The 288,358-nt window shown below is 40.6% G+C and overlaps 1 protein-coding gene and 3 long non-coding RNA genes across 6 annotated transcripts; 1 reads left to right on the forward strand and 3 right to left on the reverse strand.

The window, feature by feature from the left end:
• Positions 1 to 25,378: 25,378 nt before the first annotated feature.
• Positions 25,379 to 36,272, forward strand: CLXN (calaxin). 2 transcript variants are annotated; one of them, XM_036094038.2, is made up of 7 exons: positions 25,379 to 25,559; positions 29,720 to 29,878; positions 30,816 to 30,920; positions 31,612 to 31,763; positions 32,043 to 32,147; positions 34,712 to 34,797; positions 35,906 to 36,272. In XM_036094038.2, exons 1-6 carry the CDS (start codon positions 25,502 to 25,504, stop codon positions 34,769 to 34,771), a joined length of 639 nt encoding a protein of 212 aa, XP_035949931.1. In that variant the 5' UTR covers positions 25,379 to 25,501; the 3' UTR covers positions 34,772 to 34,797; positions 35,906 to 36,272. The 2 variants fall into 2 exon arrangements, with proteins under 2 accessions (XP_035949931.1, XP_035949930.1); XM_036094037.2 differs by having other exon boundaries at positions 34,712 to 36,272.
• Positions 36,273 to 87,127: 50,855 nt separating this feature from the next.
• Positions 87,128 to 189,249, reverse strand: LOC144381743 (uncharacterized). Its single transcript, XR_013447525.1, has 3 exons — positions 189,178 to 189,249; positions 188,376 to 188,566; positions 87,128 to 87,190 (listed from the first exon to the last, which is right to left on the reverse strand). It is a non-coding gene; the product is annotated as an uncharacterized LOC144381743 (long non-coding RNA).
• An 806-nt stretch (positions 189,250 to 190,055) lies between these two features.
• On the reverse strand, positions 190,056 to 231,821 carry LOC118536834 (uncharacterized). Its single transcript, XR_004917843.2, has 5 exons — positions 231,707 to 231,821; positions 230,443 to 230,545; positions 221,106 to 221,217; positions 193,564 to 193,614; positions 190,056 to 190,148 (listed from the first exon to the last, which is right to left on the reverse strand). It is a non-coding gene; the product is annotated as an uncharacterized LOC118536834 (long non-coding RNA).
• Positions 231,822 to 234,224: 2,403 nt separating this feature from the next.
• LOC118536833 (uncharacterized) lies at positions 234,225 to 235,302 on the reverse strand. Of its 2 annotated transcripts, none has more exons than XR_004917842.2 (2): positions 235,104 to 235,302; positions 234,225 to 234,364 (listed from the first exon to the last, which is right to left on the reverse strand). It is a non-coding gene; the product is annotated as an uncharacterized LOC118536833 (long non-coding RNA). The 2 variants fall into 2 exon arrangements; XR_004917841.1 differs by having other exon boundaries at positions 234,225 to 234,414.
• Between the last annotated feature and the right edge of the window lie 53,056 nt (positions 235,303 to 288,358).

Below are 288,358 nucleotides of genomic sequence, written 5' to 3' on the forward strand. Positions count from 1 at the left end.
ACACCTTTTCCTCTCCCCAGGTCTTATCTGAGTGGCCATGCTCTCTGCAGCTGACCAAGGCTCTGTCTAAAGAGGACTTCTTGGCTTCAGATTTATACAAACCCACCCAGGAAACCTAAGTTTCCAGAGCTGCCTACTCCTGTCACAAAAGAGAATGTGGCTTTGCTGGGTGGTGGGCTTTGAACATAAGACATGCTTACATCTTTAATCACCTGTGGTTTGTAAATAAAACACCTCCATCCCCCTCTCCAGGTAAGAAATCTCTGAATGAGATCATTAACCCCTTGTGGGTGGCGCGGTGGAAGAAACACAGGCCTGGGAGTCTGGAGTCTGTTTCTGCTTGTAGGTTTTGTTGGTAGCTATCTGAAAGATAAAGAAATCAGGTGAGACCTGTGGCTCCCAACCTTCCCTCAGCTCATCAGAATTATCTGTGGACCTTTTGAAACGTTAAGTCCCCCAAGCCCTGGCCTAGGAGAGTCTGATTAACAAACATGTTTGGGAATTCTCCCAGGAAAGTATGTTTCTTAAAAGTTACAGATGTGATTCTGACTCCAGTGAGATTTGGGAACCATTTATTTTGATGAATTCTGATGTCCTGGGTAGCTGAGAAACAGGAGACAAGAAAGACCCAGAAGAGGAATCCTTCTGAGTCCAGCCCAAACCCCATGCCTCTTTCTATTTGTGATCAACTACTGATAGCTTTGTAGATGTAAAGGTTAAGTACCTGAGGGGCTGCCATTTCCAAGGGGATCCTTTCTGTATGGGGACCCAAGGAGCCAGGAGGAAGAGAGGGAGGGGGCTCTTCTCTCTGAGGGACACTTGCACTTCCCTCAGCACAGGGGACTGAGGATGCTTACATGGAGACTTTATCCTGGTAACCCAAGGAATGCATTGATTCTTACCTAAATTTTAAAAATTTCCCTCTGCAGAACTTAATACCTTAAGTATCTAAAACAAACGAACAAACAAAAAGTATTTGTTAAATTGAATTATCTTCCTCATCTTATTCACATACATTTTGTAAGATGGAGTCACTGACTCTCTGGGGCAACATTTGTGTCAAATATGCTGGAATGTTTCTCTTACCTGCACACAGGGGGACAAGGGAGGGCAGCTTCTTATTATTTAATGGCTTGTCCCTTCTCAATAATCATATAAGCTATTTACTGGTCATATTTTAGTAAAAAATAAAATACATTAATACAAGCCCTTGAATGCCCAGACAGAAATAGAGGCAGCAACAGGGCACCGTGTTGGGCACATTAACTGTAACACTCACTGATACGTATTGATATTGACTCAATATGCATTGATCCATTAAGCACATGACCTAAGATTTAGGGCAGCTCAGTTGAAGTATTTGACTTATTTGTTATATTCTTTATTTATGTATTATTTAACGTAACATATTTGTTTAGGAGAGCTGGACTGAATTATTTACTAACTACACTTACTTACTTAGGATAGCTTGGTTGAATTACTAACTTATTTAATGCCTCTCTGCTTCACTCAGAAAATTGGGAATTCACCCTAAAATTGGGAAAATATTAAGTCCTTACCTCTTAGAAACACCATGATCCTTGTTTAGAAAACAACAAACTAAACCAAACAATCCAATACCAAAACCCAAACCTGGCCCCCACCATGAAAGGAAGAGAGAGTGGACAGGGGTGGGTGGCCAGCCATGGTGAGCTGGGCTGTCCCAGCTGCAGGGTCCCTCCCTAACCTGAGACATGGGAAAGACCTTGCTTTCAGGAGGATGAATGAGACGTACTTATTCCTTCTCCTCCTACTAAGTACCCCTAAAATCGATGAGCATTATTTATCAAATAAACACAAGAAGACTCTGGAAGGTGGAGAGAAGGAAGCAGACTAGCTAGGCGCTCAGAACCTGAGAGACGATGTGGTGGTGAGTTTCCTGGGTTTTGTTTTTACTTCCTACACCTCAGACTTAGAGTGGAATTAGCCAGGGAACCTGGAAATGTAAGTGAGGACCAGGGGCAGGGAAGCCTAGTGAGACAGAAAGCTTTTAGACAATAACTGCTGCATACTGCCTAAACACCACAGAAAACACGACAGCCTTACCCGTACCCACACCAACAAAAGCTGAGCAGGGAGCCTAGACTGTCACCCTCACCAGGCTGCGTTAGTAGCCAACAGCACATCCATGTGCATCGCTATCACCAGAGCCTCAAGAATGAGGGCCAGAGGAAGGGACAAAGTAAATATGTGGAAAACACTGTATGTTTTCCTTCTCTTATTGAGTTCTCTAAATTATACTTGACAGCTGAAGCAAAAATTATAAAACTTCCAAATGTGGCTTTAATGTGAGAAGAGGAAATATTTAAGACAACTATATTTTTTTTAATTTTTTTTAAAGATTTTATTTATTTATTTGACAGAGAGAGACACAGCGAGAGAAGGAACACAAGCAGGGGGAGTGGGAGAGGGAGAAGCAGGCTTCCCATGAGCAGGGAGCCCGATGTGGGCTCGATCCCAGGACCCTGGGATCATGACCTGAGCCGAAGGCAGACGCTTAACAACTGAGCCACCCAGGCGCCCCTAAGACAACTATATTTTTAGTGAGGGAAGAAAAAGGAGTATAAAAGGGAGGCACACTCTCCACACCTCACTCAGATTAGTAAAATATCTCCACCAGTAGACTGCAGGAAGTATATACACATGTCTATAAAAGGGATACAAGGAGATACACTCAAATTGGAATTCCAAGAATATGTTTCAGTAACCTACAGAAAGGCAGAAGAGGGGAACAGGGAAATGAAAAACAATATACAAGGGAAAAATAAAATGGTAAGCTTAAGCCTTATCAATTCAATAATCAATTCAATAATCAATTCAATAATTTAATTTAATTTAATTTAATTTAAATTTAAATGATCTAAATGCAGGGGCGCCTGGGTGGCTCAGTCATTAAGCATCTGCCTTTGGCTCAGGTCATGATCCCAGGGTCCTGAGATTGAGCCCCGCATCCGGCTCCTTGCTCTGTGGGAAGCCTGCTTCTCCCTCTCCCACTCCCCCTGCTTGTGTTCCCTCTCTCACTGTGTCTCTCTCTGTCAAATAAATAAATAAAATATTTAAAAAAAATAATCTAAATGCATAAGTTAAAGAGATTCACAGAATTACTTTTTTTAATGACCTAATTATACACTGGTTACAAGAAACGCATTTCAAATGTGATGATATAGGTAAGTAGAAAGAAAAAAAGATATATTATGCAAACAATAATCAAAAGAAAGGAGCTGCCTACATTTGATAACAAAAAAAAAAAAAAAAAAGGAGAGAGGATGAGACAAAACCCAGATTCTTAACTATGGAGAACAAACTGATGGTCACTAGAGGGGAGGTGGGTGGGGGATGGGTGAAATAGGTGATAGGGATCTAGAGTATACTTACCATGATGAGCACCGGGTGATGTACAGAATTGTTGAATCATTATATTGTACACCTGAAACTAATGCAACACCGTATGTTAATTATACTTGAATAAAAAAATAAAAGTTCATGTAGAAAATTAAAATATACATATACATTTTATATACATATACATATATATATATATATATATATATATATATATACACACACATACATATAAGTTTTAAAAACTTCTGTTTGAGGGGTGCCTAGGTGGCTCAGTCAGTTGAGCATCTGACTCTTGGTTTTGGCTCAGGTCACAATCTCAGGGTCCTGAGATTCAGCCCTGAGTCAAGCTCCATGCTAGGCTGGGAGTCTGCTTGGGATTCTCCCTCTCTCCCTCTCCCTCTAACCCTCCCACCACACCCCTACTCCCTGGTCTCTGTCTATCTCAAAAAAACAAACAAACAAAAACAAAAACAAAACAAAACAAAAAACCATTTCTGTTAGAAAAATAAATATATCCTTATGTTTGAATATGGTCAGAAAAAAATTCATAATTGTAGATTTCATCATTTTCAGAGTGGTTCATGATATCTAAGTATACTAAATTGAAATGATATTAAGAAAATAAAATACAGCCAACATGTTAATAAAAAAGAAAGGAGCTATCAAAAGCTATATTAATATCTGATAAACTAGACTTCAGAGCAAAGAACATTACCAGTGACAAGTGACAGAGAGGAATAGTACAGAATGATAAAAGGGCCATGCCACCAAGAAGACTTAGCTGTCCCAAATGTGTATGCACCAAAAACAGGGTTGCATCATATGTGAAGCAAAACCCGATAGCACTGAAAACAAGAAGAGCAAACCCACGGTTGTCCTTGAGGACTTCAACACCTCTCTGTGTGCACTTGCTAGAACAACTAGACAGAAAACCACTGAGAATATGGAAGAACTCAGCAACACCATCCACCAACAGGATCAAGTTGACATATCCAGAGAGACCCTATCTTGGGTCAGAAAACAAAGGCAACACATTTAAAAGAACTGAAATCTGGTGTCTGATTTTGTCTCAGGTCATGAGCTCAGGGTCCTGGGATAGGCCCTGCATTGGACTCTGTGCTCAGCAGAGGAGAGTCTGCTTCTCCCTCTGCCTCTGCCCCTCCCCACACCCAGTGTGCATGCACTCTCTCTCTCCCTCTCTCTCTCTCTCAATCTCTCTCTTCAATGAATAAAATATTCTTAAAAATTTAAAAAATTAAAAAAAACTGAGATCATATGGAATGTGTTTGCTGTCCACATTAGAGTGAAACTTGAAATCAAAAATGGAAAAATATCCCCAAACACATGGAAACTAAGCAATGCACTTTCAAACATCCCGTGGGTCAAAGAGGAAGTCTCAGGAGAAATAAACCATACATTGCACTGAATGAAAATGAAAATACCACCTTTAAAAGGCATGGGACCCGGCCACAGCAGCGCTGAGAGGGAACAGACCTCACTAAATCCTTACATTAAAAGAGGGGGCATTTTCAAGTCAGTGATCTAAGCTTCTACCTCCAGAACCTAGAAAAGTAAACACAAAGCAAGCAGAAGGAAGGAAAATTATAGAAAAACATGGAACAGTGAAATTAGAAGCACAACAACAATAGAGGAAACAATAGAGGAAATCAATGAAATACAAAGCTTTTTCTTTGAAAGGATCAACAAAACTGACAAATCTCTTTCTCTCTCTCTCTCACTCTCTCTCTCACACACACACACACACACACACACACACACACACACACATACACAAGAGGAAGAAGGGAAGAGAGAACACATTACCAATACCAGGAATGAAACAGAGGATGTTATGGATCCTGCAGATATCCAAATGGTAATGAAGGAGTAAAATGGACAAGTCTGCACACATAAATTTGACAACTTAGATGAAATGGACCAATTCCTTGAAAAGCACAAACTACCAAACTTACCCATTATGAAGTATGTAATCTGAATAGCCTTTTAGCTATTCAGGAAATCTAATTTGTAACTAAAAGCAATCCAAAAACATAATCTCTAGGCACAGATTGTTTCCATGGAGAATGCTACCAAAACTTGAAAGAAGAATTAATACTATTTGTATAAAATCTATTCTAGAAAATAGAAGCACAAAGTTACCCCCAGGCAGAAGGAATAGCAATGTCTGAGCAAGTGCCAGGTGCCGAGAAGACAAAAGTTCCTTCTGAGTCTCAAGCTTCAGGAAGCACTATGCTAGGCCTTTTGAATAACTGAAAGCAATCTCGGGGTTTTTTGAGAAAGACAGATAAAGAACAAAATAATTAATACAGAATCTGATAAGCATTCCAAAGTGATAATGGTACTTATGAGGACATGGAACAGGTAGGGATAAGATCTGAAATAGCAAACACTTTAGATTATAATAATTCTTAAATAATCTTAGTGACAGTTCTTTCAAATATTGCACATCTAGTAATTTGAGCTGTTAAAAGGTTGGACAATGGGGGCTCCTGGGTGGCTTAGTCGATTAAGCCTCTGACTCTTGTTTGGGCTTAGAGCTCAGGTCATGATCTCAGGGTGGTGAGATCGAGCCCCAAGTCAGACCAAGCTGGACCATGGACCTTGCTTTAAGATTCTCTCTCCCTCTCCCGCTAGCTCTCCCCGCCTCACTCATGCGCTCTTTATTTCTCGAAAGAAAGAAGAAAGAAGAAAGAAGAAAGAAAGAAGAAAGAAAGAAAGAAAGGAAGGAAGGAAGGAAGGAAGGAAGAGAGAGAAAGAAAGAAAGAAAGAAAGAAAGAAAGAAAGAAAGAAAGAAAGAAAGAAAGAAAGAAAGAGAAAAAGGTTGGATGATGTTAATGAATAATAAAGTCTACATTGTAATGACCATATTGATTTTGCATACTGAAGGACACAGAAACATTGTCTTGAATATACTCTATGTAAATCCCAAGTTCTGCTTGTGTATTAATTTTAAGCAAATAATTCTTCATGTGATTACAAATTTAAATTGTAAGCCAAACTATGTGAATAGAGAAGTCCGACTTGATGAGGTTTTGCTATAAACAAAGATGATTTTTTGGATCTGTTTTTAAAAGATGATTCCTTGCTACCAAGTGAGGTCAAGTCTAAAACATAATATAAAATGTGATGAAGCATACGAAGGAAATACGTGTGCTCATATGCCCTAAAGTGCACAAATATATGTTTATTTCTCAGATACACTGATTCCATTCTTCACCTTTAGCTTTCTTTGCAGAAAGAGGTCTGCTTTATAATGTGCATAATAATATAAACAATCTGCCCCTGAGCCAAGAAATCAAAGCATTCTACAGAGCAAATTCAGAACAGGACCTGGTGCTCAAACCACAGCATATCCAGGTCTGCTGAAAACACTCAACAAAGAGGAGTGTGGAAATAGAACATTCTCTTTACCCAGAAAGCAGCATCCACATCCATCTTCCAAGGGAAATAGCTTTCCAGGGACTGTAGGCTGATAAGAAATGGCAACTGATAAATGAAGCACTAGCGTCAAAGGACAAATGGCCCCCGAAGGATGGGAAAACCAGTTAAATTTTGACAGGAGTTATGCAGGCGAATGCATGCCTGCCAAAAACATCACACACACATGTGCACGCGCATACACACACATGCACGTGCATACACGCACATGCACATACGTGAAGCATATAAACAATCAGTCCATTTGGAAAGGACACTGAACCCTCTGAAATGGGACTCCATCCTTTGTCTTGCAAAATAAGCAACTTATTTAACGGCTCTGAGCCTCAGTTTCCTTAAGTGTAGAACAGAGAAAATAATATTGCCTACTCCATACGGTTCGCATGAGGTTAGATGCTTTAATACATATAAAATGTTAAGAACAATGTCTAGCATATAGTAAGGACTCAATAACTTAAACTAATTCTTAAAAACAAGACGTAGATTTTTCATTGCAATTTTTCTGGTGCCCATCCTCTACCTCCAACTTTTTACCTGTTAAAACAAGAGTCCCTGATTATAAATACTAGTATATTCCAACTAACCAAGCTTAAAATTTGTTCTTAGGACAAATCTTTATCCTTAACCAACTTGTCCAGTCACCTTGGCTGTGTTTTCAGATGCTTGCTCAACACTAACATTTCCAACTTAAGGGAAAGAAGAGGGGGAAACCCTCCCTTCCTGCTGGGCTCTTTGTCCCCTCTCCCCCCAGGCATAAATATCTGGGCACCAGCAGAAATGAGGAAACCCAGTCCTGGCAGTTCCGGAGGCCAGCGGGCCTCCTGCCTCCTGCAGGCTCTGGGATGGTGTCCCGCCACCCTCCCCGCCTTCAGGAGCAATGCATCTTAGGCATGAGGTGAATGGCTAACAGCTCCAAGTCTCCTCTTGGAAAAGCACCAGCTATTTTTGAAACAAAGTACTTCCTCAAGACCAAGAAAGTCCATATTAGTAAAAACACTGGGGAGCTGCCTCTCTAGCTCTTCCTCTAGAATCTCTCTGTGGTTATTTTAAGTAGTTCCTTTCTCCTCAACCAAAAGTGAGGAAGCAGGGAGTATTCCCAGGGTGAAACCTCTGACTTCACATCTCCTAGTAGCTCTGGGCCATGGCCAGGATCTCAGTGGCTGAAGAGGGTCACAGGAAAAGGCTCAGTCTGAAAGGCATGGGTAGAAACCCCAGCTCTGGCACTTGTGCCATCTTGGTAAGGTCACTTAACCTCTCTGGGGATGGGTGTCCTGCAGCGCCTCTCTGAATTAAGTGATACATGGACTCCACCCAGTGCCAGTAAGCCCTAAATATGGGTTCTATATTTAGTCGTAGTAATCGTATTCTGCCTTGCTACTAGTTAGTTACATAATACTCACCCAGGCAATCTATTTCCAATAATTTTTGAAGATTTTCTAATATAGCTGGCCAAAACCTGAAGAAGTATATCTTAACAAAGTCACTAGAACCTACAAGATCCACATGATTGTGCCTCAGTACTTCTAACCTTGTCATCCTCATTTATTCTCCAAGTGGACAGTGTATGAAGATGCGAATCCAGCGATTCCTCCCACCTTACCAAAATGATCCTTGCAGTGTGACTAGGCCACTCCTCCCAATAAGAGGCGCAACTTACATCTCCACCCCTTAGTCTATGTTGGGCTGTGACTTGTTTGGACACCCAAAGTGGCAAACAGAGTTGGGGGCTTTGGAGGCATGCTCTCAGGGTGCTGGCAGCACCCATGTTAGCTCTTTTTGCCGTTAGCGATGTCTACATGAAGTCTGAGCTAGCTTCCCCAAAGGTGTGACATCACCTGGCCACAGAGACCCAGCCAACAGCCAGCATCAGTACCAGAGCACCAATCCCACTTCAGATCATCCCACTCCTGTTGAGCCATCACTTCCATGAGACCAGATGAGCTGAGCCCAGGTTGCCAACCCACAGAATTGAGAGCCAATAAGCAATTGTGGTTTTCAGCCACTAGGATTTGGGGTCACTTGTTCCGTAGAAACAAACAGCTGATACAACTCTGCCTTGGGCACAGTGGCCCCGCAGATTCACAAGCATGCCAGGCTTTGTTCTAACTCAGGGCCTTTGCATTGGCTGCTCCCTCCTTCTGGGGTGCTTTCCCCCAACGAGTCTTCTGTGTTGCTAGCTCTCTCTTGTTCTTCAGTGGTCTACTCAGGTATCTTTCCCCGTGAGACTTCCCCTGACTCCCTGTCCAGAATTGCAATCCTTTCCCCTGACACCTTTGTCTTCCTTCCTGGCCCCCATGACCCCTGTGGCACTTACCCTATCTAACACAGCAGCACAAATTTAACTACTTGCGTTATTTACTCTGTCTCCTGCAGTAGAATGGGAGCCCCATGAGGGCAGTTCTCATTGGTTTGGTCCTAGAACACTATGTAGTAGGGTGAGCTATGTTAGCTTGGCCATGCTTGCTTGCTGTAACAAAAGGATCCAACAACAATCTAGTGGCTTAAAACAGATAAGTAATGATTTCTCTCAGATCCGAGGTGAGCTTTCCAGGCTGGCAGGTGGCTGTGTTCCACAAGACCCTTCAGGGACTTGGGTTCCTCCACCTGAATGCTCTACCACATCCCCTGCATAGTTCAGGTTGGGTGGTAGAAATCCTCTCTGTCCCAACTCATGGGAAGCAAAAAGTGAACCTGCTTGGATATCTTAAGTCACAGACCCCAAGGCGGTACAAATCTTGTCTGCTCACAAGGTCATTCTTGTCACATGAAAGGCTGAGGCCAGGGTCTGTCTGGACAGGCTTGTACCTCGCTACAAGCCCATTAACATGGGGAAGTAAGGAAGAAACTTAGTACTAGCAATAGGTTTGGCCACCATTCGATCAGAAGTAGACAGTTTTCCCAGGAATTGTTCTTAAGAAATTGTACCAAAATAAAGTTGAAATCAAAAGTTCAAAAGAAGAGATAAATTGCATGCATGTGCCACTTTTTCTGAGGCTCCTCAGGCTTAGCTGAGAGACATAATAGATTAGCTGGTGGGATCCACAGCCATACACTGAAAACCAGCTGAAAGTCAGCAGACAGAAAACAAGCATCCTAAAAAAAAAAAAAGAAAAGAAAAAAAAAAGAAAACAAGCATCCTATCTCACACTGGGCATGAAAGCAGCATGACAGAGAAAGCTATGATGCTGGGGAGCGTGCAGTGGATGCGGAGCCACCATTCCTGGTTCATATCCAACCTTGCCTTTAATCGACTGGTCTGTGCACTAATCAATGCACTGTTCTGATATTGGCTTCTTCCCCTAGAAAATCAGGAAATGCTTTCTGAGGGTACTGTTGAGGATGAAATTAAATAATGAATATGAAAGCAGGCTACAGACTAGAGGGCCTTAGAAATACTGCATATGACCTGGACCAGACGAAGCAACCAGCTTGGGGCAAGTTTTGTCTTTGGGAAAACTGCACTTCTCTGAATCAGCAAATTCTCTCCTGATATGGCAGGCGTACTTCTTGCTACTTGGTGGTAAGGAGAAATATAAATGCAGGGCATTTCATGACTACCTTAAAGGTAAAATTTGCATTATTTTTCAGAGTATTTTTTTTCTAATGCTTTTCTAAATGCAAGCACAGACACTCCATTTAAGGGGAGATGCACTCACACAGGCCAGGCATACTTAGAAGTCTGTGAGCCTCAGAGGAAAAAGGAACAGGGAATACATGCAAGCCGTTTTGTTCAAAAGATGGCCCAACACACCAGAGGTGACACAGGAAGGGGGCATACCAGCCATGTTCAACTCATTGTCTATATTGAACTGAACTCCACAATCCTGTTGTAAAAAAGAAATGTTGAAGGCCTTCCCAGAGTCAGCTAGAGTGGAGCCTCCCTTTGTAGAAGGTTAGATTGCCTTTTGAGGTCCTCATTAAACGATTATTTTTCAGCAACTGTTAAGAGAATAATCCCAAAATACATTTATTTACATGAAATACAATTCTACTACTAAAGCTGGCATTTTTAAAGCAAAGCCTTATAGAAGATCTTATGATCTCACTGATATGAGGAATTCTTAAACTCAGGAAACAAACTGAGGGTTGCTGGAGTGGGGGCGGTTGGGAAGGATGGGGTTGGCTGGGTGATAGACACTGGGGAGGGTATGTGCTATGGTGAGCGCTGTGAATTGTGTAAGACTGTTGAATCACAGACCTGTACCTCTGAAATAAATAATACATTATAGGTTAAAAAAAAAAAGAAGATAGTAGGAAGGGAAAAATGAAGGGGGGGAATCGGAGGGGGAGACGAACCATGAGAGACTATGGACTCTGGAAAACAAACTGAGAATTCTAGAGGGGAGGGGAGTGGGGGGATGGGTTAGCCTGCTGATGGGTATTAAAGAGGGCATGTTCTGTATGGAGCACTGGGGGTTATACACAAACAATGAATCATGGAACACTACATCAAAAACTAATGATGTAAAGTATGGTGATTAACATAATAAAATAAAATAAAATAAAATAAATTGCAATTTAACAACAACAACAACAATAAAAGATCTTATGCAAAGCCCAACGAACGGAATGGGAGTACTTTTAACTGTGTACTGCTGTCCCTGAAATCATAAAGAGCTTTTATAAGTCAGTTATTCTTTGTGTTGCATTTGTTCATTATCCAGAGCTTTGTTAGTAAAAGGGAAACATTGAAATGAACCACTTTTTAATCCAAATAAGAATGACTTCTTTATCTAGCTCCTAGTTCTATAGATATATACGCACACAATTATAAAGTAAGTTTTAGTATGAGTACAGTAGACATCAACAATTCAAACAAAAGACTTTGTATCAGAGGCATTTAAAAACTCGAAATCCAGAACAAGAAGAAACACTTTAGAATTTAATTACAAAAAAAGTCTTTACTTATGATGAGCACAGGGGATTGTATGTAAGTGATGAATCACTGAATTCTACTCCAGAAGCCAATATTGCACTGTATGTTAACCACCTAAAATTTGAATTTAAAAAATAATAATAATTTTTAAAAAAGGCTTTACAACACTGGTCCAGTTTTCGTTTAAATGCAAGGTTCTCTGACCACTAAAAACTGACAATGTTTAAGTTCTTAGATTGAATTTGAAATTACAGGAAATTACAGGATTCCCAATGAATTTGCTGCAGCACGAGCCAATCCCAGAGACCCTCTTAGACCCTAAATTGAATCATTGTCCTCCCACTGAGATCTACTGGTCTCCTCTAATTCCCCAAGTCCTATAACTGGGGTCCTATAACACTCGCTAAGCCTACCAACACCCACATTCCCAGCCACAACAGCCAGCTTCTCAAACGCATCATTGCTACCTGCAGAAAACCATTCAGTTAATGCTGTGGTGATTATAAAACAATGCTTAGCCAGTAATTTGGCCTTTCTCTCCTAAATCATCCACAGCAGTTGTCTTGTTAACCATGTCTTCTAAAAGCAGTGTTAGTCACACTTTGTTTCATCGATTTCCAGGTCTGAATTGAATGGTTCTGCTCCAGGGGAGTCCAAAAGATGCTCATCATAACTGTGAAGTTTCACTGACACAGAGTCAGTTGATACAGTTTCCCACATGCTGGATACTTTGGGGAAAAGCAGCAAAAACAACATCAGCCTTTGTACCTTGACCTCTTGCCTACTGTGACTCTTGAACAGTCATGTGTATGCAATCAAAGCTTGAATAAGAGACTCTTAGATTTGCCAAAGGAAAAATTTGACATCAGTCAGGAACTGATTTCACCAGGGATGAATGAAGAAGAAAAATGTACTTTATTCCTCCTAAATTCTCCCTTAAACAAAGTAAGGTCAAATGTGTAAAGCTGATATTTTATTAAAGAATCTCTCAGCTCTAACTCTGGAAGTGTAGCTAAACTGTGTTTATGGCTGAAAGAAAACAGAAGACCAGCAATGCTATTCCTCTTACTTGTCGAACTCAGTGTGAAGTGTAAAAGAGAAAGTGAAGGTCTAGCTGATCTTAAGGCCCACTTGCCACCGAGGCATGAGGAATAGATGACAAACAGCCAGAAAATTGTAGGAAACTAATCATCTACAAATTCAAACCAAACTTTGACATGTCAAATGATGTCATTATAACTAAAGCTCTCTTTGGAACATTTTATTGTTTAACATGCTATCTCTTTAGCACAGGACATGATATCACTTAACAGAATACAATACAGTTCAAGGTAGACAGATGCTCAAAGACAATAGAAATGAAAAAAAAAAAATGGAAAACTAATTTCCAAAGTTTCAAGGACATCATTGAAAAGTATGCTTGAATATAAGCTAAAAAACTAAAGGGAATTTGATGTGCTTTTTGGAAACATTATTAAGATTACTCTTCTTGTGAGGGAGAAAACACTTCTTCCCTAAGACAGGAAGGAAGGGTAGGTGGAATTTCTCAGGGTAGGAGGAAAAGAGGTAACAATTTAGAAGCTTCTCATAGGATGCCCTCAACTCTCTGTTTGAAATAGGAAACAATGATACATGCACAGTGTTGTGATACCTACAGAGTGTCGTGAACAAAGAAATGCAGCAAAAGAGCTCACAAATTATCAAAAAGAATTCCCCAGGATGAGTTGTTAAATTAGAATTGGTTTTGTTGTAGTTGTTGTTGTCATGAAGTATATCCTAAGGCATGTTCTCAAAATAATGCATTCTCCTGATTGTAGAATAGTCATGTGAGTATCCTAAAACAGGTATTCTGAGAAAGTAGGGGAGGTGATTGTGGCCCCTTCAGTTATTTATTTCCTTTCACAATGTCATGGGTATTGCAGTTCACATGTGCCTAGTTAAGCAGATTCATGGATTAAATTATTTGGTTTTACTAAACTAGTCCTGCAAAAAAGGGCAAGTTAGGTTAAAATCATTCCTTCATGGAAGCCCTGTGTTGAGGGCACTAGGGTAATGAGGAAGGCACACCTGAAACAAGGGAAAGTCAGAGCTGTTCCTGCCCCTTTCCAGTCAACAATATGATGAAGCACAGCCTGCAGTGATCTAGTCAGATCTGCAAAAAGCTGGCCAAAAAAAAAAAAAAAAAATTGTTAATTAGAAAGCTATTTGGATTATGAGATTACAAATGACTCATTGGAAAGCAAACTTGAAACTAATGATAGCATGATAAGATAATTAGAAATAAATATGTAAAATATGGAGAAAATATTTATAGTTTTTAAAAGATATTTAAAGCTGTGAATATTCAACATAGTCCTTTACAAAATTTTAATGAACTTAGTGAGAAATATTTGTAAGTCTTGCTTGGTCTCTTGCTTAACAGTGAAAGAAAAAAAAAAGCCAAATATATTTGGGAAACACTTGTTCTTCTTTCTGCTGTAAAATATGCTGAAGTAATACATGGAAAAAAATAGGTCAACAACATAAAAAATCTTCAGCAAAATTACTAGAAGATGTTTATAAAATAGTTATGTTTATTTAAAACATTAAGAGAGAGTGAATCCTTTTACTGAGTTGGGAAATTTGTTATACCATTTTGCTATATAGATTTATATTAGTCAGTATAGGTGATCTGTAGCCTACAGCTCCAAACATTGTGGATCAATGGGGATTGATTTCTTATTCATTCAATGTCCACCAAAGGTTTTCTTGACAGGACACTCTGTCTGTCCTTCAAGGATTAACTGTGGAGACCCAGACTGCTAACATCATGTGCTCCCCACCATATGGTGAGTTCCCTTTGTTTCCAGCTGCACAGACAGGAGCCAAGCACATCAAGAGAGATGTTGTGTGGCCAGGCCTGAATGCATCTCCTCTCAATTCTATTTTCCATTAACTAGGACCCAGCTATATTGTCCCACCTTGATGCAAAGGAGCTGAGAAGTTAAGTTTACCCATGTGACTAGTAGGAATATTAAAGGTGTGTTTCAAATGGTTATGATATACTTCTAAAATGTCTAAGATTATGTATTTGGCCAATTCTGCTTCCAGAAGGAAATTTAGTGAGCTTCTAAAAAACAAATATGCCACAGAACATATATTCTAACACAAAAGGCAGTAGTAAATAAAAAATATATATTTTATTGGAAAACTGTGAAACTTTGACCAGAATGAAAAAAAAAAAAAAAACCACAAAACAAAAACCACCGAGTAGGGCTATAGAGATGGCACCAGACATAAAATGAATCTATTGCATAATTCATAGGCAAAGTACTTCAGTCAGGAAGTCAGATTCGAAGTGAACAAAATCAGCAATGTAGTCAATTCTATTTAAAAAAAAACGGAGCTTTAAAATATTATGAAATGCTGACAATAATTCACAATGAGAGAGAGAGAGAGTGGTTACAAATCCTTTTGTGCCACACTGATGTTTACTGATCAGAGTATGACAGTGTAGAGAAAAACTGTCAAATTTCAGAATGAGTTGTGAATCATTTATTTTCCTAAAAGACAAGCATTCCAGATTTGTTGTTTTCTGTGACATGTGGCTCTCACCTAATAGACACTTGTGCCATTTCCAGCAGTGGTGGATGAGCAATAAAAAATTCAACAACCCATTGATTATAAAAACTCTCAAGAAATTTGGAATGGAAGAAAACTTCCTAATCTGATGTAGGGTATCTGTGAAAAATCTACAGCTAACATCATATTTAATGGTGAAATATTGAACATATTCCCCCTAACACAAAGAACAATGCAAGGATTCCTACTTCTACCACTTCAACATTACAGTAAAAGTGGTAAAAGTAGAAATCCTTGCTGTGTTTCTTGTGTTGGAGGGAATGTTCCTAATATTGCACCATAAAAAGGAAGATGAAGAAAGAAAAAGTCATAGAGATTGGAAAGAAAGAAGTAAAACTGCCTTTATTGGTAGGCAACATGACCATCAATGTAGAAAATCTTAAGTAATCTACAAAAAAAATCTCATAGAAGTAATATGTAGGTTTAGCATTATAAACATATTAAATATCGCATTTATAGTAACATCAAAAATACTTATGAATACATGTAACAAAAATGCTCAGATGTGTACACTTAAAACCTCAAAATAATGCTGAGAGAAATTAATGAAGACCTATATAAATGGAGAGGTATACCATGTTCATGGGTCAGAAAAATCAATACTGTTAAGATGTCAATCTTACCCAAATTTCTATATAGATATGATGCAATACCAATCAAAATCTCAGGAGGATTGTTTGGGTTTTTTTTTTTTTTTTTTTGGAACTTGACAACCTGATTCTAAAATTAATATGAAATGAAGAGGATGTTAATTAATCAAAACAATTTTGAAAAAGAACAACATTAAAAAATTTGCACTACCTGATTTCAAGACTCACTATAAAACTGTAGAAATCAACACAGTATGACGTTGGCATGAGGATAGACATAGTGATCAATGGAACAGAATAGATAGTTCAAAAGTAATCCCACACTTATATAACCATTTGAAAAAAATGCTAAGGTAATTCAATAGAAAAAGTCTTTTATATAAATTGGATATTCACATGAAAAATAATGAACATTAACCCCTAGCTCACACATATGCAAAACTTAACTGAAGTGACCAGAGATCTAAGTGTAAGAAACAAATCATAAGCCAATGTAAAAACTATAAGAAAAAAATATTTGTGGCATTATAGTAGGCAAAAAATTTTTAGATAGGACACAAAAAGCATAAATGATAAAATTAAAATTTGATGAATTGGATTTCATCAAAATTTAAAACTTTTGCTTCTCAAAATCCACCAGTATGAGAATAAAAGAAAACTAATGGACTGGTATCTGATAAATGTATTCCATCCATAACGTATAAAGAACACTCAACTACACTCAAATTTAAAAAAAGAACACTTACAACCCAATATTAAAAAAAAAATCATACAATGCACTAGTTAATAGGGAAATGCAAATTAAAACCACAATGAGGTAATACCATACACCCACTAGAATGACTAAAATTAAGAAAACTGGCAATATTAAGTGCTGGTGAGGATTGAGAGCAAATGGTTTGAATGCAAAATGGTATGGCCACCATGGAAAACAGTTTAATAGCTCCTTATATAGGTAAACCTATATTTATCATATGACCCAGTAGTAAACTTTTTCCCAGGCATTTACCCAAGAAAAATAAGTACATATGATCTCACAGACTTGTGCTTGAATGTATATAGTAGCTTTATTAATAATAGACAAAAATTAGGTGTACATGTCCACCAACTGGTGAAGGGATGTGGTACATCCATATAATGAAAAAATGTTCAGCAATAAAATAAACAAGTGATACATGAAACAGAATGAATGAATCTCAAAAGCATTTATGCTAAGTGAAAGGAGCCAGATATAAAACGATATGATGACTTTTATATGACACCCTAGGGAAAACAAAGACAATATGACGATCAATGTTTGTCAGGGTGGTAGGGAAGTAGTTCACTGCCAAGGGGCAGAGAGGACTCTATGGCGTGACAGAACATTCTATAGCATGGTTATTGTAGATGGTCATATGAATATATCCATTTCATCAAATTATATACTTAAAATTGGTGACCCTTATTTTGTGTAAATTATATCTCCATAAAGCTTTTTAATAGTTCTTTGGGATTTGAATGTTTATTATTATTACAGTGCTTGCTGAATTTTTTAAAATACTTGAAAATGATGGTGTATTTATTTTCTATTGCTGTGTTATAAATTATCACAAACTTAGTAGCTTAAAACCAAAATACAAAGTTCTGGCGGGCTCAACTGGGTTCTCAATTCCGGATCTCACAGGTCAGAATGAAAGTAGCCAGCGATCTGGAGGCTCCGGGGCATGGGGGATCTCCTTCCAGGCTCATTCAGGTTGTTGGCAGCATTAATTTCCTGGTGGTGTAGGACTCGGGTTCTCATTTCCCTGACTTGCAGCTCCCTGCATCTTGAAGCCAACAGTGGCCCGTGCAGCCCTTCCTGTGCTCTGAACCTCTCTGCCTTCTCCGTCAATTTCCTCTGCTGCTTTTAAAGGCTCATGTGGTTATATTGGACCTACCTGGTAATCCAAGATAACGTCGCTACTTTAAGGTCAGCAGATTAGTAACCTTAATAACATCTCCAATACCCTCTTTGCCATCTAAGGTAACGTATTCTCAGTCCTGGGATTGAGATGTGAATCTTGGGGACCGAGATACTGCCCTCACAGACTACCACTGATAATGCTATCAGCTAACTAAGGAGCACTGTGCCAGACAGCAGGTTGCTTCAAAATCATCACTGCAGTTTATCTTCCCAGCTGCCTTACGAGGAGGGCACTATTTCTTTGGTCATTGTCCAGTGTGGCAAATGGGCATGAAAAGGTTTGAAAAGTGCCAGGATCACTCACTAGTTAATGACAGGGCAGACCTTAGATTCAGATCTATCTGAGTCCCAAAGCACTAGGCTGACGGTGGTTGTATTTTGGTCACTGTTATTCTTATCAGCTGATTTTATTTTAATACAAAGTAGCTATGGCCTCTCACCAGCCCCTCATCCAGAATTGCTTGCATGTTCACTTCACAATATGTTGCTCAGCTTGTAGTTATCTACCTTTTCAAGTATTTGAACCAGCAGCTGCATTTTCATTAAGTGGTCAGTGCCCTCATGCTCTATCTCCACATCCCAGCTGATGCTTGGTTCATGATAAGGGCTTAATATGTGGCTGCTGACTGACTGAGCAAGTGAATAGCATGTAAGTACACACCCCTCTCCTGTCATCTTCTCCAAATGCTGACCATTTCTCTCTGCCTTTAAGACTACGAGAGAGAAGAATGAGAACATGTGCAAGCTAAAGGCATGCACTTGTAGCCCAGGACTGCTCCCTGACAGATGAATGGTGACATCCTACCAGTGCATCTCTGGAAAGCATTGCTAAGATCTGCTATCTCTCTGTGCAACTCACTTCTTTTTCTTTTTTTCTTTTTTTTTTTTTTTAAGAGAGAGAGAGAGTCAGGAAGGGGCAGAGAGAGAGAGAGAATATTATGCAAGTTCCATAGCCAGTACAGAGCCTTACATGGCGCTTGATCTCACAACCCTGAGATGGTGACCTGAGCAGAAATCAAGAGTTGGAGGCCTAACCAACTGAGCCACCCAGACAACCCCCTTTTTTTTTTGTCTGTTCTACTCACTTCTGAAAACAGCCCATGCTTTTATAATAATACAGGTCATATATCAACATCATATTTGAATGAATGAACAAATTGAGCCCTCCCCAACTCTAAATTTTAGGAAACATTGCCTGTACTAGCATGTCCCAGAGAATGAATTTCTTTATGGAACCACACAGCTCAGAGTATAGTCTTCCCGGACTAGCACATACCCCACTTTACCAAGTGACTTTACACCAGGGATGGTCAGAACCCAGCAGGCAGCAAGTGGGTATAATTCATGAGTACCTAATGTGATGCACTTGACACATAGTGGGCACCCAAAATATTGATTAAATGAATGAATAAATCATTCAAGTGTGCCACATGGAAATGGATCCCAATGACTTTCCTAGAATTTGTATCTTAAAAAAAAAAAAAAGTCCTCCTCCCTGAAACAGAATGAGGCAATATCCACAAATATCAGGATAATAATGTTGGCCAAAGTCTTTCTACAATTTTGAGTGTGAAATTGCCTTTCTTGATTTGCTTGTGTTTCTAGTACTTCAAAGACAATGCCCTTTTGATGTTTCCAAATGTAACCCCATATTAAAGATTAGATCAGAGCAGGAAGGGTTTTCTTTAAACATAGTTGCAATTCTCAAGTGTTAAAGTGTGTCATGAGTGGCTTAATTGCCCATTAAAATATTAATTTTAATGGAAAAGCAGAAAATACATCACCACGGTTTTCTGTCATCCCCAAGCAGTGAGAACTATAGCAGCGCCTGCTTGAGGCACAGCCTGTTCCAGGTCAGCCATCTGGTATGTTCCCCACCAACATGGGAGACAAGTTAAAAGAAAAATATCCCAAATTGCTTCCAATAGTAAACCACAAAACTAGAATGGGAATCACAGAGAATTTGAATGACTAAAGGATAATGTAGCCACTTTGAATTTGCAGATGAAATCTTGGCTTTGCTTAGTTAATTTGAAATATTGAGCAAACATAAAAAGACATCATGACACATTAGTTTGATATGGGATCACAGTTTTTTGTAGGTCAAAAAGAGTCAATTGCTGAAATTGTCATAAGGTTTAGCCTAGTGAAGAGGCTGTGAGAATAGATGGAAATCAAATTTTACTTTTGTTTTCAAGAATCACAAAGCCAGAAGGATCCTTAGAGAAAATGAAGTCCAACTTTCTTATTTTAAAGCTTATGTTTATAGGATTAGATATGCCTGAAAGTAATTGAAAACCCCCAAATATCAATGGGATACATGAAATAGAAGCTTATTTTATTTTATTTTATTTTATGATTTTATTTATTTATTTTGAGAGAGAGACAAAGAGAGAGCACAAGCAGGGGGGAGCGGCAGAGGGAGAGGGAGAAGCAGACTCCCCGCCGAGCAGGGAGCCCGATGCGAGGCTCGATCCCAGGACCCTAGGATCATGACCTGAGCCCAAGTCAGACGCTTAACCAACTGAGCCACCCAGGCACCCCAATAGAAGTTTATTTTACATTCCTGTCCAGGAGTGCCTACAATGTAAGAGATGAAGCCCCTTCTAGTTTGCCCCTCCACTCAGAATGACCCCACATTCCCAGTGGGGATCATTCATGATGGTCTAAGAGAGCTGCTCCAGACATCAAATACACAGGGGCTGGTCAGAGAAGAGGCTTACATAGCAGGCAGAGGCCAGATCTTGAACTGTGGAAACTGTGCTATATGGGCATGGACATTGTCTTACAGGCACTGAGAAAGCATTTCAATATTAAGCAGAAGGCAGACATGGTTGGATTTGTATAAATCCTTCTGGCAGGCCTGTGGATGGCTTGGAGAAGTTCAGGATGGAAGACAGTGGGCTAACACAGGAGCTGGGTGAGAAAGGAGCAGATGGATGAGACAGGAGGTGTGCAGCGAGGCAGTGAGCACAACCTGCACTACCTGAGAAGGCCAATAAAAAAGAAAGGAAGAAAGAGATGATGCAGGCCAACAGGATTGACTTCCTTCCAGCTGCAAACAAGTGTGTATGAGAACACGGGCAGCCTGTTCTGTGGGGTGTCTACAGAAGAAACAGGCTTCAGAGAAGAAAGGGGAAGAGAAGGCTCTGTGCACAGGTGATAGACCGTGTAAGGTAAACATTCACAATCAAAAAAGATTTGTTAAGCAAATGTGTCAGAGAGATCTAGGCTAAGAAAGAGAGTATGATGGGGATAAAATTATTTGGAGATAGGCAATTCTGGGAGCTTCCTTTTCTCTGAATGATAAAGAACAATGGTGGAGAATGTGGGGGTGGAGAATGTGGTTCCAGGGCCTGGTCTCAAATATTTGGACTGGTCCAGATCATTTTCTGGTCAGCATCGGCTCACAGGGCCAGGCAGTGCCAGGCCTGGTCTGAGATGATAAGCTTGCCATGAGCTAAAGAGGGCCATGATTTGTTCCAGAATGCTACCTGACACTCTAGTCTCCCTTGGAACTACCTGGCCCTGTGGTGGTTATGCAAATAACATCACTGCCATTACCTAGCCCTGGGTACCCCATAACCCAGCAGTGAGTAAGAAGGAGCATGGCAGGTCCCATGGGATTTCTTGTTTGGCTCTACAAGGCCTAGAGAAACAACTTCCTTATTCAACCTGCTGACATTATAGCTGTTGCAATGATTACTTATCATGTACCACATCTTAATTTACAACTTTATAAGTTACAGGTAAGGTGCAAGAATCCTGGGACGCCTGGATGGCTCAGTCAGTTAAGAATCTACCTCCAGCTCAGGTCATGATCCCAGGATCCTGGGATCAAGTCCTGCATCAGGCTCCTTGCTCAGCAGGGAGCCTACTTCTCCCTCTGCCTGCTGCTCCCCCTGCTTGTGCTCTCTCTCTCCCTGACAAATAAATAAATAAAATCTTAAAGAAAAGATGTAAGAATCGTATCCTTAGTTAACCTTAGGCATTTGCATTACCCACCAGTCACTTGATTATGTTTTTTTAAAAATGTTATCTAGGAATGTGTTAACACCAGTGAATACCAGTATATTTTGGGAAAAGCTTTTTTTTACTATGCCTTCACAGGGGTTCTCCATGATGGGACGTTGCAGGGGAATTCAGGGCTCATCCCTGCTCAGGCAAATTCTCATACTCCCCACCCTTACTACAGACATTAGAACATGGACTGTGTTGCCAAAGTTCAGAGATATAGACAGACAGATGATAGATACAGAAATCCAGAGACAAAAATAGTCATGAATGTAGGGAGAGAGAGAGAGAGAAAGAGATTATGTAATTTACAGTCTACTGTGGAGGAGAGATCAGAGAAAGAAAGCAATCACTCATTGTAGTAAGAGCTAGAAGGAAATGGTCCTGAAGCAGAGAATGAGGGTGGGGTAGAGAGGGATTCACTTTGCACAGGGAAGTCAAAAACTCTTCCAAGAGTTGCCCTTGGAGATGAGTGAGGAATGTGTAGAAGTCCTGGGGCAGACAGCCTAATGGCTGGAGATACCGAAGGCAGCAGGGAACACAAGATAGCGGCAAAGACAAGTGGCAAGAGAGAGCAGTGGAGAGTCAACCACCTAAACAGTTGGCTAAGAGCACCTCTGAATTTATCATCATTCTCTCCACCTAATAAAATTTGTAAAATTGAATTTAAATTATGTAGATAACTAACCTTTATATTTTCCTTGTATTAAAATAATTTCATAACAGATTTGTAATTTACTTGGAAATCAATTCAATGATGTCATTTCCTAAACAGTTTCCAAATGCCTCCATCATTAAAGGTCCACATGAAGTAAAAGACTTTCATCAATTCAAGGTTCAAGCTATTTATCATGGCAAAATTCCAGTTAATTGTGAGTCAAAGGGAAGACTGTTTTGCATGCAAAATTAAAGGAAACATTTATAGCACTGATAGTCACTTCAATGTACTTTTTTATTTATGAAAGTATCCATTGCAAAGTTGAATTTTGGAAAGTTCTGTGATCATGTCATGCACAGTAAAATTTGTGTACAGTACAGATTAAACACAGTTTTTTTATTATTCTATTATTGATTGATTTGGTATGAGGTAACTGTTCAGGCTCAATTGCCTTACTCTGAAAATGCCCATGAGGGGGTAAGTGATCCTGTGTCTACTCAACACAAGCAACTAAAAATTACAAATAGGAATGTCAATTTGCTTTGAAGTGTGATTAACTGACCCTATCATGCTTACAGCTTGTTTCTAAAGTCTAAAAATATTAAGTTCAAAAACTTCACAAGAATGTAATGAATGCACTGAAGTTTTCCAATATGTTGACAAAACACTCCCCTAACAAATACCTTGTCCGCTGTCTTAGAGAAGTAAGTTTCTTCTTCTTTGGAATGCATTTGGAAATTTTTCACTAGAAGAACAGCATGGAAGAAAGAACTTGGGGAAGGGGAGAAATGGGAGAAGAGTACCTCACAAAGTGTTCTCAGCAGGTTAAAGGATTTTTGCCTGGTAGAACAGATTTAACTCTTTTAATCTCAACCTTCTGTGGTATTGTCCTTACATCATTTTTTCTACTTTAAGGGAAGATGGCTGATGAGTCCTAAGCCTAAGCTTGTGAAGTAAGAACTGATTAGCTCACCTGTAAATGCTCACCAACAAGCCCCCAGTGTATGATGTCTGTAAAAACACCTGGGCATGCCCATCAGTGTGCTCCCCGCTGGTGGAGACCTGCCCTCTAACAAGTGCCAGCAGGGCATCTGATCAGAACACTTAATACATGGTTTTTAACAGACCAACCAGCACAAGACGGGTGGGGCCCATGGCTTGTCTTATTTACTACTGACAGCCAATCCTCTGGCTCCTTGTCTTTTAAAACGAGTCCTGTGACGATCTCTATAAATGAAATATTTGCTACAATACTGTCATCGAACAAAAGCCACTAGAGTTTCACAGGTGAGTGTAATTAGAATATGCTATTCCTTTCCATTTGTTCTCTACAATCTGATTAGACGTGTCACAGCTGCTAGACAAGAGGACATACAGGAATACTATGTAACCAGAGTAACTGTTGCAAACTCATAATCACTATCATTTCAATTTCATATTGGTTAACTGTTCTCAGAGAATTTGCTTTAGGATTACACAGTCCCTGCCTTCACCAATCATCCTTGACTCTGGTTTCAAACAGCATACCAAACCTTCATTTGACAAACAAATGAAACAAGGAGAGAAAATCAGAGACCTTAATGCTAGAACTATTTCATTCTGGATTGTTACTCATGATTGGCAGAATTTTTCTGCTTTTAGCCTAAAAATGACCGTATGTATACTATGAAGTAATTTGTTTTCTTATTTATTTATTTATTTTTTATTTATTAAAGAGAGATTGAGCACGAGTGGGGGCACGGGCAGAGGGAGAAGGACAAGCAGACTCCCTGCTGAGCCAGAAGCCGATGCAGGGCTCAATCCCAACACCCTGAGATCATGACTTGACCTGAAACCAAGAGTTGGCCCTCAACTGACTGAGCCGCCTAGGCACCCCTGAAATAATTTGTTTTCAAAGGCATTTTCTCCACTGATGTAAAACAAGTAGATAGACACACTGGAGAATACTGTAGGTTTTGTGCTCCTGGCTGAGCTAACCCATTTTATTGCTATCTTAATTCAAAGAGGGTGTCCCATATGTGGTTAAGAAAAGCAGAAAGTCCTCCTACATTAAAAGACACAGAACCCATCTTTCAAATAAGTAAAAGACCAATTTTACTGGGATATTTTTCAGAAAAGCAAGGCTGGATAGTACCCCACAGACAAGTGGCAGTTGTCAACCTGTCTCTTTGGGAGGCTGTCTCTTCAACTAGCTTAACATTGCTGATGGCTTTTCCCAGATTCTACCGACAACCTCCACTTCCACTTCCAAGAATGAAGGAAGGTGAGGAGAACTATTCCAAGTTACTCTTGCTCCCAGTAGTATCTTGAAGATATCTTGTTCCAGGCTACCTCCAGGCATCATAGCAAAAACACTGACAACCAAAAGCGTGGCTTAGCTTTAAGGGCAAGTTCCTCACCCTCCTGCACCCCGCAAAACAACGTCGGGATAGCACACCTGCTAATTCTTGAAGCTCCTCCAAGTTCCCCCAGATCTCCCTGAAGATGTTAAGCCTCGCTTGGTGTAAAGCTCACCATCCAAAATATTCCTCACGCAGCATGCACAACATATTTTTAGACCTTCATTCACAGTGCAGTCCATCAAAGGGGCTGTGAACCCAAAACACAGCAACAAAATTAAAACTCCGACCTCAGCAATTAGAACACAGTCGGCAACTACCCTGGCAGGGACCCTCCAAGTGGAACAGCGCACCCAGACCCAGGAGCCAATAGGTGGCTGGCCCAGGCGTTGCCATGGCCACGTTGTGTGCTAGGGCCGCGCACGCACTCCGCGCGCGCCCAGAAGCCAATCCGCAGCCGGCCGAGGCGTTGCCATGGCCACTCTGTGAGTTAGGGCCGCGCGCGCGCGCCCCGGGTTGGGGAGAGCCGGCCCAGTTGCCCCAGGCCCAGGGCAAGCAAGGGTACCGTTAGCCGCGCGCCCCTAGACACACGCCGCTGCCCAATTCCCGACCGCAGGCATGAACCGCAAGAAGCTGCAGAAGTTGACGGACACCTTAGCTAAAAATTGCAAGCACTGTAAGTAAGAATCAAGTGCTGGATGAGCAGAAGTTCCCGGAAGGGCTTGTGTTCTACCTGGTACTAGTAATGTTCGCTGCTCAGCCTGCTTCCCACCTACAGTCTGAGTGCCCCTGGAGCCCCCTTTGTGTTCCCTAAAGAGAAGTTTGGAAGGGAATCCCTGGATGGTAGTTCCTTGGGCTGGGTACCCATGCTTGCCCATGATCTTAAGGACCAGTATGCAGGTATCCAGGCATCTAGTACTACACTCCCACACATGCACTAACTTGCTTTTCAAACCCTCTTCTTAACTTACCTTTCCATTACAGAAACGTCATTTATATACTGACACGACATGTGTGGTTTTAGCCTCAGACACAGGTGTCAAGAAAACTAGCACAACCAACATACACCTGCTTTCTAGCTCTTTTTAGTGCAAATAAACTGGCAGGGTCCAATTTCTGAAAAATTACCAGGAGATCCATAAAGGGAAAAAGGTTATCAATAGCTGAACATCCTTAGAAAAGATGAGTTGAAATGGCACAAAAACCTGAATCTCAGAGCAAGGAAATGTGTCTGGAGACCAAAGAGTTTCGCAAAGCTAAACACGCAGTAAAGAATCTGCTCCCAACTCCAGACTTGGACTTTGTGGTTGCTGGTAGTGTTGCAAGGTAAGGAGACTTTGCAGGTGACAAAATGAGCACTTATTAAAGATACCTGCTCCAATCACACATTCTAAAACATGGTCTTAGAATTTCATAGATAACTTTAGAATTGTATTCAGACTGAAAAACAGAACTGTACTTGGGCAAGGAAGCTTAGATATGGTTTAGAATGAGAAAGATACTGTCTGATGAACAAGCTTATAAATTGTGTTGCTGATTGCAAAACTAATGGCCACTTGAAAAATAGGAGAAGCCATAATCCCAGTACCACCCCCATTGTGCAAAGGAGGAACAGGTTTATTGTAGTTCTAGAGCTTATAAGATCCAGTGCCTTCTAGTTGTATTTAGTATCTAATGTAATAAGTGGTGAGATGTGTTCCCTTAGTGAAGTGGCACTGTATATAAAAGTGATGATGTGAATAAACACCTGAAACTTCTTAGCAAAAAGCCATCCTATAATTTAAAATATTATTGTGGTTATTATAATGTGGTGAGAGTTTGTTCTGTTGTTTTTCTCAAAATAATTCCATTTCAAGGAAAAGACCAGATCTTAAAACATCTCGTGAACATTTTGAAAAAGCAATGCAATAACTGATAGACACAATGCTGAATTTGATTTTGTCCCTGTTCAGTAAGTATGCAATGTATTGCAAACAGTCATTCTATGAACAATCAAAAGGTGAATTCATTAAAAGTTAAAGGAAAACCTGGCAGGAAAAATAGTCAACTCTTTTGATTTTTGTCCTTACATCAAATTTTTAAAGTGGGCCTTAGAAACCTTGATAATTACTAGTTAAATTCTATAGAAATAGTTACAAGTCATGGACATTATAATTAAAAACTTTTTTAAACAGAGAACCTTTCCCCCAAAGTCAAATTTCCTTTTGGTTGACAGATGATAATCCAACCAGGATGAAATGGATAAATTCTGTAGAATCAGAGAAAAAAAATGTCTTAAGTGATTGCCCAGCTAATCTACCATTCTACAGATATGATCTGTAGAACACATTTAGACCAATCCAAAAAGATGAAAATCCATTCTTAAATTTCCCTTAATTTCATTTAGCATTTTATTCTGGAATTTAAGAAATTTCAGCAAGAAAAACTTTCTTATGGCTAATCTTGGATCCTTTGGGTAATAAATTAAGGTAATATTCTCTAATTTTTATTTTAGCCAAGATGGAAAAATGGCTAATTAACAACCCCTCTGCTAACATTTCATGTACATGAACATCATTCTTTATGCAGGCTTTTCTTCTCCAACCAGTAGCAGCTCTTTTATTTTTGGAGGTTTGTGCATGTGGTTAAATATATATAACATAAAATTTGCCATTTTAAGTGTACAACTCTATGACATTAAATACATTCACATCGTTGTGCAGCCATTACCACCATCCATCTACAGAACTTTTTCATCTTTCCCAACTGAAACTGTATACATTAAACTATAACTCCTCCTTTCCCCCTTCCCAAGCCCCTGGCAACCACCATTCTAACTTTCTGTATCTGTGAATTGCACCACTCTAGGTACATCATATAAGTGAAATCATACAATATTTGTCCGTTTATATCTGACTTATTTCACTCAGCAGAATGTTTTCAAGCTTCAACCATCTTGTAGCATGAGTCAAAATTTCCTTCCTTTTCAAGGCTGAATCATATTCCATTGTATGTATACACCACATGTTATTTATCCATTCATCCGCTGATGGACACTTAGATTGCTTTCACCTTTAAGGCTATTGTGACTAACATTGCTACGAACAAGCACCTGAGTCCCTGCTTTCAATTCTTTTAAGTATATACCCAGAAGTGGAATCACTGACTTACATGTTATTTCTATGTTTAATTTTTTTTTTTTTTTTGAAGAACTGACATGCCAATTTCTACAGCAACTAACAGCTCTTTTTAAAATTATAACCATCGGGTGCCTGGGTGGCTCAGTTGGTTAAGCGACTGCCTTCGGCTCAGGTCATGATCCTGGAGTCCCTGGATCGAGTCCCGCATTGGGCTCCCTGCTCGGCAGGGAGTCTGCTTCTCCCTCTGACCCTCCCCCCTCTCATGTGCTCTCTCTCTCATTCTCTCTCTCTCAAATAAATAAATAAAAAATCTTTAAAAAATAAAATAAAATTATAACCATTATATTCTTTTCTATTATTTAGCCAATTTTTAACTAAATCATTTATTTCCCCAAATTTTCAATGTTCTTCCAAAATTGTGGTACCCCCAAACCAGAAATCACACTCAAGCCTGTCTTGACTTGTAGATGAGGCATGATTTCTCCATTCCTATCTGCTGTCTTCCTTTATTTTATTTTTTTCTGCAATATAATCATTTTTCTTTTTTGCAATTTTTAAAATTTAGTTTATTTAAACCAAAAACCAAAACAAAACAATTCACCCTTAAATGCATGCAAATTTCATCCTTATTTTTAAAAGTACTGAACTGTAATTTTGTTTTGTTTTGAAATAAAAGCTTTCTCATCCTCCACCTATACTTCATATTTAAACTCACTTTTATGCCAGGCAATAATGCCTCCACCTATGTACCTCAAATGGAATTGGAACACAAATAATTAGCTCAGGGTTTATTTTTTTTTTTTTTTTTTTTTAAAGATTTTATTTATTTGAGAGAGAGAGAATGAGAGAGAGCGAGCACATGAGAGGGGGGAGGGTCAGAGGGAGAGGCAGGCTCCCTGCCGAGCAGGGAGCCCGATGCGGGACTCGATCCAGGGACTCCAGGATCATGACCTGAGCTGAAGGCAGTCGCTTAACCAACTGAGCCACCCAGGCGCCCTAGCTCAGGGTTTATAAACACGCTTTATGCATTTATGTGTATGGACCAGTATACATATCTGTGTATCTATTTTAAATAAAAATTCCCTTTCTCCAAAATACTACTGAGTACTTGCTTGTTAATTTTCACATCATGTACAACAAGAACCATAATGGGTGCTGTAATATGGTTAAATGCTTCTTTATTAGAAAAAAAAGGTGATTCTGATATCCAAAATCCAGCTTACTGATTTGACTAAGGCTGATGATGTGAAGTGAAAATTGTTGCCTAGTATTCAGGAGTCTGATATCTATTTCCAGGCAAAAGTTAAGTTCTAAATCTCATAAATGGCTATAATCAAAATGCTGGGGAAAAGTTACCATTCTTAAGCATTACCTTGCTTACTTTGAATTGCACCTCCACTGCCTTTAAAATTTAGCATCTGACCCCACAGTTATTTTTCAGGTAACTTAGCTAATATTCTTTTCTTCCTAAATGTGACTGAATTTAATATTCAACTCCTGTTTGGAGGGAAGGCTGTTTCTCTTATTTTAGTGGAGAATCCTCTGTAGTGGTCATCCTCTATTAAGGGTCATGAATCTTAAAACAGGATAGTCTTCTGTTGAAAACTAAATATTTGATGGCCTTGATGTTGTCTATAAACTCATTAATGCAAAATTTAAGTTAGAAATTAAAGATTAAAATGCATTTTTGTTATATCTTAATTTTATTTTTTCACAGTTAATAAATTTGAAGTGAACTGTCTTATAAATCTTTTTTATAATTTGGTGGGAGAAGTAACAGAGCGGCAAGGTATCACCATTGGGCTAGATCGTAATGCATTTCGAAATATCCTGCATATGACATTTGGAATGACAGATGACATGATTATGGACAGAGGTAAGAAGACATTACAATATTCAAATGGGCCAGGTACAGCCATAACTGGAAAAAAAAAGTTTGGAGTTTGGTCATATTCTTAATGTTCTGAATTCCCAATTTCACTTGAATATAAAAAATTAATTTGTGTATTCATAGGGAAGGGTCTTAGGGAAGGTGATTCTACCCACTCTATTCTGTGTCTTTAAGAAAAGAACAAAGCCCAGCTTGAATCATTAGGTTTTCCTTACTTTATACCCAAAAACCTAAACTATTTATATTTCTACTTAGTAAATATAATAAGTAAAAGAATAGTTTTAAAAAGACATATGAATTTCTTGGGCACCTGGGTGGCTCAGTCGGTTAAGCGACTGCCTTGGGCTCAGGTCATGATCCTGGAGTTCCGGGATCGAGTCCCGCATCAGGCTCCCTGCTCAGTAGGGAGTCTGCTTCTCCCTCTGACCTCCCCCCCATCATGCTCTCTCTCTCTCTCATTCTCTCTCTCTCAAATAAATAAATAAAATCTTTTGGAAAAAAAAAGAACATATGAATTTCTTTATATCATCAAAAATGTTGCAATAAAAATTAAGTTATCACTTTATCAATTGTGTAATAGCATTACTTTTCTTGAGTAAGAAAAATATAAAATCACATATTTTATGTTAATACACAACACATTTAATATACCAATATATTCATATATTAATAATTATTGATTACTATATTTAGATACTCAGAATTTATTTTGTTTCCACAAAATATAAAGGGAGTGTGTGAAAGTTTAAATAAAAGAGTTTTCCAATGTTACGATGTCTTAGTTTCCTCCTTTGTCAAATGAGCATGTCGGACCATCTGATCCTGAAGTTTTGTCTACATTTTAAAAGTGGGTAGCACCAGTGTAAATATATTACTGAGAACAAAAATGCAGCACAGGTATTATGTTGTACTTCTCTCTTAGTATTCCGAGGTTTTGATAAAGACAACGATGGCTGTGTAAACGTATCAGAGTGGATTTATGGATTATCAGTATTTCTTCGAGGAACTTTGGAAGAAAAAATGAAATGTAAGATTTCAGGTTATCTTATTGCTTTGTACATTAGGATTAATGTATCTAAAGAACTTACATCCTTGTCTTCCAACCTGGCCAGTAAAATAGGTTTGTCTTTCAGTTGGTTAATTTGAATCCGCATTAACCTCTTTTATGGAGCAAATTCAAGTCAATGATAAAGATTGAAAAAAATTAATACCAAGGAAGATCAAGAGATTCTGAGGAGTAATTCATGCCAAGCAAGACTGCATAAGCACGTACTACACATGCTAACTATGTACATATGCATTTATGTATTAAGGTATTAAATATTTTTCATATTTCGTTACCTGGATTGTTAACCATAAAAGTAGAGAACATTGATAAGAGTGTTCTGATTCTTGGTTAACTCTTAATTCATTCTGGCGAACTCTGTTTAAGGATTATATTTGTCAGTTTTCCAAGAATTTCAAGATGAAATGGTCAAATCATTGTTCCTTGGCATGCTTATTTATAGCTGAGTGAGTGTAAGGAGCCATTTTCTAAGGGTTGTTGACCATATCCAGCAAGTGTACATTAAGCATTTACTATGGAAATTAGATTGCACTAAGTCCTGCAGGGTTGACATGAACATCCACAATACAGACCTTGGCCTTGAACGTTTTATCAGAGCAAATGTTCCCTTAATCATAGTATCAAATTCATAATTGGTTATTTTTTTTAAAAGATTGCTTTGAAGTGTTTGATTTGAATGGTGATGGATTCATTTCAAAGGAGGAAATGTTCCATATGTTGAAGAACAGCCTTCTCAAACAGCCATCTGAAGAAGACCCTGATGAAGGAATTAAAGATTTGGTTGAAATAACACTTAAAAAAATGGTAAATATGGGAAATTTAGGGTTTTATATTGAAATTTACAGGCCAGAATGGGATAGAAATAAGAATTAAAATTATATAACTATCAGTTTCTTGCTTGGTAAAATAAAACATTTGTATTGTGCTTTTTAATTATAATATTAAAAGTTCTTTTCTGTTTCATTATTTAGTCTCTCATTTTTCCAACACCTTTCTTCTATCAATATCTGACCATGAAAAGACAGTTTGTGTTTGTGATAAATATTATACATGTTGACTGATGCATGGCTGGTCACCCCCTAGGACCATGACCATGATGGGAAGCTGTCTTTCACAGACTATGAACAAGCTGTGAGAGAAGAGACCCTTCTACTGGAAGCTTTTGGACCATGTCTTCCTGATCCAAAGGTAATGATATTACTTTCACTGAACAGTGACCAATATATAATGTAGGATCAACAACTCAGGACTTCTTGGTTTGGTGAGTGAAGGATCAGATGAATTACATTCACCCACAGAGAATAGCTTCTAAGCAGAGAAAGCCAACTGAAGAAGAACCTGCTGGTTCATTTCATAGTACTGCTGTAGCCTAATGGTATTTTTTCCCATTCATTAACTCATTCATTCATGTAAGAAACAATTATTAAAGCATGATGTGTTCCTGGGGCACCTGGGTGGCTCAGTCATTAAGCGTCTGCCTTCGGCTCAGGTCATGATCCCAGGGTCCTGGGATCGAGCCCCGCATCCGCTCCCTGCTCCGAGGGAAGCCTGCTTCTCCCTCTCCCACTCCTCCTGCTTGTGTTCCCTCTCTCACTGTGTCTCTCTCTGTCAAATAAATAAAATTAAAAAAAAAAAAAAAAAAAAAGCATAATGTGTTCCAGAAACACAGATGAAAGGCTCCATGTCTGCATTCAAGGGCTAATATTTTCCTGGGAAAAGCCAATGTGAAAATAATTACACAACAGTGTGATAAGTATTACTATAATATGAATTGTTCGGTGCTTCATCTATGCCAGGCAATGTCTTAAGCACTGCCCCATATTACTTCATTTAATCCCCCTAACAATCCTCTGAAAGATATAGTATTATTAATCCTCATAGATGAGGAAACTGAGGCTCAGAGAGTTTAGGCAAGTTGTCCAAATCCAGTCACCAATTATGGAGTACCCTGCATGCCCTGGTGCTCAAGTCCATAGAGATATGTGTAGTAGAGTGTTGCAGTAGTCGAAGGCATCTAATCCAGCTGTATAGAATCACTGGTGAATAGCTGATGGGGCAAGGAAGGCTTACCTGGGTTGTTAGGCCATAATAGTTAGCCAGGTCAAAATGGAGAAGAACAATCTAAGCAAGGGAATGGTATATGCATGAGGGTGGGGAGGGGAAAGAGAAATAAATCCTATATTAGAAGAGCGTTTAGTGTGGTATGAGACTGATGTTGAGGCTGGACATGCATAGCAGAGCCAAGTCCAATGGAGCTTGGAGCTTGGATTTTGTCTTGAAGCTCATGAGGCTTAATTGGAAGATTTTAAGCCAGTGGAGTGATGTGATATATAAATATTACCATATCCACCTTCCCAATCTCTAGTCGATATCTCCAGCTGCCTACTCAACACGTCAGTAGATAATCTCAGTAAACTCTTGCTCTTCCCCTAAAAATCACTCCCCACCATCTTCCCTGCCTCAACAAATGACACCCCTATACACTCAGTTTTAGTCAGAAACCTAAGTCACCGTTAATTTCCCTCTTAGAGCACTATCATCTACTACTTCAAAATATGTCCTTGAATATAACCTCTTTTCCACATGTCTGTGACTGCCAAACTAAATCAAGCTGCCACCCAGTCACCCAGCCTAGATCATTAGCTTTCTTGCTTCTACAGTTGTCCCCTACTGACTAATCTCCGCAACATCCAGTATATTTGGAAACACAGATGCTGTCATGCCCCTCCCTTGCCTAAAACTCCCAGTGTGTCTGAAGTCTATTCAGTGGGCCTCCTTTTCTCTCTCCAACCATGGTCTCCTGCTGCCTTCCCAATGGAGTGCTCCTGCCCCAGAGCCATTCCAGCCACCTCGCTGTTCTCCCTAGGTGCCTTTGCATTTACGGTAGCCTCTAAGCATCCTGTCCCCAGACCTTCACGTGCCTCAGACCCTCACTCCATTCAGTCTCTGTGCAGATGCCATCCACCATCTTAACTATTCCTCTCCCTCCACTCCTCACCACTGCCTCTTTTTTTCTTCATAGTTCTTATCATTACATAGGATATATTTACTCATTTACTTATTGTCTGTCTCAACACATAGATGGGAAAGAATGAAAAGGAAAAGGAAGGAAGGAAAGAAAGAAGAGAACTTACCTTAATCCCACACCTACTTCTATTTCCTGTCCAATGGCTTTTTTTTTCACAGTCAAATGTCATGAGAGAATTGTGTATATTTGTGACCTACACTACCATGGCTTCTTCAGCATACACCTGAAATAGCTCTTGCTAAGGCCACCACACTCTACTTGTTAATAAATCCCAAGAGTGGGCTTCTTGTCTTGCTGGGCTACATCTCTTCCCCACCCCAGCTCTCAGCTGCTTCTCGGCTTCAGGAAGCACCTCCACTCCAGCTGTAGCCTGGCTGTGACATCACCTGGCCTCCTGAAATCCAGAGCCCTGGTGTGTTTACCCTCTCACACCCTCCCTGCGGTGAATTAAGCTTAGTTTCTGTCCATCCAGCCACAAGGCTGGAGGCTCCTAGAAAGCTGTGTCATGTGCTCTTGTTCATCTTTGTGGCCCCAGACTAAGTGTCATATTGGAACATAGCACTGTCACCACCTGTGAGTGGAAAATGAATGAGTGTCACAAATTCTTTGTCCCCACTCTTCTTCAGTTATCTTGTGGCTCTTCAAACATAAAGGAGACATACAGAACATTTTGTTTTTCTTACCTTTTTTGGAAGTCTGACTAATTTGAGCACGTTTTTTACAGAGTCATATGGAATTTGAAGCCCAAGTATTTAAAGATCCGAATGAATTCAATGATATATGAATACCTAAATGTCTGTGTTGTCTCAAGTGAGTAAAAAAAAAGGCGCATACGTATTGTTTATTTTTTCTACTTAGCTCAGAGAGGTAATGTTGAATTGTGTCTTTGGGGTGGGGAATGGGGCTCACCAACATGTATCGTTCAACTTTGGTGCAAGATGCAAGCGAAATAAATGGAAGACAGGAAGTCCCTTATTAAATGTTGGGTTTGGCAAGACAAGTTCACATTGCCAGATATTTTATCACATAAACTATCTGTTGAAGCATATAACTATCATAAAACATTTGTATTAATGAAATGAGTAGAGAGATTACATAAGGATGAATTATTGAGGCAAATATTCTTCATGTCAGGAAACGCTGGGTATATATTTAAAAATCAGTGAAATACGCAAACAATGAATCATGGACCACTACATCAAAAACTAATGATGTAATGTATGGTGATTAACATAACATAATAAAAAAAATAATCCTAAAAAATAAATAAATAAATAAAAATCAGTGAAACTACTGAATTTCCTTTGGAGCAGTAAATAATGAAGACAGCATCTAAAAAAGAATAACAGTAGCATTTAGCATTTAAATACCACTCTGCTAGGCATTGAGGGACATTCAGAGAGCTGAAAGCAACATGTACCTACTTCAATATAATGCATATTATTGTTTGAGGCTTTGCCAGAATGATCTGCATAGACAGTAAGCATCTGAGTGACCTCGTGGCACAATGGTAGCGCGTCTGACCCCAGACAGTAAGCATCTGAGGGCAGGGGTCCCTGCACCCATCTTTATGTCTGTCACAGCATTTAGCACAGTCCTCTGCACAGAATGGGCCCCCAGTAAACATTGTGGATAGAAAAGTACAAAGTGCTACCAGATAAATCCAAATTCTTGGTGAGCAGAGAGGAAGGAAAGTGCTGTTTTGTACATAATGGATGATGTGGCCGCAGCTTTCAGTCTATCTCTGGAGTCGCTCTGATGCTCTCCACCCCACTGCTGTTGGCTGCAAAACCCCCTGTCTTCCCCGACTCCCTCTGTCTCTCCACCTCAGCCCCACCCCTTGTCCCCATCCCCCTGACTGGGTGCACCTCAGCGTCATCTCCCACCTCTTGGAATCCCCTCATGTACCCCTTAACAGGAAGCACATCACATCGTGTCCCAACAGCAGTGAAGTCCTGAAGACAGAACCGCTTCCTCTCTGCCTCCTACCATCCAGCAGGTGCCTATAGGCATTGGATGCAGCATGAGAAAGATGGGACCTACTTGGGTTCCTATAGCTACTGTTTACCCCTTTCTTAAATGCATGCAAGCAGCTAAGAGAAGTATTATGCACATGCCCTCTCTGTCCATATGTAAACATTCAGAGGCTGCTTGGGATATTAAATCCCTTTTGTTACTACATATGTGTCAAGTTTAAGCAAAAGAGTACCTTGTATAAAAAAATGGACTGTTACAAATAAATGTAATAAGTGATCCCATGAAATAAAAAGTATTTTACTGTCTAAGTATTTTCTTAAAATTGTAGATTCTTATGTAGATGGAGTTTGACACAATTTTTCTGTCTTGAGTAGGTATAAATAGTGAAACACAATGCTTTTAATTTTTAAAATTTATATTTTTCTGATTACAAATAATAGAGGTCCACTGAAGACTTAGAAGTTTAGGAAATTAAAAACTAAAATTTAAATATTCATCAATATTCTGGTATAGATCCTTTCAGGCTTTCTTAAGGCATTTGTAAGTATAGCTATATTTTTGCACAGAGTATACCTATATTCTTTTTTAGATGATCATATTGAAAATGCTCTTTTGTAAGGCTCTTTTTATGGACTGCTATCTCACGGCATTTTCTCAGGTCACTTAATATTTGTCTCCAGCCTGACCGGCAATGGCGAGCTGGTGTTCCATCACAGCAGACCTTAGTAAAGCACTTCCCTGCCATTGACATTTCAGTTGTTCCCACATTTCTTTTACAAATAATTCCCAAGGGAACTGTCCTTGTAGATAAATCTTCTCATGTTCATCATTGCTTGCTTAATCTGGGTAAGTTTTTAAAAATGAGTGTTTGGTTAGAGGCCCACCTTTGAGGTTTCTAGCACATGTTGCCAGATTGCCCTCCAGGAAGGCCTGCTGGGCCTGGTGCATGGGATGCTGATTCCCCCTTCCCTGTGGTGCACATTCTTTTCACATCTTTGCTGATGTCGTGGACCATAATTGACCATGGTTTTAATTTATCATTTAAAGAACTAATCTTATACATCTCTACCTAAACTTTTTTATTGTAGATTGTGTAAAAATTGACTTCCGTGTGAATAACGCTATTTTATTACTTGACATTATTTAAAACTAAAAAGCCTTTTTAGAAAAGTCTAAATAATTTTAGTGAAAATTAAGATGGTGTTGGTACAGACTCATGAGCTCTGTTCAAGAGCGTCCCCATACATTATAGAACACACTTCCTCATCATATCTGCCCAAATCATTTCCTTCTGTGACTATATCTGGATTTCCAGATTCTCTTAATTTTACTACCATAGCAACTCATTAATGATTTTAACACTGAAAATTCTCTCAACTTAATAGCAGGGTCATCCAAGTACACAGAGAACCTTTGAGGAAAAGCCCTCTTTCCTCTCACTCTGAGCTCCGTGTCCGGCTCTGAGCCTTGCCTGCCTGCTGCTAGCCTGCCCTGACTCCAGGCCCCAGGTACAGCCAGCCTTGCTCAGCCCCATCTTTGCCTGCCTCTGGGTGGCTGGGTTAGGACTACGGATGAGCAGTTATAATTTGGAGGGCTGACTACAGCCTTTCTCTCAACTGGGTCCTCAAAGCGTTGGCTTCCCCTTCTCCCAGTGCCCTGGGAGGACCAGCAGAAAGCCAACCAGGACCCTCTGGGAGAGGTACACATTGCTTTGCTCACAGCATGGAGAGAGTCTGTCTGGGAAACAAGTACATTTTTTAAACTACAGGATTTAAAAACTACCACTGAAAACTGGTAGTCCTACATTCTTAACCTGCAAATATCTTTGTGTACAAGATTGCACTTGTTAAGAAGCCAAGCCTGCAATTGCTTGCATCATAAAGTCATCCAAAACATTCACCAAGTTCCCACTTTGTGCTAAACCATGGGGGTGAATATAGTCTAAGTCAGTTGCCCTGCTCTCACCTCACTTGTGTTGTAAAATGAGGACTCTATGCCATGTGACAACTGTGTCATCACCTTTACTATTTGGATGCAGTTACAGTCCCTCTCCTGGCTTCTAGCCCCCCCAAAATAGTTATATCATTTTTAATTAAAGGAGATTTTAGGGGGGGTCTTGAAGATTTTATTTATTTATTTGACAGAGAGAGAGACAGGAAGAGAGGGAACACAAGCAGGGGGAGTGGGAGAAGGAGAAGCAAGCTTCCCGCTGAGCAGGGAGCCCAATGTGGGGCTCGATCCCAGGACCCTGGGATCATGACCTGAGCCGAAGGCAGATGCTCAACGACTGAGCCACCCAGGTGCCCCTAAAGGAGATTGTTAAAGGGAATTAAAATCAAATATACTTTGAAATTGTGGAGACAGCCATGTCTGGGAAAGGCTACTCTGAGCCGCTCCTTGGATTGTGCATTTTCACTGACTGTATTTTATCTGTGTCCATTTCCTCACAGAATCACCCCCAGCTCTTCCACAGTCATCCAGAGCTGATGGTAATTCTCACCTAGTGTGGCCAAGAAAGGATGGCAACTGCATTTGACATGGAGAGATTATTATAAACGATCCATAATAAAATAGAAATTTAACCTATGCATATGTTAATTACAATTTGGCGAATCTTGAGGATTGGCTGGTAATATTTCAAAAAGAGGGAGAAGTGATATATTTATCTTTTCTGATTCAGTGACCTTGTTCTCTGTTAGAATGAAGCAGATGATCTCTTCAAATGTTTTCCGTCTCAGTTACCATTGAAGGAGGAGCCAACCTAAATACATACCAAGCAAATCAATGTCCCTTTCTCATGAGGTCTCTCAAGGAAACTTGCTCAGTTTTGAAGGGGAGCAAAAAGGGAAGGAAGTCTTAGCAATGAACTATCCTGCATGAAACAAAGCATGCTTCCACATTTGAAATGTCTTTATCAGAGAGCCATTAACCTGAGCAGTGGTTAACTGCTCACAGTTCCATCGTTGGTAATTTGTGGCTTTCTGTGTACCTCCTGCCTCTTACCTAATCCGTCAAGAAAATATTCCTCCCCCTAAGACACACATCCTCTTGTTTATATTCACCTCCCTCCTGCCTGTTGAGCTCTACACTACCCCTATTATGTGGCCCCAGCCAGACTCACAGAGAGTTCCCTGGGTGAGAAGCTTGTCAACTTAAAGGCATTTGAATAAATTGGGTGAAATACAGACTGTCCTCCCTTTAACCTGAGGTGCGCCTTCCTGTCTCCTGTCCCCATCTCCAAAGGCAGCCCAGAGGTGGGCAACAGTGAGCCTGAAGATGGAGAATGGCATGGAAGGAAGCAGAGGAATTTACAAGTTCTCCTGCAAGAGACATTTAGAGCTAGTGTCACTACCTCCCTGTAGGAGTGATTAGCTCCAAAGCCCAGGGCAGTCCAGGAGAGTAATTAAAACCATTTGGTCAAGTCCTCCTTAATGACTCCTTCAGAAATACAAGAGAGTCAGAAAGGGGGATAAAACCATCCCCACAATCTCAATAATACATTATACAAAAATCCAGTGAGCACTTTTGTTCCAGGTGTTATGCTAAGTCCTTAACATTCTTATCTTACTCATTTCTCACAACTATCCTAAGAGGTAAACATAAACATTACTTATTGTCTTCATCCTACAGATTGAGAAAATTGGAGTTTAAGAAAATCAAGAAACTCCTTCAGTGTCCTAACCTAGTCAAGAACAAAGCCAAGATTCAGACCTCATCTAGTTCTAACATTGAAGACCTTTCTCTAAAGCAATATGTGTTCTTCTTGCCATACATACTCCTGAGGTTTGAAATTACTGAGCACCCCTGTTTCCTGAATAATCCTCAAATTGCTCCTTCAAGGCTCCCTAGAGGTGCTTGGTACTTGGCATGCTAGTGAGTGAGACTGTTGATAACTCTCTCCAAGGGCACTGTTCTCATCTGAAACACCTTGGAGTTTTCTTTCTTTAGTTGAAGTTTCTAATTTGAATGTGAATGTGCCCACATTTGGAACCAATAGGAATCTAGACACTGGGCTGGGACCTTGCCTTGTCAAGAGTCCACATGTGGTGAATGGGTTCATGAATTGTGGCCAAGCTGTTAGACTCCGTGGCTCGATGGTCAGCACAGGGTTAGAAGTGAGATGAGGGTCAACCAACCATGGAAGGAGAAAACAGAGGCTAAGACCATTGCTGGTTTGCGAGGAGAAGGACAGAAGTCCTTCAGAAAGGAGAGGGAATGGCTGGACTCCTCAAATGGAGAATGTATCTTGGGCCATCTTGGGTGGTATCAAAGAAAGAGGTCTAACTGAAGAAGATGCCAATGATGAGAGGCCATGATTAGTGGTGAACACCAGCAATGATGATGTGGCCCTTCTTGGGTGCCAGTAACTGGCCCAAGGTTGCTAGTCAAGGCGTAGCTGAATTTGTAGCCTAGCCCAGACCCTGTTCTAGCTCCGACTGCCTCTAATTGTCAAAAGGTATCATATGACCTTGCAGGGGTCACACAAACTTTAAAAATCTAATAGAAGTGAGATGACAGACTGCTGTGTATTTTGGTGGGGACGTTGTATCTGTCATCGAAACTGAAGATACTGAGAAAGGAAATGTTAATAATTAAACTGGGACAATGTAATCCCAGGTAAAGTGGAATATATGGCCACCCAAGTATAAGCTATAGACTAATCAAATTACATTTGATATAAAATGGGAATAATACCTACTTTCTGTGTCTCAATCACACAGGGTTTTATAAGAATTGAATGAGATAATGTCTATGACATCATTTTGTAAATTGTGAAGTATGATACAAATACATAGATTGATATAGGTATGCACTAGACAGTGGAATCTGTGCCCTGTCTTGGAGCATGCTTGTGTTCTCAGCAGGAGCTCATATATAATGATTCAATAAGAAGAGCAACAACCTGGAAATGAGATACATTTGATTAAATGTGTGACATTTCTTAAGCTACTTAGCCGGTGAAAGAAAGTTGAATGATATCTTTAAAAATATCTTTAGTAATCTAATGTATTTGCAGAAATGAATCTCATGAAACTAGCATAAAACTTCAGTGTAAACAACACTAGAATTTTCATGACTGGAGTTAGTATTAGTGAAATTACGTTTCCTATTAACACACATACACACACACCTCTCTCATAACAAACTCACAGACATACACATGGTAGTTTATTCCTCTTAACAGACACATTAGAGTGTCTTGAATTTCTCTCTCCTGTCAAGATACTACTAATTTCTAAAGCAATCAGTAACATACTGTTAATGACTACAGTCCTGATTAACTACATTCAAGACCTGATGTGTTTGTTATGCTGGCTCTAAGGTACTAAAATATTAAAGAGAAATTAATAAGATGCATGGTTTGTATGAAAGAACAGAAGTCAGAAATCCATCCAAGTTATGGGAGCTTCAACTAGCTAAATTCACACCTTGGTCTACTTGCTATATTCTTAAATTGGATAGTGTAAATTTGACTAAGGACAAGACAGACTGCTGGCCTCCTTGAATTTCTAAATATTATTTGGTACCGTATTTTGATTCATGCACGTGCAGAAAAGAATATAGCAGCCCTAGGAATTATAGTCAAATTATTAACTAAGAAGTGGGTGCACCCTCCTTATTTCCAAGGACCCTGAAAATCATCATGTTTGGATTTATTCATGATATGTGCATGGCAGTACACCCAATATCTGCAGACCATATACTAGGCAACAAAAGGGAGATGGAAAAAAGGGTATTGTCCCTGTTCTCAAGTAACAAACCATCTAGGAAATCAGACTTGCTGTTGTCTTGGAAAAGAGAAGATTGAGGAGAAAAAAGGAAGAAAAGAGGACGAGGAGGTGGAAAAATAAAATGAACTGAATAAGAGCAAAAGTTTTTATGGCATGATTTTCTTTAAAGAAAACAGAGAGGTAAGCAGGAGAGTTAAGGGGGTTGGTGCCTGTCTCTGTTTTTAATAGCCATGTTATTACAGAAAATCAAAAGTCGGAGAGAAGAGGGACGGCCTCCCTCACTGAGTGTGTTGAGAAGTCAGTGGAGTGGAGGGGCAATCATCGGGGCCGAGCAGGATGTGGAGCAGGCCAGGGCCTGCACGCCCAGCACGAGGTATGTGACTGAAAGGCAGGGAGCTAGCCCGCGGCAGGTGCAGCGCAGCCAGTGCCCGTCGGCCCCAGGAAAGGAAAACCTGCAGGTGCAGTTGGGACATGCCCTGAGCCTCCAAAGCCACGCGTTTTTCTGAATAGCTGTCCTATCTTCATTGTCTGCCTGCAAGATTATGGTTTGCAGTAGGAGGGGACGGGAGGGAGGGAGTGGTTTGGTGGAGTCTCCAGCTCTGGCGGCTTTGATGACACACACAGGCTGCTCCAGAAATGAGGTGCAGTTGGAAGAGGCTGAGACTGTGCGAGGGGAGTGTTGGTGGTGGAGACTTGTCCTGCCAGCCGCAGGCAGCCCCTGGTCCTCCTGGGAGGGCTCTCCTTTCTCCAGAGGCTGTGATGGACACAGAGTTTGCTGGCCCCCACTCAGCACCTATCCTCCTGTCCTCCACACGGAGCATCTTTTTCCTTCCTCCTTCAGCCATCCTTGGGCTGAGTGACTACCTTAGCACTCCAGAACTCGGTGCTCGAAAGCCCCAGAACTTCCAAATACCACCTGGATTCTCTCTGCACACCCCAGGAACCCACACAGTGTCATCCTACTGTTGGGACTCAGTGTCCCTTGTTCAAGGACCTCTCAGCCACTCTCATGACCTGTAATCAGAGACAGTTTTGAAATAAGCAACTGCCATGTACAGTTGGAAACAGGAGAAAGAAATGGAGCCATGTGTCTTTTGTAAACTGCCAGTACTTGGTCAAGGTGAAACTCCCACCTGGGTCAGAAAGTTCTATTAGAGATGGGGCGGGGAATGTGTTAAATATGAGAGCATTTAATATTTTTAGGAACTTAACTCAAGTGTATAGTAGTTGCTATAGCAATGCCTGTGACCAAAGAAGTGAGGAGGAATGGATGGTAGGGTGAGGAATTGCTCTATGACTGGGCGTCATAGAGCAGGGAAAAGATGTAGTGATCCAGAAAAGGTAGTGCTGGGATATGAAGAGGCCTCCAGAACAAAAATTAGAGAAAACAGTAAGGAAAAATCTGGTCCCCTCAAAACAGTAACCCAAAGCACCATGCAAGCCATGGCACAGCCCAGCACCCTGCATCTGGAGAAGGGCCAGAGGGAAGAGAGGGGGAGGAATGTGGAGAGACCGCTGGAGGGGGACAGAGAAGGCCGCCAGGACAAGGAGACGCTGGCAGGTGTCCTGAGAAGCCACGTGCTAGGGAAGTTCTGCACATTCCTCCCACATCCTAGCCTGTAGAGCTCAGGAAAGGCAGACAGCATCTGGGTGGGTGGGGAGAGGTGCACCCATGGAAGAGGGTGAGGGATTACTCTGGGTTGAATTCCTCCTTTCTCAGGTGACTACACTCTGGCCGCCCCACACCTCCCCCTTTCATTCTTGGCCTGCCTCGGTCCACCTGGGGCATGCAGGCGGTTGCTCCAACCACATGCCCTGTCAGGACCTGTTGCTTCCAGGGGAAGAATGCAGGAATATCAAATCTTTTCAAATGCTGAAAGGGGAGAGCCCTGCTTTGGGAGGTGTGGGGGTGTGAATAGTTAAAGTACAAAATCAGAATATAGAACAATTTAAGACTGGACCCCAGGATGCGGGGGGCGGGGGGAGTTGAATTGAGTCTCTTTGGTCCTTGAGCTTGAAGAATCAGAGGTGGTGGAACTCCTTTGTCTCCCAGCCCCAGGGGAATAGGGGCAGCACAGCACCCATCTTCAACAAGGCCCCGCTCCTGTCTGAGCTGGAGGGGCCCTGGGACTTGTGCTTTGTCCAACCCGAACACTCAGAGCAGCACCCCCAGGATTGAGCAAACATACCTTCTGGTACAGCTACTGAGTACCACGGCAGGAAATGGGGTGCCCTCCTTTAGAACCCATGCACACACAGCACCACCACCCGCCATCCTGCCACCCCCACCCTTACCCCAAGCAGCCTTTGCATATACCTGGAGAGGTCCCACAGCCAGGGTTAGGGGTGGGCTCTATACCCAGGCAGAACTGAGCACTGCGCTCACCGTCTGTTCATATGACCCAGGACAGATGCCTTGACCACTCTGTGCCTTACTTTACACAACTGCATTTGGGGGTCAGCAAAACATCTACCACATAGTGTTGTGAAGGTTTAAGTACATGAATAGATTAAGAGCTCTTAGAATGGTGCCTGGCACATAATTAAGTACATGAATAGATTAAGAGCTCTTAGAATGGTGCCTGGCACATAATAGATGTTGAATAAATGTTAGCTCTTAACAATTATTAGCTGTAGATGACTTATTATGTAAAGATGGTGTGTTTTGGCTGCATTTCAGGAATCTGGGACCAGTCTTATTATTCAGTGTCATGTTTTCAAGAATAGCTATAATATTAGTTGCTCCCTTGATTACTGCTTACAACATTCAGACAGCACTCAGTAAGTACCACTGGCTGCCGGCCCGCTGCAATTCCTGAGCAGGAGTGGAATTCCTCCAGGGGTCAGTGTCCTAAGTGGGCATGCTTGGAAGGAGCAAAGGCAGGTACAATTCAGCAGCCATGAAGAGGTAATTAAGAGTCATCCCAATGTTCATAGCAGCAAAGTCCACAATAGGCAAACTGTGGAAGGAGCCAAGATGCCCTTCAAAACGGATAAAGAAAATGTGGTTTATATATACAATGGAATATTACTCAGCCATCAGAAAGGATGAATACCCATCATTTGCACTGACATGGATGGAACTGGAGGGGATTCTGCTAAGTGAAATAAGTCAAGCAGAGACAGACAATTAGCATATGGTTTCACTCATATGTGGAACGTAAGGAATAGCATGGAGGACATTAGGGGAAGGAAGGGAAAACTGAAGAGAGGGAAATCAGAGGGGGAGATGAACCATGAGAAACTATGGACTCTGGGAAACAATCTGAGGGTTTCAGAGGGGAGGGGGCTGGGAGGGATGGGTTAGCCCGGTGATGGGTATTAAGGAGGACACATGTTGCAATGAGCACTGGGTGTTATATGCAAATAATGAATCATGGAACACTACATCAAAAACTAAGGATATACTGTATGGTGACTAACATAATAAAAAAAAAAAAAAAGTCCTCAGTCTATGTGGCAAAAATACCTTTCCTGCAAAAATTCTCTACTAAGAATGGAATGGTTTACTTTCATAGGATGCAGGCCCATCTGCAAAAGCAGCACTCCTCCCATTTACAATGGTAGTGGGTATGGGAGTGAGCTGGCTGGCTAGTGCCCAGTGCTGAGAGGATGGGGAAGGAAAACCTGAGTTAGGCCGCACAAACTCTACATGGTTATGCAAGTGGGTTCTGTAAATCCTTCTACTTAGAATAAACCCATAACCTTGAAAAATAGAAGCAGGTAACAAAAGAGTGCCAATACGGGACTACAACAGTCATCACTGTGAGTCCACATAGAAGCACTGACATCTGCCCTTCCATGTGTAATGCCAAGCTAGATGCACACAAGGAGAAGAGGGAGGGAGATAGGCAAAGTAAAGAGAAGAAAGGGGGGGGAGGAAAGGGGGGAAAAAGTAAATGAAAAGAAAAGGAAAGAACAGCATGAGCCTTAGCCTTATCTGGGGATTGCCAGGTGTGTGGTATAGGAAAACAGAGATGTGTTTTACCTTCTCTAGGAAAAGCCACTTCTGATGGACATGAGGGGGAAATAGCTAAGCACAGGCTCCAGGAATAATAAACAAACCAGATTTCAGGCTCTGCAGGGAGCAGGAAGGGGCTGCCTTGCTCACAGTGGTGTCCCCATGCATCCCATGCTCATGGCACATGGCCCAGCTTGATAAACAGGGGGCGGGTAGGATGACAAAGAGCTCTTAGGAACGGACTATCTGCTTTAGGGTCACCCTTTCCCCTGGTCATAGCAGGAATGACACGGGGTGGTGGAGGTGAGCAGAGGGATGGGAGGGCACAGAGTGAGCACCTTGACCTCAGGATGGAGCACCCCTGTATCGGGCCCATGCTTCAGCACAGGAGCAAGTATATGCTCATCTCAAGGAGCTCCCTTCTCTCTGAAAGGTAAATCTGGACATACTGAGTACCCATTTGGCAACAGAGCATCTGCAGTCCACTGCCTATAGAGAGGCAACAGCTCATGGGGAGCTGGCTAGAAGACAGAGTCTTGGGCCCCATGAGCCCTGCTGAGTAGAAACCCTCCTTTCCTTAGATCCTGTGGTGGTGTGTAGGCATGTGTGAGAAGCTCGGCTCTGGATGGCCTAGAGATTAACCAAGCATGAGCCTCAGTACTAGCAAAGACTTTACAACCACATCACACATTGCTAAAGAAATCACTAATCTGACCTAGAGAAATGAAAACTAAAGTTTGATTTAATTGCACTGAGTCCTAAAAGAACAACAAAAATGGGGAGTTTATTTAATCCAAATGCCAATCTAATTTTACTCATACCCAAAGAAATTAAAAAAAAAGAAAGAAAGAAAGAGAAAAAGAAGAAAAAAAGAAGAAGAAAGAAAGAAGAAAGAAAGAAAGAGAAAAGAAAGAAAGAAAGAAAAAAAGAAAGAAAGAAAAAGAAAGAAAAAAGAAAAAAGAAAGAAAGAAAGAAAGAAAAAGAAAGAAAGAAAAAAGAAGAAAGAAAGAAAGAAATGGTCTTTTTTGCAGCCAGAAATAATTTGGTAAGACATGAGGAAAAATGCCTTGATAGATCATCAGTCCAACAATAGCATACATGTTTTCCCTCAGTGGAATGTTTGAAGCCAGCCTAAGGACAGCAGTCTAGATAGTTGAGAATGTCATGAGCTTATAAACAAGGAAGGAATGGAGCTGATATGATTTTGAAGGTCTGGCAGTCAATCTAGTATTTGAAAGAGATTTTACCTCAATGTGTACATCAAATGGACACAGTGTCTCTACTTGCCTTTCATCCACATACATGGAAACTCACACGGAAAGGTCAGGAACAATGTGGGGATTGCTGAAGACATGCCAGAAATCCCCTTGGTATGTCATACCTTCACGCAATCACCAGAATCCTTTGGTGTGTTGAACAGCATGGCCTTCATCCTCAGTAATTTGTGGCTTGCTGTGTACTCACGCCATGTTTTAATCCCTCAAAAAAATATCCCTCCTCCTAAGACACACACATCTTCTTGTTTATTTTCACCTCCTCCTGCATGTTCGGCCTACACTGCCCCTATTATGTGGCCCAGCCCTACACACAGAGTTCCCTGCATGAGGGGTTGTCAGGCGAAAGGACACTTGAATGAATGGGTAAAACCTGGGCTCCTCTTCCCCTTTTGCCTGAAACTCACTTCATGATCCACCACTCTGGGCCACCAGCATCCAGGGAGTGTCCCCACCTGCCAGTCACACATGCACAGAGTGTTCTCCCAGCCCTATACAAAATGGAGTTTGAAGGAAATACAAGCATCTAAGTAAAAAAATCCAATAAGCAGGAAATAAGACTTTAAACTCCTGTCATTGGAGAATATTTTGAATACTTTAATCACTGTTTTGGCCAGAAAAGTTATGGCATGTGCTTAATCATTAATAGCAAAATCTTTGCATTGTTCTGGTACTGAGTAACAAATCACAGAAGCAATATTATTAAAAACCATCCAGTCAAATCCTCACTAATGAGTCAGACAAGTAGTTAATAGAGCTCAGAGTGTTGCCATTCTGTGAGTTAGCAGAGAAATTCACTGCCCTTCCCTCATGCATGCACACTACTTATGAGTTTTACACTGCTGGTTCTTTCTTGGTGTCTCCCCCCTCATCTTTCTGTACAATCTCATTCCTGCAGATATCTCTTAGAGCTCAAATCAAATTATTGAAATTCACAAGGAAGGTAGAGTAGCAAATAGCATTTGGTTTCACAAAGAGCTGATGTGTGGGTTCTGATAGAAAAGCACAACCAGCCCCCTCCTCAAAAGAGCCTTCTAATCCTACCAAATTCTTGTTTCCCTGATTGGTTTTATTTCTCTCCCAAGATTGCCCAGTGGTGTATACATACACAGCTTAAACCCATGTATGTCATGTTGGTTTGCTTCTTGGAAAACCACAATAAGGATAGGAACTAATGAACAGCAGATTAGATGAAGGCAAGTGAGGGCCCACCATGACCTATGGCAGGGAGAAGGACCAAGACGGTGGTGCCTGTCTCTGTTTTTAATAGCCATGTTATTACAGAAAATCAAAAGTCGGAGAGAAGAGGGACGGCCTCCCTCACTGAGTGTGTTGAGAAGTCAGTGGAGTGGAGGGGCAATCATCGGGGCCGAGCAGGATGTGGAGCAGGCCAGGGCCTGCACGCCCAGCACGAGGTATGTGACTGAAAGGCAGGGAGCTAGCCCGCGGCAGGTGCAGCGCAGCCAGTGCCCGTCGGCCCCAGGAAAGGAAAACCTGCAGGTGCAGTTGGGACATGCCCTGAGCCTCCAAAGCCACGCGTTTTTCTGAATAGCTGTCCTATCTTCATTGTCTGCCTGCAAGATTATGGTTTGCAGTAGGAGGGGACGGGAGGGAGGGAGTGGTTTGGTGGAGTCTCCAGCTCTGGCGGCTTTGATGACACACACAGGCTGCTCCAGAAATGAGGTGCAGTTGGAAGAGGCTGAGACTGTGCGAGGGGAGTGTTGGTGGTGGAGACTTGTCCTGCCAGCTGCAGGCAGCCCCTGGTCCTCCTGGGAGGGCTCTCCTTTCTCCAGAGGCTGTGATGGACACAGAGTTTGCTGGCCCCCACTCAGCACCTATCCTCCTGTCCTCCACACGGAGCATCTTTTTCCTTCCTCCTTCAGCCATCCTTGGGCTGAGTGACTACCTTAGCACTCCAGAACTCGGTGCTCGAAAGCCCCAGAACTTCCAAATACCACCTGGATTCTCTCTGCACACCCCAGGAACCCACACAGTGTCATCCCACTGTTGGGACTCAGTGTCCCTTGTTCAAGGACCTTAGTCTCTCTGGGAGGGCTCTCTTCTATCCTGATGTCTACATGACACTGCAAACTTTGACTGGGACCCCTGCTCTTAACACACAGTTTCATTTGGCTCTCTGCTTCTCCAAAAGGCTTTGATCCTTAGACAGAGACAGTGTTTAATATTTCTATCAGTAATTTTGTGAGTAAATGGAAGATGCTGAATTAAGTTAAGCTACCTAAATCTTAGAAGGTAAATGTAAAGTTCGATAGCATCATCATCACTATTTAATCTCTTAAACCACCTCAGTACTGTGAAAGGGAAGATCAGGCTTATGACCTCAGCCCTCAGAAGGGAGGCCCAGCGTGGCCCCCCCATGGTGTGGCTGCCAGTGAAGGCTTCAAGTCACCCTGCTGTCACTCTTTGCTCTTTTTTTTTTCTATTTACTTGTTTCGTTGGGTTTTTCCTTCTACCAGAATGTAAATCCATGAATGCATAGACCTTGCCAGTCTTACGGTTGTCTTCCCTGACCCCACACATAGATAGTAGGCACTCAATAAATATTTGCTGAGTGACTGAACCCCAAAACAGGTGCTACTGAAAACCTTTTTTTGTACTGGATCTCAACAGAGTTTGTGTGCTCAGGGTAACATTGTCTTTTGAGGAAGTTGATACGACACTATTATGTGCTCCACAATACAAAGTGAGGGGTTGAACTGGCATTCCTCGGTCCAAAGAAGCCCTGAGGGCCTATGATTTATTGCATGAAATCCTGAGCAGGAGGCAGTGTTTTTATGCTACCCATAACTGCATGGGCTTCAGTAGCATCCTGTTCATTTGGTCAGCAAACAAAATTGAAAATGGCCCCTTACAGAACAAAATGAGTTAACCAGGGACGTTCACATCCCTGGGAAAGTTACTGGGTAAGTATTTCTTTGCCTGGAGAAGAGTAAGAGCTGAGTCGAAGCCTTTACTGGAACTCCACACAAGGAAGTTTATTAAATGGAATATATCTTTCAAATAGTGAAATGAAAGTAAATAGACTCTAACTGATGTATATAATAAATTTGGTTTGACATAAATAAATGTTATTCTATTGACATGGCTACAATAAGCTGTGACAATCTGCTAAGGAACAAATATCATTGTGAAACTTAAAAGTTGGATTGTCAGATATTGTATGATTGCTAAGACGAGCTTCTGCAGGGAGCTAACTGATTGCTCCCAGGGGATGATGACTTTACTGATGTTCCAAGCCCTGGGTAGAGTTATAATGTCAAGGGTTTCAAATCTTATGGTTTTTAGTGCATGGCTAGCCACAAAATCTTAACTTTTAAAAGAAGGGAATGGGGGACCCTGGGTGGCTCAGTCATTAAGCATCTGCCTTCGGCTCAGGTCATGATCCCAGAGTCCTGGGATGGAGCCCCACATCGGGCTCTCTGCTCAGCGGGAAGCCTGCTTCTCCCTCTCCCACTCCCCCTGCTTGTGTTCCCTCTCTCACTGTGTCTCTCTCTGTCAAATAAATAAATAAAATCTTAAAAAAAAAGGAATGTGTAGGTCAACAGGATTGGTGGTTTTATGGTAAATGTTACACTGAGTGAGAAAAATCTTCCTTTCTTAGCAGATACCTGTTGCATTTCAGAAGTGGGTGATGTCTGAGCCAGCTAGGAAAAGGTGTGAGGGCAGTTTGGTGCTTCTGAAAGGTTGCCTGATTCTCCATGTGTCCTGGAGTGCTTTAGTAAGACAGCAGACTTTGAGTTCTTTCAGGCTGCATTTGCCATGATGCTCATGTAGCTGGCCCACCACAGTCCTGTCACCTACACCTCTTCTTCAGAAATGGCCTTGCTTCTACCTCCTCTTGCCTGACAAACTCCACTCTCCCTTCATTTCAAATTTCACCTCTACTATGAACTGTCCTGGTCTCTGCCAAGAGGCCTGCACCCCTGCCCCACCCCCACCACCACAGAGCCTGTGGTGCAGACCTCTCTTGAGGCATCATATAGCATTGCACTCATTTATCAACTTTGATTTCACACAGGCCAGTGCCTTCATGTGACGTATGATAATTCTCCATTAAAGTGACATATATGTGAAGAGTGTTCTCAGACCAAATTCATCAACTCTAGAGAGCTCTGAAATTTCCCCAAACATACTCAGAATTCAGATCTGCTACCCTCGTGAATGACAAAGGTCTGTGTGACTATCCATCCTATACTAGCTTCAGGGTACATGGCCCTCTCAACAAGTGAGCCACACCACCGACCTGACCATCACTGGACTACATTCTCCTCTAAAAACTCCATCTCGATTATTCTTAATTTTGAACATGATCTGCTAAATTCCTGCCTCTCAAACTGTAGGATCATTTCACTTTAACCCCCATATCATAGATACCTCCATCATTTCATCCCTACACCTTCTCCCAAATTACCAACTTGCACGGACCTTACTTTATTTTCTCTTCCTGACATCCCTTGTCCCTTTATCTCCATCAGAAGAACTCCTTCACATGCACAAGACTTGCTTCTGACCTTGTCTCTGTCAAGAAACTGTCCCTGGTGGCCCTTGGTGAGATTTTACCACACCTTGCTAACACCCCATACTGCAGTCAGCCACTTACCGTACAACTTCCTGCTAGTGTACTTTCATATTCTACAAAAGATAAGCTCCTCAAGGGATAAAATGTGCCTCATTTATCTGCAATTCCATGTAAGCATATGACTCATTAATATCTCACCTGTGTGAGGACTCTATATGTTCACCTGGGTAGCATCCATAAAGCTGAAGGATTTGCAGAAGATAGAAAAGTGCCTGGATCCTCTTAGAGCACTCCAGGAGTACTGTAAGATCTAAGGAAAACAAAACCTATTCATGTCCTTCTCTATGGGCTTAAAATTCCAAATGGGAGAACAAAACACTTCTTCATTCAGGAGCTAACATATGTAAAGAATTTTACCTCCCATTTCCCCTTTCACCCATAATGCAATGCAGCCACGAGCTCCTTGAAGATTTCTCTCTGCCTCAGGTTAATCTTGGGTTTTCCTACAACTGACAGTCATAATGAGTGCTCATCACATGTACTGTGGGTATAAACCACATATGAAAGCGATATGTGGCTGGGTATCTTGGGGCAAATTCCAAAATATGATTAGCATCAGTACATCAATGACTTATCTTGTGAGCCTATCTTTCTCTGTCAACTAAGAGGCGATTCATCCTTGATGGTGTAGGTCAAATTCTACTCCCATAGCACATCTCCAACCCTAGCTTCATCAACAAATAGCAAAAATTGAAAATAAGAAAGGTGTACAGGAATTCCCTTCTCTGTCCTATGAATTCCTGACACCACCTTTGTCTTTACCACCAAATGGCAGAGTTGGGTAGATTTAAGAGTCTTGAGAGATGTCTTCACCACTGCCTCCATACATTTTCATATTTCAGCATCACCTGGCACATTGCCTTCCATGTTACAGGTGTTCCATAAATGTTGATCAGTTGATTAATGAAAAGAACACACTGATCACTGATCTGAAGGGAACATCTCCCAGGAAACTGAAGACCAGAGTTTCTCATAAACAAGACTGTCATTCTTTAGAGTTACCTTGGCCACCAAAAAAAACAAGACCTATTTCCCAAATGTATTCATTGAAGAGCCACATCCTGAGTCAAATGGTTGGCAGGGCTGGTTAAATAGTATCCATGCCCTAACCCAGGTAGCTGCAGGATCTTTATTATTTGTGTGGTATTTTTTACTTTGCAAATCACTTTTATGTCTATGACTTCATTTGATCTTTACAATGTCCTGGAAGTGGCTGGGGCAGATGTTATGATTAATGCATGAATAAACTGAGGCACAGAGAGGTCAGCTTGAGCTCCAAAGTCTGCATAAGAGAAATGACTATGCACATGATAGCAAATGCTAGTGCAAAGAACCCCAGCAGCTTAGTAAGACAAAGTCCATGTGCAGTTGAGTCCAAGAAGGAATGAATGCAAAAGCAGAGGTCTGACTAAAGTGTAATGGAACACAGAGGAAGATCCAAAGACCAAACTCCCAGACATGCACTCTCAACACTAAGAGAGGTCCTCAGCCAGTGGGGGTCCGCATCCATGGGACCTGAGCGAGCACTCCAGCACACAGACCTTCCCAAATGCTGCAGGTTCTGAAGGATGAAAGGGGCTTTGAATATGTGCACCACAATAATTATGTTTGTTTTAATGAAGCAATGCATGCTTCTGTTGTGCTATGGTGCAAAGGCCTAATTATTCAAACGCAGCCATTAGTTCCCACACAACAGAGATGACAGCAGATGTTATAAAGATAACATCTCTTGGCCATCTGCCCACCAAGCCCGGCCACGAGGACACTTCAAAAGCAACAGCAGCTCCTGCCAGGAGCATCCCACCTCATGTCAAAGACATGTCCCTCCCCCAGCTCTCAGGTAGAGAAGGTGGCGTCTGGGCCTGGTTAGCACAGAGCGATCTGGGACACCTGGAGCCCTCTGTCCTACTGGCTGTTTTCACCCAGGCAAGCAGCTCCCATCAGGACACAGAGCCTGTGTCAGGAACTCATTTCAAACCTACAAGGCTGAAAGGAAATCATTCATTTGACTGGAGAACAAGATGTGCCCAGAAACCCGTCCAACTTCTTGCTGCCACCACCAGGAAAAAATATATATATAACTAGCTGAATTTGTGTGGTATACTATTGCTCAAACTTGAGTACTCAGAAGCAGGCACCAGCCTGCCTGCATTTTTCCTATCCCGGCCCTATGAGTAACAGTTAGGAAAACACAAAGGGCTTTCAAAAGTTCAAAGAATTTAAAAAAAAAAAAAAAAGGTGACTGCATCATTATCACCACCAAACTGCTGAATATTTAAACTTCTATTAAAAAAATGTTTTTAAGTTAAGAGACTATGAGGGATTTTTTTTCTTTGCATCAGCCATAGCAAGGAGATTTCCTGGAAATGGAATCCCTCAAGGCCTCAGTTTCTTTGTTTCCTACGTGTACATGCATGTGCATACACGCACGCACACATGCACACACACCTGTCTCTCCAGAAAGCAACCTGCCTGGAAACACGAGACCTCAAGAGAGGAGAGAGAGGGCTCTGAGGAAATTATTCTTCTTGACAAAGATTTCTGCCATCTTGTGTTTGAATCACATTTTCCCTCTGGCTTCACTTCTCACTTCCACCAAACCATAGAAAGGACACTGCCCATAAAAATTGCAGTGTAAAGCGTTCCTGGTTTAAAAAGAAAAAAAGTGGGGGAAAAACTTCTGCCATAATAATGAGGGAAACCACACTGGGTTCCTGCTAGCAGGGACAACAAAGCCAAGGTGTGCAGTCACAGGGACACTTCCTCTCGGAAATAGAAGGAGGGGGTGAAAAGTGCTAAGGTCCTACAGGATGTCCCCTCCACCGCAACATGTTGTGAAGAACTCCTATTGGTGAGGGATTTCCCAGTTTCAATGCATTGTGGGTTTTTTTTTCCCTGAGGGGAAATGTAAAAGAAAATCTAGGTAAGAATGAATTCAAAGACCTTGCTTCTTAGTGCAGTAGGAGGAACATGAACTTTAGAAAGACTACAAACTCAAGAGGGCTCTGGAAGTTTATCAATGTAAAAAATAAGCACACGTTGTAAAAAAAAAAAAATTTAAATAACAGTCAAAATGTTAACAATGTGAAGTAGCGTGAGCCCACTGGCATGGCTGGCATTGTACCAGCTGAAACAAAAGAAGGTCAGTCACCGTCCTTCACTAGGACAGAAAGAATTTTACACATCTGGAAAGAATCTTGAAATGACATTGAAATAGGTATTTTAATCACTAGGAAATCACTACGTGCCACCCTGGGGGGTGGGGAGGTGTGGAGACAGTGAAGGCCAGATAGATTATGGGCCCATCTTGTAGGTGGGAGAGTGTGGCCCAGATGGTGCCCAGCCTCACAGCTAGCTCATAGGTGTAGGCCTGAAGTTGAAACTATGGAAGGTTAAGTTATTACCCCATTTTATAGATAAGGAAACTGGGACCAAATAATGGGTCTAGGGTAATTCAGCAAATAAACAGCATAAAAGAGCTCTGACCCACAGATCTTTGGATCTCTGGACCCAGTACCCTCAACTTCTACACAAAACAGCTCCATGAATCTGTGGCCTCAGGTCTGGATGTACAAATGGAAGATGCACTATTAGGACGAGATGAGTCTTGGTTCCACGTTTGCAAACCCTTCCCAGCAAAGCAGCCTCTCTCTCCCCCCAGTCACAGGTATGCCCTGAAGCACAGCCAGGAGCCCAGGGGCAGGGTCGTGGTGGGATGACACCACTGTCTTTATTGGGGTTCATGCCCTATTTGCAAACAAAGCTCAAATCCCTAATGCCACCCTACAATCAATACTTGATTTCCCTGGCATTTTTCTTCTGAACAAATATTGTATTCTGCATTTTGTCATTTTACTTTCCACACGAAAAACACTAAAGCAAAAACAGGGCAGCTGTATCTTCTGAAGGAAGTCTTTAGCAATGGGTAAGATTGGCAACAGATTTTAAGACCTCGATGAAGAGACCAGAAAAAGATGCTGCACCACCCAACACAGATCACCTAGGTTCAGTGTGTGGGCCTGACAGGCACTACTCTTGAAGGCTAGAGTGTCCATCCTCCAAGAACCATGACCCAGGTAATCGTACAACTGCTCTTTAGCAACAAAGGCCAACCCATGCTCCTGTGTGGTACATGGGATTCCTTTGACAGGGAGGATCATTTTCCACAGTCAGCCTTCATAGGAAGAGGCCAGTCTTGGAGTGGGTTGAAGTAGGGCAGTATGTTCTCCTTTGTGCGGCCAGGTATCAGGCCTGAGGTTTCCTGGGGTGGGGAGGAGGTAGAGGCTGAGGGGTGACAGCAAACTAAGGGATGTGGGACTTCCTGGCAATTCTGGAGTACACCTTGGTGAGGGGTTCTTAGTCTCTTTGTGTGTGGACCACTTTGGTTTCCATGAGGCCTATAAACTTCCTTCTCAATATAATAAATGCACAGAATAACATAAATATGATTAAAGGAAAGCAATTATATTGAAATAAGTTGTATCCATGTACCCTTTGGTTAAGAAGTCATTAGGGAGCTAAAAAGTACATGTGGGAAAAAAAGGTATTATGAGATCCAATTTTGTAGTCTCAGACTGTCATAGGCCATTTGGCTTGCTACTTCTGATAAAGGACACCTGGTTCCTACAGGATTCAGGAGTCAGAGCATCCAATTCAAAGCTGCAAAGGTCTCTGAGTATTTGCCATGAGCCACTTAGATTCTATATTATACAGGAATGCTAAAGGACAAGCTCAAAGTTAATTAAAGGTGACTTCCAAGTACAAAAATATTTGTGTGGAATCATATTTCTAACAAATTGTATTGAATAGGTTTGTTTTTATAGGGCATTAACACATTATTTTTTTACATTATATTGCTTTTCTTGTAAGGTACTCAAATCATAAATAAACCCAAGGATATTCTCTCAGGAACAGATAAATATAGGGGATCCAGGACTCAGTTTTAATTTTGTTTTATACATATTCAGAATAATGTTCTAATGGCAAACACTTGCTATTCCTTAGAAGTTTTTCAGTGGAGTCTGAGAGAAGCCATTTGCGTCCTGGGCCCCTGAGGTCATGAAGAAGCACATTTACTAGGCCCACGCACCTGCTCACCTGCTCCTGGGGAGCTCTGCATCCTGAGAAGGGCGACTGCACATTCAGAGGAGCTAAGTACACAAACGAGCCTGGGCCTGTAGCTGGTTGCCTCCAGTAATCACAGACCCAGACACATGGCTCTATGGAGGAGCCAGAAGGCAATCGCCACCCACACTTGGCCCCCACAACTACCATCAGGACCCTGGCATGCTGCGACCCACCCCACCACACCACTACCCTTGCCCTGAGTCACAGGGGCCAGCCCCAGTGCCAGCCACAACATGCAACCTCCCCTCCCCACCCCAGCCCTGCTCATCACTCCCCACACTCTGTGGACCACAGACCCCTCTGCCAGCACCACCCCCAATACAAGACAACAAGCAAGAGGAAGCTGTGGTGGAGTCTCTGACCTAAAGTGCAAGCTCCTCCCAGCTCCCAGCCAAGTGGGAAGCTAAGATCTCATACAATGACTTCTCTGCAGCAGCTCTTTCAAAGGAACATTTTTCAGTTTATGGCAGTGTTTCTCATTTTTGTATTAAGTCAGTTCTTCCCAGCTCTGATTGCCATGAAGCCTGAGGTCCAATTGGAAGTCACAGAACAAACTCACTTTCTGGTGACACCTAGAGAAGACCCACAGCCTTTCTGAGCTTCTGCTGTGGCCTGGAAGAGCATCCAGCCAACTCCCTACCCTGGGCCAGGCACTGCTGGCCTGAAGTCTTCTTTACAATGTCTAATTTTTGGAGCAAGCATGAGCCCAATTTTCTCCTCATGATGACTTCCCACAGATGTGGTTTCTGCTCATGGAGGATTATAGCATGAAGATTTCTCTGCTTCTCTCATGAAGCCCAGTGATTTCTATATCCAAGCAAACCCTTTGTGAGGTCTCCCCCAGTTCTTAGTCAAAGCACTGGGAGTTCATATACTCAAGAACTTGGGAAGAAGTGCTGGAAGGAAGAAACTCCAGATAAAGTCTGAGCAATGTTTAAATATCAACTGTTTCAGTCCTTTTCTTTTGGAGCTGTTAAATGGAAGTAATATTCCATCTGACAGATCCAAAGGCAAGAGAACAAATGTCTCCTGTCCATGAAAGTCAGGTTTCCAAGGGAAAGAAAACAAATACTGAAGGAAAGGATCCTAAGACCAGGTAAGCTCAGGGAGATATTTTGCTGTATGTACTTTATTCTTCGGTAGAATGCAGTCACATCATTCACCTCTTCAGGGGAAGAGAGAGACAAAGAATGTTGACATCTCACTTCCCTATTCCTCAATTTTACAATGTAGGCAGTCCTAACTCAGAGTGGGAATAAACACTTGCCTCTGGGTCTTAACTCTATCCTGTGGGCTCCTGGCCCCTAGCGAGGCCCAGACACCTGGGGTGCCTTTGAGTACTGCAGTAGGTAATCCTTGCCTAAAACCCCAGCTCTAAAACCTTGGCAAAGTCCACTTGGTTTTCAAACGTTTTTTTGTGTGTGATGATGCTCTGACCTGATGCCTCAATAGGACACACACTCTAAGCTATTTGTGGCAGCTCTGTGGCTGAGTACTTGGCAAGACATGGAAGAATCTAATCTCCTCCCATCCCAAAATACACATGCAAAAGTGTGGGTACATGTGCTGCAATGAACATGGGAATGAGAACATCTCTTCGAGATCCTCATACTACTTCTTTTGTATAAATACCCAAAAGAGGGATTTCTGGATTATACAGTAATTCTATTTTTAATTGTGGAACTACCTAATATCTATCAACAGAGCAGTTGTGGTATATGCATATAAGGGAATATCATTCAGCCTTAACAAAGGAGAAGATCCTGCCATATGGACAACATGGATGAAACTTGAGGACATGATGCTCAGTGACATAAGCCAGTCACAGAAGGATAAATACTGCACGAGTCCCCTTATATGAGGTGTCTAAAGTAGTCAAACTCACAGAAAGTAAATGATGGTTGCCAGGGGTTGGGGAGGGGACAATGGGCATTGTTGTTCAGTCGGTATAAAGTTTCTGTTAGCAAGATGAATACATTCTAGACACCTGCTGTACCACATTGTGCTTACAGTTAACAATACTGTACTATACACTTAAAAATTTGTTAGGAGGGTAGATCTCATGTTGTCTGTTTTTGTCACACACATACACACACAACTCAAACATATGGAGGGACAGCTCCTGGCATTCCCTCTGCAGCCTTATAGAATTTGAAGTCTTCACTCACACTGCTCTCTCTGTCTGGAAGACCCTTTCCTCCTGCTCTTCTTCCTATACTCGTGAGGTGCATGGGCCCTGTCACTCTATTATAAATAGGAGGCACCTGACGCTGCCAGGTGCTACATCTCCAAGATCCTATCTGCCGTATGGTGCTGGAGCACAGCAGGCATCCCATCCCCCTGCAGTTACCCACCTTCAGGTCTCTCTGACTTGGGGACGATGGTATTGACATCTGAGGGTTGTTTTTAGGAGAAAATAAATAATTTATATTAATACTTAGAACTGTATCTAGTGTTAATTATTATTTATATTGTCATTAATATTATTAGTAAATAATTTCTTAAAAGCGTTTTCTCTGATATATTTTGGTTCCCTTAGACACTATTTCTATATGCTTATGTTATTTTGTTATATTATTTTCCACAGGAAGGCTTAGTTCATTCTTTGTTTAACCTGATTTTAAATAATCAAACTTTCTTTTCATTAGCCCCACATAAAAACCACAGTCATTGAATAAAATTTGTTGAAATGTGACAACTTCCCTATGAAACGGACACTGCAAGGTTTTGGTGACCTTGCATGTGTCCCCAGTGCAGATATTTGTACATGCTTATTTAGTTTCTGTGGTGTGTTTTGTTTCAGACTGGTGGATAGGGGAGTGTGAAGAGGTTAGCTAATCAGGATCATTTTCTGGGGTTACTTGTTCTGCACTTGAACCCTTTCCTACAAAAAGTTCCAAGTTTTATCCCCTATTCCAATAACTGGAATATGTATTCTCTGTATGCAGACCAATTAAAGGCAACTGCAAGATTCACTATGGTGGAGCAAATCTGGGAACCCTGCTTGTAGCATGGGAACTGAGCAATCAAGCTTTTCACAGTGATTGAAGCTGCAGGTTTAACAATGCCAAGGAGGGATGTGCCCCGCCTCCCTGTGAATTCATTAATTGTGTTTATTGTACATATTGTCTACCTGTGTCTTTGAGGCATGGGGTCATAAAGTGTGAGTGACAGCACCTCAGTTACAGAGCTGTTGTTCCTGCTCAGGTCAGGTTCAAAGGAAATCCTATTAGCGGCCCAACTACTGGGATTCCAGCTCTTCCTAACAGGCCAACCAGCCCAGAGAAAACCCAAGAAGTGCATTCCACCTGCCTGGTAAAGTTATATCCAATTTTATAAATATAAGTAGATCACCTAGGGAAAAACGTGAGTTAAGGGAGAAAATTATGTATCTTTACTAAGAAAAGCCAGTAGACATTTAAATCTGACAGTGAAGGACACTTACACAGATGGCCAGAGATGGCCATGACAGAACAGGAATACCTCCTGGTCCTTACTCCAGACACAGGCCAGAGGGCTGCTCCCCAGGGCACTGATGGCTCTCATGGCCCCCACACCTGGCCTGGTTCCAGAATAATTTGTGAAGGGCCTGGCCGGGTTTATGAGAAAGTCTCTGCCCTCCAGCAACAGCCACCAGGGTACTCCCCTTCGTACCCTATTTATTTATTCATTCTTTACTTCCTGTCTTCTGTAAAGTCACATGTGTGCAAATCAGCGGTACCACATGCTGGGGCTTCCATACATAAGAAACACCGTCATTCATAATTAATATGTCTTATCAGGAACCAGAAGAAAAAGAAGTGGATATTGAAAGAAGTATTTCATATTAATTTCACTTGAGTAATTAGAGAATCCCCTTCAAAATTTTAAAAGTAACCTAGAGACCCAAAGTTTTCACGTTAAGATAGCATATTCAATATTGTCCTCCTATCTATATTTACTCAATAATCACTACTTGGGTCCAAGTTATGCTTTATATATTAACCTCATGAATGGTTTTACCTGTGTTAAGTGGTTTAAATATGGATGACACATTATCATAATGATAGACTGTAATAATTAGATGCAAATTACCAAGAATAACCCATGTTATTTTATAAGAATTTAGAGAGGCCCAGTTCCCACACCCATGGAATTTACAATCTGTGTTTTGTGAGGTTTCATGTTCACTGTCAATATGCAATACACCATATCTACTATTAATAATTAGGTCAATTAATTGGCTCACTATTGCAATATGTGTACTTACTCTGATATACATCAATAAAAGTTACCACATACACTATGAGTTTCAAAGGTAACTCCATAAAAGAAATGCAAGGAACTGATCTTGATAGGAACCAGTGTTAAATGTTCTGCAAATAAAGTACAACTTCTTAAAAGGCTTTTCTAAAACTATGCTTGTATTTAATGTTGATGATTGAGCTAAACTCAACTGCCTAATTAAGTTTCAGTGGGAAATATATTTTGCCAAGAGCAACAGTGTGGTGAAAAAGCTCATCATGGCACATGAGAAACACCTGTTAAATTTTCAGGACCTTTTTGGCTGTTTCTTAAACTTTACCGTTATTTAGCATTAAATTACATAAACTTATATCTTATTATATTAAATACAAAAGTAGTAAGAACTCAAAAATCATCACTTCCCAAACATTTTACTGTGTGTCCTATGTTCTTGAGGGGTTTTGCATCTATCACATCAGTGTGGTGGAAGCTAATGCACACCTAGTCCTAGCTCCATGTTTAGTCATGAGTCATTGGTAGCGCGAGATGAGTTGTGGATGGGTCTTTATGCCACAGAAATTAGCAAACATCACCAATCAGGGTTTGATTTATTATCTTGTCTGCCAAGGCTTAAGGAAATGATGAAGAAAATGTTTATAATGCTGATTAAACCTAAAAGTGTGTTGTGTATATAGCTGTTACCCTATGAAGTAACACAAGAAATTGAAAGAATGCTCCTTCAGTGTTCAAAACCTACTATCCAATTTAGCAAAGAGGTCACTCACGTCCTGAAGAGCCCGTGAAGCCCTGGCATTCATCTTCACGATTTCACTTTCTCTTTCTTAGCTGGCTTAACTATGAAAATATCAACCCACGGTCATGTCAGAATCACATTTGTACATCTGCTGCAATGCTAGGTTGGCTTAGGTCTGTAGACCTAAGATTTCAGCAAAAGTCAACAAAAGTATTCTTTGAGAATCAAATGGAATTTATGATAAAGAATAATGTGTATTTTATTATTGTTTGTAAAATGTATGCAAAATATATTTATGTCAGGATTGTTGATAATAAAATTATGTGTGTATACAGGCACACATTTTTTTTTCTCTCTGGAGAGCTGGTTGTTAAACATTTACTAGCACAACATTGGCTAAGTGTCTTTATTAGTTTTTCTCGTGTGTATGAAAATTCTAGCCAATTTAAAGGTGATCTACTTGCCTAAATGTTTTTCCTAAGGAAACAGTAAGGGATATTTTGTTTTTGTAGAAAGGAGAAAGAAGAAAGAGAAAGAAAGAAAGAAAAAGAAAGAAAGAAAGAAAAAGAAAGAAAGAAAGAAAGAAAGAAAGAAAGAAAGAAAGAAAGAAAGAAGAAAGAAAGAAAGAAAGAAAAAGAAAAGAAAGAGAAAGAGAAAGAAAGAAGAAAGAAAGAAAAAGAAAGAAAGAAAGAAAGAAAGAGAGGGAGGGAGGAAGGAAGAAAGGAAGGAAGGAAGGAAGGAAAGAAGGAAGGAAGGAAGGAAGGAAGGAAGGAATTCTGATTAAATAAATTTCTTTGGTGATAATTACCAAAAGATAATTTACCAAAATGTTAGTACTCAAAAACGGTTTAGATACCCTCATGCCAGTATCATGTGAATTAAAAAAATATTGTCCATGTTTGTCCACCTAAACTATATTCTTGTCTAAACATATAATAATGGTATATACCTTAAATTGTTTTTTAAAGATTGTTCTCCTAAAATTTTAGTTACATTACATTAAAAAAAAATTACACACACATACCCACACACACTTTGCATTTACAGAAGAGACATCAAGGATACAACAACATCCTTAGTGTCCAGCTTCTTCCCAGGAGCCCAGGCAGGAAGGTCAGCCCAAACAAGCAGTAAAAGAGCACAAGGTCCCATTCCTGGCTCTAGCACCAATCCCACAGGGGTTTTGCCTAAGAAAGCCCATAGCATATTCCAAAACACAAAGAGACAAAGCTGCAGTGAGAGCAATCATTCAGGTCATGCCAAACTGAGATGAGATATAGATTATGCCAAGTAGACAGGGTACAGCTTAAGAGGCATTGAAGCATCTCCAGAAGCCAGAGGAGACAACAGAAGTGAAATAATAAGCAACATATTTCTGAGGGCAAGTATCTCAGGACAGACTTTTTTAAATAAAATAGTATGTCTGGGATCATTCTTTTTTTGCACCTAGAAAAATGCTTCACCACAGTTGGGTGAATGAACGAACGAATGAATGATCGGTATGCTGAGCCTGCCACCAGGATAGGCGTAGTTGCTTGAAGGCTTTATGTTTGGAAAACACGAAGTATGAAAATTTGCTTATGGCATTAACTTTAAAAACACAAGATCTGTGCCAACCCTTAAAGCAGGAGGAGGAAACTACAGCGTCTGCACCAAATCTGGCCCAGAACCCATTTCGTAAATTAAGTTTTACTGGAACACAGCCATGCTCATGCCTTTGTGTGTGTCTGCAGCGGCTTTTGCACAACAATGGCAGAGTTGAGTAGTTGTGACAGAGACCGCATGGCCTGCAAAGCCTAAAGATTTACTATGTGGCCCTTTAGAGGAAAAGTTTGCCAATCCTTGCTTTAGAAGAATTAATGTGATAGGTAGAATTCTTCCAATGTTTCTTTCTTTCATACGGTTCCACAGGACCAAAGAGTGTTTCCATGTTAATTCATTCGTCTAACTAACATTTATCGAATGTCTACTCTGTCACTGGAAATAAATAAGACACCTCCCCTCCCCAGCCTGGCCGGCCAGAAATTCTAGTTGGAAAGACAGAAATATAGATGTTCAATGTCAGGTCCAGAACTTGGCCATGAACTTGAAGGAGATGCTCTCCCTCAGAATATTGCAAGTAAGTTCTCAGGTTTCACAAGACAATCATCTCTCTATTTCTTTGATGCCACTGGGGTCCTGCTGCCTAGGAAAGGGGAGAGAGACTAAGGATGACCCCAATGGGCCTCTCTGGTGGGAAAAGTTAGGGTTCCAGCTCAGACTACAGAGTGCCTTGTTTCTCATTTGACAAGTGGCCCCAGTCCATACCGGCTCCAGGTGCGGGGCGGGGTGAGGGATACCAAATACTGCAGTGTGTACCAGGCACTGGGCTAAGCCTTTCAGGAGCATCACTTCAGGCGATCCTTGCAGCCAACCTATGCTGGTCCTGCGGACTTTTTACATTGCAGTGGGGAGACTGAGGTTCAGGGTGGGAAAGTTTCCCAGCATGCCAGAGTTAACAGGTGGTGGAGTGGGGACTGAGTCACTCTGACTTCAAAGCCAAGCTGTTAGGCATTCTGCAGGCAGTCTGAAGCCTGAGGGAGGAGGGAGTTTCCAGAAGTAGGGATCAGGGAGTGGTAGACGCAGTGGAATGTAGCAGAAAACTGAAGACAACGACAATCCCCTCCCACTATTACCCCTTTGGTATCCCTGGTGAACTTAAGTGTGGGAAGAGACCCTCAACTTCTGTCTGGTATCTGCCCTCAATGCTGCCCTCAGCCAGGTGATTTTGAAGAATCCAGTATTCTGGACTCTGTCTTACTCTTTGTGTCAAAAATCAGCCTTAAAGGGAAAGAGTCATAAATGAGCAGGCTGCAAAGATGAAGTTTTACATTGAGATAATAACTGAGAAAAGAAGAGTTACTCAAAGATACCATAAAATGTATTTGAAGGGCAGAACTATGCATCTATTTGGAATTCTCATTCCCTAATTAGGGAATCAGGCAGACCTGGGTGGAGACTCAACTACATCAATTAGTAATTGCTCAATCTTGAGCAAGTGTCGTATCCTCTTAGAACCTCTGTTTCCTAACCTACACACCAGGGATAACAAGGTCTAATTCCCAGGGTGGTTGTGACAATAAAATGAGGTCATCCTTGTAAAACAACTTATTATGGCACTGGGCACATAAAAGGCTATCAATAATGCTGCTGTTCCTGTGCTAATCTTATTAAGATGGATAATATTATTATTGGTATCACAGTAGGTCAAGTTCAATGCTAAGAAATCAAGATATAAAGGTGAACAAGGTGCAGCCTCTGCCCACAGGAAGTTCGTGGAGGTTGGCAGAGTAACAGAGCAGGAAAGATACAGGCTGTAGAATCTCTCCTTCAGTTCAGCTGCCTATAGCGTTATAAAATAATAAAATTAAATTAAATTAAATTAAATAGCATTAAATATTAAAGAACTCAACACATTTTCTTGCTTCAGTTTGATTATCATTCATAAAAAGGAAAAGCTAGTAGTGCTTATCACAATTCTTTCCTAATCCTCGTCTCCTGGCGCCTAGTGTTTCTGGTGCTACAGACTGTGCCCACTGGGCTGCCACCCACAGCCCCCCATCTAGGCAAGCTGCCAACTGTCCTTCACGAAAATTTACCTCCCTTAAGCATTTGCACAGACATTCTAATGCATGGCACTAGATGGATAGGTTGTTGCTTCCAAAGCACATGTTTTAACAGACTATTGATGCCATGACTATGTAACTGACACATACGTGCATTTCCAGTAAGGCTATTGGGGGCACAGAGGGCAGGTTCAGTGGCCATCGGCTTTGTGTTAGCCATCCCAGATATTCAGAGGAAGCCTCCACTCTGATAAAGAGACTCACATTGTAAATCCAGAGGGCTTCCATTCATTCCAACCAAACTAGCATCTTGCTCCATGTAGACCATCAGACCACTTTTTCCTTTTGTTCACTGGCTTGTAAAATATTAATTATTAAAGAACTCAATACATTGTGTTGCTTTAGTTTGTTTTTTTATAAAAAGGAAAGGAGAGTAATACTTATCACAAGAGTAAATTCCAAGGGTTGTTCGAAGCTGCTCAGAAGAAACATGCTCTTTAAATAAAACATATGATTATACTATCTACGGATAAAGATGAATGTTTTGTGCACATCTTATGTGCCCATTTGTGGATATTGTAAACACAACTTCCAAGAGAGGTAAATTCAAAATATTGGGAATTTATTTTCTATACGCATACAAAGCCCACCAGGGAAAACAATATGCATTAGTAAAGAGGAAACGGATTACTTGTGTCCAACTAGTTGCAAAAACAAATATATATAGACATAGTTTTAACCAGTGGTGTGCTGGTAAATTTTAACAAATTTAAAAATTTTAACAATTTTAACATTTTTGAGGGGCAAATGAAAGGTGAATCCCCCTGGTCAGACGCATTTGCCCATGTTGGTAGTATAAATACTTCCACCAGGGCTGAAGTCCCCAATCAAGGAGCTGGGGGAGAGCCCCAGTCAAGCTCTTTAGAGCTGGTTTCAAGCAGGTTCAGCAGTCACTGAACCGTAAGCTCAGCCCACTAGGTTCAGCAACATGGCAAGACAGAAAAACTCTGGATGAGGTGCTGGAAGATGGGGCTTATGTCTCAGTTCCAGAATATTCCATGTAAGTTACGCATCCTTGGGACCTGAATTTCTTCATCTGTAAAAAAAAAAAAAAAAAAAAAAAAAAAAAGGTAGTAACAGCTGTCCTAGAGGCTCCATGAGATTGTCATGAGGATGAAAGTTTATTAGAGGTACTTCAAACTCTAAATTTCCATGCCATATAAGTTTTTGCTATTATTACCATGGCATTCAGCACATAGCATGGCAACTATACATCTCAATCTACTATACATATCTTAATTAGAGTGCAGAAATCTCTAACTTCCATCTGACCACTCAGAGGTCTTCACTGAATGTGCAGAGCAGTGATCTAGCCTAGTTTGTAGTAGTATTTTGTCACTAGTAAAATTTGAAATCACTCATTAATCTAATTATTATAGCAATTTTGGATTATTCTAGAGTTACGCTAAGAGTTTCCTAGTCATGAGCAGAAGAAAGCTTAATGCCAGACTGTGTGGAAGCTCCTAAGGTAAAAGACACTGCTTCATAAGAAGATGGAGCTAGAGCTACCTCCACACTTAACTGACTGATAAAGCAGATTATTATAACCTTTCTCCTGGAATTCAATTTGAGAACAGCATATTATGTAAAAAAAACTTGAACCCCAGATCCCATTAACTCATTTCAGTTAAGGCCTTCAAAATACCTGGAAACTGAATCTGGATTCCTACTGGTCATGTGATCTTAAGACTTTATCTTCTCTCAACTGGGAAGGATGAGAAATAAACCTGGTTCTTAGGGCACTCATGAGCTGTTGAATCAACCAATCTGAAACCTGTCTTATTTCTGGACTTCTTTTTTGTGAGATCATAAATGCCTTTGTTGTTAGAAGTTTTCTCTTATTTGCAGCTCACTGAATCTTTACTAATTCTCATCCTAATGTCAAAGATCTTAGAGATATTAAAAGAATGGTCCAGGGGTGCCTGGGGGGCTCAGTCGTTTAAGTGTTCAACTCTTGGTTTTGGCTCAGGTCATGATCTCAGGGTCCTGAGATGGAACCCCACATCGGGCTCCCTGCTCAACAGGGAGTCTGCTTCCCCCCCCCCACCCTCCCTCTGCCCCCTGCTTCTAAAATAAATAAATAAATAAATCTTTAAAAAAATAAAATAAAATAAAAGCAGTGGTCCAAGCTCATCTAAGAACCTATGTTACACCTGAATAGTTTAATTAGAGTGCTAGAAAAGTGCTAGAGACAAAATGCTATCATCATGTGCAGCACAAAAGTTAAATAAGTAGGATCTCCTACACACTGGAAATGATGTCACCTATAGCTCTGGGGGCAACATAGCTGGTGATTGGAGTGCCTTATGGACATTTGAACATGCTGAGAAGCTGTCTAATCTCTCATCTGTAATTACTTGAGAAAAGTTTTAAGCAGAATGTATTTCCATCTCCTTGCTTTTCTTTAACTCCATCTGAATGTATTTTTCTAAATTAATAAAACTCTTAATAAGGAATGAGAAAATGAGGTCAAGAAAATGATATCATTTGCAATATTTGCCTGGTACAGATGTGGACCAACCCACCAGGATGACCTCCCCAAAAAAGAATCCACCAATAAAATGGCATTGAGGGTGTTCCATTATGTTTAATAATGATATTTGATAAGGATGATATCATGTTTCTCATAAACTCAATTAATTATGTTATTTTATTTCTAAAATATAGCGGTGTTGGGGAATGTGTCAGGAAAGCATCAGCATTATATCATAAGTCAGAGTTTCAAAAAAAGTCAGGCAAAACAAAAAATGTATTTTTCTTTAATATTGAAAAATATAATGTCAAGATGAATTCAAATAAGCACACCAAGAAACATCTATTAATATAATAAAACTTAGAGGAATAAAAAGAATGTAGTGATAAAGCATTGAGGAAAAACATTTGCATGTTCCAGAGACTCAGGAGAAATTGAAGACAGTCCATCTATATAAAATATGACCCTTTGAGTATTGCCAAGGTCAATGAGACCCAGAACAATCAGCTTGGTTTAAAACTGGGTTTGTTCATTTTCTTATTTGTGCTAGTTCCTCCCTTTCTTGTATATCTGCCACTTGCTTTTACTTCCCTGCCATCCCCCAGCAGAATTTTATAATTGTCCCAGGAGAGATACACCACATGTGTTGAAAAACAGAAGGAAGATAGCATGATCAGCCCCTGTTTTTAGGGACTGATTCTTCTTCTGAATGCCTGTTTCTTAATTAGACCCCACTGCCTTTGTTCCTTTGTGGCCTGACTCTCAGTGACAGTGGGCAGGACAGATGTATGCTCTCAGATCATCTGAACCAGTTTCTTACAAATTAGTCAAGTGTTCTCTCGCCACAACTTGTCTTTCCATATTCCTATTTCCCTTGGGATTTTTTACAAGCTGTCATCCTTCCACAGGTGAGATGCTCACACAGAAGAAAGTTCATTGGAAGGTTATAGAGTATACAGTTTTGACTAAAGTTGAAAACTATATATTCAGGATTGAGGAAGTAAAATCTGTCTTCTAGTGAATAGATTTTAATTTTAATTAAAATAGACTTCAATTTTAATAGATTTTAAAATCTACTGGCAAATATTAAGGTAGTTTAAGCTTGAAATCACCTCTTGAAACAATAATCATAATTGCTCCCCAGAAGTACAATTGAAAACACAATCTGGGGTGCCTGAGTGGCTCAGTCGTTAAGTGTCTGCCTTCAGCTCAGGTCATGATCTCAGGGTCCTGGGATCGAGCCCCACATCGGGCTCCCTGCTCCGCGGGAAGCCTGCTTCTCCCTCTCCCCTCCCCCTGCTTGTGTCTCTCTCTGTCAAATAAATAAATAAAATCTTTAAAAAAAAAAAAAAAAAGAAAACACAATCTGATTTTATTCTTCTGCATGTAGCTGTCCAATTTTCCCAACACCATTTGTTGAAGAGACAGAGTTTTTTCCATTGGACATTCTTTCCTGCTTTGTCGAAGATTAGTTGACCATAGAGTTGAGGGTCCATTTCTGGGCTCTCTATTCTGTTCCATTGATCTATGTGTCTGTTTTTGTGCCAGTACCATACTGTCTTGATGATGACAGCTTTGTAATAGAGCTTGAAGTCCGGAATTGTGATGCCACCAGCTTTGCTTTTCTTTTTCCTCTGGCTATTCGGGGTCTTTTCTGGTTCCATACAAATTTTAGGATTATTTGCTCCATTTCTTTGAAAAAAGTGGATGGTATTTTGATAAGGATTGCATTGAATGTGTAGATTGTTCTAGGTAGCATTGCAGAAGAATGAAACTGGACCATTTCCTTACACCACACACAAAAATAGATTCAAAATGGTTGAAAGACCTAAATGTGAGACAGGAGTCCATCAAAATCCTAAAGGAGAACACAGGCAGCAACCTCTTCGACCTCAGCCACAGCAACTTCTTCCTAGAAACATTGCCAAAGGCAAGGGAAGCAAGGGCAAAAATGAACTCTTGGGACTTCATCAAGATAAAAAGCTTTTGCACAGCAAAAGAAACAGTCAACAAAACCAAAAGACAACCGACAGAATGGGAGAAGATATCTGCAAATGACATATCAGATAAAGGGCTAGTATCCAAAATCTATAAAGAACTTATTAAACTCGGGCACCTGGGTGGCTCAGTCGTTAAGCGTCTGCCTTCGGCTCAGGTCATGATCCCAGGGTCCTGGGATCAAGCCCCACATCGGGCTCCCTCCTCAGCGGGAAGCCTGCTTCTCCCTTTCCCACTCCCCTGCTTGTATTCCCTCTCTCGCTGTGTCTCTCTCTGTCCTATAAATAAATAAATAAATAAAATCTTTAAAAAAAAAAAAAAAAGAACTTATTAAACTCAACACCCAAAGAACAAATGATCCAATCAAGAAATGGGCAAAAGACATGAACAGACATTTTTCCAAAGAAGACATCCAAATGGCCAACAGACACATGAAAAACTGTTCAACAACACTCGGCATGAGGGAAATCCAAATCAAAACCTCAATGAGATACCACCTCACACCAGTCAGAATGGCTAAAACGACAGATGTTGGTGGGGATGCGGAGAAAGGGGAACCCTCCTACACTGTTGGTGGGAATGCAAGCTGGGGCAGCCACCCTGGAAAACAGTATGGAGGTTCCTTCAAAAGTTGAAAATAGAGCTACCATATGACCCAGCAATTGCACTACTGGGTATTTACCCCAAAGATATAAATGTAGGGGTGTGAAGGGGTACGTGCACCCTGATGTTTATAGCAGCAATGTCCATAATAGTCAAACTATGGAAAAAGCCAAGATGTCCATCGACAGATGAATGGATAAAGAAGATGTGGTATACACACACACACACACACACACACACACACACACACAATGGAATATTATGCAGCCATCAAAAGGAATGAAATCTTGCCATTTGTAACGACATGGATGGAACTGGAGGGTATTATGCTGAGCGAAAGAAGTCAATCAGAGAAAGACATGTATCATATGACCTCACTGATACGAGGAATTCTTAATCTCAGGAAACAAACTGAGGGTTGTTGGAGTAGTGGGGGTGGGAGGGGTGGGGTGGCTGGGTGATAGACATTGGGGAGGGTATGTGCTATGGTGAGCACTGTGAATTGTGTAAGACTATTTAATCACAGACCTGTACCTCTGAAACAATACATTATGTGTTAAAAAAAAAAGAAAAAAGAAAAAAGAAGAAGATAGCAGGAAGAAAAGAATGAAGTGGGGAAACCGGAGGGGAGACGAACCATGAGAGACTATGGACTCTGAGAAACAAACTGAGGGTTCTAGAGGGGAGGGGGGTGGGGGGATGGGTTAGCCTGGTGATGGGTATTAAAGAGGGCACGTACTGCATGGAGCACTGGGTGTTATATGCAAACAATGAATCATGGAACACTACCTCAAAAACTAATGACATAATGTATGGTGATTAACATAACATAGTAAAAAAAAATTTAAAAATTAAAAAATAATAAATGCTTAAAAAAACTAATGATGTATGGTGATTAACATAACATAATAAAAAAAGAAAATATAGGTTATTTAAATAAAATAAGTTATTTATGTAGGAAAGAAAAAGAAAACACAATCTGACTTTCAGAAACACTGATACTTTTTATTTATTTTTACGTTTTTATTTAAATTTCAGTTAACATACAGTGTAATATTAGTTTCAGGTGTACAATATAGTGATTCAACATTTCCACACAACACCCAGTGCTCATCACAAGTGCCCTCCTTATTCCCCATCACCTATTTCACCCATCCACACACCCACCTCCCTCTGGTAACCATCAGTTTATTCTCTATAGTTGTCTGTTTCTCAGTTTGTTTCGCTCTCTCTTTTTCTTCCCTTTGCTCATTGTTTTGTTTATTAAATTCCACAGATGAGTGAAATCATATGGTATTTGTCTTTCTCTGACTGACTTACTTCGCTTAGCAGTATATTCTCTACCTCCATCCACATCATTGCAAATGGCAAGATGTCATTCTTTTTTATGGCTGAGTAATATTCCAGTATATATGTATCAGTCAATGGACATGGGCTATTTCCATAGTTTGGCTATTGTAGATAATGCTGCTATACACATCACGGTGCATGTATCCTTTTGAATCAGTATATATATATTTTTTATTCTTTGGGTAAATACCTTGTAGTGCAATTACTGGATCATAAGGTAGTTCTATTTTTAACTTTTCAAGGAACTTCCATACTGTTTTCCAGAGTGGCTGTCCCAGTTTTCCTTCCTACCAACAGGACAAGAGGGCTCCCCTTTCTCCACATCCTCACCAAAATCTGTTGTTTCTTATGTTGTTGATTTTAGCCATCCTGACAGGTGTGAGATGATATCTCATTGTATTTTTTTTGATCTGATGATCAGTGATTCTGAAGTATCTTTTCATGTGTCTGTTGGCTTTATATATGTCTTCTTTGGAAAAATGTCTATTCATGTCTTCTGCCCATTTTTAATTGCATTATTTGTTTTTTGGCTGTTGAGTTTTATAAGTTCTTTATATAGTTTGGCTACTAACCCTTTATCAGATATATTATTTGCAAATATCTTCTTCAATTCCATAGGTTGCCTTTCAGTTTTATTGATTGTTTCCTTCACTGTGCAGAAATTTTATATTTTGATGAAGTCCCAATAGTTTATTTTTGGTTTTGCTTCCCTTGCCTCAGGAGACATATCTAGAAAGAAGTTGCTAAAGCCCATGTCAAAGAACATGGATACTTTTTTAAAAACATCTTATGTAGTCATGGAAACAGGAATAGGGTGATAATAAAGAGATTTTTAAAAATCTTTTAATACAAAGTAAAGCAGAGTTTCAAGTCAGAAACAATGAGCACATACTGTACTTTCTGATGATAAAAAATTACAAAAGCAAAATTTGCAAAAAGACAAAGCAGCATTATTACAGTCATACTAGGAAGAGAAGGTTATAGCTGAATTGCATAAATATTTTCATCAGAACTCCCATTTATATTTCATTTTCCTTCATGTATGATTTTCTGAAAAACAAAGTATTTTTTCCTGAAAACTTTCCATGCTATGGTTCTCTCTTTCTCCAGGGGTCACTTATTTACATTTTGGAAAAATCTGAAGAACAGCTGCTCAAGGATTTTTGCTTTTAGGAAAGAATGAAGTGGAAGAAGCACAAAATAATATAGTTGTCCCTAAAAACTATCCATTCATTTTAACTTTGGATCACTAATTAATAAAGAAAATTATAATTAATAAAGAAAAACAGCTAGACTTATTTACAGACCTCAGTAATAAAAGTAATTATGTAATATAATTGAGCCTAAATGAAAAAAAATTTGTATTAAACAATGAGTTTTTCTCCAAATACACTGTATTCTTTATAAATTGCCCCCCAGAGACATGTGCTAAGTGTTCTATCTTTCTCCCATTTCTTTAGTTTGAGAGAGTGCATTGATTCCCTGAGAATAAATATTGAGAGCTGTATAGTCTCAATTGAGCTTTAAGCCATGTAATTATAGCAATACTTGAATTTGTACGGCTTTTTGCCCTCTGAGGACTTAAAGTCCATTCACGTTATACTCCCACACTGACTCTTAAGTAATGTCCATGAAGTGCACGCCATAGTTGAAGTGGCTGTGCCACCAGCTCAGGAGCCCGGGAAACAGCAACAACAGCCCCCGAGCCTCAGAATGGAGCCCTGGGTCTATTGCCAGTTGCCCTGATCCTGTACTCACTGGGCTCCACCTAACTCATGTTTCCTTCTAAAACCAGAAGACTCAGGGGAGGCACTGACTTTACATAAAAGTTACCTGCATTTTTAAAATCTCAGAATTGGGCAATGACTCAGGCTAGTGGCTTGATCCCAAAGGTCACTGCCAGCCCTATTAAGAGATTCCAGTTCTATTCCTTCCTTGCAATATCCACCTCCTTGAAAACAATGCACTTTTTATCTCCACAATTTACAACAAATTTAAATATTAATTCTAGGTTCTAAACTATGTATACACTTGTGATTGTAATCTACCTTATGCTCCTGTATAGACCGTCCATCCATTGCCATCAAATGGCTTGTCCACAGCTGGCAGAACAGCGTTCCTCTGAGAGCTGGAAGTGTGTGTAAGAATGGCCCTCAGGCGTAACACAGTGGAATGACTTAATTCAGGGTGGAAAGCAAGAGCTACCACAGTCATAGTGGGGAGCTTTGTAGATGGCCTACGTCCTTGTAGCTGCCATCCGTGTTTTAGGAGTTAACACAAGGTATCATGGGAGCTCATGAAAGGGGAAACTGACCCAGGACTGAAGAGTCAGGACAGGCCCAAAGGAAGTAGCTTCCAAGTTTAGAGGTGATGGATGGTCTGGTCTGCTAGGGAAAGACGAGGGAAAGCCTTCCCTTCCAGGGAGGGAAAAGCAGAGGCATATATAACAGCTTCCATATAAGACAGCCAGCACCAAGAATTGTCAATAGCTCAGTACTCCATTAATTCTGAGGAGTGGTTCAAAAGAACAGCAAAAGTTGATACTGGAGAGTTAAACAGAGACCATCACTTACTGAATAAAAAAAATAAATGACATCTCTGGAATGTCCCTTAGCAAAGACCTAAAAATCTCTTCACATAGTAACAGAAAATGCCTTACTATGAGACCAGTCATCTATTCTTAATTTAATAGGCAAAAATGTATTACCCACAGGCCCCTTCCTCTTGTGTAAGAGGGCTCACTTCCCTTCCTTAATGGGACAGATTTTCCCTTTGCACCAAAACCCATCTCTTTGTTGCCCAAGGCCAGTGTTTACACAACCAGTATAATTTCTTTTCATTGGTGATTTTTGGCCCTGGGGTTATATTTCTTACATTCACAGTGTTTTGAATGTGACATTTAAACCAAACTTAGTCCTTTTCTTCCAAAGCTACGTTAATATAGTAGAAGGCTTAACAGACAATCCAGGCAGAAATGCCTGCAAAAGTTCACTGCAAGTGCCACAAAACATAAATTGTTTTCCTCTGCATGTGGGGATTCAGTGTTATTGCAGAGTTTCAGGTTTTTATGAGCACTTAAAATTTTGGATCTGATTGGGATCTGAGCTCACATTAACTCATTTCAAATTATTGAAATATCCATCTTCTAGCTAAAATAAAGAGGTTACCAGATCAGAGCTATTCAGAACATGCACATAGAGGAAGAGTAATTTTTCAGATAGCTTAAGAAATAATCATGAAATTGCCATGGAAAACTAAACAAAATATATACATGTAAGCAGGTCCAAAATAACCTGATTATATCAAATAATACTAATAAGTTTGCATGATTCAATTGAGGGAAGGGCATCACTTTTACAGAACATTTATGCTAAAGAATGAGTGGCTTTAGAAACCAGGAAGCCCATCCCAGGTGTCTCAGCCCTAGACATTTTTTATTGATCGAGATAATAGTAACTCTCTGATCCTCTGATATGTAAAGACACATGCATGTTGAAGTTTCGCAAAGAGCCTATATTCATTTTTCTCCGCAGGGGAGATACACATGAGAGAGGTTATAAATGGGCCTGTCCAGGTGTCCTGCAGCATGGTCTCCACAGACACCCAGGTCCTACATAAATTAGGCCCTCGCCTTTACACTTTCAGACAGTTTTATTATTTCTACATGTTTAAAAGAAAAGTTAGATAACACTATATTCAAATTCCCTCTAGCATGGAAAATACATATTAAGGCATCAGAAAATTTGTTTAAAAAAGCCCAGAATTTTCAACTTTCTTGGCATAAAGAATATCTGATGTTCCATTGACTAGTAGATTTGACAGTATAAAATTTCATACGAATCAAATGTAACTTTTAAGCCACTACCTTGTTTTAATTCTGGGCTGTAAAGAATTTTTTTCTTTCTCTTATCTACTTCTTCCCATTCCATTCAGGGTCTTCCCTTTTAACCCGCTCCCTAGTTCTCACATCAAAGACTTCTCACTCTTCCAATGGAATAACCAGTACCAGCCTCACACTCCCCAAATCATAAATCTGTTTCCATATTCAAATTCTCTGCCTGATCTAGAGTAACATTTGCAAGATAAGTCTAACTTGACCATACTTGCTAAACGTTCTAGAAGAAAAGCAAGCACTCTTCTGAAAACTGGGAACAGTTTTTTCAGTCATAATCATGAAGGAGCTGAGGTGCCAGGACTCTGTAGGGTAGGAAATGGGAACAACCTCATGACAGGTCCAGACACAGGAGCTCCAACTCCTTCCAGCCTGAGGGTGGAATCTGAAGAGGAAAAGTGGCTTGGTGGGTTATTCTTCCATGTGGGAGTTTAAGACACTTGAAAGATTTTCTAAAAACTTTAAAGAGTAAAGGACATCTGACTCCAGCACCTCTGCCACTTTTAACAAATTTGATAAATAATTTTCATAAATTTTATACTAGCTTTCAGTTATGCAGATTAAGTCAAGGATTATTTCCATCAGAATTTCAGAAAAGCAGCTAAGAACACAGTCAAACAGCCAGCAAGAATGAAAGCTAATTAACTTGTTTTCACTTCTTCACTTTTACTATTCACGGATCTATAAAATGTGAAGGTAGGAGGCTGAGAGTCAGAAAATGTACTCTGTTGCTCTGAAAAAGCTCAAGAAGTGCTTGCTTTACACAATATATTAATAGCCAAGATATTATTTTTTCCATTATATATTTGATGGTAGTTAATAATTAGTACTGTGCAAAATTTAAAAACATTAAGTAAAATTCAACATCTGTAAGTAGGAAACACAGTATCTGTGTACCCACTATAAGAAGTTATATATATATATATATATATATATATATATATATATATATATATCAGATATATTTAATATCTCTGATATATTTAAGGAGGTGAAAAGGTCTTCAACTCAAAAAAAAGAAGTTATACAGAAAAGAAGTACCCAGTCAATGAATATTATTCTAGGATGTAATATGTCAGATAGACAAAAGCATGCAAAACATGTGGCAGTATTTAACATACACCCAAAGATGTGAAGACTCTGAGCTTGAGTAAGTACATTTAATAATTAAATCGTTTAATAAACAGTCATAAACACCATAATGAAAGAAAGTTTGGGATGGACAGAAGCTTATTGTACATTTGTATTAATCTTACGTGATTTTAGTAGTGACCCTTCTCACAGACTCCAAGGAGTACCACCCTAGGATTGCAACTGTGTAATAATGATAAATTGATATTGATACAAGACATCACTTTATCTTTTCCTAAACCTTCCATATCCATCATATTTTGGATGACACTTGTTTATGCAATCTTTCTCCAGCACTAAGCTATTTTATTTTTTTTTTGTCTTTAGAACCTAATATCTGACAGTAGAGAAAGTTTTTCAAAATTTATAAGATGTTGAGATTGTACACAATTTTGTTCATTTTAAGGTAGTTACTGTGTTTTAAATTTTGTTATCCATTTTTTCCAGTTTAAGTGAGAAATAATTAACATACATCACTGCATAAGTTTAAGGCATATAGCGTGATGGTTTGATTTACACATATGGTGAAATGATTATCACAATAGGTTCAGCTAACATCTATCTTCTCTTCTAGATAACAATAAAAAAAAGAAGAAAAGAAAAAAGGAAAAAAAAATTCTCCTTGTGATGTGAACTCTTAGGATGTACCCTCTTTAACAACTTTCCTGTACACCGTAGAGCAGTGTTAGCTGTAGTCAGCATGTTGTGGGTTACATCCCTAGTACTTGTTTATCTTATAACTGGAAGTTTGTACCTTTTGACCACCTTCCTCCAGTTCCCTATCACCTTCCTCTTACCCCATCCCCCAATTCTGGTAAAGCACAATTCTGATCTCTTTTTCTATAAGTTTGGTCTTTTGTTTTATTTTGTTTATATTTTTTTCTATTTTACTACGATTTTTATTATGATTTTGTTCTAATATCTTTATTAATGACTTGGATGATTTTTTTAGTATAGTTGACACACAATGTTACATTAGTTTCAGGTGATTTGACAAGTTTATACATTATGTTATTGACTATTTTTTATGCTCCACTTTTTATTCCCATGACTTACTCATTCCATAACTGAAGGCCTGTATTTCCCTCTCCCCTTCACCCATTCTGCCCAACCCCCCTTTCCTCCTCCCTTCTGGCAACCATCAGTTTGTTCTCTGTATTTATAGTTCTGATTCTGCTTTTTGTTTGTTTATTCATTTTTTTAGATTCCATTTATGAGTGGAATCATATGGTATTTGTCTTTCTCAGTCTGACTTATTTTACTTATCATAATGCCCTCTAGGTCCATCCATGTTGTCTCAAATGGCAAGATCTCACCCTTTTTTATGGTTGTGTAATATTTCAGTGTGTATATATACCACATTTTCCTTATCCATCCATCTATTGGTGGACACAGGTTTTTTCCGTGTCTTGGCTATTGTAAATAATGTTATAATAAACATAGGAGTATATATATATTTTTTTGAGTTTTTTTTCCTTTAAATATATTCCCACAAGTGGAATTGCTGAATCATATGGTAACTCTATTTTTAATTTTTTGAGCGTCCTCCATAGTGTTTTCCTAAGTCCTGCACTACTTCATGGTCCCACCAACAGTGCACAAGGGTGCACTTTGTTCCACACCATGCCAGCATTTGTTATCTCTTGTCTTCTTTATGATGAAAATGAGGAGAAAACAATAGTTTTTTTTTTATGACATTACTCAGACAAACTCAAAGCATTTTAGATTACACACATTAGTCATTTGAGTATCTCCATCTTTTCCTGACCAGTGTTGTTGTCAGAACAGGGCATTGAAGGGAATATTTACCACAGGCCATTTCCTATTTCATTGTTAGTTGCCAAGGGCTGCCTTCTGGCCACTGGCCATTTGATGATGGGGGAGAAATCAACAAACCGTGCATCATCTTTTTTTTCTGTCCTGGACTATGAACATTTCCAGCTCTGACAGCAGAGGAGTGGCACTGTGGGAAGTATTATTCTCTATTTCTGTAGAAAACAATACCAGTGAAAGGAAGTGAGCCCTGAAGATTAGCCTCCCTTCTCAGCCAACAGGTAGTTGGAAATTGTCCAAGTTTTATGATTTTTGTAAGAAAAGTGTACTTTTCCATCATTACTAATGTAACAATGGTTATGTCTTCAAACCACCAAAAAATTATGATCTTCTGTGTAGCCCTAATGTAAGAAAAGTGTATTTTTTTTCTTCTGGAGACAATATTTAACTGAAACCTATCTTAAAATTCTAGCATTGGAACAGACCTCAGAAAGGGCTCACTGTAGGGACAGACCATTATGTATCCTTTTGTTTTTAGTTTCTAAGTTTGAAGAATCTGCCAGATTTTTTTTGAACAATCTGTTTTAATTTTGTATTAGTTCTTCTACCTCTTGTAATCTGTTTTCTGTAAAAATACAAATTATCTTGTACCCAACCTTAGCCTTTTCTTCTTTAGGTTAAAACAACTCCAATCAACTCAACCTAGGCAGCAGGATGGTGCCTGCCAGGCGGGGGATTGGACCTTCATCTTACAAGCCTGGAGGTCTCTAGCAGGCAATGCACCCCTTGGGGACTTGGTAGGGTTTGGGATAAACAAGGCATACCTTCCTGGAACAAGAGTTTTACTATACTATGGAATTATGGGTCAGTTCTCTATTAAAGTAAAACATGGATAAATTGTGGAGTAGCAGTACAAATTATTGAAATTAAAAGAAAACATTGTGGGAATCTGACACCCGAGAGCCCCTCTGGTCAAGCACAGAACGACCTGCCTTACCCTCTCCTCACTCTCCTGGCTTTTGTGTGAAAATCATGGAATTTCATCCAATCCCGAAGTTGGACAGTTCTACTTGGAAGCAAGAGGGCTTCCTATAGTCCTACCCAGAGAGAAATTATTACTCATGACCATCTACTGATGAGTAACTACTAAAATTTTACCCAGTGATAAAACTACCCAATCTATCCCCAGTTTGGCTATTTACCATGGGAAAAAAAAATGGACTAAAAACCAGTCTAAGGGGATCTTCTCTACTATTGATGGCTGGAGGCCCTGAGGCACTTCAGGATTAAAGCTGGACAGAAGAAGAAACAAATAGTGACAGAGCTCAAGCAGTTTTAATCAGCGACTTCAATAAAAGGAAACATCAATTCAGGTATTATGTGAAAGCTACATTGATCTTTTGGCTCATAAAAAGAGCTGTATATGTTCTATGACTCCTCTGCTGAGTAACGTGTGTGTGTGTGTTGGGTTTAATCTGTGAGAAATTAGTATTGGTTACAAGGAACTAATACAAATTGTCAAGACTTAAAGATGAAATAATAGATTTCAAATGTCCCTTTATTTGAAAGGAAAGGAATGGGTCCATATAAGACAGGAAAACAAATTTTGCCACCAATGGCTAATTATGAAATAAGTACAGTAATGGGATATTTCCATGTGCATCCTCCAAATCAGTGTGGTCTGTCCAGCGGGGCTCTTCAAGCCCCAGGCCCACAACATCTCATAAAGACAAGCCTGGCACGGTGTTGTCACTCACTTGTAAGTAATAGTGGAAATGGTTCTATGCGTCCTACCACCTAGAGGTCCTTAAAATGATGAGAAGAGGTGAAGAATGGAGAGAAGGAAACAGTAGATGTAGCGATCAGAGGAGACATCCCACACAGCACAAATTTCCCACTTGGTCTCCAAAACAAAACAAAACAAAACAAAACAAAACAAAACATATGGTCAACTGATGGACTCATAGTTCCAGAAAACATTGCACCTGATTGGATAAGAAACATGTTTCAGTGTATTTAATTTTCTTTAAAATATTCTAATTGATATGACTATTAGGCCCTGCCCCAGAAGGGAACTTTGAATTTTACTACTGATATTTTGAATTTAGCCTGGTTTATATGCTCCCCCCAAAACCCATGCCACTGGGAGAAATGTAAATCTGAAATTAAAACAGAATCTTCAGTGTTCACTCCATATTTTCTAGGATCTAAACTAAAGCCGAAGCATTTGAGAGTAAGCCTGAAAATCCAAGCTGGGCTATGTGTAACTCGAGCATTTTTACTTTCTGTTTTTTACTTTTTTATACTGTGGGCTCAGCTGAGATCAAAGTGTCAGTTTTCACAGAGTATTTCTTTCTTAGGGAGTGAAGTCAGTCTCCTATACATCAGTTAAGCCCCGTTTTTGACAAAATTGAATAAACGGCACATGTGATTGCTAGCAATTTTCCCTTTGATATAGATTGATTCTACCTGTGTAGAAATGATGGAGTAATTCTAAGAAAGCTGTTAGTTTAAGATCACATATGAATCTATGACTGGGATCAGAACAAAGATGCTTTTCTTTAATTTCTTACTTGCTCTTGACCACTTGTTATGGCAAATGAATGCATGAAAGGAATTCTTAGCTTCCGGATAAAGCATCTGTCCAGGTTGGCATGGCCTTCAATTTACCGTTTCTCTTCTTCTTCTTCTTCTTCTTTTTTTTTTGTTTAATTTAAAATTTATAAGCTCCACAAACTCCTTGGCACATTTTGTAGGCTCTGTTAAGCTCCCTGATATATTGTCTTAAGAATCTTTTTCCTTCCTTAACAACTCAGGATGTCTCTGGTGACACAGCTCATGTTAGCTTGATACTCCAGTAGCTGCTATAGGAATGTAACAAAGTGGGATAATTTAATGATAAGAGAGCAGAAGTTGTTAGGACTAAATGAGATGGCACTGAAGAGGAAAGCTCGCCGAGGGCAAGAGCCTGATGCCCTGCACGGAGCTGCATCATTGTAGCAGTCCATGCTATCCATCACCTGGAAAGAAGGCAAGCCCTACCTCTTGCAGACTGTGGCTGGTCACTGGAGACCCACGGATGTGCTCAGTGTCACATTCATCTTCAGTTCAGGCTAATGAGCATTTATTGATTAGATTTCTCACATGCCGCTGGCATTAAATGACAGGGGAAAAAAAATGTCGCTCAAAAGTTATTAATCTCACATTGTTTGCAGATTAATTCTGGAAACTCTCTACTTGTATTCTAATGGTCTTCATGTAACCCAATGCCAAGTTTGCTAATCAATTTTGTTTTGACCATTCATTTTATGGATCAAAGATAAAGCATAGTGATTTCTTTGGTAAGTATAGTCTCATGGGATAGCTGCCTTGACGAGATTTCTGTTACAAATCACTGATGATCCTAAAGACTGTCCTAAACCTAGCTATGCAAAATGTTTAGCTCTTCGATATTAGTATTTTGATTTTAATTGCATTTTCCTAACCTTTTTTGCATGTCCACTGATACGTGGCCCTTAGTAAGCATCTTATGCAGACCAGGCTTCATGCCCAATAAGAGGTCAATGAATGTGTGGATGCTTCTTATCAGATGTCCCCTTTCCAAAAACCAAAAGATCTTAGGTTGCCATGTGGGCTCTAGACCTGCCTCTTTGCTCCCCTAGTAGATACAAACAGGATCAGAGGGGCACAGACTTAAGCAGGGCTGACTGGGAACACCAAGGGAAACCTGCATGGGGTCAAGGATGAAAGCTTTTTTTCCCAGGCATATCCTGCAATGCCAAGTTGCAGCCTGGAATTTTTACAGCAGAGTTTTAAACCCCTGACAATGAGAGTTTATAATGGAAATGCTGCCAGACCTTTAACTATAGCGACGCCACTATAATATTTATAAGTACCTTATACTCTTTCCAAACACATGTGCTCATTACTTGTGTCTCTGCTTCTGCCTCACTTCGGGGGAACCTTTCTGTATAAACACAACAGATTGGCTTGCTTATACTTCCAGACTCTAATTGCTCTCCATCTCTATCTGTGAGAAGAAAGCCAGCCCCGGGGGCCAAGCAGAGAAGCCTCTCCCTCTGCACTTCACACAGCTACAGTACTCTACAATGCAGACTTCTCTTTTCACTTTTGGCTATCAGAGTGAGTCAATCTGCACATCCCTTAGTATTTTTTTATAATTATTTCTTTCAATGATGCACCTGAAGGAGAACTAACTAGTGGGTTGGAGACAACCCGTGAACCTACTGGGTCTGACAGAATCTGACCGTGAGGCAGGTTTTAAGTAAACAGGGGAAGAGGCGGTGCACATCAGTGAAAGGCCACTAAGAGTGCTGACAGCTTATCTGGTCCAACATAAGTAGGTTTCCAGGGAAATTGATTGCTTAATAGTGATCAAGAATGACAAGGATTTCCTAACTCTTTTATGCAAACCTCCCAGCTATTGTGCGTCTGGGCACAAAGTCATGCTGAGCTGTTGATCTGTGAGACAGCAAGTATGGCCTGCAGGTGAGAAGGCACAAACAAAAGGAAATGCATCCTCCTCCTGGATGGACAGAGGATGGAAGCCAGCTCCTGGGCATGACTCAGGTCACTGGGCAAACATGTCTGCAAGATGGAATGCAAAGCAATGCTATGGAGAGAGAGCTTCTATCACTCATGCAGGCTGCAACCAGCTTGGGTGGCTAGTCCTCAGAAAACAGGTGTGAGTTTATTGGAGGTGGCCTCGTGGCCTGAGACTTTCAGTCAAAAATGAATGAGGAGAGAGAAGCACAGATTTGTATACAAAAATTTCACTGCTAGATTCCAAAATCATGAAAATAAGTAAAGATTGCACCATTGAGCCAACTTATCAGGTCCCTCAGCACCCAAGGGGCAGAGTGGGTGGTCAGCCAGTCCTCTTCCAGGAGCACTGCCATGCTCGGATGTGCAATGTGGCCAATGCTAACATTCTCCAGCCACATGCCATCTCTCAGAGTCAGATGAGAAACCCCAATGTTGATGGCTTATCATGACAACACACAGCCATGTGGAACATATTGGAATGTGGACTAATTAACTTATTCAACAAACATTCTTCTAGAATAAGGTATCCAAACAGATGATATGTGGCTAATTGAAGGGAAATGGCTCAGTAAACAAACCATCACTGTGAAATGTGGAGGAATCAGCGATCACTGTGGCCAGCTGAGCACCTGACTTTAGGGATGGAAAGGAAGAGGGCATCTTATCTGAAGAGACTGCCACATGCATAGTCTGGGCACATTTTGTCCTTGAAGTAAAGAAGAGCTTTGGGGTGAGCCAGGAAGAAGAAGCCAAAGGTGCCCACTGCATATGAATTTCTGTCTGCTTACACTGCTGGCCAGCAGCATCGCCAGAAGCTCTATGATCAAAAGAAGGAAAACCGTCTCAAGTAATGATCTGACCATTAATATCATTATCATGTTGGTGTTTTTAGTGTTGAATAAATAAAAGTAACCCAGCTGGCATTTGGATTTTAGAAGAGATTAATATATACCAATTTTACTTAACTCATTATTGTTCACAGAACCACATGCCAAGTATCCACTCTGTATCACTGCTTCTTTTTTCCCCAAATCTCTGGCATTGTCAACACAACAAACTAAGTCAACAATCATATTCAGAGCAATTACTGCAACTGGTATATGAGCGTACACCTTAATGTAAACAAAATGTGCCCCTGCCACTGCAAAGGAAATGTGATACAGTAAAACAGTTGGGAGGTTCCTACAGAAAATGTAGCATAGAGGGAATACTTAATAATACCTCCAACTCAAGGAAAGATGGTGTCAAAAGAAACAGGTGGAAGGAACATCAAAGTTTTTCTCCTTCTTTCTACAGGGACAAGACAAAGGTGTAAAGGAATTAGGGCAATCACCCACCTACTGGGAAAACCCCAGACCTCACCAGATGAAGCCTGCAGATTTCAAGGCTAAGCACTAGGGACACAAAGTGAGGTGGGGCTGGTGTCCCTGGTCACAGGTGTGGGTGCCTGTGTGAGCTTGGACCCTGCAGTGGTTAAGTAGCTGTGTTTACACACACGAGCCCTGACACCTGCCCTGGGACAGAACTGTTGCTGCACCCCATGCAGTCTAATTTAAGCACTGTGTTTTCTAACTCGTCTACATTTGAGTGGTTGATTTCAGATAACCTTTGAAAACAGGAAGCAAATGTTATAATTTTAAAGAACTATTTGGCAATCAACCCATAAAAAATAACAATCCTAAAATTTTTAAGTGTCGGGAAAAAAACCTCAGAAATTTAATGTTAAAAGTTTCATGTGTTTTTTTTTTTTTTTTCCTGCAGTTTGTCAGCATTCATTGTGGAAGACATAAGAAGAGTAAAGATTTTGGGCGCCTGGGTGGCTCAGTTGGTTGAGTGACTGCCTTCGGCTCAGGTCATGATCCTGGAGTCCCGGGATCGAGTCCCACATCGGGCTCCCTGCTCGGCAGGGAGTCTGCTTCTCCCTCTGACCCTCCCCCCCTTTATGTGCTCTCTCTCTCTCTCATTCTCTCTCTCAAATAAATAAATAAAATCTTTAAAAAAAAAAAAAGAAGAGTAAAGATTTAAAGTTGACTAAATAAATGAATAATTGAAAAATTCCATAGTCCCTCTTCTCAAGAGAAAGGTGAGGTGATAAGAAATCACTTTATTTCCAATTGTAACACATTTTCAATGGAGGAGAAAACAAAGAATCAAACTTTAGCAAAACTAAAGTTAATATAATCACCATGTTGAACCTGAAAGAAAAAAAAAAACAAAATAATGGAGAGAACATTATTCCCTTTCCCACGAAAATGTTGCCATCATATGGCAAGGAAGTAATGAAGTGCCGAGGTGGTGTTTACAGGGACTCCACCCTCCGACTGAAGAAGACTTCTGAATTAGACAGGAATGCCTGTTGCCCAGGGCAGGCGTGTAGCACCCTGCAGGGGCCAATCCTCACAACAATGTCAACCAAGACAACGGACAAGGCAAACATAGGAGTAAAATGAAGGAAACTTGAAATGAAATCCTTTGTTTCAAATTTGGATATATTAAATCCAGTCACATATTATATAAAATCCATTTGTACTGGAGCTAAAGTGACCTGTTTATGAGGCAGTGACCTGACCCCACTCAAACTTCTGGAAGCCTATCTGAAACAACAGTGAGCTTCTCTGCCTTCCAGTACTACAAATGAAATGTGTGTTCCTCAGTCCAGTACGAAGGTCACTCATCCAGAAAGCAATGCTGATACACCTGTTTGGCCTTGTCTGCTCTGTAGTCTCACCCAGCTCCAACTGGTGCCTCAGAAGTATGGTGGCATGGCCTATGTCAGAAAGCAGGTGGCATTAGCTGAATCACCTCCTGGAGAAAGAGTGCTAGTCTCAGTTTTCCCTTCTATGAGGAAAGAACTGTAACCTGGTTACCTGAAATATCTCTCTGGAGAATGACAGTAAGTCTTTGGGGAGAAATTATGTTTTTCTGATCTGGAAAATGAGGTGCCCACTAAGACACAAAATTTGAACACAAACCCTGAATGCTCTAGGCCTTCTTCCCTTTCCGAATACATCTTGCGATATGATAAGCATATAGTGAAAACATTTTCACTTACTTTGAGCTTCATTGAGAACCTCCACTGATCCAATTACATGTTTCAACCAGCAATCAGATTCCAGACTCTGGAAGATATCCTGAAATTGATATAAACCTCACAAAAGATGCATCTCCCTCCCTGTAAAGGATGAAAGGGGAATCATCCAAAAGATGGAAAGGAATTACTTAGAAAAGTGAACTTTTACCCTGCCTCTCTTTATAATGAGCACTCTCTTGGGCAGTATTCTTCCAGCCAACAACAGAATAGAGCTCTTCACGTGAGCATGAGGCTGCATAAAGAAACAGCCAGAAAACAGCTCTCTTAAACAAATAAACAATTCAGCACTTGAACTTTATGTTCCTAAACTCTGCCATCATTAATCACACTCAAAGTTTGTCTTTAGGAGCCTGAATGAAGGAGTGGGAGGCGGAGGGAAAGGAAGGAAAATAAACTCCTGGGCCTAGTTAGACTTGAGAGATACGTCAGAGATGAAAGCCCACCTCTTCTGCCAAAAAAAGACTTCAGGAAGCTTGTTAGAGGTGGCCTGTGTGGATACTATGGGATGGCTATCGTGGAAATCAAATAACTCGTGAGCTCAACACCGCATGAATATCATTTCAGCATTCTGAAAGTGAACCTCATCTGGATTTCAGTAGAAAACCCAGGAAGGGGTCTGAAAGTACTTCATCCATGTGTTTATGTCCTTTGTTTAAGAAACAGAAAAAAACCTCAAAGCACAAATATGGTTGGCCAAGTCCCTCTCATTAAAGAGTCATGAATGCAGACATCATGGATGCAGGAATGAGGAGAATAGGAGAAGACATAGAGCACAGAAGCCACCAAATGTCCCCCATCCCAGCCTCACATAGCTCCTCTTGTCACATCTGAACCAAACATGCGAGGAGCAACATTGGATGGCCATCTCCCAAGCTGGGAATGGAGCAAGAAGTCAACCCCTTTAGCTTCTTACCTGTTCTTTGTAATTGTTTCTTTTCCTTTTTTCAAATCTTCAGATTCCCTTCAGATCCTATAACTCCACCATCATCTTCATATTTACAAATGAAATGTTCTGTTTCAGAGAAATCTAGATGTGAGGTCATTGGGTTGCCTAGAGCCATGTTCCATAATGCAGTGATGAGAGCCCATCCCCTGAGGAGCCAGGCTGGGCATCATTGTGTATATTTTGTATATCCTGCTTATGACACAGGAGTGTTCCTGATTTATAGCAGTTAGTGAAACAAAAGAAGCTTCTTCTTTTGCCTTTTGTTGTTGTTGTTGTTGTTGTTGTTGTTAGAAAAACTGCTGATTGCTTTCTGGCTGAAAACTGTCTTGCTGGTTGTCAAAGAACACTTTCTAAGTGAGGAAAGTCAGCTGGTTGCTATATGTTTGATGAAGCAATAGGACGTGCATGCTGAGAGCTAATGTAGGCCAAGAGGTTCATCACCAACCCATGGATATCAAGAGCTTGAGCAGAGATCTAACTGCCACCTCAAACCTTTCCAGAATCTTACCCATTGTTAGTCAAGGGAACAAGAAAATAGTCATTTAAATAAATGTCTTATTGCTTAGATATGCCATATAGGCTTCATCCTTATCCCCAACCATAGAAGCAACCTTAGAAATTGATTGTGTGCTTTGCTAATTTAACAGCAAGAGAAAAGAGCAACTGAAAATCATTATTCTGATGCATCCCGCTTCTAAGTTTTATCCTTCAACACATTGGAAGTCTTGAGTGTATGTCTTCCTGGGAATAGTTGTAAGTTGACATTAACAGAGAAACAAACAAAAGTGAACTGAACAATGAGTAGATCAAGGTCTACTGTTACATAATAAATCAGAGTTATGACAACAGTGCTTCCCCTGCTTGGAGTAAGGGCCACTCCAAAGCATTTCCAGTTTTAATGGAAAAAAGTCATTATATTCTAATGTAACTTTAATTACTTTCCATAATGTTCTAATATGATTTTCCTTACATAAAACCACGCTTAAATCCTCAGTTATCTTTATAATGGCCAAGGATGTGAGGCCAGGGGGCTTCAGGACACATCACATGCACTTATCAAAGGACAACTATCTACTCCAGAGGACATCATTATGTGTTTTGATGTGCCTTTGATGTAAATGAAATGTAAACCCAAGCAGCTCCAGCTGCTGGGGTATTGTATAGACACCCAAAGTGTCATCCAGCTTTATATAATCATCTTACTTTGAGTCTTTGGGATTTGATTAAAAGTGAATTCTTTCTGATGTCATTTCCATAACAGTTAACAGCAACTTGTTCCTAGATAAAGCTCTGTGACTACAAACCTGGCAATGAGATACACTTTCAATTTTCCACATGAAACACTCAGCCCAGACATAGCTAAACTTCCAAGATCAAAATTAAGCAATAAACCATAAGATTCAAAAGGAAAGGAAAGAAAACAAAGCTGAGCAAGATGTAGGGGAAAGAATAGGAATGGGGTGTATTTTGACTGAACGAGCATGTTTTGCTTATTGGGTCACACCACACCCTCTTTCTAAGTATGCATTGAAAAGTTGGCTACAAATGTACATAAGATGTGATCATTTTGCAGCTTAAAAAAAATCTCTCTGAACCTGTACTTGCTAAACCTTTCAGGACAATCATTTGAGTTTTAAATTAGGCTTAATTGTTTTAAATCTTATTGCCAAAAATAAAAATACTAAATAATTGGGCTTTTTTGGTTACCTAAAGAGACTTCAAGATTTAAACCATCCATCAAAATATGATAAAAGTTATGGACTACATCAGGTCAACTATTTTATGATATGCTTTCTAATCATACCATGAATGTATTTTTTTTTAATGTAAGTGTTAGCCTGATTAGGTAGAAAAGTTCCTGTCATACACTGAATCATTTTTTATGAAAATAGAAGTTGTGGATCCATGATATAGACAGATTACAGTGAATCTTGAATCTTCTGGGATTGTAAAGAAAACCATGTGTTTTGAGTTATAAAAGTTCATATGTGAATTTTTCTGCAGAGAAAGGACTGTTCCTCCTTTATACTATCCAGTGGTTACCTGAACTTAAAGAAGAGTAAGAGCCCCTCATTTTGGCATAACCATTTCAATATAAGTTTATTTCGTCTGTTCATTGATTCATTAGTCAACTAATAAGTACTGAGTGACTATGTAGGATCCAGTGATAGATAAGCCAGATATATTCCCTGTCAGGGGTTCTTTGGGCTAATTTGGGGATACAGGTGGCAAGAGATTCCATGGAAGAAGTTCAATTTACTTAGCAAACAGATAAGACTTTCTATCTCAACCTGGGGCATCTGGGAAGAATGCCCAAGCAATATGATTTGTTTTAATCTATTACAGTTATTATCCTTAATGATCCACAAATCATTCCATCTGTAGCCTCTTCCTTATGATGCAACTCTAGTAGAATTTGAGAGTGTGTGTTCTTGATTTCTTGACAAGATATTCTGGTCTTGTACACTTCCTGCCCCACACCTGGAATTAGCCGAACCTCTAAAAAGATCTGGTCTCTTTTATTAGGAAATAATATTTAAGGATCATAGTCTGTATGCTAGAAGTTTTAAATTCAATATTTTTTAAAATAATAAAAAGAAACTCAAACTTCACATAGGAGGTTTAGTTTCTGAAATCATAGAGTTAAATAAAAATGGTGTTATAGGAGATAGCATGAAGTAATAGGAAGAAAATGGATAGATCTAAACCCAAATCCACAGTCTACCAGCATCAAGTCAATCTCTCGTAGGTTATCTCCTCATGTCCAAAATGGAGACATCATTACGTTCTTTAGGATAATGGTGGAGGTTAGATGAGGAGATGCAGTTAAAGCACCTGGTGACTGCATATTCCATATCTCATTGAATGGAAAAGGCCATAGATTACCAGATGCCCTTCAGCTTCCATGGCCACACATTGTCATTAGAATAAAGGCCAAACCCCACCTGTCTTGTCAAACTCTGCATGACTGGCCCCAGAGCCCTCTGGTTCCACCTCCTAGTGCCTCCTCTCAATCTCTGGTTCTAGCTTCACAGGTTGCTTCCAGCAACTGGCTCTCAGCTCTTCCATAGGCTGTTCTGTCTGCTGGAAGCTCTCTCCATGGGGTTCACTCCTCTATTGTTCAGACTTCGTTTTAAATAACTATCTGGCAAAGAAAAAAAAAAAAACTTCTTTGTTCTATCCTCTCAGTATGTAATATAGGAGGCTGTTGTTTCTTAACCTGGGTTATCAGATCATGTCTTTCCACATTCACTCAAATATAACACTCTGTCTAAAGTCTCTGTTTGGAACTTGAGGATCAAAAAAGTCAAACTTCATGTAATTACATATTAGGCAGTGCTAATGGCGTAAGTGTTCTAAAGCCCTTTCATCAAAGCACTATCAGTTGTATTGATGGGATATCACTTTTAGCATGGTAGTGGAAATTTTGGAAACCAAGATTATTTCTTCCCAAATTTTGGCCGAGATAGTAAAATATTTTATAAACAATGATGAAGGTAGTTATAAAATGTTCTTATGGAAGTTAATCTAGAACTCTCTCTAAAATGCTCATAAATACTGTAGGTCCTTAAATTATATGTCACAGGGAACAAGTACTGATTTGACTACTTATTAGATGTGGATCAAAGGAGAAAACCACTTAACATAACTGGGCATCAGTTTTCTCTGCTAAAAACTGGGAATAATAACAATTCCTAGGTCACAAAATTGTTGTAAGGATTAAATAAAACAATGGAGGTAAAACAATTGCAGGATTGCCTGTTGAACTTCTGCTTCCAACCCAGATAGAATAACAGGAGCCTTTTTACCCTCCTGGCTAAAACAATCACCACCGCAAAAAAATACACATAAAATATATGAAAGAAAGTTTTTCAAGACACTGATATCAGACAACAAAGAAAAGTAATCCCCAAGAGAGGAGAATCAGACCAGGGGAGCCCTGAGATTGCTCAGCTAACCACCTCAGGAGAGTTCCTGGCCATGGCATGGGGGAGGGGACCCCAAGCAGAGGTTGGCAGACCCCTGAGGTGAAAAGATGAAGCTGAGACTCTGCAGAGATCCCAAGAAAGCTAGTGTTGGCAGAACTGGAGAGGAGAGAAAACTCTGTAAATCTGCAGACAGTCCCTCTCATGTATTCAATTCATTACTGATCATTGCAGCATGGCTGGGGAAAAGAGTATCTGAAAGGAGTAGAGGTAAGAGTGCTCAGCTTTCACACAGTGCTGGAAATAGTGATTCTTCCCACCAGCCAGAGTGGAAAAAGTCATGACTCACCAGGCACTGGACAGAGTACTCAGGAGGGTTTTAACTCCATGGTGGGAGTTAACGTGTGTTTTAATGGGGTTTTAACTCTATCGCCCAAGAGTGAGTACTGCCTGGTCCCACCTACCAAATCTTAAAAGCAGTACATGAGATCCAACAAGATAAAATTCAGGATGTCTGTCACATCATTAAATTAAATTAGCAGGCACACTAAGAAGCAGGAAAATATAACCCATAACCAGGATCAAAATCAATAAATCAAAACCAACAGCTGACACAGATGTTAAAATTAGCAAAGACATTAAAATTGTTAAGGTAACTGTATTTCCCATGTTCAAAAAGTTAAGTAGAGATATGGAAGATATAAACTTAAAAATTAAACTGCTATAAATGAAAACTATCATGTCTGAAATGAAAAATATACTGGGTGGAATTAATGGTGGAATAAACGTTGTTGAAGAAAATATTAGTGAACTTGAAAACAGAAATAGAATATATCTAAAATGAACCACAAAAAGGAAAAAGAATAAAAGATAATGAATAGAGCTTAATTGAACTGTGAGACAACTTCTGAAAAGGCATTTGAAGAGGAAGGGATGGGAATAGAAAAACAATTGAAGAAATAACTGAAATTTTCCCAAATTTGATGAAAACTATAAATTTAAGAAGCACAACAAAACTCGAGCAATAAAAAGGAAGAAACTGGAGCAAGGTACATTATCATCAAATTGTTCAAAACCAGTAATAAAGAGAAAATCTTTAAAGCAGCCAGAAAGAAAATTAAAGACATGTCACATAGAGGACCAAAAATGATATGACAACAGATTTCTAGCCAAAAGTATTACAAGCAAAGACAGTGGAGCAACATATTTAAAATACTGAAACAAATAACTATCAACATAGAATTCTATTCAGGAGAAGAGATGAGAATCTTTCAAAAATAAAGGCTGAATAAAGATTTTTTAAGACCTACAAAAGCTGAAAGAATTCATCACCAGCCACCAATTTGCACTACAAGAAATGATAAAGGAATTTCTTCAGGCTATCAATTCATCAACAGAACATGACAATATTTATGGACCCAGTAAAAGAGCTTCAACATGATTGAAGGAAAAACCAATAGAGCTGCAAGATGACTCATGAAAGAAAAAATTTAATAAATTGGACTTTATTAATATTAAAACCTTTTTCTCTACAAAATATACTATTAAGAGAATAATAAGTCAAGCCACAGGCTAGAAGAAAATATTTGCAAAACACATATCTGATAAAAGACTGGTATCCAAAAAATACAAAGAACTCTCAAAACTCAGCAATAAACAAACACATAACCCAGATTAAAAATGGGCAAAATAACTGAGCATTTCACCAAAGAAGATATGCAGATGGCAAACAAGCACTGAAGAGATGTTCGATATCATTTTTCATTAGGAAACTGAAAATTAAAACAAGAATGAGATACCATTACACACATATTAAAACAGTTAAAACTCAAAAAACTAACTATCAATTCTTGGTGAGGATGTGTAGCAACAAGAACTCCAGTTCATAAATGGTAAAAATACAAGTGATGCAGCCACTTTGGTAGATAGTTTGGTAGTTTTTCATAAAACATATCTTACCATATAATCCAGCGATTGTGCTCCTACTGTATTGAAAATTTTGTCCACAAAAAAACCTTACACATATTTGTATAAAAGCTTTATCCATAACTGACCAAAGTAGAAGCAAACAACATGTCCCTCAACAGGTGAGTGGATAAACAAACAGTGATACAAACATACAATGGGATACTATTCGGTGATAAAAAGGAATGCAGTATAAACTAATGATGTAATGTATGGGGATTAACATAACAATAAAAAAATTTAAAAAAAATTAGTTTAAAAAAAAAAAAAGGAATGCAGTATCAATCCACACAATGACAGGGATGAAATTTATGTGCAGACTGCTAAGTGAATTAAGTTACCTTGAAAATGCTATATAATTGATGACTTCATTTACATGACATTCTGTAAAAGGCAGTGCCATAGGGTTGCAAAATAGATCCATGGTTGCCAGAAGTTTGGGGATAGGAAAGAGTGAAAAGATGAAGTACAGGGTTATTGTGAGGTAGAAAAAGTATTCTATAGATTACTATATTGGTAGATATATGACCCTATCTATTTATCAAAATCCATAGAATTTTATAGCACAAAGAGTGAACATTCATGTATGCAAATTTTTGCAAATCTATTTATGAGGTCAGGGAATCCCAGGATGAAATGTGCAATGTGTATAAAACAACTTCAGGGAAGGAGAGGAGGAAAAAGTGGTGCTGACCTAATTCACTTTAGAAGGAACTGGAGGGGATTATGCTAAGTGAAGTAAGTCAAGCAGAGAAAGACAATTATCATATGATTTCATTCATATGTAGAATATAAGCAATAGCACGGAGGACCACAGGGGAAGGGAGGGAAATCTGAAGGAGGAGAAATCAGAGAGGGAGATGAACAATGAGAGACTATGGACCCCAAGAAACAATATGGGGGTTTCAGAGGCGAGGGGGGTGGGGAAGGGGGTAACAGGGTGATGGGTATTGAGGAGGGCACGTGCTGTGATGAGCACTGGGTGTTGTATGCAACTAATGAGTCACTGAACACTACATCAAAAACTAATGATGTACTAAACAGTGGCTAACTGAACATAATAATAAAAAAAAGAAGTGAGTGGCGACTGTAAGACAAATGGCAAAAGAAACTGTCTACGGAGAGAACTGTGCTCTAGCTGATAAAGTTATTTCCCATAGGGTATCCATTATCACTTCTGAAACCACCATACATGTGTACACATGTGTTCCTGGAATGGAATAATTAAGTAAATGGATGGTGGGTACTGGGACCCAGTTTTCTCACTGTTGGAGTAGAGCTTATAAACAAGCAAGAGAAAGCTTGAATATTCTCTATGGTAATGGATGAAAATTTGAGACATAAGCATGGGCTCATGTTTACTAAGATGAAGATGATTTCATATTCATACTATTTATAGGTATGAGTGTAAACATGCAATAGCATAGACTCATATTTCCTTACTCTGCCAAGTGGGGGAGTTAGAAGCAATGACACCCCAGTAGCACCATGCACACCCAGCATCCAGGTCTTGGTCTTTAATACCATTCTCCAAAGGTACTGGAGCTCATTAGAAATGCCTAATTCTAGGCCTGGGTCAGGAAATATGCAATATGGGCCAGGAGCATCTTGTAGTGCCAGAAAATAATGATGTCCTGAATGACGACACCAACAACAAAACAAAAAACCACAACTGTGCTGGGGTATGGAGAAAGGGATACAGGAGTCAACAAAAGAGTTCCCAATGGTAAATGCGACAATTTGAACAACAGAATAAGCTGAAGTATAAACAAATATCCATGATTCCATAATGATATAAATAAATGATTGGATATGTAAATAAATGAAGAATAGATAAATCTCTAATATAAAAAATTCTAAGTAACTCCCCACCCTTTAAGTGTGGGATCCACATAGGGACTTGTTTTCAAAAAATACAGTATGGAAAGTGGGGTAGGGGTGGGAGGAGTAATATTACAGTAGAAAAACCAGACAAATGCCCCATCAGCCAGGTAATCAGATCAATATCAAAAGTGATAGGTCATTTTAAGAGTGTGTACCCTTGATATGATGTGATAAGAATAGACCTTTGGCTCTGTGGTCTTCCTCCCCAAAATTCGTAACACCAATCTCATAAAAAAAAAAAAAAAAAAAATCAGATGACTTCCATCAGTCTATAAAAATACCTGACCAGTACTCCTCAAAACTATCAATGTCACCAAAATCAAAGGAAACCTGAGAATCTGTCATAGACAACAGGGGCATAAAGATATATGTTTAAATGTGATGCGGTGCTCTGGATGGGAGGTCACTAGGTAAAACCAAGGAAATCTGAATAAAGTATGGACTTTAGTGAATGATGTGCCAACACTGGTTTATTGGCTGTGACAATACTAACACTAGGGGGAACTGGGACAGAGTATACAGGAATCACCTGTACTATGTTTGTATTCAAACCTAAAATGAAAAGCTTATGAAAAGAATAATTATTTTTAAAAGCAGTGCTTGGCATATTATTTAACACCAGCATTAATTTTTTATTTATGATTAATTATTACTTATATTTATTTTTTCTTAACTAGCAATACCTAAGTGATTAATATTTTTTTTATTTTTTTTAGTATTTTATTTATTTATTTGACAGAGAGAGAGCACAAGCAGGGGGAGCGGCAGGCTCCCCGCCGAGCAAGGAGCCTGATGCAACGCTCGATCCCAGGACCCTGGGATCATGACCTGAGCTGAAGGCAGACACTTAACCGACTGAGCACCCAGGCACCCCTAACTGATTAATATTATTAAGCACCTATTTGTTTAAACATTTATTTGTTTTACTGTCAGTGACAATCTCATACTAAAGAATTGAATGTCTTAAGATAAAGCAATACACTAGGGCGCCTGGGTGACTCAGTCGGTTAAGTGTCAGACTCTTGATCTCAGCTCAGGTCTTGATCTCAGGGTTGTGAATTCAAGCCCTGTACTGGGCTCCATGCTGGGCATGGAGCCTACTTAATAAAAATAAAATAATAATGCAGTATACTAGTAGTCAAGCCAGGAACAGATACAGATTTTAAGATCCTCATTTTGAAAGTAAAAATACAACGTCATCCATACAATATTAGGTTCAGGGCCTTTAAAGGTCTGCCTTGCAACTGCACGGCCCTGCAGCTGCACTTCATGGGCTTCATTGTTCACCCCTGGACCAACCCATACAAGTATCTCTTACCCAGTTGAGTGGTAAGTTCACAAGGTTAGGAAATTTACCAACTGCTTCTGAGAATTGAGTGTGTGAATTACAGAAATTTAACCCTGGCAATTTAATAGGCCCTATGAAAAGGAATAAATTGGCAGAAAATTAAGTAGATTAGAAAGTAGGTTAAGGAATATAACAAGAGGCAACACGTTAATCCAAGCCAGTCATCATACAAAAATCATCCATGTAGACAATCTGCAGACCAGTGCCTAAAATGATACCTTGTGGTTGGTTTGCATCAGAATCCTAAGACCTAACAATGGTTAAAAGTATAAAAATAGTTCCCATAGCTCTCTTGGCTAAGTGTGATACTTTCATATCCTAATTAAGCATCTCTGGGTGTCAAGCATAGTCCTGGTAGTTGAAGGGAAAGTAAAGAAATGCACAGCTCCCATCAAAGGCCTGTCCCTGAAAGACACGCAGGTCTAAACACGAGTGCAAGTACAATCTGTCTTCCTGTACTAACTCCTCTCGCCTGCGATACCAGCTGCAGTCCCCTCGCCAATCAGAATGCACAGGTAATTAGCTCCTGTGCAAGCTGAAGGGTCCCAACATGTTTGAGCAGGTTGGCATCAAGGGTTTAAGATGCACCTGTTTACGATTAGCTACAATGGATTCCATACACCACACCTCATTTCTTGGAGGGAAGGAAGAACTTGTTTGAGCAATGATCGCCACCTTTTTCTCTCCTCCAGTTTTGTTATTGACAAAGCCATCTCAAACTCATTCACCTGGTCTGCTTTTAACGTTCTTTCTCTCCAAACCTGCTGCAAATTAATGTATTTAAACTGCCTAGTTAAACTCACCAAATAACTCTTCTTCCCGTCACTTTGCTGTCATAGGGAAACCTGGCCTGCCTCCCAGAATATGTTGATGCCAAAACACCATACCTGCCCTGGACTGTAGACCCCAGGAGCTGTGCTGTGTCACTTCTTCTCATCATAGTTAGAGCCAAACATAAGAGGAAGAGATGGGACGCTAGCTCCCTCAGCGAGCTTTCCATGGGAGTCCTTTGTGTGTTGTTCTATCCAAGAGGGGCACCCACAGGGGGGCGCACACAAGAGCATGGAGCAATCTGCATAGACCTATGAGCATAATGTAGACAAATTCCCATCTCCACTCTGACTGACAGAACTGAGAGCCAAAGACGAATAGGTTAAATGAGTATTTCGTCATCATCTTAAGTGGTTAGATAAAGCTAATGATAATTCTGAGTTACCATCCAACACTAATAGGAAAACAGATTTTTTTTCTTTCAAATGTACCTGATCTCTCTCTCTTTCTTTTTAATTTTCCTTCAAAAGATAAATACTTGTTGGTCTTTTTTTACTGTGCAATGGATAATACAGATGCCATCCCCATTTCTACAACACATACTCACTTAAGATCCAGGGCTACAGGCATGGGAGGTGCAGAGTTGCCACACTGAGTTTCACAGACCACCCACTTAACCACAGGGTCAATTCCAGCTTACCAACCCACCTTCAGGTGTGAGAACTAAGACTGAGCAGACAGAGTTAGAAAAGGACACGTCCACCCTCAAGAATTTCCTCAGAACTTCAATTAAAGACCCACCCCTCTACCCACAGCCCAGTCAACCTTGGAGACTTCCAATAAGAAGGCAAAAGCATGGTCCAGTTGCTCATCCTAAACACAGATTCTTCCAGACCACTGGAAGACCATCTTCCTCCAGACCACTGAGTCCTCAGATGTACTGGGACTCCTCTGGGCCTGTGACATGGGTGCTGGCCAGTACTTGTGAAGATTTCTCTGTGATCTCTGCAGATTTATAGAAACCTACCTAGATTCCAGGGGCAGCACCAGTCCTGAAAAAAGTCATCTGGACCCTGGCCTGCCTCCATCCTCTTCCTCAGCCATCTATCACTGCCCTTAGATCCTTTGCCCCTCACCAATTACACTTCAGTGTGGTAAGATGAGAATTTGAAGTGTTGGGCTTATAGAGAAAATTTAGGCAAATGAAGAAAAGACGATGGAGCATAAGGTCTTTTTAGATCTCTGAAATTAGTCACCTGGCCAAGGACAGCAGTGATTCCTAAAATTAAATAGTGCATCAGAATCACCTAGAAAACTATAACAAAAAGACAGGTCCCATGCCCAGTGGCTCTGACTGATTGCAACTGGAGTTGGGCTGCATGCCTTTGCAATCCTATGTATACCAAAATTTGAGAATCACTTGTTAGGGCAACTCTGTCAGGTACTATTGTATACCAAGACTCCTTGGCATTGGGATCTATGTTGAATTTCTGAGTCGTCATTCTAGTTAAATTCCACTAGGATGGAAACAGTTCATTTACTCAACAAATATTTATTAAATGTCGAACAGGGCCACCTGGGTGGCTCAGTCGGTTAAGTGTCTGCCTTCGGCTCAGGTCATGATCCCAGGGTCCTGGGATCGAGCCACACGTCGGGCTCCCTGCTCCATGAGGAGCCTGCTTCTCCCTCTCTCTCTGCCGATCCCCCTGCTTGTGCTTGTTCTCATTTTCTCTCTCTCTAATAAATAAATAAATAAAATCTTTTAAAAAATAAATAAATAAATGCTTACTGAACAGAAATACCAGGCAAATATATATAGAGAGAAATATAAGTCTATACATGTATGTCTGCTCTAAGACTATGTCTCAAAAGTTAAGTTGCCTGCAGTTTCAGAAAAAAAAAGTATTTAAGCTTTGGACTTCTTTATCATGTTACATAAACCAATACCAGGATTCATCACTTTCCAGAAACTAAAATGCCTCTGTGTGCAACTAGTTGTGTCCATTTGGAGGAAATTATAAGCCTCTCTTCCCTTGAAGGTTTTTCACCCCAACCCCCCAAAAATTTACATTTCAAAATCATGTTTATTAAGAACTAGGGAGGTACCAATATAGAATACAAAATGATACACAAGTAAATAATATTTGTTGAATCCTACACTTAAGGTATTTCCATTTTCTTTCACCAAGAATTTTTCCTTTCCTCCTTTTTCCATTTCTCAGCTTTGCCACAAATATTTCTGTTTTTCTTTGGCATGGATTAGGAAAGAGATCATAATTACATAATACTGAATTTCTTGAATATGGGTGCTGTCTTAAGTACCTCTCTTAAGAAAATAAAGCTGGAGAAAATTCCACTGCAGATCGTGGAAGTCTGTCTTAAGGTGTCTCTTAGTTGATGACAGGATTTTCCTCCATTTTCACTGAAGGCATGGCCTACTTCTAGACTCATATATTTGTCGTGTTCAACCAGGACTTCCTTTGCTGACGTTGATCTCAAACAGGATAAATGGAAGGTTCTTGCCTTTGGTGAGAGTTTAAATCCAGTGCAGATGACCTTCAAAGTCCAGAATGTCTCAGCTGTCCACCTTGTTGAGGGCCTCAGCTCTGGCCCTCTGCTAATCCTTCAGATATATTCCTTTATCTTCCTTTTCCCCCAAATTTCAAAATGCCTGTTCCACTTGGGTTATTTCATACATGCTCAGTGAAGAAAACAAAAATGGGGGGCACCTGGGTGGCTCAGTTGGTTAAGCGACTGCCTCCGGCTCCAGGTCATGATCCTGGAGTCCCGGGATCGAGTCCCACATCGGGCTCCCTGCTCGGCGGGGAGTCTGCTTCTCCGTCTGACCCTCCCCCCTCTCATGTGCTCTCTCTCTCTCATTCTCTCTTTCAAATAAATAAATACAATCTTAAAAAAAACAAAAAAAAACAAAAATGGGAATTCAGAAATACAATCTGATCCAAATGAAATTGTCTCCCTCTAAGCAAAGAAAGGTGATTTGACTGGGCCATGCTGTATGGCATGAACAAAAGTTGAAGTACATGGTGTGGGGCTTCCTTTATTATTCTGACCTTAGGCATGAACTCTGACCTGACAAACTGCTAAGTATCCAGAGACTGGAGCTATCCAAAGACCATTCTTTGACGATGGAATGATGCTGTGCACCTGTGCCATCTAATAGGTAGCCACCAGTCACAGTGACTACTGAGCACCTGAAATGTGGCTGGTGTGACTGAGGAACTAAAGTGTTAGTTTCATTTAATATTAATTAATTTAAACTTAAATAGCAAAATGTGGCTCTTGGCTACTGTATTGCACAGTGCAGCTCTAGATTCTAGTCTAGAGGGAATCAGGAACCCTTTGAAAGACTTCTAATATGTAAAAATGCAACACTGTGTCCATCGATGACTCAAGAGTCAGGATGAGCAGCTCTGCTCCATTCTGGTCACTACAGGAGGCAATCCGATGTCACCAGAATGGCATCCTTGCCCCCTCTTTTCCCAGAGGACACAAGGGTGCATGGCTGGCTCAGAGAAACACAGAAGGCTGGTCCTCCACCTTCTCTGCTGAGGGCTTACAGTCCACTCCAAGCAGAAAAGAACTTCCTTCTCTGGAGAGATTTGGAATTAAGTCTATCTGGAATTTATAGTTATCTAAGAGGTTCAAAAATTAAGTGGCTGCCTTAAGAATGCTGTATTCCAGCACATGGCAAGGGAGATTGCCTAATTTAGGAGAAAATATCGAGGGAAAAAATACTTGGGAATCATACTTACAGAGCCACGTAATTAGGCAAAAGCAAAGACTCCCAATTTCCCTGTTGATCACCCAGCAAATCTATGCCTTGGATGCTCTACTCATATCATCTCATTAAAAACTGGCTATAATCCAGAGTGGTACAATTATTAAGCAATGCACATTGCAAAGCACTTCCAATGGATAAACTATTTCCCTTAATTTTCCACAACAAACCTAGAATAATAATTTCTTTTTTATGTTTACAGATGAGAAAACTGAGGCTAACAAAGATTAGGAACTTTACTTAAGATCACATAACTTGAATTCAAGCCACTTAGGTCTAGTTGCAAAGCTCATAGGAACTGTCATTAAAAACCTTGAAAGTTTTATTGACTTAGCCTTCAATACAATTTTTTGTCTCTCTAAATACATAGTAACAAATAGCCACACACACACACACACACACACACACACACACACACACGTGCCCATGCTTATGAAAATCTGATTTTAAAACCATTAAGTTACAAAGTGGGGGCTTGGGTTTGGAATGACAATTATTTACTTCAAAAAAAATTGATTCATCACAGTGTCTTACACTGGGGATGTCCAACATCTTGTATTCTCTCTCCATAGAGAGATATCTTTTTGTCCTTCCAGAAAGGCTTGTGTCAGACCCAGTGAAAGACAAAGGACAAGCTTTTACAATAATTTCTTTATTTCATAGGTTTCACCTGAGCCTTTTTAGATTGCTCATATGTGTGCATATATATTCACACACATTTTAAAATTCCTCTTTTTATTATCTATTACTAAAAGCTTCTATTAAAATTATCCTGTCTTATTAGGATGTGAAGAATTTTGTATTTCTTTGTATTGCCATGATTTATTATATCTAAGAGAGATCACATACTTAATAAATGATATGTGAATAAATAAATTTATAGAAAATACATTACCAGATATAAAATACATTTTAAGTTGTGACAGACCATAACACAAAGCCTGGAATTAGAGAATTCTGTGTAGTATTCTTTTCTACATTTCTTTCCCAAAGTCTTTCATGTTTTACAGGAGAGCTGGAGTCAGTTTGGAGTGTGAATTTCCTGGAGTGTTCAGTTTGGTTCACAGCCCCAGTGTTATTTCAACATTAGCCTTGCTCTCTGAATAATGACCAGGCTAATGCAGGGTCAGGGGTAGCTGTTCTTTTCCAGTTTCTAAATTAAGGCTAGGTTAATATTAGTTCAGATAAAATAGCCTTCAAATATAACCCAAAGGAAAAAATATAGATTTTTTTTTTTTTAATGAAAATAGTTTTGCCAGGGAACAAATTCCCTTTTAGGCTTCAGGTTGGGGGGCAGGAGGGCTTAGAAAAGAGGACGCATGAACTAAAGGAGACAGGCATTGCTCTTATCTTGGCAGCAGGACACAGCCCAGAGCCTCCTGACAGGCCATTCCCACTTTACAGAGGCTTCAGAAGTCATTTGATAGTGGATTCTCAAAAACATTTGTTAAGGGAAAGAAAAAACCCAAGGGCAGAGGATGGAGAAATGCGCGACTTAAAACTGGCTTGAAATAAGCAACAGTTCCACCTGAAGTCGCTGCCCTGGCAATGCGAAGAGGGTAATGGGAGGGGAGGAAGTGGGAATGAGTGCCTGTGTCTGCAGGAAACTGGGTGCTATATTTAATACATTTGTAATGGATTTGATTACAAAACCGGGCTGGCTGTGAAGCTGGCGAAGCAGCAACATTGTTTTGGTTAGCAACAATTCCAGGAGATGTGAGAAACTCCAGGTGGCCTCCGTGACCCAGGAGAGATGGAGTGGAAGAGGCTCCCGTGTGTCCCTGGGAGGCTGGCAGTGCCCCATCTCCTAGTGCTCTCTTGCTGCCCCAAATCCACCCCAGTGGCCGGCCATCCCTCTGCCCCTTGCAGGCCCTCACACTCAGCCATAGCATAGTTGCATACCCATTCATACAGAACCTACTGCTTTTCTCTCACATCTGTGTTTTCATTTTGCTTCCCATGTGATAGTCTGAAGCCCAAAGACACTAATGCAGTATAAGGATTTCGAACAGGTCTAGATAGTAACAAATCTAGGGTAGGATCTCACAATCCGTTGCTCTTCTCTCAACCACACTATCAGTAGTTTAAGGTACTGTATGATCCAGAGAAGACTAACCTGTTTTAGAAAATACCTTCTATGTTTAGGAGTTTTAGAACCTAGAAAAAAGTATAGCTGTAAGTACACATGTTTCTACATGACATCCTCCGAAGATGGAAGTGTTTAAGCAACATTATTCAAAGAACATAGATTCCAATCTAACCCAATCTCTCCAGTTTCTTCCTTCAGTTCAGATTTTAGCTCCTTAGGAAGCTGGAAAGGAAGCAAGCTGGAAATCTGTTCCTTCCGCCCTGACCACGTGACAGTCATCCTCTGCCCACATCAGCAGCTACAACTATGAAACCATGAGGAAATGTCACATTCCCTGAGCAAAACGCAGCAAGTTGCCTGTCTCCACATGTCCTCTGCTCCCCTTTTTTCTCCCCTCTTCCTTCCTCTTTCCCTTTTCCTTCGCTCCCCACTTCCCCTATCCCTTTTTCCTCCCTCCCTCCAACCTTCTCTCCTCCAGGCCTTCTCCACCTCTCTCCCTTCCTGCATCTCTCCTCCCCTCCTCCCCTACCTCCCTCCCATTCTCCCCCATCCCTCCACCTCCCTCCCTTCCATTTCCCTTCCTCTGTTCTCCTCTCTCCCTCCCTCACTCCTTTTCTTCCTTAAACTTGGAGAATTTACTGTGTATTTGCTACTAGGTGAGATGCAGAGACACAACCACAAAATAAAATGAATACAATCCTGTGCCTGGGGAGCTTAAATTCTAGAGAACTAAAAAAAAAAAAAAGTGTTGATAAGTAATTGATTTACTTTTTTAAAGATTTTATTTATGTATTTGAGAGAGAATGAGAGAGAGAAACAAGAGGGGGGAGGGTCAGAGGGAGAAGCAGACTCCCTGCCGAGCAGGGAGCCCGATGCGGGACTCCATCCTGGGACTATAGGATCATGACCTGAGCAAAGGCAGTCGCTTAACCAACTGAGCTACCCAGGCGCCTAGATAAATAATTGATTTAAATTGTCATAAACATCATGAGGGAAGCTGAGGGTGCTGGGAAAGGACTGAATCTGGGGAGGCAGTATTTGAAGCCCCTTGGGACTGCCCACACCCCCGGGCTGCCCACTGGACCCCTACTGCAGCTTTGTGCAGCACTGTGAGGGGCAGCCATTGGCCACATTTGAGCACAGGGCGTGTGGCAGCAGGAAAGAGCCGAAATGGAGAATACCTCGTTCTGGCTATTGTGTGGGACAAAGCAGGAGTCTGCGCTCCAGCAGAAGGGAAGAGAACAAGGTGGGAGTGAGCCAAAGGGAGGGAAGCAAAGGGCTAAGGGAATGGCAAAGAGGGAGAAGTACACAGAGGGAATCGGAGTGGGGTATCTGAGGGGCAAAGAGGCCATTAATAACCAAGGCTATTTCTGAATAAACCTATTTCTATCAGTTCTGGAAATAAACTTTTTCCAGAACATTGAAACCATTCCACTTAGAATGACTTGGGAATTTGAATGGTTGGGATCAACATGCTGAATGACTTGGGAATTTGAATGGTTGGAATCAACATGCTTAGTGCTCAGCATGATCCTAGGTCTAGCAATACAATGCCACCTCAGACACCAGCTCTATTCCTGCAGGTTTACATCCACAAAATTATGCTATAACATAATTTCCATCACAGCATAGTGACACCATTATTATGAAAGGGGAAACTCTCTGGCACGACTGTTTATAAAAATGCAGAGCCCATAAATATTCTTATGTTTTGATGCATCAATTGCACTTCCAAGAATCCATTCTAGATCAAGAAAGAAAACAGAGGTATCCATAGGGTTTTAAGTATGAGTGTGCTGAAAAATGTTAAGTGAAAAATAACAGGAACAGAAAGAAAATTTGAAGAATGAAAAAAAAATTATGGCATATTCAATATGATGGAGTATTATGCAGCTATGTAAAATCTACAACAGTAGCTTGCACATATGAAGCACATAGTACATATGGCATATCTTTTCTACCTATTAACACAGTGAATCTTTACAAGCACCATATGAGAAAGGTCTTATTATTCAATATACCATTTTACAGGAGCACTGTAATGGAAGAGAATGTAACTAGCAGCTGAAAGGTTAGAGCTTGGACTTTATTTGATTATGAAATCAAAGTCCTGAGCTCCTCCCCCACCTCCCACTCATGATTTGTAAATAATTTCTATTGACATGGATATATGCTTATACCATGATGTAAATGGAGAAAAAACATGATGCAGAACAGCATGATTCCTATATTTTAATTACACACACACACACACACACACACACACACACACACATACACACAGTTGGTCATGCTTTAGTATGGGCACACTGAGAGATACAGGACAAATAAAATGTGTGTATGTGTGTAACTAGAAGTAAATATCACCAAATGTTAATAATGATATATTTTTTTAAATCATAAGATGATTTTGAATTTATTTTTTATGTTTCTTTTCCTAAGCTTTCAATAGTATATGTTACTTTCATAATTAAAAAATAAGCACCATCAAAAATTGCTACAGGAAGGAAGAGAAGTTTACCTATCATTTAATTTTGATTGTTGTACATATGTCGATCTGCATGTTAAATAATTTTTAAACTTTAAAGCAGAATACAAGTAATAATTTTATTATTCACTTTATGCTTTGATTTTAGTGAATCTGTTTACCCACACATGTTTTAAAAACCTTTCTGATCCAGTCATCTTGCTAGAGAAACTTTTTTCTTGTCTTTGGATATATTTTAGAAATAAGTATGGAAATCACAAATTATTTGAAGCAACGAATTTGTTGTTGGGATTGCTGTATGCTTATTTCTTTCTGGTCCAAAGCACTTTATAAAATCAGTTGCTACAAGGCCACTTTCTGAATGGCCTTCTAAAATCCCTATACATTTTTGTCTTTTAATAATTTGGCACCAAACCTCAGTTCTTTGGAAGTTTGGTTCCCTCAAATATATTTTGGAATGTACAAAGAGTCCAGATAATAAAATTTTGGGATAACTTGAATGGATAACTTGAAGAGCCCCTTATAATGCTCACATATATCAACTCTTCATCAAATATCTTTATTGTTCAGCCCAAGTCTAGCTGCATCATTGACCTTAAGAATACCAGGTCTGACTATGTAATAGTAAAGGGGATAATCCAACAAGAAGATATAACAACTGTAAATATTTATGCACCCAACATGGGAGCACCCAAATACATAAAACAGTTAATAACATATACAAAGGAACTAAATGATAGTAATAAAATAATAGCAGGGGACTCTAACACCTCACTTACATCAATGGACAGATCATCCAAACAGAAAATCAACAAGGAAAGAGTGACCTTGAATGACACATTGGACCAGATGGATTTAACAGTTATATTCAGTATATTCCATCCTAAAAAAGCAGAATACACATTCTTTTCAAGTGCACACAGGACATTCCCCAGAATAGATCACATATTAGGTCACAGAACAGGCCTCAAAAAATACAAAAAGATCTAAATCATACCAATCATCTTTTCTGACCACAACACCATGAAACTAGAAATCAACCACAAGAAAAAATTTGGAAACACTACAAATACATGAAGGTTAAATAACATGCTACTAAACAACGAATGGGTCAACCAAGAAATCAAAGAAGAAATTTAAAAAGTACATGGAAACAAACAAAAATGAAAACACAACAGTCCAAAATCTTTGGGATGTATCAAAAGCAGTTCTAAGAGGGAATTTTATAGCAATACAAGTCTACCTCAAGAAGTAATAAAAACCTCAAATAAAAAACCTAACCTTATACCTAAAGGAGCTAGAAAAAGAACCAACAAAATCCCAAACCATCAGAAAGAAGGAAATAATAAAGATTAGATCAGAAATAAATGATATAGAAACTTAAAAAGAAAACAATAGAACAGATCAATGAAACCAGGAGCTGGTTCTTTGAAAAAATCAACAAAATTGATAAACCTCTTAAAAAAAAAAAAAGCCAGAGAGAGAGAGAGAGGGGGGATTCAAATAAGCCAAATCACAAATGAAAGAGGAGAAATAACAACCAACACCACAGAAATACAAACAACTGTAAGAGAATATTGTGAAAAACTGTATGCCAACAAATTAGATAACTTAGAAGAAATGGATAAATTCCTAGAAACATATAGCCTATATCTCTTATAATGAAACACCAGAAAGAGAAATTAAGAAAACAATCCCATTTACAATTGCACCAAAAATAATAAGATGCCTAGAGATAAACCTAACCAAAGAGGTGAAACCCTGTACTCTGAAAATTATAAAACATTGATGAAAGAAACTGAAGATGACACAAAGAAATGGAAAGACATTCCATGTGCATGGATTGGAAGAACAAATTTGTTAAAATGTCTATGCTACCCAAAGCAATCTACACATTTAACGCAACCTCTATCAAAATACCAATAGCATTTTTCACAGAACTAGAACAAGCAATCCTAAAATTTACATGGAATCACAAAAGACCCTGAATAGATAAATCAATCTTGAAAAAGAAAAACAAAGCTGGAGATATCAAAATTCCAGATTTCAAGTTATACTACAACTATAGTCATCAAAATAGTATGGTACTGGCACAAAAGTACGTACATGCATAGATCAATGGAATAGAGGAGAAAACTTAGAAATAAACCCACAATTATACAGTCAATTAATCTTTGGCAAAACAGGAAAGAATATCCAATGGGAAAAAGACAGTCTCTTCAACAAATGGTTTTGAGAAAACTGGTCAGCTACATGCAAAAGAATGAAACTGGACCACTTTCTTACATAATACCCAAAAATAAACTCAAAATGTATTAAAGACCTAAATGTGAGACTTGAAACCATAAAAATCCTAGATGAGAACATGGGCAGTAACCTCTTAAACATTGGCCATAGCAACTTCTTTCTAGGTATGTCTTCTAAGGCAAGGGAAACAAAAGCAAAAATAAACCATTGGGAACTCATTAAATTAAAAAGGTTCTGCACAGTGAAGGAAGCAGTCAACAAAAGTAAAAGGCAAACTATGGAATGGGAGAAGATATTTGCAAATGACACATATGATAAAGGACTAGTATCCAAAATATATAAAGAACTAAATCAACTCAACACCCTCAAAAAACAAATAACCCAATTAAAAAATGGGCAGATGACATGAACAGACATTTCTCCAAAGAAGACATTCAAATGGCCAACAGACACATGAAAAGATGCTCAACATCACTCATCATCAGGGAAATGCAAATCAAAACCACAATGAGATATTACCTAACACCTGTCAGAATGTCTAAAATCAAAAACACAAGAAACAACAAGTGTTGGTGAAGATATGGAGAAAAAGGAATCCTCTTGCACTGTTAATGGGAATGCAAACTGGTACAACCCCTGTGGAAAACAGGATGGAGTTTCCTTAAAAAATTGAAAATAGAACTACCATATAATCCAGTAGCTTCACTTCTAGGTATTTACCTAAAGAATATGAAAACACTAATTTGAAAGATATATGCACCTCTATGGTTATAGCAGCAGTATTTTCAATAGCCAAATTATGGAAACAGCCCAAGTGTCCAGTGTCCATTGACTGATGAATGGATAAAGAAGATGTGGTGTATGTGTATATATTACTCCAATGGAATATTACTCCACCATAAAAATAATGAAATCTGGCCATTTGCAACAACATGGATGGATCTAGAAGGTACAGTACTAAGTAGAATAAGTCACTCAGAGAAAGACAAATACCACATGATTTCACTCATATGTGGAATTAAAGAAACAAAACAAACAAAGAGAAGAAGAGACAAAAAAAGACTCGTAACTATAGAGAACAAACTGATGGTTACTGGAGGGGAGGTAGGTGGGGGAATGGATGAAATAGGTGATGTGGATTGAAGAGTACATTTATCATGATGAGGACTGAATAATATATAGAATTTTTGAATCACTGTATTGTACACCTGAAACTAATATAACACTGTACATTAACTATACTGGAATTAAAAAAAAAAAAAAGAATGACAGGTCTGGATGACCATCTCTCACATTCCACCCCAAGGAGTGAGCATGTCCTCAGAATGTGTCTGAGGTTGCCTGTCATCTTCTGGAATCCAGTGGCCCTTATCAGGTGCTCTCAAGAAACCACTCTAGGATGGGTGGTAATTGTGTTCCTATCAGTGTCAAACATGCCAGAGCTCAGCAGGTGACTGGTAAGAGTTTCAAAGAGCTGATGACAGGAGTGAAGGAGGACACCAGAGGGTGTTGATCCTGCTCTCTCCTTGGACCCCTTGGTCCTCCCTCTCTGGGCTGGCTCAGACCTGCAAGCTGGGCGGATCCTGCTGCACTTCAAGAGTCACTCTAGCTGAGGCTTAGCAAAGCACCCTTTGCAAGCAGTAGAGATACCTGGTCATTCATCATCTTGTCCCCTCCCATTTTTCCCCAAGATATACAGAGTAAACATTTTTCTATCCCAATTTCTAGAGCTGTTTGAAAGGCATTAGTGGGCAGGCACACACACACACACACACACACACACACACACACACATCCCTATATCCTTGTGTTGCAAACTCCAAGTCATACGGGCTTGGACTCTGGCCCTCCTTTCTTTGCCAAGATTCAGATTACTGAGCAAGCAAGAAGAGCTGAGCCAAAGTAAATCAAGTGATTCCACAGGCACATTGTGAGGTGCAGAGCTAGCACTTTTGATATTGTGTAATTAAGGCTGTAACAAACATCACACAGGGAATTAGCCTCCAGATTGTGACAGAAATAAATCTGCTTGGCTTCAAAAGTTTTCCTTAAAAAGAAATATTTTGGTTCCAGTATCTGTGCAAGAGGGAGAAACCCTGCCGTCCTTGACACAGGAAGTAGATAACACCTGTCAGTAGAATTCAAACCACCTGCTTGGGGTGCCTTGGGGGATTAAGCCTGCAGCTGGCCACACGCTCTCCCACTTCTGGGCCACACCTTTGGGGCTACAGATGAGTTTCAGAGTGGGCAGGATTTTTTATATGCAGCACTTAAGACCCCAGATATATAAATCATCACAAATTGTAGAATTTCCCCCAAGGGATAAAGAAAAGTTAAACTCCCCACCTTCAAGATATCACAGTTTAGTATTTTACAGGCTTAACAGTCAACATGGCATCCTCGTTTCCCATATAAAAATGCACAATAGTAAAAACACAGGTCCCAGTACAGCGTGTCTGTTCTTCAGAACAGAAAGCAACCCAGAACCTTCACCCTCAGACTCATGTATAAAAGATTAACTGGAATGCCAAAAGTAACAACTTCCATTGGATTTCTCTACTCTGCTATAAGCCTGCTCTGTTATTCTTGGGAAAGCCCTTCCTGGCTTGAACAAACGTCAACGCTTAACAGACTTTTACCATAAGCATTCTTCTTTATGTTATTTTTAAATTTTTAATGAATTCTGAAGATTGAAAGAGTCAGACAGGTTGGCACTAGGACTGTACCCCTCACATGCATTTTTGCCATTGAAAAGCCTAAGATGAAATGGGCAGTTCACGCCCACATCTTTTTTTTAAAGGACTTCTGAGATGAATTTTGGACCTGCTACTGACAACTTGAAACTAGCAAGAAAATAGAGAAAGTAGACAATGGAGGGAAATGAACTTAGAGTCAAGCTCACATAGGCCACCTCACTGGGGGTGGGAGGAGCACAAAGCCAGAGCTAGCTGTGGTGTTCCCTCATGACCACAGACCATTTGTCCCTCTCTCCTCACTTTATAGTAAGAACCATCCACCTCTTCCTATGCAAACATAGAACTGTTTCATTACAATTGCAGCCATTGCAAAAGGATATTGCAAACATGAAATCACCTTCTAAAAATAAAAATGGATGCATGAGGTCACATGCCTACAACATAAGAAAAGCAATTTAAATGCAGAACCAAAAGTCTCTTCCCATGCTTTGTGTGAATTCTTTGTGTAAATATGTGCCACATGTCAGGCTGTTTACAGAGAAAAGGATTTTGCTTTCTGAATCACACATGTGGTAGACATGCCAACCCTGATGGAAAGAAAAATGGAGAAACGGCTCACCCAGTGATGTCTGTGCTCCTGAATAGAGCCCACAGGCCACCGAGCATCAGTCACAGCTAGGCGTGGCTCAGGAAAGGTCAAGAAAACACCTGACTTGCAGCTCCAGTGAGTCATAATCCCTCTGAGGCAAAGGGATACTTATGCCAAAGCATGAATGATCTTCCTACAGTCTGGGAGGAAAATGAAAAGGAATGCAGAATATATGTGGAAAATTCAATGGCTTTGCTCACTCTCCCCTTGTCCTCATAGCCTTTGGCTCATATACACACCCCTGCATGCACACAAATAAATGCACACCCCACTCATGCCCAGATGTAGTCCTAAGAATACCAGAGGTTATTTTGGTGCCAGGATGCTCATCAAAATTCTCCCTTTCCACTGTATCACAAAGGGTTTGTGGAGGAAGGAGGTTAAAGGTAAGCTGTGGGACAGAAGAAAGGAAACTTTGGGAGACTTGGCACTTCTCCCATCTTCCTCTTCTTCTCATGTCTCTGAAGATGAGATGTCCACATTTGCCAAAACTAACTGCTGTACCTGTGCCAAGCATGTCACTCCCACCCCACAAGGGGCCATGCTCCTTCAGCAGCCTCCTTTCCCAGCTGGCCTTCAACCTCTCATTCACCACCAAAGCTTCCCCTCCACACAAAAACATTAACTTAACAATTATAACCTTGATGACAATGAACACTGATTGAAAATTTACTATACGCTAGTTTTCAAGTCAGCACTTTGTGTACATTTCCCTCATTAAATCTTAAAGTCATTCTACTTTAATGCCCACTTAGAGATAAAGTAAATGAGGCTCAGGGTTGTTTAACCTGCATGAAATCAAACACAACTCTGTTGCCCAGGACCCAAGCAGCCTGACTCCAATTGCCTGCTCAGATTTACCAATAAACATCTCCCATCTCAAAACCAAAACCAAATTTCCCTGACTGGGCATACTTCTCTATCATTTCATCATCCCTACTTCACTTACAGGGACATGGCTACTCTCTGCAAGGTTTCTGGTCTACCTACCACACAGGGCTCTAGCCTGTCCTCCCATCCTGTGACTGCCCTGCTCTCACCATCCTGGAGGTCCTTCCACATTTCCTTGCCTCCTCCCTCAGATGCCTCTTACTCTTCCCTCAGTCTGGGCTTACCCCAATGCATCACCTCACTCCTCCACCTCAAGCTCATGTCTTTCTCCTGAGCTTCACACCCATATATCCGGAGCCACTGGATTCCCACAGATACTTCAAGTGACCCAGAAACTCTCAGTTTCCCCTGACCCCTTACCTCACATATGCTACTCTTAACCTCATCACCCCCATGAGGAGCCCTAGCACCCATCTCTTCTTTCAAACCTGAACCCTGAGTTTCCCTTATCTCCTCACACCTCTGCTAATACAATCAAGTTGCTCACCTCTGGTTCCTCTCTTTCTTTTTAGTTACAGTCCCTTCCACATGTTCCTGGACAATACCTTATATACCTGCTACATCAGCCTCTGCCCTGGTCTCCTTCCCCTCACTGACCTGGGAGTGATTGAACTGAAACATGAACCTGAGAGCATTGAAAGGTGCCTACAACTCTGCTACAGCATGAGGTCCACATTCTCAGCCCGCTATATAGGATCCTTCATTTTCCGGGCTGCTGCATATGTGCACAGCTCATCACCCACTATTTTGCCCTTGGACCTCATGCTCCAGTCTTGCAGATCAACCACATTCCCGCTCCTTCACATGTTACTTACTTTGCCTAGAATGCCTTTTGACTTGCTCTCAAGCACTCAGGCACCATCTCCTCTGGGATTCTTTGGACATTTTCCATACTTGACAATACCGTCTGTCATTTCCATCAAATGTCCCTCCTTTCTACCTTCCATGACCCTTTACTGAACACCAACTATAGGCCGGGCATCATGTTGAGAACTGGGCATTCAAAGCTGCCCTCACAGACTTGGGATCTAGTGGGAGGGAAAGGAATAGACAGATAGATGTCAAGCAACAGACACCGCTGCCCCCACACCATCAGAGCCTCCCAGACTCAGGAGGGCCTGCCATGGCTCCGCAATCCTTCAGGAGTTGGGTATGAGAATGTGGTGGGGAGGAAAAGGGAAACCTGTAATCTGTATTTTTTTTTTTTTTTGGCCTCCACTGCATCTCATCCCACATAGAGATTTTTTTTTATTTTTTTATTGTTATGTTAATCCCCATACATTACATCTTTAGTTTTAGATGTAGTGTTCCATGATTCATTGTTTGTGCATAACACCCAGTGCTCCATGCAGAACGTGCCCTCTTTAATACCCATCACCAGGCTAACCCATCCTCCCACCCCCCTCCCCTCTATAACCCTCAGTTTGTTTTTCAGAGTCCATCGTCTCTCATGGTTCGTCTCCCCCTCCGATTTCCCCCCCTTCATTCTTCCCCTCCTGCTATCTTCTTCTTTTTTTTTCTTAACATATATTGCATTATTTGTTTCATAGGTACAGATCTGAGATTCAACAGTCTTGCACAATTCACAGCACTTACCAGAGCACATACCCTCCCCAGTGTCTATCACCCAGTCACCCCATCCCTCCCACCCCAACCCCCACTCCAGCAACCCTCAGTTTGTTTCCTGAGATTAAGAATTCCTCATATCAGTGAGGTCATATGATACATGTCTTTCTCTGTTTGACTTATTTCGCTCAGCATAATACCCTCCAGTTCCATCCACGTCGTTGCAAATGGCAAGATCTCATTCCTTTTGATGGCTGCATAATATTCCATTGTATATATATACCACATCTTCTTTATCCATTCATCTGTCGATGGACATCTTGGCTCTTTCCACAGTTTGGCTATTGTCATCCCACATAGAGATTTGAAGGCATGAAATAAAGTCTGAGAACAACCCAACTACAATTCCCAGGGTTGTAATAGACTGCCACAAATGCAGTAATTCAAATTTTAGAATTACATAGAAATTTAATTTTCAAAATCTGTAACTTCTTTAAAAGGCTTTGTTTCAATTTGCATGACATACTTCTGAGTGTCTTTCACAGGAGCCACACAAACAACAAGGTTTGCGTTTTTTTAAAAATTCAATTTTGTCTAGAATAAATGATGATAAGAGCACACTTGACCAAAGCTGTCCACACAATTGTTCAAAGTGACTTGGACAGACCGAGCTGCATCTGGAGGAACAAGGCTCAACTCCCTCCACTTCCTGTAATTCTTGCTTGGTACCGCCACCCCCCACACTTCAGGGATTTCACTGGTTTTATGCAAGTGGATTTAAATCCCTGCACCTCACATGACCTGGTTTTAATCTCTCTAAATGTTGAGGAAGGAGGGCAACTTGTGCAAATTGCAACCAGTCACAGAGCTGATTGTCATGGGAAAGACAGACAGAGATACATGGGCACAGGCCACCCCCTGCCCAGTAGAAAGGAAAGATCAGGAAACACACCCAGAAAAGCTGAAATGCTACCCTAACAGAAATCTCAAGTGATCAATACAAGGATGAGGCTTTTGGGGTTTCTGTTGTGCTTTATTTCTAGGATTCCATGCTCTAAAGAGGGGCTGGGGGAGCCTCCTGGGACAGACAGGTGGGGAGTGTGCATGCTCTTACTGCCTTTGTTTCCCCTAACTTCCTCTTCCGATATTAATTGGAACTGATCCCTTTTGAAACCTAAAGTCCCCGAAGGAAATGTGATCATTAAGCCCCTAACGTGTCCCTGTCAGTTGTTCTCATCTGTAAGGAAATAGGCAGCTGGAGCGCCATCCTGATACAAGTTTGAAAATTGTTTCTGCATAGACATGTCAAGGTGATGTTCACTGCCCCTGCCACTCCCATGCCTGCGCTCAGCCTCAGAGGCCAGGACAGTGAATGCCATCCCCCAGGAGTGTTTAAGGGCAGGGTGAGACAGCCAGCAAACATCCCTGACCCCCTCCTCAAGCCCACTAGGTGGGGGCACACGGGGACACCAGGAAGGTCCTATCTGGGTGAAAGGTCGGGAGCAGACCCCTCCAGGGAGGTATGGGAACCAACAAGCTGGGTTCTTCTCCTCATCAAGCCCAGCAGGTGCCTGAAAAACCTCCAAAGAAGGAAAAGAGTTTTTCAGCCCACTATCCTTTACGGAAGGACCTTGAGTCCTAAAACCTACCTCCCATATTCAAAAAAACCCTCTACTCTGGCTGCATGTGAAGATCTATTTCACATGCTATTTGTGCAACAGATTCCAAAGGGATGTGATAAGTCACAGGCCTGCCCTTTCTCAGAGATGATACAGGAGACAGGGAAGAAGGAGAATGGAAGCCTCCAACAACCCAGGACAGGTGACCCAGGAGGTGTTCATGGGAAAATGTCTTGTTGGAATGAGCACAGCGTTAGACCTGGAGGGCCTGGTGTCGTCTTTGCTACTCACATGACCTTTGTAAATGACAGTGAGAGTAGTAGTGGCACCGCCTGAGGGCTCACTGTGTTCCAGGAGCTGTGCTCACTGCTCTGCACATTGTCTCATTTATTTCTCCTAGGTCACCTGTGGTAAGAGCGTTACTGTAATACCCATTTCCCAGATGAGTAAACTGAAGTTTCCAAAGACCAAATGACCTGACCAGCCCAGAAAATAAGAGCTGGGCCAGTTTCCAACCCAGGTCTGTGATTCTATATCCTGCACTTTTCTTTGAATCTGGCTTTTAATCTGTAAAAAAAGATGAAAACTGCCTACATTATAGAATTATTATACGGATTAAGCAAATAATATATGTGTCAATACTCTATAAAAGTGAAAATTGTATTTCTGGAACACTGTTGTTATGACTTTGAATCAATAAGGATGCAAAATGTTCTGGTTTGGAACAAACAAAAAACAGGGAGGACTCAACCTTAAGACAGCAACCATCTTTTTGCTTGCTTAAAAGCCTCCTCTCTTTGGGGCTTCACCCAATTTGCCCTTGGCCACATGTACCCTATTCAGGATTTTAAAACTCTCAAAAACCAAGGTTTGTTCATTAAATTTCTAATACAAAGTATCACTTACCTGGACTCTAAAATCCACTGCTCATGGAAATTATGGAGAATTGCTGTTATTCATTCTTCCCTAAATTGCTGCGCGTCTCTCAGAAACTAGGAGCTCACCTTCTTACAGATTTCCTATTTGCTCTACTGCTCTGTGTTAAGAATTTAGAAATTCTATAATTTTATTCTCATTTTAGTTCTAGACTTTCTTCATGGAGTTTAATTCAGAACTTGAGCAAATGTAATTTCTCTTTCAATAGGTGTATTTTAAAAATGCAGCAAACAGAATCTAATATAATAAATTACTTTTACCATGAGGTACACAGCAGTAAGATAGCCAGTCATACCCTGCATACAAAAATATCCTGAACTGTACCAGCCTAGTGATTCATGCCATGCCACCCACCACCAGTGCACACGTGCATACTATTTCCACTGAAAGAAAATGCATTTTCCAGTCCTAGAGTATGGAATGATACACCAAAAATTACATCCCTACTGATTCAAGAGAAAATGATGGCTTTTATCCTTTGCTCATTCTGAGAAATGCATTTTATTCTTTACCAAAGTCTTAACTCAGTTATGTGTATTTCTTTACTTCTTCCTTTGTTTCTGCCCATCAAGAAATGTTCCTAAAACCTGGAAGGGAGAGGGCGCCTGGGTGGCTCAGTTGGTTAAGCGACTGCCTTCGGCTCAGGTCATGATCCTGGAGTCCCTGGATCGAGTCCCGCATCGGGCTCCCTGCTCGGCAGGGAGCCTGCTTCTCCCTATGACCCTCACCCCTCTCATGTGCTCTCTCTCTCTCTCTCATTCTCTCTGTCTCAAATAAATAAATAAAATCTTTAAAAAAAAAAAAAAAAACCTGGAAGGGAGAAGCACACTGGCCCTACAGCGAGGGACCTGCATTCCCACGTAACTCTGCTTTGCACCCATTGCGTGGCCTTGGCAACTGGGGGTGCTCTCTGGGCCTTGGTTCTCTTATCTAAGAATGAGGAGGTTAGAGGAGAAGATTCTTTCAGCTTTATTCCAGTTCAAAATATCAGTGACTACCCAGAGCCACATAAAATACTATCGCGGCTCCTCCAGAGCTAACTTTTCTGTCTCCACAGCACTCTGGCCTTGCAGGATTAAGAACAGAACCGCTTGACGTGGCAGTGCTGGACATTCCACCGGGTGCCCAGTTGGACATTGAAGGATCCCAGAGCCATAAGAAATCCAGCTGACATTTCCCAGGGAGATAAGTGAAAGGGAAAGCTTCTTGGAGCCTTCCAAATACGGCAGACACATTTTCACCACACTCTAGAATGTTCCTATCACTCAAAAGATAAAAACATGAAAATCTTGAAAAGTCTAAATTCCTGCTTAACGTTATCAAGATGAATAACATAAATACAAAGAGGTAGTTTAGCAACTTCGGAAAAGATGTTGCTGTTTCTTAAACCTAAGTGGTTTCTGACGTTTTCTTTTAGGTTGCTGACTGCTGGGACGATGTAGCAATTCTCTATCTTCAAAAGGCACATTTGATAGCAATTAGCCTATGATTAAACAGTCCCCTGATCATAGTCACTGGGCTTCCATTAGAATGAAAAGCACTGTGTTAATCAATAGGTGTCTAATTATCAAAGTTTTGAAATGAAAACCGTTCTTCGTAACTCTATAACCCAACTCCCACTACTACCGAAAGCTTACAACCAAAGAGGATGTTAAACATTTGTCAAGCATCTATAGGCAGGAAAGAATGGACTTTCTTTAGAGTAGTTTGCTGTGAAAGAAGAATGACTGGATTTTATGTCTCAATAATCTATATTGCAGCATCTAAATAAACTCTTGATTACAGGGGCTGAAACCATTTGTCACTTGTGAGATATTAATACAATATCTTTAAAGGATGGTCCATATGACAAAAGTATTTCTCTGGACTTGGATTTTGCATACAGAATCATTGTAGGAACACTTAACATTGTATTCTTAACAATCTGGCTGTTGACCCATGAAATGCGTTCCAGATCTATGTGCTGATGGACCATCTACTGGTGAGACACAGCACAAAGAGGGACTTGGGGACAAAAAAAACTATAAGAGTTCCTGATTCTCGAAATTTCCATCTTGAACCACAAAATTCAGGGGTCTTTAGAAGTCCTACAAACTGCCAGGAGAAATTACTACAATATCATCATCATCATCATCATCATCATCATCAATCATCATCACCTCTAAGGCTAACATATTTATTAAATATTTATGGGCCAAATCCGATGCTAAGTGTTTTATATGTATTTGCTCATTGAATCCCTATGAAAAATCTGTGAGGCAAGTTCTTTGATTACTCCTTGTTTAAAGATAGGGAAACTGAGTCTCAGATATGAAGACACTGCCCAAGTTTACAAACCTGAGATTTTAATTGCTCTGCTCTCTACATGCTGCCCAGTACCTTTTCGGCAGGGTCAAGTCCAGGGAGCACAATTTCCAAGGGATCAGAGGATGTGCTTTATGCTTGAAGGAGACATGCCTTTTTTGACTGCAGGTGACAGAATCACAACTCAAACCAGCATAAACAACAAAGATGACTAATGGGCTCCCACTGGCGCTCAAAGATAGCTCCAAGCTGCCACGGTCCTTATAGTTAGCAATGTTATTGAAAAGAAAGGGCCTCTTCTCCAATGGCTTGAGACTGAGTCAGACATGTATGGGTCACTCTTAGGCCTTATGCCTATCCTGAACTAAATATTGTGATGAGGTAGATGGCTGTGGTGATGAGAAAGGTCTGAGGTTATGATCTCCCCAAACTGAAGGTGTCTCCATAAAGACTAAGGTGGGGGAAGCTTGGCTTCCCATGGGAAGTTGGAGGGCTTTTATCCAAAGGTAGGGCAGAAAGAATGCACAGAAAAATAGCAAATATTCATCATCATAGACTCAATGGCAGGAAGGCCAACATTGTAAAAATTCCTGAGAATCCCTAGGAGTCTAGAACTTTTAACAAAATACCATGCTTCTTTTTTTTATTTTTATTTATACCATACTTCTCAGTTTCTGACATGGATATAATCATGAAATTAATATTATCTTAAAGAATGATCAGCCCACACAATTGACTCCTACTCTAAGTGGAAGTATTTTAGAATCAATAAAATGCACCAATAAATGCTTTCTATGCAATGTTGATTCTCAGTAAACACTAGTGTCTGGCATATATTGAATAAATAAGATCTACATCTTAGTCCATTCACTGGATCATAAATTCTTACTAATTTTTCATATCAGTGAGTATATATTTATAAGCTAGAGATAATATGATTACAAAGTTCAATTACATCAATATTTAACTTTTATGTCCTTCAAAATGATAGTATACTGCCCCATTCCCACACAAGACTCAGAACTTTATTTTACAATTTAGTTCTGCAACATTTATTGCATGCCCATTATGTGTAAGTGGCAGGTGTTAGGGATTAAAACTAAATAAACACGGTCCCTATTCCTGTTAGCAGGAAAGACAAGTATAGTAACACATATTTTGTTATAAATGCTATGATGAAGGTAAACAAGTATACTCTGGAACTCAAATGGGGGTCCCTTAACTCAGTCTTGAAAGATGACAAAATTTTAGGCAAAAAATAAAGAATTGGGATATGTTTCAAGCAGAGGGAACATCAAGAACAAATGTATGAAATCATGTGACAGCATGATGTGTTCAGTGTAAGGCAGCACTGTCCAACAAAAATCTCATGTAAACCACAAATACAAGCCACAGATGTAATTTTAAGTTTTAGAGTAGCCACACTAAAAGAATAAGAAGAAACAGGTGAAATCAACTTTAAATTTTATTTAACCTCATATATCCACACTATTAGCATTTCAACACATAACCAATATAAAAATTACTAATGAGGCAGTTCACATTCTTTTTTTTACTTTTTTATTTATTTATTTTTTATTATGTTAATCACCATACATTACATCATTAGTTTTTGATGTAGTGTTCCATGATTAATTGTTTGCGTATAACACCCAGTGCTCCATTCAGTACGTGCCCTCTTTAATACCCATCACCAGGCTAACCCATCCCCCCACCCCCCTCCCCTCTAGAACCCTCAGTTTGTTTCTCAGAGTCCATAGTCTTAGTCTTTTTTTTTTTTTTTTAAGAACAAGTGTTTAAAACCCAGTGTGCATTTTACATATATAGCACATCTCAGTTTGGACTGACGATGTTTCAGAGACGTGGTAGCCACCTGTGGTTGGTGGCTACCTTAGGGGATATCACAGCTCAAGGGTAACAAGTTGGAGGTAGAGTGTGTCAAAATGTGGCTCGAGAAGCAAACAGAGGCAGTCACACACAGTCTTGTGAATACTTCATTGTATGAGTCATGGGAAGCCAATGAAGGATGAGTCACCTTGGAAACTGCATGAAGGACAGTTTCAAAGGGAACAAAACTAGGAGTTGGATAGTTATAGGATCAAGCTAGAATTGAAGAAGTTTGAAATTAAACTCAATGGAATGGAGATGGAGCTGGGAAGACACAGAACTATTGAGGACAAAATGTCTGTAGGAGTTTGGTGAATTCAATGTGGAAAAGGAGGCATAACAGAAGAATAAGTTGAGAATGTCTTCCCAGTTTCTGATGGACATAATGAGAGAACCATTGGAATTGAAAGACATGGGTGGGAGGAAGACCAGAGCAGGTCGGTTATTCTCTATTACATCCCATACAGCAGCCTGAGTGTGTATTTACTCTAGGGTGAGTCTCCACCCTAACTCAGAGCTTATCAAGAAAAGAGGAGCAGGCATGAACATGCCGGGTTATTTGCACAGGTAACCCCATGAAGGTATCTGGGGAAGCAGAATCCTTCACAAATGTAAAATTCAGTATTGAGCACAAAAGGGTAAAAACAAGATATTGAGCCTGGTTGGAGGTATTGACACATATTCTCCTTAATGAAATAGGAAGAATTGTAATCATCGTAATGCAGCAAGGCATCTAACATGGAAACACAGGCAAACCCCTATCAAAAGAATGGTAGACACTGAGAATCTTCTAGTTGGTCAGCTGTTTTTGAAGGGCAGGCATTAGCAATCCATTTCCAGGTCTGCGATGCAAGAAAACACCCACCTAAGCAGGAGTATCAAAGAAAGCCATCGTCCCATGACTCAGAACTGTGGGACTTTCCATCATCATCACAAGGTATGTTTAATGGAATAAACAAAAGCTTCAGGGGATATAACAGCCAGGACCAACAGATCACAGCAGTGCCTACAGGGAACTGCATCCAGCTATGCACAGGCATGGCAATTGTAACCTTCAAGGGAGAATTCCCTAGCTGGAAGAGAAAGTGGCTTGTATTAGGAATCTAAGGGACTCTAAACATTGAGTCACTGATTGGTTCCCTGTGGAAACATATATTTTGGATAGAGGGGAACTTGGAAAATTCTCAGTAGGGACAGGATGGTATTCTTCTTTATTCTTTTGCCTGAAAATCCAACTCTTCAGAGGGACAATAAATACTTGGTTTTGAGAACTCAGTGAACATCAGTGTATGTTTGAAGTTAATGCTAAACTAATAGTTTAAAGGGCATGTGGTTAGGTGAGGACTCGTGATGAACCTTGAGAATAGGGAGGTAAAGTGTGAGTCCCTCTCCCCATCCTTAGATGCTGAAAGTGAGTAGGAGACCCAAAGGAAAGTCCTAATCTGGGGAAAGCCACCACCTCATGGACACATGAGCACTGCAGGTAGACGTGGGCACATACTTTTGTGTATAAAGGAATATTGGGGCCTTGGCTTTTCCGGGGGAGTTACAAATAACTCACTACCCTAGCTTTTATTTTAAGAAGCTGACTTAATTCATTAAAATGGGGAAAAGAGGAATATTGAAAGAATTCCCTAGAATAACTTTTTCAACTTAAAAAGACGTAAATAATGTCCTAGCATGGGAAGAATTTCAATACGATGTCATCTTCATCATGAAGGGCTCCACAGCAGTAAAATGTATTTATTACTTTCAGAATCAAGAATCATTGCCATTTGCTCCTTTATGAAAATATGCAGTGTTACTAAGGATACCATGACTCCACGTGCCTTTGTGCATGTATGGATACAAATCACAGAACACAATGAACCAGCCAACCCAGTTTTTTCCCCTTTCTATGTCTTCCCAGAGACATTTACCTATTGCTGACCTTATAAAAGATAAAAATAGCTATGTAGCTTCATTTTTCCAAAACTCTGTTTGAAGAAATCCATGAGTAAAGATCTAGAGCAGCTAATGTCAACTTTTCAGACTCTGAAGCATATTAAGATTATTTTAAGTAAATTTTTTACTTAAATTATTATTTATTATTTATTATTATTTATTAAATTATTATTTACTTAAGTTATTTTCAAATCTGGCATCTTCAAAAAGCAACTTCCAATTCTTTCCTCAAGGCATTCTGGAAAATACCTGACCAGTTCTCTTCAAAACTGTCAGAATCACCAAAAAAAAAGTCTGGGAAGTTGTCACAGACCAGAACTCAGAGGCATGATGACTCAATCAACATGACATCTTCAGTGCGGTTCTGGGCCAGGAAAGGGGAGTTCATGGGAAAGAAGTGAAATCTGAATAAAGTCTAGAGTTTAGTTAATAGTAATTTCCTAATGTTAATTTCTTAGATTTGACAAATGTACCATGGTTATGGGAGATATTAACATGAAAGGAGATGGGTGAAGGGTCCACAGGAAGTTACTGTGGGTTATCTTTGCAACTTTTCTGTAAAACCAAAGTTATTCCAAAATGAAAACTTTATTAAAAATAAAAATCTCCAAGTTCTTTCAATATATATTCTCTTCTTGGTCACAGTTTAATTGGTCCTAATATTAATTGGTCCTCAGGCTTCAGCCTGAGCATTTTATGATTTTTGTGGGACACAGCTTCTTAATAATTATAATGCATGGCAAAAGTATACATAAGTATCTAACAAGAAACTTATGCTCATTGGGAAATGTTTAAAGGCAAAGTAACCTCCAACCTTTGAAATATCCTGGGCCTAAGGCAACCAGACCTCCAGGGACAGCACATCCTATGGTCACTGTAAACTGCATACACAGAGCCTACTTCCAGACAAGTTTGAACACTGAGTTGTATTTGGGTGTCAGTTTGCGATGGACACACTGTCTAGGAAATCCTTGTACATTGGAAGTTGCTTTTTGAAGATGCCAGAAGGATGAGATGTAAACTTGACCTTCCTTAAAATGATCTGGGAGCCCCTGGAAACTTTCCCTACTCAGCAGAAATTCTAAGGAGCTGACTGGGGCAAAAAGCCATCATGACTCTGGGTCCTTCCACCCCATCCCTGTCTATGGACCCCATGACCCTGGCACCTACAGCACCATGGTCCCATGACTGATGGCCCATGTCAGTATGTACCTCTGGGCTTCACAAGGCAGGTCAAAGCAAACAGGTGCAGTCCAGGGGAAGCACAAGGAGTCTCTATTCTGAAACCCACCCCATTTCATTGGTTCTAAATGGCACATTCTGTATAATATCACCTTTCAACATTTCTGAAATTAGAATATGTCATATTTCATATCTCAGAGTCAATTAATCACTATAAATTATATTCCAGAGACATGATTAATAAAATTGGCTGAAGTATACAGAAAAAGGCGGGGAGAGACTATAGCATCTATCCTAGTGCCTATCTGAGAGCAGTAGAAATAAAGAAGGATTTACTTTGGAGTCATGAAGATGAGAGTAAGGGGATATAAACTGGAGGCAGTAGTACAGGGGCAGGACCCTGGGCAGCTGCCCTGATTGGGTCTGTGCTGTCCTCTTTTTCTTCCCCGCTCCTCTGTAGTGTCCTCCCAGGTCCTTACCCACAGATGCCCAGAGCCCCCTGTCTACGAAAGCCCCACAGTGAGCCGCCCTCAAGGCTTATCCTTCCTCAAATGTCCCAGGTCTTTGCTTCTCTATGCTACCCACTCTCTTTCCCCTCCCTTTCAATTCCTTACCCATCATACACACACACAAACACACAGTGCCCAGTTTCAAACTCAGGGAGTCCAACCTCCAGATCAATACTTGTAACCACTGTGCTCTGTTGACTAATAAAGCTCTAAAGCACAAAATCCTAGCCATGAAAGTTTACTGGGGACATGAGGGGTTTTCCTGGGGCTCTCTGAATCTGTATCTTGGGGACTTTAAGGGGAGGGAGGGGCAAGCCTGGACTAAAGGGAGGAGGCAGATGCTGTCTGGCTTTTCCTCCCCACCTGGACCCACTTGTGGTCAGTTTAGAACCTGAGGTCCCCACCAGCCATCCCTCCCTGTGAGGGAGGCACCTAGAAAGAAAACAAGTACCACCCATCCTCAGCCAGAGAAATGAGGTCTGTCTCCTAGGGTATGCCTAAGCTAGTTCTTTAGAGGCCTCAGGCTCCCAGCTATGCCATCCCCTCGGGGAGACATCTGTCTACTATGGTGGAAATCATCATCTCTCTGCTCATGTCATAGATGCCATTTGGGGAGAGAAACAGTAACAAAGCACAGAACCACCAAGAACATGCTTGACACTGTTAAATGCAGGGCAGAGCATAAAGGCAAAGGGTGCTGTAGAGTGGGTGGTTCCCTTAGGTTATTTTCTCAGAGAGACCTCTCCCAGGATGTGGGGCCTGGATGACAGAAGGACCCAGTCATGGCAAGGTGAGGGCAAGAGCATTCCAGAGGAATAGCCATCACAGAGGACCCATGGTTGGGACCAGTTTGTATTCCAAGAAAAGGAAAAGAGATCTATGGTCACGCAGGGAGATGGGGGCAGGCCAGAGCTTGGAAAACCAGAATAAAGCAGACCAACTACATCCATTGTTAGCAGAAAGTGCAGGCCTACTGTCCAGGGCAGTGCTGTGGTCTGATCAAGATTATAAAAGACCCCCTGGCAGCTATGTAGAAACTGCACTATAGAAAGCCAGAAAGAGACAGGGAAACCATGTGGGGACCTGTTGCCAGTCCAGGCCAGACAGGATGAGCAGGGCTGACAGCAGTGGGGATGGGTGGAGAGGATGCTCCAGTGTACTTCAGCCAGAGGAAATGGGGCTTGTCAACGGACTGGACGTGTGGGAGTGGGGACGGAAGGAATCACGGAAGCCTATTGTTTTTACTTAAGTGAACTGAGTGGGTGGTGGTCTCATTTCCTGAAATGGGAATCCTAGAGGGGAGGAAGGGTGGTGGCAATCAAGACAGGCTGTGGATATTGACTTTGAAATTCCTATTTGATATTCTAATCAATGTGGCAAGAAGGCAGGTAGATGTGCAAACAGAGGGCTCTAAGGACAGGCCAAGGATGAACAAAAAGATTTGGAAGTGGTTGGCTTATAAGTGAATTTTAAAACCAGGATGTGGATGGAACCATCAGGTGGACATTCTATGTGGAAGATACACAGGGCCCAGGCCAAGCAAGGTTTGCAGAGGGAGGGGGGCTATAAAAAGGGCTAGGAAATAGCACAGTGAAAGAGGGGACCACCTGGGAAAGAGCGAGGTTGTGCAATGAGAGTGAAGAAGACACTTCCAGGAGAGCTGCTCATCCTGGCGTTTCCCAGAAGCCATCCTAGGCCTAGCAAGAGCATGTGCACAGGCCTCATCAGGTCACCTAGACCACCTAGGCAAGAGGACCCCAAAAGAACCAAGACCAGCCAGTCAGACTGCTCTCTCCACAAGCATTTGAATCAAAGAACTCTCTCTGTGTGAAAAGCAAAACTGGTGGTTATTTGAAACTGTTTTCCCCACTGTATGCTCTGGTCAGACATTCTCTCCAAAATGTAGGCTTGCATTTTCAATGGGCTATGGGTTGTTCCATGGACTTCCGGCAAGTTGTCTGCCACCCCAACGCTCTGTCTGCAGGTGGTGGATTATCACCTTGCAGCTTCACCACCATGAAGACTGTTGAAGTCCTCAGTGATGGCTCTCTGCTCACTGATCCTCTGTAGCACACTGTGTCTTCTCATTAAAGTCAGTCATGAACATTAACTCATTCAACTTTCTGGCTTAATGAGCTTCACATTCAAAAGGGAGTTCAACATTTTTGGAAAGTGAATTAAAGTAGATTGTCCCCTACTGGCCTGCATTATATCACCAATTCCTATCTGAAAGGTCATGGCCTTAAGGTGTTCCTGGATATTTTTCAGGATGTCTCTGAGGCCCTGAAACCCTGGATGATATTGTGTATTGATGTTCACAGATGCATTTTCTGGGAGGAGAGTGCAGAGTTTTATTGGAATTAAGAGAAATATGTGACAATTTTTTTTTTCTTAAGCTGCATTTCAGTTATCAGATACTAATCTTATTTCCTCCAGAGTCAGCCATAAGTAACTCCCAGTAAAGGGCTGTCACTTTCTAAACTTTGTGTTGTCCATGTTGCCTAATGCAGCACCACCCGTGTGGCAGGCACGATGCTGACTTGAACAGACCTGTGGCACATCACTTTCTCTGGAGATCTTGCTCTGCTGCACCTTTGGTTCTTCTCACTGTTGAGCTGTGAACTCCTGCATGACTTTGGCTCAGATTCCCCAATTCTCCTAATGCTCAAGGAGATGCAAATCTTTTGTTCAGGACTAACTCTGAAAAGTCACCTCAAACCCTAGCCCTGTCCTTCAAAGGCTGGACAGCCCAAGAAGATTAAATCTCTGGTACTGAAGTCATCTGAGAAAATGGGAAGCTCCAAAATGGCATCTCTCTGGCCTCCACCTGAACCCCATTCAGGATTGCTTGGTCTTTTCACTGACCTCTACACAGCATGGTGGTATCTGTTATGTCCTGAACCATGCATGGGCACCTGTCACATGTTTGTACTGTTCCAGGTACCACTGACTCAACTGTGAACAGAACGACAAAAGTCTCTACCCTAATGGAATTTATCTTCTAGTGGGTCAGAAAAGAAGCAAAGTAAGAATATATACAGAATACATAAAATGGTGGTAAGTGCTAAGGAGAAAATAAAACACAAGACAATAAGGTTAGAGAATCATGGGAAACATTTTTATAGCCCATGCCATGTGCCAGATGTGTTCTAAATATTCTGTGTGATTTTGCTCAGGAAAACCCTGAGGCTGGTATTACTATGATCCCTGTTTCAATCTGATACAGCTGAGGCACAGGGGTGAGCACCTTGCCCAATAGCTGCTAAGATGCAAAGGGAGAGCCGGGCTGCGGGAAGGGAACGGCTTGGATTGGGCAGCCTGGGAAGACCACCTGGCATGCTGCATGCTCAGGAAATGGGATGGCTGAACTTGGTTAGTGCTTGAAACCTTAAAGTTACCTAGAAGTCTAGGGTTGGAGGACCTATTCACTCATGGAAGCTGAGGTTAGCTTGCCCACCAACCTTCTCCCTATCTACCCACCCTGCTTGCTTTCCAGGAAAGAAAAGGAGATGTTTGTTTTTTAAAGTGGGAGTGGGTGGGTAACAAGAGCTAATGACAACAGAATAATGATCTTAAAACATCCTGTTAAATTTAGGTCATGATTGATTTTTCAACTCTACAAAAGGAGAAAAAACAATGCATAGCCCCTCACAGGATAATTAATGAGAAAGAGATTATGCAGAATTTGAATGCTATAAAAACCTAATGCTTGTGGAGCAATTTAAGGAAAATAAATAGTGGGTAAAGAGGTAACAAAAGGCTAGCATATGTTTATCTAGAAGATGAGAAGAATTGTTTCTAGAACAAACTGTTTGGAATGAGAACTTCCACAGCTTGAACACAAACTAAGATTTACAAACTATGAAAAATATTTAAAATGCTACTTTCCTTAAACTTAAAGAATGAGAAGCTTAAAAAAATTTAGGGAAAAAAAGACCTGGAAGGACAATGGCTGTGTAAGGCACGGTCTTACACAGATTCAACAGAACAATGGGGAAAAAAAATTGATCTAGTTAGAGGGATTCACCAAACTACGTCTCAGAAACCAAAAGTCTTACTAAAATGATGTCTGATTGAGAAATAATTATGGGGGGAATGCCAGTTCCACATATCATATCTGTACGCTTTACCACATTTTGTCGGAGCCCCATGGAGACAGGATATGAAAAGAATAGCATGACAGGGGAGGGATGGGAAGGAAAGTAGTCTTGGAGCAGAGCCAGATAATGTGGAAGTAATTGAGATTTACCGGCATAATTGCCATAATCGCTTTTGGATGCACAATAGCTCAAGAGTGTGCCATAGATTCGCATTGATTAGCATTCTGGGGTTACGATGCTTTCATAGAAGACGGCTGATCTACTGCCCTTGCAGTGATTCCTGGAGTTTTCCTTGAGAAGCAATGCAATGGAGAGGAACTCTTGTGCCCCCATCTACACCGTGTGCTGTGCGAGTTCCGTGCCTCACACCTGCACCACTGTGTGCTCTTGGTCAGCCACTTACCTCATCTGTGACCATGGTAAGAAATGACTGTAATAAAGGTCCATTGTTTTCTAGCTCAGAAGGGAGACCTCAAGCAGTGCAAAAATCAAGGAAGCACTAAAAAATGTTAAATCTCAATATGAGCAGTTAAACCCACTGTGTAAGAACTGATCAACCCTGGCCTGTTTCCCCTTCCTCTAAAACACTGAACTACCATGTTAAGTAGACAACAGGTGTATATGACCATGCGGTTTTTCACCTGAACCCACAGTGAATGAAAACTCATGCAGGTGCTTTGTCCAGCTGATGGCCTGGCCACACCGACAGTCCCCAGAGATGCTCGGATTTCTTCTCACGAGGGTTCTGCCCATTCACCAAGGCTCTACGTCAGCACGGAGGTAACTTGAACAGGACCATGGAGGAAGCACACCGTAGACTGATAACTTCTCTGGACGGAGAAGAGAAACATCAAAAAGGCTACTTGCAATGTTGTTTTATGATTTCCACAGAGAGCATAAAGTGAGAACTCAGAGAAATTCTCCTTACACAGGATGGCAACTACACCCTCACTGGGCACAGGACAGAAGCCAGTAACCTACTATGGATATCTTCCCACTGAGACTGGACTCAGTCTCAAAGTCTTCCCCTATAGGACATTCCAGGCAGCCCAGGCAATCATTCAGGGTGGAATTTAAGACAAAATCTATTCACCATCTCTGTTCAATTAGGGAAAGAAAAATGAAGAAGAGAAAGAGCTGAGTTCCAGGGTTGGTTCCAGGGCTTTCCAGTTGTGTGGCCTCAGGGAAGCAAGTAACCTACCTGGGGCCAGTCTGATCTTTGAAGTAGTGATCTCAGTAGATGCTGAGTATTCTTACACAGGGCAGTGGGCAGTGGGACCATGTGGGGAAGGATGTGACAGGAGGAGCCTGCCAACTGTAAAACCAATGTAAAGTGGTTTCATCATCCTGACGATCCTCACTCTAGTTTGTGATCAGTCTCCCTGAGGCCAATGCACTATGTGTTTTTGGACAAAGAAGCCACGAAGTTTGTTTCAGGTGCTCAAAAAGGATGTAGGATAGCCACCACATGGAAGGACTAATATGGTTCAATACAGTTCAATAATTATGAGCGCAGAATCTGGAGCCAAACCACCTGGGCCTTAAATCCTAATTTACTACAATACAAGCTGAGAGTTAAACCTCTCAGTTTATTCATCTGTAAAATGGGGATGAGACCATATGGTGTGCTATTGGGAGAAATAAACTGGTTAACATTTATAAAACACCAAGAATGGTACCTGTCATGCAGGAAGCAAGCACTCAGTGTTAGCTATCACTGCTATTGTTGTAGCTGGCACTAACAGGTGCAAACACCAGCTGCAGGAGCTACTGAAGTAGCAAGAGCAGGGAAAGGCTCTGAAGGGAGGGAGTCCAGTGCTAATGAGTGTTGATCCACAGCAGGAGCAACGGGCTTGGATGGAGAGTTTCGAGTCCAAAGATGGTCATGAAGGAGAATCCACTGGGCCCAGGGAGGGACAAGCTGTGAGGCTTGAGGCTACAAAGGGAGGAAGATGTGTGGGGATTTGTGTTTCCAAAGCCCACAAAAGGGCTAGAAAGAAAGACCTAGGAATGCCTGGGAAGCAGGTCCACGAGAATCTGGACTTTTGATTCTTCTCAGATTCAATTCTTCCTACCAAAACAGGTTCTACCTGAATCCTTGCTTCTTCCTGCCTCTGCCTTTATCAATGCTCCTTCTATCTAAGAAGCCCCAGTTTCATCTTTGAGTGATTTATGAAGGCTGGACTATTACCCAGAATTTCCACTGTAAATCAATCTCCCTCTAAGACAAACACTAATGCATAAGTCAGAATTCTTTGACTCAAAGAAGTTGATGTGATAGGATGCCTTTCCAACACATCATCCCAGAAACCCCTTACCATCTCTCTTTGTGTCCTCTGCCACAGGTCCCCCACACCATACTGGAGGGGTTTGCTGGACAGAAGCCGTACCCACGTATCCTCGCAGAGACACTAGTTTTACTTATTGACTTTCTCTACATCCCAGGAGACAATCAAAATGGAGTGAAAATAGACATCTTATGGCCAAAGACAAAGTACAATTGAATACACTTATCTCATGGAAGCATACCTCTAATTAGCTGAATCATTCCTTAAGCAATGGTAAGGAGAGACTGTAACAGATCTGAAACTCTGATAGGCTTTGTCCAATCTGGCAGTGGATTCTTAAATCTGAAATCATCCGCAGCAACCACTTTTAGAACAGGGCCAATTTGCAGACCTAAATTACTTCTGGCTCCACAGTAGCATCTGCCCATGAAATAAGCTTCTACCAAAAGCTTCAACTCTCCAGCAGCAATTACCTAGAATGGCTTCAAAACTACATTTCTGCCATTTGAAACTCTTTTCCTCAATTGCCAGCCATCTTGCCTGTTAGCATGCCTGTGGGAAGGATAGGCTGGCAGTTACAGTGTTGATTTCCTAATTGAAGTCATTGTCCTTGAATACTTTATGACCATTAGACATGTTAGTCTAACTGCATTTAGAGGTATTCAAAACCTGCCACCTCACAGAAGAAAATTCAGCATGACCTCAGGGATCCAGGTCTTGATGCTTGTCTCAGCTGACTTCTAATTCTGATTTGCAAACTCCTACAAGAGGAATTGATGGTCTTTTCCACATAGCACTGAATAGGAAGTGAAAACGACTCAGGGAATGTTTTTGTGACGTGGTAATCAAATCCATTTGTTAATCACAGATTAATAGTCAGGAAGACACTAAGCATATAAATTACAACAGCCATCAGACTCCCTCAACAAATGTACCCAAGTAGTTCAACCATGGAAAGTCTCCTCCCCGAAAGCATTCCCCAAATGGTACACCTGGGTCCTGTTAGCCATGCTTGCTGCTGATCCACTGTGAATGCCTACCTCCATGTTTTAATATGGCCCCACAGTTATTATCAAATGAGTCTTATCTATAGAAAATGTAAATGACCTGTTAGCAATGAAGTATAGATTTATAGTGCACAACGTAACATGAGAAGTATAACCACAAAACCCTGCAGTGGTCCCAAGCTCAATATTGCTACCCTTCACCCCAAGAATTCTTCATGGTGGTTACTCCTCAATTACATAGGACACAGGCTCGATCGAGGCTGAGACACTGTGTGCTCTCTTGATTAAAGCAAGCCCAAGGGCAACAGGATAGATTCCTAACCCCTAGCTTACTTAAACTAACATATACGAACAGGAAAATACAGAAAACAGATCTGCCAAGTCCTTGAACAATGTTTCAGTTTTCTCCTGCCTCAAAATTATTTTCTCATGCCAGGGCTGTTATTTTCTCCAAAGTGTTTCTTACATGAGGGCAAAATCAGTGTAACTTTTCCCATACGTCTTCATCAGATGGTTTAAAAGAACTTTCTATCAGGGGCAGTCATCAAACTCCTGAGCCAGCCCTGACCCAGAGGTCAGTAGATTTGCATTTGCTCATCCCAAACTATTCATACAGAGTCACACCAATTTCCACTTACCTGGGAAGCAAAGTTTTGTCCACAGTGGTTCCTAACCCTGCTCTTATCCTACTGAAGTTGGTGAGAAATAAGTTGGGTATTTCCATGAAAAATTCAGAAGACCATGGATAGCCAAGACAAGTGTTGAGGGTGTGCTAGGCAAGTCCAGGCTCACTATGAAAGCAGAGTTTCTTGTGTAGACTAGATGGCCCAGAGATTTCAGGTCTCTTTGGTGGCTGAACATAGAAATCCCACCAAGAGGTTTAAGTCCTCCCTCATCTGAAACAGCAGAGCCATCCAGCAGCTCCATTCACTACAGAGAAGGATTAAGAATGAAGCAACACCAACACCAACAGATCCTCAGGGCAGGAGAATAGCAGCCTAGCTTGGTTTTCAGTTGCCCACAACAATGGTATCAACAAAGTAGGAATACATATAGTTCAGAAATTGTACAGACCAGCAAACATCATATTGTGCTTGTTATTACATTGTGAAAAATGCATCTTTTGTTTTCTTTTAAGGAGTATTATTCAAAAAGCTAAGTTTGTTAAGATACCTCCTGGAAAGTTTAATTACTTGAAATTTTGGTGGCCATAGTTTTCTTCCTCTGTGGGCTTCCCAGCAAGGTTAATCTTAAATACAGAAATTTCCTTTCCCTGTCCTCCCCAGTTCTCCTTTCTTTCCAACTCATTCAAGTACATGGTTAGGCTCCATTCCTGTTCTCAGTGAAGTATACAGTCGTCCCTGCCAGATTTCCTACAGCTGCCTTCCCTGAGTGCATCTGCTGTAGAGCTTCCCTACTTGAAAGGTATCCTAGAAAGCCTGGCCTCATCTAATTCCCAGAGAAGATCCCAGAATCCATGAGACAACAGATAACAGCTGGTCCAGCAATTGTTGTCCAAACTTTTAAGGCCACAACCGACAAACCACAAGAATAAACTTGAGTAAGGCAGAATGACTTGCCTGAGGGGTTTCTGGACAAAGACAGAGTGGGTAAGAGGGTGAGTGGTTGTGGCCAAGGATGCAGTGGCTCCCTGGTTCAACCCTGCACGTTTGCCCATGCTTAGTGCTAGGCATCCATGATATCATAATCATTTCCATCTTGGTAACTACTGCCATATCATAAACACAAAATTATGACTTCATGGGAGGATAAGCCAAATGAGAAGCAGAACTGTGAGGGAAAGTATGCTTGTTAAAGCAAAACTATTTTCAATAATTGGAAGAGGGATTTGAGAAACTAATTCTGGCCAAGAACCTTTTTTTTTTATTAAAATGTTCTCAGCATTGGAGCTGTGTCCAAACCAACACTGCTGACACATATATGACAGTCGGGAATAAATGAGCCTCCAAGAAATTGTCTGAAGAGCAAGATGGGAGGCCAGAGGCCACCCAAGGTCTTCCAATAGAGTGCCTTAAACTCCCAGAGCCCACTACCTTCCTACCACATAGGTGGGACCCATTCCCTTGTGATTTTGAAGTAAAGGGATATTTATTTTCCTGAGGCTATGTCTCATGGTGGAAAGTAGCTAATTTCCACTGACCAACACTGACAGACCATTTGATTCATCTCTGAGTAAAAATTAGGGGCAAGAGTATCCAAAGTGAGGTGGCAAGAGGAAGGAGCAAGATGAGCAGTCTAAAAGGCCACACAGCACTTGCTCAACAATCACCAAACTCCTTCCAGAACAGCAGGGTGAAATGACAAAAGTCTGCTGGTGCTGCCTATCAGGATGTGGTACAGGTAGATTCCATAGCAAATACTGGTCCCATTGCCCATGCTCTTGTAGCTTCCACAAGCCGTCCCATTGCTAATGGGTTAGCATGTAAATGTACTTACCCCAAACAGATGCAGAAAAAATATAAAGTGCAAATAGAATCAAGGCCATACAGCAACCGAAGAATACAATGCAAGTCTGCCAGGGCACCACTTCATGATCCTCTCATCATAAACAGAATGATGGGAAATGCAAAGATTTATACACGCACATTAAACATTGGAACTAATAGTTTGATAGTACATGTCACCTGTGCCTTTGTCACACAGGGTCATCCAGACAATTAAAGTGATCTCAGTGAGTTTCCAAGTAGGGCAAAAGGGTTTAAGGAACACTTTTTTTTTTCTCTGTGGAATGGAGCTTCGCCCTTTGCACAGAAACCTCTGCAAAAATTATGATTGAAATCATTCAGGTGAAAAGAATGCCACTCTAGGAGACCTGGGACTCACATTCAGGAAGGAGGACATGATAGGAAGTAGTGCAGGTGGTCTTGAGGGAGTTGCTGCAAAAGTGAGGTGCAGTTGCACAGGAAACACTTCCTATAAGTGAGAAGAAAAAGTGTGCATTCAGCAACCGGGAGATGGTAAATGTGAAGGAGAGAGGAAATAACTCACCAATCTGAATTGTGTCTTAAAATACAACATATTCCATGCTGATCAACCAAGTATCTGGCAGGAAAAGTATTTTGACTTTTATATCCTTTTCTTCAGACAAAGAACTCTGTGTATCAGTATATATTTAAATAGGTGTGCTTTTAGGACAGCTGCTGAGAAATGACCCTGTTCTTAAAGCAGGAAGAGGCTGATGCTAATACTGGATAAACACAAAGCCACCTGTAGGAGTCCACAATTGAATCCATCCAAAAGACAAAATCTTAACTGAAATTGGATCAGATTATATATAGGCTACTAAAAGGAGAAGAAGACTCTTCTAGAACCTCCAAAATGCTGCCTATGTTAATTCACCTCTACCACTTACTAATGGAGTCACCTTCAACAAGTGACAATCCCTCTCTGTCTCAGTTTCCTTCTGTAAAATAAAAATAGTAATAATACCTACCTCATGATGTTGTTGGAAAGATTAGAGCGAATAAGTGTAAAGCCCTTAATGGAGCCCGGTACATAATAAACTCTAAAAACACGTTGGCTATCTTTGCTATTCTGTAAAGATTAGCCTGCAGCACTGTTTGGTGTAAAGTAGGACTTCCTTCAGAAAGCAATAGTTGGTGTCACTGTTGTTATTGTTACGAGAAAACTCTCATTCCTCCAACAACGAATATCTAGCACACACACAGCACACTTCTCTGCACTGAATATACCCACTCGGAATGATAGTGAATTATTCAGTACCACTCTGTCTCTTGTTTTGACTATGTGTTCTTTGAGATGCCATCCCAAAACCCAGCTCCTACTGCCATTTTTTTTATTCACTTTAACACTTCCCCCATTAACCTGCAAACTCCTTTTTACACCTTTCTTGATTTATGGAAAGCATGGGCAATAAGTGAGGGGAAATGAAAAAGACAGTTATCATAACATCTTCATATTCCTCTCCTGCTACAGAGAGGTAAAGGGACTATGGTGGAATCTTTACGTGAAGAAAGGGAAGGAGTTAACCTGTAATTGTCAGGAAAAAGATGGGATTTAGTTTGCCAATTGGCCAACAACACCTTGTGAATCTAATACTTGGCTTCCTTGATTATTCTGTTTCAAGTACAATCTAGTTTCATTTTCTCAAGAGAAATTGACCAAATCACTTTGTCGAAATTTCTGCCCTGTCAATGCTCAGGGCCATTTCCTTAATAAGTTAAAAGATTCATATGTTATTTTTTGATAAAATTTTTGTTTGGAAATATTTGTAGATTCACATGCAGTTGTAAGAAGTAACATAAAGAGATCCTTGTACCCTTTATCCAGATTCCCACAAAGCAATATCTTGCAAACTATAATATAGTATCACAGCCAGTATGTTGACATTGTTACAGTCAAGATACAGGACATTTTCATTACTGCAAGTATACCTCATATTGACATTTTATAGCCACACACCCACTTGTCTCCCATACATACCACCTCCTTAATCTGCACCAACCACTAATCTGTTTGCTATGTCTGTAATTTGGTTACTTCAAGATACCAAACAGTATGTAACATTTTTAGATTGACTTTTCTCACTTAGCATAATTCCCTCAAGATTCATGCAGATTGATGCAAGAATCAACAATTTGTTCCTTTTTCTTATTGAGTAGTACTCTCTACCGTGTTGCTGTGCCACAGTTTAACCATGCATTCAATGAAAGACATCTGGATTGTTTCAAGTTTGTGGCTATGACAAACAAGTGTGCCATGAACATTCTTGTGCACCTTTTTGTGTGAATATGTCTTCATTTCTCTAAGATAAATGCCCAGGAGTGTGAGTGATAGATTATATGGTAGTTGCATGTTTAGTTTTTTTAAAAATCCACCAACCTGTATAATTGTATTCTGGCCAGTAATATGAATGCTCCAATTTCTCTGCATCTTTGCCAGGATTTGGTGTTGTGACTTCCTTTTATTTTAGATATTCTGATAGGTATGTAGTAATATTTCATTGTGGTTTTAACTCTCATTTCCCTAATGGTTAATGATGTTGAACATCTTTTTGTGTGCTCATTTGACACATGTATATCCTCACCAGTGGAATATCATTTCCCATCTTTTGCCCATCTTTTAATTGGATTGTTTGGTTTTTTTACTGTTCAGTTTTGAGAGGTCTTTATGGATTCTAGATATTGGCCCTTTGTGAGGTGTGTGGTTTGCGAATATTTTCTTTTTTTTTTATTATGTTATGTTAGTCACCATATAGTACTTCATTAGTTTTTGATGTAGTGTTCCATGATTCATTGTTTGCGAATAACACCCAAGTGCTCATTGTAATACGTGCCGTCCTTAATACCCATCACCAGGTCAACTTATCCCCCCACCCTCCTCCCCTCAGTCTGTTTCCCAGAGTCCATAATCTCTCATGGTTCGTCTCCCCCTCCAATTTCCCCCACTTCATTTTTCCCTTCCTTCTCCTAAAGTCTGCCATGCTATTCCTTATGTTCCACATATGAGTGAAACCATATGATAATTGTCTTTCTCTGCTTGATTTATTTCACTTAGCATAATCCCCTCCAGTTCCATCCATGTTGATACAAATGATGGGTATTAATCCGTGCTGATGGCTGAGTAATATTCCATTGTATATATGTACCATATCTTCTTTATCCATTCATCTATTGAAGGGCATCTTGGCTCCTTCAACAATTTGGCCATTGCAAATATTTTATCTCTAACTTATCTTTTCATACTCTTAACAGGGTCTTTCACAAAACAAAGGCTTTTCAGTTTGATAAACTCAGTCCAACTTATCCATTTCTTCTTTAATGGATCATACCTTTTTTGGCATCAAATCTGGTAACTCTTTAGCTAGCTCTGATTCATAAAGATTTTCTCTTTTATTTCCTGTAAGTTAAAAATTTTCCAGTTTAGAGGTGCCTGGGTGGCTCAGTCGGTTAAGCCTCTGTCTTTGGCTCAGGTCATGATCCCAGGGTGCTGGGATCGAGCCCCACGTTGAGCTCCCTGCTCAGCGGAGAGCCTGCTTCTCCTTTTCCTTCTGCCTACTTGTGTTCTCTCTCTATCTCTCTGTCAAATAAATAAATAAAATCTTTTTAAAAAAATAATTTACCAGTTTACATTTAAGCCTGTGATACACTTTGAGTTAATTTTTGTGCAAGTGTAAGACATAAGGTGAAGTATATGTTTTTGCCTACAGATGTCCAAATTTTTCTGCAGTATTTGTTAAAAATGCTAAATCACAGACCTGTACCTCTGAAACTAATAATACATTATATGTTAAAAAAAAAAAAAAGAAGAAGAAGAAGAAGAAGATAGCAGGAAGGGAAAAATGAAGGGGGGGGACATCGGAGAGGGAGACGAACCATGAGAGCCTATGGACTCTGAGAAACAAACTGAGGGTTCTAGAGGGGAGAGGGGGTGGGGGGATGGCTTAGCCTGCTGATGGGTATTAAAGAGGTCACATACTGCATGGAGCACTGGGTCTTATACGCAAACAATGAATCATGGAACACTACATCTAAAACTAATGATGTAATGTATGGTGATTAACATAACAATAAAAAATTAAAAAAACTAATGATGTAAAGTATGGTGATTAACATAACAATAAAATTTAAAAAAATTTTTTAAATGCTGTCTTTCCTTCATTGAATTGCTTTTATTACTTTGTCAAAGTTCAGCTGGGCATATCTCTATGGATCTTTCTCTGAGTTCTCTGTTGCAATGACAAAGGTATCCATCCCTCCACCAACACCACACAGTCTTGATTACTGTAACTATATAGTAAGTTTTGAAAATGAGTAGAATGATTTCTCCCACCTTATTCTTCTTTTTCAAAATGGTTTTAGCTAGACTAGTTCCTTTGACTTTCCATATAAAGTCTAGAATAATCTTGTCTATATCTAGAAAATGCTTGGCTGGGACTTTGTGAGGAATTGCATTAAACCTGTGTTATCAGTCTGGGGAGTCTGACATTCATATTACATTGAGTCTTCCATGAACTCACTATGTCTCTCCATATTTTAAGTTCTTTGATTTCTCATACAAGTCCTGTACATGTTTTCTGAGATTTATACGAAGAAAATTTGTAAAATTTTTAAGAATTTCATTTTTGAGTAAATAGAAATTATATTTTTAATTTTGGTGTCCATATGTACATTGCTAGTATATAGAAATACAATTGACTTTTCATGTACATCTCATATCCTGTGACATTGACAAATTAATTTTTTAGTTCTGGAAGCTTTATTGTAGAGTCCTTGACATTTCTACAGAGACAAACATGGCATCTACAAACAGAGACAGTAATTTATTTCTTCCATTTTAACCTGTATGCTTTTTATTTCCTTCTTTTTTTACTTACTGCACAGGACGGAATTTCCAGCACCTTGTTAAATAAAAGTGGTGAGAACAAATATCCTTGACTTGTTTCCTGAGATGTAAAACATTCAGTATTTCACCATCAAGTATAATATTGGCTGTAGGCCTTTTGTACATGCTCTTTATCAAGTTAAGGGAAATCCCCGCTATTCCTATTTTTCTGAAAGTTTTTATCATGAATGGGTGTTGAATTCTGTAAATTTTTTTTATGATCATGTGATATGATACCGTGATTTTTCTGTTAAAAAGGTAGCTTACATTGATTGCTTCTTGAATATTGAACCATCTTTTCATCCCTGAAGTAAAACCTACTTGGTGACAGTGTACAATTCTTTTAAATTTTACTTGCTAACATTTTGTTAAAGCATTTTATGTTGTATTCATGAGGAAGAATGGTCTATCATTTTCTCTTTTGTACTTTTTCTGGTTTTAGTATTATGGTAACACCAGTTCCCTTTTCTTCCATTTTCTGGGAGGATTCTGTAGAATTAATGTTAATTCTTCTTTAGACATTTAGTTGAATTATCCAGTGAAACAACTGAGCCTGAGGTTTTTTTTCCTCAGGAGCTTAATTATGAACTCAATTTGCTTAATAGCTGTAGTTTATTTAAATTACCTTTTTCATATTGAGTGAGTTGGGATAGTTTTTTGTTTTTTTGAGGAATTGGTGCATTTTACCTAAGGTGCAAAATCTATGCAGGTAGAGCTGTTTGTAATATTCCCTTATTATCCTTTTGATGTCTTCATGGTCTCTAGTAATACCTCGTTTCATTTCCGATGTTGGTAATTTGTGTCTTTCCTTCCTTCCTTCCTTCCTTCCTTCCTTCGCCTTGCTTGGTTTGTCAATTGCATTGACAAATAATTTACTTTTTTGTCTTGCTCCCCACCTGTCTTTCATGTACCTTAAGATCTTTTTTCCCTTGTCCATAACTCATGTTTTCTTGCTCTCTCTTCTAGCATTTACCCATTCCCAGCACCCCTGGGGCTGCCACAAATTCCACCATGCAGCAGTCCTGAGCCAGTCTTCCCCCCCACACACACACTTGTCCTCCACATTCTAGGAGCTTTGCATCTTCTGATGGAGTGCACCTACAGGTGTCTCAGGTTCAGCATGTTCACAATACTCTTTATCTTCTCTAAATCCACCACCCTTTACCACAAAAAATTTTCATCTTTTTCAGTTTTATGTTTCAATAATGACCACACATTCCTCCCACCATTCAGAAAAGGCTTTAACAGGGAAAATGGAATTTGAATAGACTTTGAAGCAGAGACAGGAGTTTGACAGGCAAAGTTGGGGAAATAAAATGAGTAAATACATACAGGCATGTAGTTATGGTATATGCTCAAGGTGCTGTGTATGTTTGACTGCAGTAAAGCATGTTCATTCACTCATAAAGCCAATAAATGTGTAAGTGTCTGCTATGGACCAGGCACTATTCTAAGCACTATCTAGACAGTGGTGAAGAAAAACTGATGCCTGGTCCCTGCCCTCACGGAGCAAAGTCTAATGAGGGAGACAGATATTTGTCAACATACTAATACAGGTGCAGCAGTGATTGCATTGAGTAACTGCCTTAAGTGAAAAAAGCAGATGGTGATGAAAGAGACTAGGGTGGGTGAAAGAGCATGAGGTTGGGTGTCAGGACATCTCAGAGGGAGCCATGCTGAGAATTAGTGGCACCCAGGAGATCAAGAGCAGGGCCCAGTCTGGGAAAAGAGCCCATCCACAGGCATAATCAGAAGAGGGCTGCTCCAGTGTCCACAATAGCCAAACTGTGGAAAGAGCCAAGATGTCCATCGACAGATGAATGGATAAAGAAGATGTGGTATATATATACAATAGAATATTATGCAGCCATCAAAAGGAATGAGATCTTGCCATTTGCAACCACGTGGATGGAACTGGAGGGTATTATGCTGAGCGAAATAAGTCAATCAGAGAAAGACATGTATCATATGACCTCACTGATATGAGGAATTCTTAATCTCAGGAAACAAACTGAAGGTTGCTGGAGTGGGGAGTGGGGGGTGGGGTGGGAGGGATGGGGTGACTGGGTGACAGATACTGGGGAGGGTATGTGCTATGGTGGGCACTGTGAATTGTGCAAGACTGTTGAATCACAGATCTGTACCTGTGAAACAAATAATACATTATATGTTAAGAAAAAAAAAAAAAGAAGAAGATAGCAGGAGGGAAAGAATGAAGGGGGGAAATCGGAGGGGGAGACGAACCATGAGAGACAATGGACTCTGAAAAATAAACTGAGGGTTATAGAGGGGAGGGGGGTGGGAGGATGGGTTAGCCTGGTGATGGGTATTAAAGAGGGCACGTTCTGCATGGAGCACTGGGTGTTATGCACAAACAATGAATCATGGAACACTACATCTAAAACTAATGATGTAATGTATGGTGATTAACATAACAATAAAAAATTGAAAAAAAAAAAGAAGAGGGCTGCTCAGTGAAAACAGGAGATTCACTCAAGGTGAGGCCGGGTGACACCCAGCCTACATAAAGAGTTGAGGCAAATTCAACTCTAGTGTCATGGGAAACCACTAAAGGTCTTAATTAGGGAGATGACATGATCTAATTTCATTACATAGGGAGATAGTCAACAATAAAATTGAAATAAAATTGAAAACACGGTTTGGGAACACATGTTTGGGAACACTGCAGAAAGCCTGCAGTGACATTCCTGGGAGTTATCACTTAATTCACAGGAAGTGGAGAGTTATCAGGATTTTATTTTATTTTTAATAAGCATTTTTCTAGATTTATTATACAATAAATACATATTAAAAAACAATTGGAAGATGCAAATAAGCAAAAAAAAGAATATAAGAATAAACCATAACCACATAATTCAGATAATGTACATTTTAATGTATTTTAGAGTTGACTTTTCCTGATAGTTTTCTGTGTATACTTAACAGTATGTGCTAATATACTATCTTACATACTTAATAGTATACATATATAAATGTATTACAAAACTGAGTTTTTTGTTTTTTTTTTTTTGAGAGAGAGAGTGAGAGAGAGAGAGAGCACAAGAGGGGGGAGTGGGAGAGGGAGAAGCAGACTCCCCGCCGAGCAGGGAGACCGATGCGGGACTCGATCCCGGGACTCCAGGATCATGACCTGAGCCGAAGGCAGTAGCTTAACCAACTGAGCCACCCAGGCACCCACAAAGACTGAGTCTTATCATCTTACTGAATAGAGTATTTTTTAATTTCATTTATTGGGGCGCCTGGGTGGCTCAGTCATTAAGCATCTGCCTTTGGCTCAGCGGGAGGCCTGCTTCTCCCTCTCCCACTCCCCCTGCTTGTGTTCCCTCTCTCGCTGTCTCTCTGTCAAATAAATAAATAAAATCTTTAAAAATAAAATAAAATTTATTTATTTGAGAGAGCGCACAAGTGCGGGGGAGAGGCAGGGGGAAAGGGAGAAGCAGATTCCTCAATGAGCAGGGAGCCTGATGTGGGACTCAATCCAAGGACCCTGAGATCAAGGATGCTGAACCAACTGAGCCACCCAGGCAACCGTGAATAGAGTATTTTGTAGACTACTTTTTTTTCATGATGTACTGAGGACATCTATTTCAATAAAAACACTAAAATCATTTTTAATGAATGGATGGTATCCCATTGTATGTATGTTTCATATCTGATCCCACTAAACTCCAATTGTTCGACTTTTAAGACTCTTCAAGTTTTCTATATTATAATTAGCCTGCAATACAGTTAACATCATCATTACTAAATCTGTGTATATATCACTATTATTCTTTTAGAGTATATCTTATAAATGTAAGGGCCAGGTAAAATGGCATGCATATGCTAATGATTTGATGCATCTAGTCAGATTATTCTTCAGAAAAGCTGTACCAATTTATAATCATTCTAGTGGTAGAGAAATGAGCTACCTTCCCACAAGTACAGGGCATTATAATTTGTTTTTATTTTTGTCTTTTGCTAGAGGCAAATGACATCTCATTGCCATATATATACACATATTATATATATATATATATATATATATATATATATAATTTCTTTGATTACCAATGAGATTGAGCATTTTTGAATCATTTACTGGTCTTCATTTTTCCCCTTTTCTGATTTCTTAGTCATTTCTTTTACTCACTTTTCTAATGATAGATTTGTCTTTTCCTTCATATATATTTTTATTATATATATTCGATATTTATACCTATCTACATCTGAGACTTTTTTCTCTATGAATAAAAACTTTTCTGACATATGACACAAATACATTTTTGCAATTTGTAATTTGCCTTTTACCTTTATGATGTTATTTTATCATACAAAAGTAGCCCATTTTTAAAATTTCAAACTCATTGATGATTTCCTTATGATTTCTGTGTTAAGAGTTTTGCTTAACTTGTGCAGTCACTCTGGAAAACAGTATAGAGGTTCCTCAAAAAGTTGAAAATAGAGCTACCATACAACCCAGCAATTGCACTACTGGGTATTTATGCCAAAGATACAAATATAGGGATCCGAAGGGGTACGTGCACCCCGATGTTTATAGCAGCAATGTCCACAATAGCCAAACTATGGAAAGAGCCAAGATGTCCATCGACAGATGAATGGATAAAGAAGATGTGGTATATATATACAATAGAATATTATGCAGCCATCAAAAGGAATGAAATCTTGCCATTTGCAATGGAATGACGTGGATGGAACTGGAGGGTATTACGCTGAGTGAAATAAGTCAATCAGAGAAAGACATGTATCATATGACCTCACTGATATGAGGAATTCTTAATCTCAGGAAACAAACTGAGGGTTGCTAGAGTGGTGGGGGGTGGGAGGGATGGGGTGTCTGGGTGATAGACATTGGGGAGGGTATGTGCTATGGTGAGCATTCTGAATTGTATAAGACTGATGAATCACAGACCTGTACCTCTGAAACAAATAATACATTATATGTTAAAAAAAAAAAAAAAAAGGAAGAAGAAGAAGATAGCAGGAGGGGAAGATTGAAGGGGGGTAATCGGAGGGGGAGATGAACCATGAGAGACTATGGACTCTGAGAAACAAACTGAAGATTCTAGAGGGGAGGGGGTGGGGGGATGGGTTAGCCTGGTGATGGGTATTAAAAGGGCTTGTACTGAATGGAGCACTGGGTGTTATATGCAAACAATGAATCACGGAACACTACATCAAAAACTAATGATGTAATGTATGGTGATTAACATAACATAATAAAATTAAAAAAAAAAAAAAGAGTTTTGCTTAAAAGTCCTTCACCTCCCCAGTATCATATAACTTAACATTGTGTTTACTTCTAGTAGTTTACTCTCTCTACTTGAGTCTTGAAGCCATCTGCCCTGTGGTATGAAATGCAGACCTTCCTTTTTCCTATATATTTCCCCAGAGGTTTGAAAGGCAAACTCTTATCACACAAAAGTTGTACATGCACCCAATTCTTTTCTGCTGTCTCTGCTGCTTCACAAAATTCAGTCAGTGATAAACTGTCTTCAATTCCAAGGTACATGGTTCATTTCAAAATCTAGTATGACAAATCATCGTTTTTCTTCTTCTTTTTCAAAAGTTTATTAAAAGTTGTGTGTAGGTGAATGCCATGACTGCAACTATGCCTGGGAATATTAATCTCACACTATATAGGATGGACTAAAAAAGGTGAAGAGATTATAAAGAGGAACCCAGGACTGGGCAACCACTTGAAGTAAGTGGTCTCAAAGACAAATCTCATTTTGAGTTTTAATCACCAACTGAAGACAGGGAAAAAAATCTTACTGACATCAAATTATGATCTAAGGGTCTTTATACATAAACTCTGAGGGATATGATTAAAAACCCAAGGCTGTTAACTGACCTGGAAAAACTATCAAAGTAAACCTGAGGATGCTCTCTCAGCTGTGGGCAGAGGGATGGAGGTGACTCATCTGTCAGCCCACTGCAAGATATGTACTTTGCTGTTAGTCTAGGACTCTAGGATAGAACTTATTTGAGTTTAAAAAAAACTTATCAGAGAAAATGGCAGTATGGGAATGCTGGGAGTCCAACGCTTCCCTAGAAACACCCAAAAACCTGACAAAAAATGTGAGATCAACCTTACCACACTCTGAGAGTCAAATGTTTACAACTAGGTGAAAGCTTAGCCAGGAAAAAGGTGAGTGAATCTGGGTAGAGCAGTGCTGCCATCTGACTTACCCAGAAGAATTGAGAACAAGTGTTCAAAAAACTTGTATATAAATATTCGTTGGAGCACTGTTTATATAACCAAAAGGTGGAAACAACCAAATGTACATCAACTCAAGAATGGAAAAACAAAATGTGGTCCATTCATACAATGGATATATTACAACAGAATGGAATATTATATTAGAGTTTTATTTGATCATAAAAAGGAATGATGTCCTGACACATGCTACAACATGGATGAACCTCAATAACATTACACTAAGTGAAGAGGCCAGTCACAAAGAGCCACATATTATGTAATTCCATTTATATGAAGTGTCCAGAATAAGCAAATCCTTAGACAGAAAGCAGATCAGTGGTTGCCTGGGGCTGAAGGGAGGGGCCAGAGGGGAGTGACTGCTTAATGTATTTTGAGTTTTTTGGGGGGGGCGATGAGAAAAAATTTCTGGGACCAGATAGTGAGGAAGGCTACACCATTGTTAATGTATGTAATTCCATTGAGTTGTACACTTGAAAATGTTAAAAATGGTAAATTTTATGTTACATATACTATACCATAATTTTTTAAAACCAAATAATGTATATTCCTTGAAAATGTTTGTATATCTCATACCAAATAACATGTATACCCCATGTGAATTTTATCATATATATACATATATATATATTCCATGTAAATACATATATATCTATAAATTTCTAAAAAATTGAATAATTTATTTTTAATGATCTTACAATGTGGAGGCCTTTTAAAAGTATGTTACATAATGCAGAAGTATTAAAAAATAGTAACTTTGTAGACATTCTAATTACAAAAACCCTGCATGGAAAAAAAACACCAAAAGCAATTTTTCTTTAAAAAGAGAAGGTAAGGAAACAAACTATTGGAACTATATCAAAATAAAAAGGTTCTGAACACCAAAAGAAACAATCAACAAAACTATATGACAACCTACTGAATGGGAGAAGACATTGCAAATGACATATCTGATAAAGGGTTAGTATCCAAAAAATATAAAGAACTTATACAACTCAATACCCAAAAACCAAAAAATCCAATTAAAGAATGGGCAGAAGAAATAAACAGGCGTTTCTCCAAAAAAGACATCCAGATGGCCAACAGACACATGAAAAGATGCTCAACATCACTAATTATCAAGTAAATGGAAATCAAAACCACAATGAGATATCACCTCACACCTGTCAGAATGGCTAAAATCAAAAACACAAGAAACAACAAGCGTTGGTGAGGATGTGGAGAAAAAGGAACCCTCATGCACTGTTGGTGGGAATGCAAACTGGTGCAGCCACTCTGGGTAACTTTATGGAGGCTCCTCAAAAATTTAAAAATAGAACTGCCATATGATCTAGCAATTCTATTTCGGTATTTACCCAAAAAATATGAAAACACTAATTTGAAAAGATATATGCACCCCAATGGTTATAGCAGCATTATTTACAATAGCCAAGATATGGAAACAGCCCAAGTATCCAATGATACATCAATGGATAAAGAAGTTGTGAGATATATATAATAGAATATTACTCAGCCATAAAAAGAATGAAACCCTGCCATTTGCAGCAAGATGAATGGAGCTAGAGAGTATAATGCTAAGTGAAATAAGTCAGCTGAAGAAACAAATACCAGATGATTTCACTCATATGTAGAATTTAAGAAACAAAACAAATGAACAAAGAAGAAAGAGACAAACTAAAAAACAGACTTTTAATTATAGAGAACAAACTGGTGGTTACCAGAGGGGAGGTGGGTGGGAGGATGGGTGAAATAGGTGATGGGGACTGAAGAGTACACTTATCACAATGAGCACTGAATAATGTATAGAATTGTTGAATATAGTGATATTGTACACCTGAAACCCATATAACACTGTGTTAACTATACTGTAATTTAAATACATACATACATACATAAAAAGAGAAGCTGAGGAAAATAATTGTCTTTCATATACAGAAAAATGCTATATATTATTTCTAATATATGCAATGCTCTTAGAAATCAAAAAGGAATAGGCAAAAATCAGAGTGGGAAATTTAAGAGAAAAAGAAGGAATATACAAAAGGCTTTCAAACATTTGGAAAGAAGACTTGACCTCCCTTATAATAAGATAAATGTCAAATAAAATTATATTATTTTTCACCTCTCTGATTGGTAAAGATATACAAAATAGATAGCATGGTGTATGGGTGAGAGGGAATTTTTACAATTATAGCAATTTTCCTATATTGCTCACTAGGGTGGAAATTGATAAAACACTTATAAAACAATTTGGTAATATATGTGTAAATTGCTAATACATGTATCTTGTGACCTAATGACTTAATTTCTAGGAATTTATTATAAAGAAATACTCTTATATATGTGACATAACATACACAGACTTACTGTTCTTAAGATCATAAAGTTGGAAATAACCAGAAATATCCATCAAGGAACTGTTAATAAATAATAAGACACACCACACAGTAGAATAGGATTAAAAAAATTTCTATGTACAAATAAAGAACGTGCTCCAAAAAAATTACTACATGAAAGAAACAAGGAGTAGAACAGGGTGCATAGTACATTTACCATTTATGTAAAACAAGAATATGAAAATACATGGATTTGCTTTAAAGATACATGACCTATTTCTGAAGAGATATTTTAAATTTTATGAAACTGACTGCATCAGAGCAAACAAATGGGTGTCAAGAGAAAAGTGGGAGAATGGTATTGTTTAAACTTTTGTACATTTTGAATTTGAAATTCTATAAATATATTCCTTATTTAAAAATATTAGATACATATTTTAGGGAATACTCTTAAGTATAATGGCAGTATTTAACCAATGGTATCAAAGATTCCACAATGATAGACTTAATTGATGCAATAACAAAAATTAAGACATTATTGAGATATAACAGCATTAAGACCTCATTAAAAACAATTGGTGGATGTAAAACTTCATGAGAAATTTAACATACTTCTGATATCATTAAATCTGGGGCTTTTGCCTTTTACTCATGTACAGTACAGACTATACGGTTTCCCCGTCAACTTACAAGAGAATCCCAGTCGGTCCCTGCTGAGGGAGCCTTGAGGCTAGGTCTGTAAATGAATGCAGTGAGGCCAGTCCCAGTACACAAGGTAAGCAGCAGCATTGGGGCTGGTGTTCACGAATCCCAGTGCCACAGGCCACCTGACGGATTTGGGCTGCTGGGCTTACCTTCCCACCCCCCTGAACTGCAAGATTTCCTCTCCTCTTACCACTGTGAGTGTTCCAGAAGTACCATCAACAGGAAGTGAGAAGATCTGGACCACAATCTGAGCTTCTAAGAGACTCTGAGAACACATTTTCTTCCAGTCCACTGCTAAAAATTTTATATGGTTTGCATCATTTAATGCAGCTAGTGACACCAATACATATAAATTCCCCTACTTTACACACTCACATACTAAAGATCAACATCAAGGAACCTGCCCATGTTTTGCACAAAAGTAGTGCAGCTGAACGTAGGCCTCAGACATGGAGGGAAGAAGAGGCTAGTTAAAACCAACCAACCAACAACTTTCTTGGAATCCTTCACAGGAGACTGAGTACCTGGATTTCAGGGCTTAGTGAGGTCATGAAGTCCATGAATGGTGAACTCTAGAATTCACAGTATGTGATTCCCAATTTTCTACAAAACATGGAAGACCTAGTATTTGAAAATTTTATCAGCCTATGTTCTGCTTCAGTTGACACATTTATTTTTTACTGATGCATCAACTAACATTAAAATAAGTCACTCGATTTGCCGGAGACCATGGCAAAGGAATGACAGAGCAGTCCAGTTCCAGGGAGCTTACAGCAACTCCCATCCCTGCAAACAAACCCTCAATGGTATCATTTCCCTCCCTTCCTTTAGCTGATTCCTCCTTCTAATTTTATTTCTAATGGTCCTGTGTGGTTTTACTGAAAGCCACCTCAAATACTTTTCTGAAGTAGTCAGAATATGAACCAACAGCTGAAAAGAAATCAAACCCAATGCCAGTTAAAAGAACTGAAACAGAGGTGTACCCAGAATGCCTATGAAGTGCCAGACTGTGCTGGCTGGCAGGGGAGTATTTGGTGTTTGGGGGAGAAAGCAACACAGTGTGCTGTGCTGTGTTACATCAGGCATGCATATTGAGGGGACACTATAACCCAGGTAAGAGATGGCCAGGCAGGCGCCAGAGGAAATGATCCTTCCCTGCCCACCCCCGCAGGTGGTTTGCCATACCTCTTCAGCACTCCCGGCACACCTGCATAAGCCCTACTGCACAACAGTGTTGTTGCGTGCACATTTCAGTTCTGTGTTTCTCTTGAAGACGCTTGAAGGTGATTAGAATGATGTCTTTTGTGTCCTAAACACCTAACAAAATGTGTGGCACATTCTAAATTATTCAGTAAGTGCTAAATGATTTAGTGAATAAGTAAATTAATGAATAAATCAATATCTAAGTCTGAAGCTGAACTTTCAAGAAGTAGAATGTGACCAAGTAGTAAAGGAGAATATCCAGGCAGAAAGATCAGCAAGGGCTGAAAAGCACTGAGAATAGAAGCCCTGGGTTTTTCATGGAAGGCCTGGGAGTTGAAATGGTGAAAGGGAACATACTGGAATGTGTCAGAAGGAGGCTGAACAGATAAACAGAGGACCCAGTCACCAAGTGCCTCTTACACCATGCTTTCTCTGAAAATGAACACCTTACTTTATTTGAGTAATTAATATCACATTAACACTCAAATGCTAACTGAAGGCATCCCTGTTCAATTCTTTTAAATCAAGAACAATTTCATTAATAATAGGTAAAAGCCAAATATAGTACATTATATTTGATTGTTTAGAGATGATTATTTAAACAATGGTATCTTCATGGAGAGTGGTGGTATCATCGTTTGAATAATCCATCTCTAATCATCTTATCCATTCCACAGTGTGACCAACCTCAACTTTCAAGTGAGCACCATGTTGGGGTTGGGAGGACGGGCAGAGGGACAGAGAGAGAGAGAGGGAGAAGCAGACTCCCCACTGAGCAAGAAGCCTGATGCAAGGCTCTATCCCAGGACTCTGGGATCATGAAGGCATGAAGATACAATTGAGACAGGCTGCCCAGAAACTCAAAATGAATATACTCCAATAAGACTCCTGAGAACAACTCCCTCCTTTATTGAATACCACTTGAGAAACGCATTGCCCCCGCTGAGGACAGTACCTAACATGTGCTCCTGTCAGTCACTTGGTGCAGTGGTGACAGGTCCGACAATCGTTGAAAGCCATAGTTAGAGAAGGAAAGAATGCTTTGTATCAGGTATGATTACAAAACAATATGACTCTTTCTGTTATAAATACGGCAGAATCCAAAAGTCCTCATCCCCAAACTTTTAAACTTTTAAAGTGACCATTTAAAAATTTGAAATCAATACATTTCACCCTGTGAGCCACAAGGAAGATAGAAACTATTTTTTTAGGTGATAACATGACTCTGTTACATGCTGAGGACATTCTGAAGCACAGTGTCAGCTCAGTGCAGTCAGAAAGAAAATTGACCGCAGCAAAGCTAAAATAATCTTTGGCAGATATTTGCCAGCATTCAAATGGGCTGCATTCAATAGCTTCCTTCATCAGGCCAGTTCTGGGAGTGGCAGGCTGAGAACTGTCTGCGGCTGACCCCACTGAGAAGGAAACAGTGGGGAGGGCTACTCAGTTGCATGCTCCATAGGAGCCCTTCTGAGGTTCAGTTTAATGGTTGGGGTTGCCAACTGGTCACCCCTATCCAGGCAATTTTCTAGGTAAATCATCACTTCACCTTCCTTCCTTTGGTGCTCTGGGGTCCTGGCTGACACTTATTCAGGAATTTGGAAAGATTTCTTTTTTTAATTTTTGAAAACTTAAGTCCACACAAAACTCGTACATGAATGTTTATAGAAGTATTATCTATTTTTTTAAGATTTTATTTATTTATTTGAGAGAGAGCAAGAACATGAGCACCATGTTGGGGTTGGGAGGACGGGCAGAGGGACAGAGAGAGAGAGAGGGAGAAGCAGACTCCCCACTGAGCAAGAAGCCTGATGCAAGGCTCTATCCCAGGACCTTGGGATCACGACCTGAGCCGAAGTCAGATTCTTAAACAACTGAGCCACCCAGGTGCCCCAGAAGTATTATTTCTAATAGTCTGATACAGGAGCCAACTCAGACATTGTTCAGTGGGTGAGTAGTGAAACAAACAGTGGTCCAACCATTCTATGGAAGCTTCATGGTAATAAAGAAGAACTCTTCGAATGCACTGCAACTTGCATGGATCCCAAGGGAATTATGCTGAGTGAGAAAACAATCTCAGACATACTTTAGGACTTCATTTGTACAACTGTCTCAAATGATAAAAGTATAGAGACAGAAAAGAAAGTAGTGGTTAGGGATAGCGGGGGGACAGGGAGACTTTATAGGGAAACACAGGGACCCTTATGATGGAATCATTCTGTATCTTGACATGAGTAATGCAATTACTAAAAGTAAATTCACACATACACACACAAACACGAATAAATGTAAAAATTGGTAAAATCTGAATAAAGTCAGTGGAGAGTATCAATTCAGTATTTAGGATGTGATATAGTAATATTGTACTACAGTTTTACAAGATGTTTACATTACAGGGGCGCCTGGGTGGCTCAGTCGTTAAGCGTCTGCCTTCGGCTCAGGTCATGATCCCAGGATTCTGGGATCGAGCCCCGCATCGGGCTCCCTGCTCGGCGGGAAGCCTGCTTCTCCCTCTCCCTCTCCCCCCCGCTTGTGTTCCCTCTCTCGCTGTGTCTCTCTCTGTCAAATAAATAAATAAAATCTTAAAAAAAAAAAAAAAAAGATGTTTACATTACAAGAGGAAACTGGGTAAAAGGCACATGGGATCACAGTATTATATCTTACAGCTACATGTAAATATATAATCATCTCAAAATAAAAAGTATAAAAACAAATTCTTTAGGGAAAAATTGTTGACCCAGCATTCATGCCACATTGTGGCCTACCTTAGTATGGAGTGGGCTGGCCTCTCTTTTTGGTGAGAATGGTTTATTAATTTTTCATCAGTAAAGGGCATCCAAGTTCATGTCAGAAGACCCAGGTCAGTCCAAATCCACTGAGTGCTTGTTTAGGGTCCTGAGCCAGCTCTTCCCCGCTCCAAGCCCTAGTTTTGTTGTCTGTAGAATGTGACCAGTCACCCCTTTCCTGCCTAGTTTATGGGGCTGCAAAGCAAGGGTGCAATGGTCAGCTCTCCTGTGTGTATATAGGTATTTGGGTATGTATGTCTATATTTATGTGATACAAATCATCCCACCTGATTGAAATCATTAAGATAATTTTTGTTTTCAAATAAATTTATTCTTATTAATAGAAGAATATTAAAATTACACATACATATATAAATATATGTAATATATAAACATATTTGTATATATAAAAATATATATACATATACATATATATTTATATATTCATTTCCCTGATACTTTTGGGCTTACTGTAGTAGACTGTAGTATATTGTATATAATAGACGCTCAGTGATTGGTCAAATGAGGGCAGCTAAATTGATAATTCAAGGAGGCATCTAAGCAAAGGCCGGACAAATATTGACCAGAGTCAGGTTACACACCTTTGTGGTTCTTTCTAATCCTGTCAGTCTATACACCTTTAAAACTATTTCATGGTGAAATTTATATCTCCAGCCCAAACCTCCCACTCCCCGAACTCCAGACCTGTACATCCAATTGCCTACTCAGTGTTTCACACGGATGCCTAACAGACATCTCAAACTCAGCCTGTTGGCAATGGAGTCCCTGTTCTTTCCCGAGCCTGACCCACTTCCAGCTTCTTCATCTTATCCAGTGACACCTCCATCCTAGTTGCTCAAGCCCAGAACCTCAATCACCCTTGATTTCTCTTTTTTCATATTCCATGTCCATTCCATCAGCAAATCCTATTGACTACATCTTCAGAAAACATTCATAATTCAACTACTTCTCACCATCTCTAATGACAGCCCCTGATCCACAACACCAGCATGTGCCGCATGTCAAAGCAACCTCTCTGTGGCTGACTGAACAACAGCCCATGTGTCTAGGCCCCCTTGCAGCTGCATACTTTGCTAGTGCTCTCCCACACAGACTCCTGGCTGTGACTTACAGCCTGTATGGAGATTTGAAAAGCACTGTTCACCTTCTTGTTGCCTAGGGACCCCCAAGCCACCTTTTGAATAGCTGCCTGGGCCATCCTGCTGAGCAATGAGAGACTCACTGATCAGTCGCTTTGTCCTGCCAGCCAACAACCAGCCACTCTCCAACAGCAGAGCCACCTGAGAAGTATTATTGGTGCCCAGATTCACAAGTGATCCCAGCCGGGAGCAGCAGGACTGTTCTGCTCAGGCCAGCCCACATTGTCAACCCCAGAATCATGAAGTAAAGGGCGTTGCTGTGAGTCCCTGTGGCATGGAGGAATTTGTTACACAGCCTCCTAATGGCCGTCCCCTTCCACATTTGCCCTCCACAGTCCACTCTCAAAACAGTTGACAAGGCAATCACCATGGGGTGCAGTGGGGTCAGAGAAGCCAGAGGCCAGAGTATAGAAGGGGTCACAGTAAACCTTTGTTTCTATTCTCAGTATCATTGGGGGCCACTGCAGCTATGCATCAGAGAAGTAATATGGTTCACTGTCTTAAAGCAATGTCTCTGTCTACTGTGTTGAATAGACTGGGCACACCGGCCTCCCTCCGCACCTGCTCATCACAGGCCCTTTGCATGGGTTGTTGCCTCTTCCAAAACACTCTGCCCTCAGAGATACACACCCTGCACCTCTTTCCACTCATTTCTCCAATATTATTTTCACAGAGAGGCCCATGTTGGCCACCCTATTTTAAGTTGCAGCTCTCCCCACAGCACCCTTTTTCCCTTACCCTGATTTATGCTTTATTTCTTAAGCTTTGGTCATTTTTAACATAACGTGAAAATTACTTATGGATTATGCTTTTTGCATATCTCTCCCCGCTACCCCACCATGAGAATTTGAGCTCCAGGCAGAGATCAGCCTGCTTAATACGTAAATCTCAAGCTTTAACTCAGATGATAGCAACAAGTGAGAAGGTCTTGAGACAGCGCTGAAGCTCTTTGTGTGTGAAAACATATTAGTCAGAGCACAAAGGCTGTTTTAGGTCTTTAACCACAACTGATTCATCCTGAGCTCTCAGGCTGTGCTGGTGCTGGTTACACAATCTTGGTGACTACTACTCATTTAGGCAGGTGGAGGGGACCGGGTGCCTTAACTCTGTGAGGTGAGTCAGGGATGATTCTCGAGGCCCCTACCCTTGACTCTGCCACCTGTACTCTTACCAGGGCAACAGAACACAGTGCAGACAACACAGATAGGACAGCCTCAGAGAGCCCAAGCCAGACACAGGCTGTGGGGGAGTCTCAGTGGGGCGGAACAGGCTGCAGGTTGCTGACTAACAGCCCAGAGCCTGCAGGGAGCTCTGAAGGGCCAGGCAGCACTTCCTCTCAGCTCTACAGAGCAGCAGCTCAGGGGCTCTTCCAACAGTGCAGACAGATCAGCGGCTCTTGGCCTTTGCCTCATATTCTGTTGCTGAAAAATAGAAGGAAAATTCTGCAGGATCTAAGCTGACTCTAAACAGGATGCGTGGGGGGTGAGTATTACACAGTGGTGTGTGGAAGGATGGAGTCATGAGGGGGTCATGCACTCACCAAATGAGATGGATGTCATTCAGAGGGGTGTCTCTTCCTGCTTACAGCCCACTTCAGCTGTCCTCTGCTGTCTGTGACCAACACATTCAAATTAACACAAAAAGAATTTTTGTGAAGAATTTCGGTGTATAAGCCAATCCACTAAATATAAACACGAATGTTTTGTGGTTATGAAGATGTGTTTGTTTACTCCAAATGTGATTATTTTGCCATCCTTCCTTACATATTCAAATTTATTAGGTCCTCACTTCAGGGTGTAAGAAATGGTCCTTCTAAATTAAGCTTCTACAGTGAGGCAGTGGGAGAGAGAGTCCAAGAACCAGAGGATGAAAGACGATTTGTTCTTGAGAGGACCCTAGAGTTCTATGGGAAGGTACCACACACCTTCCTTGAGGACCAAGACTTGGTCCAGTGCGCAGAGCCCACCTTGGGACAAGTACTCTGAAAGGAACTGGGGGACAGTCCCAGAGCCCTCTGTGCCCTTGCCTGAGAGCTGAGAGGAACCATAGCACCTCCCTGGTGGTGCCAGCGGAGAACTGGATGAGGCCTTTCAGGAGAGGAGTTGAGAACATATGAAGCACTTGGTCAATCTTAGCTGCTTTCGTTACCGTGGCCATGGCAAGATGGTAGCATGGCCCCCTGGACCTTTACCCTGGTCCACTGTACACTCCTCATGGGGTCAGAAATCAAGACAGGCAGAGCACACACAGGACAGGTTCACACAACAGCTTGGCAAAAAAAGCAGATTCTAGAATAATCCATCCCTCCATGGAGTTCAACTGTGAACATGCACTAATGGAGTCCCTCCAAATCCTCCTCCACATGCAACCTCACGGGTATGTATTGTCAGCTTTACCAGGTTGATCATTATGAGTTGACAGAGTCTCTTTTTGATTCATTTCCAGGTCTAGGAGTCAGTGTGTGTTCCTAGGGAAAAACACCTACACCTGCTTTCAGATGCAATATCAAACCCAAGTTGCTGTGGGACCTTGGGCAGCACACATAACCTTCCAGTGCCTGAGTTTTCCTTGTGGTTAAAGGGCATGTCATAATAAAGAACATATGTAAACACGCATCTACATTATCCCAAAGAAGGAATTCAGACATCCGTGTTATGCCCTTTGTTCCCTCTACTTCAATAGCAATGTTTTGGGAACCTCTCAGCTGGCCATAAGTTTATATAACCCTTCCATCTCCCAATTCTAATAGAGAAATATGCTTGAGGTTTTACAGAGCACTTATGTTCACATAAAAACATCAAATTCTGCATTGTAATATGTGAAATAAATCCAATTTTCATCACTAATGATAATAAAAGGAAACATTATTTGAAAAAAAGCCTATTCTACACCTATAATTGTAAATAGTAATCATCAGAGGGACCAAGTACAAATAAGCTCCAAGATAGATGAAGCAGCATTATTTTTCCACTTGACTTTCTCATAACTACCAGTTACTGAACTTTGAGTCTAATTTCTAGATTTCATGCACTCTTGTTTCCCCAGTCTTGCCAAACTCATTAATTTATCACTAAATGGTTATTAGCATGACTAAATGGCATATGTCAGTTTATACATTTGGGATGCAATAGTGAGCATGATAGGCTGAAACAGTTCAGTGCATAGAGTCCTCTGGTGAAGAGTGATGAAGTTCTGGTACAACAGTAAGTCCTGAGACTGGGGCAAACACAGAATCCCCTCACAGTCCACAGTGGCTCTTCACCCCACCTTGGGGCCCAGGGTTCTTGGAATGGGTAATGGGCCAGATCCAAAATGGTAGGAAAAGTTAGTAGGGCAATAAGTGGGAAGACTATTTCAAGCAGAGGGAACAACAAATTTAAGACTTCAGAGTACATGAGAGCATGATGTATTTATATCAGAAGGCTATGATGGTGAAACATCATATGGTAAATAAAGGCTTTAGCAAAGGCATGCTAAGAATTCTGGACTTTATCTTCTCGAAAATAATGGAGAACCATTGATATATGTGTGGGGAAACTATAGTGTATGGGATAGAGGAACCCAGGGGAAGAGGACGCCATAAGATAGAGGGGTCAGCTTTGCCCAGTGCCACAGAGAGGTCAAGTAAGAGAAAGAGAGCAGTGGTGAAGGCAAACAACCCCCATTGCTCTAAATGAATCCCAAACCTCAGGAACTTGACACAACAGAAGTTAGCTTCTCACTCACACAAAATCTACTGTAGATGTTCCTGATAACAGTCTTCTGTATTGTCATTCAGGAACCCATGTGTCTTCCACACTGTGGTTCTACCCTCCTTAGTTTCTTTCCATTCAGCCAGATGATGGGAAATGGATTGCAGGAAAGAGGTGTCTATGAGCCAGGATTGGAAGTCACATATATTGCTTCTGCACATATTCTGTTAGCCAGAAGTCAGTCACATGGCTAAGGTGAGAAAATATAGTCCAGCTATATGCTTGTGATGAAAAAGGACCCCAAAATTTGGGGTAACCTTTATAAGTCTCTGCTACAAGGACTGAAAAAATGATCCTTTAGATTTAACAATAAAAGATGAATATTGACTGTATCAGTTAGCTATTGCTGCCTAACAAAACACCCCAAGGCTTTGTGGTTTAAAAAAAGCAATTATTTATTATTTCTCGTGGGTCTATGGGTTGACTAGGAAGCTCTACCAAGATGGGGAGGGCTCCTGGATTTAATTTGGGCTCGCTCACGATCCTGTTATCAGCACAGGCCAGATGAGGTTCAACTGGCAAGAATGACTCAGTTGGGCTCCACACAGCCTGGAGCATTCTCTGATGGTCAGCATGGACTTTTCACATAAAAGTGGCAGGATTCTAAGATAGAGGATGCAAGCAAGACCCCTTGAGGGCTAGGTTTGGAACTGGCACATTCTATCACATTATATTGCCCAAAGCAAATTACAAGACAGTTCAGACTTAATGACTGGGGACATAGACTAACCTTTTAACAGGAAAACTATAAAATCATATTGCAAATGGTGTAGATAACTTTACAGGGAGGGATGGAGAATTGCAGCCATTTTTCATGATCCATCTCCCACTGTGACTATGGCAAGAGCATTGCATATGATATGAGCTGTGGACTCTAAGTAGAAGCGCTGGACTAGAGAGTGAATCTGATCATTGCATGGGGTGGCTTTGGGGGTGTTAGGAGGGGAAGATAAAAGAAAAGAATATAACTGGAAAGATAAAAGAAAAGCAAAATGAGAGCAGTAGGAGATGGCACAGTGGAACAAATTTGCAGTTTAGAAGCAAAAAAGTTGAAAATAAAAAGCAAAGACAGAAGTACCACAGTGACCACCTTACCTAACTCCAGAAGTTCAAACACAAACAATTTAAACTATTATTAGCTTAATAAAGGAAAAATAAGAATAGAATAAAAAATATGTATGCATGTGTATATCTAGCAAGAAAGAATATTTTGAGCCAATATTTCTGTGTAATGCTGAGTAGATAACCAGATTAAGAGAATTTCTGGACTAGACAGGGCCATTCTCATTTCAATAAAGATGTATACTGAGAATTTCTATATGAATAATAGAAGTGGTTACCTCTGCTTAGTTTGAGCAGTTCCTACATGCCAGAAGCTGTGTTTGGTGCTGGAGCACATGTCCCTGCTCTGTGGAGCCCACGTTGGGCCCCACTCAAGCCTCTGCAGCGAGACAGGTGCTAAGGACAGAATAGTTGATAAGGAGATGAATGAATAGAGTAATCATGATGATCAGAGCTTCCTCACAAACCCTACCCGAGGTGTTTTAAATCTCCATCAAGGTTATTTAAAATATTCCCTTTTGGACAACTCAGGCTCATTGGTCATGGGCTCAGTCTTTCTGATTTTGCCCACTGCTTCTCTCTTCCTCAAGTTGTCAGCAAGGCACAGTGGAGTCGTCAGCACCCCGTGTTGCTGTAGAAGCTCGAGTGGCCATGGGTGTGGGCTTCTCCTACAACCTGCAACCCTCTTATCAGTGTGAGGGGAAGGGTGCTTCTAACCCTCAGTTCTTAGGGTTCTCTGGTGCTAATCTGAATGTCTCTGAAGCAACCAATTAACTATCACTTGTGACCCCCCCAACCTCTCTTCCTTCTTCCCAGAAGCCTTCCATGCTAATAAGGGATGGGGCTTCAGGCTTCTCACCACTTGATGAAATATCTCTTTTTCCCTGGGGCTGTAACTCCATGGCAATACTCTAAACTCCTAACGGTTCATGCTTCATGTACTGAGGAATTTAGAAATTGGGTGATTCCTCTCCCTCTTCCTCTCCCTTTCCCTCTCTCTTCCCCTCCCTCTTCCTCTTCCCCCTCCTCTCTACTTCTCTCCTATCTCTCTCAAGCTCTCTGAAGAACTTTGCTTTCCAGCATATTAAGTTGCCAAATAAAAATTGGATTTGACTGTAGAAAATGAAAAATGTCTTTGTTGTTCAGTAGGTGTCTGCTCTCTTCCTGTAGGATCAAAAGCCAGTGTCTTCTCTGATTGTAAACCCTGTAGGACACAAAGGTGAGTATGATACAACAACACACATGGAAAATTTGTTCCCATTACAGAATTCCTACTCCTATTACCACTACCAGTACTTGTACTAACACTGCTTCTAATACTGCAGTTTTAACAATAAATATTTTTTTTTAAGATTTTATTTATTTATATGAGAGAGAGAGAGACAGCACGAGCAGGGTGAGGGGCAGAGGGAGAGGAAGAAGCAGACTCCCCGCTGAGTGGCGAGCCTGAGGCAGGGCTCCTGGGACTCCAGGATCATGACCTGAGCTGAAGGCAGATGCTTAACCAAATGAGCCATGCAGGTGCCCCAACAAATATGTTTAAGTGGCAAATGCTTCTTTGTGGGGAGGGATAGGAGACAAAAACCTTATTGGAATATACCATCCCCCCAGGACAGTCTTGGGCTTTCTCTGTTAATTTTGCTGTAAAATATTCCCCAATTTCTCAAATCAAAAAATGTTCCTTACCATTAATTCATTCATTCACTGAGTACATAGTCAATGAATGCCTCTTATTCATCAGGCAATGTAGTAGGAACAGGATATATAGTGACAAATAAGGCAGACATGAAATGTATTGTCTTGAAGGGCAAACAAAGAGATACAAATCATTCTGTCTGCATTTTGTACATAGCTCTACTGTAGCACTCCACGTTTACTGAGCATTTCTCAGAATAACTAACAGCACCATATGCTCTGGTAGTGTACCCTAAAACTCAGTGTCAGTTAAGCCCTAACCATCGCCACACAAACACTTCTGGATGTTTTCATTATTATCACATGTAAGTTTTAAGTGCATGGCCAGATGAACCAGGAAACGCCCATTCCATCAGGTCAAAGACATGGTCACTGACTTCACATGGCAACTAAGGAAAGAACACATGACTTATGGCACATTTGCCTTAAAAGTCATCCTCCATTAAATGATCTTATAATTAAACAGCCAGCAGAATCAACACAGGGAACACACCATGAGTTTGGAAATGTCATTGGCCCTTCTCACCTCCAACACCTCCAGATAAGAAGATTGGGGCAAGAATGTTGTCCAGTTTTTAGATGAAGACTTAATCACAAATTTTCGAGTTTTAATCTACAACACTCCCCTGAGCATTCTTGGAAAGAGAAAATACTTCAGAGCTACTTCTCTCTGCAGCTCCCCTCCTTAGAAGCAGAAAAGGAAAACTAAAGATTGTTACTCTTCCGTGCACCAGACAGTTGAATACTAGTTGACTTCCAGATGAGAAAGCTGTAAGGAGCCTCTCATTTTTAAAGCCTTCCTTGGACCAAACATTTAAGTAAAGTGTTATTGTAAGAATTTCAAAAAACAATTAAATAGGAAAAAAAATAATTTTCTACAATCCATAAAGGTTTCATTTTGCTTTGGTTTTTATTCATTTTTTTCTTTTGGTGGAAACAAAGATTTCTCTCTTACAAATCAAATCAAGGCAAAGCCCAGTGGTGGCAGAAAGATATGAACAAAGGAGGGAATGGTTGGCAGATGAGTCTGTCCAGAGAAGGAATTATATGAGCTCTCAGGTAGGGAAGGGTGAGAACACCAAGCTTTGGAAATGAAGATAAACATTTTAATTAAAAGGGGGTCTCAGTGTTCTTAATTACAAGTGGGAAGATGGTTTTGAAGCACCATTTGAACAGATGTTATTTAGAGACGATTCAAAAGAAGGAGGGTACACTGGGAAGGGTTTCCACCATGAACTAGATGATCAAGCTTTCATCTCTACTGTGGGTGTGCAGGGACACAGTAACTGGATGCTGATAAACTGCACTTATTTCTCCCAAAAAGCACAAAACACTTTATAGAAATGTCATTAATTTTCAAAAATCACCCAAGGAAGCACTATTGATCACTATGTCCCAAGAGTTGTCTGGGTGGGGGCACCACCAAGGTCACTCACTCTCTGTACTTTCAGAGAATATGTATCAATCCCAAGTACATGCTGAAGGCTTTAAAGAATCTACAGAGTCTTGTGTGAAGTAACTTGGATACAGCTTTTTTTTTCTTTTGTTTTTTTTTTAAATAAGGTTAAACAAATGTAGGTATTTAAAGTATAAATCTATCATCTTGGGAAGAATTATAGCCAAGTCAATTTATATCTCTACTATCTCCAGGCCAGAAAATCTAAAAGATACAAGATGATTGGCAAAATGAATTTTCTGGTTGTGTCTTTTAAACATTATGATTATGTTGCATGTTGAAGGGGGTGGCTTGTGTTTTCTTCATCTAGGTAAAGTTTGAAAAACTGACATAGATTAAAAGAGTTTGAGTGTAATTAAATTTATGAATACAGAGAAAAATATGAAGTTTTATTAACTATGGAAAGAATGTGGGTTCTTAGCTGCCCAGCCAGTTCACAAAGACAAAGGAGATCAGCTTACCAGGGTTAAATAAACACAATATTTTATATTATAGTTCAAATGGATCCACTTGCAACAAGACTCAGGACCTAAAATTAGCTTACCAGATTGAACGTCTCCAGGGACCCTCAGGAGCCCTGCTCTGAGGTGCGCCACTGGATAGTAAGAGCCACATGAAGGGCACAGCGCAGCCTGCTCTCAAGACTAGGCTGCAGGCCTTGTAAATCTTGCTTGATTATTTTTTCACTTCACTGTATGGTGCATCTTCCACAGTCCTAAACATTCTGGGGTTGGGTTTTGTAACCAGTATAGTAGAAGCAAGGAGTGTGAAAGAGGATGTTTAGGCAAAAAAAGAAAATGCTTGGGAAGTCTATAGTGAGAACAAGGCATGGTGTGTTGGGGAGGGTGGAGGGAGTCAGTGAATTCACAACTGAAAAGGGCGCTGGGATTAGGTTGGCCGATGACACCACTTTCGTGGATTAGTTTTCCAAGATCTAAGCAAATGCACTTGGGGCCAGTGTTCCAGGCTGAGGTGAGGGGATTCTGCGCGGCAGAAGCAGGACAAAAGGCCAGGGCAGAGGCCACCTTTCTGGGTGCAGGGCTGCTCTGCCAGAGCCCCCAGAGCCAGGAAGACAGGCATGGAGTAAAGTTCCCTTATTGAGTGTCCTTTGGCCAACCAGGAGCTTGGTAATGGGCGCCCACTATGGGTTTGCCAGCAACTCCCACAGATTAATATTTCAGGAGTTTAGGAACCCAGCTGAGCGTGAAAAGAGCATCCACTCAGAGTTAGGAATCACATTTCAGAACTGCAGGGGAAAGAGAGAAAAAACAAGTGTTTCTTGAGTGAAGAGGAAGAGGCTCATTTATCTCCTCGCTAATACCAGACTCTGGAAACCTGAATCAACTCCTGCAACACAAAAGCATGAAGTGGGTCACACAGATTCCAATGTGTGATCAACAAGAGTTGTCCTTTTTAAAGAAATTTCCCTCTATAGTGTTTCTGGAGCAAAATGGAACATTGCTTAAACTTCCTTTGGTTAAAAAGTGCTTTTCAAGAATGTGTTTCCAAAACCAAAACAAAGACTTGAGACTGTACAATGTTTTTTTTTTGTTTTTTTTTTACAGGGACCAGGAAGGGCTTTATTCACTGTGTCCACGATATACTTGCTCTCTGCTCACAGAGAAGGGCAGATGGTGGTATTTTCTTTGCCTCACGAGCCTGTTTTGTTTCTTGAGAGGTCCCAGGAAACTGGAAGGAGGCCACCCTGTGAGGCTGAGGCTGCAGGGCACGTGGTGCATGCCTGCAATTGCACCATCTTAAGCAAATAGCTAGGGCCCCTCTCCTGGCCCTCACACCCCAGACCCAGATGGGTTGGCTATCACCAGCTCCCCACAACCGATCCCTAGACTTCCCCACCCCATGCCCCCCATCCCTGGTTCCCACCCAGACCCCATTCAGATCCAGGTCTCTCTGGGCTCCTCCCAGACCCACAGCTCCCACCCAGATTTAGACCTCCCTGGACCCCCCACCCGCACTTTTCTCCATACCCAGCTCCCCCCACCAGGTACTGGCTCCTCCACCCTACCCGTTGCTCCCCCCCATCCTACACCCTGGATCCCTACCACTCCTGGATGTCCTTCCTGCCCCCCTCCACTCCCAGCTTTCCCCACACCTGGCTCCACCCTACTCCTAGTCTCCCTGCCCCCATTCAAGCCTCCCACTGGGGCCCTGGCTCCTCAGACCCCAGGACCCCTGTTCACCCTACACCCTAGCCTGGCTCCCACCCAGACTCAGGCCTGCCTCCCTGGGTTCCTGCCCCTCACCCCTCATCTGCCCCCTCCCCTGCAGGCTCCTTTCCTCCTCCTCCCGCCCTTCCTCCCTCCCTGGAGCGTTCCCTGCCTGCCTATCATCTTGCTCTAATTGTTTCCAGATTCGTGTGGGAGGTCAGGGCCCGGGAGTGCTGCTTCATGCCAAGTTTATAAACAGAGCAGTGTTTCCAGATGGCCGCTGGCTCCAGCCTGGCGAGCAGGTTGATTGGGACCAGAATAACAACAGGTGGAGAGCAGACAATGAATTCCTTGACACTTATTTACTCCCTTAACTTTTTCTTCCTCTTACAGCCCTCAACTCCATCTGCCATAGTCACCTCCGACAGATTTCCAAAACGTTCAAATGAACAAGGGGGGAGGCAGTGGAATGCAAAAGAAAACAAGTTATTTCCCTAATGAGGGTGGCGAGTTGGATATGGAAAGCAGCAGGGGATGGCGGGATGGAAATAAGTGATGCAGAGGCATGAAGAGAGAGACGTGTACCACCGTGGACGCCCCCAGCCAGAAACCAGAGCCTGACTGTGACCCACGTGGGAAAGAACAATAGCAAGGACTGAGCCATTGTCAGTGGGTCCAGCTAAGCTTTTGGAGGAGCAGAGGAGCTGCGAGCCCACCTACCCCCAATATGGCTGCCCTGCCACTCTCTGGTCCAGGCCCAGGGGACCCTAATATACTCTCTGACTCCTGAATCTGGGCCCTGCCCTACTCCTCAGGCTCCTGCGTCTGAGCTGCCCCTGCCCACCCAGGGTTCCCACGCAGACCTTCTGACCGTGTTCTGCCTGCTAGCAGACGGTAGCCAGGAGTAAGTAGTATAATTCTTCTGGAGCAAGTATTCTGGGAAATGCTTCATGATTCTCTGAAGGAGGATTGACCAATGTGCTCAGAGCCCATTAAGATATCCAAGGGATTCAAATAGAAGGAAATAGGCTAGAGTTTGGACCGAATATCTGAATCGGTGAAAATGCACAAAAGGGTCTCCTGTGGAAGATCTTTCGACCACAAAACAATCTTCTGTTCACAATGGAGAGGGCTGGGAGGTGGCCTGAGGAAGAAGAGCCACACTGGGCCAACTGTTTTATGAAGTGAAATGAAGGGTTTTAGTAAACAGCAGCGGAGGCACCAGATGCCTCTAGTTAAACATGGAATTGTACCAGCAAGTTCTGCAGTGATTGAGAAACCTTGCAACAGATTTATACATGAGGGAATAAATTACAAGTTACACTGTCCGGCGAGCTGTCACAGAGGCCCCACTGACAGGACTCCAGACAGAAGAGCCCCTCACAGGGATACACATATGCGGCCACGCCAGTTGCACATGGGATCGTGAACAGGGCAGAACAGTCCTGAGAGGATGCTTCCAGCTAGAAACCAGGCTGGCTTTGTGGCAGAACGATGACGCTCACAGGTTTGAAACCCTGACCTACAAAAGGACTGGCAAAGGAAACGCCTGTGAAAATAAAGCATATAAATATCAAAAGTACGTTTTAAAGTGTCTCTGAGTTAAGACTAGATTATCTTTCTGAGTCCTTTGAATCTGAGTTTCTACTTATAAAATGTAACCCGACACGCTGGCTTTGAAGATTGGGGATCTGGGACCAGGACTGTGCAATTTATCTGAGCTGACAGAGATGTTAGTGCCCAGACGCCAGCTCTGTCCTCCTGTCCATCCATCCCATCCCAGATCCTGACTTACTGACCTGCAGGACAGCCACCACAGCACTTTAATTTGAAATATATCATCGCTCTAGTATTTTTGTTTCTCAGCAAGACAGATACAGAGATCCAGAGAATCTAAAGTGCCCACCTAAAATGCAGGACCTGGATAACTTAGTCTTTATGTAGAAATAATACAAGTTTCTGTATCTTTATCTTCACTGGTTTATCTATATAGCAAGCACTCTGAGGTTTTTATCTTGAAAAGCTCCAAGTATTATATAAGGAATTCTTAAGAAAACAAGACACGCTTTAAACTAAAGAACAACAAAATGAGTTAGAGGGAATAAACTCATGACTGGGGGAGCACAGAGCTGAGGAGCCAAGAGCTCAAGAATCAGCTCGCATTCCAGTCCCATAAGGTCACTTGGTGAAGTCAGCTCCTCTTTAGAGGATGTTTACCCCTAGAGGAGCATCTGTGGAAGATGCTGGATGTTTCCTGGAGAGATAGCATTGCTGGTGACAGGTGCCCTATTCATAAATATTGCAGATCCCACTGTACTGAGAAATATCAGAAGGAACTGTATTTGTCATAAGTAATGAATCCTGGCACATAATCACCCATGTACTAGGGAACAAGTTCTACCCAACAAAAATGAAGTGCCAACAGCTGAAGCGAATTCTGCCCGACATCACCCCCGTTCATTTGAGTACCTAGTAAGATTATCCTGTGGCTTGAGGCAGCCAAGGCAGAATTCTCTACCATGACCACCCTTTTTATACAGAAGAACTCTTTTCCACTTGTACTCTAAGACTGGGCATGAAATGTTGTTCCCAACCACAAAGCACTGAGACACACCATTGTGGCATCCACTGAATTTACCAGAACGGGGACACACAATTTGTTCCTACAAATTGCAAATACAAGGTTAAACTGAAAGCTACTTTTATAGCTTAAATACTCAACACTCTTCTCTAGATGGTTAGTGGAGAGTGGAATTTGTTTTGGCTCTCCCTTTCTACACAATTACAAATAAGTATCAAAGAGAGAGAGAGAGGGAGAAATAATGATAACATTTAGAAAGTTAAAATATTATCAATGGTAGGCATTTCTTAATTTCACTGATAAATGAAAACAGTTTATATTTTAGAATTGTGAGTATTAAATCACATGGGAGTATTCACTTTACCATGTGTCACTTTGATTTTGAATTTCATTTGAAGGCCAAAATGCAAAACCTAAAACATAGGAAGAGAAACATTTTCTTCAGAGAATTTTATTTTTCAAATTGGAATTTATTGCACCTTTTCAAACGTAGACCAAAATATTTCAGCAAATGCAATGTGTTTGTTATTTTTATATACTGGTAGTGTTCTTAGGCAGAATAATGAGGCTGTAAAGTAGGTATGCCGAGGTCTAAGTGTGCAGAGTGGCTTTAAATCATGGGTGTTTACTAGCACTGCTATCCTACAGAGCATGCTTAAATACTTCCTGAAACGAAACTTATTTAGAAGTTAGCCACACGGCTCTTGCAGTTCACCAGCCAAGCTACTCTTTATGTAATGCTGGAAACACTTCTAACCAGAATTAAGGGGTTTTTTTTCCCCCTTATACTTGGCAAGCAACTGAAAAGGCTAGTGTGGAGGAGGTGAGAAATGCCATTTCCAAATCCTGAAAGCCAAGTAAGCTGTCCATGGTGACTTAACCCAAATCCCCTCACAATGAAGTGTTTGTTAGTGCCAAGTTTAGATATTAAGGATGCAAAGTCAGAGATTTCAAAGTGTGGATGATAAGCACGTCCTTTCCACTACTTTTTTCCTAACTCTTAACCCCTCCAAGCTGTTCCTTCCCTCTGCTTTGCCAAAGCCCATCCCCATTTATGCAATGTTCTCTCAGACAGAAGTCACCGCCTGCCGCACCCAACGCTGGCTGCATCTCGCTGTAGGGCTGCACCAAGCCCTTAGCAAACCCTGCGCAAAATGCTTGCAGTTGCAGCCAGCGAGAGAAAACAGTAGCCATTAGACGAACCAGGTTTGTCTTATGTGCTTTTTTCCTTTAACTCAGGGAAACAGTCAGTAGAAGATTAGACAGTTTCTCTCCAAACCAGTCCTAATCCCATTAGGACCTCCAGTTAACACCAGTCTGCATTCCCTGGGTAAGGACGTAAAGCAGTTACAGGCCTCGTTCTGTGCCTAAGAAACTGGCAAAGTTCATCAAACTGACACTTTCCAATGCAGCTCCGTTGAAGGTACTCCCAAACAAACCCTACCAGCAAGTCGTGCAGCGTCGGTCCTGGGGGGTCGGCATTACCTCTTTGTAAAATTACTCATACTCAAATCGGAATTTCAGGTGTTTTGTTCCCATGTAGAGCTCGTTTTTGGTCTTAACCTCCAAGTATGCTTCCATGGCAGCATGGCTAAATTTGAACCAGGTTTCCAAGCCTTAACTGGGGCAATGAAAATGGAATTGCAATCTGAGGCAAGATTAGTGAACCACGCATCATTTTCAGTTTACGCACAAGAAGGCTGGTGAGTTAAGACAAGGCCTTTAGTAAAATCCTTTCTGACAGTGACTACAAATAATCAGAGAGCAAACCAAATGTATCTGAATAAGCACCATGAATTGGTAAACAATATTTTCATACTTCTAATTCAGCAATTTTGAGCTACACTTTTTCATGTTATTCAGTTACGCTGCCTTTGAAGCAACTGTTGTATGTTAAAAGCAGCCAAGGAAATGGCTCTGACATCATGCATTTGCTGATAAACCAAACTTTGCTCTCAATGATATATCTAGTGTATGATATTCACTTAACTTAAAGTTTCTAGAATGTGTATAGTCATACACTAAAAGGTTAATGCAAGGCCTCTATTGTTAAAGAGTTTTAGCCAAGGATTTGGCCAGACACCAAATCTAATCTACTGGTGAGGGCAGAGAGGTGGAGGAGGTTGGAGTGGGGCAGGGAGGGGGGGATGGTAGGGGAGGTTTACATCTTCACTGTTCAGGCAAAGCAAACAGGCTCCTGATTCCCAAAGCCCCTGACCCTATACTGAAGGATCAACACCCAGACCCAGCTGACCTGGCCTTTCTGCTCTAATTCAAATTCTTTGTCCACCACTATTAGAGCTGTAGCCATTTAATGAAATTAGGAAAAATGTACTCAGAATGTATTATGAGTCCTGGATAAAAGAATCTGTTAAATGCCATTTTGTTCTACTGCAAAGTCACTCTACAACAATAAAACCAGAACTCCTGAAATCTGAAATGAAGATTCTTATTCTATAGAATTGCAAAAGAATGGCCTGAGTCAGCAGGGGGTAAAAACAACCTGAACTGGGGATCTGGAGATAAGCCATGAATTTAAAAAATTAAAATTAATTCCATTGCAAAGGGAAATAATCCAACTCAAAATGTTTAGATGATATCATGTAAGATATTATGTGAAAGAAAAAGATTTCTCGTTGCATTTTTTTAAAGAATTTTTATTTTCGTTCAACATCATGGGGCTTCTATAACTTGTGAATGTTTCCAAAAAAAGAGATTTGTTTTAGTTGGGTGGATACATTGCTTTCAATGTCACAGTCACAGTGATTTATTCAAGCAGCTCCATATTTGCTTCCTCTGGAGGCCAGTGCCAACCTTCCTGGTGTTACAGTCATCTCCAAATTCCCCCTTGCTTCCAACGTCCATCACAGATAAAGGGCACCAGCCTTAGGGAAGCCCTGCACAGGTTGAGAAACTGCCATTTGTCCTGAAATGGCAAAAAGTTTTCCACATCTGATTTAGTTAAACTTCCTTCCAGGGCATCATTCCCTCTAAGAGATAAATAAGTGAATTGTAAATAATAAAACTGAAATTTGTTGTAACACTGAAATAAATTCTTGGTACAATTAAAGGAAGTTATTTTATTTGGAAAGGACTAAAAGTTACTGGTGTACCACTTGCTTCTGATAAGGATTCTTAAAGATCCAAAAGGATTAGGAATGTAGTACTTAGCAGTAATAACTTATTCCAAACAAAAGTGATCTCTGGCCAAGGATCAACTAAATGTTGTGTACCCCAAATTAAAATCATGACAATTGAGAAGGGCCTGCTTTCCTAAAACTCAAATGTCCTCAAGCAGATTTCCTAATAGCTACCTGATGGTACATTATTCTGGAAAATACAGAGAAAGAAAGGGACAGGAAGACAAAGAGAGAGAGAGAGAGGGAGAGAGGCAGGGAGGGATAGAGGAGGGAGAAAGTATGCATGAAGGCTTTCTTAGTTTTAAGAAAGATAGCCCTGATTAGGAGTTGAATCTGTTTCAAGGAATCAAGTCATTTAAAGCATGTGTGGTAAATATCCCAGATCAGCCTAATCCACATTTTCTCTCCAAGAATTCAGACATGCCATGATGAGGCAGCAGAAGGTCTCCAACATGAGGATTTAGTGTTTCTCTGAGAGAAGCAACGAGGAGAAAGACTGACCTCTCTTCTGGGCAACCTCAAAGGGGACAGAAAGTTCCTTCTTATGCAAGATAAAGCCAAAGATCCCAGGTGACTTCTTGACAGCTAAGCCATGGCAGACAGAAAGATGCAGGCATGCACCTGTGCAACACGTGGCTGGGGAGGGGTAGGGGGCAGGGTAGCCCTCCCTTTTCCAGGCATCAGATCCAAAACTGAATAAATGATACCTAGTAGTGCAATTGTGCAGGAAACAAACTGAGGGTAGCTAGAGGGGAGGGGGGCGGGGGGATGGGGTAACTGGGTGATGGACATTAAGGGGGGCAGGTGATGTAGTGAGCACTGGGTGTTATATAAGACTGATGAATCACTGACCTCTACCTCTGAAACTAATAATACACTATATGTTAGTTAATTGAATTTAAATAAAATAAAATTTTAAAAAAATAAAAAATAAATGAGTTACAACATTAAGGACATTATAAGAAACTCTTGGGGAGCATGCTAAGAAACTGGCAGAGAGGATCATCTTCCTCTCTTCACAAGGGTTGTGAAGCCCCACACTTCTAGGTGGCATAAGGGCAATAGCAGTGGGACATGGAAGCCACAAGACAGCACAAACTGGCATTCATGGCAACCAGGAAGATGGAACTCCCGAAGATTCTCTGGGGAAAGAGAACTTGGGGACCCACAGATTCTACTTCAGTTCTGACTCAGAGCAGAGACTCAGGTTGGGTGGCCCATTTCCTACCTCAGGAGTTAAGCGCTCCCAAACTAACTTGCAAAACTATCATTTTGCACAGAATTTCACTATCATCCCTGAAGATCTGCGAGCCCCTTGAGGGCCCAGGCTAGGCCCTATGGATGGGTGCTTAGTACCCGTGACAATAGGTAGCCTACAGGAGGTAGTCAATAAAGGCTAGGGAGAAGGTGAAAGGAAGACTCTTCTGCAGTCAGACAAACATGGGTTAGAATTGAGTCCTTTGACCTGAGGGCCAGTTTCCTCATCCGTAAAATAAGGATGACATCCTCATGGCAGGGAAGTTGTAAGGAATGAAGACAGTGTGATGTCCAGGGAGCTGCTTGCACAAGGCCTGGCTCTGAATAGATGCCAGATTCTAATAGCTCCTGGCTCCATCCCAGTGCTGCTGGCACCCACAACCCCAGATCTACTCTCCTGGAATTTATCAGTAAAGGGACAGAAATTATTTCTCAGAAAATCAAATAGGTATACATTGAAGTTTGAATTTATTACAGTATTTCAGATGGAGTTCAAGAAGGTGAAATATTTTTAAACATAAAAAAACTTAATTCAGAATTGTAGCAATAATTTAAGATATAAAACATAAAGAGCAGACATTTTTCAAATTCTGGACTTAACATTTCTCTGAAGTATCTAGCATGTGTAAATTATGTCAAAACCTGGCTCCCAAACATTGCCAACACAACCTGTTGATGAGACGAAGCTGCATTTGTCATTTCTGTGGAAAGGGAAGACACCACACCTCAAAGCTGCTGGAGCTTCTAAGAGGGGAAGGCAAGATCATGATTGACTGAGATTTGGGAATTTGACCTAAAGTGGAGCTCAGTTAGGAGTGGAGAAGGATTGTGACACAGCAGTCCTAAGCAGGAGAAACAGCAAGGGGAGAACTTGGAGGTGAGGGATTCCTTTGACTCTTAGGGCATACATAAAGTGTCAATGTTTTCCAGGGAAGAGTAGATGTGTCTCTCAGGAAGTCCCTGTAGTGAACAAACAAGCCATTTGCCTGGGCAAGAGATTCCTGGAAACATTAAATTATGCTAATGAAGGCAGAGGAATAACAAAGTACATTAGTGTTCACAATAGGTGTGGTTGAGGTTTTCAGTGCCCAGGCTGAGTGTGGGGTGGACGGTTTATGTCCTCAGCCTCTTTTCTGGTACTCTTCAGCCTGAGAGGAAGGATAGATCACTAATTAATATCTAAGCATGTACACCTGTCCAGACTTTCACTGTTATTTGAGGTGTGATCGTCTCATACCAGGTGTCTGTTGATACTTACTCCCACCTCCATGGTTCCACAACCTCCAGAAGTGTCAAATTGTTCATTCTTTGCTGGATCATTTGATGGAACAGTGGCTGCACCAGCATTTAGGACTCTGGAGATGACACCTCTGGACACTGCCACAAAATGCATATTCAGAGATGGATTGTACTCAAAGTGTGTTGTGCACTTCTCAGCCAGGGGTCATGAGGGCCCAGGTTAAACCAAGAGAACATATCCCATCCCCAGTCTAAAGAAAACCAGGTATGAGATCATTAGCCAAATAACCTAATTCTCTGATTTCTGATTTTTCTTTCTTTTAATATTAAAGATCCTAGAGAGGTCTGCAGGGTTGTAGGTACAGCATCTCTCCCCGCATCTTGCAGCACACATTCCCCTGTTATAGACACAATATGATGGAGGTTTTAGATTTCTGGCTGCCTGGACCACTGTGGTGTTTGTAATCTAAAACCTCACTAAATGGTTGAGCCCAGTTTCCCAGGAAACTGATTCATTACAAGGAAATGGAACCAGAGGACACTGGTGTTCCTGCAAAGAAATGTACACAAAACCAATAGGTGGTTTGGTTGTACTCTTTATCCAGTTCATAGTAAACTATACCAGGTTTTGGAATCATACCAATGATGGACTAAAAATGCAAAAATCAATATTAAAAATATAAGACTTGCAGGCAAATAAAGTCATCATAAACCAGGAAGAGGTAAAAGTAGCTAGACTAGAGAAGAAATGCAGATTGAAAGTGACAATCATGGTCTAGTTCTATGAATCTGGGGTAGAAGCTATCTATGTCCAAAAACCAGCTGTTTCCAGGGGTTAGAGATGTCTCCTAAGGACCCTCAGCTTGAGGTCGCCACTAGAGGTAGTCTTCCTGGGATTTGAGGGTGCTGTGTCTCCTTAGCTGAAGCACGTGAATCCAATAGTCAACCCGTTCATGGTTGTGCTAGCTATTAATAGTACCTAATAAGTTCTTCCAGTGTGGTTGTGAACACAGTCCCTCAATGAAAACATCCCTGACATGTAGCTGAGGCTTCAGGGAAACATCAAAGTCAAATAAATGGTATTTGTAGGTGACAGAGACTTAAAATGGCTATGGTTATCTTATTACTGATCATTCCAAAATGAAAGATCTGATAAGAGTTTGTTATAATAACACAAATGACAAAGAAATATGGTTGCTTTCATGACAGGAAAACAAACATGGAAAAGCAATCTGAAATTTTAGACAGAATGTCTATAAGGACAATGATTAAGTGTTTTCAAATACAATGTACATTAATCTTATAAAAATGGATTTGTATGTTTATAAAAGTAAAAATATTGAGATCCACAATTATCCAGAGATAATTGGAATAGGTTCCAAACATCTATATATTACTAAAACTTCCTAGATACGTCAGATATACATCCCAAATTGAAAATACTAGCCAAGAAGATGCTAGATTCAAATTAAAGTGAGATTGTGACCAAGTAGATAGTTTAAATAATAACCAAAATTATGCCTGATAACTATATTGTTGTTGCCTAACATCAGGATGCTGAAGGGAAAAATGTGTGTATATGGATATACATGTATATATGTATACACACACACACACACACACACACACACACACACACACACAGGAATATTATGCAGCCATCAAAAAGAATGAAATCTTGCCATTTGCAACAATATGCATGGAGCTAGAGTGTTTTATGCTAAATGAAATAAGTCAGTCAAAGAAGGACAAATACCATATGATTTCACTCATATGTGGAACTTATGAAACAAAATTTGTTTTTTGTTTTGTTTGAGCAAAGGGGAAAAAGAGAGAGAGAGAGACAAACCAAGAAGCAGACTCTTAGCTACAGAGAACAAATGATGGTTACCAGAGGGGAAGTGGGTAGGGGGATGAGTGAAAGAGGTAATGGGGATTAAGAAGTGCACTTGTCGTCATGAGCACCAGGTGATGTATGGCATTGTTGAATCACAACATTGTACACCTGAAACTAATATAACACTGTATGTTAACTAACTGGAATTAAAATAAAATTTTTTAAAAAAATAATCAAAGACATGTCTTTAGTTCAACATAAAACACGCAAATATATTCTAGTAAACCAATATCTTGGCAGATTGCATAGGAAAAAAATATCTTTTCATATTTTAGCTGAAGACAAACACTAAACCAAAGAAACAAATTCATCAAAACTAAACAAACTTTACTTAGGTTTTAACACACTGCCTAGCATTTTGGACGCATTCTTTGAGTTGATTTACCTCTATAAGCCAAAAGAGCTTCTTCAATCTTTAGATCAACTCCTTGCAGATTCCCTCTTATTGATTAATCACATCATTTTCTGTGTACGTTCTCTGTTTACTTAGCCAAGATAAGGCAATTCTTATTTCAATGCCCTTTCTGTTACAGGGTCTATGCCTTCATTATCAAGAGATTCCTTCTTTTAAGCTGAATGACAGAGGTAGAAGCACCTAGCTGTCTTATCTTTAAAGCCATAAATTTTTTCAAGATTCTACTTTGCTTTCATTCTAAGGTACTTTCAAAATGCTCAGCAGGGTGTGAAAGTTCTAGCAATGGAATTATTTCCCAATTCTACTTTGTGCTTACATACTAATCTCCAATTTCTGGCTTAACAGCACCTATAAAAGTGAGAAGAGAACTGGAATCCCATCTTCCTCAAGAACTATTCCTGGATGCTGTCTACCAGGATTAAAGAGCTTGTCCCAGAGTTCTCCAAACTCTGTCCTTTCTTTGCTTGCAGGACTGGATTAGAAACCAATTTGTTTTCAGATGGAAGAATTTAGGGATAGTCTCCAAAAGACATCTTCCAGCTTTGACAGCTTTTCTAAGCCCCTCTGGTTTCCTGAAACTTAGGGTCTTTTAAATCATGCTGAAAGCTTCCCATTCTGCTTCTTAGGCTACTCCTAATAATGAATCAATTAGTATATGTTAGGGAGTTCTGGATTATACATTCCTAAAATTATTCTAAATCCTTCTGCAAATGTCTCCTTAGTCTGATGGGTCTTTGGAAAATCTAACAATGGCTCTTGGCTCAGAGAAAAACCAGTGTTTCATATCAACAGAAAAGGGCTTCCTGTTCTGAGGGAAGTTCAACTTTAAGAGGCAACTGAGTCTTAAGGGATTCTGGCTGGTCAGGAAGGAAGGGAATGAATCAGAGGGAGAGATGGGGCAGAAAGAGTATATGGTGGGGGAGAGGAACATAGAATAAAGGCTCCTAGGTTCAAGTTGGGATTTAAGAGGATCTAGAAGAGACAGTGGTAAGTTTTTCTTTAGCCTTAGCCAAAGAATTTCTTAAGAAAGAGATTTTTAAAACTAAAAAAAACCTTTAGATGCTTCTTTGTACTAATTAAAAAATGAAGACTATTGGAAGTTTGAAATTTTGCTTTATTTTTCTTCTAAGATGACTCTCAAATAAACAATCTTGGTCGTATCAAAAACTCCACAAATATCCTTGGTTAACACATGCCATTTAGTAAAATAAACACACAAGTTTGGATTATAATATAAACATGTTATTCATGTAGCAGGAGTTCAACCTGGAGGAGGAGGCATGGACTTAACTTTAGACAGAGTCAAATCCATAAGAGTCTGGGAATATTTTATCCAAAAATGTTTATGTATGTCACATCTCAGCTTCCCAAAGTAGCAGACGGGTCATTCAGCTACAAACCCCAGACAAGGCTTGTGGCTCCAGAAGTATGGAATGGTTTGCAGAGAGAGATCTCCTATAACCAGACTCTCCTGGACAAAAGACGAGAGTGAAGAAAGTTCTCAAATGCTTCTGATGAATGTCCAAAAGATGTCATGCCAGTCTTAGAACAGATAGGCCTTCAAAACTTTCTATTTCCTAGGCCTGGCTTGAAGAATGGGTTCATTTCAAGGTCCCTCTCAATGAGGGATAATAAAATGACAGGGACAGGCAGAGACAAACAGGAGTTTTAGTAATGAGGTAGATTTCCACCATGGATAATCATTTCACAAATCTGATCAGACAGCCAAATGAAAGCTAAAGAGCATTCCTTACTCCTAGAAAGCAGAATAAACAGCATCTGGGAGCTCGCTGAAAGAGATAGTTGTTCTAAATAATATGAGACCCCACCCCCAACCCCACAGCCCAGCATCATGGTCAGGAAAGTCCCCACACCTAGCAGGGCGCTCCACAGGCCTCCAAGGAGAGGGCTGTTTCACAGTCGAATGTTGCCACTGAAAGTTCTCCGTGTTGACTGGATCTCAGTGGGACTTCCCAAACGCCAAAATGTCTGGATCCCCAAACATCACCAACATGGCCTGTTGATAAGGTGCAGCTGAGTTTATTGTTTACCAAGGTAAAGTAATTTCACCACACAGCAGAGCTATAACACTGCCTCAGAGGAAGGAACTGACTGAGGTTTGGGAGTTTGACCTGAAACAGGGCTCAGTTAGGATCAAGTAAGAGTCATGACAGCAGTCCAGGACTGGAGGACACAAGGGGACAACTTCAAGATGAAGGATTCCTTTGACTCTTAGAATATAATTAGTTGATGTTTCCTGGGGAAGAGTGGATGTGTCCTTTAGGACATTCCTGTAAGGAATAATTAAACCATTGCCTAGGCAAGAGATTCATGAGAAAAATAAATTGTGCTAATGAAAGTAGAGGAATAGCATAAAATCATCTTAATGCAGACAGTAGGATGTGGTTTCAGTTCTCAGTGTCAAGGCAGCATGTGGGGTAAAGTCTCTTAAGTAAGAAACTATGGTAAATAACATAAATAAATAATGAAGATAATACTCATACTACTATTTAATAGGAATGCAAAAATAAACCTTTGAAAAATTCATGTTAACACTGGGGTTGGCAAAGTAAAAAAAAAAAAAAATTAACGAACTTTTATTGAACACTTGCTCAACAAGTGCCCAACAATTTACAAGTTTTCCCATTTATTCCTCACCACAATCAAGTGTTACAGTATCACTCTGCTCATTTTGGCAACTGAGGCAACTGAGCACCCAAGAAGTAAAATGAGTTGTCTAAGATCATACAGTTAGAAAGTGACAGAGCCTTGACTTACACTCAGGACTTGTGACTCCAAGCTCAGCCCGGTTTCACTATATCACAACCACCTCCAAGCACAAGGAAACTGAAGCAAAAGGACAGCCACACATGTAGAGTAATACTCAAACCAAAAGGATGACCCAAGCCAGGAAGCCTCCCAGAATCATTATTTATCACCATATTTTAAGTCCAGGTCTCCCTCTTTTTCTTCTGACCATGTCTTCCTTCCCTTTGCATAGAATGCAGTTTTGCTCAAGTGCCATATTTTAAGAATCAGTGCTCAGGTAACAGCTCCTGCTCCTGGCCGGTTTGCTCAAATGCAGGCGTAGTCTTGAGATGAAAGTCCTCTCTTGTCCCCAGAGAGCCATAGCATGCACATTTCTCACACTGTGATTTGCATTTCCAGGCAGCATATCAGGTTACAGCATGAGTGGGAAAAGAACTTCCTCCTTGGATTTGACCTCACTGGAGCCACTAGAGGATCAAGGGAAAAAACGATGGTTGCCAGTTCTGGGTGGCTCCAGCACATCCTAGGAAAAGCCTTCAAAGACAGCTGAATTTTTTCGTCTTCTCCAGAGTTTTCAATATGTATCTGAGTCAGGCTCCAATGAGGAGACGATATGCGTGCTCTTGGCCAAGAAGGGCCTTTTCCGTGCTCATGAGACCCACAGTGAGCTCTCTCCTGAGATGTGTGGGAGACATATGTGGTGCTGGAACCACCCAAGTCATTTTTCACAAGCTCTTATTGTTCATATACTCAGGGTTGGACTCTTTCCAAAGACCTTAAAATCTATGAGTGACATATCATCCTCATTTGATGATAAGTGAGATTCAGAGAAGTTAAATATACTGCCCCTATGTCTCAGACTTCAAGAGAAGTTTTACAAGGCAGTGCAGCTTCATCCTTCAGGAAGTGGTCACAAAAGCACATCGGAGGCCCTAATGGCCCCTTCTCATCCCCAGCTCAGAGCCTGCAGCACAAGTGCCTGCCATGAGGGAGCAGGAGGCTCATGCAAGGAGGCACAGTCAAGGTCTCACGAGGGAGCAACCATTTGTGCTAGATCTCCACAGACACCAGGAATGGGACACAAGGACTGTGAGGAGAAGAGGAGCTCAGGGGTCCACTCAAACCTGGTGGGAAGTAGCTGAGTCACCAATAATAAGAGTAACAATAATAATATTACATCATTTACTAAAGCAAGAGCCTTAAATCTGTGACTTCATTTAGTTCTTACTAAGTAAACACTGAATTCTTACTAGTGGAGCAGAATTATCTCGATTTCAGAGCTACCACATCTATAGTCCCTTTACTAAGTTCCCAATTGCCCACCTATGTCACTTACTGGTAGCAAAGCCAGGATTTGAAGTTGCACCTACTCATCCAATGCCTGTGTCCTCCCCTTCTACTCCTCAGTCAACGGGGCCAATCCAACATGGTCTTGGTATGAAACCAGGCAGAGCCACTGGGGGCAATGACTCTGATTCAAGTGGCCTCAATCATAGTGACCACCCACTGCATAGCTGATGAGTGAACCATTCTGGTTTTGCCTTTTGCTTTTTGGCATTTTATTTTATTTTCACAGTCTTGTAAGGTAACTAGTATTATCCCCATTTCATAGGTAAGTAAACCAAGATTAAGTAGTTTTAGTGAAAGGACAAAGCTCCAAATGGCTTTTAGCCACTAACCAAGACACTCTTGGACAAAGTAGAACCATGAGTCTTGCCCCCAGCTAGCTCATTTCATTCAATAGAATTTGTCCTTATACGCTATTCAAAACTTTCTTCAGTTCTGTTGTTTGATTTCAAGTGTACCCATGTTTTTCTTACCAAAAAGGAAAACTAGTTAGTCAACACTTTCTGTTTGTTCCCTTCACAGAAGCTGACCTAATGCTAAATTCTTGAGAGAGTTTTAAATTGTTTTTACCTTTAAGTTTGTCCCCAAAAGCCTCCAATGTATGCTGGAGCAGTTGGTGAGGAAAGATTTAGAACAAGTGAAAGAATCCCCTGCTCCTATTCTTGATGATTCACTGATGTGTGACTATCCTCCCATGCCATTCACAGGACCAGCAGGACCCAGAGCTGGGGTCTGTGTGGAGTCTTCAGAGGACGCAGGATTACAGTCAACACTTTTCTTATGCAGAATGTGAATTGTTACTATCTTATCTAATTCCCCACTACTTCTATTAAACTTTGTTACTTTCTGATTTGTTGTTTCTGATCTTTTTGCAGTAGGCAGGATTAGTTCAGTAGTTCTTTGGATTTAAAAGTACTGTAGTAGGGGCATCTGGGTGGCTCAGTCGGTTAAGTGGCCAACTCTTGATTTTGGCTCAGGTCATCATCTCAGGGTCCTGGGATCAAGCCCCCCCATCAGGCTCCATGCTTAGCGGGGAGTCTGATTCTCTCCCTCTGCCCCTCCTCCTGCTCTCTCTCTGTCTCAAATAAATAAATAAATAAATCTTAAAAAAAAAAAATACTGCGGTAATAGCCTCCATGTATCTTGGAAGAGTGATAGCATAGTATTACTAATAATGAAAAATCCATTCCCATTATAACTCAAGTTCATCTTCATCAAGTGAATTGGGAACAATGTATATATTCGTTTGGTTTGTTCCCATGAGCTAAAGGATTGCACAAGCATGATTTTTGTCTCTGGCTCCCTTCCCTGATTTCATTCCTCTTTTTTGTCAGAGAGTGAGGTGGAATGAAACCAAGGACAGGACACACAAAAAAAAATGTTCAACTTTAATGAAAAATGATTCATTGTCTATGGCACACCCCTCCAGAGTCTGATTCGTACCTTGTTCATTGTCATCAAGCTATTTCACACCTCTTTGTAAACTACAGGAAAGGATGGATGGGAAAATTTGCCTTATTCTATAGAATTTCAGTAGATTTCACTGATCCTGCAAAAAAATTAGTTTTGTCTTCATTTGTAATTCAACTCATTTACTCCATATAAATTTGTGTTGTTGTTGTTTTTACATTCCTTTGGACTAGTTTTAATATTTGTCTAATTCCTTCATAGATTAAGAAGTAAAATAAAATCTTCAACATGTGTTCATTTTTATATCTGTAGGAGAATCTGGCTTTCACCTTTTCCTGAAAATTATCTTTTGACAGAGATTGCTTCAACCTTGGCCAGTGCTGTAATGTGCAAACAAATGTGGATCTGGATTTCACAAATTCTTCTTAGCACCTCTTTCTGTAATCTAATTGAGTCTCTCATAACATTTTGATCCCATATCATTTGATGTCTATTTGTAAGTGATTTTTCTTGATTATACTGTGTACTTCTGAAATTAATTGCAATGTGTTGGCACCACTGGTGTGGAAAGTGCCCAAGGATACTGGCCAGCAGAGTGTTTCATTTCAATGATAGAACAATAGAATCAATGATCTTGGTTTTTCTAGTGGAAAAAAATAAGACAGGTAAATAAATATTATGAAATATTTTAAGAGTTATGTGGAAAGTTGTCTAGATAAGTAATATAGTTCTAACATTAGATTTTCAAGAAATGTCTTACCCTGAATGTATTCTCAATAATAACGTTGAAATAACTCCATAGGTGAAAAAAGTCTCTAGTTCTTTGTAAAAGGAAACCTATTTATAGAGATAATGTCTGCAGTCCTTAATGAGTACATTTAGGAAATCATATTATTAAAGGGTTTTGAGGCAGATTCAGTACACCTGGATACAAAGCAACATTCATTTGAGGCAATTTTAAGTCTGATAACTCAGAGGAGAGCAAATTGGTTTAAACAATCTTCTGCAGGATAGATGGAGCATGTTATTGAAGAGTAGGAAAGAAGAGTAGGAAAGAAATTAGTTGACAGGTCATTGATTCCTGCATTGTTTAACAAGGAATATCATTTACTTCAGCATTTCTGTATAACTGAAAATTAATACTAAAATAAAAAATTGGGGAATACAAATTAATTATTTCCTAAAAACGTTAGACCAGATAGCAAAAAGGGTAATTCTTAATATAATCTACTAATTTTTCTTCAATTCATTCCCTGAATAGCAAAAAGGACTTGCATCATTAACTTTTTAAAAGCAGTTTACTGTAACCATAAATCTTTTTTGAAACAATAAATTGAAACTAATTTCAAGTAAATCTCCAAATATCTGAAATGTTGGGATACAGAGGTAAGACAAACCAGTGTACAACCAGCACTGTCCCTCTGTAGCACACAGTAAATTAAAACAAAGGTGTAATCAAGAAGTAAAGGGAGCTACCAAGAAACATGTTTCTACCACTATTAGAAATGCCTGGATGCTAAACAAGCAAGCAGTGGAACAAAGTTCAAACACACTTTGCAAAAAAAGGGAAACACTCATGAATCAATTAATATCATGAGGGGGGAGGAACAACATGGTGGAGGAGTAGGAGACCTGGATTTTGTCTGGTCCCAGGAATCCAGCTAGATAGGGATCAAACCATTCTAAACACCTACGAACTCAACAGGAGATCGAAGAAAAGAATAGGAACAACTCTCTGAACAGAAAAGCGACCACTTTCTGGAAGGTAGGACGTGCGGAGAAGTGAATCCGAGGTGATATTTGGGAGGATAGACAGCGGGGAGGGGGCCTCCGAGGGCCGCTTCTGGCAAGTTATAGAGCTGCAGAGCACAAAATCAGAACTTTTAGAAGTCGGCTCTGCTGAGGGACGTTGCTCCAGTGGCTAAGCAGGGGATGGAACTCTCGCTGGGACAGTGTGGTCTCAGGACACTCTGGGTCACAGAAAGACCAGGGGTGCCTGAGTGCAGCAGAGCTCTCAGGTATCAGAGCAGGGAAGCCGGCTGCAGAGACAGAGCCAAGGAATGGGCTCACAGCTCGGGGTTGCCATAAACTGTGATCCGCAGCACAGTCAGACCACTGCTCCTCCAACAGGGACCCAACAAGTGGCAGATCCGGGGATATTCCCCTTCCTCCCCCCGCGGGAGGCAACCACAGGGATCTGCTGGGTTTGGAGACTCCACACGGGGTCGTGTGCCAGAGATAGAAGCACTTAGTCACAGGCCTGGTGAGCACGGCATGAGGCTGGAGTCTGGGGAGATGGGAGTGAATGACTACTTTTCCCTGGGGGCTCACTGAGGAGTGGGGCCTTGAGTTCTCGGCTCCTCGGGGGTGGAGATTGGGAGGCCGCCATTTTCACTTTCCTCCTCCAAAGCTGTACGGAAAGCTTGCAGGGAACAAAAGCTCCGGAGAGCAAACCCGAGCAGACTACTTAGCCCAGACCCGGCAAGGGTGGGGCAATTCCACCTCAGGCAAAGACATTGGGGAACCACGGCAATAGGCCCCTCCCCCAGAATATCAGCAAGAACCGCCCACCAAGACCAAATTTACCGATCAATGAGAACGGCAGAACTCTAGTGTTAAGGGAATACTGCACATAGAATTCATGGCTTTTTTCCCATGATTCTTTAGTCTTTCAAAGATAATTTTTTTTAACTTTTTTTTCTTTTATTTTTTTTTTGAATTTTTCTTTTTCCCTTTTTCAACCAACATCTTATCAATCCCTTTTTTAAAAAAAATCTTTCTTATTTTTCATTTTTAGTCATATTCTATCCCTTCATAGTAGTTATCCTTATTTTTGGTATATACGTATAAGTTGTTCCCTCTTTAAAATTTTGGGATACACTTTCTTCTCACAGATCAAAATATACCCCAAATCTCTAGTGTATGGCTTTGTTCTAGTCTCCTGCCTGATCACATTCTCTCCCTTTTTTTTTGTTTTGTTTTGTTTTAAATCCTTTTCTTTCTTTTTCAACCAACTTTTTATCTTATCAATTCCTTTTATAAAATCTTTTATAATTTTCATCCTTACAATCATATTCCATCCCTTCATCATATCAACCCTTATTTTTGTACATATATAAGTTTATCTTTCTTTAAAATTTTGGGAGGCAGTTTCTTCTAAAAGACCAAAATACGCCATAAATCTAGTGTGTGGCACTGATCTATGCACCAGCCTTATCATATTTGATCATATTCTGTTTTCATTGTTTTGTTTTGTTTTTGTTTGTTGGTTTTTATCTTTTGCTTTTTCTTTTTTTTTTTTTCTTTTTTCTTTCTTTCCCTTTCTTTTCCCCCAGTTTCAGGTCTTTTCTGATTTGTTTAGTGTATATTTTCTGGGGATGTTGTTACCCTGTTAGCATTTTGTTCTACCATTCATCTATTATCCTCTGGACAAAACAACAAGACAGAAAAAATCACCTCAAAAAAAAAGAACAAGAGGCAGTACCGACTGTCAAGGACCTAATCAATACAGACATTAGTAAGATGTCGGAACAAGAGTTCAGAATGATGATTTTTAAGATACAAGCTGGGCTTGAAAAAAGCATGGAAGTTATTAGAGAAACACTTTCTGGAGAAATAAAAGAACTAAAATCTAACCAAGTCAAAATCAAAAAGTCTATTAATGAGGTGCAATCAAAAATGGAGGCTCTAACTGCTAGGATAAATGAGGCAGAAGAGAGAATTAGTGATAGAGAAGACCAAATGATGGAAAATAAAGAAGCTGAGAAAAAGAGAGATAAACAACTACTGGATCACGAGGGCAGAATTCGAGAGATAAGCAATACCATAAGACGAAACAACATTAGAATAATTGGGATCCCAGAAGAAGAAGAAAGAGAGCGAGGGGCAGAAGGTATATTGCAGCAAATTATAGCAAAGAACTTCCCTAATTTGGGGAAGGACACAGGCATCAAAATCCAGGAGGCACAGAGAACCCCTCTCAAAATCAATAAAAATAGGTAAACACCCCGACATCTAACAGTAAAACTTACGAGTCTCAGAGACAAAGAGAAAATCCTGAAAGCAGATCAGGACAAGAGATCTGTAACCTACACTGGTAGAAACATTAGATTGGCAACAGACCTATGCACAGAGACCTGGCAGGCCAGAAAGGACTGGCATGATATATTCAGAGCACTAAATGAGAAAAATAGGCAGCCAAGAATACTATATGCAGCTAGGCTGTCATTGAAAATAGAAGGAGAGATAAAAAGCTTCCAGGACAAACAAAAACTAAAGGAATTTGCAAACACGAAACCAGCCATACAAGAAATCTTGAAAGGGGTCCTCTAAGCAAAGAGAGAGCCTAAAGGTAATGCAGACCAGAAAGGAACACAGACAATATACAATAACAGTCACTTTACAGGCAATACAATGGCACTAAATTCATATCTTTCAATAGTTACCCTGAATGTAAATGGGCTAAATGCCCCAATTAAAACACACAGGCTATCAGATTGGATAAAAAAACAAGACCCATCAATATGCTGTCTGCAAGAGACTCATTTTAAACCCAAAGACACCCCCAGATTAAAAGTGAGGGGGTGGAAAAACATTTACCATGCTAATGGACACCAAAAGAAAGCTGGGGTGGCAATCCTTATACAAGACAAATTAGATTTTAAACCAAAGACTGTAATAAGAGATGAAGAAGGACACTATATCCTACTTAAAGGGTCTATCCAAAAAGAAGATCTAACAATTGTAAATATCTATGCCCCTAACATGGGAGCAGCCAATTATATGAGGCAATTAATAACAAAAGCAAAGAAACACATCAACAACAATACAATAATAGTGGGGGACTTTAACACCCCCCTCACTGAAATGGACAGATCATCTAAGCAAAAGATCAACAAGGAAATAAAGACTTTAAATGACACACTGGACCAAATGGACTTCACAGATATATTCAGAACATTCCATCCCAAAGCAACAGAATACACATTCTTCTCTAGTGCCCATGGAACATTCTCCAGAATAGATCACATCCTAGGTCACAAGTCAGGTCTCAACTGGTACCAAAAGATTGGGATCATTCCCTGTATATTTTCAGACCACATGCTTTGAAACTAGAACTCAACCACAAGAGGAAAGTCAGAAAGAACTCAAATCCATGGAGGCTAAAGAGCATCCTACTAAAGAATGAATGGCTCAACCAGGAAATTAAAGAAGAATTTTAAAAATTCATGGAAACCAATGAAAATGAAAACACAACTGTTCAAAATCTTTGGGATTCAACAAAGGCAGTCTTAAGAGCAAAGTCTATAGCAATATAGGCCTTTCTCAAGAAACAAGAAAGGTCTCAAATACACAACCTAACCCTACACCTAAAGGAGCTGGAGAAAGAACAGCAAAAAAAAGCCTAAACCCAGCAGGAGAAGAGAAATAATAAAAATCAGAGCAGAAATCAATGAAATAGAAACCAAAAGAACAGTAGAACAGATCAACAAAACTAGGAGCTGGTTCTTTGAAAGAATTAAGAAGATTGATAAACCCCTGGTCAGACTTATCAAAAAGAAAAGAGAAACGACCCAAATAAATAAAATCATTAATGAAAGAGGAGAGATCACAACCAACACCAAAGAAATACAAACAATTATAAGAACATATTATGAGCAAATATACGCCAGCAAATTAGACAATCTGGAAGAAATGGATGCATTCCTAGAGACGTATCAACTACCAGAACTGAACCAGGAAGAAATAGAAAAGCTGAACAGACCTATAACCACTAAGGAAATTGAAGCAGTCGTCAAAAATCTCCCAAAAAAAAAAAAAAAAGCCCAGGGCCAGATGGCTTCCCAGGAGAATTCTACCAAATGTTTAAAGAAGAATTAATACCTATTCTTCTGAAACTGTTCCAAAAAATAGAAATGGAAGGAAAACTTCCAAACTCGTTTTATAAGGCCACCATTACCTTGATCCCCAAACCAGACAAAGACCCCATCAAAAAGCAGAATTACAGACCAATATCCTTGATGAACATGGATGCAAAAATTCTCACCAAAATACTAGCCAATAGGATCCAACAGTACATTAAAAGGATTATTTACCATGACCACGTGGGATTTATCCCTGGGCTGCAAGGTTGGTTCAACATCTGCAAATCAATCAATGTGATACAATACATTCATAAAAGAAAGAACAAGAACCATATGATCCTCTCAATAGATGCAGAAAAAACATTTGACGAAGTACAGCACCCTTTCTTGATCAAAACTCTTCAGAGTATAGGGATAGAGGGTACATACCGCATATCATAAAAGCCATCTATGAAAAACCCACAGCAAATATCATTCTTAATGGGGAAAAACTGAGAGCTTTCCCCCTAAGGTCAGGAACATGGTACCGATGTCCACTATCACCACTGCTATTCAACATAGTATTAGAAGTCCTAGTCACAGCAATCAGAAAACAAAAAAAAAAATAAAAGGTATCCAAATCAGCAAAGAAGTTGTCAAACTCTCACTCTTTGCAGATGATATGATACTTTATGTGAAAAACCCAAAAGACTCCACCCCAAAACTGCTAGAACTCATACAGGAATTCAGTAAAGTGGCAGGATATAAAATCAATGCACAGAAATCAGTGGCATTCCTATACACCAACAACAAGACAGAAGAAAGAGAAACTAAGGTGTTGATCCCATTTACAACTGCACCCAAAACTGTAAGATACCCAGGAATAAATCTAGCCAAAGAGACAAAGAATCTGTACTCAGAAAACTATAAAATACTCAGGAAAGAAATTGAGGAAGACACAAAGAAATGGAAAAACGTTCCATGCTCATGGATTGGAGGAACAAATATTGTGAAGATGTCAATGCTACCTAGAGCAATCTACACATTTAATGCAATCCCTTTCAAAATACCATCCACTTTTTTCAAAGAAAGGGAACAAATAATCCTAAAATTTGTATGGAACCAGAAAAGACCCCGAATAGCCAGAGGAATGTTGAAAAAGAAAAGCAAAGCTGGTGGCATCACAATTCCGGACTTCAAGCTCTATTACAAAGCTGTCATCATCAAGACAGTATGGTACTGGCACAAAAACAGACACATAGATCAATGGAACAGAATAGAGAGCCCAGAAATGAACTCTCAACTCTATGGTCAACTAATCTTCGACAAAGCAGGAAAGAAGGGGTACGTGCAATGTCCACAATAGCCAAACTGTGGAAAAAGCCAAGATGTCCATCAACAGATGAATGGATAAAGAAGATGTGGTATATACATACAATGGAATATTATGCAGCCATCAAAAGGAATCGAAAAAAGACAGTCTCTTCAACAAATCGTGTTGGGAAAATTGGACAGCCACATGCAGAAGAATGAAACTGGACCATTTCCTTACACCACACACAAAAATAGACTCAAAATGGTTGAAAGACCTAAATGTGAGACAGGAGTCCATCAAAATCCTAAAGGAGAACACAGGCAACAACCTCTTCGACCTCAGCCGCAGCAACTTCTTCCTAGAAACATTGCCAAAGGCAAGGGAAGCAAGGGCAAAAATGAACTCTTGGGACTTCATCAATATACAAAGCTTTTGCACAGCAAAAGAAACAGTCAACAAAACCAAAAGACAACCGACAGAATGGGAGAAGATATCTGCAAATGACATATCAGATAAAGGGCTAGTATCCAAAATCTATAAAGAACTTCTTAAACTCCACACCCAAAGAACAAATGATCCAATCAAGAAATGGGCAGAAGACATGAACAGACATTTTTCCAAAGAAGACATCCAAATGTCCAACAGACACATGAAAAAGTGCTCAACATTGCTCGGCATCAGGGAAATCCAAATCAAAACCTCAATGAGATATCACCTCACCCCAGTCAGAATAGCTAAAATTAACAAATCAGGAAATGACAGATGTTGGCAGGGATGTGGAGAAAGGGGAACCCTCCTACACTGTTGGTGGGAATGCAAGCTGGTGCAACCACTCTGGAAAACAGTATGGAGGTTCCTCAAAAAGTTAAAAATAGATCTACTGTACAACACAGCAATTGTACTACTGGGTATTTACCCCAAAGATACAAATATAGGGATCCGAAGGGGTACATGCACCCCAATGTTTATAGCAGCAATGTCCACAATAGCCAAACAGTGGAAAGAGCCAAGATGTCCATTGACAGATGAATGGATAAAGAAGATGTGGTATATATATACAATGGAATATTATGCAGCCATCAAAAAGAATGAAATCTTGCCATTTGCAACGATGTGGATGGAACTGGAGGGTATTATGCTGAGCAAAATAAGTCAATCAGAGAAAGACATGTATCATATGACCTCACTGATATGAGGAATTCTTAATCTCAGGAAACAAACTGAGGGTTGCTGGAGTGTTGGGGGGTGGGAGGAATGGGGTGACTGGGTGATAGATATTGGGAAGGGTATGTGCTATGGTGAGCACTGTGATTTGTGTAAGACTGTTGAATCACAGACCTGTACCTCTGAAACAAATAATACATTATATGTTTAAAAAAAAGAAGAAGAAGAAGAAGAAGATAGCAGGAGGGGAAGAATGAAGGGGGGGAATCGGAGGGGGAGACGAACCATGAGAGTCTATGGACTCTGAAAAATAAACTGAGGGTTCTATAGGGGAAGGGTGTGGGGGGATGTGTTAGCCTGGTGATGGGTATTAAAGAGGGCACATTCTGCATGGAGCACTGGGTGTTATACGCAAAGAATGAACCATGGATCAATACATCAAAAACTAATGATATAATGTTTGGTGATTAACATAACATAATAAAAAAAATTAATATCATGAAATCTTCCCCCCCCCAAAACTGCTTACTCCCAAGAACAGAGCTCTAACTTGTTGCTATATTGTATCATAAAATATTAAATAATATTAATCAGAGAATACCACACATAAAACAATAGATACAACCTCCTGTATTCTCTTCTATTTTATCCTCAAAGCTCAAATTATTGCTTTCTTTCTTCACAATTAATGCACCAGGTTTTACCCAACTTTCTCCAACAGCCAGATATATAACCTGAGTCCTAGTCTGAGGCAAAGCACCACTCTTTTCTCCTTATCTCAGGTAAAGAACAGCCCCAGGAACAACAAAGCTGGTATGAAGTTAATGGAGAGAAATATCAAAATCAATACCTTGTGTTATCATGGTACATTATTCTCAGTTCAATGTCATCCAGCCCTCCTGCAACTGTGTATCTATTCACTCACTGTCTGATTATGTTCATCAGTTGGTATTAGACTCTTGAGGCTCACCCCAGGGCTGTCTGTCACAGAGATTTCTTCATCCAGGGGAGTGAGCTCCCAGAGGCACACTAGACAACCCCCTAGGATATGAAAGGAAAGATTGGCACTTTTATTTATATTTCTGTTTACTAAAATAAAATAAGGAAATAGCACTTTCTCAATATTTAATAAGTGGTTGACTGTAGGACATATATAATGTATATATGACATGAAGAAAAAGTCATATAATAACAATATGTGTGGAATATTATTCAGCCATAAAAAGGAATGAAATCTTGCCATTTGCAATGACATGGATGGAACTAGAGAGTATAATGCTAAGTAGAATAAGTCAGTCAGAGAAAGACAAATACCATATGATGTCAGTCATATGTGAAATTTAAGAAACAAAAAAACTAAGCAAAGGGGCGGGGGGAAAGAGAGAGAGACAAACTGTGAAACAGACTCTTAACTATAAAGAACAAACTGATGGTTACCAGAGGAGAGGTGGATAGGGAGATGGGTGAAATAGGTGATAGGGATTAAAGAGAACACTTGTCATGATGAAAAAAAAAATACACAATAATGAATCATGGAACACTACATCAAAAAGTAATGATGTACTGTATGGTGACTAACATAAATAATAAAATAAAATAATAATAACAATAGGTGGCATTTATAAGGCCTTCCAGTGTGCCAAACACTTTACCTCGGTTGACTCTGATTCTTCACAACAGCCCATGGATAAGATCACCACAGGACTCACAACAAAGCCCTTCAGGGAATGAGAGGGCACTGTTAGTGACTGCACCATGGCAACATTTATTCATCTGGACAAGCCCAGGGAATGGGTATATAGAGCACTGTATCTCTGGAAGCAATGTCCAGGCCCAAGAACTGACTAGTCAAGGCCACATGAACAGACCAATGGAGGTTATGTCCTAGGTTCAGCTCTCAACCATACTGCTGCACTGCATGATGGAAACCCAAATAAATCACTAAATGATTTGACTGACAAGGGGCTGAGATAAAAAACAAACAAACAAAACATATGGAGGGACAAGATGAAATAGGCCCATCCTCCCTACCACCCCTCCCCCCCATCCCTGTAACTAAGCACAACTACAAACCTTGGGATGATGCACCAGGTAATCCCAGGAAGACTCGGGGGAAAGGTGAAAGGAAGGCAGATAGGCCCAGGACTCAAGACTGGAGAAGGAGCACAGCACTTGGCCTCAGTCCCCACCCAGTGGACAAAGGCTACCATGCACGGTGCTTCTCAACTTCCACCTAGCAACAGAGGGTGTCCAGGTGTTCCAACCTCCAGATGAAACAGGGTTCCTCTGACAAGACCAAGTGAACCACTGTCAGGCATCCATTGGAGCCCCACCAGAAATCAGTGGCGAGGGGGACTTTCCTTCCTACTAGGCCTGAGATGCCCCTTTCCTGATGAGACACACCTGTGAAGGAGTGGCACCAGGGAGGACCCACCACAGCAATGGGAACAGTCTATCACAAACAGCCAGGGGCTCTCCTGCTCTGCCCAGACACACCTGGGCAGCCTGGGACACAAGTGCAGGGATTCCACCACAGCCCTCTCCCACTGAGAGACACATATCAGCTGACCTTGAGAAATGCCTCCCACTTCTCAGGACACACCAGCAGGGACGAGTAAGAGTCCTAGGGAACCAGAAAAACCAAACAGATCAAAACAACATTGCAAAGACTCTGAAAATTAAACAGCTGTTGGAGCCACAGTCCACAAAAATAGTTTAAGACCATTTACTAAACCTAAACAGGGTGACTATCTGCTAAAATGTAAGATTTAAATAAGGCCCAGAGACTCCTGCCATAACAGATAAAATGTCCAGAATACAACTGAAATTCACCTGTCATCTGAGAACTAGGAAAATAACAACTCAAATGAAAAAAGACAATAAACTGATACTACCAATGATATTAATCAGATAGTGGAGTTATCTGACAAGGATTTTAAAGAAGCCATCATAAAAATGTTTCAACAATCAGTTACAAATTCTCTTGAAACAAAGGAAAAATTAAATCTCAGAAAAGAAAGAACAGATAAAAAAGAATGAAATGAAAATTATAGAACTGAAAAAGAGAATAATAGAAATGAAAATTAGCTTGATAAGCTCAATAGTAGAACAGAGATTAAGAGGATCAAATCAGTGAACTTTAGGTCAGGATAATAAAATTCACCCATTATAACAAAGAAGAGAAAATAGATTTTAAAAGAAAAAATGAACAGAGCCTCAGAAACCTATGAGACAAAAGATTTAACATTCATATCATCAGAGTCCCATAAAGAAAACAGATGGGGAGGATGGGACATGGCAAAGGAATAGCTAAAGAAAAAAGAGCTGAAAAATTCACAAATCTGTCAAAAAACACAAGCCTAAAGATCCAAAAAATTAAACAAACTTTAAATATGTTTAAAGTGCTGAAGTAATAGAACTCTCAGCCATTAAAAAACAAAAACAAAAACAAAAACTGTCAGCCATTAATTCTATACCCAGCAAAACTATCCTGCAGAAATGAAGGAGAAAAAAGAATTCTCAAATAAAGGAAAACTAAGTAATTTGTCATTAACAGGTCAATCTTTAAAGATTGGATATAGACAATACTTCAAAGTGAAAGGAAATGATAGAAGAAAGAATAGAAGAAGAATCAGGAAGGAAGATGGAAAAACCGAAGAGTAGACATGGATACATACACTAGACAATCCTTTTCCTCATAAGTTGTATAAATTATATTTGATAATTGAAATAAAAGTCGTAACACCATCTGATTCATAAGAAAATGATATTTAAAAGCACGGAAGGAAAATGAGACTAAATTGAAGTGAGGTTTCCACACTTTATTGCAAATGGTACAATATTAATATGAGTCAACTATTACAAGTCATATATATATGTATATTTTCATTCCCAGAGGAACCACTACAAAATCTATACAAAGAGGGGCACCTGGGTGGCTCAGATGATTAAGCATCTGCCTTTGGATTAGATCATGATTCCAGGGTCCTGGGACTGAGCCCTATATCGAGAGCAGGGAGTCTGCTTATCCCTCTCCCTCTGCCCCTCCCTACCCCACTCATTTCCTCTCTCTCTTTCAAACAAATAAATAAAATATTTTTTAAAAACTATACAAAGAGATACACTAAAATACTAAGGATAAATCAAGTTGGAATCCTAAGATAATGTTCAAGTAGTCCATAAAGAAGGAAGGAAAAAAACCAGAGGATCAAGAACTTGAAAAAACGAAAAATAAAGTGACACTTTTAAGTACTAACACAACCAATAATCACCTAAATATAAATTGTCCAAATATACTAATCAAAAGAAAAAGATTAGCAGAGTGAAAAAATAAACATGATCCAACTATATGATGCTTACAAAAAAACTCTCTTATTATATAATATAGGCAGAGTGAAAACAAAAAGATGGAAATAGATATATCATATAAACATTAATTTTTAAAAAAAAGAAGTAGTCGCTTTATTAATGTCTGATAAAGTAGACTTCAGAACAAAGAAAATTGCTAGAGACAAAGAAAGACATATATATTGATAAAAAAGATCAGTCCACCAGGAAGAAATAATGATCCTAAGGAAAGGAGAAATACACTAATCTACACATCCAGTTGACAGTTTCAACTGCCTCTCTCAGCAACTGATAGCACTACTAGATAGAATTCTGCAAGGATATAAAGGACCTGAAAAACAAAGTCAACCAAGAGGATCTAATTGACTTATATACAGCATACTACATAGCAACAATAGAATACACATTTTTTTTCAAATGTACCTGGAACAATCATTAAGATAGTCCATATGTTAGGTGATAAAACAAATGTTAACAAATTTAAGAGAATTAAAATCATACAGAGTGTGTTCTCTCTCCATGACAGAAATCAATAACAAAAGACAACAGAAAAATCTTCAAACTTAAATAATCCATGGATCAAAAAAGACTTCTCAACAGACAGTATGTTTAAAGACACAGAGCAGAATAAAAACAAAAATGCAATATTTCAAAATAGTAGGATGCTGTCAAAGTAGTAAAGAGGGACATTTATAGCACTAAATACTTACATTAGAAACAAGAAAAGGCTTAAGTTCCTACCTCAAGAATCTAGGGAAAGAAAAGAAAAATAAATCTAAAGAAATCCCAAAGAAAGAAATAATATAAAGGCAGATATCAATGGAATTGAAAACAGGAAAATAATAGAGAAGATCAGTGAAACAAAAAGCTAGTACTATGAAAACAACTAATAAAATTGACAAACCTATAGCAAGACTGACAAAAATAAAGACAAAACTCACAAACAGGAGATATGACTACAGATCCTGTAGTCATTAAAAGATAATAAGAAAAATACTATAAACAAATTTATATTAATACATTCTACAACTTAGAAGAAATAGACCAATTCTTTGAAAACCATAAACCACCAAAAGTCATCCAACATAAAAACAACAATCTGAATAGTCCTATAATCATTAAAGACATTGAATTCACAATTAAAAATCTGCCAAGAGGGGGAAAAAGCAATCTCCAAGACAAAAGTTTTTACTAGACAGAATTCTACCAAACATTTAAAGAAAAACTGAAACTAATCCTACACAATCTCTTCCAGATAATAAAAAAGGAAGGAACACTTCCCAACACATTTTTGATGCCAATATTATCCTGAAAACAAAACCAAAGTTCAAATAATAATAATAATATTGATCAATATAGCTAATGAAGTTAGATGCAAAAATCCTCAGTAAAATATCAGCATATTAAATTTAGTAATGTATAAAAAGAATAATACCAATCGGATTGTTCCATGTATGCAAGGCTAGCTCAGTATTTGAAAATCAATCAACATATTCCACCATATCAACAACAATAGAAAAAAAATCATATTAATTGATGCAGAGAAAACATCTAACAAAATACCATATTCATTCATGATAAAAATAAGAGAAATTAGGAATAAAGGTGAATTACCTGATAAACAGCATCTAGTATCTACCAAAAAACCTACAGCTAACATCATTCTTAACAATGAAAAACTGAACACTTACCCCCTAAGATCAGGAACACTTTTATTCAACATAGTACTGGAACTTCTGCCACTGCAAGAAAAAGAAAAAGAAACAAAAGCCATACGTATTAGAAAGAAGGAGATCAAACTGTCTGTATCTATAGATGACATGATCGTCTATGTAGAAATCCAAACGAATATACCAAAAATCCCTTAGACATAAAAAGTAAGTTCAACAAAGTTTCAGGATACAAGATCGGCACCCCCCAAAAGAATAAATCTCATTTCTACATACTAGTAATGAACATTTAGCAACTAAAATTAAAACAAATTACCATTTATAATCACTCTAAAGAAAATGAAATACTTAGATATATACTTAACAAAACATGTACAGACACTGTATACTGCAAATTACAAAATACTAATGAAAGAAATAAAAGAAGACACAAATAAATGGAGAGATATACCATGTTCATGAACTGGAAAATTCAACATAGTAAATAAAGATGTCAAGTCTCCCCAAATGGGTCTGTAGGTTAATTTAATTCTTATCCTATACCTAGCAGGTTTTATTATAGATAGACAGGCTTATTCTAAAAATTTTATAGAAAGCCACAAACAAAGGTAAAACAATCTTGAAAAAAAGAAGTGGGAAGAAGCACTCTATCTGGTATCAAGTCTTATAGCTACAATAATCAAGATAGTGAAGTGTTGCAAAGGGACAAACACATAGATCAATCAAATAAAACAGAGAACCTAGAAATAGAATCAGAAAAATATTCTCAAATGACTTTTGACAAAGGTGCAGAAGTAATTCCGTGAAGGAAAGCTAACATTCTCAAGAAATGATACTGATAAAACTGACATCTGGGGGTGAGGGGGAATTAATTAATCTCAACCTAAACCTCTTATACAAAAAATAATTCAAACTGGATCCTAAACCTAAGTGTAAAATACACAACTATAAAATTTTTATAAAAGACACAGGAGAATATTTTTAGGATCTAAGGTTAGGAAAAGAGTTCTTAAACTTGACACCAAAAGCCTATCCATTAAAGGAAAAGTTGATAAACTGGACCTCATCAAAACTGAACACTTTTGTTCTGTGAAAGCCCATGTGAAGAGGATGAAAAGACAAGCTACAGACTGGGAGAAAATATTGGCAAACCATGTATCAGACAAAGGATTAGTATCTAGAATATATAAAGATCTCTCAAAATTCAACAGTAAATAATAATAATTCTATTAAATATGAACAAAAACATGAAGAGGATGTACTGAAGAGGATATACACATGGCAAATAAACACATGAAAAGATGGTCAATATGATTAGCCATTAGAGAAATGAAAATTTAAACCGCTATGAGATTAGTATACACTAATCAGAATGTCCAAGATGAAAAAAGTAACAACACCAAATGTTGACAAAGATGTGGAGAAACTGGGTCATTCATACATTGCTGGTGGGAATGTAAAATGGTATAGTCATTCTTAAAACAATTTGGCAGTTTCTTATGAAATTAAGCATTAAACTACCACACAACTGAGCAATTGTACTTTTGGACATATATCCCAGAGAAATGAAAACCTATGTTTTCAAAAACCTGTACACAATGTTATAGCAGCTTTATTTGTAACAGCCAAACACTAGAATCAGTCCAAATACCCTTCGGCAAGTGAATGAATTAAAAAAATATGGTACAGACATACTATAGAACAATATCCAGCAATAAAAAACAACAAACTATTAGGGTGCCTAGGTGGCTCAGTCAGTTGATTGTCCAACTCTTGATTTTGGCTCAGGTCATGATCTCAGGGTCATGAGATTGAGCCCTGCATCAGGCTCCAAGGTCAGCACAAAGTCTGCTTGAGATCCTCTTTCCCTCTGCCCCTCCCCACTGGCTCTCTCTCTCTGTCTCTCTCTAAAATAAATAAAATATTTAAAAAAACAACAACAACAGCAAATTATTGATATATGCAACAACTTGAATCCCACAATGCGCTGAGTGAAAAAAAGCAATCCCAAAATCTTCATACTGGTGATTCTATGCATATAATATTTTGGTATGGCAAAATTCCAGAAATAGAGGACAGATTAGTGGTTGCCAAGGACCAGAAGAGAAGGGGGAGAGAGACAGAGGGAAGTGGGTATGGTTATAGAAGAGCAACAGGAGGGATCCTTGTGGGGAAGGAACATTTTAGTGTCTTAACTGTGGTGGTGTACATAGGAGCCACACAGATATTAAAAATATATAGAACAAATAGGGCGCCTGGGTGGCTCAGTTGGTTGAGCGACTGCCTTCGGCTCAGGTCATGATCCTGGAGTCCCTGGATCGAGTCCCACATCGGGCTCCCTGCTCGGCAGGGAGTCTGCTTCTCCCTCTGACCCTCCCCCCTCTCATGTGCTCTCTCTCTCTCATTCTCTCTCTCTCAAATAAATAAATAAAATCTTTAAAAAAAATAAAAATAAAAAAATAAAAAAAAAAATAAAAAAAAATAAAAATATATAGAACAAATAAACATGTGCACAAATTAGTGCAAGTAAAACTGAATAAGGTGTACGAATTGTGTCAATATTAATATCCTAGCTGAGATATTATACTATAGTCTTGCAGAATGTCATCATTGTGGGAAACTGGGTAAAGAGTATATGTGATCTCTCACATTGTTTTTTTTTTTTTTTAAGATTTTATTTATTTATTTGAGAGAGAGAATGAGAGACAGAGAGCATGAGAGGGAGGAGGGTCAGAGGGAGAAGCAGACTCCCTGCCGAGCAGGGAGCCCGATGCGGGACTCGATCCCGGGACTCCAGGATCATGACCTGAGCCGAAGGCAGTCGCTTAACCAACTGAGCCACCCAGGCGCCCTCTCACATTGTTTTTTATAACTACATGTGAATCTACAACTATCTCAATAAAAATTTTAGTTAAATTAAAAAAAAAAAAACTGTGGTCCACATTGGGTCAGAGTTCTGAGCTGAGTTCCTGTTTGGCCCAGAGAGAGCCCCCTCACAAACACACACACACGCACACACACACAGGTTCTTGGTGGCCCAGGTGCAAAACAGAAGGGTATGATTAGCATGACATCATGGCCTCTGTGAGAACCAACTACCATATCTGCTATTGTTGATGCACAAAGATGAGGTTATAGTTAGAGTGAACTTATTGTCCAGGCTTAAAAAATCAGTATACACTCTGACACAGAGTTTGAAGATGGAACACAGTCTTAGAAAACATAAGGTATATGTTGGAATGGATTTTTAAGAACTCTCTTTAAGGATAAGAAATCAAAATTTCTTCATATTCCTTGTATCTATTATAAGTAGAAGTAAAAAAATAATAATAAAACAAAATCAAACTGTAGGATAAAAAGTCTTCCTCTACAAACATTTATCTGGTAACTCCTCTGTAACAGGCACTGATGTGGGCCCTTATATGCATTATCTAATTTAACTTCCGGTTACACGAAGAAGTAGAGAGTGTTATCCTCATATTAGAGGTGAGAAAACTGAGGTTTGGAGTAGTTAAGTAACCAAGTAACCATACTTGTCTCTCACATAGCAAATTAAGAATTCTCTACTTGGAACCTGTTGCCTGTTCCCATGGGACTTATATAAAAATCAATAATGTGAGAAGGTAGAGAGAATTGTTTTGAACTGAAGGTTTCTGCATTCCCTGCAACTTCTTTGCTAAAACGTTACAATGATCACAGAAAGTAATTGAAGATTCCTATTCCTTAGCATTTCACCAGTGAAGAGAGTAGAGGGGTGGGGCTAATCCTATATTTGTCTTTGGAGGTACAGGGGATTGCTCAGAACCATCCTCACCTTACCCAAGGGTTTTAGCCCCATCTCCTTTAGCAAACAACCAGGCCAAGCTGCTGACAACCCATTTGCCAAATAGGATGTTGGTTCTCTCCATAAGTTGTGGCCCAACTTCTGGCAAATTCATCAAAATACACTGAGAGAGGAACAGAGTGCCCTTATTAACCTATTCAAAGTACAGGGATGTACCTAAAATTCTTTCAAAATGCAAGTGCTCCTGACGATGGCCAAACACTGGGTCAGATGACTTCAAACATTTTCACAAATCTCCACATGAAGCTGCACTTACTGAAATCTTACACTGACAACTCAGAGTTTCTCCCAAGCCTGCTCAGATCCTGTATATTGGCCAAATTCTGCCCTCAGATATGCACACAGGGCTCCTCCTGATTTCCATTTAAAGACTTTTGCAAAACTAGTCCCTACTTGAGGGTTAGGGAAGCTCTGCCAGCATCTGAGGATGACGCCCGCCAGTTGAAATTTTCTAGACGCGACGGTTTAAATGGCTTGTGACTGCACTGGAAACACGTCTACATTTCATTTTAATTATTGGTGATGACAACACAAGCTCTGCCATCGTTTTGTATTTTCCCTCTCTACCATCTATTTCAAAATGACTTTGCCTTAGCCTATTGGCCGATTTCTACTTAATGAATGTTCAGAACCCAAATCCTTAAGATCTCATCATGCCCTGCCAGAAGAGAGAACTGAAGCAACACAGTTAAATGGGAAAGGTAACAGCTCCTCCAGACACGCTAGAGCGAACAACTGAAGAAGGAGAATAGTTCCCATTCCTTAAAAAATGGGAGAAGAAGCGCATCCACCATATAGGCAAGGAAACCTGTTCTTTCAGCCCCCAAGCACTTAGCTGGGCCTTTCTGGGAACCCAGGAAGGAAACACATTCTTGGCTGGCATTCAGGGACAGAAAGCAATGCACTTTTAGAAACAGGGCTGCCTGCTTCCCTCTGGGAAAATCAAAGTCTCAACACTTTCGCAGACTGGTGCAGGCCTGTGGGGCATTGAGCGCTGGTGGGGAGCTTGGAACTTTCAACCTACTGCACAGAAACTCGCACATGCCTTTCGCACCATTAACAAAAACAGCGTCTTGTTTCCAATGTGGCTGTAGATAATGAAATTAGCCCCCAAATTACCATAAAGTGGAACAAGTAAACACAAAAGCAGGAGCTAGGTTTTCAGGCGTTCCCCTCCCTCTCCCCCTCACAGACCAGTACTGTCTATGGCTTCTCGCTGTTTAAATTCAAAGCAATGCTTCTGTTTTTCTAAGTCGCTATTTTGACCCCAAGCAGATAAAGAGCACTAAATGACACATTCAGCAGAGTTGCTGTGCTCTTGCAGAGCCGCTCTGTTTACATCAGGAAACCCAGCCGGGTGGGGACTGGGGGGTGGGCCGGCGGAGGCGGCCGGGGCGCCGGCCTCCCTCGCGCTTGCCGCCGCGCTCGGCTGGCTTGGCCGCGCTGGCCCCTGGCGCTCGGCAGCTGACTCCATCCAGATGTGCCGCGGCTCCAGAGTGGCTGCCGCGCGCAGTAAATGGGCATCGGAGGCTCGTCAATCTGGGCCAGAGCAATTGCGGTCTCGCGGGCCGCCCCACTGGCACTCGGAAACGTGCGCCCGGGAGGGGACCGTGCGGGGGGCGCTCTCTGGGCGCGGGGAGGGCCCGAGCTAATGACCGACCCGGGAAATGTTCCTGATACATTTGTACATTTCCTTGTAAATGTTTTACACTTTAAAAGAAAGGGGAATGCTGTACATCATTTGGAAATGTTGGCTGTCTATAGGTCCCTGTGGATATTCCTGGGTTAGTACGACTTGTAACCAGAGCAAGAGAAACATAAAAAAGCTGGGAAACGCTGCCAATTAGTCATTACGGGGAGATTGTAAAAACAAGAGAAAGAGAAAGAGGAGGGAGCAGAAGGAATAAAAGAAGAATAAAATGCCCCAGGAAAAAAAAAATTAAAGAAATTAGATGTGTTTTTGTGGTGTTCCCCGAATAGAACGAGGGAGCAGGACAGCTAGCTGCCTTCTAATCAGAAGCGACCTGTAAACCAGCGAATCCCCAGTGCAGCCCCGGAAGGACCCTGCGCGTCCTGAAACTATCCCTCTTTGCTGTCCCTGTAAAACTCAAGCTGGATCAGTGGGCAGGCAGTGTGCTTTGCAGCAGGACCCAATTGTGCAAAATCCAAGTTAGACGTTTATTTCTGATTGCCTGCCGCCTACACGGTCGTTGCTAGCTAAGTTATAATAAAAAGAAGACAGGAACCATTTTTTTTAAACAGTCACAAGTCCCTAGCAGCCACCAGCTTCAATCAGACTGTGGCCATGCCTTCTGAAAACTGTTTTTAATTTTATGGTAATTCTGGTTGAAATTCTCCTCCCCCCCCCCCCCCCCCCCCCGCATTTTGCCAGACTCAGGAATCCAGGAACAGTAACATCGCAAGCTCAAATGGATCTGGGTGAGCCTCCCAGTCCTTCTGCAGTGACTTTATTGACCCTGTTCAGGACTTAACATAAACAAAGAGATAAGGTGCACCCCAAAGTTAAGATTGCAGGCAAAAGCCCAGGATGGGCAATGCTTCTTCTAGGGTTGGGTTGTGATGGCTCAAGAACCCCCAGGATGTGGGGTAGGGGGAGAAGGCTGGAGAATGGGAGAGGAAGCTGGGGCTCAGTCCTCAGGGACTGGGGGCAAATGTTGCTGGCCAGAGAAGAACTGCTTATCTCAGCAGCAAGAGGATCCCGGCATCCAGCCAGGCTTCTTCATCCCACAAGATTTTAGTCCCCACCTCCTCTGAGTCATGAGGAAGGCCACATGTGCCTTAGATCCACTCCCTGGCAAGGGTACAATTTGCTAATCAGCTGGGGTCCTTCTTGGTATCTGGCTACAAGTTAGCAGATGCACTGTGCAGCTTTACCAGTACAAAATATCTTGCATAAGATCTGCTTCAAAAACAATTATATGAGCAAATTATCTTGGCATCTAGCTACAGATTTTTTAAATCTAGTAGCAAGATCTCAAAAAAATGATTAAACCACAAGCACTATTTTAAAATAACATTAAACCGGATAAGAGATGAAGAATTCTTATAGAAACATCAAGAACATACTCTACTCCCTGAACACAAAACATCTTCACATGTATGACTTAATTATAGTAAAAATTATTTATCTAGAAGGATTTTTACCTTCATAACACATGGCTAGAAATCTGTCAGTGGAAAGGTTATAATCAGAAACTAACTGGAAAATCCTTGTAATCTGGGTCCCAGATCTACCGCTCACATGGGCCACAGTGCCTAGGCTCACTGAACTAATGGCAGGATCCACAACACATTGATTGTGTCTCTTCTGAACTGAGGACTCAAACATAATAGCGTGTTTTTTCTGGCAAGCCTGTTCCAGCTACTGCTAATTCTCTGTTGCTTCTCTGTATATGAAGCTCCCTCCAGCTTCTCTGTCTCTGCCGGACACCCCTTCCTGACAGACATCTCATCTCTTTAAAGCTTCCATCCCTCACCTCTTGCGTGATGGTGGTTGACCCCATGACTGAGATCTGGGCCTTCTCCTCTTCTCTCTACATATTGCATTCCTCAACAATTATCTTGTACTCACAGTTTATACTAATGACTTTGAAATTTAAATCTTGACGTCCTCCTCAGGTTTATTCTTCCGGCTGAAATGAGACATTTCATTTCATTTGAATTTCACATCATCATTCGAAATTCAGTACCTCAGCAAGCAAATGCATTATCTTCCTTCCCAAACTCGACTAACTCAGCCGTCCTGACTCTAACTTCTCCCAAAGATGACATCACACTCTCAGTAACACAGGCCCTCATTCGTGTTCTAATTTCTGTAGCAGCCCTCTGAGTGTCAGGCCCTGCCCCATGCTTGGAAATGTGAGGGTGGACAAGGCCAGCCAGCAGCTCTCCACTCATGGCCCACTCAGCACAGCCCTGCCATGCCAATCACACCACCATTACAGCACAGCCGAATCCCCTGTTCAAAGCCTTGCAGTCCTTCCCCTCTGCTTTAATATGAAAAAGATTGTGCTTCTTAATCTTGAAAATCTGCATGGCCAGAGCCAACCTGCTCTTCCACTGTGCCCTTCAGTCCCCTCAGGAGATGTCCCTGGGTGGAGACCCTTGTCCTCCCATTTCCTGACTGTGGGGGCAGCCCTACTGCCAGCCTGCTGGAGACCTTGTCTTGGAGAGCTGGTCCTTCTACACATCAGCTTCTAGAAGAAGGATTAAACGCTTCCCTTCTCTCTAGTAGGGGAAATTCGAGCCAAACCTTAAAATCAAAATTAAGTCTACAGCCCTCCACAAGGACCCACCCCCACACCACACATCACTGGGGAGACCTCATCCACAGTGCACTTTGTTGATGCTCTGCTTGTCTCCCTGCAACATCTTTATTCCCCAGGTGCCAGGCCGTTTCCAGCTTCCGCTGACAGCCTCCTCTAGTCTTATGCTCCCCTCAAAATACCCAATTTGAGGGTGCTTTCTGCCAGGAAAACTGACATTCTGACTGAAATAAAAGAACTCTGTATATCGTATCACTATACGTCCTCAATCCCCAGCACAACTCCTGACAAGTAACAGGTGACTGAGGGCAGTTTGTCAAGCACATGCACAAATGACCAGCAGATACACACTGATATATAAGTCTTCAGTGTAACTTGAGGAACAATTAGATTGTAAAGTGTTTGGAGGCATCTCACAGTGCATCTAACGTGTGCTTTACACATAATAGGTGCCCAATAACTAGTTATTAAATAAAGCTGAGCTCTTTAAAGACTGAGTATAGTCTCCTTCCTAGGAAGAAGCTGGAAAACAGGAACAGGGTAGAAGAACAGGGAGGAGGAATTCAGGAGAGAGAGGAAGAGGGAGGAGATGGAGAACTCATTGCCATTAAACAATTGCAGTCATTCCATGGAATTACTTTTGCATTGTGAGCACTCCTCCCGTCTCTTCTGTGTGGGTGCTTCTGATCTATCTCTAGCTTACCACATCACAGCATTTTCAAACTGAGAATAACGGAGCGATCAGGAGGGCTCTTGTACAAGAGGACTTATCCTCATTTATTTGTTAATTCTTTTCTCAACAGAACTTTACAGGCACGTTTATTGAGTCAATCATCAATCAGTGTGTGCAGTGTAAAGGTGATTCTCAAGAAGCCATTATCTTCTTTGAAGAAACTCACATTCTGAAATGTGACATTAGGAAGAGAACACGGGCACAAACAGTGTAAAACAAAATGGTAAGCATTGTAATAAGAGTTAGTGAGCACCACAGCCCAGAAAAAGGTGTATGTAATTCTCTAAAAACCAAGGAGGACCTCATACAGCCGGTGATATCTGAGCATCCTTGGCAATTCGGGGAGAGTGAATAAATCATTTGGTGGTACTCCTGGGAATTCAGCTCACTCAGATGTCTAGACTGAGACAAAGATCATTAAGTAGGTCTGACTTCTAAGCCACTTCTCTGTTTATTTGTTAATTAGATTACTAAGATTCCACTGCCTGTGTCTGATAGTTTGAGCTAACGCACACTTACACTTTGGTATCATTCAGGAATTATATCAGGAGGAGATGGGATTTGATTTTCTCTAAGTAGAAAATACTCAGCACAGGCAAGCAATAGTGATCCTAGTTCTAAAGCAATCCCGAGGGAGTGGGTACAGTTCCTATCCAGAGGGGGCAATGCAGAAGCTGGGCCAGGTTAGAGAGACAGTGCGTTGAGCGAGCACAACATCCCTAGTGTGACAGACACAGGGATGAAGGCACATGCCCTGGGTCCCTGATCTTCCATATCCATGCCCGGGGTCCCTGAACTTCAAAGAAACCAAGACAGAGGTTTCAACCATCCTCTTCCTTTAACCTTCCATTGCCTGAGGCTCACTCCTTCCCTTAAACAGACTTACAGTATATCCCTTCCTTAAGTCATCCCCAATGACAACCCTGGTTTACTAAACTCCAGCTCCACCACACAGTGATGAAAAAGAGTGAACTCTCCAGTCTGCCCAGAGGCCAGGGAAAGTTAGTGTTGCATCATGGGACTTCACAAGGGCCATCCAAAAGGGACTTTCTCAATCCAATTAGCTTTAAAACAATAAACACGTGAACCTGGTTACTGATTAATTTCTGCCCTACCCCCTCTTCCCCTGCCCTAGACAACATGGCTGTCTATACAATTAGAAGGATATATTCCCATTTTAATATGAAAATAAATTAGTGATATAAGTATAGAGAAGTAGTAGCACAAATGTCATGCCTTAGACACACTGGCTATTAAAAAAAGAAAAACCTGTAAATGAAAGTGAGGCTCAGTAAAGCACAGCCCTGAAGTCTTGGCTCAGAAAGCAAAGGGGGAAAAGAAAAGAAAGAAAGCAAGAAAGAAAGAAAAAGACTGGCGGGTGGGGGAGTTTCCTGAAGCCATGAGTAACATCTGGCAGAAAGCATCTTATACAGTCCTTTTATGGTTTCCATCCACATGACATCACAATCTATGAATTTTGCTGTGATTGGATTTGAATGAACTTGTAGATTCAAAGCAAAACCCACTTGAAACAAGCTCCACAAAGCAGCTCTATCTTCCCAGCAGCAGTTCAGTACATTTCCTCACTGCCCTTTTCTGTTCTGGGCTGTAAAGGAGACTGAAAAGCCTGCCTGGGACAAACACAACCAAGTCCAAACCACACACACACACACACACCCTGAGACACAGTGGTTGTGCCTGGAAGAGTCCCAGGCACTTCTAATTCTGCCATAGAGAAATCTGCTCCTTTCTTTTTCTTTTTCTTTCTTCTTATTCCTGTTGTCTTAATTCTGCCCAGTAGGGGTAAGGAGGAAGATTTAGACCAGCCACGTAAACATGCTTTGGGCTTCAAAGAAACCAAGACAGAAGAAATGAAAACCACACAGTAGTCCTAATATGACAGTTAACGTATTATATATACATATTCCAAACATTTCTTCTTTTTTTGTGGAATTTATTTTCTAAAGAGATGAGGGTGATATGTGTAAGGATCAGACATATTTACCCATAGCAAGTGTTTTAAACAGTGAAAAGCAACGCCCAATATGCCTATGGATGTACAAGATCATTGCAAAACAATTTAGTTAACCATAAAAAAAAAAAAAAAGCCAGATGTGCCACAATGTGAATACCTATATAGACAAAATAGCCATTATATTTATTTACTATGCATTTTAATATGCATATAATCCTTGGTCCCTCCCTACCCCATGCAGACTCAGACTGGTATGCTAAAATGCCCTCTATCTCTGAATACCCTGGAAAAGCCAAGAACTCCAAACTTTGAACACAATAGTTCTCAATTGTAATTTATCCACCAAAGGATATTTAGCAATGTCTAGAAACACTTTAGTTGTCATGATTGGGGTCCTACTGGCATCTAGTGGGTGGAGACCAAAGATGCTGCTTAAACTTCCTACAGTGCACAGGACAGCCCCCTCCCCCTCAATACAGAATGACTTTTTCCAAAATGTCAGTAGTGCCACAGTGAGAAACCCTGATTTAACACATAAGCCTACCTCTTTCCCCTCCCAGGAAAGTATCTCCACAAAACTCCCATAGTGTTCTCTGACTTCATAGCTACCAAGGCAAGAGCCAGCATGAAATCCACAGCAGCCTGGCCAAAAATCCTAGCAATCAGGTCTTCTAACCAAAACTAGAAGTTAGTGTACACTACACAAGGCATGAGTGATGGCCCAAACCCCTTGCAAAGATAAACCAAAATAAAAATCAGTTACCCTCAGACCACGGTCACCTTCTGCCAAGTAGTTAGTGAGAATTATGGGCATATGATTTCAAGAAAAATATTTTATCTTGGTGAGCTTTATAAAGAAAAAACAAAGGCTAGCATTTTATCCATTATGCAGTAGCACTATTCATTTGTGGTCTGTATTTGATTGCTTTGAGTAAGATGCAGAGACTTCAGAATTGATGTCAGAATAAATGACAGCTGTTGAAAATGGAAACTGTCAGGGTTTTGCTCATAGAATCCAAGCCTTTCCCTGGCCTTAGGCTTGCAAAAGCCTGGGTCAAAAGGGGAAGCCCTACTCAAAAGGGGGCAAAGTTCCAATCCTCAGTTTCCTCCTGCATTGTAGGCTTTGTTGTGAGCTTTGGACGAGTACTGTGTGTAAGAGGGAAACCAGCAGTCTAGCTGCCTAATTGTGTGACTTTGAGTAGATCACTTCACTTCTCGAAACTCACTTTTCCCACTTGGAAGATAGGCTTTACTACTAAAGCAACAGTTGACAGTGACCAAACATTTACTGTGTGGTGAGCATTGCCTAGGTGGCTTTCTTATGCCAGATCTAACTTACATCCCACTGCAGCCCTCTCATGTTACAGATGAGGCAACTGAGGCCTAGAGTGATTAAGTAACTGCCTCAGATCACAGAGATGGGAGAAGTATGATTTCAATCCAGGCCATCTGTCTTTTAAAGATTATGCACTACAGTAAGTAGGTTTCTGAGAGAAGGAAATGAGATGATGCTCACATTATCCCTCAGAGTAGTTGTCAATGAGTGGCAGTGATACTAGTATTAAATCAATGAGTTTGCTTTCTGTTTCCCTTCTCCATAAACATCACTGAGTGGGCTGAGGGAAGCTGGGACCTATATTTATATCCTAGGAGAAAATGGTGGTGCTGTACCTCAAATCCACTGTTGAATCAGGATGTTGTGCTCCTTGAAATTGTGCATTTGGCCTGGGGTTTGTGAAACTCTGATAGACCAGAACCTGACAAGGAGAGGCTATTAAAGTTCAGTCTGTCTTGTCGAGAAATGCTCAGTGTCATTCTAACTGGAGAAGTGAGAGTTCTTCTTCAACATTGCTCTGACATTTTAGGTCCAAAGAGACCTAAATTCTGCCATTCTCAGATGCAGGGCATGTTTTTATCCCTCTGAAGTATAGTCACAGAGTTGTGCCTTATTTAATTTTATACCTTACAACCTATGTTGTTTTGAGTAACAGGAGCCGAGAGATACAAGATCCAAATTCATCTCCCACTAAATTGACCTTGGAAGTGAGACTCCTCATCTGTAAAACATGGGTACCTCATAGGTTCTTGCGACAATTGACTCAGAGGTGAGGATGTCTTTGAGTAAAAATTCAAAGAATGAATCCCATGGGAGACACCCAGTGTTCCAAGTTCTCTCCACCCAACATCTCATGTGACTGTGCAGTTGCCCTCGCAGAACAGCCACAGACAGGTCGTGTTCCCCAGTTCAGGAATATAGAAACCAAGCCCCCTCCCAAAAGTTAGATCACTGCCCATGATGACACAAGTAGGAGACAACCCATGGGTAAATTATCTACACTAAGTCAGCACCATCATTCCAATCCAAGCTAATACATGACTTACCCCTGGCATCACCTCCAACACACTTGTGTTTTCAACTTTGCTTTGTTACCAATGCCTAGAGTGTAATAATACACATTTTTAATGCTCTCAACACCTGCAGATGAATCTTACAAAATCTGCAAGTACAGTATTAGGTAATGCAGTAGAGGTGGACATCCAAAACATCCTGTTCTTTATGTAATATTTCTCTTTGTTTTCTCACACAAAAGCAGTTAAAAATAAGAACAGCTGTGTTAGGCACACATAGCCTTGTTTACAACACTAAAATTTGTCAGTCTTTTTTGGTAACTCAGCCATATTCCAGATATAATTGTCTATAGACAAGAACTAATCTCTGGGATATATCTAAGTAATTTAGTAAAGTCCAAGTATTACAAAACCTTAAATATTAAAAGAAGTATATTCATATGGGAATTCAAAGGCAACAACATACTTTCTCTTCAAGACAAAATGAACACTGTCAACAAAATCAACAGCAATGGAAAAATAACAAAATGACCACCAGAGAAGTGAAGCTTACTTTTTCAAGTGCCTCCAGCTATAAAGTAACAATACGTGATTAAAGTACTTCTATAGGCTGGGGCATCTGGGCGGCTCAGTCAGTTAAGCATTGGACTCTTGATTTCAGCTCAGGTCATGATCTCAAGGTTGTGAGGTAGGGCTCCGCACTCAGTGGGGAGTCTGCTGGAGATTCTCTCTCTCTCTGTCCCTCCACCCACCTTCTCTCTCTTTCTCTAAAATAAATAAATAATTTTTTAAAAGTACTTCTATAGGCCTTAAATGTATGTTCCAGTGAACCATCTATTTTCCCCTTTGTTTACTGCAGGATTCTGGAGGACTCTGGGTCATAAGTAGAAGTTCTCTGACTGTCTTACGTGTTCACGGAACCCTATGCTGACTTCTCTCCCTGGTCTGGCAGAAAACTGTCACATCAGTGTCTACCTCCAACATCGTTCATATTTACTTCTCTGATATAGACTAGAAAATGAGATAACTCGGTTTAAGACTTTTATGCTACTAGAAGTCAGTGTAGCCCGCTATCAAGATTGAAAGAGTGGAGTACTAGTTTCATGTGTAAGGAGTTTTTTCTTGATACTTCAGACATAAGTGCTTTTTCATTTCTGCGTTCAAAGACATTTTCCAGAGGATTCATGTTGCTGAAATTTAGACTTCTAGGTAATTGATGTATTGCTGCATTTCACATCTGTGTATCTAATGATCATCATAAGTCACTTTAAAAACTTCAGCAAACATTTATGGAGTGCCTACTTTGGACAAGGTAGCATTCTAGGTATTGAATAAGATGAGGAAATCTCTCTTACATTATGGGACAGAGTTTGCCCTCTAGTAGGAGGGGCAAATAGACAATAAACAAGTAAACACACCTCACAGATTGTATGATGGTAGGAGAACTAAAAAGGACATACATAGGAAGATATAATAGAGTCCTTGGCTCAGTAGCGATGAGGCCTCCAGCCTTTGAGCTGAGCCCTGAATAATACTGGAGCTTCACAACGATGAGCAGGGGTTGTGCAGCTCTCTGTGCTGTACCCAAGCCTTTGTTCAGAAAGCGCTTCGTTAGCACCAACTATGTGCCTTGCACTGTCAGTCCCTTCCTCCAGTGGGCCAGCCACTCCTCCCTCTGCTCCCCTCCCAGGACTGAGGTTGAGCAAGAATGTCCTATAGGTGGGATTGTGCCTTGGGAGGGGGCCAGCACCCACACGAAGGAGGCTGCATGAGGGTCAACGCTCTGGTCACTGTGAACTCTTTCCCCAGCCAAGATGAAATCTTCATGCACTGTGACAGCACATACACCCTCTTTATTAGTTGCAAAGAATATTAGTCAGACCATCTCCGGACAAACTGCATGTGCCACATTTAACAGGGAAGCATGCTTCCAGGGTGAATGCACCAAGATGTTACTCACTACAATGTAACAGGAACCAAGGGCTGTGTCTGCATTTACGTCTCAAGGTTAAAAGCCAAGAGTGAATCCTCCTCTTCATTCTAGCATTTCTAGGCCTCAAGAAGGAAAGCTGAAGGAACAGAAGCAGCACAGTGTGCCCACCTCTCCCTGTCCTTGACCCTCAGGTCCTCCCTTAGTTCCCAAGGAAGTTCCCAGCTACACTGTCAGCATTAACACCCGCTTGACCTCAGCCCAGTATGTTGCCACCAAACAGGAATCTCCCCAGCAAAGCCTTCAAATGGGTCCCGAGGACCACATCTGGCCTCAAAACGTTAACAAGGAAGTCAGAGCTGGAAGGGTCATCAGCTGGCTACATGGGTCCTGCCTCCCCAGCCCTGCTGGATGTCCCTGAGGCTCTAAGACCAAGCACTCGGCAGACCAAAACCCCAAGCACTGAGAAGGAAGGAACATTTACAAGATACTTGTTATATATTAAAGTGTGTTTCATATCTGTTTCATTTTCAGAGCAATTTTGTGAGGTCAGTACTATTATCCCCATTTTTAGATGAGCACCCTGAGAGGTTGACTCACTGTGACAGATCACGGATTTAACATCTAGTCTGTCCCTTGCCAAGGTCCAAAGCCCAGGCTCTTACCAAAATGCCATACTGTGTCCTGCCGGGCCCCCAGTAGCTAGGACGTGAACTGCAGATTAGGGCTAATATTCACAGTGCCCGGGGTAAGCCCTGGCTTTCCAAGCATGCCTTTTCATGGCCAGCCCAACTTGCCCACCGTCCAGCCCACTCTGTAGGACAGGCCAGTCTGGGGCTTGCTGAAACCTGCCCTGTCTAAGGCTGAGCTCAGAGCTCAGCCCACTAAACCCTCCCCAATCTTGAGATGGAGGGGCTTTGGCATTGTGCCCTGTGCATTTCTAACGCCCGCAGCTTCTTTTATACACGAGAAGATGAAGGCTGAAATAGGTGAAATGATTAGCCTACACTAGCAGCAGAGGTGCCCTGGGGCCAAGTCCCCACTCCCTAGCATCCTATGCAATGTACCTGATGCATCTGACCTTGCAGGGCTCCTCCCAAAACTGCACCTGCAATGTTATAATGTCGCAGGGCTTTCCTAATGACACACTGTGTTTCCATAAATGTTGTAAGGACAGCTTCCTGAAAATACTGACCACCCTATCCATGGAGGCATTGATGTATGTGTATACATACAAGCTTGTCATTTGCTCTTGACAGCAGCCTGAGCATAAAGAGAGTGTAAAGCCAGGCATAAACCTATGTCATAGAATGTATGCAGAATGTCTGTTTTGTTGAAGGTAATTAGGTATAAAGAGTATCATGCAATCAGAATCAGACTTCTTATCACCAACACCTTTTGGAAACAAAATCTTTGTCCACTAATCTTTATTGTATAGTGTTAGGTAACAAACACACAGAAATCAAGACCTTAGAGAAAAATTCTAAAGGACTACATTATAGGCAAACCTTATTTTGTCCATATAGGCTACATGAGGAACAACACAAAGAGGGGGAGTTGGGGCTTTCCTTTCCTTGCTGAAATACTATGTGACTTCAGGTAAATTCTTTTAGTTTTTAACTTGCCACATTTAAAATAAAATCGTAATCATATTGCTTCTTACCTGCATTTTAGGAAACTAGAGATGAAGAGTTGAAATAAGTGAGCAGCATATAAAAACTTTTCCTAGGTACAATATTGTTGTTGTTGTTTTGGTTCAAAATGGTACTTCTGAGCAATTTTAGATTGCAGTAAAAGAAGAACAGCTCAGAAAATACTTGGAAGTTATGCACTAATTGTCACCTTTTGGGAGAGAGAGGTAATATCTTTAAAAGTGCAACAGAGGACATGCTTGTTTACAACTAGCTCGATGGAGAATCCGATCCTTTCATCACTGATTGAGAACATGTATGCAGAATTTGAGGCCTCGAATTATATTAAAGCATACTTCATTTTCGAGAACCATGAAATGAAAACATTTAATGTGGAGGAAATTGCATCATGAGTTACTAAAGGAGGCTCTTCCACTATTCGCATGCTACAGGTTGGTAGCCATCAGATGCGGGAGCTCTGCAACTCAGGAATTGGCGTTTCCTATGTTCCTCCAATCTTCATATGGAAGGCTGACATCTGGCCAAAATAAATATGGGATAAAGAGGGCTCAGCACTCTCATTAACTCTGGTGTTTTCCTTTAATGGGACTTGAGGACGGAGCTCTGCTGCTAGGATGTCCTCTCTCATTTTCCTTTCATCTCTATCTCTTGCATGCTCTTCGTCTTTCATTTATATCATGATGTTATTCTCCCACGAAGCTCAGGCTCTCTGTCTTCCATGAGGGCTGTGGAACTGCGGAGAACAATCTTTGTAATGTCCAAGCAGAAAATACAGTTCACATTTTCCAACATTTCCCAAACCTATCGCGAGTAAGTGCACACATCCAACAGAGATAATTCTGAAACTGGGTGTCCCAGGACAGGTGGAAAGGTGCATTTTTAAGCAGTGTACAAAGTAAAACTTTTCCTTCATGTATTCATGACATTTCTTTTTAAAAATTAATTGGATTATTTAACAGGTGGAGAGGAGATGAAGGGGAATCAAATCTGACTTTATACTTTTTAATTAAGAAAAACAACTTCTGCTCTACTCCCTTAACAGAACTTTAAACTCTTACTCAGCTGGTGTTTTTCTCCTCCAACAACACGGAAAAGATCCAATTGCTCTCTTGTCAAAATGACTTAAAATGTGTTTGCCTACAGATGAACTCCAGGGAAAAAACAGTAACAGAAAAGAAGAAGGGAAATGTGTTCATATTGATTTTTCTGTAGAAGCAAAAATAACGACTTTTCTCCTTCCTGGGATCTTGTGCTTTCTAAGTACCAAGTGATTGGAAGGGTTTTTTTGTTTTTGTTTTTGTTTTTGTTTTTGTTTTTGTTTTTGTTTTTATCAGGCAGAGGGATCACTGGAGCCTTATTAGCCTGCACAAATTAACAGTCTGCCAGATTCCTTAACGAATCGAGGAACTCCATTGTGCAAACTCCTTTCCCAAGGCACAGATTTTCTCTGAATCAAATGGTCTGACATGCCTCACAGACAAAGGCCTTGGACGCTGGACAGCTTTCATGTTTCACCTGGGACCCGCTCTCTGAAACCAGGTCACTCTGAGAAGCCACAGGGTATCTTGTAAACAGTGCGCCGACCACTTGTGGCCTGATACAGAACAGAAGCACAATTCAAGGGAACTCCTGAGGAATTTCTTCTGCTCTGTTGGAGGCTGACTGGCCATGTGACCTTCTGGAAAGAGAACAAAAGGACGCTCCTTTCTGAAGACGGCGGAAATGTCTTTCTTTGAAAGGCGTTCGTTCTTCAGGTGCTGCCTGGCCTCAGTTGGTCTTTGGCTGCAGACACCCCCCAAGCAGAGTCTGGCTGGGTGAGGGTTTCACACAGGTACTGCTGCTGCCCCCAGGGCTTTCTCAGGGCCAGAAAGTCGGTGTGCAGAAAAGGCAACAGTTGAAAATCCGGGAAGCAAGTGAAAGACACTACCCACTTTGAAATACTGTGAAACTCTTCAGAGTCTAGCTTATGTTTTCTAGTACAAACGTTTCTGTATAAAATAGATGCTACAAAAAAGCTTCTCTTCTATAAATAGAGCAGCTCTGCAAGAATACACATAGAGAGCAAAAAAGTAAGGATCTGTGTTAAGTTTCTTAGTAAATGCACGTGCTCTGTGTGGGCAAGCATTTCAGGGTGTCTGTTACTAAGGTATTTGTGGAGATTTCCATGTGAAACTCAGGCTAAATCTGCTGACCCTGTACCCAGGCAATTGCTCCCACTGGGGAGAAGGGAAACTTGAAAAGTGAGATGCTCACTTTGTTTGTCAAGGAAATGATGTTATATCCTAAGCATCACACTTTCTTAGTTACTTGGCTAAGTCACAGAAATGAAGTGAAGGTGTGGGCTGGTATGAATTCGGAATGCTTCTCTCTTTTCTTTCTTTCTCTATTCTTTCCTTTTTTAACCTTAAGATGATTCCACATCTGCATAATACAAAGCAAAAAAGACACAATCTGATTGACGTAGAGATTCTTCTGGTGAAGCAAACCAGATTGAGTAACAACCCAGAGAGACATGAGAGGACAGCTGCTTTGCTTTTTAAGTAATTCAAGACAGATATGATAAATAAATTCTGTAGATATTATGTGTAAAAAATTAAAAGAAAAATTATTTGTCTCCTCTGTAAAAAAAAAAAATTTTAAAGGAAATAAGAAAATAAGAAGAATCCTGACTGGCATGATGGAAAGCTTGGAGCCTGGGATTGGCCAGAGGCTCACAAGGAGGCTCCGAAGAGCAGAGCACTCCCCAGACCACTGGCCACTCCTGTGTACCTGGACCCCCAGAGTGACAGCTCAGTGGGGAGCTGACTTCCTTACCCATGTTAGGAAACCAGACATGCCATTTCATTCACACAGTGAATCATATATATCAGTATATGCTCAATATTTTTCTCTGTTCTGGACATACTACAGTGACTAAGACAAAAAAAAAGTCTCTCCTCTCACGGGCCTTACAGTCTTATGGGGGAAAATGGACATAGATAGTATGTTAATAAACAAATAAGAATATCAGATGGAAGTGTTACAAAGTGAAGTAAACAGACCCTTGTGATAGAGTGGTATAGGAAAGCTACTTTAAAGGGGCTTGTCAGGGACAACCTCTGTGGCGGGGGCGGGGGGGGGGGAGGACATTGGAAATGAGATCAGAATGGAAAGGAGCCAATCTGGCCAAGCTAAGAGGAGCTTACTCCATGCAGCAAGGACAGCTGGTGCGAAGGCCCTGAGGTGGGAAAGGAACAGAAAGCAGCCAGCTTAGGCAGCTGTTTGTGAGAGCAGGGAAAAGCCCAGAGGGATGGGATGCAGGAGGAAGGTGGAATCCAGTGAAGGGTGTGGACGGTGCTCCAGGGGAGGAGCTTCGTGGGAAATGCTGTCCCTTCTTTCCTGACTCTACCTCTCTTGAGCACCTGTCATCTACTAATCACTTAGCAGGGGACCATAGGAGAATGCCATGACCAGGATGATGGCAAGGTCATCTTAGACATCAGAACCATTCCAGAGTCACTCTCCCACCTTTGACAGGACCCTCGATGTCTCCCAGAAATGACTTACAGCACCCCAGGCTGCCCCTCTCCCCCTCCTCAGGGTGACAATCCTCCCCTGCATGCACCCCTAGTTCCCATGATGCTCCAGGTCCAGCAGGTGCCTGTTCCTCTCTCCTTCACCACCAACCTCAGGGGTCTGTGTCCTTCCTCACTCCCTCCTGTGCTGAGGGGGATGTGCCTAGTTCTCCCTTCCAAGCTAATCCTTTTCCTCCTTCCTACCTTGCAATCTCTGCCTTTAACACACACACAAGCGAAAGAGAGCAAAGATTTTGGGGAGCCTTCCACATGTCTGGCAGTGTGCTCTCTATAAATCCTCCTACAGACAGAGAACCAAGTCCAGAAACAGTAAATTGGTCCAAGTGCTTTGCCATTCTGCTTTAGAGCTCACTTGTGTGAGGGGGACACCATGGGGCTCAGCTCCCCCAACTCTGAGTTCTGTCTCTCCATTTCCTTGCAGTGCTTCTGGCAACTATTGGAAAATGCTTGCAACAACTTATTGTCTTACTAAGGCTTCCAGAAATTGCCACTTCAAGACTCTTTCAAAGGCCCTGAAACAAAAAATACATTATATGTTAATTAAAAAAAAAAAAAACTCTTTCGAGGGGCACCTGGGTGGCTCAGTCGATTAAGTGTCTGCCTTTGGCTCAGGTCATGATCTCAGGGTTCTGGGATTGAGTTCCGCACTGGGCTCCTTGCTCCATGGGAAGCCTGCTTCTCCCTCTCCCACTCCCCCTACTTGTGTTCCCTCTATCGCTGTGTCTCTCTGTGTCAAATAAATAAATAAAATCTTTTTAAAAAAGACTCTTTTGATTTTCTTCCTACTTGATTTCTTTGCAGCATCTAATACTGATGACTATTCCATCTGTTCATGAGACCCTCTCATCTTCATTGTGCAATGGCATTCATCCTGTTCTCCTTATGTCTCTTCTTCTCTGGCTTTTGCTAACCTTGTATGTTATACCTTCCCTGCACTCCTCTCTCCTCTCCCCCTCTCTCTTCCCTCTCTCTCTTTCTTCCTCTCCCCATAGCCACACTGAGTGCCTCCATCACTTCCCCAGTCCTGAGTGCCATCGTTCACTCAGTATGACAATGATTTCCAGACCAGTTCTAACTCCCATCCTTTTGAGTTCCAGAATTGCAAAACTCCAACTGTCTACTAGATATTCCATAAGCACTCAAACCTACCATGTTCAAAACTCAAATCATTAATTTCTCGAAAAAGAAAATCTCCTCCTTCTCTTGTATTCATAACTTGCTAACTGGCTGCATGATCTATTCACCTACCACAGTTGTGCTTATCTTTCAAGACTTAGCCTAAGTGCTACTTCCTCATGAAGTCTTCACCAAAGCCAAGCCCTCCTATCCTTTTTGCCCCCTAGTCCTCTAGCTATGCACGAATTACATTAGACCGATTTGTTTGTGCATTTGCCTCCATACTTGAGAACAAAACTCTGTCTCATCATCTCTGCCCACCAGGACAACACAGTGCCTTGTCCACAGTGGGTGGGCAGGTGCGAAAGTAGTGAGTAAGGATACACTGCCACTTTTGAAAGGCCACAGAGAGTTCAATCAATGAAATTTTGGATAATTTTATTTTCCCAACATTAATTCTTACTTGTGGCAAGTGGCAGTCTCCAAAGCTAGGACAAGAGGCTGCCACAGATGTTTAGGTACCTTGGTCCTGAGTTTAAGGACTAAAAAAAATGGTATCTTGAATTCCCTTTTGGTTTGTAGCTTTTTGTTCCTCATTTTTATGTTAGGAAAAATATCTCACTGGATCAATGTTGCCATGACTCTCCTTTCCCCCAGAACCTCCCAATCTCTGTGCCAAGCCCAGTCCCCACGCTGACTGCCTAGACTTGGTTGTACTGAAAGGCTCCCATGATCAATAGGAAACTTTCAATAGTGCCTTGCATGATCTGATATCCTCATCATTCAGGAATCTCTGAGGGCCTTGAGAAGCAAGGGAAAACTGCTCTCAGGGACATTCTTTCAATCAAGACCACACAGGATTGCAGGAGAAAAAATTGTCTCAAAAGAGAATCTCATAATCAAAAATTTCATAATATGCAAGAAAGTATCACAAATGAGTCAGCAGACATAGAAAACACCAGAAACTTGAAAAAATAGAACAATATTCCCAAGTGAGTTATAAAATAAATATTTTTAAATTACTGAGAAGATAAAAAAGAAAATGAAATCCATGCAGAAATAAGAAAGATATTTTAAAAGAAGAATAGGTAGCTTTGAAAAAAGTAGAACTTTTATTAAAAAAATATATAGTAAGAAGCACAAATTAAAAATTCATGATTCATTTAAACACCACATTAGACATAGGTAAAGAAAGAATTAATGAACTGGAATGTACATCTCAGGAAGTCACCCAGAATCTAGAGACAGAGAGAGATAAAGAGGTAGTAACATAAACGTAGCCATGACAGACATGAGATGAAGTACAGAGCACATGCCGGGACAGATCCTGCTTATTGCTTATATTTTGTTATCTTTACTGTTCCATTCTGTTATCTTTACTCGTAGATTGCTGATGTGTTTGGGATGACAGTATGTCCAGCTAAAAACATTATCTTCTAGCACACCCAAAGAAAGGGATAACTAAGTAACACAATTTTGTTCAATAAAATAGAAGCAGAGGTTTCCAAGTGAAGTTCCTAAGGATGTTCTTTAAAATCTTCTTTCTCCCCCCCTTTCCCCGCCCACCATTCTATCTGTGTGGACATATGAACCATGCTAGAAGTGGAACAGGTGTCTTAGGAATACACAAAGGATGATGAAGCAGAAAGCTGAAAGGGTCTTAGCTGCCTACCTCCAGACATCTAGTCATGTGAGGAAAAATAAATGCCTCTAAGTTGTGTTTTCTATCAGATGCATTAGATGTAATCTTTCTAGTTGATAAAAAAAGATTAGAAGGAAATCATAGAGTGGAAATGAGACAATAGTTTAAAGAGAAAGTCCCTGAAAATTTCTTTTTTTAAAAAAAAGATTTTATTTATTTATTTGATAGAGCACAAGCAGGAAGAGAAGCAGGCAGAGGGAGAGGGAGAAGCAGGCTCCCCGCAAGCAGGGAGCCCTACACAGGGCTTGATCCTAGGACGCTGGGATCATGACTTAGGCAGAAGGCAGACACTCAACTGGTTGAGCCACGCAGGTGCCCCAAAATTTTCAAATCCAAAGGAAAACACTGAGAATGAAGAATCTCACCAGGTCCCAACCAGAAAGGTTAAAAATAAATCCATACCTAGACACATTCAGAACACTAAGGAGAGAAAAAAATGTTAAAAGTAACCATAGAGAAAAGACATTTAAATTGAGAGTGTATTCCTCAAAAGAAAGATACCAGGAGACAATGGAATAATATCTTCTAAGTGTTGAGAGAAAATGATTGACCTGAATTCTATATTAGCTAAACTATTAAGAGTGAGAGAAAATAACAACTTTTTCAGAGTAAGAAGAGCTTATCAGTACAGACCTTCACTGAAATAACTGCTAAGGATGCATATTGAAAAGGTGGGGGATGAAACCAGAGGAAAGATGCAAGAGGCATTAGTGATCTAAGACAGTGATAAACAAGTGTATGGATCTAAATAACAACGAACTCTCAAAAATGTATAAAAACCTCTGTGGAACTTAACAGAAGCTTATGATTAAAGAATGTATTGAGGGGCGCCTTGGTGGCTCAGTCGTTAAGCGTCTGCCTTCAGCTCAGGTCATGATCCCAGGGGCCTGGGATCGAGCCTTGCATCGGGCTTCCTGCTCAGCGGGAAGCCTGCTTCTCCCTCTCCCACTCCCTGCTGCTTGTGCTCCTTCTCTTGCTGTGTCTCTTTATGTCAAATAAATAAATAAAATATTGGGGGCGCCTGGGTGGCTCAGTCGTTAAGCGTCTGCCTTCGGCTCAGGTCATGATCCCGGGGTCCTGGGATCAAGCCCCACATCGGGCTCCCTGCTCAGCGGGAAGCCTGCTTCTTCCTCTCCCACTCCCCTTGCTTGTGTTCCCTCTCTCGCTGTGTCTCTCTCTGTCAAATAAATAAAATCTTTAAAAAAAAAAAAAATAAATAAATAAATAAATAAATAAATAAAATATTTAAAAAATAAAAAAATACATAAAAATAAAGAATGTATTGAGGTAAGAAACACAAGCAGTTGCTTCTCTGCTATCACTTTTTTAGTAAATACTGGATTCTGTTACTCTACAAACAAATTTCTTTGTCTCCAGTTATTTCTCTGCTAAGAAGCAGATTCTCAAGTCAGAATAGTTACCACAGAGAGTACTTTAGGTACTAACGGGGCTTTTTCTATATTTTCTGGTGCTGCCTAGACATCTTTGACAACTAACATGATTTCAGTTTACAGATTTTAGTCAGGGAGAAAACAAATTTTAATTGTATACTGTATAGAATACTAAGTAGTTGGATCAAATACATGCTTGAAAAAATAAAACCTGTGCTGTATCTGACCATTAAATATTGTTGCCCCTTTGAATATTATTACTCCTGCCATCTCATCTCCCATTCTACCAAAACTCCCCACATACACTTACCTAATTAAATATTAAAACACACACACACACACAGAAAATCAAAAGGCCAACCCACTGAGACTATTCCCCATGTGGTAAGGAATTTTATTATGGCCAAGTGTTTTGGTGGCAAAATTTACTGGTGACACAGGATGGTATGTAATAATTTGTTGGATATCTTGCTTTGTGTTGAGATTTGCTTTCCTTTATTTTTTAAATTATATAAAGTAAATCATAATATTCACAATCCCTACCTTGTTTTTCAAAAATTGATTATTCTTTTTCTCCTTCCCTCCCCACCCCCACTTTTTTTTTTTATTAAATCTTAAAATAAAGGATCACCACCTCACTCTTCTTACAGTTAATTTCCCTTGGTCTGATCATTTCCAAAAGAAGTTACAGAAAATTACAGTAAGATTCTTATGGATTTTCCTGACACTTGTCAAATGCCTCTTGACCTAAAATCCAGGCCAACTCTGGCCACTTTGAGACAGAATTTGATCTCATTGTCATCTCAGGTTCCACTGGCCTCATCCCCAGATTAGAGACTTTGAATCCTTTGATTCATTAGAGACTTTGAATCCTTTGAAATATGCTGGGGGTTGACAAAATATTCTCAGGAGGAAAGAAATCATTCTTTTCCTCTCTTACTCACAAACACAACATGGAAACAAGACCTAAACCCCAATGCAATGCATAGCCCCTCATGGTCGCATTCCATTCCCAGGCCCGGTTGATGAGGTGGTCTGGGAAGCATTCTGGCTGGGAGAGATCACATTGCTAAATGGGGACGTGAAAAGGAATGTGGTTTCCTGAAAGTTTCCAGCAAGTACATGGGAATGGAGCTCTTGAAAGAGCTGTAGAGCTGGAAGCACTTCCCTTCAGAGAAACACTTCCAATTCCCCCATGGAGCCAAGTATAATAACAGTCCTGACATTATTATTACAAAGGGGAAAAAATCATTCATGCAGACTTGCTGCTGTAATTTGGGTATTTATAAGCCACACCCACTTTGCAACCTTAAAGCCGTGTGGTTTAAACGGAGCCCACACAAAAGAGGGGGTTGTTAGTCAGAGCCATACGGTGATTTCTGCCCAGTCTCTCTGAGGGTGTCAGGGATAGCTATTTTTTTCAAGCGATTTGAGACACTTTTTAAAAATTAGCCTCTTTCTCCCTATATGCAATATATATCCTCAAAGTTTTAACAAAATTTTCCCTTTTTTGACCACAAGATAGAGTTCCAGACATGGGCAAAGGACTCATGTAATAAGAGCTCATGGTTCAAGGGAACTTAATACAATAATCGTGTGTTCAGGAACATTTTCTGCAATTGCAGCTCATTTTTTTTCCTTTAGTGAATCTGCTTTATTTAGAATGAACCGATGGCTCCCAGAAGCCACTGTGGCCTCCCACCATGCACATGTGTCATCAGTTACATTTGGACCAACTTCCCCAGTGGTGATGGGCAGAACACTACTTTTAGAGATGTAGCATTACACATTGATCTTTTGGTGCCTATGCAGTAACAAGATGATTTCTTTCTTAATTGTGGTAAAATATACATAACATAAAATTTATCATTTTTAAGTGTACAGTTCAGTGGCATTAAGTACATTCACATTAGTGTACAATCATTACCACTATTCATCTCCAAAAAAAGCTTGGTATATTTTAGAAAGAAAGAGAGAGAGAGAAAGAGAGAGAGAGTGAAAGAGAGAAAGAGAGAAAGAAAGGAAGAAGGAAGGAAGGAAAGAAAAAAAGAAAGAAAGAAAGAAAGAAAGAAAGAAAGAAAGAAAGAAAGAAGAAAGAAAGCAAGGAAGGAAGGAAGGAAGGAAGGAAGAAAGAAAAAAAGAAAGAAAGAAAGAAAGAAAGAAAGAAAGAAAGAAAGAGAAAGAAAGAAAGAGAAAGAAAGAAAGAAAAAAGGAAAGGAAAGAAAGAAAAGAGAAAGAAAGAAAAAGGAAAGAGAGAAAGAAAGAAGAAAGAAAAAAGGAAAGAGAGAGAAAAGGAAGGAAGGAAGGAAGAGAGAGAAAGGGGGAGAGACAGAGGGGGAAGGAGAAAGAAAGAGGGAGGGAGAGGGAGGGAGGGATGATGGAGAAAGAAGAAAGGAAGGAAGGAAGGAAGGAAGAAAAAGAAAGAGAAGAAAGAAAGAAAAGAAAAGAAAAGAAAAAGAAAAAGGGAGAAAGAAAGAAAGAAAGAAATCTGGTCTCTGATTGAGAGAAATAACCATTACAAAAGAGGATGTATTCATTTAATGGTGAATACCTATTAAGTACCCAGCACTATCTAGAGACTGGGGATACAAGGTGAACAAAACAAAATAAAGCAAAACAAAATCTACCCTTATTGAGCTTATGGTCTGGGGTTAAGAACCAGATAAAAAAACAAAATAACCAATAAAATATATAGTATATTGAATGATGAGACATGCTATAGAGATAATGAAAAAGAAGGAAGAGGACACTAAGGCCCACAGGGCCATGGGAAAGGATACAGTGTAGCAAGGACCGGGGACCGAAGGAGGTGGTCATTGTCAAGCAGAGAGAGCCTGGGAGGAGCCACGACAGAGCATGGGAGACAGAGATGGGCACACTCTCAGTCTGGGGTGTTGGGCACTAATAGTTGGCCCCTGGCTTTGTGTATAACTCTACTACATCTATATTAGTCAGGGTTCTCCAGGCAACAGAACCAATAGGATGTGTGCTGAGAGGGACAGTTACTCACCTGATTATGGAGACAGCAGGTCCAAAATCTGTATAGGATGGGCCAGCAGGCTGCAGACCTAGGAGACCAATCTGCAGCTCAAATCTAAAGGCTGCGTGTACCTTTGGGAAGACTAGAAAAAAGATTAATGGTATAAAATGAACCAAACAAAATGTTAGAGCCCTTTCTAACTCACAAGTGGCAGTGTACCAAGGTCCTTCCTAGAGGGGACCGCACCTCCTTTTCATTCAAGGGGTTCTGGGTCTGTGACCTGGCTCAAGTCTGAGAATCAGGGGGCTGTTACTCTCTGTTTTTAAGATTCAGGTTAGGGACACCTGGGTGGCTCAGTCAGTTAAGCGTCTGCCTTTGGCTCAGGTCATGATCCCAGGGTCCTGGGAGCGAGTCCTGCATCTGTCTCCCTGCTCAGCAGGGAGCCTGCTTCTCCCTTTTCCTGCTCTGCCTTCCCCTTCCCCTGTTTGTGCTCTCTCGCGCACTCTTTCTGACAAACAAATAAATAAATTCTTTAAAAAAAAAAATCAGGTTAAACTTTTGTTTGCTTGACCTTGAATTTTTCTGCTGATACAGATCAAGTAAGAATTTAACAGGCCTCCCATCTATTTCACCTCTAGGAATACCACAATCAATGAACCAACACCATATGATCTACACGATCATACCATTCTGTTAGCTGCTTTGACTCTAGTATCTATGATGGTCACCACACTCTCATTGTGTTTGGTGGCTGAGGGCCACCTCTTGGCTCCTGCAGCCCCAGGATCCAATTACCCCCATTACTTTTAGGTTTTCCAGTTGAGTGGCTACAGTTCCCACTGAGGTCTGGCCTACAGAGCAGAGCAAACACAGAACTCTTCAACAGTGCCAGGCTCCCCTCATAAGTTATTTCTCATGGTCATGAAAGGTATGCCTTTGGACCCTCTCAGCATGGGTGACAAATGACATATCCACTCTGACATCTCAATCTCCCTAAGTCTTTGAATTACTCTACAGTAAACCAAGGTGTGTCTGGGATTTCCAGTTCTCTCACAGGGGTCCATCCTGTGGTCCATTGTTTGGTCAGCCAACCAAATAATGTGTTAGAGCCCTAACTCACCAATGCACAATGTCTGCTTAATAAGCCCATATCAGTAAATTTAGCCTGACCCAACTTTCTGTTCCTTCCATCATTATACCATACCTCAGTCTCCAACATGCCCCCATTCTCCCCTCCTTTCTTAGGAGAAAAAGTCCACTGACTATAAACACATGGTGATTGATATTTAAGGGATCCAATTTCTTAAATTTGGTAGATCACATGGATGGAAGAAAGGAACAGAGCCAAAAACGCCACAATTAGTCAAATTTGCCCATATTGAGCACCTACTGTGTACCAGGCACTAGTGTTGTAGCCATAGTCCTAGGAGGTAGGTGCCTATTTGCTTCGTGTTTCCAAAGAGGATACCTGGATAAGAAAAGCATTTGCTCAGGGATATGACTAATGGTGGCAAGAGTGGGATGCAAGTCCAAGTCTGCCTGGCTCCAAAACATTAGTAAATAATACGTTGGATTAAAATCTGGAACCTTTAGATGCTAAATGCTTAATAATGCCTCCTGAGTTTTCTTGTGTCGTGTCCCAAATGTTTTGCATTTTGGCAATTTTCCTTTGCGCCAAATCGGAGTCTGCAAAGTTATGGAAATAAGGTGAAGAGAAAATAGCCTCCAATTTCATTTTAGAGCTCAGAAAATGTTCATTTGTATGGTCAGGGCAACCAAAATCAACATTATTAAATTAAATCATGACTTTTGCAAAATTACTGATTCACATAGATACCACATGTTTTCAGGGAGAACATGTGAACTTTAGAGGAAGCAGGCTGGCTGTAACAAGGAAAGACTCTGCTGTATAAGTTTTCGTTCAGACACGCCTCTAGGCATTTTGAGATGCCAAAATCTGGGAGGTCAGAGTAGCCATTGCACACAACCCTTTTCCAGAAAGTATGATGTATTATGTTTGAAAAACTAATAGAAGCTCCAAGTCAGAGACGACTGAATGGCCAGTGAGTTTTAAAAAGATCTAGGATTAAGGTTCTCCAGGAGAAATTAGTTTATGGCTTTATGATTTATTAAAGTTCCTTTGGCTTGCTAATTCAAGCTACACAAATAGTTGTTACACAAGTTCATTTCAGACCAAACTGAAAGAATGTACTGTGATTGAACCCAAAGTGGACATTGTTGGTCTTTGTCTTGACCAGGACACCCCCAGCACCTTCTGCAGTGTGTGGTAGGCACACAATGGGACTCAGCAAAGATTTAACCACCATTTTGAAGGAAATTTTCTCAGTGCCAACAATGCATGAGATTAGGTCAAGAATCTACAATTAGATCCTAAGCCCACAAACTGTGCGTTTGTCATTTTATTAAAATTAAATAAGAAAAATTGTTCATAAACAAGAAAGACAGAATAAGTGGCTCATGTTAAAGACCATTATTTATATGTTGTGAAATGTCTGAACTCAGTCCCCTGAGTAAAACCATCTTGATGTATGTCTTCAGCTTAGCTGAGAAAAACTCAACAATAATAAACATGACATGTCTGTGCTTTTTACACACCAAAAGAAAGAAGTGAGAACCCCACTCTGGCAGTCTCAGCAGCAGACCATGTGTGAAGGATAAACAAACAAAAGCTTCAGAAAGCATGAGAAGGACGAGTGCATTCCACAGATCTTGGGGGCTGCCCTCCCATCCATGTGGACCTAGAGCAATGTGGGAGCTAAAGGGCAAGGGCCAACGGTTGGGTCCTTTTTTTTTTTTTATTTATGTAGAGACTCAAATGGTCAGGTGAAGGGCCCAGAACACCACGTGCACTGCACTGCTCCCTGAAACAGGACGTGAGCATGGCTGAGCTGCAGGAGGGGGTTACAAGGCAAGTGTGCTGGGCCTCCTCTCACATCTTCTGCAAGAATGCCCCAGATCACTGCAGTCTGGTTGGTGGGTTTCCCTAGCTTCCCCAGGCTTCTTGGCAGAGAAGGGAGACTAGCAAAATTCCCTAGAAAATAAATACAGAACTTCCAAAATGTTGCTTAGAAAAATAATACAGTATTTGAAAATACCTCCTTCCCAGAGGAAAGATTGGGGTTTCTGTCAAGTATGTTGGTTGATGTGATGTGCTGTGCAGAAGTCGCTGGGTGGGCCCAGCACTCCCAGCTGCATGTGCCCAGAAGAGACTCCTCCTCTGTCTCCCCAAGAGCTCCTTGAGCCTGGGAAAGACCCTGTTTCCTGTTGGGGTCCCAGAACCCAGCAAAGTCTGTGGTAGTTAAAGAAAGTTCAGGAATACAAAACAGATGGGGGGTCTTGAATATAAAGACCAAAACCTTAAGATGCCCAGAAAATGGGGGAGGGGGGGACAAAAGGGAAGCCTTGAGATATTGCAAAGGAAAAGAAAACCAAAGAACCAACATTGAAATGAAGCCCGTAAAAGGCATTCCCAAGAAGAGTTTGTGGTGTGTGTAGGGGGGGGTGGTCACCTAAAATATATTTCCTGAGGAAAGTATTTGAGACACAAAGAAAAATGAAACCAGCACAGAAGGTCAACTGCAGGGCCAGAGTTCTGGGGGGGGGGGGGCAGGATTCACCTTGTGCATATCTACTACATTCAACCCCCCCACAGAAAAGCCAAAACCCATGAAGAAAGCAGGTGTGAGGGGAAGTTCAAGAAGTATGAACATTTGTAAATATGCATTCTACTAAATGCCTGTGTCAGCACTCACAAAAAACAAAACAACTTTTATTCCTACAAATAAACATTAACCCAAAGATATAAAAGTATCATTTTATGATAGTGGCTTTTTTGTTTCATTTTTTGTTTTGTTTTGTTTTGTTTTGCTCATCAAAGTGCTCTGCAAAGCTTGAGGACAAAATTAAGCAAAATAATGTTACAGATTCTGGATGTATTTTTCCCATGGTAGTTGGATGAAAAATACATTTTATTCTGATCATTTATAAAGCACTTGGTGTCGATTTCATCAGGGCAGCAGAGACCCACTGCCTGCCAACCTCCCATTTTCCCTGCTCTGAGCAGAGCAGTAAGTCCAGGAAAACCAGGATAGCTCCCTGACTCCAGTCACTGATTGGGGACAGTCCTTCCGCATGCCCCCCAATCCCATGCAGAGCCTGGATTGCAGCCAACCCTGGTCACTGACACCTAGAACCCTACCCTAGGAGGCTGTAACTCCACGCACCCACTCCAGACCTCAGCCAATTCTAGCAGAAGAACATTCTTTGCTGGAGATGTTTCACCACTCATACCTCTGAAGTTTGTCCATCAGACAGTACCTCTGGAGCCTTAGAATTCTGAAAAATCAAGACTTTTACTCACAAGTACACACAAGCCCATAACATGTTAGAGGCACTAACAAGGCCTCTGTCCCTCCACTATGGCAGTTCTGCCCCCAACTGTCCCCACTGCAAACTATCAGTAATTGTCCCTTGCAAATCTCTGAAAACCTGCCACCCCCGGGTGCAGCCCAGCCAGGGGGAGGGAGCACAGAGGACAGCAACCCATCAGTATCTGTCAGCACAGAAGACTGAACAGCCAGGCAGGAGCTAATGAGGTGGGGCTGGGTAATTAAATTCACAGGCTTTGATCTTTTCTTCAAATATTTCCAAATGTTCCGTATCATTCGGCTTTAGACATTGCTACAGTTCCCCACAATTAGGAGATGCCTCTCTGGTTGACCTCTCTGTAGCTAGGGGACCCAGGGCTGCAGACAAGCAAGGATCCCCTACAGGAGGTGGGCTGAGCCTCTTGTCTCCGAATGGAGGCCCCAATCCCACCCGCTCAGCCTGGCAAACCCAGGGGTGGGGGGGGTCCACCCCCCAGGTCTCCCCAGACAGCTCCGCTCTCACATCAGACAGCAGGTTTTCCGTGTGCTCGCAGAGATGTGGGCTGAGCCACCCCACCCATCACAGCAAGGCGGCGCTTCCCAGTACCAGAGCAGGGTGCTTGCCAAGTCCAGGACCCGCCTCCTGAGCTGAATCACCAGGCCCCCACGGGGAGGCCCTCCAACGGCCTGTACTCCACACCCTTCCCTGTCCCTCAGAAGAGCCGGACCAGACAGGAAAGCCCAGACGGTGGGTCTTATGATCCAACATGGCCTCTGAGGAAAATCTTTTCCCAAATCATGTTGATATTATATTAAAATGAGCAACAGAAGGGGACACTGAGAAAATGCAGGAAATGGCTGGAAGACTTGCTTACCAGTCCTTCTCCATTCTGAAAATCAGATGGTCGGTAAGGAGAGGTAACACATAAGGAAGCCAATCTGCAGTACTGTTTTGGATCTGCCACCAAGCGCAAACTGTCACACTTCTCACCAGGAGAAAGTTGCCCCAGGGCACACTCAGACCAGGCCTTGTCATTCAGAAGCCCTAAGAGAGGCTGCTCTGTGGAGACTGTCTTAGGCTTCAAGTATGCCAAACATAATGGTGTCGAGAAAATCATCCAGTTTTGCTACTGGCATAAGCAGCTAGTGAGTTATTTGCCTCTGCTGCAGGAAAAGGCCTGAAGTAGTCCTTATATGATACTCAAGAGTAGCGAGGGGCTTGGAAAGAGCCTGAGGTCCTCCTGGCCAGCTTCGCAGTGGCGCAGACAAGTGAAATGCCTTCCCTCTTGGTGCTGCCTGAAGGGGCTGAATCTCCAGGAAATCAACTCAGATTTGTTGATCAGCATGGTCATTTCATGGACTCCTGGAAACCGGGGCCACCAGCACAATGTGGGTCCACCATCCAGCCCTGCCTCTTTTCCCCTTTCTCTGAATAAAAACAACCAGCTTCAGGAAAAGGGCTATACATGGAAGGAGAGCCCACTCCCAACGCTGCCTCTGCAGACTCCCCAAACCAAACAGGAGCCTAAATGTCTGAACTTTCCTATGACTTCATCTCTGTGTAAAGCACTCACAACCATCAAATACACACAATCTTTTAACACAAAACAATAGAAAGTGAGAAGGCTGTTTCATTACTTTTCCATCTTTGGCTCAGACATGGAAAGGCTATTCTGGGCTGACTCTTACAGGAAGTACCAAAAACCTCAGGAGAAATGGAGTTCCTGCAAGATTTCCAGCCCAACTTAACAGGCTGTTTGAGACATTTCAGACAGGTTTCTACTGAAGATCCAAACATGTGGGTGCTTATCTGAACTGAACCCAAACCTTTGGAATTTTACACCTCACTCCTGAAAACCTCTCTGCATGCCCTGGCTTGCAGTTCCCCGAGGCGCTGTCTCCCGGGAGTGAGAATCACCTTTACATACACCTGTTCTGCCCAGGGTGGTTGGGAAGCCAACGGCAGCCACACAGGGCTTCCTCTGACTTTGTAATTCTCTGATTCCTTCTATATGGTCTGTGCAACCACCAAGCTTTAAAAGCAAGCCCACTGGAACGCTTCACAGTTGGATGATCATAGGAGGGCTTTATAATAAATCCATTTGGAGCAGCTCAGAACAGGTATCAGCTAGAAGGACAATTAGAGTGCATGTTATGCCAGAAAATTCTGCCAGTTTTTACCTGTTGAAGCAATTGGGAAATAGACCTGTACTTGCTGAAAAATTGACTTGTACATGCATGCATGATGTGGGAGGGTGAGCAGGTGTTTGTGAACCACAGTTATATTCTTAACAATGCTCCCTGTCTCATTTTAAAAAAAGAAAATCCTGATGCTCAAACAAAGGGAAAAGTGTCCCATGGACCTGAAAGTCTGATCCAGGGATCAGTATTTCAGTGTGGAAGAAAAAGTGTTCACTATTGAGTATGAATTTCCACAGCCAACACGTTTTGGGGTTCTCTTTATTTGAAAGCAACCAGCCCTGGGTTTTTATTCTTGACTCTTCTTTGCTGCCAAACAGTAGGAAAGGAAATAGACCTGGTAAGCAAGGCCCAAGGAAACCACCAGTCACTTCCTTGTCCTTGGGGCTGGATTTACCCAGCACAGCATTTTCTCCTATACTCGTATGAAAGGACCCCACTAAGGAAACAAAAAGACAGTAAAGTAATTCAGTGAGCAATCCTGCTGAGAAATGAATTCCCATTTCAAGCCAAATCTAATTGCACACAGAGATTCTAAATTGCGCATCAGTGATAATAGATAAGGAATGATTTCATTATGCCTTAAGTGTGTGACTCTTCTCAAGAGTGTGAAAAGCACACTGATAATGCTCATGTAAATAGGGAGTTGTATCATGTATTCTTCTATACGCTAATTTACAATCCGAATGGAACATAAATAAGACATGTTTTCATGACAAAGAAAAAATAATTTGAGGTTTCCTTCTATCTCCTCTGGCTGCCTCCTTTTCTGGGTTGGAAGATGTATAGCATGGGTGAGATAGGGGGCCCTCTTGTCTTCTTTCCCGCTCTGTGTGAACAGCTGCTTCCAGGAGAAATCTGAAACCCAGGTGTTAGCAGACTCCCGGTCCTTGGCGTCCTGCACAAGCAAAAGCCCAGGTGAATCCTGCACTTTTGTTCACAGCTGCCTCCTCCATGACCCTGGCAAGCAAAGCCGCTGTATTCAGGAAGTGGTCGCCTGTCTATTCTTGGTTTGTGGTCTGCGGTCCAGCCCATTGTGGTCAATATTGTGGTTTCCTCCTGGATGTTTATTCTATGAAGGTACCATCTTTAATAGTGCCAATTTATTGCCATCTTCTCCCCTCCCCCAAAGACTTTTCTATAGCATATTCTAAGCATTAGACTACTTATAAACATAGGTCAGTGAAATTTTGTCCTTCTAGCTTGGACATTCAGAGGCCCAAAGCCCACTTCTTCTTGTACTCAGTGCAAAGAAAATAGTGAAAAAGGTTGGAACTAAGCCACCTGCAGAAGGATTTCATTTAACCTAGCCAATGTTATCTGGAGTTATAGGAGCAAGTAGCCAGAAGATGAGAGACCCTGAGACAGACCAAATCCATGAAGCATCCACAAAAATGAATGGATGTGGACCCCATGTGCATATGAACACAAGTAGGTAGCCCACTGGATTCACAGAATAGCAAATATCCAACCTAATCAACCAACTTCCACCGGCTGTACTTCACAATTTTATGTTGGTTGCTAGGAAAGCTCTACAACTGAGGCTCCCATCCATCTGTCTAAATCTCTCAGCAGCTTTAATCTTAATGAGAAATGAAATGCATATTCAAAAGGAATCCTGGAGAGGGCCCTGCAGCTGAGAAATCCAGATCTAAACACAGGCACCTGGGTTTACCAGCAGACTGTCGCATTTTATCCTGTAGCTTTAGAGTCAAATTTACTTATAAAACCCTAATTAGGGTCTCAAAATGGGTACAGCACTGTTAAAACGGAGGGGGGAGGGGAAGGGATTCTCATGATTCCAAGTGTCCATTCCCTCATTGTACATTTATCTTAACCTAACTGCATTTTGGAAAAGCAATGCCCATTCCTCAACAGCCATCTCAATGAGTGAGCAGTTGCCAGGGCAGAAAAAGAACATCAGCTTACTCTGTTTAATATCCTCATCCTCTACATCTCCATGTCACTGCCAATGTGCAGAAACCCCCTTCCCAAGTGAGCTAAAGTGTGCAGGGTTGTTCAAAACCACTAGAATCACTGGCTTGCTTTTGGGTGAGCACTATAAACAAATTCCTGCCCCGAGTGGAAAATGCTGTCAAAGTCAGCTTTTCTAACTCATCAAAACCAGGATCCAGACCTGAGTATTTCACAAGGGCTTTCTCAAGTTTTCCATTGTTTTGTTTCCAGAATGCATCCTGAATCCTGAGCCTTTTACGTTTGTGTCTCTAATAGGCCATTTGCAAATGGTCTTGATATTTCAGTTGGTGTCAAATGGCTTTAAAGTTTTCCATCCTTGGGGTGGGCAGATCCACTCACTGCAAGACAGATGACCTACAACTCAGCCAGTCAACAACTAGCTCATTGCTGGCATTTATTGTTGGCCTTACATTGTCCTAGGCAGTTTTCAGGCGTTGTTACCTCCTTTAACCTTGGAGGTACCTAATGAGGTAGACGACACATTATCCCCGACATTACAGATGACGAAACTGAGACAGAGCACTGAAGTCACTTGTGCAGGTCACGTAACAAGGAAACAGCAAATCTGATGCTTCAGCCAGGTCATCCAGCTCAAAAGTCCAAGTACTAATCCACAGCTGGGCCCCCCAGGGCATACCTAACAAACACTCCTGCCCTTGTGGATCTTAAAGGGGACAAAAAAGATTAAACAAATGGACATAATGTATCAAATAATTGCAGGAGGATTGGAAGGACAGATTGCTATGGAAACATGTAACAGTGGCACCTTGCAAAGGTTGTGGTTTCCTTATACAGAAACATACCATCTAAGAGATGTGTGTTTCCAGGAGACGCCTACAGCACACCCATTTCCTCTCCTCTGGATCTTGATCCTTGACTACAGCAGGTTACATTTTTAATAAGGAGCTGAAGAAAGATACAAAATACTAAAAAGTTTCATTGTTCATTTGCTGTCATCAAAAACCTAAGAAAATTGCTAACACACACAATTCCAACCCCATGAAAAATTCTGTAAAGTGACATCATTCACATTTGTTTTCTAAGACAGTATACATTCTTCTGAGTTAAAAATAAGCATTTGCCTAAGATTTAGAAACTAACATGAAAATGAATATATGCTGCTCTCTGTGTCACGTGTACATTTTTCATTAGAATTTGATTTTAGGAGAAAGCTTTCAGCAAATGTTTTCTCTCTTATGAAGTGGGGATGGTTACAAGGAAGTGTCAATAGTGAAGTAGAAAAGTAAACCAAGGAGAGGAAACTTGGCCGATTTACTCCTTTACAGTGATTTTTAAAGTGAGTTATGGAGAAGGACATTGAAGCCACTAATCAGACTAAAATATTGTAATTTATCCATGAATTTCACTCATCTATACTATTCTTATAATACCAGCTAGAATGTGTGAAGCATGTATTATTACTATTACCTGCTAAGTACTGGACTTGGTCTTTGATACATTTATGCCTTTTCAGGCAGGTGTTATCATAACCATTTCATAGAATAGAGAAATAAATGATTGTAACCAACAGCTTCTACTGAGTGCTTGCCACTTGCAAGGTGTTATTCTACACACTTTGAGCCTTAGTGGATATTTTTCACTGATTAGTAGCTCAACTTCTAAATTTTCATCCTATTTGGGGGGAATGAGTCCCACTTTCCCTCAACATATGCCCTGGTGCCTTGCATCCTACCCTTCAGATGGGCCACTGAATCCAGAGAAAATGATTCCCTCTCAGCCACAGTCAGGCAGTCTCCCCACGGCCGTGGAACCCAGTCCTGAGGCAGCACCTGATTCCCAACCAGCACCTAGGGCCACCAAGTTCCAGCCTTCCTTGGTTCTTGCACGTTTTCTAAACCTACTTCTCCTGCTTTCTCCGTGGTAGCCTTCTCATAAATTTGTTCCCTGCTTAAGTTAGCCAGAGGTCATCTATGTTGTTTGCAAGCCAAAATTCTAACCAAAACACATGCATTTTATCATTTAATTCTCATAGCAACCAAATGAGCTGGGCATTTTCACTATGTCCATTTTATAGGCAAGAAACTAAGGCACAGAAAGGTTAGATACCTTACTGGAGATCGCACAGCTGGTGCTAGTGTTGAAACCTGAACAGTCTGACTCCAAACCCTGCTCAGAGATTTAATAACTGGCCGGAGCAACTTTGGGTAGAGCCATTATCTGGTTCTACTACACCAAGCTGCCTTTCTTCGTGTCAAGTTCAACTGAGACACAGGGGAGACCCAGAGACCCAGAGGAGTGGATTCCAGAGATTGCAGCAATCCAGAACATAAAATTTCAAGGCTTGTCCCCCAGAGTCCTAGGACCTTTCAAATCCTCCATAGCCCAACTTTGTTTCTGGATGGCAAGCCTGCTCTTTCCAAGTGGAGCCCTGACCTCCTCACTGTATCTTGATCCCAATACACAGAGGGTCAGATGAGGTCCTGCAGAACGGAACATTACTTAACACTGACTTTCAGGAGGCAAGTCTCCTAGCCCCACGAGGGAGGAGAGGCCCCCACTTCTACTGCACCTGCGGCCAGGCAAGGGGTGGTTTCTTCTTATTCTTATTTTTAAATCCTTCGTTGTTTCCATAAATCTCAGACCTATTAACCTCCCAAACTCTGCATAAAGATACAGTGTTTCCCCTTCACAAACAGCATACTGTGCCCTCACTTCTCAACAAGGCAAGGGTCACCAACTGCCTGTTGAAAACAGCCTCTCCTTTGAGAAATGTTTGTGTTGCTTACTTTCCCTGTAGTTCTGAATCTTCTTTCCTTGTCCATTCAACATTTCAGTGAAGGTGCTGCATTGAGAACAACTTCAGCCTCTCCAGTGTTCCCAGCAAATGGAAGGCCATGGGAGAGAGATTAACTTCATGGCCCTGGGCAATTCTTGAAGTTGCTGGGAATGGGATGGCCCCTGGGGCCACGTGGAAAGCAGTCATTGAGGAGCTCCACAGGCAGGCGGACCTTGATGACCACATTAACACTTTCAATGGCTCACTTCTTTAGATGAAAATGAAAGAGGGGTCACAGAGATGTTTTTCTTCCTTAGTTCTGAAATGGTTCTTTCTGCTTTCCTGCCAGTTACTCATTGCCAGAGAAAAGTTGCCGATTGTTTCAAATGATATTTAATACAAAGGAGAAGGAGGAGGAGGGAGAAGGGGGTTGGGGGAAATCCTCACTTTTGGTTTCCATTTCAAGGGGGGCTATTGAGCACGTTTGATTTGGAGACTGAGCTAACCTAGCAATTTCATGAGAGGTTGGCTTCAGATTCTGGTATCTTTTTGTGCTTCTGGGTACAAAGACTTATAGACGAATCAAAGCAAAAAAAAAAACCTAATTTTTTTTAATCCTTAAGTTAAAATAAGTCATTTCATGTTGTTTTCTTATCAAGAGTTCTTGTATTGTGTATGTTTTGTATAATGGCAAATACAGTATAAAAACATTGTTAAAATAATTAGAATTTATATACAAATACATACATGTACACAAATCGGAATTTTTCATTCTTATTTTTTTCTCACATTATAGCAAATTTGTGTTAGGTAATTTGCATTAGGCAACTTAGAATTTGTCCTATCAGCTGAAACTGTAAAGAGTATATTCAAGTGAAAAACAAAAATCCTGTTTTTAGCAAATTTTGACACTGATCCCAAAAATATCTAGAGTCCTTTTGAAGTACCATGTCAGAGGCATCATATTGGCTCTGAAGAACAGGTAAATTGCCTTCACAGACAACTCCAGGAAAAAGCCCAGTACCTCAGCCACAGCACCTCCTCCTTGCTGGAGGAATGTTCCAGCAAAGCAGTTATTTCCCCCACCCCACAAAGCAATGGAAATGAACCCCAAGTACATCTCAAGGAGTAAGCACAGTCAAGCTCTCCTGTTGAGTGACCCTGAAGTCACAAGCCAGCTGATGGAAATCCTTGGGGAAGTGAGTTTTTTGGGATAGTTGGGGGAAAGAACTCTTTCTCCATGAGGGCCTCGCTCCATGATATGATTTGGGAGATGTTTTCATCACTCTCAACCGCCTCAGAGACTCAAGTTTCAGCAGACTGCTTAATCCCTTTAGCTTTAAGTTTATATTTTTAAAATTTTTTAATAAAAACACAACTGTCCTAAAACTGTAAGACTGTATGACTGGGGAGTGTCTTTGGAGAGCTCAGGCAGGTTGTGCGGTGGGGGCAATGGGCAGCCCCTGAGACTGACCTGCCTGATGCCTTCCACTTCCTTCCTCCCTCCTCAAGCCCTAGGACACCCAATTTAAAGAGAGAAAGTTGAAGTATGTTGTGCAAACATTTCTTTACTACCCTCTCCAACAACCTGTACTGAGATGAGGGGTGCAGTAGCTAATTAGGTACAGCAGCATGAGGAGTAAATAGGGTTAGGGTCATTTCTAAAGATCCATATACTGAGGCACAGAGAGACGTGATGAACTAAGGATTCCACAGTTTACCAATGTTAAAAAAAAAAAAGGAAAAACATATTACACTGAGAAACCTTTTAGTTCATGCGTCTCACATGCCACTGGTAAAGCTTGTTTAAGGGGAAAAGAATAATGGAACTTTTAGTTGGAGTCTTAATTAAAACTAGTAACATTCTTTTATTTTCCTCTGGAGGAGGCCCAGGTGACAGTTTGCACTTTGCATTCCCTGGTGTCCCCAGTCGCTGAGTGCTCCTTGCCCTCTTTCAGGGCCCAGATGAAATCCATCTTCTGTCTTTCCTGGGAGTGGTGGGAGGACACGGAGGTGGGGGGAGAATCAAGTTTAAACGCTAGGAAAACGAAAACAGATGCGTGGAGGGGAGAGGCTGGTGGGAATGGAGAGACCGGAAGCCGAGCCGGCGCTAGCAGCATCTGCGCCCCGCTCCTCCCCAGAACCCCCGCCCCTGGCTTCCCAGGAGGGCCGGTCTCTAAAAGCGGCGCCAAGCGGGGAGTAGCGCCTCTCGGGAGGGAAACCTAGCTTGGAAGCCTCAACCCGGACTTTTTCAATAAATTGCAGTTAATTGTGAGCGCCTGGGAAGGGGTGGCGGGGGTTGCAGTAGGGAGAAGACGGGAAAGGAGACCAGTCCTTGCAAGTGGGGAGAAGAGTGCAGGCCTTGTTTGCTTGCAGGCCCTGAAAGCGCCTGCCAAAAGCACCGGGCTCCCCGCCTGGCCAGCGGGTGCAGGGGCGTGCGCGGCCCGGCGACGCGGAGCCGGCCGGGCGGGGGCCGGACGCCGGCGGCCACGGTGGACGCGGGCCGTCCAGCACGGCCATCCATTACCCTGGCCCGCCGGAGGCCGGCTGGAGCGGCGCCGCCCCGCCCCTCCCCGCCCCGTGCGCCCGACAGGGGCGGGCTGATGTCATCGCCCCGCCCCAAAGTCCTACCCGCGCCCTGCAGAGACCGGAGGCGGGGCTCTCCCCCCGGGGGAGGGGGGCCTCCGCAGGCTAGAGGCTCAGGCCTTGCTGCCAGCCTGTTCTAACCTGCGTCGGAGCTGGCGCCTCACTTGGCGACTTGAGCTACCTATACGCGGGATGCGGTGCAGCGAGAAGAGGCACTGCCTAGTGATCCAGGAGCACTTTGGCCAGGAGGCTGCTGGTCATGGTCCGGAACTGTGCTAAGAGAGCGTCCTGAGGAGGAGCCAGCAGGAACCAGAAAGGGGTGGACTCACGCACGTAGAACTCACTGCACACAAGGGGCGTTGTGCACCGCGCAGGCCTGCTCACTTGAATAAATAGCAACTCGAAAGAAAACCTCCACAGTGCCTGCCAATGAGCCTTTCCTACAACTCCCAAACTACTTCAGGACCTACTTGTGGGGACCTGGGTCAGAAGCAGAGAAAGGGTCAGGTTATGATGCTCTGCCTGTGTCTAGCTGGTGGTAGGGGCTGAATGTACTACAGAAAGTAGCAGGCCGGGGGCGGTTCGGGCAGTGCCAGGGTCCTGCAAACCAGGCAAAGATCCTGGAGGACACTGAGCCTCACAGGGCCCAGGGCTGTGAGGAAGAGGAAGACTGCAGGTCAAAAAGCCTGGGCAACCAGAGACAAGGCAGTGCTACAAGAACGCACTGCCTTGAAGTCCTGACAGGGAGGTCTACAAATAGGGCAAAACAATGGGTTGTTTGTTTGGGTTTGGTGTTTAATCAGTACATTTGGGACTTTCAAAATTCTTGTAACTTCTTGAAAAGGGTATACCAAGAATTCTGTCTTAACTGTACCCTGTGTTGTTTCTTAGATGCCTAAATAGACCCACAGTGGTGCAGGCATTTTCCCTTGCACTTCCATCTGGCCACAGATGAGTTTTCACAGACATTTCATTACCATTTAAATGTGACATGAGGGGTGATGCCTGCCTCCTCTCTTCCTAAAGACCAAATACTCCTAAACCCACCTGCTCCACTCTTCAGGCAAAGGAATGTGTGTGTGCGCGCTGATTCAGTGAACTTTATTTTTAAAATCCCTGAACACTGGAGTTCACTCGTCCATGTATACTGATATGTTAACTCAAAGTGTAAAAATCTCATTTTTATTTTATTGATAGTAGAATTTCTGGCATTCAAGAGAAACAGAAGATATTAGCTCTTGTGGGAATAGATTTATATGGAAAACTGAGTTAGCGAATCTGTTTTGTTGAGGGAAACTAAATTTATGGGGCTGATTTCCTTCAAACTGTTCAAAATACTCAAAGGGCCCATCTCTGTTAACCAATGGTCTAGAAAAATCTTCATTCTGAGGACAAAGGCATTTCTGAGCTATAATGATTTCAAATAGCCCATCTGGCTTTTCCATATTTTGGGTTCTTATCCGTGTAAGATTTAATAGGAAAGTGAAATCTGAACAAAAAAGTAGTATTTCAGTTGAGCCTCTAAGGATTGGCAAACCTATACTAAGTATCACCAAATGATATTTGTTAATAGCTCTTCTCAGTTGTAATTATTCTATAATGAAAGTGGGATGGTAAAGCAAATAGAAATGTTTTCTTTCTGTATCCCTGGTCCGCTCCCAAAACGCCACCAAAGAGAGTTGTCCAGTCTGACCTGGAGGCCATGATGATTCTTCGGGAGTAAGGCTGGATTTTATGCATAACAATAATATCGCAACAACAATTACTATATGCACTATTTCTCATTGTCAAAATACTTTCATATATTATTTTATTATGGTAACCCTCCTAAATAAGTATTTTATCCCCTAAACATGTGAGGAAACAGGTAGATTACATACCTTGCCCAGAGTCACACAATTTATGAGTAATTATACCAAGTTTCAAACATGGGTTTCCTGATTCTAAGTTAAGGGTTCTTTCCACTATACCATGGCTCATGTTTAACACTACAGAAATCATAGAATGACACTGAATAGAGTACAGCCCCTAAGTCAGCTCAGAAAACAGCCCTTATCCTCATAGTCCCAGATCAGTTTTTTTTTTCATATCGCCAGTGAATATTTTATAAAAAGATTACTAGTACCTCTCCAGAGACCAGGATTAGGTGTGTGGGTAAGGAATGAGAACCTGCATTTTAACACACCTGAGATGAATTCTGATAATCAATTTGTTTGGGAACAACTGTTGTAAATGAACTCTTTAGAAGTGGGGACATTTTGTCTACCCAGTACCTATTATATTGCCTGTGTATGGCCCATGTTTAATAAATGTCTGCTGAGTAATAACTTATTAAAGCCAAACTCAAATCCTCAAAAAGTCCATCTACTTATTAGCCTAGGGAGTACTAATATGGACTTTTTGTTTGTGTGCCCCCACTGCCCCCCCAATTCATTCGTTGAAGCCCTAACCCCAATGTAACAATATTGGAAGATAGGATGTTTAGGAGATAATTAGGGTTAAATGAGATCATAGAGGTGGGACCCTGAACCAGTAAAATCAGTGTCCTTATAAGAAGAGACACCAAAGGGTTCCTTCTCTCTCTCCACCATGTGAGTACGAAGTAAGAAGGTGGCCATCTGCAAGCCAGGAAGAGTCTCTTCACCAGGAACAGACCCTGCCGGATCTAGATCTGGGACTTGTAACCTCCAGAACCGTAAACAAATACATGTCTGTTGTTTAAGCCACTCAGTCTGTGGCATTTTGTTATAGTAACCTCCATTGACTAATACAAATACTAATAATCTAGGCCAGAGGTTGGCAAACTGTGACCCGTGGGCCAAACCTAACTGTCCATTCATTTAAAGCATCGTCTGTGACTGCTTTCATGCTACAACATAAGAGTTGAATAATTTTAATAGAGACTGCATGTCCTGCAAAGCTGAAAACATTCACTATTTGCCCCTTTATGGAAAACATTTGCCCACCCCTGATCTAGGTAAGTGTTTTCTAAATCTGATGGATCCTTACAATCATCTCAGGAGGTTTTGAAAAATACAGATTTCCAGAGTCTACCAGAAGTAACACTAATGTTAAATGCTAGCATAGGTCTAATAGTTACAACTAGGGCTATGCTGAGTGTCCAGAATCACACTCACTGTCTTAGTCAGCATTGGCTGCTATAACAGAGTACCATAGACTGGGTGGGTGACTTACACAACAGACATTTATTTCTCACAGTTCTGGAGGCTGGGAAGTCCATGATCAAGGTGCCAGCAGATCCAGTATCTGGTGAAGGCCCTTTTCTTGGCTTGTAGTTGGCTGCCTTCCCACTATGCCCTCACATGGTGGAGAGAGGACTCTGGACACTTCCTTTTCTTATAAGGACACAAATCACATCATGGGGGCTCTACTCTCATGATCTTATTTAAACCTAACTATCTCCATATGTCACATTAGGAGTTAGGGCTTCAACATATACATCTAGTGGGGAGTGGGGGAGAGGAGAAGGGACACAATTCAGTCCATCACAGTCACTTCCAGACAAAGGTTTTGTTTCTGCATGCATTCTTGGTTTTGCTGGGCCCCTGACAGTCGGCCCTGACCGACCATCATAAGAATGCAAATCAATGATTTCAAGAGAAACTGCAGATGGCACAGTTTCCCTCATGCACTAAGAATGTACTCCTTCATGATGGTCTCCTGAAGAAATAAAAGAGAAGTATAAACATTTGCTAAAGAGCTAGAACTTTTCAGGAAAAAAATACTGTTGAGAAACTGAGTAGAAAGGGAAGATGGGAGGAACTGATTTACCAAGTAATTACAGGGGTATCCTTAAGCTCTTCCCCCATCAATATGGCCTCACCGAAACATTAGCTTTGTGAGCATTGATTGTAAGCCAAGCTCAGAGTATATGGACCTAGATTCAGAGTCTGGTCCCTAGATGGGCCAGCTCTGTAGCTGTCGGCAATCTAAGTTCCTTTACCACAGTTTCTTCTTCCATAGAATGAGGATATTAAGAAGTATTTATTTCACAGGTTTCCTTATGAGATTTTAACAAGATAACCCACCTGTGTGGCTTTGTAGAAGTCCAGGATCTCAGTTAATGTCAGCTTTTCTCACAAGACCACAGCTGTTAAAGAACAGAGCACTGTGTAACTAAAACAAAGCAAGATAAGGATCCATGCCCCAAAATACTTGCTAGATTACTTGAGGAGGAACTCTATTTGGAAGTATTTTTTAGCTAGCTTTTGGAAACTTATCAGTTTATACAGATAATCCAGCATCAGAGGAAACCTGGGAAGTGAAGGAATTCACATTCTAAAACTAAAAAGGGTTTCACCAATGTTAGCCTGAGTGGGTATTATACTATTTCACTTGGGTCTTTTCCTCCAACACAAATTCAAACAAAATCACCAAGTGTGCTTAAAAGTTCAAGTGCCCATGACCCAGCTCCATGAAGACCCCATGGCTCTGGTGTTGCGTGTTCTGTTCAAAAGTGGAAGCCTGTGACCAGCTGGACCTTGCCTTGCCTACAACACCCTGACTGTTAAATAATTGCCAGGTGTCAGCACAGGTGAGGATAGGGAAGAAAGGAAAAGGAAAATTGAAAGCAGTCCTTCAATGCTTCACTTTTGTTCCTGTTTAACAAAGGTGAAGACCAGCAAGACCCAAACTTACACCGGACTCTAAGACTCTACATGGTCCTCTGCTTCAGACACCAATGTGAAGCATGCTTTGCTCCTAGAGGGGTAGTGTCACCTCCCTGAAGAAAAGCAGTGTCTTTGTCATGACACCACTGACCTAGTCCATTCCTAAATGAACTAGGCCCAAATAACTCCAAATCAGAGACAGGCTTCAGTAGCAGCCCTGGACAGCCTTCTCAGTCATGCTCCCACCGACCCAAGCCATAGCTATGCAAGCAAAGAGGTTTGGAAAGTTAAGGCTCTCTGTTCTGGCAGAAATCTGACTTATGGAGGGTCTTCATAGACTTGTGGGTGATGAAGAGGAGTGGAGAGAAACCAAAACCACCCAATTGATAATCCACACTGATTCAGTTTACTCAAAAAGTATTCCACCCTTCTCTTTGTGCCCATGTAGACCCATGCTTAATCTCCAAGTGGTCTGGGATATATCATAAAGGACACAAAATACTGGTTTGTTTGATGAAGAACTCTTTCAAACTGTCTTACTTATTTTGTGTGAGATACTTGGAAAATGTGGGAAGATAGAGTGAACAGTGAATGTATCTACATCTGGCTGTCAGCCAAAATGATCCATATTCACTGGCATGTGTATATAATCTATTTGCCTGTAAATTCCTGGAGTACATGGGCCATGACTTCTATTTCCTTTGTACCCACCTCTACACCCAGTACAACAGTCCGCATGGAATTAAAGTCAGTGAACATTGTCACTTGTCCAGTATTTAGACCTATGTTTTTAAGGGCGACATTATCCTCTCAAAAAAGCCCATATATATTATTATAATACAGTAGATCACATGTACCATGTTTTTTTTACTAATCCTCCTCCCAATACACACACTTTCTTACAGATTTTATACTGTGCAAGTAATCATTCCTCCCTCACCACACACAGAAGGACGTGGAAACCTCTAACACCTGAGCATCTGCCTGGGGTTACTTTTCCCTCCATCCACAGTCATCCTATTCCAAGTTTCTGAAAGATTTCTTACAGTGATTAAACATGCTTCCATCATGTTCCAACACAAAGGATCAGCTGTTTGATTTGGTTTGGGTTTTATTATATATAATATCAACTTCTGCTGCTTTAGTTGATAATTATATTGTGAGGAGAAATTCGGTGGAGAAATTCTATATGTATACACACACACACACACACAATATATGTAAAATATATCAACCAAACATCAACTGAAATTTACAAGGAAGAAAAACTCAGAAATATATGAAGATAGATATCATTTGCACAGAGTTGAAGTATTCATAAATGGTATGTACTGTTGTCATTTTAAGTCAAAATATCATTTCTATCTTTTAGGATTTTTCTAGGGTTTTTTTTTTTCACAGTTTCACCATATTTCCCAGCCTCCTTTATGGAGTCATAGAACTGTGTCTGGGTAGTGGAATGGGGGCAACACACAATGTCCCTTATGATTCCCCATGCTTTCTCTTCTTCTGCCTGCTGGCCACTACATAGGAGCCAGGGGACAACACTGAGGCCCTACACTATCAGTTCTCAGTTAGGAGCAGTTTGCCCCTGGGGATGTTTGGCTATGTTGAGAGACTTTTTGGTTGTCACAACTAGGCAAGGTGCTCCTGGCAACTACTGAGCAGAGATCAGGGATGCTGCTAAACATCTTAAAATTCTGAGGACAGCTCTCTGTAGCAAATACTTATCTGGCCTGAAATATTAGTAGTGCTGAGACTAGGAAACCCTGCCCCAGACAATGGCTGACCTTCTAATTGAAAAGAGCCTGAATCCCTGAGTGACTATGTGGAGCAAGCCCTTCCCAACACACATCTCCAGTCCAGTGTCACCTCTTTCTTATATCATCCCCAAATCTATAGGATTGTGAGAGGTAAACCATTGTGTTAAACTCCTGACACATTAGAATTACTTGTTAAGACAACTGATCTGCCCTCTCTAGTATACTGAAGAAGGGAAACAGTATAGGGGGAAACTTAGAGATATTTCCAGACAAAAATATGAGGGAAATGTTGTGTATTATATTGTTTTACTTGTTTTTTGAGGCTCTATCATTATAGTAATTGAAGTCCTGGTGCTGTCCCAAAGGGAAGGCATCCTCCAGGCATGCTCATTGGGCAACTCTCAGGCAATTAAAACACACAGGCCCATCAGGAATCTGGAGTGAACCAATGAGGAAGACTTAGCCATTCCCACACCTCACACCACATCACGCTGTCTTCCTTCACCATTTTACAGGTGGTTATTATGTGCTCCAATGATGCCACTTGGTCCAGAAGCTTACAAGCAATAATAATCACAAAAGTGGACATAATTTGCAGGAGGACTGCAGAGGATAGGGCTGCAGCTCCCACTGACTCATTATCTGTGCTTATGGTTTCATTTTCCTCCTCACTGACAATAAGCCTCTCTGGTGATTTTCTCTATCTTAGCTGGGAACTAAATTCTCACACATTTGTCATATACCCAGAATATTTTGTGGTAAATCAAGGATAAAAACAAAGGTAAAAAACAAAACCACAATAATGAGGAGAGAGGCTACTAGTTGAATAGTTGACCAGGAGGCTTGTTGGAGTATCAAGAGCCTAGAGTGAAGCATGGCCATTAGATCAAGTAATTAAAATCGTAAATTACATATATGAATTCTGCAGTGGTCAGTGGAGTCAAAAAAAGCTAAAATTTTCAATCTGAGGACTTGAAACCTTTTTTAATCCTTAGAGGGTAAGAGGATTAAGTGCTATTTCATGCCAAATTTGTCTTAATATTATCTCTGCATGCTATATGCCTAAAAAAAGATATAAATGTGGACATACTCCCTTTGATGTCTTCCACTGAGTTGCATTGCTCTTATTAGTTTTAAACATTTCTAGCGATTTCCCCAGGAGAGCCACACTCTAGTGCCTGCCTGTATGCTGCTTATGCATGACTAGTGCCTTCACTAAGTGTGATGCCTCACACCCAGCTCCACAATGGTTTCTGTTCTGGCCCCATCCTTGGATTGGCACTGCCCTCCAGCTACCTCCCTCTGTCTTCCTCAAGGCTCTCTCCAGCCAAAGGGAACTCGAACCCTAGGCCCTACACAGGCACCAAGGAGCAGACACTACCAGAGAATGGGAGACATACAAGTAGCAGAGGCTAACAAGACAAAGCAGTCCATGTTGTCCTGGAGAGGGATGTAATCGGAGTTAAGAGCTGTCAGGCTCAGCAATAATGCTCATTTGAGGAGCCTGAGAAGAACAAAGCACATCTCAATTGCTTGGGCCTGCAAAGGCTCCTTGGAGGACAGGGCTGCTCAGCCGAGCAGAGAAGAGCAAATGCCTGTGAATCAGGTGCAAATGTTAGGAAAGAATACTCCACACAGAGAACTGCGGGTGCTGGGACACAGAAGAAAGGGCGAGCATGGTACTCACATATTTCAAGATGTCTTACTTAGTAAAAGCTGTTTTTCAACCTTCTGACTGACTTTCTAATTCATTGCCCATCCTTCAGACCAAAGTTCTCTAAATCTGTTTTATCTTAATTATTTATCAGTAAAAACCAATTGAATCCATCTTCCCAATATACGGAGAAGTATTCATTTTAAGGTATGTACATGTACTATTGTATTATATTGTCTACATAAATGATGTATATACCAAATATAATTTTTAAAGAAGAAGACATACAATTGACATTAAGAGAATATTTTCTGGCCACATCTCAGTTTATTCTCCTTCTCATCAGAGAGTAAGCTCTGCCAGAGTAAGGATGAGGGTGATTTTGTTTCTGTCTGTGTCCTAGTGCCTAATGCACTGCCTGGTACCTAGAATGTCTTCAACAAATACGGAGTGAACACATGAGTGGATCTGAGTCATCACCAGAGGTGACAGTAACATTGCAAGTAAAAGTCATTACTAAAGAACATCTACGTTCTTCTCATGACACAGATACCAAGAGCAGTAAAATCTTAGAGTCATTCATTTATAAGCTACGGTCTGCCTTACTCAGAAAAGTGAATACCCAGAAGGGCCATCAATAACACCAGCAGGAAGCAGTAGGACAATATGGAAAAACAGAGCACCTGGTTCCATTTTCTTGAGTTTCCAGCACAGAGAGAAAATCAGGTTTACCTCCATGTGTTTTATTAATTGTTCTTCACTAAAAAATAATAGATTGCATCAGAAAACAGAATGATGAACAAAGGACCAAAGGATCGTCTTCCTGTGTCTTGGGTTGAGCTGGTATCTGCCCCTACTCCTCCAGCATACCCTCCGTCTGACTCTCCAGAGTCTTCTGGGTCACCTTCTCCTTCCCCAAGAGCACCCTTCAACCCAGGGGCAGTCGGGGGCCTGCTGGGCCAATTCGAGTCTGCTTGAGAGGGGAATCAGATCACAGAAAGTACGTTCTAGCTGACATTTTGTTTCATCTTTGTGACTGATAGTTCCTGGAAGCCATCTGTTTTCCTGCTACAAGAGTGGACTTCTTGAGGTTAGGGCAAAGGCATATCAAGATAAAGAAGGCAAAGTGCACCTCTCAAACACTCATAAGTTCAGAGATGTCTGTTTTCTCTAGATTCTGCTAGTCCCCAAATAACCCAGTGCTTATTGGTTATATGTGAGTTCTGAAGAGAGGAAAGAACATTCCCCAAATGGATGCTTTCCACAAATTCCTATTCGGACAGAGGATTCTACCCATGAATCACAGTGGAGTTAGATAAGCAAGGATGCCCTCCACCCCTACCCCACTCTCCCCACAGAGCACAAGGCTATGAACCTCAGGGACCCAGAGTTCTTTCCTCTCTGAGCAGTACGGAAAGGCCTGCGAGAGGTTCAAGGAGAGGAGAGAGGTCTGGTGGGAGCAAGTGGCAATTGTTTCATTCTTACTTTATCTTTGGTAGTATGTTTTTGTAAGGTGTAAAACACACGTGGTTTGATCTGTGGGTTTGTTAAACAAAGACACACCAATGAGTGCCACCAAATTGCATCTGATTCCCAAGAGAAGAAAAGGTGTCGGCTGCATTACAATCCTCAGGGTGACCAGCAGCAACCCTTAGAAAGTGAGAGCGTTCAAAGCTTTGGCAGGCCATACAGCAAAATTAAACCCTATGAACTAATTATCCACCCTCACAGAAAGGGCAGGGCTTCGTGGGAAATACATAATCCACAGCTTGCTGTGAAATACATTCAGTAAACAGGTTTCACAATCCCAGGAAGCCAAGTGTTAGGAGTTGCGTGTGGGAAAGCTGCCCTATGGGCCAGGACTCCATAAGGTGAGCTGCAAGCAGCTAGTGGTGTGGCCTCAAAGGATCATCAGGCCCAGCAAGGGGCCAGGTGACAAAGCTGCACAGCAGGTTCTCAGCCTGTGGAACATCCTGGGAACTTTTCTCACGCTGTTGATAGGATGGGAACCTGGCACGGCCTTCATAGCCTAAATCCATTCTATGAGATGACATTTATTGGGGTTCTTGCCTGATTAATTGTAATGTGTAAAAGTAATACACATTTAATACAGTTTTTAAAATGAGAAAATAGAACCATGACAAAAAAAATTGATGGCTAGACCATTTTATTTTCTTTAGAACATTTTGATTTTTATTGAAAAGTAGGAACCCAGGGGCTGGGAACCCAGGCCTTAGAGTTTTTAAAGTAACCAAGTCGGGGCGCCTGGGTGGCTCAGTCGTTAAGCGTCTGCCTTCGGCTCAGGTCATGATCCCAGGGTCCTGGGATCGAGCCCCGCATCGGGCTCCCTGCTCGGCAGGAAGCCTGCTTCTCCCTCTCCCACTCCCCCTGCTTGTGTTCCCTCTCTCGCTGTCTCTCTCTCTGTCAAATAAATAAATAAAATCTTTAAAAAAATAAAAAAATAAAATAAAAAAAAATAAAGTAACCAAGTCATCCAATCAGATTTTTTTTTTTTTAATGAGCTACAGCCAAAGAATCTAAGGCCTCAAAGAAAGCAAGCAGCATGATTACTTGGAAACTGTGGTTTTCTTTTTTATTCCTGTATGGTTTGCTTTTCCAGGAGGAAAAAATACAAAAATATATATTATTATATCCATGTTTTATGTATATACTTGTATACAGATATATATATATATATATATATATATATATATAATTTAAAGAGAAAGAAATTTAGTTTGGTTTCAGAAGCACTTTTATTTTTTTTTATTTTTTTTTATTCAAAAGTGTACTTTTATTTCCATACTTAGGAGATCTTTAAAAATTTTATTTTATTATTAATCACTACTTGCAGGTGGCCAGAATAAAAGACTCAGAAGCCCTTTTAAATATATTCCCTAATGAGAGCTCTCTAGGCAAGGAGTGAGTAGTAGCAGGGCTGGGGAGGACAGTGCCATGCAAACATAGTCATTTGGTGTCTCATGACTACACATCTTCTCCCCAAGTTCCTCAGTCTTTTCTATCAGCTGACTGATTAAAAAACGAAATCATCAAACATTTCATTTAATCATTCTACAAATTTTATCAAGTACTTGCCGTGTGGTGAGAGCTGTGCCAGGCCTGCTCTCAGATGATGGTGAGGAAGGAATCGCCCCTCTCTTCCCTTTGGCTGCTCCTTGCATGGGAACCGAAGATGCATCATATATGCTAACCAGGAAAGAAAGTAGTCGCATCCAAGTCCATGCAAGTCCTCCAATTCCACACACATTCCCCCATAACTGTTGGTAAAAAAAAAAATCCTTCTACGCCTTAAGTATATATATGAATAGTTAGTTACGGGGAAAAAAGTGTAGATTTGGATTTGAATCCAGGATATTCATCCTTGGCTGAGATAAGAAGAGGTTTGAGATTTTGTGGCCACTTTTATATGTAAAGTCCATTAGATTGGTCAACCAGTCAGTTTTATTTATGGAGTGTCTGTAAAATGGATTCAGAATAGTAGATACAGAAAAATATTTGATCTTTCCCACTTAACTCATAACCAAAATTAATTTGAAACAAAGCCAGCAGTGTACTACAGATCAAACAAGTGACCTCCACTAATAAACAATGGCAATATTAATATTAAAGCTATTATTAAAGTGCAGACAATTCTAAGCCACATTTTAATATTATCCTAAGCCTTCTAGAGGAAAGCAAGATAGGCTTAATTTCCTTTTAAAAACTTAATCAACTTCCATTATTTCTGCCAATACATGCATTATAACAAAATCACACCAAATCTTAAATTAAATACTCAGATTATCTTTTTCCAAAGAGCTATAGTCTAGGTTTCCAAATCTCACATTAAAAACTATACAGTAAAATTTAAATTTAAAAATATTTTAAGGAATAAATAAAATAATTATTAAGTATAACATAATTTTAAATATAAAAAATTTTAAATGTAACATGAAACCAAATTTCCACCATCATCAGTTTTATGATACATGCTGATGGCAGCTCTAAAAACTTATCTTTAAAGTATACAGCTGTCTCTCAAATTTGGATTATCACAATGCCCTCAAGGCTCACTTGTTTGTTTGTTTTATAACGTATCGGATATATGATACAAATTGGTTATATCCAGCTTTGAAATTTCCCAACCTTTTTGATGATTAAGTCATGCTGGAAAAATAAAATTAGATGACTACTAAAAATGGGTATTTGACATAGTTGCTAGCAGTTCCTTAGGGCTCTTGCCGCGTGGGTGTTGCCGCTAAGACACCCTGACACTCAGCCTGCCCGCAGGGGCCAATCACTTGCAAGATGGAATCCAAACAGCTGGCTCTGGCGTTGATGTGTACAGCGTGCTCAACATTTTCCCACATAACGTGGGAATCCCATAGGAACAAGTCCCCAGCCTGAGATTTCTTTTCATGAATCATTCTGGCATCTCAGCTCCACCACAGCCCCAGGATAGCTTGCTGTTAGCGAAGGGTTATTACAGCAGAAAGAGCAAGCATGACCTCCCTGGCCGGTTAAGTCCAAGTCAAACTGAGCAGGATGGTCACACCCTTGAGTCGCAAGACCCGTTTGCACTGTGGAACTTCGAAAGAGACACAACTTGGCGGGTAGTCACTCTGGAACTCGGCCATCTTTTGGAAGGAAGATTCTATCATCTGATGATAAAAGGCACTGGTGCTGTGTTACAAGATCTGGAACAGGATGTGTGTAAGATGCATTGAGGGTGCCCTCTCTCAGGCACGCTGACACAGGGGCCTTTGCTATCCCTGCCCTTTCTCAGTGGGGGCCAGTCCTGTCCAAACAGGCCCCAGGAGCGCCTTTGTTCACAAAATCTCCCAGGGTGCTTTCCCTGATGATCAATTTACTTCAGGTTTTCACTGAGGTTACAGGAAGGGAATAAACTGCATTGCCCAATTAACTTTTACCATCAAAGCCATATTTTTTTCTGCTTTCTAAAAATAACTAACTTCTGATTTAAGGTATCACCAAAAGTTTTTACCCAGTATGACAATTAATTATGTTCTGTTCTATTTTGACCTTTGCTGTTCAAATATGTTGGTTTTCAGAATTAAGACCAAATGAGGTGGGGGATGGGGGGTGGGGAATGCCATTTTAGAACATAAAGGTAGATAACAAGCATGGCTTGAACCCGAACAGGATCCTTGACCCCTGTTATCTGACTGTGTGGGACACACCATGCAAGTCCCAGTGCTTCATACCACAAACCTGCCAGTCTTGTGACAAGTATTGAGAGATGTTCAGGAGTAACTTCAAGGCAAGCTCCAAGCATGGTCCTGAGTGCCTGATGCTGAAGAGACTGATGGGTGGCAAGGGTCAGATCTCCAAGAGGCACCAAGGTGACACTACAGGGAAGCAGGAAGCAGTAGTTATAAAGTACACTATCAGGAAAGAAGCTGTTTTCTTTTGTGACTCTGTCTGTGACTCCATCCTCCAACCAATGGATTAATAGTAGTTGAATAATCAATTAATAGTAGTTAATTTTTTTAAATGTTTTGCTTTTGCAAAGTTATCATTTGGGGAACTTTCCTCAAATTCTACTTTAAGCCACCTTCTTTCAATGCCTCTTCTCCTAAGAATGTAAATCAGAAGAAATCTTTCTAGGAAATACGATGAAATATTGGAGACCATACTGATCTGAGAATGGATCTTAATCCTTAGCAACTGTCCAACCTTGGGCAAATTGTCCAGCCTTTATGGACCTTAGCTTCCCATCTATATAAAGTAAGGGGTTGGATGAGGCAGTGAGGCTTCCAAGTTTCTCACTGGGTGGCTCTGTACCACCTGTGACACATTGCCTAGGATGCTTGTTAAAAGACAAATTCTAGAATATTTTAGCAGACTTAGGGAATCAGAATCTTGGGGTGGAGTCCTGGGATCTATATTTTAAACAAGGTTTCCTTCTGGGTTTTGTGCACACTAACACTTGAGGACCACTGCTCCACCACCTAGAATTGAGGATTCATTTGAAACACTTCCCACATGCCTGGGGTTTATTCTAGTCTTCAGGGTAGCTCCAGGTTTAATCTCTTCCCTACATCCCAAAACTACTGCTAACATGTGCAAGGTCTTAATCAGGAACTCATCCTTTTGGTTAAAAGGAGAATTAGCAGTCCATCTCAGTTGTAAATAATTCTACAAGGTGTTAATAGATGGACTAATACCCAACATTCTTCCTGTTGTAATGAGTAATATTGAAAAATAAATATTTTTCATGAAAAATATGGACAGTGGTCCAAAAGTTCAATGTCAGAAAAAAATACTTTGAGCTTCTTTTTAAGATAATCTTCTTGGAATTTATTTGCTATGAATAGTTATAATGTTCTCCATCAATTTTCTCCTCCTGAGAGAACCAGTGGTTCTTAATGAAGCTCAAGACTTCTCTAATATCCTCTACAGTTGAAGGAGAAACTGCATTATCTGGGGAATCAAATGTCAGAGTATGCCCCCAGAAGACCTGGAGCACTGCTACCAGCATGCCAAGCTGCCCTCAGAGTCTTTGGTTCAGTTCCTCAGTTTCTCTACATGGAGGAACTTGACTGCCTGAGATTTTGATTGTCCAGATAAAGGAGCCTTTTCTGAGATCATAGTTTCCATGGGGAGATAGGTTCACCGTTAGATGGAGACCTTAAAATTCCTTCCAAAGTAGCAACATTTTTCTGGAAGACTAAGCAAATCCTGTGAGGAAATTCCTTATCAAGTTTGTTTCTGTCAACCATGGACAATGCATCCTGCAGGAGATTCTGAAGAGAAATTCATTTGTCTCCTCCACTGCTTATACTCACTCAGGCAGGTGAGGGGTGAGGGCCTCACTCGACCCCTCCCTCACCTTGGTACTATTTAATTCAGTTCAGTAAATGTTTGGCAGAACCTATCTGAAAACCTTGCCATCTGTGGTAGACAGACTCCAGAAGACCCCATGACCCCCACCTCCTAGTCTTCACTCTTTATGCAATCCCCTCTCATTACATGCAGGAGGAACTGTGACTTCCTTCAAACCAACAGAATACAGCAAAGGTAATGGTATGTCACTTACAGTACATTGTATAGGACTCCATCTTGCAAGCTGACTCACTCTAGAAACTATCCTTGCAGGCTTGATGAAGAAAACAACCTTGTTGAGTAACCCATGTGGCAAGGAGCTGAGGGCCACCTCTGGCTGGCACCCATCAGAAAACCGAAGCTCTCAGCTCTATGATTACAACTGACTGAAAGCTACCAACAACCATGCTGGTGGGGAAGCAGATCCTTCCCCAGCCAAACCCCAGATGAGACCTTATCCCTAGCCAACACCTTTGTTGTGCCCTTGTGAGACTCTGAACAGAGGACCTGGCCAAACTGTGCTTGGACTCCTGATCCACAGAGACTGTGAGGTAACAAATGTCATTTTAAGCCACTAAGTTTGTGGTAATTTGTTGTACAGCAAACAAAACTAGTATACCTTCTGTCTTTAAAATTCATTTTTCTTTTTTTTTTTTTTTATTCAGTAAGTTAGAGTAGCTACTCAATACATGAAAAACACCTTGGGCTAAAAATGTTAACACAAACAAAGATGTATGACTTTGTCTGGTGGAAATCTACTCATGAGACTGAATGCAAAGGAAGGACGTGAGATCCCACAAGTCTGCGGATAAGGGGAACTGGAGCGTAGAAGAGGGTGGGCACTTGCCCAGCCAGCATAGCTGGAGAAAGCAACATGAAGAAGGGTACTAGGGGTTGGGGAGATTTTGGAGGTATAATTGAAACTGATTTTTTAAAGGGGGCTGGAGCTGGAATATAGAACATAAACAGTTCTATTTTTCCAGTCTCTGAGTTCAAGAATACTCTTGCAGGAGTTGGCAAACTACAACCCACTCACCAAATCTGGCCAAATGCCTGTGTTCATAAGTAAAGTTTTATTGGAACACAGCCATGCCCATTCGCTTACATATCGTCTATGGCTGCTTTCTCACTACAACTGCAGAGCTCCAACAGAGCTCCAACAATAGTTCCAACAGAGAACATATGGACCACAAAGTCTAAATCATTTAGTAACTCCTCCTTTACAGAAAAAGTTTGCTGATTCCTGGAATCTCTCTTTCCTATCTCTTCCCCAAATTTATTTGTAACTTCCTGATTTCCATTTGTAAACTCCAGCCCCACTTAAAATTTCAATCTTAAACCCAGTTTAAATCTCCTTTCCTGCCCAGTCTACAAGGTAAGGTCAAGTGGGACTCTGACTTCTTGGAGCAGAGGAAAGGTGGTACTGTTGCTCTGAGAGGACACTTTCCTGTCTCTTCAAAAACTATCTCCTTCAGTTTGTGATGAGAAGGTTGAAGAAACAGACAAAACTCTCATTGTTTATATCTGGGCAAAGTAAATTGGAAACCTGGAAAGGATTGACCATTCTAGATGCCATCTGTGCCCAGATGCTTCTCGAACTAATGCTGACCAGTTACTATGCCCTCTGACTTCCAAATACTGCCTCTTTGGGGAGTGATGGAGTGGCCCTTTGAACAACTTCATGGGGTATCTCCCTGCATGTTCCCCCGAATAGACGTTCCTGCTGCAACTTGACCTTCTCCTTCCTTTGAGCTCCCCCCACCAGGCTTTCATGAGGTTGGCATCTTCCCACCCAGTGGGCATCCTTTCTGGACTCCAGTGTGCATTTGAGACATTAAACAGAATATGGATGGCTTCTGCACCAACCTCTCCCCACCCACCAACATTTCTCTCCAACCCAGATAGGCATCTAGAAAGCTTACACCTAAGCAGACATTGAATTGGGAAATAAAATGGCAGTCTGGACTTTTTGTAAAATCCCTAATCTCCCACTTGTCTAGGAAGAGGAGGAGGAAGAGGTATTCTAGGAAAGAAAGCAAGTAATCTTTTGTTACAAATGTCCCCCTTTCCCTATGACCTATGACCCCATAATAATGATTTTCTCATCTCTATCCCAACCACCCAGTCATTTTATATCAACTGAGGAGAAAAAAGTGGGCAGAAATGGTGGTAGGAGAGGTAGTCTTCCCCCACGTAGTAACACCGGTACATGTGTTTGGCCTACTTAGAAGTTTTGCTCTAACTAGACTGCAGAAGTAATTAATGAGCCTTAGTGCCCATTCAACAACCTGCTAATGGAAGGTGGGAGAAGAAGAGCATTTGATACACTCCAGCAAGCATTCAGATAACTCAAAGATGTTTCAGACAGAAATATTTGAAGGTTAAATCAAAAAGGAGCATATCATACCAGAACTCAGTCCCATTAATTTAGATAACTAGGATAAGCGTTCTTACAGTAGTATTATTGACATTTTAGACAAGAGAATTCTTTTTTGTGGGCATTGAAGGATCACCCTTCCCAAGTTGTGACAACCAAGGAGTCTCCAGACATAGCCAAATGTTTCTGGGGTGAGCAATAGGGGCATGGTTAAGAATGATATGCTAAGGGGGAGGAGCAAGATGGTGGAGGAATAGGAGACCTAAACTTCATCTGGTGCCAGGAATTCAACTAGATAGGGATCAAACCATTCTGAACACCTACGAACTCAACAGGAGATCGAAGAAAAGAATAGCAGCACCTCTCTGAACAGAAAAGTGACCACTTTCTGGAAGGTAGGACATGCGGAGAAGTGCATCGGAGGTGATATTGGGGAAGATAGACGGTGGAGGAGGGGGCCTCCATCAGCCATTACCGGCAAGTGATAGAGCCATGGAGCACAAAATCAGAAATTTTAGAAGTTGGCTCTGCTGAGGGACGTCGCTCCAGTGGCTAAGCGGGGGGTGGAACCCTCGCTGGGACAGTGTGGTCTCAGGACCCTCAAGGTCACAGAAAGACCGGGGGTGCCTGAGTGCGGCAGAACTCCCAGGTACCAGAGCGGGGAAGCCGGCTGCAGAGACGGAGCCGAGGAGTGGGCTCTCAGCGCGGGGTTGCCATAAACTGTGATCCACGGCACAGTCGGGCCACTGCTCCTCCAGCAGGGACCCAACAAGTGGCAGATCCGGGGAGACTCCCCTGTGTGGAGTCTCCAAACCCAGCAGATCCCGGGAGCACACTGCAGGGATCTGCTGGGTTTGGAGACTCCACACAGGGTTGGGTGCCAGAGATAGAAACGCTGGGTCACAGGCTGGTTGAGCACGGAGTGAAGCCGGAGACTGGGAAGACGGGAGTGATTGACTACTTTTCTCTGGGGGCTCACTGAGGAGTGGGGCCCTGAGTTCTTGGCTCCTCCGGGCGGAGATTGGGAGCCTGCCATTTTCACTTTCATCCTCCAAAGCTGTACGGAAAGCTTCCAGGGAACAAAAGCTCCCGAGAGCAAATCGGAGCAGATTACTTAGCCCGGCCCCTGGCAAGGGGGGGGACAATTCCGCCTCCGGCAAAGACATTTGAGAACCACTGCAACAGGCCCCTCCCCCAGAAGATCAGCAAGAACCGCCAGCCAAGACCAAGTTTACCCATAAATGATAACGGCAGAACTCCAGCACTAGGGGAATACTGCACATAGAATTCATGGCTTCTTTCCCATGATTCTTTTTTTTTTTTTAAAGATTTTATTTATTTATTTATTTGACAGATAGAGACATAGCGAGAGAGGGAACACAAGCAGGGGGAGTGGGAGAGGGAGAAGCAGGCTTCCCACAGAGTAGGGAGCCTGATGCAGGGCTTGATCCCAGGACCCTGGGACCATGACATGAGCCGAAGGCAGACAGTTAACGACTGAGCCACCCAGGCGCCCCTCCCATGATTCTTTAGACTTTCAAAGTTAATTTTTTAAATTTTCTTTTCTTTTTTTTTTAATTTTTCTTTTTCCCTTTTTCAACCAACATCTTATCAATCCCTCTTTTAAAAAGTATTTTTTATTTTTCATTTTTAGAGTCATATTCTACCTCTTCATAGTAGTTAACCTTATTTTTAGTATATATAATATATATATATATAATATATATAGTTCTCTCTTTAAAATTTTGGGATACAGTTTCTTCTAAAGACCAAAATATACCCTAAATCTCTAGTGTATAGCTTTGTTTTAGTCTCCTGCCTGATCACATTCTCTCCCTTTTTTTTTTTTGAATACTCTTCTTTCTTTCTTTCAACAACTTCTTACCTTATCAATTCCTTTTATAAAATCCTTTATAATTTTCATCTTTACATTCATATTCCATCCCTTCATATTTACCCTTATTTTTGTACATATATAAGTTTTTCTTTCTTTAAAATTTTGGGAGGCACTTTCTTCTAACAAACAAAAATACGCCCAAAAACTAGTGTGTGGCACTGCTCTATGCACCAGCCTGATCATATTTGATCATATTCTGGTTTTTTCTTTCTTTGTTTGTTTGTTCATCTTTTTCTTTTTTTTTCTTTTTTTTTTTTTTTTCTATTTTCTTTCTCTCCCTTTCTTTTCCCCTGGTTTCAGGTCTCTTGTGATTTGTTCAGTATATATTTTTCTGGGGTCGTTGTTACCCTGTTAGCATTTTGTTCTCTCATTTATGAATTCTCCACTGGACAAAATGACAAGATGGAAAAAATCACCTCAAAAAAAAGAACAAGAGGCAGTACCGACTGCCAGGGACCTAATCAATATGGACATTAGTAAGATGTCAGAACTAGAGTTCAGAATGACGATTTTAAAGATACTAGCTGGGCTTGAAAAAAGCATGGAAGATATTAGAGAAACCCTTTCTGGAGAAATAAAAGAGCTAAAATCTAATCAAGTCAAAATCAAAAAGGCTATTAATGAGGTTCAATCAAAAATGGAGGCTCTAACTGCTAGGATAAATGAGGCAGAAGAAAGAATTAGTGATATAGAAGACCAAACGATGGAAAATAAAGAAGCTGAGAAAAAGAGAGATAAACAGTTACTGGATCACGAGGGCAGAATTTGAGAGATAAGAGATACCATAAGATGAAACAACATTAGAATAATTGGGATCCCAGAAGAAGAAGAAAGAGAGAGAGGGGCAGAAGGTATATTGGAGCAAATTATAGCAGAGAACTTCCCTAATTTGGGGAAGGACACAGGCATCAAAATCCGGGAGGTACAGAGAACCCCTCTCAAAATCAATAAAAATAGGTCAACACCCCGACATCTAACAGTAAAACTTATGAGTCTCAGAGACAAAGAGAAAATCCTAAAAGCAGCTCGGGACAAGAGATCTGTAACCTACAATGGTAGAAACATTAGATTGGCAACAGACCTATGCACAGAGACCTGGCAGGCCAGAAAGGACTGGCATGAGATATTCAGAGCACTGAATGAGAAAAATAGGCAGCCAAGAATACTATATCCAGCTAGGCTGTCATTGAAAATAGGAGAGATAAAAAGCTTCCAGGACAAACAAAAACTAAAGGAATTTGCAAACACGAAACCAGCCCTACAAGAAATATTGAAAGGGGTCCTCTAAGCAAAGAGAGAGCCTAAAAGTAACAGAGACCAGAAAGGAACACAGGCAAAATACAGTAACAATCACCTTACAGGCAATACAATGGCACTAAATTCCTATCTTTCAATAGTTACCCTGAATGTCAATGGGCTAAATGCCCCAATCAAAAGACACAGGCTATCAGATTGGATACAAAAACAAGACCCATCGATATGCTGTCTGCAAGAGACTCATTTTAGACCCAAAGACACCCCCAGATTGAAAGTGAGTGAGTGGAAAACCATTTACCTTGCTGATAGACACCAAAAGAAAGCTGGATGGCAATCCTTATATCAGACAAATTAGATTTTAAACCAAAGACTGTAATAAGAGATGAGGAAGGACACTATATCCTACTTAAAGGGTCTGTCCAACAAGAAGATCTAACAATTGTAAATATCTATGCCCCTAACATGGGAGCAGCCAATTATATAAGCCAATTAAGAACAAAAGCAAAGAAACACATTGACAACAATACAATAATAGTGGGGGACTTTAACACCCCCCTCACTGAAATGGACAGATCATCTAAGCAAAAGATCAACAAGGAAATAAAGACTTTAAATGACACACTGGACCAAATGGGCTTCACAGATATATTCAGAACATTCCATCCCAAAGCAACAGAATACACATTCTTCTCTAGTACCCATGGAACATTCTCCAGAATAGATCACATCCTAGGTCACAAACCAGGTCTCAACTGGTACCAAAAGATTGGGATCATTCCCTGCATATTTTCAGACCACAATGCTGTGAAACTAGAACTCAATCACAAGAGGAAAGTCAGAAAGAACTCAAATGCATGGAGGCTAAAGAGCATCCTACTAAAGAATGAATGGGTCAACCAGGAAATTAAAGAAGAATTAAAAAAATTCATGGAAACCAATGAAAATGAAAACACAACTGTTCAAAATCTTTGGGATGCAGCAAAGGCAGTCCTAAGAGCAAAGTATATAGCAATACAAGCCTTTCTCAAGAAACAAGAAAGGTCTCAAATACACAACCTAACCCTACATCTAAAGGAGTGGCAGAAAGAACAGAAAAAAAAAGCCTAAACCCAGCAGGAGAAGAGAAATAATAAAGATCAGAGCAGAAATCAATGAAATAGAAACCAGAAGAAGAGTAGAACAGATCAATGAAACTAGGAGCAGGTTCTTTGAAAGAATTAACAAGATTGATAAACCCCTGGCCAGACTTATCAAAAAGAAAAGAGAAATGACCCAAATAAATAAAAACATGAATGAAAGAGGAGAGATCACAACCAACACCAAAGAAATGCAAACAATTATAAGAACATATTATGAGCAACTATATGCCAGCATATTAGATAATCTAGAAGAAATAGATGCATTCCTAGAAATGTATAAACTTCCAAAACTGAACCGGGAAAATCCAAAACTGAACCAGGAAGAAATAGAAAATCTGAACAGACCTATAACCACTAAGGAAATTGAAGCAGTCATCAAAAATCGCCCAACAAACAAAAGCCCAGGGCCAGATGGCTTCCCAGGGGAATTCTACCAAACATTTAAAGAATTAATACCTATTCTTTTGAAACTGTTCCAAAAAATAGAAATGGAAGGAAAACTTCCAAACCCGTTTTATGAGGCCACCATTGCCTTGATCCCCAAACCATTCAAAGACCCCATCAGAAAGGAGAATTATAGACCAATATCCTTGATGAACATGGATGCAAAAATTCTCACCAAAATACTAGCCAATAGGATCCAACAGTACATTAAAAGGATTACTCACCACGACCAAGTGGGATTTATCCCGGGGCTGCAAGGTTGATTCAACATCCACAAATCAATCAATGTGATACAATACATTAATAAAAGAAAGAACAAGAACCATATGATCCTTGACAAAGTACAGCACACTTTCTTGATCAAAACTCTTCAGAGTATAGGCATAGAGGGTACATACCTCAAATTCATAAAAGCCATCTATGAAAAACCCACAGCAAATACCATTCTCAATGAGGAAAAACTGAGAGCTTTCCCCCTAAGGTCAGGAACATGGTACGGATGTCCACTATCACCACTGCTATTCAACATAGTCCTAGAAGTCGTAGCCACAGCAATCAGACAACAAAAAGAAATAAAAGGCATCCGAATTGGCAAAGAAGTCGTCAAACTCTCACTCTTTGCAGATGATATGATACTTTATGTGGAAAACCCAAAAGACTCCACCCCAAAACTGCAAGAACTCATACAGGAATTCAGTAAAGTGGCAGGATATAAATTCAATGCACAGAAATCAGTGGCATTCCTATACACCAACAGCAAGACAGAAGAAAGAGAAATTAAGGAGTCGATCCCATTTACAATTGCACCCCAAACCAGAAGATACCTAGGAATAAATCTAACCAAAGAGGCAAAGAATCTGTACTCAGAAAACTATAAAATACTCAGGAAAGAAATTGAGGAAGACACAAAGAAATGGAAAAACGTTCCATGCTCATGGATTGGAAGAACAAATATTGTGAAGATGTCAATGCTATCTAGAGCAATCTACACATTTAATGCAATCCCCATCAAAAGACCATCCACTTTTTTCAAAGAAAGGGAACAAATAATCCTAAAATTTGTATGGAACCAGAAAAGACCCCGAATAGCCAGAGGAATGTTGAAAAAGAAAAGCAAAGCTGGTGGCATCACAATTCCGGACTTCAAGCTCTATTACAAAGCTGTCATCATCAAGACAGTATGGTACCAGCACAAAAACAGACACATAGATCAATGGAACAGAATAGAGAGCCCAGAAATAGACCCTCAACTCTATGGTCAGCTTATCTTCGACAAAGCAGGAAAGAATGTCCAATGGAAACAAGACAGTCTCTTCAACAAATGGTGTTGGGAAAATTGGACAGCCACATGCAGAAGAATGAAACTGGACCATTTCCTTACACCACACACAAAAATAGACTCAAAATGGTTGAAAGACCTAAATGTGAGACAGGAGTCCATCACAATCCTAAAGGAGAACACAAGCAGCAACCTCTTCGACCTCAGCCGCAGCGACTTCTTCCTAGAAACATCGCCAAAGGCAAGGGAAGCAAGGGCAAAAATGAACTAGTGGGACTTCATCAAGATAAAAAGCTTTTGCACAGCAAAGGAAACAGTCAACAAAACCAAAAGACAACCGACAGAATGGGAGAAGATATTTGCAAGTGACATATCAGATAAAGGGCCACTATCCAAAATCTATAAAGAACTTATGAAACTCAGCACCCAAAGAACAAATGATCCAATCAAGAAATGGGCAGAAGACATGAACAGACATTTTTCCAAAGAAAACATCCAAATGGCCAACAGACACATGAAAAAATGCTCAACTTCACTCAGCACCTCCATCAGGGAAATCCAAATCAAAACCTCAATGAGATTCCACCTCACACCAGTCAGAATGGCTAAAATTAACAAGTCAAGAAACGACAGATGTTGGCGGGGATGTGGAGAAAGGGGAAGCCTCCTACACTGTTAGTGGGAATGCAAGCTGGTGCAGCCCTCTGGAAAACAGTATGGAGGTTCCTCAAAAAGTTGAAAATAGAGCTACCACATGACCCAACAATTGTACTACTGGGTATTTACTCCAAAGATACAAATATAGTGATCCGAAGGGGTACATGGACCCTGATATTTATAGTGGCAATGTCCACAATAGCCAAACTATGGAAAGAGCCAAGATGTCCATTGACAGATGAATGGATAAAGAAGATGTGGTGTATATATACAGTGGAATATTATGCAGCCATCAAAAGGAATGAAATCTTGCCATTTGCAAGGATGTGGTTGGAACTAGGGGGTATTATGCTGAGCGAAATAAGTCAATCAGAGAAAGACATGTATCATATGACCTCACTGATATGAGGAATTCTTAATCTCAGGAAACAAACTGAGGGTTGCTGGAGTGGTGGGGGTAGGAGGGATGGGATGGCTGGGTGATGGACACTGGGGAGGGTATGTGCTATGGTGAGCGTTGTGAATTGTGTAAGACTGTTGAATCACAGACCTGTACCTCTGAAACAAATAATACATTATATGTTAAAAGACCAAAAAAAGAAGATAGCAAGTAGGGAAAAATGAAGGGGGGGAATCAGAGGAGGATTCATCAAACCATGACAGATTATGGACTCTGAGAAACAAACTAAGGGTTCTAGAGGGGAGGGCAGTGGGTGGATGGGTTAGCCTGGTGATGGGTATTAAAGAGGGCACGTACTGAATGGAGCACTGGGTGTTATATGCAAACAATGGATCATGGAACACTACATCAAAAACTAATGATGTAATGTATGGTGATTAACATAACATAATAATAAAAAAAGGAATGATATGCTAAGCACATGACTGGTGAACCGGCCAACATCAACTGGGCATATGGTAAGAAGGAGAATCATTGGTTTATTTATTTACTTTGTGACCATTACTTAAAGGATATTTTCATGTAGTCAAACTAATTCTTATGAAAATAAAAGATTATCCTGAAAGTCATCTACAAATTATTACCCTAGCAGAAGGGCTGGAGGTATACATTCAATAAATGATTTCACACTATTTCTATGGATTCATACATCACTTCTTCTAGCAGAAACGACAGGCACACCTCATTTTATTGTGCTTGCCTTATTGCACTTTGTAGATATTGTACTTTTTACAAATTGTAGTTTGTGGCAATCCTGTCTCCAGCAAGTCTATCATTGCAATAGCATTTGCTTATTTTGTGTCTCTGTGTCACATTTTGATAATTTTCACAGTATCTCAAACTCATTGTTATTATATATTATACATTATTATATCTGTTATGGTGATCCATGATCTTTGATGTTGCTGTTGTAATTATTTCGGGGTGTCATGAACTCTACCATAATAAGATGGTGAACTTAATCGATAAATATTGTATATGTGCTGACTGCTCCATCGACCAGCCATTCCCCCATCTCTCTCCCTCTCTTGGACTGTCTCTATTTCCTGAGATACAACAATATTGAAATTAAGCCAATTAATAATTCTACAATGCTTCTAAGTGTTCAAGTGAAAAGACTCACATGTCTCTCACTTTAAATCAAAAGCTAGAAATGATTAAACTTAGTGAGGAAGGCAGGTCAAAAGCCAACCTAGGCTCAAAGCTAGGCCTCTTGTGCCACACAGTTAGCCAACATGTGAATGCAAAGGAAAAATTTTTGAAGGAAATTGAAAGTGTTACTTCAGTAAACACATGAATGATAAGAAAGCAAAAAGCCTTATTGTTAATATAGAGAAAGCTGTAGTGGTCTGGATAGAAGATCAAACCAACCACAACACTCCCTTAGGCCTAAGCCTAATTCAGAGCAAGGCCCTAACTCTCTTCAGTTCTGTGGAGGCTGAGAGATGTGAGGAAGCTTCAGAAGAAAAGTTTAAAGCTAGCAGGTTCATGAGGTTTAAGGAAAGAAGCCATCTTCATAATATAAAAGTGCAAAGTAAAGCAGTAACTGCTGATGTAGAAGCTGGAGCAAGTTATCCAGATGATCTAGCTCAGATAATTAATGATCTACTTACACTAAACAGATTTTCAATATAGACAAAACAGCTTTATATATATATTGGAAGATGGCATCTAGAAGTTTCATAGCTACAGAGGAGACGTCAATGCCTAGCTTCAAAGGACAGGCTGACTTGTTACAGGCTAATGCAGCTGGTGACTTTAAGCTGAAACAAATATTCATTTACCATTCTGAACACACTAGGTTCTTCAAAATTATGCTAAATCTACTCTGTCTATGCTCTAGAAATAGAACAACAAAGCTTAGATTGCAACACATCTGTTTACAATGTGGTTTACTGACTATTTTAAGACCATTGTTGAGACCTATTGCTCAGAATTTAAAAAGTCCTTTCAAGATATTACTGCTTAGTAACAATGCACCTGGTCACTGAAGAACTCTGATGGAGTTGTACAATGAGATTCGTGTTGTTTTCATGCCTGCTAACACAATATCCATTCTGCAGTCGATGGATAAAAGACTAATTTCAACTTTCAAGTCCTATTATTTAAGAAACACATTTCATAAGGTTATAGCTGCAGATAGTGATTTCTCTGATGGATCTGGACAAAGTAAGTTGGAAACTTTCTGGAAAGGATTGACCATTCTAGATGCCATTAAGGACATTTGTGATTCATGGGAAAAGAGAGGTCAAAATATCACATGAACAGGAGTCTGGAAGGAGTGGATTCCAACCCTCATGGATGACTTGGAGGGGCTCAAAACTTCAGTGGAGGAAGTGGCTGCAGATGTGGTAGAAATAGCAAGAGAACTAGAAGTGGAGCCTGAAGATGTAACTGAATTGCTACATCTCATGATAAAACTTGAACAGATAAGGAGTTGCTTCTTATGGATAAGCAAAGAAAGTGTTTTCTTGAGATGGAATCTACACCTGATGAAGATGTTGTGAAGATTGTTGAAGTGACAACAAAGGACTTAGAATACTATATACTCTTAGTTAATAAAGCAATGGTGGGGTTTGAGAGGATTGACTTCAATTTTGAAAGAAATTCTGCTGTGGTAATATGATAACAAAGAGCATCTCATGCTACAGAGAAATTGTTCATGAAAGGAAGAGTCAAATGATGTGGCAAACTTCATTGTTGTCTTATTTTAAGAAATTGCCACAGCTGCCCAGCCTTCAGTAAGCACCATCCCAATTAGTCAGCAGCCATCAACATCAAGGCAGGGCCCGCCACCTGCCAAAAGATTATAACTTGCTGAAAGCTCAGATGATGGCTAGCATTTTTAGCAATAAAGCATTTTTAAATTAAGATCAAAGTTAAGCATTTTTTAGACAAAATATTATTTCACACCTAATAGACTACAATATAGTGTAAACACAACCTTATATGCACTGGGACACCAAAAAAATTCATTGTTATACTTGCTTTATTATGGTGGTCTGGAATTAGACCCAACAATATCTCTGAGGTATGCCTATAATTTCTATAATCAGTTTTTTTATTTTATTTATTTATTTATTTATTTATTTATTTATTTATTTATAATTTTATTATGTTAATCACCATACAATACATCATTAGTTTTCGATGTAGTGATCCATGATCCATTGTTTTCGTATAACACCCAGTGCTCCATGCAATACATGCCCTCCTTAACACCCATCACTGGGCTAACCAATCCCCCCTCCCCCCTCCCCTCTAAAACCTTGTTTGTTTCTCAGAGTCCATAGTCTCTCATGGTTCATCTCTCCCTCCATTTTACCCCCTTCATTTTTCCCTTCCTTCTCCTAATGTCCTCCATGCTATTCTTTATGTTCCACAAATAAGTGAAACCATAGGATAATTGACTTTCTCTGCTTGACTTATTTCACTTAGCATAATCTCCTCCAGTCCCATCCATGTTGATATAAAAGTTGGGTATTCATCCTCTCTGATGGCTGAGTAATATTCCATTGTATATATGGACGACATCTTCTTTATCCATTCATCTGTTGAAGGGCATCTCGGCTCTTTCCACAGTTTGGCTATTGCAGACATTGCTGCTATGAACATTGGGATGCATATGGCCCTTCTTTTCACTACATCTGTGTCTTTGGGGTAAATACCCAGGAGTGCAATTGCTGGGTCATAGGGTAGCTCTATTTTTAAATTTTTGAGGAACCTCCACACTGTTTTCCAAAGTGGCTGTACCAACTCGCATTCCCACCAACAGTGTAAGAGGGTTCCCCTTTCTCCACAACCTCTCTAACATTTGTTGTTTCTTTCCCTGTCCATTTTTGCCATTTTAACTGGTATAAGGTGGTATCTCAATGTTGTTTTGATTTGAATTTCCCTGATGGCTAATGATGATGAACATTTTTTCATGTGTCTGTTAGCCATTTGTATGTCTTCTTCACAGAAGTGTTTTTTCATATCTTCTGCCCATTTTTTGACGTGATTATTTGTTTTTTGGGTGTTGAGTTTGAGAAGTTCTTTCTAGATCTTGGACACCAGCCCTTTATCTGTAGTGTCATTTGCGAATACCTTCTCCCATTCTGTGGGTTGCCTCTTTGTTTTGTTGACTGTTTCCTTTGCTGTGCAGAAGCTTTTTATCTTGATGAAGTCCCAAAAGTTCATTTTTGCTTTTGTTTCACTAGCTTTTGGAGATGTGTCTTGAAAGAAGCTGCTGTGGGTGATGTCAAAGAGGTTACTGCCTATGTTCTCCTCTAGGATTTTGATGGCTTCCTGTCTCACATTGAAGTCTTTCATCCATTTTGAGTTTATCTTTGTGTATGGTGTTAGAGAATGGTCGAGTTTCATTCTTTTGCATGTGGCTGTCCAATTTTCCCAGCACCATTTATTGAAGAGACTCTTTTTTTCATTGCATGTTTTTTCCTGCTTTGTCAAAGATTATTTGACCATAGAGTTGAGGGTCCATATCTCGGTTCTCTATTTTGTTCCATTGGTCTATATGTCTGTTTTTGTGCCAGTACCATGCTGTCTTGGTGATCACAGCTTTGTAATATAGCTTGAAATCAGGCAACGTGATGCCCCCAGCTTTGTTTTTTTTTTTCAACATTTCCTTGGCGATTCAGGGTCTTTTCAGATTCCATACAAATTTTAGGATTGTTTGTTCCAGCACTTTGAAAAATGTCCTTGGAATTTTTATCGGGATGGCATTGAAGGCATAGATTGCTCTGGGTAGCATAGACATTTTAACAATGTTTATTCTTCCGATCCATGAGCATGGAATATTTTTCCATCTTTTTGTGTCTTCTTCAATTTCTTTCATGAGTGTTCTGTAGTTCCTAGAGTATAGATCCTTTACCTCTTTGGTTAAGTTTATTCCGAGGTATCTTATGATTTTTGGTGTTATTATACATGGAACCATTTCTCTAATTTCTCTTTCAACAGTTGCGTTGTTAGTGTATAAGAAAGCAACTGATTTCTGTGCATTGATTTTGTATCCTGCCACATTACTGAATTGCTGTATGAGTTCTAGTAATTTGGGGGTGGAGTCTTTTGGGGTTTCCACATAAAGTATCATGTCGTCTGTGAAAAGAGAGAGTTTGACTTCTTCTTTGCCAATTTGAATACCTTTTATTTCTTTTTGTTGTCTGAGTGCTGTTGCTAGGACTTCTAGTACTATGTTGAACAACAGTGGCGAGAGTGGGCATCCTTGACGTGTTCCTGATCTTAAGGGAAAGGCTTTCAGCTTTTCCCCATTGAGGATGATATTCACTGTGGGTTTTTCATAGATGGATTTTATGAACTTGAGGAATGTTCCCTCTATCCCTATACTCTGAAGAGTTTTAATCAGGAAAGGATGTTGTATTTTGTCAAATGCTTTTTCTGCATCAATTGAGAGGACCATATGGTTCTTCTCCCTCCTCTTATTAATGTGTTCTATCACATGGATTGATTTGCGAATGTTGAACCACTCTTGCATCCTGGGATAAATCCCACTTGGTTGTGGTGGATGATCCTTTTAATGTATTGTTGGATCCTATTAGCTAGGATTTTGTTGAGGATTTTGGAATCCATATTCATCAGGGATATCGGTCTGAAATTCTCCTTTTTGATGGGCTCTTTGCTTGGTTTGGGGATTAAGGTAATGCTGGCCTCATAGAATGAGTTTGGAAGTTTTCCTTCTGTTTCTATTTTTTGAAACAGCTTCAGTAGAATAGGTATTATTTCTTCTTTGAATGTTTGGTAGAATTCCCCAGGGAATCCATCAGGCCCTGGACTCTTGTTTTTTGGGAGGTTTTTGATCACTGCTTCAATCTTGTTACTGGTTATTGGCCTATTCAGGTTGTCAATTTCTTCTTGTTTCACTCTTGGCAGCTTATAGGTTTCCAGGAAGGCTTCCATTTCATCCAGATTGCTCAGTTTATTGGCATATAGTTGTTGATAATAATTTCTAATAATTGTTTCTATTTCCTTGGTGTTAGTCGTGATCTCTCCCCTTTCATTCATAATTTTATTAATTTGGGTCCTTTCTCTTTTCTTTTGGATAAGTCGGGCCAGTGTTATCAATCTTATTAATTCTTTCAAAGAACCAACTTCTAGTTTCGTTGATCTGATCTATTGTGTTTCTGGTTTCTAATTCATTGATTTCTGCTCTAATTTTAATTATTTCTCTTCTAATGCGTGGCTTGGGCATCGTTTGCTGCTTTTTCTCTAGTTCTTTAAGGTGTAGAGTTAGTTGGTGAATTCGGGATCTTTCTATTTTTTTGAGTGAGGCTTGGATGGCTATGTATTTCCCCCTTAGGACCACCTTTGCAGTATCCCATAGGTTTTGGACTGATGTGTTTTCATTCTCATTGATTTCCATGAATTGTTTAAGTTCTTCCTTGATTTCCTAGTTTCTTGAGCAGAGTGGTCTTTAGCTTCCAAGTGTTTCAATTTCTGCCCAATTTTTTCTTGTGATTGAGTTCCAGTTTTAAAGCATTGTGGTTTGAAAATATCCAGCAAATAATCTCAACCTTTTGGTATCTGTTGAGACCTGATTTGTGACCCAGTATGTGGTCTATTCTGGAGAAAGTTCCATGTGTGCTCGAGAAGAATGAGTATTCTGTTGTTTTAGGGTGGAATGCTCTGTATATATCTATGAGGTCCATCTGGTCCAATGTATCATTCAAAGCTCTTGTTTCTTTGTTGATTTTCTGCTTAGATGATCTGTCCATTGCTGAGAGTGGAGTATTGAGGTCTCCTACAATTAACGTATTGTTATCAATATGACTCTTTATTTTGGTTAACAGTTGGCTTATGTAGTTGGTGCTCCCATGTTGGGGGCATAGATATTTACAATTGTTAGATCTTCTTGTTGGATAGACCCTTTAAGAATGAAATAGCGTCCTTCTGTGTCTCTAATTACAGACTTTAGTTTAAAATCTAATTTGTCTGATATAAGAATTGCTACCCCAGCTTTCTTTTGAGGTCTGCTGGCATGGAAGATGGATCTCCATCCCTTCACTTTCAGTCTGGATGTATCTTTAGGTTCAAAATGAGTCTCTTGTAGACAGCATATGGATGGGTCCTTCTTTTTATCTAATCTGCAACCCTGTGCCGTTTTATGGGAGCGTTTAGGCCATTCACGTTGAGAGTGATTATTGAAAGATATGAATTAATTGTCATCATGTTGCCTGTGAAGACATTGTTTTTATAGATTGTACCTGTAAATTTCTGTTGTATATCACTCTTGGGGTCTTTCGCCTTTTATAGAACCTCCCTTAATATTTCTTGCAGGGCCGGCTTAGTGGTCACATATTCTTTCAGTTTCTGCCAGTCTTGGAAGCTCTGCATCTCTCCATCCATTCTAAATGACAGCCTTGACAGATAAAGTATTCTTGGCTGCATGTTCTTCTCATTTAGTACCCTGAATATGTCTTGCCAGGCCTTTCTGACTTGCCAGGTCTCTGTGGATAGGTCTGACGTTATTCTGATGTTCCTCCCTCTGTACGTAAGGAATCTCTTTCCCCTAACTGCCCTTAAGATGGTTTCCTTGGTTCTAAGATTTGCAAGTTTTACTATTACGTGCCAGGGCGTTGGCCTGTTTTCCTTGATCTTGGGAGGGGTCCTCTTTGCCTCTAGGATGTGAGTGTTTGTTTCATTCCCCAGATTAGGGAAGTTCTCAGCGACGATTTGCTCAAATACATCTTCTAGTCCTCTCTCTCTCTCCACTCCCTCCAGGATTCCAATTATTCTGACATTGGAATGCTTCATGGTGTCACTTATTTCTCTGATTCTATTTTCATGAATTCTGGGTTGTTTTTCCCTGGTCTCCTCTTTTCCCTTTTATCTATTATATTGTCTTCCAGGTCGCTTATTCGTTCTGCCTCACTTACCTTAGATTATCTATTTTGGATTGGATCTCATTGATAGCATTTTTAAGTTCTGCCAATTCAGCTTTCATTTCTGCCCTTAGAGACTCTATGTTGCCATTAATTGATTTCCCCATTCTAGCCATTGTCTTCACAATTGCTAGCCTGAATTCCATCTCCGACATCTTGGTTATATCTGCATCCATTTGTAAATCTGCAGCATAAGTCATAATCTCTGAGTCTTTTCTATTTTGGGGGCTCCTCCTCCTAGTCATTCTGTTGATGGGTGTTTGAGGGAATGTATAGAGTCCAAATTATTGACCAGAACCCAAGCAAGATGCACCTGTTTTCTTGCGACCTTAGGGTTGCTGGCCTCTTGTTTTCCCAGCCTGTCTTCTGCGGGAGGGGCCTGCCGCCCTGTTACTCAGGCAACCCTGTTTGGGCAGAGTTGTCCTGCCCACTGTGGCAGGGGATGGGCTCAGTGGGAATCAGTTTTGGGGGTTTTTGTTCTCTGGCGGCTTTTCGTGGAGGCTTTCTGCGTCTCTTCTGCAAGTCAGAGCAGAAGAGACCGTTTCCAACCCTCTGCCTCAGAGCAGAGAGACAGCAATCTGTTCTTCAGTGAGCTCTCCAGGCCACACTGTCTCCATTTCTGTCTGTGCTGCTATAAACTGCAGCGTCCTGGGTTGTGCGCCCCTTCGCAGTGCTCCCAGTTCTGCCTCCAGGTCAGGGCGCATCTCTGCCCTTTGTGCTTCTAAAACCGCCAGCCACTCCCAGGTCGCATGCGTGATGCCATCGCTCCGGGTTTCTGCCCTGGGGGCTCCCTAAAGTCCTTTCCCCACTGCCACCAGTCTGCGAGTCTGTGCCCCGTCCCCAGTGAGCGAGGCTGTCGCTCACCGGGAGTGTAGGATCTCCACAGCCAGGCACCCTTCTGCTGCTGTTTATTTTCTGATATCTGCCCACAGAATCACGACTCCCCGCTTCATACCTCAAAACCAACCACCTGCAATATTCTGTTTGTAGAGATCCAGATCTTCTTACATCTCAGGCTGATTTTGTGGGTGCTCAGAGTGGTCTGGTAGATATCCAGCTCAATTCTGGGGACCAGTTGAAATAGGGTCCCCTACTCCTCCACCATCTTTCCTCTCCCCCTATAATCAGTTTTTTTTTTAAAGATTTTATTTATTTATTACACAGAGAGAGAGAGCATGAGGGGGGGAGGGTCAGAGGGAGAAGCAGATTCCCTGCTGAGCAAGGAGCCTGATGTGGGACTCGATCTCAGGACTCTGGGATCATGACCTGAGCCAAAGGCAGACCCCTAACAGACTGAGCCACCCACGCGCCCTACAATCGGGGTTTTAATGAAAACATCATCCAACAGGTCAGAGAAGGGTGACCCTACTGGATGCCAGGCGCTATACTAGTCAATTTTATATATGTTATCCCACTAACTACTGAGATATAAGTATTGGTTTCTTTTCAGGGTAAGTGAAACAAGGCTCAGAGATATTAAGTTATGTTACCCTAAGTTCACACAACTAGTCATTAGAACTGGAATTTAAATAGGTCTAAGGGAGAAATTCATAGAACTCAATGTCAAATCCTATCGTTTTTATGGTCACAGACTACTGAATCTCACCATTGACTCTGTCTTAGGTTTTTGTAATTACTTCAGAAGATTATGGAACTGTTTCTTAACTGCCATTCACTATGGAACTTAAGAACAACATAGCTATCTCTATAAACTAGGTGGAGGAGGGGAGGCTCTACCAGATGACCTCTGTGGACACATTTAGCTCTAACATTCAATAAGTGATTCTATTCAATTTTAAAATTCTATTGGACTTGACAATTATTGTTAATGTCTTTTCTTTTTACATTATTCTCTAGTCTCTTCAATTCGGATTGATATTTCTCCCTCTACCACATCCTAATTTAGTCTAGTTCATAGCTGATTGGCAATTCCATAGTATGACCTATTTATGTATGTCCTCATATCTGGAATTAGCTGTCAGCCACCTCTGCTTAAAACAATGCAATGACTCATGCTGAGTAAGCATGGCCCTCCACAAAGAAAGTGATCGTCTGCAATTTTTTTAATATATCTCATTTGTGATTGTAAGAAATGAGTGAGAAGACAAGGAAAGAGGAGAAGACAGGGTTTTCAAATCTGTTTTTTTCAATAAACAAAGAACACTTCAAATAAAATTTAAATGAAAGCCCAATGTATTAAACAGAAAAAGAGAATTACATTAGCTTAAACTTTTTAGATAAAGCCCTGGGGTCTTACTTGGCCATCTCTTGGTCTCCTATAATGCATAACATTTGGAAACTTTCTGCAGACTTCCTATGACTTGAACAAACATCATTTCAAAACTGTTGTCCTGATAGAAGCAATTCAGGAAGGCAAATAAGGACCTCCAAAGATCCACTCTTCCATAAAAGCAACAAGAACCCTGGAAAAAAATTCAAAACCAACCTTTTCAGAACTCTGAAAATTATCCAAAGAATTATAATAATCCAAGGAGTGTTTATTTAAGAAAAATAGCTAAATCTCAGTAAGAACAGTGAATTTCATATCATTTTTAATTTATTCTACTCCAATCTCCTTTGTATTAATCTTCTATTGCTGCTATAACAAATTACCACATATTTAGTGGCTTAGAACTATACAAATTTATCATCTTACATTTCCATAGCTCAGAGGTTTGACATGGGTTTCAAAGCGCTAAAATCAAGATGATGGCAGAACTGCATTTCTCCCTGGAGGATCTAGGGAGCAATATGTTTCCTTGCCTTCTAAATCTTCTTCAGGTTGTTCTCATTCCTTGGCTCATGGCTTCTTCCATCTTCAAAGCCAACAATGGAGGTTTGAATCCTTCTTACATCACGTCACACAAACCTTCTCTTCTACCTCCCTCATCTCCTTTTAAGGACCCTTGTGATTATACTGGGCCCATACAGACAATTCAGGACAATCTTTCTTAAGGTCAGCTAACTGTCAAACTTAATTCCATCCACAAACTTAATTTCCCTTTGCCATGCAACATAACACATTCACATGTTCTGTAGATTAAGTGAGCATTTGAGGCAAGGGTTCATTATTCTGCCATTCACACCTTTTTCTAAGCTCTGTTGTAAGATTGAAAATTGCCAACTTTATAACTGTAGTTGTTGTGAAAACCAGCAGCCTAATAGCTACAGGAGGGAACAAAATGGGTTTGGAGCGCTCCAAAAAGTTCTTTCACCAATTAAGTGTCACTATTTGACTTGTCTGCCAGTTTTCTAAAAACAAAACAAAACAAAACAAAAAACCCCTCCATTCTCAGGGCTTGTTTTTATTTTGTCTGACTTAATGCTTACTCTATGCAAACAGTCTTATGTCCAAGATCTTTGTTGAAAATAATCAATAGTAATTGTTTAACATTGTACTTCCTGAGAGAGTGGTACTAGTTGGGGTAAACAATATGCTAATTATAAACCTTAAAAACGAGATCTGGGGAATGAGATGTCTATTAGCAGCTTTGAAAAGCTCTGACACGTTGCTGGGAAATGAGAAGACTACATGATATACAGAGCTGCTGTGTGCATGCTCAGAATCCTAATATCTAAACCCTAAGAATCTAAAGGCATTATGCAAGTAGGGAATGAAGCCTAAGGCAGAGTTGTAAACTGTCAGAGTATTGAAAGTATGCTCCAACATCCATACAGAGGCCTTCAGCAAATGGTGAAAGACGTACTGCATTTAAGAAAATCTCAGTCCAATCATTAGCTGACCACTGAGCTAACTGAGCAGATTTTAGTAGTCAAACATGACAAATAATGCAGAATTTACAAGAATTATTTCAGGAAAGTCACTAAAAAACACATCAAAAACAAGAAATCCTGGGAAAGGAGGGAGAGGGACTCTGATTTCTAGGGTAGCCACATTGTATTATATAAAAAAGATGCAATTTTCAACAACAAGAACAAAAGACACACACACAAAAACAAACAAACAAACAAAAAAACAGAAAAGTATGGCCCATACACAGGGAAAAAAATGGGAAAATAGGTCAATAGAATATATATATCCTTGACAAATCCCGGGGATAAATATATTCAAAGAACTAAAGGAACCCATATCTAAAGAACTAAAGGAAAGTATGAGAATGTCATCTGCCAAATAAGTAATGTCCCCAAAAATAGAATTTTTTAAAAAAGAAAGAAATTAATTCTGGAATTGAAATGTATAATCAATAAAATGAAGACTACGACAGAAGGGCTCAAGAGAAAATTTCAGGTAATCAAAGAAAGAATCAGTGAACTTGAAAACAGGTCAATTGAAATGATCCATTCTGAGGAATAAAAAGAAAAAGAATGAAGAAAAAAGGGCCTTGGAGACCTATGGGACATCATCAAGTGTAACAACATATGCATAATGGGAGTCCCAGAAGGAGGAAAAAGAGTGAAACAGGCATTAAGAATATTTGAAGAAATAATGGCTGAAAACTTCCTAAATTTGATGAAAAACATTAAGCTGCACATCCAAGAAGCTCAACAACCTCCAAACAGAATAAACTCAAGGAACTCTAAACCTATACAAATCATTATCAAACTGTCAAAACACAAAAACAGAGAATTTTGAAAGCAATAAGAGAAAAGCAGCTCATCATGTAGAAGGAAGCCATCAACAAAAATATCATTGATTTTAGCCATTCTGACTGGGGTGAGGTGGTATCTCATTGTGGTTTTGATTTGTATTTCCCTGATGCCAAGCGATATTGATCATTTTTTCATATGTTTGGTGGGGCCATTTGTATGTCTTCTTTGGAGAAATGTCTGTTCATGCTTTCTGCCCATTTCTTGACTGGATTTTTTGGTTTTTGCATGTTGAGTTTGATAAGTTCTTTATAGATTTTGAATACTAGCCCTTTATATAAAGAAGATATGGTGTATATATATAGAATGGACTATTACTCAGCCAATGAAAATGAAATCTTGCCATTTGCAATGACATGGATGGAACTAAAGGATATTATGCTAACTGAAATAAGTCAGACAGAGAAAGACAAATACCATATGATTTCACTCATATGTGGAATTTAAGAAACAAAACAGATGACATGGAAGAATGGAAGGGAAAATAAAATAAGGTGAAAATAGAGGGGGAGGCAAACCATAAGAGACACTGAACTTTAGGAAACAAACTGAGGGTTGCTGGAGGGGAGGTGGGTGGGGGGAAGAGATAACTGGGTGATGGGCATTAAGGTGGGCACTTGATGTAATGAGCACTGGGGGGTATATGCAACTGATGAATCACTAAATTCTATCTCTGAAACTAATTTTAAAAATGTAAATAAAAAAATGTAAAAATGTAAACAGTAGGATACACAGAAATGGAACAAATAATCCTAAAATTTGTATGGAACCAGAAAAGACCCCGAATAGCCAGAGGAATGTTGAAAAAGAAAAGCAAAGCTGGTGGCATCACAATTCCGGACTTCAAGCTCTATTACAAAGCTGTCATCATCAAGACAGTATGGTACCGGCACAAAAACAGACACATAGATCAAAGGAACAGAATAGAGAGCCCAGAAATGGACTCTCAGCTCTATGGTCAGCTAATCTTCAACAAAGCAGGAAAGAATGTCCAATGGAAACAAGACAGTCTCTTCAACAAATGGTGTTGGCAAAATTGGACAGCCACATGCAGAAGAATGAAACTCAACCATTTCCTTACACCACACACAAAAATAGACTCCAAATGGATGAAAGACCTAAATGTGAGACAGGAGTCCTTCAAAATCCTAGAGGAGAACACAGGCAGCAACATCTTTGACCTCAGCCACAGCAACTTCTTCCTAGAAACATCGCCAAAGGCAAGGGAAGCAAGGGCAAAAATGAACTAGTGGGACTTCATCAAGATAAAAAGCTTTTGCACAGCAAAGGAAACAGTCAACAAAACCAAAAGACAACCGACAGAATGGGAGAAGATATTTGCAAATGACATATCAGATAAAGGGCTAGTATCCAAAATCTATAGAGCACTTATCAAACTCAACACCCAAAGAACAAATGATCCAATCAAGAAATGGGCAGAAGACGTGAACAGACATTTCTCCAAAGAAGACGTCCAAAATGGCCAACAGACACATGAAAAAGTGCTCAACATCGCTCAGCATCAGGGAAATCCAAATCAAAACCTCAATGAGATTCCACCTCACACCAGTCAGAATGGCTAAAATTAACAAGACAGGAAACAACAAATGTTGGCGGGGATGCAGAGAAAGGGGAAGCCTCCTACACTGTTGGTGGGAATGCAAGCTGGTGCAGCCACTCTGGAAAACAGTATGGAGGTTCCTCAAAAAGTTGAAAATAGAGCTACCATACGACCCAGCAATTGTACTACTGGGTATTTACTCCAAAGATACAAATGTAGTGATCCAAAGGAGTACGTGCACCCCAATGTTTATAACAGCAATGTCCACAATAGCCAAACTATGGAAAGAGCCACGATGTCCATTGACAGATGAATGGATAAAGAAGATGTGGTGTATATATACAATGGAATATTATGCAGCGATCAAAAAAAAATCTTGCCATTTGCAACGACATCGATGGAACTAGAGGGTATTATGCTAAGCGAAATAAGTCAATCAGAGAAAGACATGTATCATATGACCTCACTGATATGAGGAATTCTTAATCTCAGGAAACAAACTGAGGGTTGCTGGAGTGGTGGGGGTAGGAGGGATGGGAGGCAGGGTGATAGATATTGAGGAGGGTATGTGCTATGGTGAGTGTTGTGAATTGTGTAAGACTGATGAATCACAGAACTGTACCTCTAAAACAAATAATACATTATATGTTAAAAAAAAAAAAAAGTAGGAAGGGAAAAATGAAGGGGGAGGAAATCGGATGGGAAGACAAATCATGAGAGACTATGGACTCTGAGAAACAAACTGAGGGTTCTAGAGGGGAGGGGGGTGGGGGGATGAGTTAGCCTGGTGATGGGTATTAAAGAGGGCAGGTACTGAATGGAGCACTGGGTGTTATACGCAAACAATGAATCATGGAACACTACATCAAAAACTAATGATGTAATGTATGGTGATTAACATAACAAAATAAAATAAAATTAAAAAAAGAATTATTACCAGTATTTCATGATCTCTCCCAAAAAATAGAAGAGGAGTAAAAACTTCCAATGCATTCTATGACCAAATATTACCCTCATCCCTAAACCAGACAAGGATATCACAGGAAAAAAAAACCTGCAGGCCAATATCCCTTATGAAAATAGATACAACACTCAACAAAATACTAGCAAACCAAATCTAGAAACATGTAAAAAGTATTATACACCATGACCAAGTGGGAATTATCCTAGGAATTCAATGTTGAGTTAGCATCCAAAAATACATTCATGTGTATACCATATTAACCAAATAAAGGACAAAAAACAAATGATTGGCTCAATGGGTATACAAGAAGCTCTTGAAAAAATCCAGTGCACTTTTATGATAAATATCCTCAAAAACTAACAAGAGAAGGGAATTTTTTCAATCTGATAAATGGCATCCACGAAAAATTCACCACAAAGATCACACTTAATGGTGAAAGACAGAATGCCTTCTCCTTAAGATCAATAACAAGATAAGGATGTCCACTGTCAACTGCTTTCATTTAGTGTTATACTGGAGGTTCTAGCCAGGGCAATTAAGCAAGAAAAAGAAATGAATATCCAGATCTGAAAAGATGTAAAACTATTTGCATTCACAGATGACATAATCTTATATAAAGAAAATCCTGAGGCAAAAACTAAGAGTACTAATAAATGAGTTCAGCAACATTTCAGGATGCCAGAGCAATATACAAAAATCTACTGCATTTATATATAATAGCAATTAATAATCCAAACATGAAAATAAGAAAGCAATTGCATGTATAATAATATCAAAAACAAAAAAAAATAAATTAGGAATAAACTTAATAAAAGAGGCCCAAAATTTATATACTGAAAACTACAAAATGTTGAAAGAAATTAAAGAAATCTAAATAAAGGGAAAGGTGTCTCATGATCATAGGTCAACAGGTTTAATATTGTTAAGGTGGCAATATTCCCTAAATTGACTTTTGGATTCACCACAACCCTTTACAAAATTCCGGCTTGATTTTTTGAAGAAATTGACAAGTCCATCACAAAATTTATATGTAATTGCAAGAGATCCCAAATAGCCAAAACAATATTGAAGAAAAAGAACACTATTAAAGGACTCACACTTCCTGATTTTAAAACTTACAGCAAAGCTACATATGGAATTGTCATAAGAATAGACGTATAGACCAATAGAATAGAACTGAGAGTCCAGAATTTAACCCATACATCTATGGTCAATTGATTTTTGACAAAGATGCCAAAACAATACAACAGAGGAAAGAATAATTTTTTCAACAAGTGCTGCTGGGACTGGATATGCATACACAAAACAGAAAGTTTTATCTTTACCTCACAACATACAAAAATCATCTCAGAATGGCAGAGACCTAAATGTGAGAGTTAAGACTATAAAACTCAGAATAAAACGTAGGAGTAAATCTTCATGACCATGGGTTTAGCATGTGGTGCCTTTCTTTCTTTGTGTTGTCTGTGTCTGGGATGTGATGCCAAAAGCATGAGCAACAGAAGAAGAAATAGGTGTATTGAACTTTATCAGAATTTAAAACTATTGTGCTTCAGAAGTATTTGTGTGTCAAAAAGTGAAAAGACAATCCACAGGATGAGAGAAAATACTTGCAAATCATATATAGGATAAGGAACTTGTCTCAAGAATAGACAAAGAATTCTTGCAACTTAATAGTAACAAGACAAGTCTGAATAGATATTTCTCCAAAGGAAATATACAAATGGCCAATAAGCACATGAAAACATACTCAACATCCATAGTCATGAGGAAAATATAAATCAAAATCATAATGAGATACCATTTCACACCCACTAAAATGGTAAAATCAATGAGGCAGACAATGATGAGTGTTGTCAAGGATGTGGAGAAATTGGAAACTTCATACTCTGCCTGTGGGATTGTAAATTCATGGCACCATTTTGGACGATAACTCAATAGTTCCTTGAAAGCTTGAACAATGCAGTTACCTTTTGACCTAAGAGTTCCACTTTTAATATATACCAATGAGATATAAATACACATAAAAACTTGTACATAAAGGTTAAATAACAGCATTACTCACAATAGCCAAAATGTGGAAAGAATCCAAATGTCTATCAACTGATGAATGTATGATTAACATTAATCATATCTTTACAATAAGAATATTATTCAGCCACCAAAAAGGAATGAAGTACTGATACATGCCACACTATGGATAACCTTGAAAACATTATGCTAAATGAAAGAAGTCACTCACAAAAGGCCACATATTGTATGATTTCATATGTATGAGATATCCAGAATGGACAAATTATAGAGATAGAAAGTAGATTAGTGGTTTTCAGTCTGGGGGAAGGAAGAAGGAGTTTCTTTTGGGGTTGAAGAAAATGTTCTAGAATTAGATAGTGGTGATGTTGCACAACACTGTGAATATACTAAAAACCACTGAATTGTATACTTTGAAAGGGTGAATCTTATGGTATATGAATTATATCTTAATACAGCTATTATTTTTTTAATGTTATCCCAGATTTTGGTATGCCAAAAGGGATAAGAAAATATCATGAAAAGCTACAAGAATTCTTATATTTCAATGTGACTAAAAAGTTGGGGTTCACATTACTTAGTGTTAACTACTGGCACATGGCACATCAGAAGTACTATGTTAGCTCTTGTGATAATATAGTAATAATAATATTTTACCTTCTGTAAAGAATTTGATGCTGCCTTCTCACCTGTGTCAGCTATGGTGGACTGTGTTGTGTCAAGTTAAGAACTACATTTTCCTGAATTCTCCTTCCTAAATGTTCCAGTTTAGATTGGCCAAAATGACCTGTGTGAGATTTGTAAAGGAGAAGCAGAGCCCTCTGAAGGTTTTTTCCAGATCAGATGTGAAGGACAGATGTGAAGTGTTCAGGGAGGTCTAGGCTGTCCCCACACAGTCCAGCTGCCTGTCTTGACTTCTGACCCCACCGAACCAACCACTGTCCCTAAGCCTGCTGGTTGGGACACACAAGGCAGTAGCTGCACAGAGGCAATGTGGACACCCCCTCCCACAGTGCTATCTCTGCAGTCTCACTTTGGTGGCTGGACATGCTGGCCTTGTCGGTCAGAGGGTATGTTGATGCCTGAGGATCCCCCACTCCACAATAAGACCCCAATTCTTCCCACCATTGTGTAAGGTCAGACTGCTGCCATAAACCTTTATCTCATGAGGCTGCTGTGATGAGTGAGTCCTGGCTAATACATCAATATTCTCTATGTATCTATTCATTCATGCCTTCATTCAAGAAATAAACATTTTTGAGATTTTAATATGCATGAGGCTTTCTGCTCCAATATAGTGATGAACAAGCAGATGCAATCTCTGCCTCTGCACTTATCATTTGCTCAATGGCTGACACAGAAGAGGGGATGCAGGCATCAGGGATCCCCTCTTTGGAGGCCCTCACATGAGGTCACATATCAAGTGACAAAGTGAAATTCTTCTGAGATCTCATGCAGGGTGGGGAGGCGGGGTACAGGGCAGAGCTGAGGTAAAAACAGGAATCAAGCAAAAGCTGCTCCCAAGGAATGAAAAACATTTCATTACTAAGGCAGCCAAGCTCCTGAGCAGAGTCTGAGAACTGGAGCTGGAAGAGGTGGAAGGCTGCAGAGGAAGAGAGTTTCCATGCACACCTAATCGTGCCACTCACAAGTAATTTCCTCAGAGGTTTCCCACTGCCCTAACCTGGTCTCCAGGGCCGGCTGCCCATCACAGGCCATCCACTTCACATCCATCCTCACATGGCTTCTTTCCATACAGAGCCACTCTGAAGCTCCCTTCCCCCTCCCTCCCAGGGCCACTCCCCCTGCAGCAGAGCCTGCTGCCCCTGGGAGCCTCCTGCCTGGACTTCCCCAGGAAGACCTTCATGACAGCTGCTGTCCCCACTCCAGGGCTGCTCACTCAGACCTCCTATCACAGGTGTAAGCACTGTCACAAACACGGGGCCATGGCCAGGAAATGGCAAGAGGAAGCATTGAAGGCTGAGGCCTGGCATGTTATCAAGTATGTCCCACAGGAAATGTAGGAGGGGCAGGGATGGCCACTGGGGACACCTTCTGGATACTCAGCTGAAGCAGGGCTGTAGTGAAGGTGAAACCTGTGGAATTCTGAGATCCACCATTCAAAGTCAGGGGCAAAGCACTTATATCTGTGAATAACATTACCCATAGAATTGACCTTTAATTTAAAATGAATTCCTACTATAAGAGGGAAGCATGAAGATAATGAAATCAAAAGTACTGGTTGTCTTTAGTATGTCTTTAGTATGTCTTTAGTATGTCTATGGGTAAATCTGCTGTAGATTATCCAAGTCAATATGGGAAAATGTGGACAATTCAGTAATGCTATTTTCCCATTTGTTGAACATCTCTTGAGCACCTTGATATGTAAAGCATGTGGATGCTAGGCCCTAGGAATAAACACACTCCCTGCCCATCAGCAAAGGAGAGAGGGATTGAAGAAATAAGTGTTTAGTCACAAATGTGCCAACTGCTCACACTACAAATGGAAACTATACTGGGATAAATAGTCCCACCCCTCAAATTCCACCTGGAACTCCAGAATGTGGGTTTATTTGGAGATAGGACCTTTGCAGATGTAATTAGTTAAGATGAAGTTCTACTGCATTAGGGTGAGCCCTAAATCCCAGCGACTTGTGAGAAGAGGAGATACACAGAGAGACACGTAGGAGAGAAGGCCACAAGATGACAGAGGCAGAGATGGGAATGATGCAGCCACAATCCAATGAAGGCAAGGATTGCTGGGAGAAAGAGGCCAGGAAAGATTCTTCCCTGGAGCCTCCAGAGGGGCTAACACCTTCATTTTGGACTTCTAGTCTTCTGAAGTATGAGAGGATAAATTTTTATTGTTTTAAGTCACTGAGTTTGTGGTCATTTGTTACAGCAACCTTAGGAAACTAATGCAGAAACTAAAATGCTCAATACATCCTAATGTTTTGTTGGGAACATATATAATGGCGGTTCATTTTATGTATTAACTGGGTTAGGCTATGGTGCCAACTGTTTGGTCAGATATCAGTCTAGATGTTGCTGTGAAAGTTTCTTTAGATGTGATTAACATTTTAGTCAGCAGAGTTTGAGTAAAGCAGATTACCCTCCATAATGTGGGTGGGCCTCATCCAATCAGTTGAAGGCCTTAAGGGCAAAGACTGAGGTTCCTCTGAGGAAGGAGGAATTCTGCAAGTAGACTGCCTTTGAATTCAAGCTGTATACCAACTCTTCCAGCTTACCAGCCTGCCCTGAGGATTTCAGACTTGTCAGCTCCCAATGGCCTGAGCCAACTCCTTAAAATGAATTTCTGTCTCTATCTCTATTTATATCTGTGTCTATATTGTCTATATCTATATTGACAAATATAGATATAAGCACACATATAAATATAGGTATAAACATATATATGACACACACATGTATGTGTCATATATGTATGACAAAATATATCTCTGTTTCTAATAAACTAAGTTTGAAAATCCCTTAGGGATGCTGATGCATTTAAATACCATCAAGTGTGCACATAAAATTGACTAGTCATTATAAAACAGTACTGCAGGGTTAAAAGCTATGATCATATCTTTTTCGGGTCACCTTTATTTGTGAATTTTTTTGGTAAAATTTCAGTCAAATAGTCACTACTGAAAGTGACTATTTGATGTTTGTAATTAATAATAAAATAATTGCAAAAGGGACGAAGAAGTGGCCAATGGATTGAAGCATGTAAGGGTGCTTATCAAGCTAGGTCATGGGTGTTCTTAGGCTCTCTTATTCTGCCATGGATGGATAACTGTCCTCAGAGAAATATCTAGAAGGTCTAGCTTGAGAAAGTGCCCTAGAAGAACTTGAAATAGCACCATTTAAACCCAGGGTTTACAGGGCCAGGAATTCATGCCCACTGATTCTGGTCTCTCTCTTTACCAATTGCCAGCTCCCCATTCACATAGATACATTTTCAAAATTCATACATCACAACATTTCCAAAATGATCACAAGGCACAGAATGGAAACTGCACACCTAAAATGCCTCAAAAATTTGTTTTCACTTATGAAAACTCCTAACTTTCAAATAGTTTGTGCTCATGGAGAAAAATGACTATTAAGAAAAATGAATGAAATAAGCCAGACAGAGAAAGACAAATACTACCTGGTATCATTTATATGTGGAATTTAAAAAAAAGGAAAACAGAAAAAGTCACACTCATAGTAGAAAAGTGGTTGCCATGGGGTGGAGGTAAGAGAAATAGGGAGAGGTTGGTAAAAGGGTACAAACTTTCAGTTATAAGATGAATAAACTCTGAAGATCTAAATATAATGTGGTGACTATAGTTAGTAACACCATATTGTAGAATTGAAATTTGCTAAGGAGTAGAATTTAAGGGAAAAAAGATGAATATGTAAGGTGATGGACATGTTAATTAACTGGATGAGGGGATTCCTTTCGCAATGTATATGTATATTACAACACTACAATGCACACTTTACATGTTTTACAATTTTATTTCATAACTGTACCTCAATAAAGCTGAAATTTTAAGAAAAGAAAGTTAGTGATGATAAATTACAGATGTTCCTAAAATTGGTGTCAGTATCTCCTGCTTTTGTTAGAAGGCAGAAGAAACTGTAGCACCTTTCATGGTTGCAGGTTGTTCAAGACAAACCTGCTGCAGGTCAGGTGACTCATGGACCCACTAATCCCCTCCCTTAGGCAATGCTAAGAAAATACTGGAAAGACAAAGACACCTGTCTCACTTGCAACAAGATTGGTGCTATCACTCTAAGGCACTGCACTGGCCCACCTCCGCAGTGCCTCTTGTATGTGGGCACATGATTCTGATCTTGCCTGTATGTTGAGATCTAAAGAGATGGTGAGGAGGCCATCTAGAGATTCCACCCATGTTAGAACCTTCTGCTTTCACAGGCAAGAAAACTGAGGACTGTTGACACCCTGACTTATCCAAGAGCACAGCGAGGTGGTGGTGGAAAGTCTAAGTGGGCAGAATAATGGACCCCCAAAAGAAATGCTCACATCCTAATTGCAGGAATCTATGAATATTACCTTATATGGCAAAAGATGTGATTAAGTTAAGGATATCGAGAAGAGGGATTTACCCTGGATTCTCTGAGTGGGACTGAAATGCCATCACATACACCCTTATAAAATAAACACACAATAGAGTCTGTGTGGCTCCAGCAACACAGAGTGAGTGATGTTGCCACAAGCCCAGGAATGCCTGCAAGTCACCACAATCTGGAAGAAGCAAGAAACAGATTCTGCCCTAGAGTCCCCAGAGGGGGTATGGTCCGGCCAGATTGCAGTCCTCCAGCCTCTAGAAAAGTGAGAGACTCAATTTCCCTTGTTAAATCACCCAGTTTGTGGTTATTTGTTAAGCAGTCACAGGAAACAAATTTGGTCTTTGGCCTCCTCGTCCTCCACCACTCTTTCTTCTGTGCCACCTTCTTGGATGTCAGTCCTGAGCATAAATTATGAGCCATCCCTTTTATATTCTCACCATTGTTAAAAAGCCTGAGCAAGTGGGCAGCGGAGCTCCAGGTCTCCGTGTAGGATCCTGGGAAGGAACACAGGCTGAATGCTCACTAACAGGCGAGCACCCTTCTGAGTACATTTGACCTTGAAAAATATGGGTTTGAACTGTGCCAGTCCACTTATATATACGCTGCTTTTTTTCAATAAATATATTGGAAAAAATTTTTGGAGATTCACAACAATTTGAAAAAGCTCTCAAATTGCACAGCCTAGAAATGCTGAAAAAAAATTAGGAAAAGTGAGGTATTATTAAAAGAATACAGTATTTAATACCTATAATTATATAAAATATGTGTTAATAAACTGTTTATATTATTGGTAAGACTTAAGGTCAACAGTTGGATATGTATACCTAAGTCTTTGGGGAACCCAAAGTTATTCAAGGATCTTTTTTTTTTTTTTACTTTTTTTTTAATTTTTAAAATATTTTTTTATTATGTCATGTTAATCACCATACATTACATCATTAGTTTTTGATGTAGTGTTCCATGATTCATTGTTTGCATATAACACCCAGTGCTCCATGCAGAACGTGCCCTCTTTAATACCCAACACCAAGCTAACCCATCCCCCCACGCCCCTCCCCTCTAGAACCCTCAGTTTGTTTCTCAGAGTCCATCGTCTCTCATGGTTCATCTCCCCCTCTGATTTCCCCCTTCATTCTTCCACTCCTGCAATCTTCTTCTTTTTTTTTTTTTAACATACAGTGTATTATTTGTTTCAGAGGTACAGGTCTGTGATTCAACAGTCTTTCTCTCTGGGAATGCATCCATTTCTTCCGGGTTATTTAATTTGCTGGCATAGAGTCGCTCATAATATGTTCTTAAAATTGTTTGTATTTCTTTGGTGTTGGTTGTGATCTCTCCTCTTTCATTCATGATTTTGTTGATTTGGGTCATTTCTCTTTTCTTTTTGATAAGTCTGGCCAGGGTTTTTTCAGTCTTGTTAATTCTTTCAAAGAACCAGCTCCTGTTTCGTTGATCTGTTCTACTGTTCTTTTGGTTTCTATTTCATTGATTTCTGCTCTGATCTTTATGATTTCTCTTCTCCTGCTGGGCTTAGGCTTTATTTGTTGTTCTTTCTGCAGCTCCTTTATGTGTAGGGTTAGGTTGTGTATTTGAGACCTTTCTTGTTTCTTGAGAAAGGCTTGTATTGTATATACTTTCCTCTTAGGACTGTCTTTGCTGCATCCCAAAGATTTTGAACAGTTGTGTTTTCATTTTCATTGGTTTCCATGAATTTTTTTAATTCTTCTTTAATTTCCTGGTTGACCCATTCATTCTTTAGTAGGATGCTCTTTAGCCTCCATGCATTTGAGTTCTTTCTGACTTTCCTCTTGTGATTGAGTTCTAGTTTCACAGCATTGTGGTCTGAAAATATGCAGGGAATGATCCCAATCTTTTGGTACCAGTTGAGACCTGATTTGTGACCCAGTATGTGATCTATTCTGGAGAATGTTCCATGGGCACTAGAGAAGAATGTGTATTCTGTTGCTTTGGGATGGAATGTTCTCAATATATCTGTGAAGTCCATTTGGTTCACTGTGTCATTTAAAGTCTTTATTGCCTTGTTGATTTTTTGCTTAGATGATCTGTCCATTTCAGTGAGGGGGGGTGTTAAAGTCCCCCATTGTTATTCTATTGTTTTCAATGTGTTTCTTTGCTTTTGTTCTTAATTGGCTTATATAATTGGCTGCTCCCATGTTAGGGGCATAGATATTTACAATTGTTAGATCTTCTTGTTGGACAGACCCTTTAAGTAGGATATAGTGTCCTTCCTCATCTCTTATTACAGTCTTTGGTTTAAAATCTAATTTGTCTGATATAAGGATTGCCACCCCAGCTTTCTTTTGGTGTCTATCAGCAAGGTAAATGGTTTTCCACCCACTCACTTTCAATCTGGGGGTGTCTTTGGGTCTAAAATGAGTCTCTTGCAGACAGCATATCGATGGGTCTTGTTTTTGTATCCAATCTGATAACCTGTGTGTTTTGATTGCGGCATTTAGCCCATTTACATTCAGGGTAACTATTGAAAGATATGATTTTAGTGCCATTATATTGCCTGTAAGGTGATTGTTACTGTATATTGTCTGTGTTCCTTTCTGGTCTATGTTGCTCTTAGGCTCTCTCTTTGCTTAGAGGACCCCTTTCAATATTTCTTGTAGGGCTGGTTTCGTGTTTGCAAATTCCTTTAGTTTTTGTTTGTCCTGGAAGCTTTTTATCTCACCTTCTATTTTCAATGACAACCTAGCTGGATATAGTATTCTTGGCTGCCTATTTTTCTCATTCAGTGCTCTGAATAGCTCATGCCAGTCTTTTCTGGCCTGCCAGGTCTCTGTGGATAGGTCTGTTGCCAATCTAATGTTTCTACCATTGTAGGTTACAGATCTCTTGTCCCGAGCTGCTTTCAGGATTTTCTCTTTGTCTCTGAGACTTGTAAGTTTTACTGTTAGATGTCGGGGTGTTGACCTATTTTTATTGATTTTGAGAGGGGTTCTCTGTGCCTCCTGGATTTTGATGCCTGTTTCCTCCCCCAAATTAGGGAAGTTCTCTGCTATAATTTGCTCCAATATACCTTCTGCCCCTCTCTCTCTTTCTTCTTCTTCTGGGATCCCAGTTATTCTAATATTGTTTCATCTTATGGTATCACTTATCTCTCAAATTACGCCCTCGTGATCCAGTAGTTGTTTATCTCTCTTTTTCTCAGCTTCTTTATTTTCCATCATTTGGTCTTCTCTATCACTAATTCTCTCTTCTGCCTCATTTATCCTAGCAGTTAGAGCCTCCATTTTTGATTGAACCTCATTAATAGCCTTTTTGATTTTGACTTGGTTAGATTTTAGTTCTCTTATTTCTCCAGAAAGCATTTCTCTAATATCTTCCATGCTTTTTTCAAGCCCAGCTAGTTCTTTAAAATCATCATTCTGAGCTCTAGTTCCGAAATCTTACTAATGTCGTATTGATTAGGTCACTGGCAGTCAGTACTGCCTCTTGTTCTTTTTTCTGAGGTGATTTTTTCCATCTTGTCATTTTGTCCAGAGGAGAATACATGAATGAGAGAACAAAATGCTAACAGGGTAACAATGACCCCAGAAAAATATACACTAAGCATATCAGAAGAGTCCTGAAACTGGGGGAAAAGAAAGGGAAAGAAAGAAAAAAGAAAAATAAAAGAAAAAGAAAAAGATTTTAAAAAAACAGAATATGATCAAATATGATCAAATAAGATCAGGCTGGTGCATAGACTAGATTTTGGGCATATTTTGGTCTGCTGGAAGAAACTGCCTCCCAAAATTTTAAAGAAAGAAAAACTTATATGTGCACAAAAATAAGGGTAAATATGATGAAAGGATGGAATATGACTGTAAAGATGAAAATTATAAAAGATTTTATAAAAAGAATTGATAAGATAAGAAGTTGGTTGAAAAGAGAAAGAAGAGAAATTAAAAAAAAAAAAGGGAGAGAATGTGATCAGGCAGAGCCTAAAACAAAGCCATACACTAGAAATTTAGGGTATATTTTGATCTGTTAGAAGAAACTGTATCTCAAAATTTTAAACAGAGAACAACTTATACGTATATACCAAAAATAAGGTTAACTACTATGAAGGTATAGAATATGACTCTAAAAATGAAAAATAAAAAAGATTTTTAAAAAAGTGATTGATAAGATGTTGGTTGAAAAAGGGAAAAAGAAAATTTCAAAAAGAAAAAGAAAAAAAGAAAATTAAGAAAATTAACTTTGAAAGACTAAAGAATCAGGGGGAAAAAAGCCATGAATTCTATGTGCTGTATTCCCCTAGCGCTGGAGTTCTGCTGTTCTCATTGATCAGGAAACTTGGTCTTGGCTGGCTGTTCTTGCTGATCTTCTGGGGGAGGGGCCTGTTGGCGTGGTTCTCAGATGTCTTTGCCAGAGGCGGAATTGCCCTGCCCTTGCCAGGTCCAGGCTAAGTAATCTGCTGGGGTGTGCTCTCGGTAGCTTTTGTTCCCTGCAAGCTTTCTGTACAGCTTTGGAGGACGAGAGTGAAAATGGTGGGCTCCCAGCCTCCACCCTGGAGGAGCCGAGAACTTGGGCTCCCACTCCTCAGTGCACCCCCAGAGAAAAGCAGTCAATCACTCCCGTCTCCCAGGTCTCCAGCAGTACTCCGTGCTCAACCGGCCTGTGACCGAGCGTTTCTATCTCTGGCACATGACCCCATTTCGAGTCTCCAAACCCAGCAGATCCCTGCAGCGCACTCCCACACCACTTCTCCCCGGGGAGGAAGCGGAGTCTCCCCGGATCTGTTGCTTGTTGGGTCCCTGCTGGAAGAGCAGTGGCCTGACTGTGTGTGGATCACAGTTTATGGCAACCCCGAGCTGTGAGCCCACTCCTCAGCTCCGTCTCTGCAGCCAGCTTCCCCACTCTGATACCTGGGAGCTCTGCCGCACTCAGGCACCCCCGGTCTTTCTGTGACCCCGAGGGTCCTGAGACCACACTGTCCCAGCGAGGGTTCCACCCCCCGCTTAGCCACTGGAACGATGTCCCTCAGCAGAGCTGACTTCTAAAAGTTCCGATTTTGTGCTCCGCTACTCTATCACTTGTCAGTAGTGGCTGACAGAGTCTCCCTCCCCTGCCATCTAGCTTCCCCAGTATTGCCTCGGATTCACTTCTCTGAACGTCCTACCTTCCAGAAAGTGGTCGCTTTTCTGTTCAGAGAGTTGCTGCTATTCTTTTCTTTGATCTCCTATTGAGTTTTTAGATGTTCAGAATGGTTTGATCCCTATCTAGCTGAATTCCTGGCACCAGATGAAATTTATGTCTCCCACTCCTCTGCCATCTTGCTCCTCCTCATGGGGTGTTCTTACATTTAAACATCAGTTCATGTTTATGTTGTTCTAAAATTCTAATTTAACTGGACTACCTGTATTTTCTCGGCCACCATATCCATGATGAAAATTTTACCCTAAAGCTTATTACTCCACTGGCCCTTTATTGCTTGGAGTATTTTTTTATAATTTTTCTTTCTTTGATTGTGTTTTAAATGTATGTGTTTCATATAAATAACATGGTGCCTCATCTAAGAATCTCTTTTTTTAATGGGAAAATTGAAATGAATTGCAATTATATAAGCACATCATATTTCTACCAAGTTATTTTTTTATGTCATCTAGCATATGTTTTATCAGTCGTACACATCCATTAGTGATTGTCCCCACCCATGCTGCTCTAGGAAACATTGCTGGGCATTTTCTGAGCCTTTATTACCTGCCAGGCTTTGTGTGTTGGTCTCATTCATGTTCCCAGCAGAGCTATAAGGTGTTTGAAGTAGTATTATACTTCCATCTACCAGGGAGGCAGATGGAGCTTGGAGCCCCAGACCATGCAGTGGAAGACCACACTGCCATGGGCAGGGTGTAGAACTTCCACCTGATGCCAGCCCCCTTTTACCTGCAAGCTCATGCCCTGCTGGTCATCTTCACACATTTCACTTTGGGGGAGCTTGGCATGAGTAATGATGTAGGGTCTGGCTCGGGGCTGGCCTGCTGTCCTGTGGCCAGGGGGATAGCTCAGGCAGGATATTGTCTCCATGCTTCTAGAAGTTCTCATGCCACCTTCACACTCTCAGAGCCTTGCTAAGTGCAGACCTCAGCAGGTTAGCGTGGGGCTTCATTCTCCTTCTGTATTTCATTTCTCAGAGAGCAGAGAAATGTCTCAGCACAGACAAGGTTAAATTTGTCACTAGGCCATTGTAATTTCAACAAAAATATGTCCTAACCTAACTTTTATTTAAGCAAATTTAAAAATTATTATTTTAAAAAAAATGTTTAAAACATTTTAAAAAATGTTTTAAAAAATAACATTTTTATTAACATAGTTTTACTGGAGCTTCTACAGTACAATGTAGCACTTAAAACACAACATTGCAACATTTTGCTCAAGAGGGAATTCCCAAGATTGGCTTTTTCACTAGCCAATTATAATTTCGACAAATATCTGTCTTAGCCCAATTATCAGCGAGCAGAGACTGTTTTCAGACACAACTGTTGGGTTTTCCTGCTGATGCCACAGAATGGCCAGAGAATGGCACATCAAGAGGCACAATTTATAATGAAAAATTGCAGGGGAAAAGTTCTTGATTAAAAAGGGGATTTCTCATGTTTATCTACTTTGGCTAAATCTTACATTGGCTCAAACTTGGATTTGTTGGCTGTTGTGTGTGGTGTTTCTAAGGCGAGTTGGCTGGTGAATCTCATCTCAGCAGTGATTATGATGGGAAAGTATGTCTGTAGCAGTCACTAAGCACTCTGGGCTTTATTTTCATTGGACAAGATCTAAAATGGGTCATTCCCCAAAGTATTATAATAACATATGATTCAGAGGAAGATCTTTACCTTGAG

This window comes from Halichoerus grypus, chromosome 5 (assembly GCF_964656455.1).
Source record: "Halichoerus grypus chromosome 5, mHalGry1.hap1.1, whole genome shotgun sequence".
Lineage (NCBI taxonomy): Eukaryota > Metazoa > Chordata > Mammalia > Carnivora > Phocidae > Halichoerus > Halichoerus grypus.

Coding starts and splice junctions, on each gene's coding strand:
- CLXN (XM_036094037.2), top strand. CDS start 25,502: ATGAACCGCAAGAAGCTGCAGAAGTTGACGGACACCTTAGCTAAAAAT. Junction 29,879..30,815: donor TGACATGATTATGGACAGAG/GTAAGAAGACAT, acceptor CTTCTCTCTTAG/TATTCCGAGGTTTTGATAAA. Junction 31,764..32,042: donor AAATAACACTTAAAAAAATG/GTAAATATGGGA, acceptor GTCACCCCCTAG/GACCATGACCATGATGGGAA.